This window comes from Hypanus sabinus, chromosome 4 (assembly GCF_030144855.1).
Source record: "Hypanus sabinus isolate sHypSab1 chromosome 4, sHypSab1.hap1, whole genome shotgun sequence".
NCBI classification, from domain to species: Eukaryota; Metazoa; Chordata; class Chondrichthyes; order Myliobatiformes; family Dasyatidae; genus Hypanus; species Hypanus sabinus.
Window position 1 is genome coordinate 174,074,941 of NC_082709.1, and position 243,793 is coordinate 174,318,733.

Sequence of the window (243,793 nt, forward strand, 5' to 3'; positions counted from 1 at the left end):
ATCTCACTCCTGTACACCCTCACGTCACCACCTGAAATTCTACCAACAATGATTGTACCATCAGCAAATTTATAGATGGTATTTGAGCTATGCCGAGCCACACAGTCATGGGTGTATAAAGGGTAGAGCAGTGGACTAAGCACACATCCCTGAGGTGCACCAGTGTTGATCGTCGGTGAGAAGGATAAGTTATCACCAATCTGCACAGACTGTGGTCTTCCAGTTAGGAAGTTGAGGATCTAATTGCAGAGGGAGGTATAGAGGCCCAGGTTCTGCAACTTCTCAATCAGGATTGTGGGAATGATGGTATTAAATGCTGAGCTATAGTCGAAGAACAGCATCTTGACATAGGTGCTTGTGTTGGTCCAAGTGATCTAAAGCCGTGTGGAGAGCCATTGAGATTGTGGCTGCTGTTGACCTATTGTGGCAATAGGCAAATTGCAATGGGTCCAGGTCCTTGTTGGAGCAGGAGATCAGTCTAGACATGACCAGCCTCTCAAATCATTTCATCACTGTCGATGTGAGTGCTACCGGGCAATATTCATTAAGGCAGCTCACATTATTCTTCTTAGGTACTGGTATAATTGTTGCCTTTTTGAAGCAAGTGAGAACTTCTGCCTGTAGCAGTGAGAGGTTGAAAATGTCCTTGAATACTCCCGCTAGTTGTTTGGCACAGGTTTTCAGAGCCTTACCAGGTACTCCGTCGGGACCTTCCGCCTATAAGGATAGCTGCTAATTTGTTTCTTTCCTGCCCAAGATATCGCAAGCATTCTGGAAGACAGTCATTCCTCAATCATCTCCACAAAAACTAACTGCTTTCATGATACTGCTCGTGGATGCTTGCTGAGCGCAAATTGTCTCTTATGCATCCTACATTATAGCAGTGGTTTCTTTTTCAAACCACTATATAAGCAGTTAAATTCCTAAAGTCACAAGTGGCACTTGAAAGGAAATCTTTATGTCCTGATGAAGGGTCTCAGCCCAAATTGTTGGCTCTTTATTACTCTTCATAAACACATTCTGAACAGCTGAGTTCCTCCAGCATTTTGTGTGTGTTGCTCTGGATTTCCAGCATCTGCAGAATTTCTAGTGTCTATTCCCTCTCATGCTGGGTCACTGGAAGTAAGTAACCATCCTTACTTTTTGTCTAGTTGGGATCAGCTCACTCAATGCCAACTGGAATTTACATCTCAAACCTTTACAGGATTAGAACCATAGAACATTACAGCATAGAAACAGGCTTTTTGGCCCTTCTTGGCTGTGCCGAACCGTTTTTCTGCCTAGTCCCACTGCCCTACACCTAGTCCATATTCCTCCAGACCCCTTTCATCCATGTACCTGTCCAAGTTTTTCTGAAATGTTAGAAGTGAGCCCGCATTTACCACTTCATCTGGCAGCTCATTCCACACTCCCACCACTCTCTGTGTGAAGAAGCTTCCCCCACCCCCATGTTCCCTTTAAACATTTCCCTTTTCACCCATGTCCTCTGGTTTTTTTCTCCCCTAGCCTCAGTGGAAAAAGCCTGCTTGCATTCACTCTATCTATACTCATCACTACTTAGTGCATTTCACTCAGAAACACAAGAAAGAGGAGCTTTGAGAAGGACACTTCCCTTCAGGCATGCCCCACAATTCAAAATGATCATGGCTAATCTGTACTGGATTCAACATCCCTCAACGTTCAAATTTCAAATTAAACTTATTATCAATGTATGTATATGACACCATGCACAACTTTGAGATGCATTTTCTTGCAGGTATTCACAGCAGGACAAAAAAAAGTACAATCTGAAATACTACACAAAAAATGAAAACCAACGTGCAAAAAAGACCAAGTATGTAAATAATAAAATTAATAAGTAAATAAAGAATACTGAGAAGATGAGTTGTAGAATCTTTGAAGTTGAGTCCATAGGTTGTGGAATCACTCAGTGGTGAGGTAAGTAAAGGTACTCATACTGGTCAGGAACCTGATGGTTGAAGTGTTCTGATCTACTTAATGCCAGTGCTCCATAATCCCAAAATCCGTATCTTTCAAATCCTTTTCCATCTGCACCTAGGTCCAGTCTCCATACGCTTGGGTGCAGAGAATCCCAGAGGTTCTCCACCTCAGTGTTTCTATGGCACCTCCGTTTAAAGGACTGGCCTCTGCTTTGCAGCTTTATCCCCTTCTTGATGACATACATGCAGTGGCCACTTTATTAAGTACAGGTGTGGAACCTGGTGTGGTTTTCTGTTGCTGTAGCCCGTCCACTTCAAGGTTTGACGTGCTGTGCCTTCAGAGATGCCATTTGCACACCACTGTTGTAATGAGTGGTTATTTGAGTTACTGTCGCCTTCCTGTCAGATTGAACCAGTCTGGCCGTTCTCCTCTGACCTCTCTCATTGACAAGGCATTTTCACCCACAGAACTGTCACTCACTGGATTTTTTTTTTTTTTGTTTTTCCACAAAAAAAACAAAGGTGTGGTCTTTGTAAACTCTACAGACCGTTGACGGTGAAAATCCCAGGAGATGAGCAGTTTCTGAGATACTCAAACCACCCCGTCTGGCACCAACATCATTCCATGGTCAAAGTCACTCAGCTCACGTTTGTTCACCATTCAGATGTTTGAAATGAAGCTCTTGGCCATGTCTGCAAGCTTTTATGCATTGAGTTGCTGCCGCCTGATTGGCTGATCAGATATTTGGAGTAACGTGCAGGTGTACCTAATAAAGTGGCCACTGAGTGTGTTTCAGGGGGGGTGGCTGTGGTGTAATGTCTGATAGAGCAGCCACATCTAATTCCCCAGAATCAGCAGGAGATCCAGGCAGATTTTTATCCTTACAAAGCCTCAGATGTGTGTCTTTCACATCAGCTTTGGCACATTCCAAAACACTTCACAATCAATGAATATTTACATGGAACTAACAAACAGGAGTGAGCCACCTCTTTCCAAAGATAATTTTGTTATTTTTATATCTGACAATGACATTTAATGATTTAAATAGTCTTTATTATGTTCATATACTGCAGGTATGTTCTTATGTCTTTGTGTTCTAATTCCTTTCTCTCCCCAAATGTATTGTTGAAGTGAACATAGCAGATAACAACAGACATTACCCCATAGTTCATTTTCAAGCCTATTCCCTCAATTGTTGAATAAACTCTTCTCAGGGTTCCAGCCAAGTACAGGTATCCATTATAGCCAATGTTTCGATGACAAACTCTGCCAGCTACTTCAGAGATGGTGCCTGGGCATGTCTAGTCTGGTGGATTCCCTGTGAATGCTGAGCAGCGTACATCAGCCAGATGGGACACACGGTGAAAACCCACGTCAAGGAGCACAGGAGGTGTCTCTGTTTGGGTTACCGGAGAAATCGGTGGTAGCAGGACACTGCATTCGCAATGGCCATCGGATTGGCTTGAATGGCACAAAACTTCTGTACCGTGCCAATGGCTTTTGGGACTGTCTGGCAAAGGAAGACGTCGAAATAAAACTAGAGGAAAAGAATTTTAACAAATATGAAGTTCTCATTCTAAGTAAAAACTGGATTTCAATTGTAACCAAGGTGAGAGAACAGAAATCTAATTGGATGAGGACTAACCAATCAGGAGGGACAGACTATGGAGGTATAAACACCACCAGACTAGATATACCCCGGCAACGTCCCTGAAGAGGGTGGCAGAGTTTGTCATTGAAACGTTGGTTATAATCAATATCTGTACCCACTGGAAACCCGAGAAGAGTTTTAAACAAGATATACTTTATTCAAAAATAAAATTATATACAATAAACCATTCAATGACTCTCAATCCTTTACAAATGCTTCCATCACGGTTTTTACATTTCCACAGTTTGCCACCCACGTGGCATTCTGTTATTCCATATTTACATTTCCTTGTTGAGAGGTATACACCCCACCCCCCTACCCCTCAACTCCCGCGGGGGAAGAACCCTAAACTGTGGTCCCTCCCCACCGGGCCCTTGCAGCGGCTGCACCGAGTTTGAGTGCGTCCCTCAGCACGTACTCCTGCAGCCGAGAATGTGCCAGTCGGCAGCATTCCCCCACGGACATCTCCGTGTGCTGGTAGACCATCAAGTTTCAGGCCGACCAAACAGCGTCTTTCACTGAGTTGATGATCTGCCAGCAGCACTGGATGTTGGTCTCCGTGTGCGTCCCCGGGAACAGCCCATAGATCCAAGAGTCCTCTGTTACGCAGCTGCTGGGGATGAGCCTCGACACTGCCCCTTCCATCCTCCTGCACACCTTCTCCGCGAAACCCGAGAAGAGTTGCCACTAAATCCCTTTTCCCCTCTACTGTTGCTTCTGTCAACCATGGCTCAGAGGCTAACACATTAGAGATAGGTCAGCTCTTTTCAGAATTGAATTAACTTTATTACTTACATCTTTCATATACATGAGGAGTACAAATCTTTATATTACGTCTCCATCTAAATGTGATCGTGCAATTTATAGTAATTTAGAGTAGATATTATGTACAACAGGACAGTCAATATAACATAGAAATACAGTTGAGTCAGCATGCACTAAGCAGCCTGATGGCCTAAATAGCAGATAAATACCATTGTGTGACAGGGCAAGAACGAGCTCCAACCACGGTCACAAAGGGGGAAGTGAAAACTGAAACAAGTGAACCGAAGGGATTACAGAGATAAGATCAAATGCAAATATAAAAGGAATCCTGCGCTGTTCTGATAACTTGTCAGAGCGTAATACACGAAGGATGACGTCAGCAAGACCAAAAGGAACTGATTGTAGACTTCAGGAAGGGGAAGTTAGGTGAACATCCACCGATCCTCACTGAAAATCTGCTGTGTAAAGAGTGGAGATGTCACTATCTTGAAAGATCCAGCACATAGATGCAACCACAAAGAAAACAAGCCAACATCTCTACTTTTTTTTTGATGTTTAAGGAGATTTGGCATGTCAAAGTCTCTTACTGATTTTTACAGATGTATAGTGGAGATCATTCTGACTGGTTCCATCAGCCTAGTGTTGCTGCTCAGCCCACAGTCAGTGGTGAACTCAGCAGACCCATGGAGAAAGCAGTTCCATGGGTACAGCTCAGAATCACAATCAGTTTTAACATCACCAGCATATGTCATGAAGTTTGCTGTCTTTGCAGCAGCAGTACAATGTAATAATTAATAATAGGGAAAACATGAATTAAATATATATATATAAACAGTTAAACAGATAGGGAAAAATCGAAATAAAAATGTAGTGAGATAGTATTCATGGGTTCAATGTCCATTCAGAAATCAGCTGGCAGAGGGGAGAAGCATTCCTGAATCGCTGAACTCTCCTAACTATCAGGAACATCTATAAGAGACGATGTCTCAGGGAGGCAGCTTCTATCATCAGGGAACCCCCCACTCCTGGCTATGCCTTCTTGTTGTCATTGGTAAGGAGATACAGGAGCCTGAAGACCCACACCTCAAGGTTCAACGACAGCGGAGATACTTAAGGAGATTTGCACTTAGGGGTACAAGACGACAAGAAGCATAGCCAGAGCGGGACAGTCAAGAATATTTTCCCAGGGCAGAAGGGGCCAATGTGAGAGGGCAAAAGTTTGAGGTGCTGGGAGGTAGGGGGGATATCAGAAGTAGTGTTTTTTTTAACATATATAGTGGTGAGAGCATGGAACACACAGCCAAGGATACACTAGGGACATAGGAACATTTAAAAGACTTAGATAGGCACATGGATGAAAAACGTTATGTGTGAGGGAAGGTTTCAATTGATCTTAGAGTATGGTAAATGGTCGGAAAGGCATCATGGACCGAAGGGCCTGTAATGTACTGTAGTGTTCTATGAGAATGGTTTCTAGAAAACGGGTAGAATGGAGATTCTAGGACTATTTTCTCTGGAAAAGAAAAGGATTGAGTGATGGCTGACAACAGTACATAAACTGATAAAGGCCTGGACAGAGTGGTGAATTGGAGACTGTTCCCACCAGCAGAAGTTACAGTGCCAACCGACAGGAGAGAGAATTCACAGCAACTTGAGAGAAAGCTTCATGCTTACTGTGTGTCTGGAGTCTGGAATGTAATGTATGCAAATGTGATGGGGCAAGTTCTATTGTGGCCTTCAAAAGGGAATTGGATAAATGTCTGATAAAGAGAAATTTGCATGGCTACGAAGAAGGGACTGAGCACAGAGCTAGTGAGCTGTGCTAGAAGAGATCAGGTCCAGGCTAATGGACCAAAAAGGCCTCTTGTAACCATTCTCAGAATCGATTGAATGCCAAGCTACCCAGTTATGGCATGCTCCTGAGGTTAACTCTGTCAAAGATGAAGATAAAGATTAGCTTTATTTGTCGATATACACAAAAACATTTTTTAAAATCTAACAAAATGTGTCATTTGCATAAATTCAAATCAGTGAGGATTGTGCTGGGGGAAGTCAGCAAGTGTCACCACGTTCCCAGTGTCCACAACTCACTAACCTTGACCTGTACACCGCTGAAATGTGGGAGGAAACCAGAGCAGCTAAAGGAAACCCACACAGTCATGGGAAGAAAAGGCAAATTCCTTACAGACGGTGGTGGGAATCGAACCCCATTCAGTGATCGCTAACACCATGAAACGATTGTGCTAACCACTGCGGTACAGTGCCACCCCTCAAACGTGGTCAAAGCTGTCAAGCCATTCATTCTCTGTGAGCAGCCTTGCCTTTCCCTAACATTCAAAAGCTAATTAAAAATTAATTAGAGTTTCAGCCCAAAACGTCGACTGGACTATTTTCCATAGATGCTGCCTGGCCTGCTGAGTTCCTCCAGCATTTTGTGTGTGTTGCTCGGATTTCCAGCACCTGCAGATTTTCTCTTGTTAAAAATTTATTTCATAGTTTTAAAAGATTAAAAGTAATTTTTATTAGATAAAAGTGAAAAGCCTAGAACATCACAGGAAAAGCCCTCCCCACCAAAGTTCAAAGTTCTAAGTATAATTTGTTATCAGAGTGCATACGTGTCACCACATACAACCCTGAGATTCTTTTTCTGTGGAAATACTTAGCAAATCTATAGGACAGTAAATGTAAACATCAGGAACTGTAAACTGTAAATAAACTGTGAAAATGCAGAAAGTAATAAATAGCAATAAATAAAGAGCATGAAACAACAAGCTAAAAGAGTCCTCAATTGAGTGTAATCTGCTTTTGTTCAAGAGCCCGATGTTGGAGGGGTAGTAACTGTTCTTGAACCTGGTGGTGCAGGTCCTGAGGCTCCTGAGGCACCTGTACCTTCTACTTGATAGCGGTAGTGAGAAAAGAGCATGGTGTGGGTGGTGAGGATCTCCGATGATGGGTGCTACTTTTCTACAGCGACGTGTCATCTAGATCAACATTTCACCATTGAGCACCATCTACAAGGAGAGCTACCACAAGAAAGGAGTATCCATCATCACGGACCCCCATCATCCAGGCCATGCCCCCTTCTCACTGCTGCCATCAGGAAGGAAGCAAAGGAGCCTGATGTCCCACAATGCCAGGTTCAGGAACAGTTATTACCCTTCGCCATCAGGTTCCCAAACACCCCAACACTGAACTGATTCCACAAACTATCCATTCACTTTCCAGGAATCTACAACTCATGTCTCGGTTTTATTTATTTACATGCTTACTTATTTATTATTAGTTTTCCCTGTTTTTGCACAATTTGTCGTCATTTGTACAGTTTGTCAATCTTGTTTGTGTGGAATTTTTCCAGATTCTAATGTATTTCTTTGTTCTACTCTGAATGCCCGCAAGAAAATGAATCTGGGGATTGTATTTGGTGGGATATACATACTTTAATAACAAAGTTACTTTTACTTGGATCTTAGTTACTTTTTTAAAAAAAAACTTAAAATCAGGAAATTTATAAAACAATTAAAAATAACTAAATTAATGAACTCAAAAAATATAAGCCCAGACTTCTGAATGATACCTTAATACACTTGCTTAACGCAGTTCCTCCTCTCTAGTGTGATCACCCTTTCTCACCCCAGCACCACTGTGGGTGTGTGAGTCAGCTCCACCTACCAGTGGCATTGTTTGGTCACTTGGTGACTGTGTAACTACATCATTTGGAAAGCCAGGTGGATTTCGGAGCACCGCTGTCTTCAGTCAAATGGTGGTTTAGCCACCTGGGTAAACAAAAGAGTCACAACACTAACGCATTTCTGTCCTGGCTGATGACTTCAGAGGAAACTACGTCAGCAGGAACCAGTCTGACTGCCAAAGCTTGAAGAATGCATATCCTGCAAGGACTAAAGCAAACGTTATTGTTTCCTACCCAGCAGCAGTTATAAGGAAATACTCTTTCATTTGCATTTTGTTACTCTTTTACATCCCACACACCTCCGTCTTTGCGCCCCCCCCCCCCCGCATTCTCCCCATTGTTCCGTTCTAATGAAAGTGTTCCCGAGGTACTGTTGGGGACAGGCCTCCAGGATGCTGACCCAGCAATGACAGAGGAACAGCGATGTAATTCTGAGTTGAAGTAGTGAATGAAGGAGGGAGAACCTGCAATGGTGCTGCCTGCATGTACTTTCTGTGTTTGCCCTTCTTGCTGGTATCAGAATCAGACTTATTATCACTGGAATTTGCTGTCTTGCAGTAGCAGTACGCAGTGCAAAGACATACAAATGCCAGAGTAAAAATGAATATTGATGTCGTGTTCAAGGGCAGTTCAGAAATCTGATGGCAGAGAAGAAGATGTTTCTGAATCATTGAGTGTGGGTGCTCAGGCCCCTGCATCTTCTCCCTGATGGTAATAATGAGAAGAGGCCATGTCCTGGATCGTGAGGGCCCGTACTGATCGTTGCCACCTTTTTGGGGCACTGCCTTATGAAGATGGCCTGGATGGTGGAGGTGGTTGTGTCAGTGATGGAGATGGCTGAGCCTACTGTGGTGAACTACATATACCTGTCTGGACACCCCCCCCCCCCCCCGCTGTCTGCTCCTGTGGCTCCTCCCACTGACCCCTGTATAAAGGCGATTGGAGGCACTGCTCCTCCCTCAGTCTCCAGGATGTTTTGTGGTGGGCTCTTGCTGCTGACGGTGCTTTCTTCCAGCCAATAGAAGCCTACCTTGACTCACGTCTCTGAGAGTTATTGATGGTGCATCACCTACAGTCCTGTGCAGCTCGTGGCAGTCCAGTGCACCGGAGCCTCTGTACCAGGCTGTGATGCAACCAGTCAAAATGCCCTCCACCACAGAGATCACCAGTTTTAGGTGATGCTCTCTCATTAGCTGATTTCTGAGGTTTTTCCCTTTATGTCACATATTCTGTTTGAATAAAATTTTATTTTTATTTGCTTATTGAGAAACAGCACGGAATAGGCCTTCCGGCCCTTTGTGCTGTACCGCCAGCAATCCCTGATTTAACCCTAGCCTAATCATGGGGAAATTTACAACAACCAAGTAACCTAATAACCGATATGTCTTTGAACTGTGAGAGGAAACTGGAGCACCTGGGGGAAACCCAAGCGGAGGATGCACAATCTCCTACAGAGGACACCACAACTGAACACTGAACTCTGACCCCTCGAGCTGTTATAAAATCCTAAAATACTGTTAAGACAGAAAATGCTAGGACACTATAATCCATGCAACCAGTGTAAACCAAGATTATTATTAATTTATACAAAATCTGTGTTGAGTACTCATCATGGCATTAATGGCTTTATATTAATGCAAAGATGTCCTCAAGGTGGCTGAATTATTGACTTGTATCAAGTCATAAGATCACCTTACTCTTGTTTTCAAAATTACCATTTCAAGATTCAAAATTAGATTTATTAGTCACATATATTGTACTTCAAAACATACTGTGAAATGTGTTATATTTCAAAATGTATGGGAACCTTTTCTTGAATACTTTCATAATTCCTCTTTAGATTAAGTTTATTCTTTTTAATCCCTTACTTTCAGCTTTTTTACTCTCTGTAAGTTTTATGGTTTCTTTTTAATGGTAACTACATTATAGTTTTGGTAGTAGGCATTATTATTCTTTATTTATATTTACGACTTTGTGGGGTCAAGTGCTCCGATGATTTTTTTTTACATATTGTAATGGTTGGCCTGGAGTTATACAGTGGGAGGGAGGGGAGGATACTAACTTTATATGATTTTATTCTGGGTGCTGTTTCCTTATTGTTATGAATTACAAAATTGATATGTTTATTTTGCTCTGTATTCATCTTCATTTTGTTGTTCGGTTTTTTGTTTGTAGTTGGTTTGTAGAAATGCATAAAAAATTAATTTTTAAAAAATATGTTATTTACATTAACAACAACCTTCACAGTGTGAGAAGGTGCTGCGGGCAGCCCACAAGCATTGCCAAGCTTTGGCATCAACATTACATGCCCACCGTGCTCAACAGAACATGCAGCTAACATACAACAAGACAAACCCCTTCCTGACCACCACCCACACCAGGTTTGGACACCTCAACATCCTGATCTGTCAAACTCAAGCCTCCAAATATTATTACATTTATTTCGAGCGCACCCACACCATCCGCCACAAGTGGAAATTCACGATGGCCAAACATTTTAATTCCCCTTCCCTTTCCCAGTCTGACATGTCAGTCCACGGACTCCTCTTGTACAATGATGAAGCTAGCCTCAGGGCTGAGGAACAACATCTAATATTCTGTCTGGGTAGCCTCCAACCTGATGGCAGAATATTGATTTCTCCTTCTGATAAAATTACTTTTTCCTGTCCCTCCCTTCTTCAATTCCCCACTCTAGCCTCTTACCTTGTGTCAGTTGACCTATCATCTCCCCATGGGTCCTGTCCTCCTTCCCTTTCTCCTATGGTCCAATCCCCTCTCCTACTAGATTCCTTGCTCGCCAGCCCTTTACCTTTCCTGCCCACCTAGCTTCACCTATCAACCTCCCACCTTCTTATTCTGGCGTCTTCCCCCTTCCATTCCAGTCCTGATGAACGGTCGTGGCCTGAAACGTCCACAGTTTATTCCTTTCCGTAGATTATACCTGACCCGCTGAGTTCCTCCAGCATTTTGTGTGTGTTGCTTTGGATTTCCAGCATCCGGCAGAATTTATTTGTCTGCGATCCACTTTCCAGGAATGAACCATTCTATTTCTCTTTTATCTTACTTTAGATTTCCAGTGCACACTTTTCATTTTCTTCAGGTATATCCCCATATAGAAAACATCTATCTTCCTTGTCTGCTGTCCATTTCTTCCTTAAATATTTTGTCTTGTGTACTGTAAGAAAAAGAAAACACATTATTCTCAGACCATTTCATACATACACTCAGTGGCCATCTTAGTAGAACATAGAACAGAAAAGCCCAGGAAAGGGCCCTTCAGCCCACAATATTGTGCTAAACCAATTAAAGTAGTATTCAAATGGCCAGCTAAACTAATCTCTTCTGTCTACGCAATGCCTTTCTCCTTTCATTTTCCTCACGTTCACGTGCCTGTCTAAATGTCTCTTAAAAGTCTCTAACGTATCTGCCTCTGCAGCCACCCACGTCTCTGTGTAAAGAACTTGCCCTTCACATCTCCTTTGAAATTACCCCTTCTCATCTCAAATGCAAGCCTTTTGGGATTAGCCATTTCAACACTTGGAAGAAAATGTTGCCTGTCCTCTCCATCAATGCCCCTCATATTCCTATAAACCTCTATCAGATCTCCCCTCAGCTTCCCCTGCTCCAGAGAAAACACACCAAGTTTGTCCAACCTGCCGTAATAACGTATGCCCTCTAATCCAGGTAACATCCTTGTAAACATCTCTTCAAAGCTTCGACATCCTTCCTATAATGGACGACCAGACTATATGCAATATTCCACATGAGGCCTAACTCAAGTTTTATAATGCAGCAACATAACTCCCTGACATTCGAACTCAGTGCCTTGACTAATAATGACAAACATGCCATGTGCCTTCATAACCACCCTATCAACCTGTGTAGTCACTTTCAGGGAACTATGAACTTGGACCCCAAGATCCCTCTGCTCATCTTGCCCTTAACCGTCTGCTGTCTATTTACATTTGACCTACCAATATGTAACAGTTCGCATTTAGCTGGGTTAAACTTAATCTGACATTTCTCCACCAATATCTACAACTGATCTAAATTGCGTTGTACTCTCTGCCGGTCTTCTACACTGTCCACAACACCACCAATCTTTGTATCATCTGCAAGCTTGCTAACCCACCCATCTGAATTTTCATCCAGATCATTTATATACATCACAAACAGCAAAGGTCTCTGTACAGATCGCTGTGGAATACCACCAATTACAGACCTCCAGCTAGAATAAATCCCTTCGTACCTACCTTCCAAGAGTGGAATGTGGTTTGGCCCATTCACTTCAAAGTTCAAATGTTGTGTGTTCAAAAATGTTCTGCTCACCACTGTTGTAACATGTGGTTACTTGAGTTACTGTCACCTTCCTCTCAGTTTGAACCAGTCTGCCCATTCTCCTCTGACCTCTCTCATTAACAAGACACAGAACTGCTGCTCACTGGATGGCAGTTTTTGTCTTTTGCATCATTCTTTGTAAACTCTAGATTTTCTGTGTGAAAATCCCAGAAGATCAGCAGTTTCTGTGATAATGAAACCCCCTTGTCTAGCACCATTAATCGTTCCATGGTCAAAGTCACTTAGATCATATGTCCCCAGATCATCATGCTTGGTCTGAACAACAACTGAACTTCTTGGCCATGTCTACATGCTTTTATGCATTGAGGTGCAGTCACATGATTGGCTGGTTTGACATCTGCATTGAAGAGCAAGTGTACAGGCATTCCTAATAAAGTGGCCACTGAGTGTATTTTCAGGGTTTGCTTTCACATCTTGTTTTTTTTCCCCCATGTTTCCTCAAATAACTCTTGCCTTTTCAGGGCCTCTTTAAACAAATTCAATACCGTGCAAGTATCCAAAAATATTTTTCCTAATCAATGAGTGCACTGGGAGGAGCAGCAAAAGAAAAGGATGGAGCTTGGAAGTTAGCAAGTCTGGCAAGTGGACATTTTTTGGGGGAGAGTAGTGGAAACATGCCTGGAATAATGTGTACACCTCTTGTAGCTAAGAAAAGATATATTGTATTGAAGGAGTTCAAGAGAACGGGCTGTACTGGATCTGGTTTTGGATAAGAAGCCTGGACAAATGACTGACCTTACCGTGGGCAAGAGGTTAGGGAATAATGACTACAGCTCCATAAGTTTTAAGGTAGCTATAGATCACTACGGACCTTGTGGGAGAGCTCTAAACTGGACGCGGGGCAAATTCAAGAGCATTCAGCAGGAACTAGAGAGAGTTAGTTGGGAACAGCTGCTTTTGGGCAAGTTCGCACATAACATGAGAAGGGTGTTTAAAAGACCAGCTGCACAAGGGCAGGACTAGAAGAAAGGACAAGTATGTCAACATAGGGGAACCTTGGATGTTAAGGAAGGTGATGAACTTAGTCAAGGTGAAAAAGAAAAAGAACGTGAATCGCAGGAAGACAATCAAATAGGACCCTTGAGGATTTATAAAGAAGCCAGAAAATAACTTGTTGTAATGTGAGTATTATTAAAAGTAAGTTAATACTACCGGGGTTGGCGGGGTCTTTACTTCCGCTCTTACTACTCCCAGTATGCATTGTAGATAGTTCCTCCACCCCTGCTGCACGAGGTACCTGGAAGCCTCTGTATTGTAAATATCATTTGCCGTCCCAGATAAAGATGGTCTGTTGGCTATCAAATTGTCGAGTGGTCTTTTGGTAAAGTAGAAGTTACCACATAACTCAAAAAGGGAATTAAGAAAGCCAGGAGGAGCCATGAGAAGTCCTTGGCAAGTGGGATTAAAGAGAATCCCAAGGCATTCTATAAATACATCAGGAGCAAGAGGGAGAAGGTGAGAACGAAAAAGGAGAGAACATTTGGCTGGATGCAAAGGATGTGGGTGAGGTCCTTAATGAGTACTTTACATCAGTATTTACCAAGGATAAGGGCATGGAGGATAGGGAGATCAGTGCCAAGAGCATTAATATGCTACGGCATTTCAAAGTAAAGGAGGAGGCAGTGCTGAGTTTCTAAAGAGCTTTACAGTGGATAAATCCCCAGAGCCTATGGGAAATACCCCAGGTTATTGAGAGAGACCAGTGAAGAGATAGCTGGGGCATTCACCAATATCTTTGTGTTCTCTCTAGCCACAGGCGAGGTTCTGGAAGACTGGCGAGTAGCTAATGTTGTTCCATTATTCAAGAAGGGAACCAGGGACAATCCTGGAAACTGGGAGTCTCACATCAGTCGTAGAGGAGTAATGGGGATAATTCTAAGGGATAGGATTCAAGTCAAGACTCAAGTACATTTATTAGCAAAGAATGTGTAAATTATAAAACCTTGAGATTTGCTTGCTCACAGGTAGGCACAAAGCTAGAAACTCAAAAGAGCCCGATTAAAGAAAAAAAAACAATAAAGGACCAACAAGTGATACGCAAGAGCAAGAAAATAAATACAGGTCATGCAAGCAACTGAAGCGAACTACAGCATTCTGAACCAAAACTGAGTCCTCAGGTCTGAACCCTGGAGCAGCCCGGAGTAGGCCAGAGCATCTGGAAAACCATGGCCTAATTAGGAAGAGCCAGCACAGCGTTGTTCAGGGCAAGTCATGTCTTACTAACTCAATGTGTTTTTTGACGAGGTGACAAGGGTGATGGATAAAGCTAGAGCTGTGGATGTTGTCTACGTGGGAATTTAGTAAGGCATTTGACAAGGTCCCTCACAGAAGGCTCGTCCGGAAGATCAAAATGGACAGGATACATGGCAAATTGGACATTTGGATTCAGAACTGGATTGCCCTTTAGAAGACAGAAGGTAGTGGTCAAAGGGACTTACTCTTGCTGCAGTATTGTCATTAGTACCGTTCTGCAAGAATCTGCACTGGGATCTCTGCTGTTTACAATGTATATAGATGACCTGGATGAAAATGTAGATGGGTGGGTTAGTAAATTACAGATAATATTGGTGGTGCTGTGGATAGCATGGAAAACTGGAAAAGAATACAGTGGGATATAGATCAGTTGCAGATATGAGTGGCGAAATGGCAGATGGAGTTTAACCTGGTCAAATGTGAAGTATTGCACCTTGATAGATCAAGTGTGAAGAAGCAGTATGCTGTTAACAGGTAGACCCTTAACAGTGTTGATGAGCAGAGTGATCTTGGGGTCCAAGTTCATAGTTCCCTGAAAGTGGTTACACAGGTTGATAGGGCGTGCAGTGGTTACTTTAAAACAAACTAAAACTGCTCATAGACTAGGGACAAGGGGTTGACACTGCATGACAAAGTTCTAAGTCAAAGAAAGTACATTTGATCCTTTAGTAAGAAATCAACAACAACAAATTGTCTGTAATGATAAAAAAAATCTTATTAAGATGAAAAGTAGTGATTTAAGAAAATAAGCAGTCAAAGTGTATTCAAACATACTTAAGCATTAGCAATTTTCAATGCACTAAGCGAAGCATTCTTAAGCGTCCAACAAAAAATCTCATTCTCCCCACCTACTCCCTACTCCAACCAGACTAAAGACAAAGCATGAATATGTAACTAAACTCTTCACTTTTGCCACACCCCAACCCACATGACAAATCACCCATAGTAAACACATAACACAAAATACAATATGGACAGACAAAAAACTGATACATGGTTCCTACAGGGTGGTTAAGAAGGCACATGGCATACTTGCCTTTATTAGTCAGGGCGCTGAGTTCAAAAGTCAGGAAGTTATGTTTCAGCTTTTTGAAGCTCTGATTAGGCCACATACAGTTCTGATTGCCCTATTACAGAAAGGAAGTCAAAGCTTTGGGGAGGGTGCAGAAGAGGTTGCCGAGGTTAGAGGGCACATGCTGTAATGAGAGTTTGGACAAACTTAGGTTATTTTCTCTGTATCGACGGAGGCTGAGAGGAGATCTGATAGAGGTTTGTAAAATTATGAGAAGCATGAATTGGGTAGACAGACAATATCTTTTTCCCAGGATTAAAATGTCTGATACCAACGAGCATGCATTAAGGTAAGAGGGGATGATTTGAAATGAGGTGTGAGGGGCAAGTTTTTTTACAGAGAGAACAGTGTGTGCCCAGAATGTGTTGCCTGGGGTGATGGTACAGGCAGAAACAATAGAGACTTTTAAGAGCTATTTAGATAAGCACATGAATGTGAAGAAAATGGAAGGGTATGGACATTTTGTAGGGAGAGGAGATTGGTTTTGTTTGCCATTTGATGACTAATTGATTTGGTCTGGCATAACATTGTGGGCTGAAGGGCCTGTTCCTGTGCTGTACTGTACTGTTCTGTGTTCTATGATCTATCCCATTGATTGCTGGTATGGAGGTGAGTTGTTCTACAAGGAGAATTTAAACAGACTGGCCAATACTCTTCAGATTTCAGAAGAATGAAATGAGATCACAGGAGAATTATCCAATTCCCATGAGACTTGACAAGAAGGATGCAGGAATGATGTTTCTCCAGGCTCAGCACTAGGACCAGCTGTTCAAACTAAAGGTTCAGTCATTCACCCCTGATAGAAGAAATTTCTTCAACCAGAGGGTAAAGAATTTTTGAATGTTTCCACCCAAGACGAGGTGGATCTCAGAGGCTGGGAATATCAGCTGATTTTTGGACATTAAGTACATTAAGCTCAAAGAATCACAGACTATTACATCACAGAGATTTGTCTTTCAGCCTAACAGATCCGTGATGACCACAGCATCCTCTCCGCTAGTCCCAGTAGCCCATAACCCTCTAAGCCCTCCCCCTCCATCTGCCTATCCAATACCTCTTAAGTGTTGCAATTGTACTCACATCAACCACTTCCTCTTGCTTCTGTCCTCTTCCCTTCAATCCTGATGAAGGGTCTCGGCCTGAAACATTGACTGTTTATTCCCCTCCATAGATGCTGCCTGACCTGTTGAGTTCCTCCAGCATCTCATTTTTACTATGTACTGTACCAGCAGTAATGGTCAAAATGACAATAAAAGTGATTTGACTTGACTTGACTTTGTGTGTGCTGCATCAAAAAATTTCAAATAGCTCCTTTTCGGGTAACTCAGAAAATCCAATGAAGTAGGCCATGGAAGCCTTGAGTAACCAATCACAGATCAGTAGGCAGGCTTTTCTGTGATTGGTTGCTCAAGGTTTCCATGGCCTTCATGATTACACATACCTGTCACACAAGAACACATCTGACATCTGCATCAACTAACCAGGACGTTGGTGTACATGTCCAAGGATCCCTGAAGGCAGAAGCACAAGAAGGTCATGATTGCACTGGAGATGCTGCAAAGGAGATTTACCAGTGGGTCACCAGGGATGGAAGGTTTCAGCAAAGACTGGAGATTGGATTGTCTGTGTTTGTTTTCCTTCAAGTGGAAGATGCTGAGGGAAGCTTAAGAGGTAAATACCAAACCAAGAGTGACACAGATTGGATGGAGTGAGAAACTTTCCCTCTTAGCAGAGATGTCTTCATGTGTTTAACATAAGGCGGAGATCTCGAGGGTATTTGAGGAAGATTATTAGGTTGTGACTCGAGCCTGGAATATAATGGCTGAAGGCGTGATGGAGACAGCTACTCCCATAACATTTAAGAAATATTTTGATGAGTACTTGAAACAACAAAGCTTAAATGATTAGAAGCTGAGTGCTGCAAAATAGGATTAGTGGAATTGGTGCTTGATAGTCAACGTGGACATACAGAACCTCATAGGCTTTTTCCCTATTATATAACTCCATGATCCATAATGACATCTTCAACTAATTTCTGGTAAGTCTCCTTTGATGATAATACCCAGGCTGTGAAATTGAACTTTTGTTTGAGAAGAAAATCTCGAATGAAAGGTTTCAACAATCCATGACCAGAGATAGCAAAGTATAAATTTAGTAACAGTCTGCTGGTGAAACATTAAGCAGCCCTGATTAAGTGTTTTTGACCTGAAACATTGATAATTCTGCTCCCCCCCCCCCAAAAGATACCGCTCATTCCATTGAGTTTCTTCAGACAATCGTCTGTCGCTCCATATTCCAGACTGTAGTCTCTTATGCCTCTATAATTTTAATTCTCTATATTTTGAGTTATGGTTGTTGAAAACTTCATGGGTAACTTTATTTTACATATTAACAGAGCAAACCTAATCAGCGTTATTCAGAATTCTTGAACTGAGTACAGGATATATTTTTAGACCAGTACATTGAGCAGCAAATAGGGAACAGATTATCCTTGAGGCACAATCTGCAGATGCTGCAATCAGGAGCAACAAACAATTTGCTGGAAGTATTCAGCGGGTCGAGCAGCATTTATCAGGGAAAGGAATTGTTAATATTTTGGGTCAAGCTGCTATAGCAAAACGAGATTATCCTGGACTAGGTATCATGCAATGAGAAAAGTTAATGATCTTATTGGCCAGAGTCCATTTGGAAAAATGAAGAATACTTGATTGAATTCTTAGAGTCAAAGAATTGAACAGCACAGAAATAGGACCATGTCCATGCTGAATATCACAAAGCCTGAAGGGAGAATCATTCAGGTGAAAAGCGAGGTAGCTTAGTCTGAAGCTCTGTAGGTGGTTGTCGACTCAGCCAGCCCCGGCATAGACATAACCCTCCCCACCATCGAGTACACCTACAAAAGGCAGTGCCTCAAGAAAGTGACATCCATCAATAAGGAGGCACACCATGCAGGACATGGCCTCTTCTTATTGCTACCATCAGGGAGGGGGGTCAGGAGCCAGAAGATGCACACTCAGTGTTTTATGAATTGCTGCTTACTCCTCACCATCAGATTTCTGAATAGTTCATGAACCCAAGAACACTACCTCACTATTCCTCTTTTGCGCTATTTACTTATTTCATTTTTTATTATAAATTGATGTCATTTTTTAAGTCCTGCACTGTGCTGCTGCCACAGAACCACTTATTTCGTGATATACTGTATGTCAGTGATTAAAAAAAAACTGATTTCAATTCTGACTTAAAATCCTATATACAAACAGAGGAACAGAGGAGGAGTGGAGAGCTTCGGTAAAGGACGAGATGGTGGAGAGGCAGGGTTTGCAACAATTGTACATTTATGTCTGGTGTAAAATGTGCAAAGCAATTCACCCCCAAGATGGATAATAAAAACACAAGAGATTCTGCAGATGCTGGAATCCTAGAGCAACAAAGAAAAATGCTGGATGAAGTCAGCAGGTCAGGCGGCATCTATGGAGAGAAATAACTAGTCTACATTTTGGGCCGAGACCCTTCATCGGGCCTGGAAAAAAAGGGGAAGAACCCAGAATTAAACAAGGATAACAAAAGAAGTGTTCGATTAGACACAATGAGAAATTATATGTTAAATTGATAGCTTTGTTGCCAAGTTTGCAGATGTACAAAGATACATGGAAGGGCAGGTAGTGTTGAGGAGGCAAGGAATCTTCAGAAGGACTTGGACAGATTGGGAGAATGGTCAAAGAAGTGGCAGATGGAATATAGTTTTGGGATGTGTATGGTCATGCTCTTTGATAGAATGAATAAAGGCATGGATTATTTTCTAAATGAAGAGAAAGTACACAATTCAGAGACGCAAAGGGACTTGGGAGACCTTGTGCAAGATTCTCTAAAGGTTAACTTGCAGGGTGAGTCACTAGTAAGGAAAGCAAATGCAATGTCATTTCCAGAGGATTAGAATATAAGACCAAGGATGTAATGCTGAAATTTTATAAGGTACTTGTCAGACTGCACTTGGAGTACTGTGAGCAGTTTTGGGTCCCTTATCTAAGAAAAGATGTGCTAGTATTGGAGACATTTTAGAGGAGGTTCACAAAAATGTTTCTCAGTATGTAAGGGTCAACATATAGGAGTATTTGATAACTCTGGGTCTGTACTCACTGGAGTTTAGAAAAATAAGGGGGCACCTCGCTGAAATCTATCGAGTATTGAAAGGCCCAGACTGAGTAGATGTGGAGAGGATGCTTCCTATATTGGGGAAATCTGGGACCGAAGAGCACAGGCTCAGAACAGAGGGATGCCCATTTGGAGCAGAAATGGGAAGGCAGTTTTTTAGCCAGAGGATGGTGAATCTGTGGAATTCATTGTCAAGGACAGCTGAGGAGGCCAAGTCATTGGGTTTCTTTAAGGCAGAGGCTGATGGGTTCCTGATTAATCAGGGAGTCAAAGATTATGGAGAGAAGGCAGGAGAATGGGTCTGAGGGGAAAAATACATCAGCGATGAAAGAATGGTGGGGCACACATGTGGGCTAAGTGGCCTAAATAGGCTCCTATGTGTCATGGTCTCATAAAAGAGCAAATTAGGAGATTGGGCCCAAAGGAGAACAAAAGGATTGGTGAAGGGGGCAAGTTAAACACATCCTTTGTTCTGTTTTCACAGAAAAGGACTCAAGTAGCCTTCCAGAAATTTAAGTGAACCCGTAATCTAACACAAGTGAATAACACGATATTGTGGGAGAAATTAATGGAATTGAAATCCAATTTGTCTCTGATGCATGGTCATCAGAATATCAAAGAAAATTAGCACGGGAACATTGGATGCACTCATTACCATTCCCCAGAATTCCCCGGATTACAGAACAGTTCCTGTAAATTGCTAAGTGGCCAATGTAATCCAACTGGAAGAAGAGAGAAAGCAAGACTAAAGACCCATTGGGCTAGCATCAATAGTGAAGAAAATGCGTAAGGCTGTTATAAATGATGTGAAAACTCTACAAAAAGAAAATATCAGTTTAATTAGACAAAGTCGACACAAGTTCCTGAACAGGAAGTTGTTTGACAGGCCTGCAGGATATAATTGGTAGAATAGATAAGGGAGAATCAGTAGATGTGGTGTCTGGATTTTCAGAAAGCTCTTAAAAAAGCTCAGTGTACAACATTGAAGTGTTTGATATTGAAGTGATATATGATTGATAGACTGAAAATACTACAGGTTGACAGACAGAAAACAGAACAGGATTAAATCAACCTTTATCATGGTGACAAGCATGGCTAGTGAGGTAATCCAGGGCTCGGTGATTGGTTCTCAACTTTAGAAAATACATATCAGCAGGCTTTGGTGCAAATAGGGCCCATAGCATTCTCAAAAGAGATCATGAACAGCTGGAAGTCATGATAGATATTGGCACCTATGATATTGGTAGGAAAAGGGATGAGGTCCTGAAGAGAGAATATAGAAAGTTAGGTAGAAAGCTCAAAAGCAGGACCTCAAGGGTAGTAATCTCTGGATTGTTGCCTGTGCTGCACACCAATAAGAGTTAGAATAGAATGATTTGGCAGACAAATGTGTGGTGGAGGAATTGGTGCAGGGGGCAGGGTTTCAGGTTTCTGGATCATTGGGATCCATTCTGGGGAAGGTATGACCTGGACAAAAAGCATGGGTTACACCTGAACCTGAGGAGGACCAATATCCTTGTGGTCAGATTTATTAGAGTTGTTGAGGAGGGTTCAAACAAATTAGACAGGGGGATGGGAACCGGGGTGATAGGGCTGAGGATGGGACAGTTGGTGTACAAGTCGATACGGTGCGCAGGGAGACTGTGAGGAAGGACAAGCAGATGATAGGGCAAAATTGTTGTCAGTGGCTGAGCTGAATTATGACATTGGGGCAAATTCGAAAAGGGTGATAGGTACAGGACTGAAGGTGTTATATTTGAATGCATGCAGTATACAGAATAAGGTAGATGATCTTGAAGCATAGTTAGAGACTGGCAGCTATGACATTGTGGCCAGCACTGAGTCGTGACTGAAAGAAGATCATAGTTGTGATCTTAACATCCAAGAATACACATTGCATTGAAAGGCAGACAGGTGGGCAGAGGGTGTGGGGTGGCTCTGTTACTAAAAAACAAATCAAATCAAGTAAGGTTAAGAAATTGCAAGGACTAAAAGACCCTGATGGGAGTTATATATCGGCCTCCAAACTGTAGCCATGATATGGGATACAAATTGCAACACAAGATACAAAAGGCATGTAAAAAAGGCAATGTTATGAAAGTTATGGAAGATTTCCATTTCATGGAAGATAAAGGTTGGTTTGCTGTGTGCCCGGAGACCCAGGATCTTTGCGATCTTTGGGAACAGAGCTCAGAAAAAGCAACGTAACAGAGTTTTAAAGACATAAACCAGCAAGTTGTTTGTGGTATCTCTCTGCTTGCTGAGAAAATGGAGACACCTCCCTCTCCCTTATTAGGGAGAGACAGAACCTGTAATATGTCAAATACCGGGTGAAACGCAAAGTCCTTGGGGTAACTGCAAGTCTGTGTCTTTGCTATTGCTTTGCTCTCGCTTGTGCTCGGTGGTGGTGTCGATGTTCGCTTTTTTTTGCCAGTGGGGGAAGAGAGGATTGTTGCTCGCTGCCACTTCGGTACAGGAGGGAGGGGAGCTGGGGGCGACTTTGGGGTTCTTACGTTTATCTGCCATTCATTCTTTGGGGTACTTCTCTGTTTTCGTGGACGTTTTCAAAGAAAATTTCAGGATGTATATTGTATACATTTATCCGACATTAAATTGGATCTTTGAACCCTTGAATATGCTGGTAGATCACGAAATCAGGTTGGTGCTGTATCCTAAGGGAGGAAATTTGTAAAATGCTTATGAGGTGGATTTTTAAGCAGCTCATGGTTCAGCCTTACTTGGGAAAAGGCAATTCTGGATTGGGTAGTGAGTCATGATGTTACGTACCCGTAACGGTTTAAATGAACCAGCAGCAATAGACCATGCCTGGAGTCTGGTTTTGATGTTAAAACCACTATCTTTATTAGTATCTACTTAATATAGCAGCTTAACTGAGAATAATCTAAAGTTAACAGTGTTATGAATATACATATGTGTAAATGTAACTCCCAAACTATTGAGCCCGGGGGCAGGGGGAGGGGGACTCCAGGCTTAAAATCTTGAGATGGAAAGGTATGAAAGTTCAGTTCAGCCACAGATTAAGTGATGTGAGAGAGATACTTGTAATCCATTTATGTCGTATTCCACAGGTTCCACAGTGGTAAAACAGGATAACAATCGCCGTAGGTTTTATCCAATGTCGTTCCAAATCCACTTATGAATTATCACCAATAGTAGCTTATCACAGGGGTACCGTCTTCAAAGGGAACTACCACCAGGCAAGGGTTAACACATAGGTAGATTCCACAAGGTTGCCCCAATCACACAAACAGATAGCCACTTATCAATGTGCTGGGATGATGCTCAACCCACCCTAGTGGGAACTCGAAAGTACCAACCAGTGATCTCTTCGTCACTGGCTTCCTTCCATTGTCCGACTCCAACTGCAACTGACTGTGTGTGAGTGAGTGAGTGTCCTTGCTTAAATCAAAACAAGCTGCAGAGTTAAATAGTTCTGCCTCCTCTCTCTCTCTCTCTCTCTCTCTTTCTCTCTCTCTCTCAATCAAACAGGAGCCAAGAAAGTCAGCAGCTGACATCACTCAGGCACTCTCTCTTAAAATGACAGTCCATGGCAACATAAACCAATGAACCAGATTTGATGAGGGAGCTTAAGGTAAGGGAACCCTTAAGAGACAGTGATCATAGTATGATAGAGTTCACTCTTCAGATTGAGTGCAAGTACCTAAAATTAGATGTATCAATATTACAGTGAAGTAAAGGGAATAGCAACAGTATGAGAGAGGAGCTGGTCAAAGTTGTTTAGAAGGGAACGCTAGCAGACAGGATGACAGAACAGTAATGATTCAAGTTTCTAGGAACACTTTGGAAGGTGTAGGATAGAAATATCCCAAAGAAGAAGTATTCTAAGGTGTGGATGTAGCAATCATGTCCGACTAGGGAAATTAAAGACAACATAAAAGCAAATCAGAGGGCTATAATATAGCAAAAATTAGTGAGAAGTTAGAGAATTGGGGAGCTTTTAAAAACCAACAGAGGGCAACCAAAAAACCATAACGAGAGAAATGATGGAATAAAATGTAATCTGGCCAATAATATAAAGAGGATACAGAAGATTTTTTCTGATGTATATATTGTAAAGAGTAAAAGAGAGCTGAGAGTGGATATTGGACTGCTGGAAAATGAAGCTGGAGAGATAGTAATGGGGGAATCAAGTAATGTCAGACAAACTTAATAAATATTTTGCATCAGACTTCATTGTGGAAGGCACTAACAGTATGCCAGATATTCGAGAGTGTCAGGGGACAGAAATGAGAGTTGTTGCTGTTTCTAAGGAGAAAGTGCTTAAGAAGCTGAAAGGTCTGAAGGGTGATAAGTCACCTGGACCAGATGGACTACACCCAAGGGTTCTGAAAGAGTTAGCTGAAGAGATTGTGGAGGCACTAGTAATGATCTTGCAAGACTCACTAGATCGGGTGTGATCCTAGAGGACTGGAAAATTGCACATTTCACACCAGTCTTTTAAGAAGGGAGGGAGGCAATAAAACAAAATTACAGACCAATTAGACTGACCTCAGTGGCTGGGAAGATGTTGGAGTCTATTGTTGTTTAAGGGTACTTGGAGGAGCATGATAAAGTAGGCCGAAGTTAGCACGGTTTCCAAAAAGGGAAATCTTGTCTGACAAATCTGTTGACTTTCTTTGAGGAAATAACAGGCAGGATAGACAAAGCAGAAATGGTAGTTGTTGTTCACTTGGAAATTCAGAGGGCCTTTGACACGATGTCACAAATGAGGCTGCTTGACAAGATAAGAGACCATAGTGTTACAAGAAAGATACTCGCCTGTATAGAAGGTTGGCTAAATGGCAGGAGGCAAAGAGTGGGAATAAATGGTTGGCTGCCTGTGACTAGTGGTGTTCTTCAGGGGTCAGTGGTGAGACCACTTCATCTCACATAATATGTCAATGATTTGGACGATGGAATTGATGGCTTTGTGGCCAAGTTTGCAGACAATATCAAGATAGGTGGATGCACAGGTAGTATTGAGGAAGCAGAGATTCTACAGAAGGTCTTAGACAGATTAGGAGAATGGTCAAAGAAGTGGCAGTTGGAATACAGTATCAGGAAGTATATGGTCATGCACTTCAGTAGAAGGAATAAAGACCTAGACTGTTTTCTACATAGGACAAAAATTCAAAAAATCAGAGATGTAAAAGGATTTGGAAGTCCTTGTGCAGGATTCCCTGAAAGTTATCTTGCAGGTTGAGTTAGTGGCAAGGAAGGCAAGTATAATGTTAGCATTCATTTCCAAAGGACTAGAATATAAAAGCAATAATGTGAGGATTGGTAATGTATTGGTCAGGCCACACTTGGAATTTTGTGAGCAGTTTTGGGCCCGTTATCTAAGAAAAGATGTGCTTTCATTGGAGAGGCTCCGGAGGAGGTTCACGAGAATGATTCCAGGAGCAGTGAAAGCCTTCAACTTCCACCCTGCCCTTAAATTCACTTGGACCATTACTGGCAGCTCTCTCCCCGCTCGTGATCTTTCTGCTTCCATTGCTGGAGACAAACTGATATCTTTTATAAACCATGATTTTCTTGACTATGCCTCCTATTCATTGATTTGTCACCACCTTTGATTCAGCCAACTACAGTGGTGTTGAGTGTAAACTTAAACATGGCATTGGAGCTGTGCTTAGCTCTGCACTCATAAGTATACATTTATATAAGAATAATGTATACTTCCATGGAAGTATAACGTGAGTAGAGCAGAGGGCTAAGCACACAGCTCTGTGGTGCACCTGTGCTGATGGAGATTGTGGAGCAGATGTTAGACAATAGAAAATAGATACAGAAGTAGACCATTCGGCCCTTCGAGCCTCCACCACCATTCTGAGATCATGGCTGATCATCTACTATTAATACCTGGTTCCTGCCTTGTCCCCATATCCCTTGATTCCCCTATCCATAAGATACCTATTTAGCTTCTCCTTGAAAGCATCCAGAGACTTGGCCTCCACTGCCTTCCAAGGCTGTGCATTCCAGACCCCCACAACTCTCTGGGAGAAGAAGTTTTTCCTTAACTCTGGCCTAAATGACCTACCCCTTATTCTCAAACTATGCCCTCTGTTACTGGACTGTCCCAGCATCTGGAACATTTTTCCTGCCTCTATCTTGTCCAATCCCTTAATAACCTTATATGTTGCAATCAGATCCCCTCTCAATCTCCTTAATTCCAGCGTGTACAAACCCAGTCTCTCTAACCTCTCTGCATAAGACAGTCCAGACATCCCAGGAATTAACCTCGTGAATCTACGCTGCACTTCCTCTACAGCCAGGATGTCCTTCCTTAACCCTGGAGACCAAAACTGTACACAATACTCCAGGTGTGGTCTCACCAGGGCCCTGTACAAATGCAAAAGGACTTCCTTGCTCTTGTATTCAATTCCCTTTGTAATAAAGGCCAACATTCCATTAGCCTTCTTCACTGTCTGCTGCACTTGCTCATTCACCTTCAGTGACTGATGAACAAGGACTCCTAGATCTCTTTGTATTTCTCCCTTACCTAACTCTACACTATTCAGATAATAATCTGCCTTCCTGTTCTTACTCCCAAAGTGGATAACCTCACACTTATTCACATTAAACGTCATCTGCCAAGTATCTGCCCACTCACCCAGCCTATCCAAGTCACCCTGAATTCTCTTAACATCCTCATCACATGTCACACTGCCACCCAGCTCAGTATCATCAGCAAACTTGCTGATGTTATTCTCAATGCCTTCATCTAAATCGTTGGTGTAAATCGTAAAGAGCTGTGGTCCCAATGCCAAGCCCTGTGGCACCCCACTAGTCACCACCTGCCATTCCGAGAAACACCCATTCACCGTTATCCTTTGCTTTCTATCTGCCAGCCAATTTTCTATCCATGTCAATATCTTCCCCCCAATGCCATGAGCTCTGATTTTACCCACCAATCTCCTATGTGGGACCTTATCAAATGCCTTCTGAAAATCAAGGTACACTACATCCAATGGATCTCCCTTGTCTAACTTCCTGGTTATATCCTCGATCTGTTGTCTCCGATCTGAACTGACAGGCGTCTATAAGTGAGGAAGTCGAGGACCCAATTGCACAAGGATCTACTAAGGCCAAGGGCTTGAAGCTTATTGTTTGGTTTGGAGGGAATGATAGTATTGAATAAAGTCAATAAAGAGCATCCTGATGTATGCATCTCTGCTGTCCAGGTGATCCAGGGTTGAATAAAGAACCAATGAAATGGCATCTGTTGTGGATCTGTTGTGCCAGTACGCAAATTGGAGCAGATCCAAGTTGCCTCTCAGGCAGGATCTGGTAAGTTTCATCATCAACCTCCCGAAGTATTTCATCACTGTGGATATAAGTGCTACGGGATGATAGACTTTGAGACAGATTATCACATTCTTCTTGGGCACCAGCATAATTCCAGCCTGCTTGAATCAGGTGGGTACCTCAGACTGCTGAAGCAACAGGTTAAAATATCAGTGAACACTCCAACCAGCTGGTCAGCACAGGTCTGCAGTACTCAGCCAGGTACCCCTGAAGGGTGATGCAATTGGTGAAAATGTACATGATTGACAATCACTGACATTGATTGGGGTTTCACTTTAAGCTGGTTTGACATGATGACATAATTACATAAAGATTTTTAGGGCGCTTTTGAGTACGGGTTTTGGAGTTCAATAATGGGTGTTATGGCTTTCCTTAAACATGAATTGCCTCACTTCATTTTATTTGCAAATATTAACACTTCATCTGGGCTGGATGCTCTCCGTGTGTTCACCCTCCTGAGGCTCTTACATCAGCCTCAGAGACTGAAATCACAGGGTCATTGGGAGCTGTGGGAGTTTGTGAATGTCCCTCCATGATTTGATGATCAGAGCGATCATCGAAAACATTGAGCTCATCTGGTATCAAAGCCTCGTTGTCGCCTATGTCATTTGGTTTCATTTTGTAAGAAGTAATAGCATTCAAGCCTTGTCATAGCGGTCAAACATCCTTCTGTAATTCAAATTTAGTCCAGAATCTCCACTTCACGTGAGATGGCTTTCCAAAGGTCATTCCCGAATCCCTTGTAACTTACTTGGTCACCAGATCTGAATGCCACAAATCTGGCCTTCAGTAGATTGCAGATTTCATCGTTCTTCCAGGACTTCTGGTTGGGGAAGACACTGAATGATTTTGTAGGGATACACTCGTCTACGACAGTTCCAGTAAAGTCCGTGACAATGGTAGTATGTTCATACATATCCTCTGATGAGTTCTTGAACATGGCCCAGTCCACCTAAGGAAAGCAATCCAGACACTGCTGCTTTGCCACCCATGGATCACCTCTTTGCTTATCACTGGAGCCTTGCTCTTTAGCCTCTGCCTAAACGCAGGAAGGAGAAGGACAGCCAAGGGATCAGGTTTCCCAAAATGCGAACTGGGCATGGAAAGATAGGATTTATTTACAGTAGTATAGCAGTGGTCCAGTGCGTTGGGACCCCTGGTGCATATGATCAGCATATAGGAGGGAGTGTGGTGCCACAACAACAACCTCTTACTCAAAGTCAGCAAGAAGTATATTTTACTTCTGGAAGATGAAACCAGAGGTCCATGAGCCAGTCCTCTTTGGGGGATCAGAAGTGGAGAGGGTCAGCAACTTTAAATTCCTTGCTGATATTACTTCAGAGGATCTGTCCTGCTTCCAGCATCTAAGTGCAATTATGAAGAAAGTACAGCAACATCGCTACTTCATTAGAAGTTTTGCAAAAGTTTGGCATGACATCTAAAACCTTGACAAACTTCTGTAGATGGGGAGTATATTGATTGGCTGCATTGCAGCCTGATATGGAAACACCAATGCCTTCAAGCATAAAACCCTACAAAAAGTAGTAGCAATAGCCCAGTCCATCAGAGGTAAAGCCCTCCCCACCGTTGAGCACATCTATATGGAGTACTGTTGCAGGAAAGCAGCATCCATCATCAGGGACCCCCCACCACCCAGCTCATGCTCTCTTCTCACTGTTGCCATCAGGAAGAAGGAACAGGAGCCTCAAGACCCGCACCAACAAGTTCAGGCATAGTTATTACCACTCAACTATCAAGCGCTTGAACCAGTGGGAATAACTTCATTCTATATTAATTGCTCCATCAGTGAAATATTCCCACAACCTACAGACTCACTTTCAAGGACTCTTCATCTCATGTTCTCAATATTTATTGCTTATTTATTATTTTTGTTTTTTTCTTTCATTGATTCTATTTTGTTTCGTGGAATTACTGAAAATACCTGCAAGAGAATGATTCCCAGGGTCGTTCAATACCTATAAAAAGTACTCACCCTCCCCCCTTCAAAGCTTTCATTTTTTATTGTTTTACAACTTTGAATCACTGTGGATTTAATTTGGCTTTTTTGACACTGATCAACAGAGAAGACTTCTTTGTGACAAAGTAAAAACAAATTTCTACAAATGTGCCTAAATTTGTTACAATTACTAGACACAAAATAGCTGATAGCATTAGTACTCACTCCCCTTCAGTCAGTATTTAGTAGATGAACCTTCTGGCAGCAATCACAGCCTTGCGTCTGCGTGGATAGGTCTCAATCAGCTTTGCACATCTGGACACTTGCAACTTTTCCACATTCTTCTTTACAAAACTGCTCAAGCTCTGTCAAGCATGAGGTTAATGAATGAACAGCCCTTTTCAAGTCCAGCCAAAAATCTTCATTTGGATTGAGGTCTGGACTCTGACTTGGCCAATCCAGGGCATTAGTTTTGTTATTTTTAAGCCATTTCCGGTGTAGATTTGACTTTATACTTGGGATCATTATCTTGCTGGAAAACAATTCTTCTCCCAAGTCATAGTTCTCTTTCGGACTTCATCAGTTTTTCATCTGGAATTTCCCTGTATTTTGCTCCATTCATTATACCCTCTACCTTCACGAGCTTTCCAGGGTCTGTTGCAGTGAAGCATCCCCATAGCATGTTGCAGCCACCACCTTGCTTCACGATGGGGATGGTATGTTTTTGATGATGTGTGGTGTTTGGTTTACGCCAAACGTAGCATTCAGTCTGATGGCCAAAAAGCTCAGTCTTGATTTCATCAGACCATAGAACCTTCATCCTCAGAGTCCCCCACATGCCTTCTGGCAAATTGTAGTTGAGATTTCATGTGTGTGTTTTTCAACAGTGGCTTTCTCTTTGCCACTCTCCCACAAAGTTGCAACTGGTGAAGCACCAACATGACAGTTGTATGCACCGTCTCTGCCATCTTAGCCACTGAAGCTTGTAAATCATCCAGAGTTACCTTAGGTCTCTTAGTGCTCTCTTCCACTCATCCTCTTCTTGCACTATCACTCAGTTTTTGAGGATTGCCTGTTCTAGGCAAATTTACAGCTGTGCCATATTCTTTCCATTTCTGGATGATTGACTTAACTGTACTCCAAGGGATATTCAGTGACTTGGAAATTTTCTTGTATCCATCTTCTGGAATTGTGCCTTTCAATAACCTTTTTGTGGAGTTGCTTGGAGTGGTGTTTTTTTTGGCTTCATTGTGTAGTCTCTGACTCACCAGCAGTTGGACCTTTCAGATTCAGTTGTATTTTTGCGACAATCAATTGAAATACCTGGCTCCACACAGGTTTATAAATAGCTGGAACACCTTAACTAATTATATGGCTACTAAAACCTGTTGGCTGCACCCCTGGTGATTTGTTGTGTCATATTAAAGGGGGTGAATACTTATGCAATCAATTATTTTGTGTTTTATATTCGTAATTAATTTAGATCATTTTGTAGAGATCTGTTTTCACTTTGACACGAAAGAGTTTTTTCTGTTGATCAGTGTCAAAAAAAAGCCAAATTAAATCCACTGTAATTCAATGTTGTAAAACAATAAAACATGAAAATTTCCATTGGGTGGTGAATATTTTTATAGGCACTGAATATGGTGATATATATGAACTTTGATAATAAATTTACTTTGAACTTTGAACTTGATACATCTTTGCACCTTGTCTGCCATAAAAATGCCATTCCCTTTTCTCAGCTCCTCTGTCTTTTCTGCATCTATTCCCAGGATGAGACTTTCCTTTCCAGGACATCAGAAATGTCCTACTTCTTCAAAGATCTACCACCTTATGAGCATCAAGCACATCATTTTCCGCAACCTCCACCATCTTTAATGGGACCCTACCACAAAACACTTCTATACCCTCCCCCCACCTCACTCTCTAGCTTCTATAGGGATACTTCCCTTGTCCATTTGTCCTTCCCCACTAATTCCCTTCCTGGCACTTATCCCTGCTACACCTGCCCATTCCCTTCCTCCCTGACCCAAACAGTCCTTCCAGGTGAGGCAAGAACTCAAATGTGAATCTGGCAATGTTGTCTACTGTTTCCGGAGGCCCCGACACGGCATCTTCTGCATTGATGAGACCCAACCTAGATTGGGGGACTCCTTTGACGAGCACCTCAGCTCCATCCAGTATCTGTAGCATCTCTGGTGTAAGTAGAAGCTTTTGTCTAGTTCATGTTTTATCCCACAGGCCAACTCCTTCAAGACACTGCTGAAAACCTCAGCCTGATCTTCTGAAAGTGACGTCGTCCTCCTCTTCTGGTCCTGATCAAACTTCTTCCCCTCTCTTTATCCTCTTTGTCTGGAGGCTTTTTGTTAACAACGTCTTGCGACATGACTACACAATAAGTACATCTGTGCACAGCTGTTGTTTACCATTCCACTGTATTTGAGCATGCACATCAAAAGCTAAGTGTGGCTTTATGTTCAAAAGAGCACAATGCTTAATTGACTAGGAAAACAGATCCCCGCAGCTGTACTACTCCAAAGGCCAAGCATACAAATTCATAACTGGTATAGAAGTATCATATTCATGAGTATATATTACAGATGCAACGGGATAATTTAAATATAAATGGATTTCAGCTTGTTGTGGTAACCTGACATCTGGCTTAGCCATTTCAATTGTTTTTTTTCTCTTTCGTATTTGCAGTTTGTTGTCCTTTGCACGTTGATTGTATACGGTGACACACATAAACTAGGATAATAAATTTATTTCAAACTTGGAACTTTTTATATCTGAAAAATATATGATCTGAATGGTATAACTGCCACTTCTTATGTCTCGTCATCTCATGTTCTCAATATATATTGCTTATTTTTCTTCTGTCAGCTCAAGCGGGTAAAACCTGAAGTGTGGGAAAAGCCAAGCACACTCATTTCTCAATTGCCAGGAGCTTTCGGACTATTCTAGTAGTGTTTAGTATTGTGGCTTTCTGGAGATTTACATAAATATTGCTCTGTAGGCCTAGTTGATTAATGCTATTGTGAAGTGACTTTGGGATGATACTAATTCTGGATATTATTATTGGGACAACGTATACACCATTCATGTTCCATTGCCTTCCAATTTCCTCTTTTAATTCGGCAGAGTTCTGATTTTTTCATATTGATTTCAATATGTCATATGTGTTTGGAATGGCTATATCTATTAAGTAAGTTGTTCTTGCTTGTCCGTACTGTAATATTATATCTGGACAGTTATTATAGATTGCCATATCTGTAATAATAGATCGATCGAAATATAATTTGTGGGACTCAGACTCTAAAGCTAGATTATGCTTGTATTTATAGTAAAATATGGAGTCTTTTATGAGTTTGTATTGGATTGTTTCTGGTTTCTTTTGGCATTTTCTGCATTTATTGTCTTGAATTTGTTGGTCTTTTATTATGTATTGTTGACAATTTTTTGTTAGTTTGTTAATTCTTGATAAATTTATTAGAAGGTTGGAGGATAGCCAATGTTGTTCTGCTGTTTAAGAGTCTAAATATAAACCAGGAAATTATAGGCCGGTGAGTTTGACACTAGATGTGAGAAAGTTATTGGAAGAGATTCTAAGGGACCATATATATATAAGCACTTTGGATAGACATAGACTGATTAAAGATATGGCTTACCAATCTTATAGAACTTTTTGAGAAAGTTATCTGGAAAGTGGATGAAGGCAAAGCAGTGGATGTTGTCTACATGGACTTTAGCAAGGCATTTGACAAGGTCCGGCAAGGGATGTTGGTCAAAAGGGTTCAGTTGCTTGGCATTCAAGATGAAGTAGTAAATTGGACTAGGCATTGGCTTTGTGGAAGAAATCAGAGAGTGGTAGTAGATCCTCTCTGACTGGGAGCCTGTGACTAGAGGATTGCCACAGGCGTCGGTGCTGGATCCACTGTTGTTTGTCATTTATATCAATAATCTGAATGATAATGTGGTTTACTGGATCAGCAAATTTGTGGCTAGCACCAAGATTGGGGGTCCAGTGGACAGCAAAGAAGGCTATCATGGCCTGCAGAGGGATCTGAATCAGCTGGAAAACTGGGCTGAAGAAATGGCAGATGGAATTTAATGCAGACAAGTGCAAGGTTTTGAACTTTGGTAGGACCAACCAGGGTAGGTCTTACACAGTGAGAGGTAGAGTCCTGAGGAGTGTGTTCGAACAAAGGGTTCTGGGAATATAGGTCCATAGTTCATTAAAAGTGGCATCACAGGTCAATAGGGTCGTAAAGAAAGTTTTTGACACATTGGCCTTCATAAATCAATGTATTGAGTGCAGGAGATGAGATGTTATGTTGAAGTTGTATAAGACATCGGTGAGGCCTAATTTGGAGTATTGTGTGCAGTTTTGGTCACTTACCTACAGGAAAGATGTAAACAAGGTTTAAAGAGTACAGAGAAAATTTACAAGGATGTTGTCAGTTCTGGAGGAACTAAGTTATAACGAAAGATTGAGTCGGTTAGGACTTTATTCCTTAGAAGATTGAGAGGAGATTTGATAGAGGTATATAAAATTGAGAGGTATAAATGGGGTAAATGAAATCAAGCTTTTTCCTCTGAGGTTGGGTGCAACTACAACTAGAGGTCATGGTTAAGGTGAAAGGTAAAAAGTTTAAGGGGAACATGAGGGGTAACTTCTTCACTCAGAGGGTTGTGAGACTGTGGAATGAACTGCCAGCACAGGTGGTGCATGAGAGCTTGATTTCAACATTTAAGCAAAGTTTGGATAGGTACGTGGATGGCAGGGGTATTAAGGGCTATGGTCCCGGTGCCGGCTGACAGGACGATAGTTCTCTGTTTTCTCCCTCCCTCCTTTCTTAAAAAGTGGGATAACATTAGCCATTCTCCAATCCTCAGGAACTGATCCTGAATCTAAGGAACATTGGAAAATGATTACCAATGCATCCACACATGAGGCTGTTTAGCAAGATAAGAGCCCGTGAAATTACAGGGGAGTTACTAACATGCGTGGAGCTTTGGCTGGTCAGCAGAAAACAGAGAGTGAAAATAAAGGGTCCTATTCAGACTGTCTGCCAGTTATGATTGGAGTTCCACACGATTGGAGTCAGTGTTGGAAACACTGCTTTTTATGATGTATGTCAATGATGTGGACTATGGAATTAATGGATTTGTTGCTAAATTTGCCTATGATACAAAGATAGTTGGAGGAGTAGGTAGTTTTGAGGAAACAGAGAGCCTGCAGATAGACTTTGATAGTTTAGGGGAATGGGCAAAGAAGTGGCAAATGAAATACAATATTAGAAAGTGTATGGTCATGCACTTTGGTGGAAGAAATAAACAAGCAGACTATTATTTAGATGGGGAGAGAAATCAAAATGCAGAGATGCAAAGGGCCTTGGGAGTCCTTGTGAAGGATACCCTAAAGGTTAACCTCCAGGTTGAGTCAGTAGTGAAGAAGGTGAATGCAATGTTGACATTCATTTCTAGAGGTATAGAATATAAGAACAGGGATGTGATGCTGAGGCTCTATAAGGCACTCATGAGACGTCACTTAGAGTATTGTGTGCAATTTTGAGCTCCTTATTTTAGAAAGGGTATACTGACATGGGAGAGGATTCAGAGAAGATTCACGAGAATGATTCCAGGAATGAAAGAGTTACTGTATGAGGAACATTTGGCAGCTCTTGGGTTGTATTCCCTGGAGTTTAGGGGAATGAGGGGGGATCTCATACAAACATTCTGAATGTTAAAATGCCTGAACAGATTAGATATACCAAAGTTGTTTTGCATGGTAGGGGAGTCCAGGACAAGAGGGCATGACTTCAGGATTGAAGGATGTCCATTTAGAACAGAGATGTAAAGAAATTACTTTAGTCAGAGGGTGGTAAATCTGTAGAATTTGTTGCTACAAGTGGCTGTGGAGGCCGTCATTGGGTGTATTTAAGGCAGAGATAGATAAGTTCTTGATTAGCCAGGACATCAAAGGGTAGGGGGAGAAGGCAGGGGAGTGGGGATGACTGGAAGAATTAGATTAGCCATGATTGAATAGTGGACCAGTCTCAAAGGGCTGAATGGCCTACTTCTATATCTTCTGGTCTTATACTATTACCTGGGTGCTGAAGTCATGGACACCAAAGTACCAGTTCAAACAGCCATGAATTATTCACACACCCCGAGCCCGGCACTGTTTAGCAGTTCATTCAAGTATTTACTCCAAGAGTGTTTCATGAATTGTACTCCCCCAAGCTCAACCCCACTTAACAAATAACAAACACTAAAGACCACTAATTCACTTAATGAGTGAATTGACATTGTTTCTTACATCCTTCATATACATGAGGAGTAAAAATCTTCACATCTCTGTCTAAATGTGCAATGTGTAATCATAATAATTTATGATAAATAGAACAGTCAATGTAATATAGAGTACACTCAAAACAGCGTGAGTTCTTCAGGCTGATGGCCTGGTGGAAGAAGCTGTCCCGGAGCCTGTTGGTCCTGGCTTTTATGCGGCAGTACAGTTTCCAGGATGGCAGCAACTGAAATAGATTATGGTTGGGATGACTTGGGTCCCCAGTGATCCTTCAAGCCCTTTTCTCACAGCTGTCTTTGTAAATGTCCTGAATCATGGGAAGTTCACAACTACAGATGCACTGGGCTAACCGACCACGCTCTGCAGAATCCTGCGATTCAGGGAGGTACAGTTCCCATATCAGTCAGTGATGCAGCCAGTCAGGATGTTCTCAATTGTGCCCCTGTAGAAATTTCTTAGGATTTGGGGGCCCATACCAAACTTCCTCAAATGTCTGAGGTGAAAGAGGCTCTGTTGTGCCTTTTTCACCACACAGCTGGTGTGTACAGACCATGTGAGGTCCTCAGTGATGTGGATGCTGAGGAACTTGAAGCTGTTCACCCTCTCAACTCCAGATCCATTGATGTCAACAGGGGTTAGCCTGTCTCCATTCCTCCTGTAATCCACAACCAGCTCCTTTGTTTTTGCAACATTGAGGGAGAGGTCGTTTTCTTGACACCACTATGTCAGAGGGATGACTTCTTCCCTGTAGGCCACCTCGTTATTGTTTACGATTAGGCCATCAATGTAGTGTTGGCAAACTTAATTGGCAGATTAGAGCTGTGGGTGCTGACACAGTCATGGTTATACAGAGAGTAAAGGAGGGGACTTAGTACACAGCCCTGAGGGGCTCCTGTGTTGAGAGTCAGAGGGGTGGAGATGAGGGAGCCCACTTTAACAGCCTGCTGGTGGTCTGACAGAAAGTCCAAGATCCCGTTGCGCAAGGCAGGATGAAGACCAAGGTCTCTGAGCTTCTTGTTGAGCCTAGAGTGAATTATGGTGTTGAATGCTGAACTGTAGTCCAAGAACAGCATTCTCACATAAGCATCTTTATTCTCCAGATGTGTAAGCAAGGTATGTAGAGCTGTGACTATTCTGTCGATCGATTGTGTCGGATGGCAGTAGTATGAAAAATCTTATCCTCCCCCTCCCCCCAGCTCACACCACACGTTTTCAGATCCAGATTCAGATTTGCTAATCACGTACATTAAGGCATACAATATGACACAACATTAAATTGAACTGAACTAAACTGAACTGTCTAGGCTGTTTCAAGGACCCTGTGGTTTAATATTTAATATTCTGTGTGTTATTCACTCATTTTTTCCCATTGTGCAACTTGTTCCTTTTTTTTGCACGTTGGGTGTTTGATGTTTTCTTTGAACGAATTTAACTGTTTTCCTTTGTTTCATGGCTGTCTGTGGGAAAACAAGCCTCAGGATTGTACGCTGCATACATACTTTGATAATAAATATACTTTGAATCTCCAAAATTAACAACCAAAGATGCAATGTGTGTGGATTAACAACCAAAGATGCAATGGGGGCAGAGCATAACCATCAATCCAGCATCAGAAGAGCATGCGCACCGTTCTCGGAAGAACAACACAGAACACAAGATAGAACATACCAAGGAACAAAGCAAAAGCAGCAAGACATTCACTGTTCCTCCCTCCCAAGCACCCACCCACCCACGCATATACACAGTCCTTTAACCCTAGGACAGGCTGCCTTCAGCTTCCAGCCACCAGTGGATAAGGACTCGCAGACGTTGGGTTTTTCAGTTACCCTATAGATTCCAGACTCAGATCTCCAGCCATTGACCTTGAACTTCTGCCCAACATTCAGGCTTTGACCTTCAGTGTCATGCCAGGACTTGCCAATAATAACGAATAAAGAGCCTGGATGAAGTCCAGAACTCCAGGCATCGATCTCTGGTCTTGCCGATTCACATACCTAGGGGTCCACCGCCACTCGTGCCCCCTGCCCGCGCAGAGCTCTGATCCCTTCCGGTCTGCTGGCCCGACATCTGACCACATGAACGTTGCTGATCATCAAACGCAGAGCACAGGCTTGATCTCGAAACCTAACTCCCCTCTCTGTCCCCAAAACCATCCTATGAACTTAAAAGAAAATCAACCCATCCTCCGTGAATTTCCACCTGCATGCTTCAAAATAGTGCCGAGAAAACAAACAAACCGTTAGAGGTACAGTGGATTCAGCAGCATCTCTGGAGGCAAAGGGATAGCTGATGTATTGCGTCAAAACCACTCATGGGGATTCATTTGTCTAGTCTGTGAAATTTTTTGTGCCTCCACTTTGGTTTAATATACTGACTGAAGCTAGCTCTCTACTTTAACAGAAGACTGTGTGACCTGTGGTCAGTCATTGTCAGTTTTGGGAGGGTGCTGGGAAAGCTACAGATGGTAATAAAAAGCTGTTATTATCATCAAGCGCTAAGAAGTGCAGCCTCTGAATCAAAGAAGGATTAAGCACATAAGTGAACTATCGGCTATGAGAAAACCTTGTGGGTAGATTTGCCAGAGCTGCTGGAGAGGGTTTAAATTAAGCTGACAGGGGAATGATAGGATAAAGCCCTTCACACCACAGAGCGTACCTGCACAAAACATTGTCACAGGAAAGCAGCATCCATCATCGGGGACTCCCACCAACCACAACATGCTCTCTCCTCACTGCTGACATCAGGAGGAAGGTACAGGAGCCTCAGAACTCACACTACCAGGTTCAGGAACAGTTACTACCCCTCAACCGCCAGGCTCTTGAACCTAAGAGGAAAACTTCACTCAATTTCACTTGCCCCATCACTGAAATGTTCCCACAACCTATGGACTGTTTTCAAAGACTCTTCAATCTCATGATATCAGTATTTATTGCTTACTTATTTGTTGTTATTATGGTATTTATTTCTTTTTGTATTTGCACAGTTTGTTGTCTTTTGCACACTGGATGTCTGCCCAGCTGCTGTGGTCTTTCATTAATTTTGTTATGGTTACTATTCTGTTAAGGATTTACTGAATATACCCACATGAAATGAATCTCAGGCTTGTATATGGTGATATAGATGTACTTTGATAATAAATTTACATTGAACTTTGAATGGAAACTGGAATGATGGGGCTGAGGATGGGGTAGCTGGTGCACAAGTTGATGCAGTGGGCAGTAAGACTATGAGAATGCACAGGCAGAAGATAGGGCAAAATTGCAGTCAGTGCAACGAGTCAAAGCAAAGCACGGAGTATCGAAAAGGGTGACAACTATAGGACAGAAGGCGTTATATTCAAATGCACGTACTATACAGAATAAGGTAGATAATCTTGTGGCACAGTTAGAGATTGACAAGTATGACATTGTGGGCGTCACTGAGATGTGGCTAAAAGAAGATCATAGTTGGGAGCTGATGCACCATCAATAACTCTCGGAGACGGGAGGCGAACGATAAGCTTTTATTAGCTGCAAGAGATCACGATTAGCAGCAAGAGACCATCACACAACATCCTGGAGACTCAGGGAGGAGCAGTGCCTCCAATTGCCTTTATACCAGGGTCTGTGGGAGGGGCCACAGGAGCAGTCCGCAGAGGGGCGTGTCCAGACAGGTATACATGGTTTACCACAGTCACCCATGCCAAACAGGTCAAGGGCTAGAGGTCAGACTAGGAGTGATCCACTGGTCCTCCAGGTTGGGGGTTTGGCTCAAGGTAATCAACACTGACAGGTAAAACAAAACAGTTACAGAAACAGTAATGAAGGATCCCTCTACATCTGAGTGTGACGGTATTCCTGAGTCTCCACCCGGGGTTTGTGAGACTGACAGTAGTGAAAACCGAGAGGAAGCTACTGACATGATGAAGGAATCCCTGAACACCGCCAGAGATGGAAGACCTTCATTGCTGCCCAAAACACCAGCAGTGTAACGGGCAGTAGGTAGGTAGAATAACAACCACAATAAAATCAACATAAGGCCGCACCAACTTGGGTGATAAAAGTCTGCGAGGTGGATGATACTTGATTCAGAACCCATTCATGTTGCAGGCATGAAGATACACAAGGAAAAATTGTCTTCTGGATAATGATATCTGCATCTATCATATTTCTAAAGTCTGCGCTCCCCAGCCAGTACCAGGTTGAACAGGTAAAAAAATGTAGAATTGTAAGGTGTTGCTTGCCAAGGAGCCAATGGCTTAGTCAGATGTCTCATAAGATACAACTGGGAGAGTGGGAGGAGTGAGGCTGCAGATTAAAGTACAGGATACATTAAACACTTCCAACCTTGCTCCAGTTCAAACTGTGTACCATTGTGTACAATTCACTTGCCACACCCCACACAACAGCACCTTTCAAATTTGGACACGTTTATAGATTTCAACTCGCCTGTGAAATCAATCTGTGACTCATTAAAAGGCGATTGCACTTGAGCCCACTGCACCTGAAATACACGTAATTCCAACAGAAAGCAAACAAGAACAAGAGAAAGAGAGGAATAGATTGAAAATGATGGACATCCCCAAAATGCTGCAGATGTTGAAAATGCACTATTAAAACATTTAGCACCTCAGAGACACAGATAACACCTTAACAGATATCTAGCTGCAATCTGAATAAAGGTCATCAAACCAGAAGCTGAAGTGGCTTTGAAACAGGAAAATGGCTCCACCACGGTCATGGTTATCTGGAACAATTGTAACATTATCAACACTGTGATACACTCTGCCATGGACTGTCCCAAAAAGGAGGGATGGGCATGGGACTTGCAACCCGATCCTGTAAAAACTCAGAGCTAGAAGAACCACCAACAGTAGCTTCACAACCCTCATCCATGGGAGAGGAATGATCTTCACCTAGAAGACACGTGAAATTGTGTGGTGAAAATGGAAGCCATCGGGCAATTATCCTTCTAATACCCCAGGTCAGAGGACTCTGGTGAGCTGCTGTTGAAGGCCTATACCCTAGTAAGAGTGATGGTCGTACGAAGAAGAACGCTGTGAGAGTTGAGTGGCCAAAACCACTGCGGCCGAGGGTGTGATAGCATGGAGTCTAGTGCAATTGCTTTACAGTGCCGGTTCAATTCCTGCTGCTGCCAGTAAGGAATTTGTGCACACTCTCCTCTGGTTTCCTACCACATTATGAAGATGCGTAGGTGGAGCTAGTAAGCTGTGGGCGTGCTATGTTGGCGCTGGGAGCACACGACACATACCGGCCACCCCAGCACGATCCTCATTGATTTGAGGCAAACAACAAATTTCACTACATTTTTCGGTTAAAGAGGCCTCGTGAAGGTGATAGTTATTTGAGGAAGCAGACAAAAAAAGCAAAAGCATGTGAAAGCAAGCGCAAAATCGACACTCAATGGCCACTTCATCAGGTACACCTGCTCGTTAATGCAAATATCTAATCAGCTAATAATGTGACAGCAACTCAGTGCATAAAAGCATGCAGGTGTGATCAAGAGTTCAGTTGTTGTTCAGACCAAAGAACAGAAAGGGGAAGAAATATGATCTAAGTGAATTTGACCATGGAATAATTGTTGGTGCCAGTCAGGGTGATTTGAGTATCTCAAAAACTGCTGATCTCCTGTGATTTTCACCATAACATTCTCAAGGGTTTACAGAGAATGGTATGAAAAATTTAAGAAAAACATCCGGTAAGTGGTAATTCTGTGGGTGAAAATGTTTTGTTAATGAGAGAGGTTGAAGTTGAATGGCCAGAGTGTTTCAAGCTGACAGAAGGATGACTGTAACTCAAATAACCACACGTTACAATAGTTGTGTGCAGAAGAATATCTCTGAATGCACGGCACATCGGACTTTGAAGTGGATGGGCTACAGTAGCAGAAGACCATGAACATACATTCAGTGGCTACTTTATTAGGTAAAGGAAGTATTTATCAGAGTGACCTCTGGGTGTAAATGCTTCATTTTCAACAAATAACCCTGGAAATTCTTTCTTATAGTTCCATCAAAACTAAAGGATAGGCTATGATATTGATCCAGTTTCAGTAACATAAGAAAAGTGTCCAGATAATTCAAAAAAGAAAACTGGAAAATACTGTGAAGCATTTGGATTGGAAATGGATTGGTCTCCCGGGAGAAGCAAAGGTGATTCATCTTTGCTAGAATTCCTGAGATCAAAACTACAGTAAGCAAAATAGCTAATAACAGCACCAGGGAGGATCTTTGTGTATCTCACACCTTCATTCTGTCCCCGACCTTCTGCTCTCCCACTTGTTGTGTATTATTATTTTCAGTAATATTTGAGTGATCTTTGTATATGTATAGTGTTTAACTAAGCATTCTTGTTAGTATAAGTAATTCATTGCGGGTTATATGTATAAATATGTGAATTACATATGTCATCACGTTACTTCATGATACATGTGTGCCTCACTTAAAGTAAACTCAAAGTTAGACCTGCATTCCTGGACTCCCAAGTCTTCTCTGGTGCCTGTGACCCCAAAATATGGTACGGTATTTAGGCGGCATGTTCAATCATGGTAACCGGGTGTCATGGTAGCTTTGTGGTTAGCGTAACACATTACAGCACCAGTGATTGCCGATCGGGGTTCGATTGCACTGTTTGTAAGGAGTTTGTACATCCCCCCATGTGGGTTTCCTCCACGTGCTCCGGTTTCCTCCCACATTCTAAGGACGTACAGGTTAGGGTTAGTAAGTTCTGAGCATGCTGTGCTGGTGCCAGAAGCATAGCGACCCTTGTGGGCTGCTCACAACACAATGCTCAGATTGTATTGGTCATTGGCACGTGGCACATGTCTTCACTTCTTGTTTCGATGTACATGTAACAAATAAAGCTAATCTTTCTCATTTTAAGAGCCCATGAACCTCCATTTTAAATATTACCGATGACTCGGCTGTCAAGTACTTGAAAGAAAACACAGTTTGAATGTGAGATGTTTCCTTTCAAATATTAATATCACCAAACAGAATCTGGAAAATGTGAAGTTCCTCTGGACTCAGCTTGTGCCTGAGCAGACACAAGATGTGCTTTTGATAAGCCTTCTCTAGCTTGGTTCTGATCTTGCTGTGGTATTTGTATTGAAGAAACCAAACCCGGTAAAGTCATGCTTGTGTTGACCTCGGCCAGTGCAATCAGATGTTAACAGAATCACCTGAAACTCACCTGAGCTGGCAAGAATGGGGAGAGTATATTGTAAACTCTGATGATGTGGTGCCCATCAAATCAGCAAGGATCATGCTGAGCAGCCCACAAGCATTGTCACGCTTCCAGCACCAACGCAGCATGCTCACACCTCACTAAACCAAACCGCACATCTTTCAAATGTGCAGTAAACTGGAAAATCCTACAAAAAATAGTGGATACGGCCCAGCCAGTCACCATTAAAGCCCTCCCAACCATTGATTACATCTACACAGAGAGTTATCGCAGGAAAGTATTGGAGAATAAAGTTGCATTGTTTGCTGTGTAACCAAACTATGTAACCAGCCTTGTGTTTGCTATTTACTATGTATCCAACTTATTAGCCAGAACATAATCTCTGCATTGTCTCGGTATTACTGAATGCATCAGTGCCTTAAGAATGTAGCTAACAGTGAAAGTAAGTATGTAGAGATAACGGCGATAGACGGGATCGGGAAGTGGTGTGGTGGTATGGGGACCAGTCAAGGCCGGGAAGGGGGACACGTGTTCCAGGGAGTAGACTAGAGCAAGTATGGGCTACTGAGCAGAAATACTGGTGGCGAATCGAGAAGCTAATGTGCTGGTGATAAGCATTGCAAGCGGATAGGGTATGCTAACGTAACTGAGATAGGAGATAAGGGTATGCTAATGTAACTAAGATAAGAAATTACGATAAAGAATACTGTGTATTAGGCTTGGCGGGCAATTAGTGACATGTTCATTAATTGTCTCAGCTTTTGTTTGCAAATAAAGGCTTAGACTTCTCAAATAATCTTCTGCGTCTCCTGGGTATTTCAAGAAACCATGACAAAAGCTGCATCCATCATCAGGGATCTCCACCACCCAGGTCACACTCTCTTCTTGCTGCTGCAGGAAGAAAATACTGGGGCTTCAGTTCTCACACCACCAGGTTGAGGAACAGGTATTACCCTCAACCATCATGCTCTTGAACTAAAGGGGTTAACTTCACTCACCTTCACTTGCCCCATCTCTGAAATGTACCCATAACCAATGGACTCAGTTTTCAAGGACTTTTCAGTCTCACAATATCGATATTTATTGCTTATTTATTTGTTGTTATTATTTCTTTTTTTTATTTTTACACTGTTTGTTGTCTTCTGGTGTCTTCTGCACCATCTGGTGCAGTCTTTCATTGATTCTGTTATGGTCATTGGATTTTTGAGTATACTTGCAAGAAAATGAATCTCAGGGTTGTATATGGTAACATAATGTACTTTTGATAATAAATTTACTTTGAACTTTAAAGTGAAGAAATAGCAGCTTCATTATTGTCTCACCCTAAATACTTTATCCTTAGAATGATCTTAAAAGGGGAATAAAATGGAATCATGATATAATTCAATTCTGCCAAGCTCATCGCCCAGACCTCCAAGTCCTGTGTTCTTTCCAGTGACAAAAGCAGTAATAAGGGAGTTGGTGCAGATTAGAAGTGAAAACTGAAAGAGTTAAAATGTGTGGAGTGATCAGATTAAGGAAACAGAGTTCAACATTTAACATCGATAACCCAACCTTAGATGTAAATTTTCACAGATGTGTTGTCACATAAAGGAGATCAAACGGAGGTGAAGAATGAACACATGGAGAAATGACCTGAGAATTGGTGTGAAACTGCACTGTAGTCTGTGTCACTAAGACAAAATGGGAAATATAAAAGAACATAATGCTCGTGGACCTTTGGAATCCAGCAGGATATGGACATGGGAATTAGACAGCAAAATGCAGTCAAGAGCATAGATAAGATCATAATTATAAAGGGTGCTGACAAAATCTAATCTAAGAAAAAATCCTATTGTTTATTTAGATATTTGAAACATTACTAATTAATTCTAATTAACTATTACAGCCATCAGCTCATTCATTCTCTTTGCACCATTAGCACAGTCCCTTACAGCACCAGCATTCACCAATACGGTTTGATTCCCATCAATGTCTGTAAGCAATTTATATGTTCCACCACACCCCTCGCTCCGACCACGTGGGTTTCCTCCAGGTGCTCTGGTTTCCACCCACATTCCAAAGACATACGAGTTAGGTTGAGTGATTTGTGGGCATGGTATATTGATGCTGGAAGTGTGGTGACTCTTGCGGGCTGTATACAATGCAATTCTCAGATCATGTTGGTCATTTGCACAAACAAAGTTTTGATGTACATGTAACAAATAAAGCTAATATTTATCTTTTCAAGAACCTGTGAACCTCCAGTTTAAATAGTCCCAATGATTCAGCTATCATTTTCTTACAAATACTTGCAAGAAAACAATGTTTGAATGTGCGATGTTGCCTTTCAAATATTAATATCACCAAACAGAATCTGGAAAATTTAAAGTTCCTCTGGTTTCAGCTTGTGCCTGAGCAGACACAAGTTGTGCTTTCGATAAGCTTTGTCATGACCGGTTCTGATGTTGCTGTGGTACTTGTGTTACGCCTGTGCCCCAACTCGGAGGGGCCGAAGGGTACAAAGTAGCCCCCTCCTTTTTGAGAATCGCCAGATCGCTATTAATTCAGGTCAGGAGACCCAGGAAATGAGAGAAAGACACGCAGAATCCACAAGGGGTTTGGAATGTCCTGGCCCCTCAGCGATACAAAGCCTCGGGAAATGGCCATTGTCTCTTGGAGACGGAATTGTGTATTGAGTACTGTACTATTTATTTGAAGCCCTCAGGGAATGACCAGAGTGGGCTGGTTGAGGGATTGCATCATCCCAACCTGATTTTGACATCTGAGACCCCGTGAGTAAGGATAAAAGAAGGTCTGGGGAACAACCCATTTAGACGCACCAGGAGAAACGCTAGAAATCCCGTGAGAGCGTTTAATAGCGACAGCCGGTGGGGCTCACGTGCATCCTTTCCCGTTGCCCGGGATTGGCGGGACTGACCATGGAAGAACAGCTTAGCTAAAAGGAAAAGGACACCAATGACATTTCGAAGGATCGACATCATAAAAAAAGGAAACTCTGGCAAGTTCTAAAAATCTGTCTTTCTCCAACCAAAGGCTGCAGCCTGAATGAACTAAAGTGACTTTTATATTTCCATCGGACAATACATTAAGCCCTAGACAACGATAGAGCTATTTCTTATTGATTATTATTATACCCACGCTTTTAGATTTAGTATTGTCGACGTACATTATCTGTATGTTTACATTGACATTATTTTTGTGTATTTTTATCAATAAATACTGTTAAAAATAGTACCATCAGACTTCAAGGGACCTCTCTATCTTTGCTGGTAAGTGACCCAGTTTCGCGGTACGTAACAGCTTGGGGTTCTTGTTTCGGGATTTGATACCAAATTGGGAGGCCAGTGAATCGGGCCTGTAAGTCCAAACTTGGATCTGGTTACGTGGGTAGCCAGACAGGAAACCAGCAAAGATGGACGTGGATGAATTTATAGAAAACCCAACTCTGCGCTAGAGGCAGCCACCAAATCAGACTTGATAAATATGGCGAAGGGACTTAACCTCGCAGAGGTGAGGTTGTCAATGAAAAAGCGGGAGGTGCGAAGGGCCAGCTAAAGGAGTTAGAGGGGAAACGGGAGCAGGAAAGAGCTGAGAAACAAAGAGAGCATGAAATTCAGTTAAAACAGCTGGAAGCAGCTGAAAAAGAAAAGGAAAGAGCCGAGAAGGAGAGGGAGGCAGAGAAACAGAGGCAACATGACTTGGAGATGGAGAAGTTAAGGCAAGAGCAAAGAGCTCAAGGGTCAGACCGAGAGGAGTGGTTTAATGTTAGTCGGGAGTTGAGGTTAGTACCTCCGTTTGAGGAGACGGATGTTGATAGTTATTTCTTGCTTCTTGAAAAGGTGGCAGTGAATCAGAAGTGGCCCAAAGATCAGTGGGTGGTGTTGTTACAAAGTACGTTAAAAGAGAAGGCACAACGGGCATATGCGGCGTTGTCCATGGAGGAGGAAGAGGTGGAGAGTTATGACGAAGTAAAAGCGGCCATTCTTCAGACTTACGAATTGGTACCTGAAGCGTATAGACAAAAGTTCAGAAATTTAAAGAAAGGGTTGAATCAGATGTATACCGAGTTTGCCTATGAGAAGGGTGTGCTCTTGGATCGTTGGTGTACAGCAGAGATAGTGGAAGAGGATTTTTGGCGTCTCAGGGAGTTAATTCTGATTGAGGAATTTAAAGGTTGTGTTTCGGATGATATCCAGATGTATTTGAATGAGAAGCCGAATAAGTCCATCTCCGAATTTGCTAGGTTCACAGATGAATATGCCCTAACCCACAAGACAAAGTTTTCCTCGAATAAAAGTTCCCAGAGAGACCGTGGGAATGATAGAGAAAGCCCGCCAGCTGAGGCAGAGGTCCCGTCGGGAGCTAGTGGTAAGATTGAGGGGGAGGGGCAAGATGGCCAGAGATTTCCAGGCTTGACCTGTTTTAATTGTGGAAAGGGGGGACATATTGCATCTCGGTGCTTTGCTCCGAGGAAGGAGACAGGAAAAGGGAAAACAGCAGTCCCCATAGGATGTGCCGTGGTAATCAGTAAATCGACAAGAGAGCCCCGGGTAGACAGAGTATGAGAAGGGTCTGAGACTTGTATGTCAAACGGAACCGTGTCTGTGAGAGAGGGAGACACACCAGTTCCAGTGCGGATCTGGAGAGACACGGGAGCTGAGCTGTCATTGATTAGCAGTAAGGTACTGGATTTTGCTCGCAAGTCAGGAATGGTAGCTGTGAAAGGAATAGGAAAAGGGACCGAAGTGGTGCCCTTGCATAGGATCATTATAAATTGTGAGCTGGTATCTGGACCAGTTGAAATGGAGGTGCGATCAGAATTCCCGAGAGCTGACGCAGACATCCTTCTTGGTAACGATTTAGCCGGTGGTAAGGTTTGGTCAGCAATGATGCTGACAAGCCAGCCGGTGAGTGTTGAGGTCCCGCCCCTAGATTCCCAGATCTATCCCGCATGCGCCGTCACTCGCAACATGTCGAGAAAGGCAGCTGAGAACGAGAGCAGTTTAAATCCGGCCAGTGTCGATTTGGCTGAGACGTTTTTACCGACCCTGTACCACGAGGGTTTAGAGGGTGGTAAAACGAAGAGTAGTAAAGTGAAAGAGAGTAAGGGAAAGGAGGTAGACCTGCCCTTAGCGAGGAGAAAAGTTATAGAGGCACGAAATAAAGATGAGAAACAGATAGAGCTGTTAAAAGGTCCAGAGTTGGACATGGATGATCTGTCTGGTTTGGCAGAACTGTTTGAAGAAGTTGAAAATTCTAAAGGTGTTCCCAATAATGAAATGAGGGCAGTCCTAGATGAAAAGGATGCCATTACCTTGAAGAAGTCTGCTGGGTTGGCAGATGAGGTTGTTTCAGCCCGCAGGGTTGAGTTTACTCCGGAAGGGAGTTGCCCAGAGAGTAGCTGGGAGAATCAGGGGAATTTAGAATTTGGACCGGGTATGGGTATTGAAAGCCTGGAAGAGGCAAATGTCCCCTTTGAGTGTGTCCAAGATGTGGATGCACGTGGTACTGAACCTAGTAATGGAGCTCAGAAAAAGTCTGAGGTATTTGATTCAGTTGAAAAGGAATGCAGTCCTTGTGGGTCAAATGGACTTGGTTCAGTGAAGAAAGGGTTATCCTTGGTAATAGTGGGAAGTGAGAGTTCCCAGTTGTTTGTGCTCAAAGGTGTGTTAAAAGTTAGTGAGGAGATCAAAGGTGGTGAGGTGAATATTATTATTGAAGGAAAATGGAAAAGTGTAGTTCCCAAATTGAATGAAGAAAATTTAAAGTCTGGACTGATGTCAGAAGCAGCAACCAGACTACAGAGACAATGGCTTGGTAACAGGGTGCCAGGAAATCAATTACAGGTTGAGTAGGAAGGTAAAGGGACCCCACAAGCTTTTGTTATTCCAGAGTGTGGTGTGAAACCGCAGAATTCGAAATGCTGTTTGAACAAAGAGGGATCGCTGGCATTGAGAACTAATAGCCTGAAGGGTCCTGAAGAGAAAACTAGCAACTTGTGTAAAATTAAAGAATTGTGTGGAAATTCGGAAAATGGTCTAAGTTTGGAACACATTGTTGATAAAATAACTCCTATGAAAGGAGCGGGCGAAAGCCTATTTCACCAGGGTGCACAAGCTCACCACGTGAGAATTAACTGGAAAAGAGGTGAGGGTTAATGGGACGCCACTTTTAAATAGCAGAAGCCGGTCTTAAGGAATTTAGACAAAGCATGTGAATAATAAAGACAACCCCCCATGGAAGCTTGACTGTTAAGTTTGAAAGTAACATAAAGATTAGTATTTTGCATGAACTTTTGTAGTATACACGTAAGCTAAGGTCACAACTCTTTAGTTTTTGTTTGCTGAAGGAAAGAAATTTTAAAAAAAGGTGGTTATTAAATTGGAGTCTGATGCTACAAGACTTTAGTAAGGTACAAGATGTTAAGATATTAAAGGAAGTGACAATGTAATCGTTAACTGTTTAGATGCTGAATTGAATGTATCACTGTATTACTCTGTAGTGAAAAAAAACACTTTTGTATTGTGTTAGATTCTAAAATCCTGTAAGATTCTGTATTACTTCATTTTTACCAATGGTAAAAACACATGGAAGAAAGGGGGTGTTACACCTGTGCCCCAACTTGGAGAGGCCGAAGGGTACAAAGTAGCCCTCTCCTTTTTGAGAATCGCAAGATCGCTATTAATTCAAGTCAGGAGACCCAGGAAATGAGAGAAAGACACGCAGAATCCACAAGGGGTTTGGAATGTCCTGGCCCCTGAGTGATAAAAAGCCACGGGAAATGACCATTGTCTCTTGGAGACGGAATTGTGTATTGAGCACTGTACTTCATGGAAGCCCTCAGGGAATGATCAGAGGGGGGTTGGTTGAGGGATTGCATCATCTGAGACCCCGTGAGTAAGGATAAAAGAGGGTCTGGGGAACAGCCCCTTTAGACGCACCAGGAGAAATGCTAGAAATCCCGTGAGAGCGTTTAATAGCGACAGCCGGTGGGGCTCGCGTGAGTCCTTTCCTGTTGCCCGGGATTGGCGGGACTGACCATGGAAGAACAGCTTAGCTAAAAGGAAAAGGACACCAACGACATTTCGAAGGATCGACATCATAAAAAAAGGAAACTCTGGCAAGTTCTAAAAATCTGTCTTTCTCCAACCAAAGGCTGCAGCCTAAATGAACTAAAGTGACTTTTATATTTCCATCGGACAATACATTAAGCCCTAGACAACGATAGAGCTATTTCTTATTGATTATTATTATACCCACGCTTTTAGATTTAGTATTGACGACGTATATTATCTGTATGTTTGCATTGATATTATTTTTGTGTATTTTTATCAATAAATACTGTTAAAAATAGTACCATCAGACTTCAACGGATACTCCTGTCTTTGCTGGTAAGTGACCCAGTTACGGGGTTCGTAATACTTGTATTGATGTTAGCTCCCTCATTCCAAAGATTTACGGTTAGAGTTAATGAGCTGTGGGCATGCGATGTTGGAGGCGGAAGTGCGGCGACATTAGTGGGCTGCCCCAGCACAATTCTCGGTGATTTGATACAAATGAGTCATTTCACTGTATGCGTCAATGTACACGTGACAAATTAAGCCATTGAAGCTAACAAAGCAAGCTTTCCTTAGTTTTAGCTTTGATTCAGTGTCAAATATATATTAGTGAATTTAAAGTGAAAACAGAAAGCATGGTCATAAAGTTCAGTTTTAATCAGATAAAAATTATGGGAAGAGCAAATATGATATTTTAAACAAATAGGAGTAAATTATGGGGATTGATAAACTTCTCAGTCATAAAAACATAGAAAATTGGTGCAGGAGTAGGCCATTTGGCCCTTCGAGCCTGCACCGCCATTCAGTATGATCATGGCTGATCATCCAACTCAGAACCCTGTACCTGCTTTCTCTCCATACCCCCTGATCCCTTTAGCCACAAGGGCCATATCTAACTTCCTCTTAAATATAGCCAATGAACTGGCCTCAACTGTTTCCTGTGACAGAGAATTCCACAGATTCACCACTCTCTGTGTGAAGAAGTTTTTCCTCATCTCAGTCCTAAAAGGCTTCCCCTTTATCCTTAAACTATGACCCCTCGTTCTGGACTTCCCCAACATCGGAAACAATCTTCCTGCATCTAGCCTGTCCAACCTCTTTAGAATTTTATATGTTTCAATAAGATCCCCCCTCAATCTTCTAAATTCCAGAGAGTATAAGCCTAGTCGATCCAGTCTTTCTTCATATGAAAGTCCTGTATCCCAGGAATCAATCTGGTGAACCTTCTTTGTACTCCCTCTGGCAAGAGTCCTCTCAGGACTTCATTCCATTGCCTGTAGTTTGGTTTTAAACTCTCACCAATGCTGTTATGTTGTGGTATTTCAATCACCAGCTCATTACGTTACCTACTGACCGCACTACTGGCAGTTTACATTTAAACAGCAAGTATGCATGGCCTTGGGATTTCCTAAACATAGTACACACATAAACACAAGAAATTCTGCAACTGCTGGAAATCCAGAGCAGCACACACAAAATGCTAGAGGAACTCAGCAGTTCAGGCAGCATCTATGGAGATGAATAAACAGTCAATGTTCCAGGCCAAGATCCTTCTTCAGGATTGCATTCAGCAGCTTCATATTTCACACAGTCGCTGTTGGAAACTTGGCAGCCAAACTGCACACTCATACACATGGCACACTCGCACGAAGACGCACACGTTGACACATAGATACATTTCCACATTCACACACGGACAGATTCTCTCGCACGCTTGCACACATATGTAAACACTCATCAAACACACACACACAAAGACCAAAGACTTTTTCTCAGAGCAAAAATGTTTAATAATAGAGGGAAATTTTAAGGTAATTGGATGAAGGGAAAGTGGGCGGGGGGAGCAGACAGAAGCTCTTTATACAGAGAGTGGTGGGTGCATTGAACGCATAGCTAGATAGAGACAGATACATTAGAGGCATTTAAGAAAACGGAGGGCTATGTAGGAGAGAAGAGCTAGATTGATCTTAGAGTAGGTTAAAAGGTTGGCACAACGTTATGGCCCAAAGGGCCTGTTCTGTGCTGTGTTGTTTAATGTTCTGAGATGTAGAAATAGTAGTAAGGTAATCACTTGAGCCGAATATGATGTTGTCCTATGGCATTGTCTATTGATGGGTCCTCAGGTGAATGTAGAGACTGATCTGGGATCCACATATTCTCATGTCGGGTGAGTTCACTTAATTGAGAACGCCTGTGCTTGACCTTGTTTAACAGGGGGAAACTGATGCATGGGCAGACACCACACGGTCATTGGCAGATCCGAGTCTTGATCCACTTGTTTAATTATTATTATGTTTTATTTTATTTATTATTATTTCTCTCTCTCGCTCTGCTAGATTATGTGTTGCATTGAACTGCTGCTGCTAAGTTAACAAATTTCACATCACATGCCGGTGATAATAAACCTGAAACTAATTCTGATTCCTCTGCTGAGGTCTTGGTTGGATCAGGGCCGGATTAACCTAGTAGCAAAAGTAGCACATGCCACGGGCCCCGCATTTTCAAGGGCCCTGCGCTAAATGCTTGCAAGCTGCAGTCTGGTGAAATCGGCAACTCTCACCGTATTCTCACGACAATCTGGCAACGCTGTTGTTTTCATGTTGGGGTAGCTGCATGCTGCATGGTATGTGTGTACAGGTGTGTGTTGGCTCCCTGCTGTGTCGTGGTGATCTTTGTGCTATCTCCCACTCTCCCAAGCCGCGGGACGATGTGCCGCCGTGGTGAGCCTGCGGCAATGTGCGACTCAACAGTTTTATGTGACCCAGTTCACGATTCCTCAGTTTTTTCCTGATTTTAGGTAGTCCGAACCAGCTCAGGAACATACAAGATCGGATTAGACTGTGAGCTTCGCGTCACTAAACGTGTCGGTTCCCACCTTGTGAAAGAAATGGAGACTGAACAAAAGTATTGGGGCATTTCTAGAGCAAATAATTGAAGTTGTCAAGTTTTTAGCAGAACGAGGCCTTTCATTTCATGGTAGTGTTGGCTCTCCTCGTAATGGAAATTACTTGGTTGTTAGAATTACCAGCCAAGTTTGACTCTTTTTTGGCAGAGCATATAAATGTTCGTACAAACAAAGGAAGGGGACATAAATCATACCTATCTAAAACAACATGTGAGGAACTCATCAGTCTGATTGGATCCAGCGTTCTGGATCACATTATCGGTGAAGTGAAGAAATACAAATATTATTCTGTTTCATTGGATTCTACTCCAGATATATCTAATGTGGACCAGCTGACTTTGACTGTGCGCTATGTTTTGTCGTCTGGACCAGTTGAAAGATTTGTGAAGTTTTTGGATATGGAAGGTCATAGTGCTGAACAGCTCGCTCAAAGTTTACTTGACCTTTTAAAGGAAAGTGACATTGATATAAAAGACTGCCGTGCTCAAAGTTATGACAATGCCAGCAACATGAGTGGCAAGTATAGTGGCTTACAGGCAAAGAGCGGATTACATTCCATGTGCTGCACATTCACTAAATTTGGTTGGAAAATGTGCTGCTGAATGTTGTCAAGAAGCATTAACTTTCTTTCAGTTTGTAGAAAGCTTGTCCACATTTTTTCCTGCTTCTACTTATCGGTGGGATCTCCTTTCTGCTGCTTTATCTGATGGGGGTGCTCATTTGCCCATTGTGAAAAGAATGTCAGATACCAGGTGGTCAGCTCGTGCAGATGCAACAAAAACACTATTACACAGCTTTCCTGCAATAAAACATGCCTTGGATGACATTTCAAATAACAATGATCAGAAGGCAGAGTGTCGACAACAGGCTCGTGGACTACTTTCGACCATGATGAAGTTGGAAACAGGAATAATGGTCATATTGTGGGATCAAGCATTACAGCGTTTTCAAATGACCAGTGCTTCTTTGCAATCTTCAGGCCAAGACTTGAACACAGCTTGTGCACTCTATGAATCCTTGCATGGATATATTCAAGCTATGCAGTCTACTTTTTCAGACATCGAGCAAAAAGCCAACAATCCAACTAAGTGTGAAGATTATCAACAACAAACTCGAAGAAGACACAAGCAAAATTGCGTGTATGACGATTTTGGTGGTTCCAGCACTCTTGATCCACTTGTTGAATCTCAAACTCCTTCTCAGAAGTTTAAAAGCCGAACATTTCTTGCCATTATTGACAGCTTGCTTTCTGCCCTCCCTGCCAAAAAGGCAGAAAGCTTATCTAAAGGCAAATAGTGTTTTTGAATTCCTTTATCAGTTATAGTTGTTTACACCTGAAGATATCGTAAAGAGATCATCAAATCTTATTAAATCATATCCGGAAGATCTGGAAGAAAGTCTTAACGAAGAATTTGTGCATTTTACTGAACTGTTGAAAACTGATCTTGCTTCTCATATTGGCACCAAACAAGACCTTGTAGAGTGTCAGTTGTACCATTTGATAACTGACAATTCTTTGGAGTCATGTTTTCCAAATGTAGAAAATGCCTTGCACATCTATTTGTCACTCATGGTTACCAGCTGCAGTGGAGAGCGCTCAATCTCAAACCTGAAAAGCACCATGAACTGAGGAGCACCATGGGTCAAAACAGATTGAAAAATCTCACTCTAATGAGCATTGAACATGAACTTCGGCATGAAATAGACATTTCCAGTATCATCAACAAATTTGCTCATGCTGAATCTAGAAAATCTAACTTTTAAATTGTAGTTTTGTTACTTTTGACATTTGAAATTGATACCTATGTGTAAATAATACTAAAGTATCAGACATTTGTCGTATTATCTCGCTGTATAGCAAATGAACAAAATTGAATTACTTTACTATACAAGTAAATAATTTATGTTTTAATACTTATGTGCATTTTTAAAATTTAGGGCCCCTTTATAACATATGCTACAGGACCCGCACTAGCTTGATCCGGCCTTGGGTTGGATCACTCTTTATCTGGAACCTCCCCCATCACTTTATCGGCACGAGTGACCCTACCAGGGGCTGCACTCCAGAAAGCTTCACTTTCGGGATGTCGGGAGCTCACAAGCCTCTGCACCAGGACAAGGTGACAAACCTTGGGAAGTCTAAGATGTCCACACAGACATACACATGCACACGCTGCAATGTGATAATGACAAAATAGTCTTTTAGTGATGTGGGTTAAGGGATAACATTGTCTGGAATGTAAGAGACCTTGCTTTTCAGTACAACCACCTTCCGAGAGGACCACAACCTTGTCGTGGTTTGGAGGCCTGCGTGCCTCAGTGACCTGGAGAGCTATGCTGGCTGGTGTCAGGGCTGTATGATTTGGCTCTTGATAGGGTCGCCCATGCCAAGCAGGTCAAAGGGTAGAGGCCAGACTAAGAGTCGTCCAATGATCCTCCAGGTTTGGAGGTTCAGCTCAGAGTTAAAAACCCTGACCAGTCAAACAAATTTTTTACAGAAACAGCAATGAAGAAGCAGCTGTGTGGGACAGAGGTGGAGGACTTTCATTGCTGCCCTAAACACCAGCAGATCAACAGGCAATTATTATTATTATTGTTACTGTACCACCATAATATTAAAGGATGACTCCAGTCACCAAAACAATATGATAAAATTCTCCCCAAAGATGAAGTTCTCACATAGGAACTGAGGTAAATATTATAAAAAGTTTAAACAGCTTTAATCTGAAAACTATTAGCCTTAATTAGATGTAGCCTTTTAATCAGAATCAGAATAACTAATAAAATGGCCACTGAGTATATGTTCATGGTCTTCTGCTGCTGTAAACCTTCCACCCCAGGATCAAAGTGTTGTGCATTCACAGTTGCACTTCTGCACATCACTGTTGAGGTGTGTGATTACCATATTTGAGTTGCAGTCACCTTCCTGTCAGCTTGAACAAGTCTGGCCGTTCTCCTCTGACCTCTCTCATTATCGAAGTGTTTTCGCCTACAGAACTTGCACTCATTGGATGGGTTTTTTTTGGCGTCATTCTCTAAACACTAGAGACTGTGTCGTGCATGAAAATCCCAGAAGGTCAGCAGTTTCTGAGATACTTGCACCACCTCGTCTAGCATCAACAATCGTTCCACGATCAAAGTCACTTAGATGGTATTTTTTTTCCCCATTCTGACATTTGGTCTGAATAACAACTGAATGGCTGCATTGTTCTATGCATTGAGATGTGGCCACATGACTGGCTAATTAGATATTTGCATTAACGAGCAGGCTGTGTCTAATAAAGTGGCCACTGAGTGTATAAATCCCACTTCTAGCTTTCAGTAACACAAAGTACACAGCAGCAATGGGCGGGTTTTGTTATTCATTAACAACAGCATAAGCTGCTGGTGGCTGTTATGTACCGTAACTCCAAATCATAAAACTAATCGAAAGAAAAACACGGAGCCGGTGATAACTCCTGTTCATTAGCTCATTTTACTTTAGCGAGGCGCTCACACATGACACGGTGGTGTAATGACGTATTCCATTTACATGCTCTTTGTATATAACCCGTAATGAATTATGTAAACAAATACTTAATCAAACAATATCTTTACAATATTACTCAAATATTACTGAAATGTTAAATACACTACCCACCTCCCTGCTTAGCTATAAACTCTAATTCAATATAGAATGCATCACAAGTTGAATATGTAACGCATTGCTCTCAAGTCATCTATATATACAATACTATATATATATATATATATATATAAAATACAACACCTATATAGACATCAATTATTCTTACAGAAACATCTGCATAAATGTTAAATTGCCCCTTTTAGACCTAAAGATTTAATCACTGTGGAAGATTTCTTACTCTCGTGGGATAAGTCTTTCCTGACAACAAGGGGAACTCTGCTTGGCAGGTGAGACTTGTGGCTGTGAACCTACCTCGGCATCTGTGGCCTTCTCTGTAGTGGTTTTAAGAGTTGACGCTGAGACTGCAGGAAGTGCTTCTGACAGCTCTGGTCACCTTTCTTCTCTAAAATGTTGTCTCTGCTCTCCTCAACTAACCGAAGTGTCGTCACCTGATGACATCAGACGCAATCTCCACTGTGTAGAACAGTGGTCCAGTTCTGCCTTTAATCTTTCCAAGTACTCAGTTTTGATCTTCTCTGTAGTCTCTCGCCAGGACTGCCTATCCAGGAATAAAATATCGAGCCTTCTTGTTTGCAGAGACTTCACTTTGTCTCAGTTGTTTATCCTGCGTATTCCCGAGACTGGGTTTGAAGAAGTCAAAGTGTGAGTGTGAGGGACGGCCCAGGATAGACATAGCTGGTGAGTTGTTGGTTGTGGAGTGTGTTGCATTGCAATATGCAAGGAGAAAATTAGTGAGCTTCTGATTCAGTGTCAGTGTAGTGTGTTCTGATTGCTTGCAGTGCATTCTTTAGAATCTAGACAAACCTTTCTACCAAGCCATTTGTAGCTGGGTGATATGGTGCAGATGTAGTATGTCTTATTCCATTCATTTTCAGGAAGACTGAAACTGTTCTGCAACAATCTGTGGTCCATCATCACTGACTAAGTGTCCTGGAACAGCAGGCCTTGTGGAGAGGCTTTTCAAAGTGTGAAGCTGTGGTGGAGACTATTGGGAACACTTCTGGCCAATTTGTAGCTGCATCCACTTTAACCAAGAAATTTGTGCCCATGACTGGTCCAGCAAAATCCACCAGAATCCTCAGCTGATATAGGCCATTCCCAGGGATGGAGAAGTGTTGCTTTTGGCATCTTCTAGACGCGTTGGCATCCCAAACAGTGCATGGCAAGCTGTTCAATCTGCTGATCTATACCAGGCCGCCAGACGAAGTTCCAAGCCAACGCCTTATTTTGACAGCGTTTCAATGACCAGCACACTGCTCCTCCAGAACCTTAGCTCTCAGCTTGGATGGTACAACAACTCCCAATCCCCACATAAGGCAAACTCCATCAAAGGCAAGTTCATCCCAGCACTGGTAAAAATAGGGGAACTGGAATTTCTGCTGAACATTCCAGCCATTTTGGGTTGCCATGTAGACCTGAGACCGTGTGGGGTCTTTCCTGGTTTCCCTTTGGATCATCTCTGCTGTAATCATGAGATTTTCAATTTGCATTCAGGAGAACATGACAAGCGGAGGATCCTCCCTTGTAAGTTCTTCTGGTATTACTTTTTCCAAGGGTAAATGGGACAATCCATCCACATTTCTATGATTAATCGTGCTCTTGCGTTTGATCTTATACTTGTGCCCTCCAAGAAACAGAGCCCATTTCTGCACTTGTGTTGTTGCTGTTAGTGCAACACCATTCTGTGGACTGAAAATGGACACTGATGATTGATGATCAGTAATGAGGGTAAACTCTCTTCCATACAAGTACTGGTTGAAACGTTTTACAGCACAAACCAGACTCAACGCTTCTCTGTCAATCTGTACATAATTTTTCTCTGCAGCAGTAAGGGACTGTGATGCAAAGGCTATGGGGTGTTCACTTCTATCACTCATTACATGTGACATAATTGCACCTATACCATAAGGCGAGAGGTCACTGGCAAGCTTCACTGGATGATCTGCATCATAATGTGTCATTATTGTGTCTGACGTCACGATTTCCTTTACCTTTTGGAAAGCCATTTCACACTGCTTTGTCCATTGCCATTTCTTCCAGGTCCGTAATAAAGAGTTCATGAGGTGGAGCACAGTAGCCAAGTTGGGTAGGAACATGTGATAGTAATTGACAAATCCTAAAAAGGACTGTAAGTGAGACACATCTTTTGGCCTTGAGGCATCCACCACTGCTTGAATTTTCTCAGCAAGCTGTGTAATCCATAAGGCCTCAATAACATGACCACAGTAAATGAAGCTCGGTTTAAAGAATTCACACGTGTTGCATCGTGTTCTGAGCCCATAATCTTCTAATCTTCTTAACATTGTCTTAAGATGTAACACTGAGTAACAGGTAACACTGAGTGTTGGGACAGCCTTACAGCACCTGGTCCATAGCTTTCTGCCAGATTGCAGGTGCAGATGCTACTCCAAAAAATAAGCCTAGTATAGTGATAAAATCTTTGGGTGTTTATGGTGAGGAACACTTTGGACTCTTCTTCCATCTCCATCTGTAGGTAGGAATCAGCTAAGTCCACTTTGCTGATGCGTTTCCCTCCAATAAAGGTTTGCAAAGATATCCTCCAACCTGGGCAGAGAGTATTTATTTACACTCAGTACTGGGCTGATGGTGACCTTAAAATCACCACAGATCCAGACAAACCACTTCTTGGCTACTGGGACCACTGGTGTTGCCCATGGGCTCCACTCAACCTTGGGAAGAAATCCTTCAGCCTCCATGTGATCTACCTCATTGGCTACTTTATCATGGATAGTATAGAAACCGGACAGACTTTGGATGTGGTATTCTCACTTAACATTATTTTATCTTTGATATGTTTGAGTTTTCCAGTGCCATCCTTGAGCACTGTTGTGGCATCATCCAGTACCTTTAGCTTACTTTCAGTTGACTCTATTGCAGGGGATTTGACATGCAAATGGTGGACGGGATCTCCAATCAAGTTGTAGTTGTCTCAGACCACAATGTTGGCCCTCCTGTTTTCACAATATACTAAGATGAGAAAATCTGCAGATACTGAAAAACATAGAAAATAGAAACATAGAAATCCTACAGCACAATACAGAACCTGCGACCCGCAAAGATGTGTTGAACATGTCCTTACCTTAGAAATTACCTCGAGTTACCCATAGGCCTCTATTTTTCTAAGCTTCATGCACCTATCCAGGAGTCTCTTAAAAGACTCTATCGTATTCGCCTCCACCACTGTCGCCGACAGCCGATTCCACACACCAACCACTCTCTGCATAAAAATACTTATCCCTGACATCTCCTCTGTACCTGCTTCCAAGCACCTTAAAACTGTGCCCTCTCATGCTAGCCATCTCAGCCCTGGGAAAAAGCCTCTGACTATCCACATGATCAATGCTTCTCATCATCTTGTACACCTTTATCAGGTAACCTCTCATTCTCCATCGCTCCAAGGTTAAAAGTCTGAGCTCACTCAACCTGTTCTCATAAGGCATACTCCCCAATACAGGCAACATTCTTTCAAATATCCTCTGCACCTTTTCTATGGTTTCCACATCCTTCCTCTAGTGAGGCGACCAGAACTGAGCACAGTACTCCAAGTGGGGTCTAACCAGGATCCTATATAGCTGCAACATTACCTCTCAGCTCTTAAACTCAAAAACACGATTGATGAAGGCCAAAGTACCATATGCCTTCTCAACTACAGAGTTAACCTGCGCAGCAGCTTTGAGTGCCCTATGGACTCAGTCCCCAAGATCCCTCTGATCCTTCACACTGCCAAGAGTCTTACCATTAATATAATATTCTGCCATCATAGTTGACCTACCAAAATAAACTACCTCACACTTATTTGGGTTGAACTCAATCTGCCACTTCTCAGCCCAGTTTTGCATCCTATCAATGTCCTGCTGTAACCTCTGACAGCCCTCCACACTATCCACAACACTCCCAACCTTTGTGTCATCAGCAAATTTACTAACCCATCCTTCCACTTCCTCATCCAGGTCATTTATAAAACTCATGAAGAGTAGGGGTCCCAAAACAGATCCCTGAGACACACCACTGGTCACTGACCTCCATGCAGAATATGACCTGTCTACAATCACTCTTTGCCTTCTGTGGGCAAGCCAGTTCTGGATCCACAAAGCAAAGTCCCCTTGGATCCCATGCCTCCTTACTTTCTCAATAAGCCTTGCATGGGGTACCTTATCAAGTGCCTTGCTGAAGTCCACATACACTACATCTACTGCTCTACCTTCATCAATGTGTTTAATCACATCCTCAAAAAATCCAATCAGGCTCGTAAGGTACGACCTGCCTTTGACAAAGCCGTGCTGACTATACCTAATCATATTATTCCTCTCCAAATGGTCATGAATCCTGCCTCTCAGGATCTTCTTCATCAACTTACCACCCACTGAAGTAAGACTCACTGGTCTATAATTTCCTGGGCTATCCAACTTGATGCTTTCCAAAAGCTCCAGCACATCCTCTTCCTTAATATCTACATTCTCAAGCTTTTCAGTCCGCTGTAAATCATCCCTACAACTGCCAAAGTCCTTTGCTGTAGTGAATATTGAAGCAAAGTATTCATTAAGTATCTCTGCTATCTCCTCCGATTCCATACACACTTTTCCACTGTCACACTTGATTGGTTCTATTCTCTCATGTCTTATCCTCTTACCATAGAACCATAGAATATTACAGCACAGAAATAGGCCTTTTGGCCCTTCTTGGCTGTGCCGAACCATCTTTCTGCCTAGTCCCACTGACCTGCACCTGGTCCATATCCCTCCATACACCTCTCGTCCATGTATCTGTCCAAGTTTTTCTTAAATGTTAAAAGTGAGCCCTCATTTACCACTTCATCTGGCAGCTCATTCCACACTCCCACCACTCTCTGCGTGAAGAAGCACCCCCCCCCAATGTTCCCTTTAAATTTTTCCCCCTTCACCCTTAACCCATGTCCTCTGGTTTTTTTCTCCCCTAGCCTCAGTGGAAAAAGCCTGCTTGCATTCACCCTATCTATACCCATCATAATTTTATATGCCTCTATCAAATCTCCCCTCATTCTTCTACGCTCCAGGGAATAAAGTCCTAACCTATTCAACCTTTCTCTGTAACTCAGTTTCTCAAGTCCCAGCAACATCCTTGTAAACCTTCTCTGCACTCTACCAACCTTATTAATATCCTTCCTGTAATTTGGTGACCAAAACTGCACACAATATTCCAAATTCGGCCTCACCAATGCCTTATACAACCTCAACATAACATTCCAACTCTTATACTCCATACTTTGATTTATAAAGGCCAATGTATCAGAAGCTCTCTTTATGACCCTATCTACCTGTGACACCACTTTTATGGAATTTTGTAACTATATTCCCAGATCCCTCTGTTCTACTGCCCTCCTCAGTGTCCTATCATTTACCTTGTATGTTCTACCTTGGTTTGCCCTTCCAAAGTGCAATACCTCACACTTGACTGCATTAAACTCTATCTTCCATTTGTCAGCCCATTTTTCCAGCTGGTCCAAATCCCTCAGCAAGCTTTGAAAACCTTCCTCACCACCTCCAATCTTTGTATCATCAGCAAATTTGCTGATTCAATTTACCACATTATCATCCAGATCATTGATATAGATGGCATATAACAATGGACCCAGCACTGATCCCTGTGGTACACCACTAGTCACAGGCCTCCACTCAGAGAAGCAATTCTCCACTATCACTCTCTGTCTTCTCCCATTGAGCCAATTTCTAATCCAATCTGCTACCTCTCCATGTATACCTAGTGACTGAATCTTCCTAACTAACCCCCCATGCAGGACCTTGTCAAAGGCCTTACTGAAGTCCATGTAGACAACATCCACTGCCTTCCCTCATCCACTTTCCTGGTAACCTCCTCGAAAAACTCTAATAGATTTGTTAAATATGACCTACCATGCACAAAGCCATGTTGACTCTCCCTAATAAGTCCCTGTCTATCCAAATACCTGTAGATCCTATTTCTTAGTATTCCTTCCAATAATTTACCTACTACTGACATCAAACTTACCAGCCTATAATTTCCCGGATTACTTTTAGGGCCTTTTTTAAATAACGGAACAACATGAGCTATCTTCCAATCCTCCGGCACCTGACCTGTGGATACTGATATTTTAAATATATCTGCCTGGGCCCCTGCAATTTCAACACTAGTCTCCTTCAAGGTCTGAGGGAATACCCTGTCACGTCCTGGGAATTTATCTACTCTGATTTGCCTCAAGATAGCAAGCACCTCCTCCTCTTCAATCTGTATAGGTTCCATGACCTCACTACTTGTTTGCCTTATTTCCATTGACTCCATGCCAGTTTCCTTAGTAAATACAGATGCAAAAAACCCATTTAAGATTTCCCCCATTTCTTTTGGTTCCATACATAGCCGACCACTCTGATCTTCAAGAGGACCAATTTTATCCCTTACTATCCTTTTGCTCTTAATATACCTGTAGAAACTATTTGGATTATCCTTCACCTTGACTGCCAAACCAACCTCATGTCTTCTTTTAGCCCTCCTGATTTCTTTCTTAAGTATTTTTTGCACTTTTTATAGTCCTCAAGCACCTTATTTGCTCCCTGTTTCCTATACATGTCATGCATCTCTCTCCTCTTCTTTATCAGAGTTCTAATATCCCTAGAGAACCAAGGTTCCTTATTCTTATTCAATTTTCCTTTAATCCTGACAACAACATACAAACTCTGCACTCTCAAAATTTCTCCTTTGAAGGCCTCCCACTTACCAATCACATCCTTGCCAGAGAACATCCTGTCCCAATTCACGCTTTTTAGATCCTTTTTCATTTCTTCAAATTTGGCCTTTTTCCAGTTTAGAACCTCAACCCGAGGACCAGATCTATCTTTATCCATGATCAAGTTGAAACTATGATCACTGGAACCAAAGTGTTCCCCTACACATACTTCCGTCACCTGTCCTAACTCGTTTCCTAATAGGAGATCTAATGTTGCATCTAGTCAGTACCTCTTGCTCTTCAAGTACTTGTAGAATGCCTTGGGGTTTTCCTTAATCCTGTCCACCAAGGCCTTCTCATGGCCCCTTCTGGCTCTCCTAATTTATTTCTTAAGCTCCTTCCTGCTAGCCTTATAATCTAGATCTTTATCATTACCTAGGTTTTTGAACCTTTTGTAAGCTCTTCTTTTCTTCATGACTAGGTTTCCAACAGCCTTTGTACACCACGGTTCCTGTACCTTACCATCCTTTCCCTGTCTCATTGGAACATACCTATGCAGAACCCCACGCAAATATCCCCTGACATTTGCCACATTTCTTCCGTAAGTTTCCCTGAGAACATTTGTTCCCAATTTATGCTGCCAAATTCCTGCCTAATAGCCTCATATTTTCCCTTACTCCAATTAAACGCTTTCCTAACTTGTCTGTTCTTATCCCTCTCGAATGCTATGGTAAAGAAAATAGAATTGTAATCACTATCTCTAAAATGCCCTCCCACTGAGAGATCTTGACACCTGACCAGATTAATTTCCCAATATCAGATCAAGTACAGCCTCTTCTCATGTAGGCTTATCTACATGTTTTGTCAAGAAACCTTCCTGAACACACCTAACACTCCATCTAAACCCTAGGTAGATGCCAATCGATATTTGGGAAATTAAAATTTCCCACCACAACAACCCTGTTATTATTATTACACCTTTCCAGAATCTGTCTTCCTATCTGCTCCACAATGTCCCTGTTACTATTCGGTGGTCTATAAAAAACACCCAGTAGTGTTATTGACCCCCTTCCTGTTCCTAACTTCCACCCACAGAGACTCCGTAGACAATCCCTCCATGACTTCCTCCTTTTCTGCAGCCGTGACACTATCTCTGATCAACAGTGCCACATCCCCCACTTCTTTTGCCTCCCTCTCTGTCCTTCCTGAAATATCTAAAGTCTGGCAGTCAAAGTAACCATTCCTGACACTGAAGCATCCAAGTCTCTGTAATGGCCACAGCATCATACCTCCAAGTACTGATCCACGTTCTAAGCTCATCCGCTTTGTTCATGATGCTTCTTGCATTAAAGTAGACACATCTCAAACCAAGCAACACCCACAAAGTGCGGGAGAAACTCAGCAGGTTAGGCAGCATCTATGGAGAAGAGTAAACAGTCTACGTTTCAGGCTGAGACCCTTCATCAGGACTCATGATGAAGGGGCTCCGTCCAAAACATCAACTGTTTACTCTTTTCCATAGGTGCCTGACCAGCTGAGTTCCTCAAGCATTTTGTGTGTGCTGTTTACAATATATAATAATATACAATCAAATGTGACTTGTATTTGTTGTGTTTCACAGTTACAATGAAATTATCTTTCTCTAATACATCTTTTCTCTAGTATAAGTATAAGCTTCAGTTCAGTATCTTTGAAATGCCCTTCAAACTCATTTTGTGGAATGACTGAGACAACCTAGCCAGTGTCCAATTCCATTTTCATTAGCCATATTGCTTGTCTATTGCTAGTTTTGCACAATATAAATCTCAAGGCTACCCAGTCCTGTGTCCCTCTCATCATTATTAGATTTTTCATCAACAGTATGCAGATTAATGCTCTTCTTAAAACTGCAACTTGACTTTTTATCTTTTTCAATTCCTTGTGCAGTCTGTTTATTTTTGTCTTCCTGACATGTTCTTTGTATGTGTCCTACCATGTTGCATTTTCTGCAGGTTTCACCTTTAAGCCGACTTTGGTCTGGTAATACAATTTGTTGGGCCAGAGAGATTTCTGTTTAGACTTTGCAATTTTGTTCATGCTCACTGTTATTCCTGTCTTAAAACTCAAATCTGTCTCTGTCTGCTGTCTCCATTGACACAGCGATTACAACTGCACTTTGCAACATGAATTATGCTTCAGTCAGCAGCTGTTTCTGAATGATTTTTTTGTTGGATTCCACAAACTAAATGATCTCCCAGTGCATCACTGAACCAGCAATGTTCAGACAATCTCTTCAATTCAGCCATGTACGCTGAAATGAACTCCCCCTCCTTTTGATTCCATTTATGAAACCCAAAGTGTTCTGCGATCAACAGTGGTTTTGGTTCTAAGTGTTCCTGCATTACTTTCACAATATCAGCAAAGCTCATTTCAGCTGGTTTGGTTGGAGCAGTTAAACATCTAAACAAACTGTATTTTCTTCCACCATTTGCCCTCAGCAAAACTGACACTCATTTCCCATTGGGTATCCCATTTGTATTAAAATACTGCTCAATTCACTCTGTATACACAACCCACTTATCTGTTGTGCAATTGAATGTGTCTATCTGTCCAATGGAGCTAGTTATTGCTGTTTTTTTTTAATATATGATTACTATCACCAAATGCTCAGTCCTGAAGAAGGGTCTCAGCTCAAAACATCGACTGTTTATACATTTCCACAGATGCTGCCTGACCTGCTGAGTTCCCCCAGCATTCTGAGTGTGTAACTCTGCAAATACTTGGTCAGTTTTAAAGTTTTAACAATGTTCCAGCATGGACGAGATGGACCAAATGGTATTCTTCCTTATTTGTCCTTGTGAGACTTCATAAGCCCAGCAAATTCTAGGTCTTCCCCATCTTTGCATTATTACATTTTTCAGATGGTATCACACATTCAACATTCCATTGCCCATTATCAATGTACGCTGATTTGCATTCCATACAGAGTCTTAGTTATAGAGCAACCTGGTACAGAAATAGGCCCTTCAGCCCATCTAGTCCATGCCGAGCATTTAGTCAGCCTAGTCCCATCGATGTGCACCAGGACCATTGCCCTCCATACCATCCCATCCATGTATTTACCCAAATTGCTCTTAAATGTTGCAATCAAACCAGCATCACCATCTCTGCTGGCAGCTCATTCCACACTCTCACCACCCTCAGAGTGAAGTTCTCTCTCATGTTCCCCTTAAATATTTCATCTTTCATCATGAATACATGAAATCTAGCTCTAGCCTCACCTCTCAGTTTAAAAGAGCCTATCTGTATTTACCCTATCTGTACAACTCAAAATATTTGGCAACACACACAAAATGGTGGAGAAACTCAGCAGGCCAGGCAGCAACTATGGAAAAGAGTACAGTCCACATTTCGGGCCGGGACCCTTCGGCAGGACTGGAGAGAAAAGCTGAGGGTGGGGGGAGGGGAGAGAGAAACACAAGGTGACAGGTTTCAATAGGTACATTTAATGTCAGAGAAATATATACAATATACAACCTGAAATTCTTTTTCTTCGCAATCATCCACAAAAACAAAGGAGTGTCTCAAAGAGTGAATGTTAAATGTTAGAAAACAAAAGTCCCCCCAGCTCCCCCCCATTGCACAAGCAGCAAAAAGGCAATGACCCCCCCCCCATCCTCACTAGCAAAAAGGCATCAGCACCCTCCACCGAGCACTCAAGTGTGCAGCAAAGTATCAATAAAGACACAGACGTTGCAGTACCCCAAAGACTACTCGTTCACCCGGCAATTCGATATACCATAGGCTCTGTCTCTCCCTAATAAGGGAAAAAGAAGTGTCCCCATTTGACAGTGAGAAGGGAGACTTTACAAACAACTCACAAATTTACGTTAAAAGTCTGTTGCGTCGCTTTTTCTGGTCCCAGAAAGGCCCAGGTCTTTGGACACACAACCCCCAGCAGCTAACCTGCTGCTCCCGATGTTCTGTGTTCTCTTCTCAGTCAGAATCAGTCTGTCTCCAGAGCTATGAAAGCTGGAGAGGGAAGGATAAAGTAAAGAGCTGGGAAGTTGATTGGTGAAAGAGATAGAAGGTCATGGAAGAAAAAGGGAGGAGAAGCACCAGAGGGAGGCAATGGGCAGGCAAGAAGATAAGGTGAGAGAGGGAAAAGAGGATGGGAAATGGTGAAGGAGTGGGGGGGACGGTCAGAGCCGTTACTGGAAGTTTGAGGAATCGATGTTCATGCCATCAGGTTGGAGGCTACCCAAACAGAATATAAGGTGTTGTTCCTCCAACCTAAGTGTGGCCTCATCACGACAGTGGAAAAGGTCATGGATAGAAAAATCAGAACGGGAATGGAAAGTGGAATTAAAATGGGTGGCCACTGGGAGATCCTGCTTGTTCCGGTGGATGGGGCATAGGTGCTCAGCGAAGCAGTCTCCCAATCTATGTCAATTTTCACCGCTCTTTTAGGCGGTGTTGTTTGGAAGTATCATTCAAAGACAAAATGAAACCTGTGGATATTTGAAGGCCATACAGGGTGGCTGGTTGTGAGTGGAGGAATGCAAAAGGATGTGCTGGTCGTTTACATAAACAATGCACTTCATTGTATGTTTTGATGAGTTTTATGCTTATTTAGAGACACAGCGTAGAACAGGTCCTACTGACCCATCAAGCTGCACCACCCAGCAATCCAGCTACTCAACCCAAGCTTAATCACCAGACAATTTACAATGGCAGTACTTCAACTCCCCGAGTACAGGCAGAGACCGAAGACTGAAGCACCAGTAGCGAGGACCAAGAAAGTATGGACCAGGGTGGCACAGGAGCGCCTAAGGGAGAGCTTTGAATCGGTGGACTGGACTGTGTTCGGGGAGTCATCTTTGAGCCTGGATGAATCCGCCACACACAGCTCACCAACCTCATTAACACCCGTAGATGAGTGTGTGTCCATGAAAACAAACTGTACATTCCTAAACCTAAAGCCGTGGATGAACCAGAAGGCTCATAGCCTGCTGAGGGCTAGATCTGTGGCAGTTCAGCCTGGCGATCCAGGTCTGTATAAGAAAACCAGGCAGAGGGCTATTTCAAGAAACAATTCCCGGAGAGGTTAGAAGTGACATTGGATGCATGTCAACTCTGGCAGGGTCTGCAGACCATTACTTCCTACAAAGCAAAACCCAAAATCATGAATGGCAGTGATGCCTCACTATCAGATGGCGACACCTTTTAAGCTCATTTTGAAAGGGAGAATAAAACTACAGCTATGAGGACCCCTACAGCACTGTTGACCTGGGATCTGTCTCAAAAGCCGACATCAGCCTCTCTTTCAAAAGGGCGTACACTTGTAAGGCAGCAGGACCAGATGGAGTACCTGGTAAGGCTCAGAAAGCCTGTGCCAACCAACAGGCACCCACTGTAACAGTGAGAAGGTCCTACCTACTTCAAAAGGGTAACAATTACACTAGTGCCCAAGAAGAGCAGCAAGAGGAGCCTCAACGGCAGAAGCACTCACATTTACCATGTTGAAATGCTTTGAGAGGTTGGTCATGGCTAGCCTGTCTGTCTCAGGAAGGACTTGGACCTGCTGCAATTTGACTATTGTTGCAATACATCTACTGCTGACACGATGTCAATGGTTCTCCACACAGCCGTGGATCACCTGGACAATGCAAGTACCTATGTCAGGATGCTGTTTATTGACTCGGCATTTAACACAATTATTCCTACACTGCTGATCAAAAAACTACAGATCCTGGGCCTCTGTACCTCCCTCTGCAACTGGATCCTCAACTTCCTAACTGGAAGATCACAACCTGTGCAGATTGGAAATAACATCTCCACCTTGCTGACAATCAATGTGTGCTTAGTCCACTGCTCTACTCTCTCGACACCCATGACTATGTGACTAGGCTCAGCTCAGATGCCATCTATAAATTTGCTGATGATGCAACCATTGTTGGCAGCATTTCAGATGGTGATGGAAGGGCGTGCAGGAGTGATACAACATGTAACTGAGGGGTGCTGCAGCAACCAGGTTGCACTCGAGGTCAGCAAGACCAAAGAGCTGATTGTGGATGTCAGGAAAGGTAAGACAAGGGAATACAAACCAATTCTTATAGCAGGATCAGAAGTGGAGAGAGTAAGCAATTTCAAGTTCCTGGGTGTCGATATTTCTGAGAACCTAACCTGGACACAACATATTGATGCAGCTATAAAGGCGGCAAGACAGCTGCCACATTTTATTAGGAGTTTCAGGAGATTTAGTTTGTCAACAAAAACACTCAAAAACTTCTACAAATGTAGCATGGAGAGCATTTTGACTGGCTGCATCACCATCTGATATGGGGGGTGCAGGGGGAGCTATAGCACAAGATCGAAATAAGTTGCTGAAACTTGTAAAATTAGTCAGCTCCATCATGGGTACTATTCTCCATTGTATCCAAGACATCTTCAAGGAATGGTGCCTTGGGAAGACGGCATCCATCACTAAGGACCACCATCACCAGGACATGCCCTCTTCACACCGTCACCATTGGGAAGGAGGTACAGAAACCTAAAGGCACACACTGAATGATTCAGGAACAGCTACTTTCCATCTGATTTCTAAATGGGCATTGAACCCATGAACACTACCCTATTACTTATTGTTCTGTTTTTTGCACTACTTATTTTAACTATTTAATAGACACATGTTTAATGTACCACATTTTTTCTCTATATTTATTTGTCATGTATTTCATTGTGCTGCTGCCGTAAAGTTAACAAATTTCATGACATATACCGGTGATATTAAACCTGATTCTGACCCATTAACCTACGGCATTGGAAAGGAGTTCATCGTGCCTCTCTGTAAATGTGTTTCTTCCATTATTTAGAAACATAGACAACCTACAGCACAAATCAGGCCCTTCAGCCCACAAAGCTGTGCTGAACATGTCCTTACCTTAGAAATTACCTAGGGTTACCCATTGCCCTCTATTTTTTAACGATATACCGGTACGGTATGTAGGAAGGAACCGAATCACCCGGTCATACAATCCCCTTACAGACACAACCAGAATTGAACTCCATAGCCCCAAGCTGTAATAGCATCATGCTGACCACTATGCCACCATAGTGCCCCAGTGAATACTTGCATGATAAATAAATCAGGCCTGATCCTAATCTAATTTGTAGATGGGTGTTCAGCTGCTAAGAACCATGGACGAAGACCAGTGAGTAGCTTCAGAATGGCGGGTCCCAGGAACAGAGGTCTGTGCCTTGGTAACACCCCTTAGGTCAAAAAGTCAGCGAGTCTTGTTCAAGGTCCCATCATCAGCAAGTCCAGAACTTGAGGTCCTGTGATCAGTTTGTCTTGGCCGTGATCCTGAAGTTCGAAGTCCATTAAGTCAAAAGCCTTATGATGATGAGCCAGAGGTCAAGGCACGATGGCCAAAGCCCTTGGTCTGGGAGTCCATGATTCTGCTTGAGACCAGAGGAAGCCTGTCCCGGAGTTGGATGACTGTGTGTCTGGGTGGATGGAAGGCAGGAAAAGGCTGTTCTGGTTATCATTGTTTTGTTCAACATCATGCTATGTCAGTAATGGATTTTGTAATGACATTGCAGGTTGCCCCAGCATATCCTTAGGGTCTTAGTTTTTATTGCAAACAATGCAATTCACTGTATTGATGTTCATGAGATAAATAAATGTCTGAAATCACTGTCAATATTTACTGTTTATTATTTTTTTCTTTCTTTATATATTTGCACTTTGAATGCCCCAGATGGTGCAGTCTTTCCTTGATTGTTTTTTTTTCTCATTTATTCACTTACAGGACACGGGCATTGCCAGCTAAGCCAGCATTTATTACCCATCCCTAGTTGCCCTTGGGAAGATGGTGACGAGCTGCCTTCTTGAACCGCTGCAGTCCCTGAGGTGTAGGTACAGCCAAGGTGCTGTTAGGGAGGGAATTCCATGACTTTGATCCAGCGACAATGAAGGAACAGCTACGCTTCCAAGTCAGGATGGTGAGTGACTTGGAGTGGTGCTGTTCCCAGGTATCTGCTGTTCTCGTGCTTTAGGATTAGTGGTCACGGGTCTGGAATTTGCTGCATTAGGAACTTTGGTGTGTTGTTGCAGTGCATCTTGTAGATAGTACACATCGCTGCAACTGTTCGTCGATGGTGGAGGGGTTGGATGCTTGTGGAAGGGGTACTAATTAAGTGGGCTGCCTTGCACTGAATGGTGTCAAGCTTTGAGTGTTGATGGAGCTGCACAAATCTAGGCAAGTGGTGGGTATTGCACTACACTCCTGACCTGAGCCTGTTTTGGTTATTATTCTATTTTGAGCATGCCTGCAAGAAAACAAATCTCATTGTGGTGACATATATGTACTTTGATACTAAATTTACCTTAACAATTATAAAACTGGATCTATATTCTGCATTGTGGATGATACACTAAATCTTTGCTTTGCTTTGGACTGGGCTGTAATGCTACACGATTAGTTTATGACTTTCTCTCTCAGTTGTTGCCTGCTTCAGCAGTTTGACCCCAATTCCAACTTCCCTCATCAGTTTACACTTCAGCCTGCACCTTCCTCCATTTCACTCTGTGGCTGTATCTGATTCTCCCTCCCCATCCCACCTCCTCGGATTTCACAGCACCATAGTAATTAGAAGGTGTCACAGACACACTTTATTAGCTGCCTCCTGCACCTAATACTCACTGAGTGTATCTGATATCTTTGACCACTCATAGCTATGTCTTCATTAGCCAAGTGCCAAACAATCCAATTCCCTCTATAAATCTCTCTGGCTTTTTCCCTTAAATTATTTAAAATCTACCTCCTTGGCTAAATGTTTGGTAATTGCCTTATAAATGGCAATCTTTCTATGATGCAATTTTCTAAAGCAATTTTTTTAACTACATGAAAGACATCATGTAAATCAATATAACACACACAGTGCTGGCTGAATTCAATAAGTCAGGCAGCATCTATGGAAGGGAATAAACAAATGTTTTACACCTTCATTAGGTGGGTTTCATCCAAAAACATCGACTGTTTATTACTCTTCATGATGCTGCCTGACTTCTTTCTTCTAGCACTTTGTGTGTGTGCTCAAGATTTTCAGCACCTGCAGAATCTTCTGTGCATATAAGTTTATGTCGTTTATCTACATAATTCCAAAATGTTCCATAAGGTATTCTGCCATCTAGCCACCTGCTGTATCCTAACTCCCCTCCCAGCAACCTTTTATCTGCCTGAGTCCCCAGTAGCAGCCAGAACATGGCGAATTTATGATAAACCAACTTTGTATATAATTTCCATTCTATCATGTTGTAACCAACAAAGAACTTTCAAAGTTACTTCAAAACAGACTGCGATCTGAAGGAAGTGAAGTATCTGTCCCTTTCCTAAAGTCCTGGGATTGGCCATCAAACAGCCATAGAAGTAAAACACCACATTGTGATTTATCTCAAGAGCCTTTGGAGATATTGATGCAAGGGACAGCAGATACACGGATGCAATGCTGAGACTTTAGAAGGCTCCTGTGAGTAATTACTAGAATGATTTGTGTAGTCAGGCTTTGGGAGAAACAATTACAGCATGACATTATAGTTATAAGAATAAGGGGTTAAGTCAGGAATGCTCTCCATTTACTTCAGTTTAAAGAAGCCTGATAACACAGGTCAATCAGAAGTCGAGCCCTGAGGGTTGAAGGTGGGGTTTGCAAGTCCCCCGGGGAAGTCGAGCCCTGAGGGTTGAAGGCAGGGTATGCAAGTCCCCCGGGGAAGTCGAGCCCTGAGGGTTGAAGGTGGGGTCTGCGAGTCCCCCGGAGAAGTCAAGCCCTGAGGGTTGAAGGTGGGGTCTGCGAGTCCCCCGGGGAAGTCGAGGCCTAAGGGTTGAAGGCGGGGTCTGCGAGTCCCCCGGGGAAGTCGAGGCCTGAGGGTTGAAGGCAGGGTATGCAAGTCCCCTGGGGAAGTCGAGCCCTGAGGGTTGAAGGCGGGGTCTGCGAGTCCCCCGGGGAAGTCAAGCCCTGAGGGTTGAAGGTGGGGTCTGCGAGTCCCCCGGGGAAGTCGAGGCCTGAGGGTTGAAGGCAGGGTATGCAAGTCCCCTGGGGAAGTCGAGCCCTGAGGGTTGAAGGCGGGGTCTGCGAGTCCCCCGGGGAAGTCAAGCCCTGAGGGTTGAAGGTGGGGTCTGCGAGTCCCTCGGGGAAGTCGAGGCCTAAGGGTTGAAGGTGGGGTCTGCAAGTCCCCCGGGGAAGTCGAGGCCTGAGGGTTGAAGGCAGGGTCTGCGAGTCCCCCGGGGAAGTCGAGGCCCTGAGGGTTGAAGGCGGGGTCTGCGAGTCCCCCGGGGAAGTCGAGGCCCTGAGGGTTGAAGGTGGGGTTTGCAAGTCCCCCGGGGAAGTCGAGCCCTGAGGGTTGAAGGCAGGGTATGCAAGTCCCCCGGGGAAGTTGAGGCCCAATCCTCATGTCCACAAATCCACCAGAGGCTGGAAACCTGGAGTCATGCATGGGAGGGAGGAAAGGGGCTTGCTCTGTTGTTGTTTTGTTGCTATTGTTCTGCTGTTTTTTTGCTTGTGTTGTTCTGAAGGTTGATGAGGGCAGGACTGCAGATGTGGCCTATAAGGACTTCAGTAAGGCCTTTGATAAAGTTCCACAAGGTATGCTGCTGTGGAAAGTTAGACCTGGAGCATCTACAAGCAAGGAACAGACTCATTTCCTCCCTAGACACTGCCTGACCTGAGTTCCTCTACCATTTGTACGTTGCTTCATCACAAAGTGAAAAATTTTCATTCAATTAACAGAAATATTAAGTAAGTGTTCCTAACAGCATACAAACAGGAGACAGTTTAATTTTTTTAAGGCATCATTAATACTTTGTACAGCAAATAATAACTAAAACTTGACTATACACATTCAGACACAAATACCAGTAACACTGTAAGGATAGTATGGCAGACTTCAACCTACAACAAAGTATCCAAAAAAAAAAGTCAATGGCACTTTATATGCACTTTTCTGTACATTGAAGAATCACAGTGAAACACAGTTTTATAAAAATACATATTTTTAAAAATTTCAGAGCACTGTTCACTTGTTCTTTCCACAGTCATCGTCCATTTTCAAGCTATCCACAGTGGCGGGATTGAGCACCGGGTCGTCCTCTGTTCTGGAGCGTTTCGCGTCTGGAGACTTGCAGGAAGGGTCACTTGGCGGAGAAGGTCTCTCTGAAACATTTAAGAGCATTCCTTGGTGTTTTAGTTGCAGAATGCAAGTTTGACCAACTGGTTACAAGCTGACATCAGACTATGGTTTGGTTACAATGCCTCCACACTGGTAACCCCCAGGAGAAAATCAAATGAACCAGGTTGGGGGAACAGTGGGAGAGCACCAACCAATACTGAAGCTACAAAAAAAGGTCTCAGTGTAATGGAAAACCTCGATGGTCAAGACAATATATGTTCTTGAATAAATGCAGGAAGTTTTTATTTATGTATCTTACTGGCATTTTATTAAAACATACAGTCCTTCCAGGCAACTATAGTTCAATAGAAGGCTTGCCTGTATAAAATCATGGAGTTGTACAGCAGTAACTATGCATCTATGCCAAGCATCTTGCTTATCTAATACTAGTTTCATACAAAATGCTGGCGTATGGATGTTTCTGAGTGTCAAAAGCATGCAGAAAACATTTTTTTAACTGTTTCGACAGCCAGTTAAGCCATGTGTACAACTTAGCCAGCAGTCAAATCTTTATCTGCATTTCTGTGAAGAGGGATTGCCATGGTTTGAATTCAAGACTGGATTGTTCTGCAAGAAAAACTTTGGTCGGGGGAATCTGCATATTAAGAGCAGTCCGAATGAATAGGTGGGTGCTAGGCACCGGTTTCTGTCCACTGACAGGAAATCCTCAAGCAATCACCCCTCGCTTTATTTAGGAACACACGTTAAGATTTCTTTCCTTTTGCTTCTATAGAATCAGACTACTACAGCACAGAAACAGGCCCTTCAATCCATCTAGTCCATGCCAAACTATTATTCTGCCTATCAATCCACATCTGGCTATCGCCCTTCTGAACCCTGTGAGTAAAGAGGTTCCCCTTCATGTTCCCCTTTAAATATTTCACCTTTCACCCTTAAACTATGACCTCTTGTTCTAGTCTCACCCAATCTCAGTGGGAAAGGCCTGCATGCATTTACCCTGTGTATACCCCTCATAATTTTGTATACCTCCATCAGATCTCTTCTCATTCTCCTATGTTCCAGGGAATAAAGTCCTAAACTATTCCACCTTTCCCTAAAAGTCCAGTAACTCTATCCCTGGCCAGCTTCCCTCTAATCCTTTACCACAGATGAAGGGGCTTGACCTAAAACTACCATGCATTTCCCTCCATGCTGGAGTCTTTTAAGGCTGATTTATACTTGTGCGTACAGGCTCCGTAACCCTGATTTTCACTTCTGCGTTGCTCTACGCCACAGTCAGTATGCGTTGGTGTGCGCCAAAACGCTAGTTGGCGGTGGGGTTTCTATGCCACTGCGTTAAGTTTCTTTGTGAGAGACATGGACGAGGAAATGTATTTCAAACATTTCCGCATGTCAACAGGTAGATTTGATGATTTGGTTCATCTATTTCATATTGGTGTACGCACAGCCTACAGACACGGCGGAGAAGCAGCAACCGAAAATAGCAGCCCATCAAAGAAACTATATTGGTGTTACCTATAGCTTATATCAACGTGTGTTAATTACCAATAATGTAATCCCACTCTCTTTTTACTATTATGACTGCTATGTATACGTGTTTAAAACTTAATAAAAAGATTGAAAAAGAAATGCATAGGAGGAAATGCGATGCTACCGAGCGGACCAATCATAGTTGTTGCGGCCTGCATTGCCGCGATGCATGATTAACTTTTCTGGAGAGGTGCATGTCACCCTACGGCATAGGGTACAGTGTAGGGTACATGATACCTACAGTGGCGATGTGATGCACAAGTATAAATCAGCCTTTAGAGTTGGTCCAGCATTTGTTATTTTGCCCAAGTTAGGCTTCACTGACAAACACCATGTTTGATGTTCAATCTGATAGAAATCGAAATGCTCACCATGTTCTGCTTGGGTTACTGCTGGTGCCGCTGTCTGCTGAGACGAGCTGGGGTTCACAGGGGTGAGAGAGATTCGCCTGGAAGAACCACCACATAAGCTTTAGAATTACAAAACATCAGGGTATTATTACACAATGATTATCTTATAGAATTCAAATGCCAACCAAAATATGGGGCAAGCTGTTGATAGCCTACTGCCCACTCTGCAAGTGAATTTTCTTCCTCATAACATGTAACTGGCCAGAACAATCTATTTGTGGGCAGATAAAATCTACTTCGACCTAAATCAAAGTAATATCTTCTGGCAAGAATTCCTCTAGCCAAGAGCCACTTTGTCTGTTCAAAGGGGAAAGCACAGAAGTAATATGGGAGAAGCTTATGGACCACTTGAGCTGGGTTCAGGCAAGGAAAAAATGGTAGGAAAAGGGAACCGTGGCTGACGAAACATGTGAGGCAACTCTTCAAGAGGAAAAAGGAAGTATATGTTAGATATAAGAAGCAGGAAGTAGGAGGGGCTTATGAGAAATATAGGGTAGCCAGGAAGGAGCTAAAGGAGGGACTTAGGAGAGCTCGAAGGAGGCATGAGAAGGCCTTGGCATTTAGGATTAAGGAGAACCCCAAGGCATTCTATGCATATGTGAAGAATAGGAGGATGACGAGAACGAAGGTGGGACTGCTAAAGGATAAAGAGGGCAACATGTGCCTGGAGGCGGAGGAGGTTGGGGAGGTCCTAAATGAATACTTTGCTTCAGTATTCACAAGTGAAAAGGATCTTGATCAGGGTGAGGTCGAAATAGAGCAGGCCTGTGTGCTAGACAATGTGGAGATTATGGAAGAAGTAGTGCTGGATCTTCTTAAAAACATCAAGATTGATAAATCCCCAGGGCCAGATACGATACACTCCAGGTTGTTGTGGGAATTGAGAAAGGAGATCGCTGGAGCATTAGCTATGAGCTTTGAATCCTCTTTGGCCAGAGGACTGGAGAATGGCAAATGTAGTTCCTTGTTTAAAAAAGGTAATAGGGAGAAACCAACCTGGGAACTATAGACCGGTGAGTCTTACGTTGGTGGTCTGCAAACTACTGGAAAGGATTCTTAAGGATAGGATCTACGAGCATTTGGAGAAGTACGGTCTATTCATGGATAGTCAACATGGATTTGTGAAGGGAAGACTGTGCCTCACGAGCCTGATTGAGATTTTTGAAGAGGTAACAAAAGAAACTGATGAGGGTAGGGCAGTGGATGTAGTCTACATGGACTTTAGCAAGGCATTTGACAAGGTCCCTCACGAGAGTCTCATTCAGAAGGTCATGAGGCATGGGATAAGTGGAACCTTGGCTGTTTGGATAAAAAATTGGCTTAAAGGAAGAAAGCAGAGGGTAGTTGTGGAAGGAAAGTATTCTGCCTGGAGGTCGGTGACTAGTGGAGTGCTGCGGGTATCTGTCCTGGAACCCCTGCTATTTGTGATTTTTATAAATGACCTGGATGTAGAGGCGGAAGGATGGGTGAGTAAGTTTGCGGATGACACGAAGATTGGAGAAGTTGTGGACGGAGCTGAAGGTTGTCGAAGGTTACAAGAGGATACAGACAGGCTGCAGAGTTGGGCAGAAAAATGACAGATGGGAGTTCAATCCAGATAAGTGTGAGGTGATGCATTTTGGAAGGATAAACCAGAAGACTGAGTACAGGATGAATGGTCAGTTACTTAAGAGTCTGGATGAACAAAGGGACCTTGGGGTTCAAATCCATACATCCCTCAAGGTCGCTGCACAGGTTGATAGGGTAGTTAAGAAGGCCTATGGGATGCTAGGCTTCATTAACAGGGGGATTGAGTTCAAGAGTAGAGAGGTTATGTTGTAACTCTACAAATCTCTCATGAGACCGCACTTAGAGTATTGTGTTCAATTCTGGTCACCTCATTATAGGAAGGATGTGGAAGCTATGGAGAGGGTGCAGAGGAGATTTACCAGAATGTTGCCTGGTTTGGAGAACAAGTCATTTGAAGCAAGTTTAGCAGAGCTGGGACTTTTCTTTGGAGTGTAGAAGAATGAGAGGAGACTTGATAGAGGGCATATGTACAAAATTAAGGGAGGGAAGTTTAGGGGAGACATCAGGGGTAAGTTGTTTGTGTTTTTTTTTAAAACACAGAAGGTTGTGAGTGCCTGCAATGACTTGCCAGGGATGGTGGTGGAGGCTAAAACATTAGGGGTATTTAAGACCCTCTTGGACAGGCATATGGATGAAAGAAAATAGAGGGTTATGGGATAGTGTGGGTTTAGTACTTTAAGGATTATATGGGTCGGCACAACATGGAGAGCTGAAGGGCCTGTACTGTGCTGTAACGTTCTATGGTTCTATGGTCACCTGTCAGAGTCACCTTATGTGACTCTTGTCATCTTATGCTATACTGATTGCATAGCATTTCTTATGTACATATAATCAGGCTATGCACAAGTTAATATTACATATCTGGCTAGGCCATCTCTGGAGAATTGCGCACAGTACCGGTCACCCCACTAGAGGAAGGATGCTGAGGCTCTGCAGAGGGTGCAGAAGAGGTTTACCAGGATGCTGCCTGGTTAAGAGGACACTTGCTACCATGAGACGTTGGATAAACTTGGGTTGTTTTCTCTAGAGTGCCAAAGGCTGAAGGAAGATCTAATAAAGGTTTATAAGATTATGAGAGGGATAAAGTGCACAGAGAATATGTTTTCCAGGGTTGAAATGTCTAATACCAGAGAGCATGCATTGAAGTTGAGAGGGGTAGGTTCCGGGGGATATGAGTGGTAGATGCCTGGAGTGTGCTGCCTGGTATGGTGGTAGAGGCAAATACATTAGAGGCTTTTAAGACATGTTTGGATAGGCACATGGATGTAAGGAATATAGAGGGGTATATAGCCATGTTGCATGTAAGAAGGATTAGTGTGTGGATATTTTTGATTTGTTTTTCAGCTGGTTCAAACATATTGTGGGCCAACTGGCTAGTTCTTGTGCTGTACTCTTCTATGTATAGCCAGGCTCAAACAGCCAGACTCAAACAGCTTCTTAACATTGTGTTTTACAGGATTGCTTGTATATTTACATTTATTGTTATTTTTTATTGTGTCCTTTGTGCTTATTGTGTTTTTTTCTAGGTAAATTCATTATCAAAGTACAGAAATGTTATATCTGATCCATTCTCCTTTATATTCGTATACTAAGGAATGACAATTAACAAGTCTTGAAATCTTACCAACAAGTCAATTTTGGCACAGATCTCAATGAACTTTAAAAACAGTTAATACTGAATTATGGCAGTATCTCAATATCCTTTTTGTTTATTAATTCACAAGAGCTACTTATTCTTTGTATTATCAAGGTGCAAATATCATTGATACAATTCTAAAGTTAATAAGTAACTATATGTTCACAACGCTGCAGTATTTCTTGATAACTGGTGAAAGTTTATTCAGGACCTTGCACAAATCTAGATGGGGGAGTTGGTGGGCAGTTTGCTGGTAAAATAAAATCTTGCTTCAGTGCGGGGTAGGCACAACAGGCTAAACAGAATATGATGAAGACCTTAGTCTTTTAAACAGAAGGTAAAAAGCACGATACCCTGAAACTCATCATTAAATACACAAAAGCTTGAACGTGAAATTGTTCTTCATTGCAACTGACAGCTATTAAGTGTGAATCACACAGGGAATAAAAGCGTTAATGGGCGAGGAGTGTTTGTTGACTCTGGGCCTATACCCACTGGAGTTCAGAAGAATGAGAGGGGATCTCAATGAAACCTATTGAATATTGAAAGGCCTAGATAGAGTGGACATGGAGAGGATGTTTCCAATAGTGGGAGAGTCTAGAACCAGAGAGTGCGACTCAGAATAGAATTATGTCCCATCTGGAGAGATGAGGGGGGAATTTCTTTAGCCAGTGAGCAGTAAATCTGTGGATTTCATTGCCATGGAGAGCTACTGTGGACAAGTCATTGAATGTAGTTAAAGCAGAGGTTGATAGGCACTTGATTAGTAATGGTGCCATAGGTTACGGGGAGAAGACAGGAGAAGGAGGTTGAGGGCGAAACTCAACCAGCCACTACTGAATGGTAGAACAGACTTGATGAGCCAAACGGCCTAACTCTGCTCCTATGTCTTATGCTCCCTGCCACGTGCAGCCACCACATTTTCCTCACGCTGACTCAGAATCCAGCATTGGTATCCTACAATGCACTGCACCTTTTGCACAGGGTAGACAGGACAGAGTTGAAGAGCCAGGAAGCATCTCAAAGGTTATTGGTGGATGAAAGTGCAGTTTTAATCTGTGGAAGATAACAAAATCATTCTGCCAGACTCAAATCATGAAATGAGCAAGATATTAGATCAGGCTAAGGTTAAGTAGGTGGGTTGCTGGGCAGTGCAGCTCATGGACTGGAAGGGCCAGCTCCACGTTGTATCTCTAGATAAACAAACAAACAAACAAACAGGAAAGGAAGTATTAGTAAGCAACTCGGCCGTCTGAGCCAGCTCTTCCAATCAATACCATCGTGGCTGAATCTGTACTTCAGCTCTACTCTCCTGCATAAGCCACTGAAAAGCAATGCTCCTCATATGAAAAGCTTGTCATATGAGAAGCGTTTGATGGCTCTGGGCCTCTTCTTACTGGAATCCAGAAGAATGAGGGGAGACCTCATTAAAACCTATCAAATGCTGAAAGGCCTCCATAGAGTGGATATGGTGAGGATGTTTACTATGGTGGGAGAGTCTCAGACCAGAGGATACAGCCTCAAATTAAAGGAACATCCGGTTAGAATGAAGATGAGGAGGAATTTCTTCAGCCAGAGCGTGGTGAATCTGTGGAATTAGTTGTCATGGGTGGCTTTGGAGGCCAAATATTTATGTATATTTAAGGTAGAGGTTGACAGAGTCTTGATTAGTAAGGATGTGAAGAGATATGGGGAGATTGGAGCTGAGGGAAAATGGATCAGCCATGATGAAATGGCAGAGCAGACTCAATGGGCCAAATGGCCTAATTCTGCTCCTACATCCTACAGCCTAATCCATTAATGGGGTGAGCTCAGTTAGGAAGTTTCTGCAGCAGAGACGAATAGGGCCAAAGGGTCTGTTTCTATGCTGTGTAAACCCAAGTCTCATAGAAACATACAGCACAATACAGGCCCTTCAGCCCACAAAGCTGTGCCGAACAAGTCCCTCCCTTAGAACTACCTAGGCTTACCCATAGCCCTCTATTTTTCTAAGCTCCATGTAGCCATCCAGGAGTCTCTTAAAAAACCCTATCATTTCCGCCTCCACTACTGACAGCCCATTCCACATATTCATCACTCTCTGCGTAAAAAGCTTAACCCTGACATCTCCTCTGAGGCTACTTCCAAGCACCTTAGAACTATGCCCTCTCATGCTAGCCATTTCAGCCCTGGGGAAAAGCCTCTGACTATCCACACGATCAATGCCTCTCATCATCTTGTACACCTCTATCAGGTCACCTCTCATCCTCCGTCACTCCAAGGAGAAATGGCCGAGTTCACTCAACCTATTCTCATAAGGCATGCTCCCCAATCCAGGCAACACAGAACACAGAAAACTCATAAGCCTGAAACACTAGCTGTTTCTCGCTCCTCAGGTACAGCCTCTCCTAAACCTTCCAACATTTTCTATGTTTAGTTTGGATTTCCAGCATTGGAAATGTTGTTTTTCTTTAAACCACACATTTACATTCAACCTTCCTTTGGCAGAAATCTCCCTCACGTCTGAAGTGCAATGGGAAATTGAGGCAAAGGAACCACACAAACAATGTTACCATGAATAATAAACACGAGAGAAGCTACAGATGTTCAGAGCAATGCACACAAAATGCTGGAGGACCTGATAGAGGGTCTCTGCCTGAGAAAACTTTGACTGTTTATCCCTCTCTCCACGCATGACCTGTTGAGTTCCTCCAGTATTCTGTGTGTTAGTGAATGGCGTGTCAACGCAGGCAAGGTCGACCATTACCTGGGCACCAAGGGCTTGCTGGGCCTGCTCCAGGCCTCCAACGTATTCAGAGTGATCCTTCTGGACTGAGAGGCCTTGCTGCCCTGAGGGGCAGACTGAGGAGATTTCTTGTCCAGGGAAGTCGGGGAAGTTTTGGAGCCGAGAGAGGTCGTGGGAGAGATCTTCGCAGCCACACTGGGTGTCTTCAGCCGAGATGGGGCTCCCGAGTCATTCTGCTCCGTGACCCTGCTGGGTGTGCTGCACTCGGACTGTTTCGGGGTTGTGGGGATACTCCTGTTCGCTTGCCCCTTCTTTGCTTTCTTATCTGCTGTGCCTGGGGTCGGCACAAACAGCACCGGTTTCTCTTTCAGAGGCACGCCCAATTCGCCTTCCTCAAACGCGATGAAGGAGCAGTAGCCATCCGTGGACGATATGGTCAGGTAGGTCCCATCTCTCGACCTAGATAAAGCCATTTGAGAGGCACAGGTTAGCAAGCTGTCTGTCCTGAGTGGAAGAGAAAGCAACGCACACAAAATGCGGGAGGAACTCAGCAGGACTAGCAGCTCCTAAGGTCAATGTTTCAGGCAGAGACCCTTCACCAGGACAACAGAAGCCAGAATGAAAAGATAGGGGGAGGAACACAAGCTTGCAGGTAATAGGTGAGAGGGGGAAGGTAAGTGGCTGGGGACAAAAGAATGAAAAGGAATTATGAGAAGGGTGAGGGAGGGGAGGAGTAGGGGTCCAACAAGATAGCATCACCATTGATTTCTCTAACTTCCAGTAACTTCTCCAGTTTTTCTTCCCACCCCCCATTTGGTTTTCCCTCATTCCCTCACCCCATTTTTCTGCCCCCATGACCTCACCTCCTTTTGTTTATTCCATGGTCTACAGACCTCTTCTATCAGATTCCTTCTTCTTCAGCCCTCTGCATTTTCAACCAATCACCTCCCAGTTTCTCACATCATTTCCCCCCCCCCACAACTAGAATCACCTATCTTCAGCTTTCTTATGCCCCTTCCCCCCCCTTTTAATTTGGCTTCTTCCCCCTTCCTTTCCAATCTTCATGGAGGGTCTCAGCCTGAAACATCAACTGCTTCTTCCTCAGCCTGACCTGCTGAGTTCAAACAGTAATTTGTGTGCAGCTCTGGATCTCGACCATCTGCTGAATCTCATGTTCATGTCCGATGTATGTTAGAATGATAAAAGCTGAGGCTGATCAATAAACGCAAGTCAGTGAAGATGAATATGAGTTATCTGAGCAATATAAATTCCAAGTTATCACTGGGGATATAAAACTAGCATGAATGTTTCTCACGAATGCATAAATTTCAGATGCATTGTGGAAGTATCCTGACCAATTGTATTGTGATCTGGGACGGAAATTCAAATCTGCAGAGAAGCAAGAAAATGCAGAGAGCTGTGGTCTTACGGGCACACCTCCCCACCATCACAACCTCTGCAAGTCCACTGGGGAGGTAAAAACGGGTATCTGCAGGGCCAAGCCTCTGCTGAGGGACAGATCAGTGACATATAGGTCTAGTAACCAAGATACAAGGACCAGCTACCATCTCTGGAAAGCCAACTCATGTGCAAAGTGGCAATTACGGACCAAACTTGAATCACTGAAGGGTGCTCGACAACTATGGCAGGGTTTGAATGCCGTTACCTCTAACAAAGGGAAAGTAAGCCACATAGGTGACAACAAGGCTTCGCTTCCAGATGAGCTCAATGCCTTCCATGCTCGCTTTGACCATCAAAGCATGGAGAAACCTTTATGAACTATCACAGCCCTCTATGACCCTGTGATTTCCATTTGTGAGGCTAATGTAAGAAGCAGTTGGCCGTAAGATATAGGAGCAGAAGTAGGAGCAAGTTAACCTCCAGGGAATTCTGCACAATGACTCCCAAGTCCACTTGCACCTGTTTTTTTGTATTTTCCCTCCAGTTAGAAAATACCTAAGTGTATTATCTTACACTTCCTCACACTATATTCCATTTGCCATTTCTTTGTCCATTCTCCTAATCTGTCCAAGTCCTTCCGTAGACTCTCTACTTCCTCAAAACTACCTGCCCCTCCACCTATCTTCACATCATCTAACATACATTTCAATAAAGCCATCAGCTCCATCATCCAAGTCACTGACATATAACATTAAGGATTCGGTTCCAACACAGACCCCTGTGGAACACCACTAGTCACCGGCAGCCAGGCAGAAAAGGATCCCATTATTCCCACTCCTTTCCTCCTGCCAATCAGCCACTGCTTTATCCACAAAATGCAGGAGGAACTGAGCAGACCAGGCAGCATCTATGGAAAAGAGCACAATCGACATTCCGCGCCGAGACCCTTCAGGTTCCTCCAGCATTTTGTGTGTGGTGCCTGGATTTCCAGTATCCGCAAATTTTGTTACTGCTTCATCTATAGTAGAGTCTTGCCTGTAATACCATGGGCTTATAGCTTGTTAAGCAGATTCATGTGTGGCACCTTGCCAAAGGCCTTCTGAAAATACAAGTACACAACATCAACCGATTCTCCTTTCATCCTGCTTGTTATTTCTTCTTCAAAGAATTCCAACAGAATTTTTAGACAAGATTTTCCCTCGGGGAAACTATGCTGACTACGGCCTATTTTATCATAAGTTTCCAAGTACCCTGAGACCTCATCCTTAATAATCGACTCTAACATCTTCCCAACCACTGAGGTCAGACTAACTGACCTATAGTTTCCTTTCTTCTACCTCTCTCCCTTCTTGAAGAATGGAGTGATATTTGCAATTTTCTAGTCTTCTAGAACCATTTGAGTATCTTGTGATTAAGAACATAGAAACTTAGAACATAGAAAACCTACAGCACAATATAGGCCCTTCGGCCCTAAATGCTGTGCCGAACATGTCCTTACTTTAGAAATTTCCTAGGGTTACCCATAGCCCTCAATTTTCTAAGCTCCAGGCACCTATCCAAGAGTCTCTTAAAAGACCCTACTATATCTGCCTCCACCACCGTCGCCGACATCCCATTCCACACTCACCACTCTCTGCATAAAAAAAACTTACCCCTGGCATCCCCTCTGTACCTACTTCCAAGCACCTTAAAACTATGGCCTTTCGTGTTAACCATTTCAGCCCTGGGAAAAGGCCTCTGACTATCCGCATGATCTATGCCTCTCATCATCTTATACACATTTATCAGGTCACCTCTCATCCTCTGTAGCTCCAAAGAAAAAAAGGCTAAGTTCACTCAACATATTCTTTAAAGATCATCACAAATTCCTCCACGATCTCTTCAGCCACCTCTTTCAGAACCCTGGGATGTACACCATCTGGTCCAGATAACTTATCTACCTTCAGACCTTTCAGTTTCCCAAGAACCTTCTCTCTAGTTATCGTAATTTCAGACATTGCATGACCCCTTACAGCAGGAACTTCCACCATACTGCTACTGTCTTCCACAGTGAATACTGAAGCAAAATATTCAGTTCATCCACCATTTCTTCGTCCCCCATTACTACCTCTCCAGCATCATTTTCCAGTGGTCCGATATCCACTCTCACCTCTCTTTTATACTTCATGTATCTGAAGAAACTTCTGATATTCTCTAATATTTTTGGCTAGCTTACTTTCGTATTCTATCTTTACCTTCTTAATTAACTTTTTAGTTGCCTTCTGTTGGTTTTTAAAAGCTTCCCAATCCTCTAAATTCCCACTATTTTTTGCTCTATTACATGCTGTCTCTTTGATTTTTATGTTGGCTTTGAATCCTCTTTGTTAGCCACAGTTGTGTCATCTTTCCTTTAGAATACTTCTTCCTCTTTGGGATGTATATATTCTGTGCCTTCCCATTTGCTTCCAGAAATTCCAGCCATTGCAGCTCAGCTGTCATCCTTGCCAGTGTCCTTTTCCATTCAATTCTGGCCAACTCCTCTCTCATGCCTCTGTAATTCCCTTTACTCCACCGTAATACTGGTACATCTGACTTTAGCTTCTCCTTCTCAAATTTCAGGGTGAATTTGATCATATTATGATTTCTTCCCCCTTATGGGTTCTTTTACCTTAAGTTCTCTGATTAATTCAGGGTCACTACACAACAGCCAATCCAGAGTTGCTGATCCTCTAGTGGGCTTATACATGAGCTACTCTAAAAAGCCATCTTGTAGACACTCTAGAAATTCCCCCTCACGGAATCCAGAGCCAACCTGATTTTTCCAATCTACCTGCAGATAGAAATTTCCCATGACTATTGTAAACATTACTCTTTTGATATGCATCTTCTCTCTCCTGTTGTAATTTGTAGGCCACATCCTTACTACCGTTTGGTGGTCTGTACTTTGATCCTTAAGAGTTACTTAGCTCTATCCTCAATAATTCAACACCTTCTGACCTTATGCAACCACTTTCTAATGATTTGATTTTATATTTTACCAACAGGGCAACACTGCCCCCTCTGCTTTCCTGCCTGTCTTTTTGATACAATGTGTATCATTGGACCTAAGCTCCCAGCTATAATCTTCTTTCAGCTATGATTCCGTGATGCCTACAACATCATACCTGCCAATCTGCAACTGTGCTGCAGATGCATCTACCTTATTCCATATACTGCATGCATTCAAATAAAACAGCTTCAGTCCTGCATTCACCCTTTTGGATTTTATCCACCGTCTACAGTGATGAAGGATAAGGGACAGGTGGGGAATACACATTTCCCAAATATTAATTGTGTAAAGGAGAAAGGTGAGACAGAACCCAATGGTTGGAAAAGTTACATGTACAGAGGGTTGGTCAGAAGGAGCATGGGGTTAAATGTGTAGAAGGTTTGGGTGATCTTGAGGTCATCAAAATTCAAGGTGCAATTAGCCCGATGGAAGTTCAAGGAGCTGGGTTAGGTACAATAGACAGTGTTTTAAGCAGAGAGGAGGAATGGGCTAAGAATTCTATACTTGAATGCGCGTAGTGTCAGAAATAAGACAGATGAGCTTGAAGCTCAGATGAAAATGGGGAACTACGATATTGTTGGGATAACGGAGACATGGCTGCAAGGGGATCAGGCCTGGGAATTGAGTGTACCAGGGTATACGTGCTATCGTAGAGACAGAAATAAGGGAAGGGGGGTGGGGTGGCCCTGTTGGTGAGGAATGAGATTCAGTCCTTAGCAAGAGGTGACTTGGGAACAGGGGAAGTAGAGTCTGTGTGGATTGAGCTGAGGAACTGTAAGGGTAAAAAGACCCTAATGGGTGTTGTGTACAGGCCCCCAAACAGTAGCGTGGATATTGGGTACAAGTTGATTAGGGAGTTAACATTGGCATGTGCTAAAGGTAATGCAGTTGTTATGGGAGATTTCAACATGCAGGTGAACTGGGAGAATCAGGTAGGTGCTGGACCCCAGGATAGGGAGTTTGTGGAGTGTCTAAGGGATGTATTTTTGGAACAGCTTGTGCTTGAGCCAACCAGGAACGAACTATTTTGGACTTGGTGATGTGTAATGAACAGGAATTAATAAGTAATCTTGAAGTAAAGGAGCCATTAGGAAGTAGTGATCATAACATGATAAGTTTTTATCTACAATTTGAGAGGGATAAGGGCAGATCAGAGGTGTCAGTGTTGCAATTAAATAAAGGAGACTCGGAGCCATGTGGGAAGAGCTGGCCAAAGTTAAATGGGCGGATGCCCTGGCAGGAAAGACAGTGGATCAGCAGTGGCAGATATTCTTGGGGATAATACAAAAGATGCAAAAGCAGTTCATTCCAATGAGAAGGAAGGATTCAAAGAGGGGGAAGGGGCCACAGTGGTTGACAAAGGATGTCAGAGATTGCATAGCATTAAAGAAAAAGAAGTATGACAGAGCTAAGATGAGTGGGAATACAGATGATTGGGAAAGTTTTAAGGAACAGCAGATCTTGACTAAAAAAGCAATAAAAAAGGAGAGAAAAAATCAGGTATCTCAGTCTAGCCAGGAATATAAAAGGGGATAGGAAAAGCTTTTTTAGCTATGTGAAGAGAAAGAAGATAGTTAAGAACAATGTTGGCCCCTTGAAGAATGAATTGGGAGAAATTGTTATGGGAAACCGGGAAATGGCAACAGAATTTAATGCGTACTTTAGATCAGTCTTCACCAGGGAGGACACAAGCAATCTCCCAGATGTATGGATGGGCCAGGGTCATAAGATATCAGAGGAATTGAGACAGATTGACATTAGGAAAGAAACTGTGATGAGTAGACTGGTAGGACTGAAGGCTAATAAATCCCCGGGTCCAGATGGTCTGCATCCGAGGGTTCTAAAAGAGGTGGCTCAGGAAATTGCGGATGCATTGGTAATCATTTTCCAATGTTCCTTAGATTCAGGATCAGTTCCTGAAGATTGGAGAGTGGCTAATGTTACCCCACTTTTCAAGAAGGGAGGGAAAGAGAAAACTATCGCCCTGTTAGCCTAACATCAGTCGTGGTGGGGAAGATGCTTGAGTCCATTATTAAGGACGAAATAGTGGCACATCTTGATGGCAGTAATAGAATTAGGCCGAGCCATCATGGATTTACCAAGGGCAAATCATGCTTGACTAATCTGTTGGAGTTTTTTGAGGGTGTAACAGGGATGTTAGACGAGGGTAAGCCAGTAGATGTTGTGTATCTAGATTTTCAGAAGGCATTCGATAAGGTGCCACATAGGAGATTGGTGAGTAAAATCAGAGCTCATGGCATTGGGGGCAGGGTTTCAACATGGATAGAAAACTGGTTGGCAGATAGAAAGCAAAGGGTAGCAGTGAATGGGTGTTTCTCGGACTGGCTGGAGGTGACTAGTGGGGTACCACAGGGCTCTGTATTGGGACCACAGCTCTTTAAGATTTATGTCAACGATTTAGATGAGGGCATTGAAAACTATATCAGCAAGTTTGCTGACGATACTAAACTGGGTGGCAGTGTGACATGCGAAGAGGATGTTAGGAGAATACAGGGATACTTGGATAGGCTGGGTGAGTGGGCAGATACTTGGCAGATATCATTCAATGTGAATAAATGTGAAGTTATCCACTTTGGAAGCAGGAACAAGAGGGCAGAGTATTGTCTGAATGGTGTAGAGTTAGGTAAGGGAGAAATGCAAAGAGACCTAGGAGTCCTAGTTCATCAGTCAATGAAGGTGAATGAGCAAGTGCAACAGGCAGTGAAGAGGGCAAATGGAATGTTGGCCTTTATTACAAGGGGAATTGAGTACAAGAGCAAGGATGTCCTTTTGCATTTGTACAGGGCCCTGGTGAGACCACACCTGGAATATTGTGTACAGTTTTGGTCTCCAGGTTTGAGGAAGGACATTCTGGCAATTGAGGAAGTGCAGCGTAGATTCACTAGGTTGATTCCTGGGATGGCAGGGCTGTCTTACGCAGAGAGATTGTAGAGATTGGGCTTGTACACACTGGAATTGAGGAGATTGAGAGGGGATCTGATTGAAACGTTTAAGATAATTAAAGGATTTGATAAGATTGAGGCCGGAAATATGTTCCAGATGTTGGGAGAGTCCAGTACCAGAGGGCATGGATTGAGAATAAGAGGTCAGTTATTTAAAACAGAGTTGAGGAAGAACTTCTTCTCCCAGAGAGTTGTGGAGGTGTGGAATGCACTGCCTCAGAAGATGGTGGAGGCCAATTCTCTGGATGCTTTCAAGAAGGAGCTAGATAGATATCTGATGGATAGGGGAATCAAGGCAGGGACTGGGTATTGATAGTGAATGATCAGCCATGATCTCAGAATGGCGGTGCAGACTCGAGGGGCCGAATGGTCTACTTCTGCACCTATTGTCTATTGTCTATTACAGTACAACTCATCCTGTTGACTGCAAATCTTCCGTATTAACAGTCGCTCCTCACTACCTCATCTTCATCATATCATCCGCCTTTCCTACGATACTTCTTGCATTGAAATATAGGCAGATCAGGACACTAGTCACACCATGCTCAACCTTTTGATTCCTACCTTTGTCTGAGGTCTTACCAACATTTGCCTGCACAAACTGTTCTGGCACTGTTTCCCATCCCCCTGCAACTCTAGTTTAAAGCCCACTAGGCAGCATTAACAAACCTTCCCACTCGGATATTAGTCCCTCTCCGGTTCAGGTTCAAAGCTTCCCTTCTATACAGGTCCCCACCTTCCCTGGAAGGGAGCCCAATGTTCCCTCCCTCCTACACCAACTCCTTAGCAACACATTAAACTGTATTATATTCCTAGTTCTGGCCTCACTAGGAAGGCAACATAACATCCAAAGAGGCTTCAATTATACAAGGACGTTGTAACTTGCCTCAATGACTATCATCCAGTAGCACTCACATCCACAGAGATGAAGTATTTTGAGAGGTTGTTAATGAAACATATCAACTCCTCCCTGAACAGAAACTTTGATCCGCTCAAGTTTGCCTACCAACACAACAGGTCCACAGCAGATGCCATCTCGTTGCATTCTCACTCAACCCTGGAACACCCAGACGGCAAACATGCATACAACAGGATGCTCTTTTTCGACTGCAGCTCAGCATACAATACTATCATCCCCTCAAAACTAATCAATAAGCTTCAAGACCTTGGCCTCAATACCTCCTTGTGAATCTAGATCTTCAATTTCCTCACCTGCAGACCAAATCAGTTCAGTCTGACAACAACATCTCCTCCACAATGTCCATCAGCACAGGTGCATCACAAGGCTGTGTGCTTAGCCCCCTGCTCTCCTCACTTTATGCTTAAAACAATGAGGCTAAGCACAGCTCCAAAGCCATATTTGAGGTTGCTAACACTGTCACAGGCCGAATCAAAGGTGGTGACAAATCAGCAGATAGGAGGGAGTGATGTCACAACAAACTCCTACTCAACATCAGCTGACTTCAGGAGGAGGAAACTGGAGATCTGTGAGCCCGTCCTCAATGGGGCATCAGAGGTGGAGAGGGTCAGCAGCTTTAAATTCCTCGGTGTTTATCATTTCAGAGGATCTGTTCTGGGTCCAGCACATAATTGCAATTACAAAGAAAGCACGGCAGCGCGTCTACTTCCTTATAAATCTGCAGAGAGACAGCAAGACTTCTAAAGCTTTGACAAACCTCCTAAGATGTGTAGTGGAGAGTATATTGACTGGCTGCATCATGGCTTGGTATAGAAGCACCAATGCCCTTGAACAGGAAATCCTACAAACAGTAGTGCATATGGCCCAGCTCATCACTGGAAAGCCCTCTCTACAACTGAGCACACCTTTCTAGAGCAATGTTGCAGGAAAGCATCATCCATCATCAAGGGCCCCATTCATCCAGGTCTCTTCCCACTGCTGCCATCAGGATGAAGGTACAGGAGCCTCAAGACTCACACCACCAGGTTCAGGAACAGTTATTATCTCTCAACCAGAGGGTATAAGTTCAATCACCCCATCACTGAGCACCTTCCAGAACCTACTGACTCACTTTCAAGGACTCTTCATCCCATGTTCTCTTGAATCTACAGGATTGACTGCCTTAAGAAGGTAACATCTATCATCAAAGACACCCCCCACCGCCATCCAGGCCATGCTATGTCCTTGCACGACCATCGGGCAAGAGGTGCAGAGGCTTCCAGTTCCTCATCAACAGGTTCAAGAACATCCACTTCCTTTCAGCCATTCTACTCTTGAACTGACCAGCACAACCTCAACCACCACAGCTTAGCAACAATCACTTTGCACTAACATGGATTTTGATATTTTTCTGTTTTAACTTTGTTTCTTATAAAAGCTAGGCATAATTAATGTTTCTGCTTTGTGAATGCTGCTTGTATGATTATATGTGCCTGTGGTCTAAGTTATTTCATTGCACCTGTGCGTAACTGTACTTGTGCATATGACAATAAACTCAGCTTTGAATTTACGTGTATTCTAAATGTTGGCCGTCACTCTGCCTGAGTGACTTTCTTTCTGAGAAAATGTTAATTTTTTTTGTGTTTCACAGCATTAGGTACACGCATTTGGTAAAACAAAGAGCACAAGAATGTAGAATCCACAACAAAAGTTCGGCACCACACACATCAGGAGATACAAAAGCAGCTGTACAGTTTTCATTATCTAACCACTTCCTCTTTTCTTTTCTCACACCCAGCAGAACTAAAAGATAAATGACATTTACCAAGATCAAGCAATATTTACAGATACAACAAAGATGCAGGAGGAGGGCACAGAAGTTGAAGGTTACAAAAACAAAACCCAAGACAGGCCTCAGATATTCTTCATCATGAACTGCTCGAACACAGGAGATTCTGCAGTTGCTGGAAATCCAGAACAATGCACACAAAATGCTGGAGGAACTCAGCAGATCAGGCTAAAGCAGACAGGGTTTCAATCCAAGGCCCTTAATTGGGACTCACAAAGGGACTTGGCCCACAATGCTGACTGTTTATTCACCTCAATAGATGCTGCATGAAATACGTAATAGGGCTTTACTACCAAATACAACAACTTGTCTTCAGGTTTCCTCGAGATGCGCGATGGACTTCTATAAGGCTTAAATAGAACAAGATAAATACCTAATAATTACATGGGGAAGATGCCCAGAGTTTCCCCTCACTAATCAAAAACCTAGCAACCTCTGCTTTAATGATGTAGCCTTACGTGGCAATGAATACCACAGACTCACCACTCTCTGGCTAAAGGAAGTCCTCCTCACCTCTGTTCTAAAGGGACGTCTGTATTCTGAGTCTGTGGTTTTGTTCCTAGACTCCCCCACTATAGGAATCATCTTCTCTACATCCACTCTGTCTATGCCTTTCAATATTTGATATGTTTTATTGAACCCCTGCCTCATTCTTCTACAAAATGCTGAAGGAACTCAGCAAGTCAGGCAGCATCCATGGAGGGAAACAAACAGCTGACATTTCAGGCCAAGACTCAACATTAGGATTCACTGAGGTTAACCTGCTGTCAAAGGATTCAAATAATTCAAATTGCATTTATTAACAAAGCGTGTATAAATTATACAACCTTGTCTTGTCCGCTTACAGGGTGCCACAAAGCAAGAAACCCAAAAGAAGCCAATTAAAAAAAGACCGACACAGAGAAAGAGAGAAAACCCAAATCGCATACACAATAAAAGCAAGCAGCAGCATTCCAAACCAAATTGAGTCCGTGGATCCGGATCCCCAGAGCAGTCAGAGTAGGCCTGAAAGCCTCGATCTCAGTTAATCAAATAGCAGGGCAAATCACCATGAAGCTTGCAGACATGAATCGCGTGGCAGCAGGAACAGATTCACAACTTCAACTGGTATTTGTTAAAAGTTAAAGTCTGTCCCGAGCCTTATGGGCTCATCAGGCCGGTGCTTATGCTGGTTTCCGTAGCGTGAAGTGACTGAGAGTACGAGACTAGCCCCCCCCCCTCCCCCCCACCGGATAGGACACCAGTCTATCGCGAGGTTAACCCCCAGCATTTTGCCGATACCCATTTTCAGCTGGGTTGTCTGGAGCAATGTGTGGTTAAATGCCTTGTTCAAGGACACAACACGCTGCCTCGGCTAGGGCTCGAACTCACAACCTTCAGATCGCTAGTCCAACGCCTTAACCACTTGGCCACACGCCTGGTATTTGCCACTACCTAAGAATATTGCGATTACAGGATGGAAAGTTTGTTTTCACAGAGGAATTAAATAGTCTAATAATCCCTACTAAAGATTATTGTGATCTTATGGTGTGCGTCAGGTCAAGACAGAAAAGCCATATGAAAGACTGAATACACAAGTGTGGTAATCCTGTAGTAAGGGTTTCCTTACCATGCTATATCGCTCAGGGTGTGATAATGGATGTTTGATATATAGCCAAACGGTACTGACTGCTGTGTGTCATATAACAGTACAGAATCCTCAGAAACAACAGCAAACACCAGTCGATACGGCAGGTTAAACATGTTCATTTTCTTGGTCGACTCATCTGAACAGGAAAAAGTATTTAGATTGTCATTTTGTTGAGGAAACAGAACACGAATTATTCCAGTGAATAAACAGAAAGGAAAAAAAAACTTATTTGCATAAACAAAAATACATTGGCCATCTCGGAGAATACTAACAATACACCAAAACAAAAATAAGCAAATCCTGATAGAAACTCCAAACAGATTAGGCATGAAAAATCTAGCTAACTTTTCACATCAAAGACCCAGCTCTGATGAAAGGCATAAGAAATGTTAGTTCTCGACTTCATTGCTTGACTGCTTGCAAGGGTGGGCAGCATTGGTCTCTATAAAAGATGTGGCTGGTTTGGAGGAGTCCTGACATTTACCCGTCTAATATCTGGAATGGCCAGATTGGTGTAAGAAAATATTGTGCAGGCCATGGAGTTTTGTGAGCAGTTTTGTTCACCTACTTACAGGAAGGATATAAATAAGACTGAAAGAATACAGAGAAAATTTACAAGGATGTTGCCAGGTCTGGAAGACCTGAGTTATATGGAAACATTGAATAGGTTAGAACTTTATTCCTTGGAACATAGAAGACTGGGAGGAATTTTGACAGAGGTATAAAAAAAAATTATGAGTACAGATAGAGTAACTAGTTCAATAGTTCCATTTAATGTCAGAGAAATGCCTACAATATACATCCTGAAATGCTTTTTCCTCACAGACATCCACAAAACTGAAGGATGCCCCAAAGAACGACAGTTAAAATGTTAAAGCCCTCCCCCCGATGCAGTAGCAGCAGCAAGCAGGCTTTTTCCGCTGAAGTGGGTGGGTCATGGGTCAACTGGAGGTCATGGGTTAAGGGTGAAAGGTAAAATGTTTAAGGGGAACATGAGGGGAAAATTCTTCACTCAAAGTGTTGTGAGAGCATGGAATGAGCTGCCATCGCAAGTGGAGCATGCAAGCTCGATTTTAATGTCTAAAGGAAGCTTCGATCGGTATGTGCATGGTAGGGATATGGAGGGTAATGGTCCTGGTGAAGGTCAATGGAAGTAGGCAGTTTAAATGGCTCAGCATGGACTAGATGGGCCGAAGAACCTGTTTCTCTGCTGTCCTTTTCTATGACTATTATTAGTACAGTAATGAGACTTGATTTAAATGTAGATCTAGTTTTAGAAATGGAGGAGATGGTTCCTCTTGTATTCTTTTCATGCTGTATATTAATGATTTAGATGCTGAAATAGATGGCTTTGTTGCCAAGTTTGGAGATGATATGAAGATTGGTGGAGGGGCAGTTAGTGTTGAGAAAACAGGTAGGATGCAGAAGGACTTAAGGCAGATTAGGAAATGGGAAATAAAGTGGCAAATGAAATACAATGTTGAAAAATGCAGGGTAGTAGAAATAAATGTGTGAACTATTTTCTAAATGGGGAGAAAATCCAAAAATCTGAAATGCAAAGGGACTTGGGAGTCCCTGTGCAGAACACCCTAAAGATTAACTTGCAGGTTGAGTCAGTGTTGAGGAAAGCAAATGCAATGTTAGCATTCACTGTAAGAGGTGTAGAACACAAGAGCAGGGATGTGATGCTGAGGCTTTATAAGGCACTGGTGAGGCCTCACGGTGAGTGTTGTGAACAGTTTTGGACTCCTCACCTTAGAAGAGATGTGCTGGCATTGGAGAGGGTCCAGAGGAGGTTCACAAGGATGATTCCGGGAATGAAAGGGCTATCATAAGAGGAACGTTTGATGCCTTCGAGTCTGTGCTCACTGGAACTTAGAAGAATGAGGGGGAATCTCATCAAAACCTTTCAAATGTTGAAAGGCCTAGACAGAGTAGATGTGGAAAGGATGTTTCCCACAGTGGGAGAGTCTAGTACACGAGGGCATAGCCTCAGGATAGAGGGGTGTCCATTCAAAACAGAGATGCAAAAATTTCTTTAGCCAGAAGGTGGTGCATTTGTGGAGTTTGTTGCCACTTGCAGCTGTGGAGGGCAGATCATTGGGTGTATTTAAGGCTGAGATTGATAGGCTCTTGATTGGACATGGCATAAATGGTTATGGGGAGAAGGCCAGCAAATGGGGTCCAGGAGAAATAAAAGAATCAGCCATGATTGAATGGTGAAACAGACTTGATAGGCCAAATGGCCTAATTCTGCTCCTATGTCTTATAGGACAATCCAAGACAAGGGTATCAGTGTCTGAATTAAGTAGTCAGCCTCTTAATACACAGATGGGATAAAAATTCCTTTCTCAGAAGCCAATGAGATTTTGGAAATCTTCCTCACAGGGTGTTGAAAGTTGAGCCTTCTAACATTTAAAGGCAGAGGCAAAAATATTCTTGATAAGCAAAATTATTGTGGCTGCAGATGAATGAATGAAATAGAAATGCATTGCAGTTATAATCGTTATTGTATAAATACAATTACATTCGTACCACATTACCCACCTTGTCTGTTAAAACTCAGTGCTTGAGCAAACTCACCTCCAGTTTTAGCCTGCTTTAGCTCAAAGAATATCGGGCAACATCGAACAGCTAGAGTAGCCTTAGCTGGGCAAGGCAGGTGAGCAATGGGCCTTCAAAGAAGACAGAAACAGTTACAAAATGGTCTGGCAAAATTTCAGGCCAAGGTTCAACACTGTAAGAATTGAAAAAGCTCCTACCGTTTCAAATTTTTCCTGGAAAAGACATAAGTTGTGTTGGTAACGTTTTCTCCAGCTTCAACGCAGCCAGCTGAAAGAGAAAGTGCAAAACTGTTGAGCAAGATCTTACAAAGGAAAGCAAAACAAAATGCAAACTCAGAACAGAAAACGCTGGAAAATTCTGGAAGAGAGATCACCTTTTCATACACATTTATTCATTTGAATCATGGGCATTATCCCTTCTTTTCTGTGTATTTTTATAGATAAAGATGAGCTTGATTTGTCATATCTACACCAAAACATACAGCAAGAAGCACCTTTTGCGTCAAATCAAATCAGTGGAGATTGTGCCGGGGGGCAGTCTGCAAGCGCTGTCATGCTTCTGACACCAACACAGTGTATCCACAAGCCTCCAACTCTAACCTGTACAACTTTGGAACGTGTAAGGAAACTGCAGCACCCAGAGGAGACCGACACGGTTAGGGGAGAACATACAAACTCCGCACAGAACCAAACCCCTGATCTTACAGTTGCTGTGCTAATAGAGTTATGCTAACTGCTATGTCCCATCTGGTACTTATCACAGTCTCATTTTGCAGTTAGCTGAATTCTAAGTGTGAATAAAAGGGTAAAATCGTGCCCCAATTTGATCTGCTCCAAAGCCATTTGATCGAATGGAAAAATTATTTGAAATAACCAAGTGGATTAGAGATAAAGCCTGAAACAAGCGGTAACACCCAGCAACCCTAGCCTGATTATAGGACAATTTACAATGACTAATTAACATACTAAATGGTACATCTTTGGACTGTGGGAGGAAACCCACTCGCTCACTGGAAGGACATACAAAATTCTTAGATAAACTCCAAAGCCCTGAACTCTAATAGTGTTGTACTAACTGCTACACCACCATGACGTCGCATTTCCTAAACCTCCTCTTAACTTTCACCTACTCCATTTTACCCAATTGTATCTTTTTTAATTTCTCGGCTGATTCATCTTTAAACTACATCTTATCTTCTGTGAATTTGACCAGAGTACGTCCTTAATCCTCCTGTGAACTAGGAGCTGTGGAAAATACAAGAGACCATAAGACATAGGAGCAGAATTAGGACCTCTGACCCTTCGAGTCTGCCCCACCATTCCATCAATGGTTGATTTATTAGCCCTCTCAAACCCATTCTCCTGCTTTCTCCCCATAACTTTTGACACTCTTATTAAGGACAACAGCACAAATCCTCGAGCAGTCCAATTAGTGGCTTTGCATGACCCTCTTTGGGGGTCTAAGCAGGTACTACATCTTGCCCAAGGACAGAAGGAGTGCCATACACCTCCTTTGGGAGAGACGTATCTCCACCCTGCCACTCAAATTAAACTAAGCCCTTCTGCCTGCACCGTCACATAGTGAAAAGCTTCTGTTTGCAGGCCATCCAGACAGATCATATCATACTTAATTAATTACATCAAAGCAGTAAAAAAATAAACAGAATATAGTGCAGAAGACAGAGAAAGAGAAATGCAGGTAAACAGCAAAGGGCAAGGGAAATGAATTAGATTCAGAGATTGACAGTTCATCACTAGCAGGTGAAAGGCCCGTTCAAGGGTCTGATAACAAAAGCTGTCCTCAAGTCTGGTGGAATGTGCTTTCATGGTTTTACCTGACAGGGGATGGAGAACAAAGAGTGACAGGGGTCTCTGGGAGAATGGGGGCTCAGTGACATTCAGGTGACAGAACTGCTTCCTGTGGGTGGGGGGGGGGGGGGGCAGCAGATGACAAGCAGACCACCTGGAAGGTCCAAAAAGCACCTCCCTGCCCAAGCTGGACTGTCTGGAACGGACAAGGCAAAAATTGGGTCCTGCTACAGCACTTGAGATCTGCCACTGCAACAAGAGGGAGATGACACAACTTCTTTTATCTGCTCAGCGCCTGAGGGCAGCCTGTACATAGATCTAGATTTAGAACACTAGAACACAGAAACAGGCCCTTTGGCCCATCTAGTCTGCTCCAAAGTATCATTCTGCCTACTTGCATCGAGCCACACCTGGACCATAGCCCTCCACACCTCTCCCATCCATGTACCTATCCAACCTTCTCTTAGATGTTGAAATCCACCACTTCCTCTGACAGCTCAATCCACACTCTCCCCGCCCTCTGAGTGAACAAGTTCCCCCTCACGTTCCCCTTTCACCCTTAACCCATGACTTCTATTTGGCTGGTGCAGCCTCTCAGCACACTGTGTTAGTGAACAAAATGGTCTATACTTCAGTGGATGTACACAAAATCATGAACAACTCTCTCTAAATCTTCAACCACTATTTATTTCAAATCTAGTATCACGATTCCAACAGTTCACAATATGATTTTGGAGTAGATTGAAAGGTCAGCACAATATCATGGGCCAAAGGGCCTAAAACTGTGCTGTGCTGTTCTATATTCGATGCAAAGCTTTGCTGGTACCTTTTGAACCCATGCCCATTATATACCATGCACATTTATAAAGATATATTTAAAGAACGGTTTCAAATTACAAGGCTTACTTTGTTGCATGTGACGTTTTCGTCTGTCCTTAGGGGGAAGTGCTGCCACCTGCTGACGGCTCAGGGCGCTGGAAGCTGCGCAGCTGGTCACGTGGCAGCTGTGATGCAAGGAGCCTGTCACGTGACCAACAGCAGCGTGGAGCAGAGTCTGGGCAGGGAAGGCAGGCCAAGAGCTTCCGGGAAGCCCGGATCAGGCTTCTCCCTTCCCAAAGCCTGCACCTACGCCTCAAGCGACGCCCAGTTATGTGTGTGTACGCTTTGCAGGCACCGGCCAAAGCGACTACTTAAAGAATAAAGATGAATTTTATTTGCCACGTGCATATCAAAACATACGGTGAAATGCATCATTTCTGACAAAGACCAACACAGTTCAAGGTTGTGCTGGGGGCAGCCCGCAAGTGTCACCATGCTTCTGGCACCAGTGTGGCACCCCAGAACTTACCTCTTTTTGGTACTTTCCTTAGAGATACAGCACAGCACCAGGTCGTTCAGGCCCAAGGCCCTGTGCCGCCCAATTACACCCATGTGACCAATTAACCACTAACTCAGCGTCTTTGGAAAATGGGAGGAAACCAGAGCACCCAGAGGAAACCCATACGGCCACACAAACTCCTTAGACAGCAGTAGGAATCAAACCTGCTTCACTAGCACTGTCAGAGCATTATGCCGATCGGTATACTGCCGTGCTATCCCAGACTTGGTCTTGACCCGCAGAGGTCTTTGGGACTTTAGAGACATTTGGACAGGTATGCGATTGTGAGAAAAATTAAAGGATGTGTGCATTATTGTGCCACAGGGAACTAGTTTAGATGGCCACTTGATTATTAATTGGCTTGGCACAATTTTGTGGGCTGAAGGGCCTGTTCCTGTGCTGTACTGTTCTATGCTCCAGTCCCACCACCGCCCGTAAGGAGCATGTACGTCCTCGCTGCGGCCGCGTGGGTTTCCTCTGGGTGCTCTGGCTTCCTCCCACAATCCAAAGATGCATGGTTACGGGTAGTAGGCTGCGGGTATGCTATGTTGGGAGGTGGAAGCATGACGACACTTGTGGGCTGCCCCCAGCTCAACCTCGGTCTGTGTTGGACACTGACGCAAACGAAGCAATCGGTGTCCAAGATGCGAGGATACGCGGCCCCGCAATAACTGAAATGCTCCGGTGCGCACAGCCTTTGTTGCTGCGCAGCTGGGATTTTCTGTTATATAATGTTTTATTAAAGTGCTGCAGCTTTCAGGCCGTGTCAGAATTTCCTGTTCAGAGCCGATGGTTGGTCTGTGCAGCTGAGGGTACATTGAACATATTTTCAATGTATGTTTCAATGTACGTGTGACAAATAAAGCTGGTTCCTCTGCAATGCCACACCAAAGGCCACTATGCTGTGTGATCTTACACACATCTCTCAGCAGTGAAAGCCCTCAAGCCTACAAAGCAAGGCAGAGAAAGAACACCTTCATTTACCGAAGACTGTCAGATATGCAGTCCACTACACAGCAGGAACAGAAGCCTGACCTGACCTAATTCTCACATCTTATCGATGCAAAATACCTAGACTACTGAGATCAGCAGCTTCAGCAGTGAGCAGGGAGGGATTAACAGCAGGTCTTTCCCAGCCTGTATTGCTCAATACCACGTCAACTGCTGCCATTGTAGAAACTTCTGCAAGACTAGGAGCAGAATTAGGCCTTTTGGCCCATCGAGTCTTCATGGTTGCTCCAAATCTCCATCTCAGCCCCAATCACTTACCTTCTCACCATATCCTTTCATATCCTGACCAATCAAGAACCTCTGCCTTAAATATACATAAAGACTTGGCACCACAGCAGCTTGTGGGAACAAATTCCACAAATTCACCACACTCTGGCTAAAGAAATTCCTCCTCATCTCCGTTCTAAAAGGACACCCCCCTGTTCCAAGTCTGTGTCCTCTGGTCTTAGACTCCCCCACTATAGGAAACATCTTCCCCACATCCACTCTATTGAGGCCTTTCACCATTTGATAGGTTTCAATGAGGTCACCCCTCATTCTTCTGAATTCCAGTGAATACAGGTATAGAACTATCATATGCTCTTCATTTGACAAGCCATTCAACCCTAGAATCATTCACATGAACCTCCTCTGAACCCTCACCAGTTTCAAGCTCATCTTTCTAAGATAAAAGATGACGAATCCGAGGTGGTTGTCGCAGTAGACAGTAAAGCCATATCAACTATTGTTAGTTTTACATCCCTGCATGGTTACTCCTAACAGGTCCATGCCAACCATGGTGTCCACCAAGCTAGTCTCATTTGGCCCCTATTCCACTAAATCCCCCCCTATCCATTGCACATATCCAAATGTCTTTCAACTATTGTTCCTCTGGCAACTTGTTCCTTCTGCATCTAACAAGTACTCCTTGGGTCCCTTGTGGATCATTCCTCTCTTACCCTAAACTATAAACCCTAGTGCTTGCTTTCTATTCACTTGGGGAATAAAACAAAACTGTACATTCACCTTATCTATGCCCCTCCTGATTTTATACACAACTGAGAGCTTGCACTCTCTGTCCCAGACATTTCAAGGAATAAAGTGCTAACCTGCTCAATCTGTCCCTACAACTCAGTCTCTTGCATCCTGGCAGTACCCTCATAAATCTTATCTATTACTTGTAGCTTATAGAAGGAGCTTGCTGCTACAGTATAAACATGTAATCATAAGACATAGGAGCAGAATTAAGCCATTCAGTCCATCGAGTCTGATCTGCTGTTCCATCATGGCTGATTTATTTTCCCTTTCAACATTGTTCTCCTAACCTCTTCCCGTAACCTTTGACACCTTTACAAATCAAGAACCTATCAACCCCCATTTTAAATATTCCCAATGACTTGGCCGCCACAGCCGGCTGTGGCCATGAATTCCACAGATCACCCCCATCTGCTGCAGAAATCCCTCTTCATCTCTGTTCTAAGGGAAAGTTCTTCGATTCTAAGGCTAGGACCCCTGGTCCTAGCCTTCTCCACTTAAGGAAACATCTGCGCCACATCCATTCTATCTAGGCCTTTCAATATTCTATAGGTTTCCATGAGATACCCCCAGCCTCCATCATTCTTCTAAACTTCAGCACACCTAGGCCTAGAGCCTCCTAACACTCCTCATGTTAACCCTTTCATTTCCAGAATAATTCTCATGAATCTCCTTTGGATCCTCTCCAATGTCAGCACAATTTCTCTTAAATCTGGGGCCCAAAACTGCCCACAGTAATCCAAAGTAAAGTCAACACTTACCTGGAGTGAGAAGCAGGGAGCCATCTGGTGTGAAGGTGAGTCGGCGGAAGAATGACTTCATACCGTCATCGTGGAATATTCGATAGCTCTTGGTCTGATATTAGTTCAAAACAAAACAGGAAATATACCTCAATTCTCAGAATGACCAACCCTGAAGTAATTTTCCTTAAAAAGAAAGGCAATCTCTTACACTAAATTGTTAGGTTTCACAGAAAATATTATACATAAAACAAGCAGGTCAATGAGAAGACAGATAAGATATCTAGAGATGGCAGATGCTGGAAATCTGCAAAAGAAAATAGAAAATGTCTCCTGCAAGGGACATTCTGCAGCTCAGGCAGCATCTGCAGGAAGAGAACCTGTTAATGTTTTAACATCTGAGACCCTGTGCTCAGTTCTAGTTGCCTCATTATAGTAAGGGTGTGGAAGCTTTAGACGGTGCAGAGGAAATTTGCCAGGCTGCTGCCTGGATTACAAAGCATGTTTTATGAGGAACAATTGAGCTCTTAAGATTGAAGGAGAATGAGAGGTGACTTGATATGAGCGTATATGATAAAAGGGATACACAGAGTAGACAGCCAATGTGGAAATGCTAATACGAGAGAGCACACACTACCAGAGACAAGGTAAAGGAGCCTGAAGGTACAAACTCAACATCTTAGTAACAGCTTCTTCCCCTCTACCGTCAGATTTCAGAAAGAACAATGAACCCATGAACACTACCTCATATATGTTTGCTTTTGTAATTTACAGTGTATATTTTACGTATTATACTGTACTGCTGCCACAAAACAACAAATTGCATGGCATATGTCAGTGATAATAAATCCGACTCTCGGCCTTCAATATCTCCATTGTCTGTATTGGGTATGAACTAGGGATCAGAAATTTTTAATTCAGAATTTTATTTTATATACTTTTATTTTTAAATTTAGAGATGGAGTTCTTCCAGCCCTTCAGGCCATACCACTCATCGACAACCCTGATTTAGTGCGAACCCAATCACGGGGCAATTTACAATGCCTAATTAACCTGCCCGGAATGTCTTTAGACCGTGGAAGGAAGCTGGAGTACACAGGGAAAACCCACACATTCCTTGGGGAGGACGTACAACTCCTTACAGAGAGCACCAGAATTGAACTCCAAATGCCCCGAGCTGTAATAGCCTTGCACTAACTGCTACGTAACAGGACTTAAGCTACGTGTAAACCTAGTTTTTGCCATTTCTTGTCAGTGAGTTCAAGATGTAGTCAAGGCTCTGCAGGGTGGATCATTAGAATCATTTGCTCAATCTGTCTGTTTAAATAAAATTGTAATTGTTTTATTACTACCACATAATGATAATTATAAACTTGATTCTGATTCTTTCAGGTGGTCCTACTGAGTGCAGTTAGCAGTCTAATTATGTGGTTCCATCTGTATTGGGATAAACAGTAGACAGTGTGTTGTCTCCAAACACTTCTAGATCATTAAATGGAAATAAAGGTCTTGGTCTTCGGTTCTATTTTTAAAGAAATTTTATTGTATTCTGAGTTTGAGCCCCTTAATCCTTGCCTACTGGGTAGCATGTGTGCTTAGCCCACTATTCTACTTTCTCTGTACACGCTCATGACTGGGCTATGAGCCTCCTGGAGGATACCCCTCTCAGTACTTTTTCAGCAACTCCTGTAAAGTTCCCTTTGTACGTACTGGGCAACACCATGAGGTCCACCCTCTAGAAGGCCGGGTTTACGGGTGACACAACAGCATCACGGTTCATGCATTGCGTCACAGAGCCAGCTTTCACAAATTGGGGTTCAATTACGCAGCCCTGTCCGTAAAGAATTTGTACGTTCACCTTGTGATCGTGTGGGTTTCCTCTGGGTGCTCCGGTTTCCTCCCACATTTCAGAGACGTACAGATTAAGGTTCGTGAGTTATGTGCTTATCATATTGGCACCGGAAGTGTGGCATTTGACGGATTAACTATGTTTCAGCGTCCATGTGACAAATAAAGCTAATCTTTCCCTATCCACCGAGACTGTCACTCTTTGCAGGAAGACAATGCACTCCATAGATCCACCTGGAGGAAATCTGTTCAAAAGGGAGCTGTGCTACATGAGAACACCCTCTGCTGTGCCACACAGAATAAGCGACAGCTATGAAAGGAGAGACTGAAAAACCAAAAGACCCAACCACCACTCCGCACCAGAATATGAGGATCCCTGAAGACCTACCAATAGACAACCTCTGAAGAGAACTTCATACTCAACTCGAGAGATCGCACCACTATTTGCAATGCAGGAAACACCATCAATTTGCAGTTCATACATGAAGGTCACACACAACAACGGAGCAACATTTTAGTAGTCTAAATGCCTTTGTTCTGAGAGTTAAACATTCGTCAGGAAATCAGGGATAACTCAGCCACTCGTCACAAAGTATTGCACAGATCATCAAGGGCCAAATCAGAAGGCCAAAACAACAGGTATAAAATGCTGATAGAGCTCAACAGGTCAGGCAGCATCTACGGAAAGGAATAAACAGTCACCCCTTCAATGGGACTGGAAAGGAAGGGGGCTGAAGCTTTGATTGGATGTCTTAACCATGAACACACCTTTAAACAACTATTGGAGTTCCATGACCATTTTATTTAAAGTCATAGTCATCCTATGTCATAGTCAGCACAGCACAGATCCTTCGGCCCATCTAGCCCATACCACACCATCATTCTGCCTAGTCCCATTGACCTGCATCCAGACCACTACCCTCCGTGCCCCTCCCATCTAAATTTCTCTTAAATATTGAAATCAAACCCCGCATTCACCACCAGCTCGTTCCACACTCTCACCACCCTCCATATGAAGCTCCCCCGCCATGTTCCCGTTAAACATTCCAACTTTCATCCTTAACCCAGGACCTCTTGCTCTAGTCTCATCTAATCTCAGTGGAAAAAGCCTGCTTGCATTTACCTTATCTATACCCCTCAATAATTCTGTATACCTCTATCAAACCTCCTCATTTATAGCAATTAGTGTGTCCATTAAATCAAAATGTTTATTAAAGACTAATTTTCTGCCACAAGGGGTCTCCACAGACATGACTTGAGAGCCGAGACTACTGGTAAAAAGTAGCCTGTGAAAGACTTAAACCTCCCCAGGTCTGCATTATATGTTGTTCATAATCACTAATGGTGAATCTGCGGAACACATTGAGTATATTTAAAGTGGAGCATGATAAATTCTTGATCAGTTGGTGTCAAATGTTATTGGGAGAAAGCAGGAGAATGAGGTTAAGAGGGATAATAAATCAGCCATGATGGAATGGTGGAGCAGATTGATGGGCTGAATGGCCTAATTCTGCTTCTATGTTTCATGGTCTAAAATGCTGGCGTTACTCAGCAAGTCTGGTAACATCTATGGAAAAGAATAAACAGTTAAGACCTGAGGAATGTTGGCTCAAAACGCAACTGTTTCTTCCGTTCCATAGATGCTGCCAGACTTGCCGAATTCCTCCAGCAGTTGTGTTGTTTTGGCCCTCTGATCTGGCTGTTGGTGATCTGTGTGGTTCTTTGTGAAGAGTGGCAGAATTATCCCCTATTTCTTGGCCAATATTTAACCCTCAGAACATTTAGGCTACTGAATCATTTGCTCCATGGTTGTTTATATGACTTGCAAATTGATGCATTTCCAAGTGCGATCTCTCGAGCCTTAAGAAGGACTTCACAGAATGCATCCGTGATGGCTTTCTTGAACAGCATGTTACTGAGCTTACAAGGGAATCTTAGATCTTGTCCTGTGCAATGAGACAGGTAAAAATAGTGATCTTGTAGTTAACAGTACGACTGAATTTCTCATTCAAATGGAGGGTGCAATAGTTCAATTTAAAATCAGTGTATTATGCCTAAACAATGGAGACTACAATGGGATGAGGGAGGATTTGGCTAGTGTAAACTGGGAACACAGGCTATATGGTGGGACAGTTAAGGAACAGTGGAAGACTTTCAAGGAGATTTTGCATGGTGCTCAACAAAAGTATACGTATTCCAGTTAAAAGCAAGGGGAGCAAGGTTGGGAGAGCCAGACTTGGATAACTAAGGAAATAAAAGAAGGCATCAAACTAAAGCTCATGCATACAAAGTTGCCAAGAATAGCGGGAAACTGGAAGATTGGGAAAACCTTAAAAAGCAACAAAGAACCACTAAGCGAGCAATAAAGAAAGGGAAGTGGATTATGAAAATAAACTGGCACAAAATACAAAAATGGATAGTAAAAGCTTTTATAATTATATAAAGCAAAAAAAAAAGGGATATACTGGCTATGAAGGCAGCGCAGAGGAGATTCACCAGGTTGATTCCAGAGATGAGGGGGTTAGACCGTGAGGGGAGATTGAGTCACTAAGGACTGTACTCACTAGAATTCAGAAGAATGAGAGATCTTATAGAAACATATTAAAGTATGAAAGGGATAGATAAGATAGAGGCAGGGAAGTTGTTTCCACTGGTAGGTGAGACTAGAACTAGGGGACAGAGCCTCAAGATTTGTGCGAGTAGGTTTAGGACGGAGATGGAGAGGAACTCCTTTTCCCACAGGGTGGTGAATCTGCAGAATTCTCTGCCCAATGAAGCAATGGAGGTTACCTCAGTAAATATATTTAAGGCAAGTTTGGATAGATTTTTGCATAGTAGGGGAATTAAGGATTATAGATAAAAGGCAGGTAGGTGAAGAGTCCATGGCCAGATCAGCCATGATTTTATTGAATGGCAGAGCAGGCTTGACGGGCCAATTGGCCTACTCTTGCTATCTCTTATGAGCTGAGTATAATGTTCTCCAAAAGGATTGTCTAACTGGTGGGTCCTCATGTGGAGGCAGACACCAATTCCGGGATCCTCACAGTCTGATACAATGTGGGCAGCTCCTTTCAAAACTACTGCTTGTTCTCTGCACCATAGTGGAGTATTCTGTATGCCTCTTTTCTTCCCCCTGTTAGGACTTACCTCTCCATCACAACCAGCTGACATCTTGCTTACGTTAAAGGCTACTTTTTTGGTCTGTGTGCTGTATACACGCATTACCCTGCAAAAACAAAGCCACAGGTCTTTAAATAACTGAGCACTGATTCCTTCAACTTAATCTAACATAAAAAAACAGAAACCATGAAAATTTTTAAAAATATACTGACAAATAAAAATAGAATATTGATTTTAAAATGAACACAGTTAATGGAAAGGTCAGAACATCAGCCAACGTCGAGAAGCCTTTTAATTTGACCTTGCACCAAGTATCAGTGTTCATTATGGAAAACTGATGGCCATCGTAGCGGCCATCGTCAGAGTGGACTGAGTCACCGAGTGGGACGGGTTTGACTCAACAGGCTTTAGCGTGAACAGGCAGAGGCGAGGGTAGGTTCCGGTAAGTTGTTGTTTTTGTTCCTCATTCGATTTCTTTTTTAACTAGCAAGTTTACAGAGAATGCCAGGCAGGATGTCAGAAGTCAGGGAGACCTCCGGTATCCCTGACAACGACACCTGCAAGAAGTGCATCCAGCTGCAGATCCTAACAAACCGTATTAGGGAACTGCAGCAGGAGCTGGATGACCTCCAGATCATTCAGGAGAATGAGGAGTTTATAGATAGTAGTTTCAGAGAGGTAGCTACACCAAAGGAGCAGGGCACAGGTAATTGGGTTATCGTCAGGCAAGGAAAGGGCAAAGGACAAGCAGAGCAGGGTTCCTCTGTGGCCATTCAAATCGGTATAACAAGTATACCGATTTGGATACAGTTTGGGGGGTGGGGGGGGGGGAATGACTTACTTGGGACAAGCTGTAGCAGCCGGATCTCTGGCACTGAGTCTGGTTCTGCTGTGCAGAAGGGAGGGAGGAAGAAGAGCAGAGCAGTAGTGATAGGGGACTCGATAGAGGTACAGACAGGAGGCTCTGTGGTCGTGACAGAGACTCCCGGATGGTTTGTTGCCTCCTGGGTGCCAGGGTCAGGGATGTCTCTGATCGCGTGCACAGCATTCTGAAGTGGGAGGGTGAGCAGCCAGATGTCATGGTACACATCGATATCAATGATGCAGGAAGAAAGAGTGAGGAGGTCCTGAAGAATGAGTATAGAGAGTTTGGTAGGAAGTTAAAAAGCAGGACCTCGAGGGCAGTGATCTCAGGATTGCTACCTGGTCCACGCGCCAGTGAGGGTAAGTGTAGGATGCTCTCGAGGATGAACATGTGGCTGAGGAACTGGTGTGGGGGGCAGGGTTTCAGACTTTTGGATCATTGGCACCTCTTCTGGAGCAGGTGGGACCTGTACAAGAGAGACGGGTTACACCTGAACTACAGGGGGACCAATATCCTTGCAGGGAGTTTTGCTAGTGCTATTGGTATTGGGGAGGGTTCAAAACTAGATTTGCAAGGGGATGGGAACCAGAGTGCCAGAGCAGATAGTGGAGCAGGAGTGAAAATAAATGTTAAAAGTTCATGCAAAGTCAGAAACAGAAGAGTTGTGTGTGGTGGTAATAATCTTCTGAGGTGTGTTTATTTCAATGTGAGGAGTATTGTGGGGAAGGCTGACGAGCTGAGGGCATGGATTGACAAGTGGAATTATGACATTATAGCCATTAGTGAAACTTAGCTACAGGAGGGGCAGGACTGGCAGCTCGATGTTCCAGGGTTCCGATGTTTCAGACGTGATAGAGGCAGAGGGGTGAAGGGTGGGGGTGGGGTGGCTTTGCTAGTCAGGGAAAATGTTACAGCAGTGCTCAGGCAGGACAGATTAGAGGGCTTGTCTACTGAGGCCATATGTGTGGAGCTGAGAAACAGGAAAGGTATGACCACATTAATGGTCATATTATAGACCACCCAATAGTCAGCAAGAATTGGAGGAGCAAATCTGCAGAGAGATAGCAGACAACAACTGGAGGAAACATAAAGTTGTGATTGTAGGGGATTTTAATTTTCCACATATTGATCGGGACTCCCATACTGTTAAAGGTCTAGACAGGTTAGAGTTTGTAAAATGTGTTCAGCAAAGTTTTCTAAATCAATATATAGAGGTACCAGCTAGAGAGAATGCGATATTAAATCTCCTATTAGGAAATGAGCTAGGACAAGTGACGATAGTGTGTGTAGGGGAACACTTTGGGTCTAGTGATCAAAACGCCATTAGTTTCAACATGGTCATGGATAAAGATAAATCTGGTCCTCGGGTTGAGGTACTAAACTGGAAAAAGGCCAAATTTGAAGAGATGAGAAAGGATCTAAAAAGCATAGATTGGGACAGGTTGTTCTCTGGCAAGGATGTGACTGGTAAATGGGAGGCCTTCAAAGGAGAAATTCTGAGAGTGCAGAGTTTGTATGTTCCTGTCAGGATTAAAGGCAAAGTGAGTAAGAATAAGGAACCTTGGTTTTCGAGGCATATTGCAAATCTGATAAAGAAGAAGAGAGAGATGTATGACTTGTATAGGCAACAAGGAGCAAATAAGGTGTTTGAGGAGTATAAAAAGTGCAAAAAAATACAAGAAATCAAAAGGGCTAAAAGGCATGAGATTGCTTTGGCAGTCAAGGTGAAGGATAATCCCAAGAGCTTCTACAGGTATATTAAGAGCAAAAGGATAGTAAAGGATAAGATTGGTCCTCTTGAAGATCAGAGTGGTCCGCTATGTATGGAACCAAAAGAAATGGGGGAGATCTTAAATGGGTTTTTTGCATCTGTATTTACTAAGGAAACTGGCATGGAGTCTATGGAAATAAGGCAAACAAGTAGTGAGGTCATGGACACTATACAGATTAAAGAGGAGGAGGTGCTTGCTATCTTGAGGCAAATCAATCCCCAGGACCTGACAGAGTATTCCCTCGGGCCTTGAAGGAGACTAGTGTTGAAATTGCAGGGGCCTTGGCAGATATATTTAAAATGCCGGTATCCACAGGTCAGGTGCCGGAGGATTGGAGGATAGCTCATGTTTTTCCGTTGTTTAAAAAGGCTCAAAAACTAATCCGGGAAATTATAGGCCAGTAAGTTTGACGTCAGTAGTGGGTAAATTATTGGAAGGAGTACTAAGAGATAGGATCTACAAGTATTTGGATAGACAGGGACTTATTAGAAACAGTCAGCATGGTTTTGTGCGTGATAGGTCATATTTAACCAATCTATTGAGAGTTTTTTGAGGAGGTTACCAGGAAATGGATGAAGGGAAGGCAGTGAATGTTGTCTACATGGACTTCAGTAAAGCCTTTTACAAGTCCCACATGGGAGGTTAGTTAGGAAGATTCAGTCGCTTAGTATACATGGTGAGGTCGTAAATTGGATTAAACATTGGCTCAATGGGAGAAGCCAGAGAGTGGTAGTGGAGGATTGCTTCTCTGAGTGGAGGCCTGTGACTAGTGGTGTACCACAGGGATCAGTGCTGGGCCCATTGTTATTTGTCTTCTATATAAATGATCTGGATGATAATGTGGTAAATTGGATCAGCAAATTTACTGATGATACAAAGATTGGAGGTGCAGTGGACAGTGAGGAAGGTTTTCAAGGCTTGCTGAGGGAATTGGACCAGCTGGAAAAATGGGCTGACAAATGGCAGATAGAGTTTAATGCAGTCAAGTGTGAGGTTTTGCACTTTGGAAGGACAAACCAAGATAGAACATACAAGGTAAATGGTAGGACACTGAGGAGTGCAGTAGAACAGAGGGATCTGGGAATACAGATACAAAATGTCCTAAAGTGACATCACAGGTAGGTAGGGTCATAAAGAGAGCTTTTGGAACATTGGCCTTTAGAAATCAAAGTACTGAGCATAAGAGTTGGAATGTTTTGGTGATATTGTATAAGACATTGGTGAGGCCGAATTTGGAGTATTGTGTGCAGTTCTGGTCACCTAATTACAGGAAGGATATTAATAAGGTTGAAAGAGTGCAGAGAAGGTTTACAAGGATGTGGCCGGGACTTGAGAAACTGAGTTACAGAGAAAGGTTGAATCAGTTAGGACTGTATTCCCTGGAGCGTAGAAGAATGAGGGGAGACTTGATAGAGGTGTATAAAATTAAAATGGGTATAGAGTGAATGCAAGCAGGCTTTTTCCACTGAGGCTAGGGGAGAAAAAAACTAGAGGACATGGGTTAAGGGTGAAGGGGAAAAGTTTAAGGGAACATTAGGGGGAGCGTCTTCACACAGACAGTGGTGGGAGTGTGGAATGAGCTGCCAGTTGAAGTGGTGAATGCAGACTCACTTTTAACATTTAAGAAAAACTTGGACAGGTGCATGGATGAGAGGGGTATTGAGGGATCAGTGGGACTAGGCAGAAAAATGGTTTGGCACAGCCAAGGGCCAAAAGGCCTGTTTCTTTGCTGTAATGTTCTATGGTTCTAAATACCTGGGAAATGAAATCTACTTTACAGAATAAACCAATCTGATCAATTTGTGGAACTGATAAATTATAAGCATTGCTGAAGGAACAGAGATAATTCATCCACGCTAACATAAAACCTGGAACACTACAGCACAGTACAGGTCATTCAGCCCACAATGTTGTGCCGACCCATTAATCTGCTCTAGATCAATTTCACCCTTCCCTCCCACGAAGACCTCCATTTTGCTTTCATCTAAGTCTCTTAAATATTTCCGATGTACCTTCCTCTACCAACATCCTGGGGGTGCATTCCATGCACTTACCACTCTCTGTAAACAAAAACAGTCCCTTGACATTCCCCTTACACTTTTTCCCCCAACACCTTAAAGTTATACCTAGACATTTTAGCCCAGGGAAAAAGTATCTGGCTATCCACTTGATCTATGCCTCTTACCATCACTGGGGTGGCACGGTAGTGTAGTGGTTAGCACAGTACCAGTGAGCCAGGTTCAATTTGTACCGCTGCCTGTAAGGAGTTTGTACGTTCTCCCCGTGGCCGTGTGGGTTTCCTCCGGGTGCTCCGGTTTCCCCCCACAGTCTTGGTGGTAGGTTCATTGCTCATTGTAAATTGTCCCACGATTCAACCAAGGTTAAATTGGAGGATTACTAGGCAGACTGGCTCAAAGGGCCAATTCCGTACTGTATCTCAATAAATAAATAAATCCCACGCATCTCTATCAAGGTAACTCTCATCTTTCTTTGCTTCAGAGAGAAAAGCTCAGGCTACCCTTATAAGACAAGTTCTCAAGTCTAGGCAAAGCCTCCTCTGCACTCTTAAGGTTGACAATATTAATCCTTTCAAACACAGTCGAAGTCCTTTCGAGGTGTCCAAGATACTTTCCAATCCTTCTCTTCTATAGCACTGAAAAACGAGGATTGCAAACCTCGCCACTTTGGCAAAATGGGATAGAAACCGAGGAAAGGGAACTCTAACACTGTGGAGCACTAGCAGCTGAAGACATCAGCCTCTTTGGCAAGTCTGTGACTAGATTCAATTATTATTTATTATTGTTCATAGAGACAGAGCACAGTAACAGGCTCTTCTGGCTCCGCAGGCCCTTGCCACACTATTACAGGCATGAGTGATTAACCCACTAACGCATACAACTTTGTAACGTGGGAGGAAACCAGAGCCCGGGAGCAAACCCACGCAGTCACAGGGAGAATGTACAAACTCCTTACAGACAGTGTCAGAACTGAGCCGGGCTTCCTGGTGCCGTAACAGCATTACATTATCCGCTATGCTACCTTGCACAACGTAAATTTTAAAAGTGACCCAGGCTGGGAAGGGAATGTTCTGCAAAACCGAAAGGAGATAAGTAACTCCATTAATAAAGGATAAGATCAATGTAGTGGTGGGAAGTGTGATTAGCGTCACTTGTCAGGTGTACATCAAGACATACAGGGAAATGCATCGATTACCAGCACATTCCGAGGATATGCCAGGGGCAGCCTGAAAGTGTTGCCATGTTTCTGGCACCAAATAGCATGCCCACAACTTACTAACCCTAACTGGTATATCTCCGGAACATGGGAAGAAACTGGAGCACCTGGAGGAAATCCAGAGTCATGGGGAGAACGTATAGTCCTTACATAGTGGCGGGAAGTCAGGAGGACAAATATCACCACCTACACTCAGTGGCCGCTCAACTGTGCACCTGCTCGTGGATGCAAATATCTCATCAAACAATCAGAAAATAGTGCAAAAAGCCAAATAAACATCCACGGAGCAGCAGTTCAATGGGCAAAACCACCTTGTTAATGAGAGAAGTCAGAGAAGGTGACAGTGACTCAAATAATCATGCATTACAGCAGCGGTGTGCAGAAGAGCACCTCTGTAACACATCGAACCTTGAAGAGGATGGGCCACAGCAGCGGAAAACCACTCTTGTACCGGATAAGGTTGCCGCTGAGGGTATATATGCAAAATAAAAGATTAGTGAAGACAAATGAAGAAAGCAGTCAGAAACAGAGGAACAAAGAAAAGGAAACCAATTAAATTCATATTTTGTTTCTGTCTTCACAGGATACTAATAACCTCCTGGAACTGTATTAGTAGATAAATAATGAGGGAAACTGAAGGAATTCAAAAATCCCCAGGGCTCAATACCCTTCATGGTAGAATACTGGTCGGCACAGTCGCTTTATTGGGTCAGCTGTAAGATTGAGATTCAAATTCCCACTGCTGTCCGCAAGGGGCATGTACATTCTCCCTGCGAATTTCCTCCAGGCGCTCCCGTTTCCTCCCATCTCCCAAAGTTTAATCTTTTATCCCAAGGAATTTGGAGAAGTTGTCCTGGGGAATAGTACATACATTGGTGGTCATTTTCCAACTTTTTTTAGATTCTGGAAGAGTTCCTAAGGTAACTAATTTAACCCAATACTTTTGAAAAAAAGGGAGTTCGAGAAAAAACTGGGATATTTACACCAATCAGTTTGACATCAGCGACAGGGAAAATTTTAGAGTCCATTATGAAAGGAGGAGGAAAAATTAAATTGTCCTTACCGGTCACAGCTAAGCGTAGCAATGTACTGCCCCAAAGGATCCCATGTAACACCTTGCACGTAGCTCTTGTGTTCATTAAAGATTGACAGTTTTATCCCTGGAATGATTAATGGGCACAGTTAATAATTCAGGGAAACTGCAGTATAATCAAGTTTGCTAGTCATAAGCAATAAGTGCTTTAAATCACTTTTCAGTTGTAATAAAACAGCAGTCACATTATGCTCTCCAATGCATTTCCAAACCAGAAACACAAGAAATTCGGCAGATGCTGGAAATCCAAACAACACACTCAAAATACTGGAGGACCTCAGCAGATCAGGCAGCATCTGTGGAAGTGAATAAACAGTCAACATTTCCCACCTCCTCTCCTATCAGCTTTGTGAAGAAAGGTCTGGGCCTGAAAAGGTGACTATTTATTCATTTCTAAATAGAGACATTTTAGTGCATACATTAGAGAAATGGAGAGTTTAGTCCAGGAGAAATTCAACACAGTATATCTGACACACCATCCATAATTCTTCACATTGCCAGATTGTCAAGTCCTTCACAATTGACATAGGCAGGAAGAAGACACTGTTTGGTGGATGCATTTTTAAGCCATTGCCTTGTCAGCCTGAATTAAGCAAAACAAACTCTCTGCTTTAAATGGCGATAAAAGTGCCTGTACCAAATAAGGTGGCTTAGACTGTGGACAGTAACATCAGAGATGAAAATTAAAAATGCACAAGTTGGATTAGATTGGACTTTTACAATCAGTGCACCATTAGGAGCACATCAAAACTCTGTTAATTGCATGAGATGAATAGGCTAAAACAAGGTCCGCCAACAAAGGCGACCAGACAGAAGGAGCATCCTACAGGTGTATCTGTGCTGGTTTCAGGGACACTACAACCTGACTCAGATGCAACATGAAGCGCCCTCCTGAAAAATGCTACCTGAAAATTTTAAAGAAATGTCAGGACTCGAGGACCTTGGTGCCGCCCTCCAGTGTTTGCTCCGTGGAAGACTAGCTGGAGCAGGACAATCTAGTCATGTCATCCAGGGGCTGGGGCTGCATTTTTTTGTGACTGTATGTTTTTCTGAAATCATAATCTTAAGTGCTATTTGTACTGATAATGTGTTTTGAACACTGGCTCCAGAAGAAGGATGTTTTGTTTGCCTATATTCATGTATGGTTGAATGATAATTAAACTTGAACTTGAACCATTTACAGCAGAGCAGTGGTGACTCAATGCTTGCCAGCATATTATAGATTCCAATTGAGAACACTTCACATTATAAGAACAAGAATGGAATGGCAACATCTCAAGTACTTTGTACTAAAGTAAAGCATACAGATGTGATATAATCTAAGATATTTTTACTCAATTTTTAGTTCTTATTAAAAGAGGAATCAAGGATGCAAGTCTTCTCTTTGACTTAGTAATCACCATTGGCTTTCCAGTGACCAAGGAAAAGATACTAAGGTAGGAACAACAAGCAGGACAAGATTAAATAATCAGTTTTATTGTTTCCTTTAAGAAAGGCAACTTCTGATCATTTTATTCCTACCTTTAATAATGTCCCACATAATGGCTGTGTTGTCAACAGATCCAGACACCATGTGATTTCCATCAGTTGTCCAGCAGATATCGTACACGTCTTCTATGTGCCCTCTGCAAGAAACACACAAAATATATATTATCAATAAAAACAAATTCCAAAAATTCACCTCTAAGGGACAAAGGCAATTTCCAGAATTACATTTATTCTGTCAGTTTTTCACAAGACCAGAAGATTCTGGAGCAGAATTAGGCCATGTGACCCATTGAATCTGCTCCACCATTTCATCATGGCTGATCCATTTCCCTCTCCTCTCCCCATAACCTATCACGCCCTGATGTATCAAGAAGCTAGCAAAATCCACCTCAAGTACAATGATCTGGCCTCCACACCTGCCCGTCACAACAAATACCACAGATTCTGGGTAAAAAAATGCCTCCTCATCTGTTCTAAATGGGCATGCCTCTATTCTGAGGTTGTGCCATCTGGATCTAGACTCCCCTACTATGGGAAACATCCTCTCCATATCTTCTAGGGCTTGCAACATTCAATAGATTTCAATGAGATCCCCTCTAAATCCCAGTGAGTACAGCCCAGAGCCATCAAATGCTCCTCATTCAATAAGCCCTTCAATCCTGGAATCATTTTTGTGTACCAACTTTGAACCCTCTCCAATGTCAGCACACCCTTCTTGAATAAATGGACCCAAAATTGCTCATAATATCACAAACGATTGCCTCATAAAGCCTCAGCATTACATCCTTGCTTTTATATTCTAGTACTTTTGAAATGAATGCTGACATTGCATTTGGCTTCACCACCAACTCAACCTGCAAGTCAACCTTTAGTGAATCCTACATGAGGACTCCCAGTTCCCTTTGCACCTCAGAATTTTGAACTTTCTCTCAGTTTAGGAAATAGTCTACTCTCTTATTTATTCTACACTTGCCAAAGCTGTATTCCTTCTGCCATTTTTTTGCCCATTCTCCTAAACTGCCTCAAGTCCTTCTGTAGCCTCCCCACTTCCTCAACACCCTCTACCTATATTTGTATCATCTGTAAACTTGGCCACAAAGCCAGCAATTTCCCCATCCAAATAATTGACATAAAATATAAAATGCAGTCCCAATACCAATCCCTGCAGAACACCACTAGTCACTGGCACCCAATCAGAAAAGGTCTCCTTTATTCCTTGCCTCTTGCCAATCAGCTAATGCTCTCTCCATGCTAGTATCTTTCCTGTAATATCACGGGCTTTTATCTTGCTAAGCAGCCTCATGTGTAGCTCCTTGTCAAAGGCCTTCTGAAAATCCAAGTACACAACATCCACTGATTCTCCTTTGTCTATACTCCTTGTTATTTCCTCAAAAGAATTCTAACAGATTTGTCAGGCAAGATTTTCCCTTTAGGAAACTATGCTGACTTAGGCCTATTTTATCATATGCTTCTAAATACCCCGAAACCTCATCCTTAACAATTGCTCTAACATCTTTCCCACCACTGAGGTAAGGCTAAATGGCCTATAGTTTCCTTTCTTCTGTCTCTCTCCCTTCTTGAAGAGTGGAGCGACGTTTGCTATTTCCCAGTCCTCCAGAATAATACCAGAATCTAGTGATTCTTGAAAAGTCATTACTAATGCCTCCACAATCTCATCGAGAACCTCTAGGCTGTAGTCCATCTGGTTCAGGTGACTTATCTACCTTCAGATCTTTCAGTTTCCTAAGCACCACCTCCCAAGTAATAGCAACTGCAATCACTTCTGCCTCTGACACTCTCCAACATCTGGCATACTGCTAGTGTCTTCCACAGTGAAGAATGGTGTAAAATAATTATTCAGTTCACTCACCATTTCCTTGTCCTCATTACTACCTCTCCAGCATGATTTTCCAGTGGTTCAATATCTACTTTCACCTCTCTTTTACTCTTTAAATATTTGAAAATACTTTTGGTATACTCTTTGATATTATTCGCTAGCTTAACTTCATATTTCATCTTTTCACTCTTATGGCTTTTTAATTACCTTCTGTTGATTTTTAAAAGCTTCCCGATCCTCTAATTTCCCACTAATTTTTGCTCTCTTTGGCTTTTCCGTTGGCTTTAACTTTTGGAGACAGCCACGGTTATGTCATCCTTGCTTTAGAACACTGCTTCTTTTTTGGGATGTATCTCTCCTGCACCTTCCAAATTGCTGCCAGAAGCTCCAGCCATTGCTGCTCTGCCATCATCCCTGCTAGTGTCCCCTTCCAATCAACACTGGCCAGGTCCCCTCTCACACCTCTGTAATCCCTCTAATACTGATACATCAGACTTAAGCTTCCCCCTCTCAAATTGCAGGGTGAATTATATCATATTACTAGACAACGGGGTGACCCGCTGGGGCACCCTTTGAGAGAATTGAAATAGAGCTGCCCTGCCCTGCCCTTTTGCTCCGCTTGGTGTCGCTGCTGAGGTTGGCCGTGCGCATGCACAGTGGTGTCGCGTCCCGATTTCCATGATGGTGGATCGGCTCTCGGGTGAAAGTGGGGCTGTTGATTTTGGCGAATGAGCAATTTTATACCCTGAAGTTTGCCTGCATTCTGTAAGTTAGCGCATTTTAAGTCGATTTGGCCAAAAAAAAGTGCCGCTGTACTGCACTGTTTGCGCTAATTGAAGGTCACAGACAAAGCATGAGACTTTTAGTAGTATATAGATGATCAATGCCTCCTACAGCTCCTTTAACTTAAGCTCCCTAATCAAGTCTAGGTCATTACATGACACCCAATCCAGAGCAGCTGATCCCCTAGTGGGCTCAACCACAAGCAGTTTTCCAAAGCCATCACGTAGGCATTCTACAAATTTTCTCTCTTGGGATACAAACCCAGAACCAATCTGATTTTCCCAATCTACCTACACATTGAAATTCCCCATGAATAACACATCATTTTCCTTCCCCCTTTGTAATTTGTAGCCCACATCCTGGCTACTGTTCAGAGGCCTGTATAGAACTCCCATTAGGGTCTTTTTACCCTTGTAGTTCCTTACCCACAATGATTCTACTCCTTAGGATCCTATGTCACCTCCTTCTAAGGATCTGATATAATTTTTACTGAAAGGGCCACGTCACCCCCTCTGCCTACCAGCCTGCCCTTTCCATACAATATACATCTTCGGATGTTAAGCTCCCAACTGTAATGTTCTTTCGACCATGACTCAGTAAGGGCCACAACGTTGTAACCGCCAATCTCTTAACAAGATCATCTAATTTATTTTGCATTCTCTGTGCATTCCATTATGACACCTGTATTTGTCACCCTTTTCGATTTTGCATTACAACTCATCCCACTAACTAATTTTTCCCTATCATCTGCCAGTCCTTCCTGACAGTCTCACTGCCCCAGCGTGTATACCGACGGCCCCACTCTCAGTTTCCCATCCCACTGCCAAATCAGTTTAAGCCCTCTTCAACAGTTCTAGCAAACCTGGCCACAACGATACATACAAGAAGGATGTCTAATTAAAACACAGCAACCCACAATAAAACAATTTCAAATACAAAACTTCACTTTCAAAGAATGGGAAAGATCTGGGCAATCTCGCAGTAAACTATTAGATTTCTCTCAGTGACACTTTCAATTGGATGTGTTGGCATTGGAGAGGGTCCTGAGGTGGCTCACAGAGAATGATCCGGGGAATGAAAGGGTTAACATATGAAGGGCACTTGATGGCACTGGCCCTGTATTCGCTGCAGTTTAGAAGAACGGAGGGGGAAGATTGCTCTCGAATATTGAATGCACTAGGTAGAGTGGATATGGAGAGAACATCTCCTATAGTGGGAGAGTCTACGACCAGAGAGCAGAGATGAGAGGAACTTCCTCAGCCAGAGGATAGTAATTGTGTGGAATTCACTGCACAGATAGCTGTGGAGGCCAAAGTATTGGATACATTTGAAGCGGAGGTTGATAAGTTCTTAATTAGTAAGAGCGCCAAAGGTTACAGGGAGAAGGCAGGAGAATGGAGATGAGAGGGATAATAAATCAGCCATGATGGAACAGTGGAGCAGACCGGAAGAGCTGAGTGACCTACTTTGTCATCTATGTCCTACAGTCCAATTCAATGTGGCACCTCAGCTTGGAGAATAAGAAGCTTTCCTTTAAAATGGTTTCATGTTTTTCTTTACCCGTTTGTAGATTTATTTTTTATTGCAAAAGTCTGCATCACTTTCAAGTTTTTCAATGTCTCTAAATAAGAGAGATATTTAAAAACTACCTCCCTGTTTTGACAAAGGGCTTTTGCTGCAGCCTCAGTGTCTGTCAAACAACACATTTCAGACAACACATTGAGATCACATCATCCATGGCTTCCTCCCGCCTCACTCCCGGTGGTGGAAGGTCAGTGAACCAATCAGAATTAAAATCCTTCATATCGATGAGAGCTGACATAGACTGGGAGCCCGCTTCGCTGAGCACCTACAGTCCATCCGTCAGAAAAAAACCTGGATCTCCTGGTGGCCTCCCATTTTAAATCCACTTTCCATTCAGAGCTGTCAGTCCATGGCTACCTCTACTGCCGTGATGAGGCCAAACTCAGGTTGGAGGAGGAAAGTGTTATACTCCGTATGGGTAGCCTCCAACCTGATGGCATAGACATTGATTTTTCAAACTGATTGCCACCCCCTCCCACCATTCCTCATTCCTGTTTCACTCTCACATCTCCTTTCCCTTACATACATGATCTTCTACCCTCTCCTATCAGATTCCCCCTTCTCCAGCCATGTATCTTTCACTGATCAACCTCTTATCTCTTCACTTCAACCCCCCCTCCCAGTTTCACCTGTCACCTACCACCTTCTACTTGTTCCTCCCCCCACATCTTTTTGCTGTAACTTCTTTATCTTTTTTTCCAGTCCTGATAGAAAATAGAACAGTACAGGCCCTTCAGTCCACAATGTTGTGCCGACCCTTAAGCCCTGCCTCCCATATAACTCCCCACCTTAAATTCCTCCATATACCTGTCTAGCAGTCTCTTAAATTTCTCTAGTGTATCTGCCTCCACCACTGACTCAGGCAGTGCATTCCACGCACCAACCACTCTCTGAGTGGAAAACCTTTCTCTAATATCCCCCTTGAACTTCCCTCCCCTTAACTTAAAGCCATGTCCTCTTGTACTGAGCAGTGGTGCCCTGGGGAAGAGGTGCTGGCTGTCCACTCTGTCTATTCCTCTTAATATCTTGTATATCTCTAGCATGTCTCCTCTCATCCTCCTCCTCTCCAAAGAGTAAAGCCTTAGGTCCCTTAATCTCTGATCATAATGCATATTCTCTAAACCAGGCAGCATACTGGTAAATCTCCTCTGTACTCTTTCCAATGCTTCCACATCCTTCCTATAATGAGGTGACCAGAACTGGACAAAGTACTCCAAGTGTGGCCTAACCAGAGTTTTATAGAGCTGCATCATTACCTTGCGACTCTTAAACTCTATCCCTCGACTTACTGAAAGCTAACACCCCATAAGCTTTCTTAACTACCCTATCTACCTGTGAGGCAACTTTCAGGGATCTGTGGACATGTACCCCCTGATCCCTCTGCTACTCCACACTACCAAGTATCCTGCCATTTACTTTGTACTCTACCTTGGAGTTTGTCCTTCTAAAGTGTACCACCTCACACTTCTCTGGGTTGAACTCCATCTGCCACTTTTCAGCCCACTTCTGCATCCTATCAATGTCTCTCTGCAATCTTTGACAATCCTCTACACTATCCACAACACCACCAACCTTTGCGTCATCTGCAAACTTGCCAACCCACCCTTCTACCCCCACATCCAGGTCGTTAATAAAAATCACAAAAAGTAGAGGTCCCAGAACAGATCCTTGTGGGACACCACTAGTCACAACCCTCCAATATGAATGTACTCCCTCCACCACGACCCTCTGCTTTCTGCAGGCAAGCCAATGCTGAATCCACCTGGCCAAACTTCCCTGGATCCCATGCCTTCAGACTTTCTGAATAAGCCTACCATGTGGTACCTTGTCAAATGCCTTACTAAAATCCATGTAGATCACATCCAGTGCACTACCCTCATCTGTATGCCTGGTCATATCCTCAAAGCACTCTATCAGGCTTGTTAGACACGATCTGCCCTTCACAAAGCCATGCTGACTGTCTCTGATCAGACCATGATTCTCTAAATGCCCATAGATCCTATCTCTAGTAATCTTTTCCAACAGCTTTCCCACCACAGAGATAAGGCTCACTGGTCTATAATTACCCGGACTATCCCTACTACCTTTTTTGAACAAGGGGACAACATTCGTCTCCCTCCAATCCTCCGGTACCATTCCCGTGGACAACGAGGACATAAAGATCCTAGCGAAAGGCTCAGCAATCTCTTCCCTCGCCTCGTGGAGCAGCCTGGGGAATATTCTGTCAGGCCCCGGGGTCTTATCCATCCTGATGTATTTTAACAACTCCAACACCTCCTCTCCCTTAACATCAACATGCTCCAGAAGTTGAAGTCACCCATGATTACTACACTTATGTTTGCACCTTTCCAAAATCTGCCTCCCAATCTGCTCCTCGGTATCTCTACTGCTAACAGGGGACCTAGAGAATACTCCCGATAGAGTAACTGCTCCCTTCCTGTTCCTGACTTCCACCCATACTGACTCAAAAGAGGATACTGCTACATTACCGACTCTTTCTGTAGCTGTAATAGCATCCCTGACCAGTAATGCCACCCCTCCTAGCCTTCCCCCCCCCCCATCCATTTTAAAGCACTGAAATCCAGGAATATTGAGAATCCATTCCTGCCCTGGTGCCAGCCAAGTCTCTGTAATGGCCACTACATCATAATTCCATGTATGTATCCAAGCTCTCAGTTCATCACCTTTGTTCCTGATGCTTCTTGAAGTAAACACATTCAGCCCTTCTACCTTACTACCTTTACAGCCTTTATTCTGCTTTTCTTTCCTCAAAGTCTCTCTATATGTTAGATCTGGCTTTACTCCACGCTGCTCTATCGCTCCAGGTCCCATCCCCCTTGCAAATTAGTTTTAACCCTCCCGAATCATGCTAACAAACCTACCCTCAAGAATATTGCTCCCTCTCGAGTTCAGGTGGAACCCATCCAATCTGTACAGGTCCCACCTTCCCCAGAAGAGATCCCAATGATACAAAAATCCAAAACCCTGCCCCCTGCACCAACTCCTCAGCCACGCATTCACCTGCCATCTCCTCCAATTCTTACTATCACTATCACGCAGCACTGGCAGCAATCGTGAGAATGCCACCCTTGAGGTCCTGTTCTTCAGCCTTCTGCCTAGGTCCCGAAACTCACACTTCAGGACCTCATCCCTCTTCCTGCCTGTGTCATTGGTCCCAACATGTATCATGACTTCTGGTTGCTTTCCGTCTCGTACCAGGATGTCATGCACCCGGTCAGAGACATCCCAGATCCTGGCACCCAGGAGGCAACAAACCATGCAGGTGTCCTTCTCACGTCCACAAAATCTCCTGTCTGCTCCCCTGACCATAGAGTCTCCAATGACAACAGCTCTCCTCTTCTCCATCCCACCCTTCTGCACCACAGGGTCAGACTCAGTGCCAGAGGTCCTGCCACTGTGGTTCACCCCTGGTCGGTCGTCCCCACAACAGTATCCAGGATGGTATACTTATTATTCAGGGGAATGGCAACAGGAGTGCTCTGCACTACCTGTCTACTCACCTTCACTTTCCCCCCTTTGACTGTCACCCAACGACCTGTTCCGGTGGCCTAGGTGTGACTAACTCTCTGTAGCTCTCATCTATGATTGCCTCATTCTCCCTTATGAGTTGAAGGTCATCCAGCTGCTGCTCCAGATTCCTTACACAGTCTTCCATATTGCCTAGCTGCAGGCACTTCTGGCAGATGTGATTCTGGAGAGGGGAGTTCACCCAAGACTGCCATGTCTCACATGAGAGGCACATCACCGTCTCAGCAGGCATTGCAAAGCCTAACTGGGAGCAAGCTCGGCCTCCGCCTCTTCTCGTCAAAGCCTCAAAGCTCCACTCCTTCACTGGCCCACTCACTCACAGATGAAGGGTCTCGGCACAAAACATCGACTGTTTACTCTTTTCCATAATGTTGCCTGACCTACTGAGTTCCTCCAGCACTTTGTGTATGTTACTACCAATTAATTCACTTTGAACTCAAGTGGGATAATTTCTTAAACTCGGCAATATTTTAAAGCAACTTGATTCACATTTGGAACAGCCACATATATTTGACGTGCTATTGTCCCTCTAAAGTATAAGCACCTTATAAACTGACAGTGCCACTCCTTGTAACACATCCAGCATTATCACCACTTACTTTAAACCAAGTGAACGGAGAAGGCCCAGCATGCAGAACAACAATACAAACACAATCCTTACCTTAATGTTTTATGCACTGTCCAGTTCTCTTTATTTAACTGAATGTCCTCTTCAAATAGGTTTTGTTCTGGTTCTTTGATGTCTTTGTTATTGTTCAGTTTCCACAGGAGGATTAGTGCATCTGCCATGAGAATGGAAATTTAAATGCATAGAAACCAATACCATTTTTTTTATCATCTCAAAGAAAATATCAGGTACAAAAACAAAGTACACAGTGATGGGAGACTCTGTGGGTAAATTCATCATGAGGCACTATTTTCATTAAAGTTTTAAATACCACAAGCAGAGCGATAGTGGGTTCATTTAATTTTGGATTCTCAAAACCCTGAGGGTAATAGTGGCCACAATTGCTTCCCAGAATACCCTGACTGGGACCTGACACTATACAAGATTGAGTAATTGTAATTAAAGCAAAGCAGGAACTACCAATCCTGTAAGTCTGAAACAATAGCACAAAACGTTAGAACCTGCAGATCTGGCAAGACACGTGGCAGGAATCCAAATCATGGCTCTGACCTGAAACACTGATTGATTCTCTCTCCGTGAGGCCGCTCATGCGATACATACAAAAATTACTTTCAGTTATAATGAGAAATATATAATTACAGCAAAGAGACCAAAATAGTGATGTCACGTTCATGAACTGTTCGGAAGTCTGATGGTGAAGGGAAGAAGCTATCATTAAAACAACAAATATCTCTTCTCAGGCTCCTGCTCTTTTCTGTCACGGTAGTAATGAGTAGAGAGCATGAACAGGGTGGTAAGGGTCCTTAATTATGGATGCCAATGTTGATATAAAACTCTTTCAGTTCATCAGTATTTCTGGGATTCCTTTGCATGATCAGCCCTCTTCGGATCATGCCACAGCTTCTCAATTGGGTTAAGGTCTGGACTCTGACTTGGCCACTCCAAAACATGAAATTTCTTCTTTTTAACCCATTCTGTTGTTGACTTACTCGTGTTTTGGGTCTTTGCCTTGTTGCATCATCCATCTTCTATTAAGCTTCAGGTGATGGACCACTACCCTGACATTCTCCTGTAAAATGTCGATACAATTTTGAATTCATTGTTCCCTCAATGATTGCAAGCTTGTCCAGGGCCTGAGGCAGCAAAGCAGCCCCAAAGCATGATGCTCCTTCCACCATGCTTCACAGTTGGGGTGAGGTTTTGGTGCTTTCCTCCAAACATGGCAGTGTGCATTTCTGCCAAAACGTTTAACTTTTGTCTCACTAGTCCACTGAACATGTTCCAAAATATCCAGCTGGTCTTTCGCAAACTTGAGATAGGCAGCAATGTTTTTTTTTGGAGGGCAGTGATTTCCTCTGTGGTGTCCTTCCATAAACACCATTCTTGTTCAGTGCTTTTCTTATAGTGGACAAAAGTTCTAGAGATTTCTGCAGGTTTTTTGCTATTATCCTTGGGATCTTGTTCACCTCCTTCAACATTGCACGTTGTGCTCCTGGTGTGATTTTGCAGGATGCCCACTCCTAGGGAGAGTAGCAACACTGAATTTCCTCCATTTGTAGACAATTTCTCTTACTGAAGAGTGTGAACACTCAGGACTTTAGAAATGCTTTTGTAGCCTTTTCCAGCTTCATATGTCTCTACAATTTGTCTAAGGTCCTCTGAAATTTGTTTTGATCGAGGCATGGTGCACATAAACAGATCTCTCTTGAGAAGAGCAGGCTCTGTCAGTAACCTGACTTTGTGTGTGTTTTTTTATAGAGCAGAACACCTCTACAACCCACACCTCCAATCTCATTTCATTGATTGGAACACCTGACTCCAAATAGCTTTTGTAAAAGGCACTACCCCAGATGTTCTCAATCTTTTTTGAAGTAGTTGCTTAAATGGTGTACTCAGTATTGATGAGTATTGTGTTTTATTAGCTTGGGCAGAATGAGTTTGATGCGATGATTGACGCCAAATATGGTGTTGTATAAGTAAGAGGGGTAGGCGTAATAAGCTGTAGCTTCAGCCTACACCTTTTCGGTCTGTTTTAAAGAATATCTATGTTTTTGTTGTAAGTTTGTCCTATGACATCATCATGGAAAATGATGCATTTTGTTATGTTTGGACTGACCGAAATAAACTAATTTCATTCATTCATATTATTATGACTTAGGTGAAGACTGAACCACTTTTTATGAGTAATGCAGAAAACCAGGAATTGCAAAGGGTTCACAATTTTTCTTGCAGAGGCTGATAGGTTCTTGATTAGTAAGGACAAAGTTTATGGGGGAAAGAGAATGGGGTTGAGGGATAATAAATCAGCCATGATCAAATGGCAGAAATAATGGGTTGAATGGCTTAACCTGCTCCTTTGTCTTACAGTAGGCATATTAAGGCAAGTCTTATTTTATTAAACTTTACATACAAATCATACTTTCCTTTTTCCTACTTTTATAGAAATAATCATTATGGTTTTTAGGATTCATAGCCATTCATGGAACAGCACCCACACCCCCCCCCCACCAAAAATGCAAGCTTTTACTACACATTATCCCAGGGCAGGTCAATGGGAGTAGGCAGATGGAATGGTTCAGCATGGATGTGATGGCCCAAAGGACCTGTTTCTGTGCTGTGCTTTTCTGTGACTCCATTCTATCTCCTATTACCTTTAATAAACACAGCAACAGTAAGTACATTGCCTCGGAACTACTGCCTTGGTGAGGCAGTTAAATTTGATCAGCGGCTCTACTCTATTAGGAGTTTGAGGCGAATTGGGTATGTCACCAGCAAATGTTTATGGAGAGCATTCTGAATGGTTGCAAAACCATCTGGTATGGAGATTGCGACGTGCAGGATCACTAGAGACCACAGAGTGTTGTGGACACAGCCAACTCCATCACAAGCACCAACCTCCACGCCATCGAGGACATCACTTCTTTATAAGGTGGTGACGCAAGACGACAGCGTCCATTAACAAGTACCCTCAGCACCTTGGAACATGCCCTCTTCTCTTCTCATTACTACCATGGAGTCTGAAGACCCACACTCAACATTTTCAGGAACAGCTTCTCCTCCACCATCAGAACAGCATGAGAGCGAACTTGTGATTCCTCTTTTGCACTATTCATTGATTTTTGTACCTCTTCATCATTTTTATGCCTAGCAATGTTCGCTGCCACAAAGCAACAAATTTCAAAACATATGTCAGTGATAAGAAACCTGACATTGACCAATCGAAAGAGCCGTAAAAAAATCTGTAAGCTAAGCTTACCGTCACCTCCCGATGCAAGAATTTCACCGTTAGGGGAGAAGCGCACAACGTTCACTGCCTTTGTGTGACGTATTAGATTGGATAAAAAATCTATGACTGCTTTCCCATCTCCGTCTTTCTCAACCTTCCATATCTGCAAGAAGATGGCACTGTTAAAAAAACAAGTCAATGCCAACAACCTTTCCCTTTAAAGGTCTTTACTTTGAATAACAAATAAGGGTGGGTTGCGGAAAGCCAGAGTGAGAAGCTCGGGTATGTTGCAGCGATGAGGGAAATTGATGGAAGAAAATGTCACAGTCAACAGCTCGTGACATTCAGGAGTTACATCGAGGGGTGGACAGGCAAAGGTTTTGAAGAGCTTGTTAGAACTTCTCAGATTAAAGACAGATGAAAAACCGTGATCACCCACATCATACGACATGACACATAATGATGATGATGACCTTGACCTTAAGGGAGGTACGAGGTGAAGGGAGGTTGATTAGCAAAGGTTATGAGAAGGCAGGAGAATTGAGCTTACTTCCCCCCCCACCCCCATACCTTCCTTCAAATATCTTGAAGTTATACCCTCACGTTTTCTTTTAATTTTTATTGCAGAGATACAGCACACTAAAAGGCCCTTCTGGCCCAAAGAGCCCACTCTGCCCAATTACACCCACGTAATCAATTAACCTCCCAACCCACTTGTCTTTGAACGGATTGGCCATTCCCTCCCCCGAGGAAAAAAATCTCTGGCTCTCTACTCAATCTATGCCTCTTATCGTCTTGTACATGTCTATCAAATCACCTTTCATCCTTCTAGTCCAGACAAATGCAATAAAGAGAAGGGTAGGGTGGATCACACTAATGAAAAAAAGGTAGTTGGAATGGATGGTATGAGCCGAATGGTTGATTTTCGTTCTCTAAGTTTTCCATAACGGGACACCATGGTAGCCCGGGAGTTCAGAGTTCAATTCTGCCGCTGTCTGTAACGAGTCTCTGTACGTCCACCCCCCCCCCCCCATGGAATGCATGGGCTTTCTCCAGGTACTCGCGTGTCCTCCTATAGTCCAGAGATGTACCGGATAGTTTAATTGGTCATTGCAAATTTCCCGGTGAGTAGGGTAGGTTTAATCGGGGTTGCTGAGGCAGCATGGCTCGAAGGGGTGGTGGGGGCCTACTCCACACTGTGTCGCTAAATCAAATAATTGCACACACGAGTTAAAGAAGGCTGCCAGTAGCCGTGTCGGTACTTACCCGGACAGCAGTGTCAACTCCTGCAGAGGCCAGTCGATCGACTCTGCCGTGCAGTCCGTGCTGGAAGTCAACGCTGTATACGGGTTCTTTGTTATGCCACGCAATTTCACAGGTGACAAACTTCATGGCGCTCGGGCTGAGAAAGACACAGAAGAGGGAGAAATATTAAAACTGCAAGATCTCATCAAACTTCTTTTGGACTGGGTGAGCGTTCAGATTCCTGTGAAGTGATTTCAGAAGTCTGAGAGGAGATGGCCAGGACACCCTCTCAGTAGCCCACACTCACAGTTTCAAGAAAGATTCAGATTTCTGACAATGAAAAGAGTTTGGATCTTTAAACTGTGTGGAAAGTGGAATATTTTGGAAAGGCATAAATATCGGAAACATTTCTCGCTGTGGAATTGGAAAGCAAAGATCAAAGCAAATTTATTATCGAAGTACATATAGAGGTGGCCCGTTTTTCGACAGCTCACTTTATGACAGCTTGCTGTTACTAAAGACCTACATTAGTACCTGCTTTTGCTATCTAAAGAGGATACAGGGGAAACCTGTATCACCATATACAACCCTAGCAGACATTCACAGTAAATACAATGGAATCAATGAAAAGCTACACAGAAAGGCAAACAGTTATAACCATATAACAATTACAGCACGGAAACAGGCCATCTCAGCCCTTCTAGTCCGTGCCGAACGCTTACTCTCACCTAGTCCCAATGACCCGCACGCAGACCCTAACCCTCCATTCCTTTCATGTCCATATAGCTAACCAATTTTACTATAAGTGACAATACCAAACATGCCTCTACCACTTCTACTGGAAGCTCGTTCCACACAGCTACCACTCTGAGTAAAGAAATTCCCCCTCATGTTACCCTTAAACTTTTGCCCCCAAACTCTCAACTCATGTCCTCTTGTTTGAATCTCCCCTACTGTCAATGGAAAAAGCCTATCCACGTCAACTCTATCTATCCCCTCATAATTTTAAATACCTCTATCAAGTCCCCCCTCAACCTTCTACGTTCCAAAGAATAAAGACCTAACATGTTCAATTTTTCCCTGTAACTTAAGTGCTGAAACCCAAGTAACATTCTAATAAATCTTCTCTGTACTCTCTCTATTTTGTTGACATCTTTCCTATAATTCAGTGACCAGAACTATACACAATACTCCAAATTCGGCCTTATCAATGCCTTGTACAATTTTAACATTACATCCCAACTACTATACTCAATGCTCTGATTTATAAAGGCCAACATACCAAAAACTTTCTTCACCGCCCTATCTACATGAGATTCCACCTTCAGGGAACTATGCACCATTATTCCTAGATCACTCTGTTCTACTGCATTCTTCAATGCCCTACCATTTACCATGTATTTCCTATTTGGATTATTCCTACCAAAATGTAACACCTCACACTTATCAGCATTAAACTCCATCAGCCATCGTTCAGCCCACTCTTCTAACTCGCCTAAATCTCTCTGCAAGCTTTGAAAACCTACTTCATTATCCACAAGCCCACCTACCTTAGTATCATCTGCATACTTACTAATCCAATTTACCACCCCATCATCCAGATCATTAATGTATATGACAAACAACATTGGACCCAGTACACCCTGAGGCACACCACTAGTCACCGGCCTCCAACCTGACAAACAGTTATCCACCACTACTCTCTGGCATCTCCCATCCAACCACTGTTGAATCCATTTTACTACTTCAATATTAATACCTAACGATTGAACCTTCCTAACTAACCTTCCGTGTGGAACCTTGTCAAAGGCTTTATTGAAGCCCATATAGACATCCATTGCTTTACCCTCGTCAACTTTCCTCGTAACCTCTTCAAAAAATTTCAATATTTGTCAAAAAGGACCTTCCACGCACAAATCCATGTTGACTGATCCTAAACAGGTCCCATCTATCCAGATAATTATATATACCATCTCTAAGAGTACTTTCCATTAATTTACCCACCACGGATGTCAAACTTACAGGCCTATAATTGCTAGGTTTACTCTTAGAACCCTTTTTAAACAATGGAACTACATGAGCAATACGCTAATCCTCCAGCACCATCCCCGTTTCTAATGACATTTGAAACATTTCTGTCAGAGCCGCTGCTATTTCTACACTAACCTCCCTCAAGGTCCTAGGGAATATCCTGTCAGGACCTGAAGATTTATCCACTTTTATATTCCTTAACAGCGCCAGTACTTCCTCCGCTTTAATCATCATAATTTCCATAACTTCCCTACTCATTTCCCTTACCTTACACAACTTAATAACTTTCTCCTTAGTGAATACCAAAGAAATTGTTCAAAATCTCCCCCATCTCTTTTGGCTCCACACATAGCTGTCCACTCTGATTCTCAAAGGGACCAATTTTATCCCTCACTATCCTTTTGCTATTAATATAACTGTAGAAACCCTTCGGATTTGTTTTCACCTTACTTGCCAAAGCAACCTCGTATCCTCTTTACGCCTTCTGTTAATGCGACAAAGACAACAAAAATGTGCACCATGCAATAATAAGCATGGTGTTGAGATTGGTAATTGGTATTGAGAATGAACTGGTAAAGCCCTTGAAAGTAGGTCAGAGTTGAGGTGAGTGAAGTTAACCACTCTGATTCAGAAGCCTGATAGTTGAGGGGTAGTAACTGTTCCTGAACCTGGAGGTGTGGGACCCAAGGCTCTTGTACCCCTCTGCTGATGGCAGGAGCAAGAACAGAGCATGGCCGGGTTGATAGGGGTCCTTGATGATGGACACTGTTTTCTAGTGGCAGTGCTCAATGGTGGAGAGGGCTTTAACACTACTCCACCAGTTTTTTTGCAGGTTCTTCCATTTATGAGCATTGGTGTTTCCATACCAGGTCATCATGCAACCACAGATATGCTCCACTGGGCATCTGTAGAAGCCTGTCAAAACTTTAGCTGACATATCCAATCTGCACAAACTTCTTTCAGGCCTTCTTTGTGATGGCACTTACGTGCTGGTCACAGGACAGACTCTGTGGAATGATAACGTCAAAGAATTTAGTTCCTGACTCTCTCCAGCTCTGATCCTCAAGGACTGGCTCACGGTCTCCTCCTAGTCATTGATCAGATGTTCTCCTTCTTCAAAGGAAGGGGCTTTCCGTCCTCCACCATCAGCGCTGCCCTCACTCACATCTCTTCCATTTCGCGCATGTCAGCTCTCACCCCTTCCTCCTGCCACCCCACCAAGAACAGGGTTCCTCTTGTCCTCACCTACCACCCTACCAGCCTCCACATCCAGCACACGATCCCACCACCAAGCACATTTCCCTCGTCCCCACTTACCACAGGGATAGCTCCCTATGCGACTCCCCTGTCCGTTCTTCCCACCCGGCTCATCTCCCTCCTGGTACTTATCCTTGCAAGCGAAACAAGTGCCACACCTCCTCATTCAAGGCCCCAAGCAGTCCTGCTATTAAATCCAGTGCTCCCGTTGTGGCCTTCTGTTCAGCGGTGAGACCCAACATAGACTGGCAGCCCATTTCACTGAGCAACTACACTCCGTCCGCCAGAAAGAGCGGGATCTCCCAGCAGCCACCCATTTCACTTCCACTTCCCATCGCGATGAGGCCACACTCAGGTTGGAGGAACAACACCTTATATTCCGCCTGGGTAGCCTCCAACCTGATGTCATGTACATCGATTTCTTGAACATCGGGTAAACCCCCCCCCCCCACCCCCACAACATGCCTCAGACCCTTTTCCCTCTCTCACCTCATCTCCTTACCTGCCCATCACCTCTCTCTGGTGCACCTCCCCTCTTCCATGTCCTTCTGCCCTCTCCCCTTCTCCAGCCCTCTCTCCCACTTTCACCCATCACCCTCCCAGCTCTTTACTTCAACCCCTCCCTCTCTCCCACTTTCACCCATCACCTGCCACCTTGTACTTCTTCCTCCCCTCCCCCCACTTTCCTGCTCTAACTTCTCATCTTTTCTTCCAGTCCTGAGGAAGGGTCACAGCCCGCAAAGTCGACGGTTCACTCTTTTCCACAGAAGCTGCCTGGCCTTGCTGAGTTCCTCCAGCATTTTGTACGAGTTGCTTTGGATTGCGTTGGCTGTTCGCGCAAATGACGCTTTTCCCTGAATCTTGCAATGTACATGTGATCAATAAATTAATCTAATTAGACATGAAGGCAAAAACACTACAGGTCTATATAGTGAATGCACTGTATAATGATCGGATTTGTATGGACATCTTCAAGGAGCAATGCCTAAAGAAAGAAGACATCCATCATTAAGGAACCCTGTCACCCAGGACATGCCCTCTTTTCATTGCTACCACCTAGAAGGAGGTACGGGAGCCTGAAGGCACACACTCAGTGATTCAGGAACAGCTTCTTCCCCTCTGCCTTACGATTCCTAAATGTGGACACTGATCCCTTGAATTAGAATCGGGTTTACTGCATCACCTGCACTTGTGAAATTTGTCTTTGCAGTACAATGTAATATATAATAAAAACTGAATTACAGTAATATAGAATATATACTAAATAATAATATATATAGTTAAATTAAATAAGTAGTGCAAAGATGGAAATTTAAAAAGTAGTCAGGTAGTATTCGTGGGTTCAATATCATTCAAAAATCTGATGGCAGAGGTGAATAAAGTTGTTCCTGAATTGCTGAGTTTGTGTCTTCAGTATTCTGTACCTGCTCCCTGATGGTAGCAAAGAGAAGAGGGCATGAACACTATCTCACTATTTTTTCCCTCTGTTTGTATTGTTTTATATATATAAATATATATTGAGCACATAGACTGGCACATGTTCAGGGAGGCTGCAACCGACAGTGACTCTACCAATTTAGAGGAGTGCACAGCATCAGTGACCAGCTACATCAGCAAGTGCATTGATGATGTTACTCTGTCCAAGACCATCACGATACGTGCCAACCAGAAGCCATGGATGACTGCGGAGGTGCTTTTGCTGCTGAGGATCTGTGACTCTGCCTTCAGAGCAGGTGACAAGGCAGCCCTAACAACAGCAAGGGCCAAACTGTACTGAGCCATCAGAGGGGCAAAGGGTGCACAAACCCAGCGAATCTACAGTAACTTCCAGGACAGCGGCGACACGTGGCACATGTGGAAGGGCATCCAGGACATCACCTGACTGTGTGGGTGATGCAACCCTCCCAGATGCACTGAATAACTTCTACGCCCGGTTTGAGATGGAAAGTGACATGGCAGGGAGGAAGACCACCCCTCCTACAAATGACCAGATGCTGTGTCTCACCGTGGCCGATGTGAGAAGAACTCTGTGCAGGGTCAACCCACAGAAGGCTGCTGAACCAGACAACATTCCTGGTAGAGTGCTCAGAGGATGTGCAGACCAGCTAGCAGATGTTCTCACTGACATCTTCAACATCTCCCTGAGAAGCCCCACCGTTCCAACGTGCTTCAAGGCCGCCACCATCGTCCTCGTGCCAAAGAAGTCTTCAGTGTCCTGCCTATATGACTACCGTCTCGTTGCACTCACATCCATCATCATGAAGTGTTTTGAGAGGCTCGTCATGAGGCACATCAAGACCCTGCTGCCCCCCTCACTGGACCCTCTGCAGTTTGCGTACCATCCCAACCGCTCCACAGACAACACCATTGTCATCACCTTCCAACTGGCCATAACCCACCCGGACAAAAAAGACATATGTTCGAAGCATTCAACACAATCATCCATCAGAAACTAATTGGAAAGCTGAGCCTATAGGGTCTGAACACCTCCCTCTGCAACTGGATCCTAGATTTCCTGACTGGGAGACCTCAGTCAGTCCAGATTGGGAGCAGCATCTCCAACACCATCACATTGAGCAAGGGGGCCCCCCAGTGCTGAGTGCTCAGTCCACTGCTGTTCACTCTGCTGACCCACGACTGTGCTGCAACACACAGCTCGAACCACACCATCAAGTTCGCCGATGACATGACCATGGTGGGTCTCATCAGAAAGAACGACAAGTCAGCTTACAGAGAGGAGGTGCAGCGGCTAACACACTGGTACAGAGCCAACAACCTGTCTCTGAATGTGAACAAAACAAAAGAGATGGATGTTGACTTCAGGAGGGCACGGAGCGACCACTCCCCACTGAACATCAACGGCTCCTCAGTAGAGATCGTTAAGAGCACCAAATTTCTTGGTGTTCACCTGACGGAGAATCTCACCTGGTCCCTCAACGCCAGCTCCATAGCAAAAAAAGCCCAGCAGCGTCTCTACTTTCTGCAAAGGCTGAGGAAAGTCCATCTCCCACCCCCATCCTCATCACATTCTACAGGGGTTGTATTGAGAGCATCCTGAGCAGCTGCATCACTGCCTGGTTCGGAAATTGCACCATCTCGGATCGCAAGACCCTGCAGCAGCTAGTGAGGTCAGCTGAGAAGATCATCGGGGTCTCTCTTCCCGCCATCACGGACATTTACACTACACGCTGCATCTGCAAAGGAAACAGCATTATGAAGGACCCCATGCACCCCTCATACAAACTCTTCTCCCTCCTGCCGTCTGGGAAAAGGCACCAAAGCATTCGGGCTCTCACGACCAGACTATGTAACAGTTTCTTCCCCCAAGCTATCAGATTCCTCAATACCCGGAGCCTGGACTGACACCTTACTGCCCTATTGTCCTGTTTATTATTTATTGTAATGCCTGCACTGTTTTGTGCACTTTATGCAAGACAGGGTAGGTCTGTAGTCTAGTGTAGTTGTGTTTTTTTTTCCTCTCTGCTTTGTTTTTGTACTATGTAATGTAACACCATGGTCCTGAAAAAAAGTCTCATTTTTACTATGCACTGTACATAGCAGTTATGGTCGAAATGACAATAAAAGTGACGATATATACTTCTTACAGTAACTTGACAGTTTTTTTTTATTACTCATTGTAATGTACTACTGCTGCTTAACAACTAATTTCATGACATATGCCGGTGATATTAAACCTGATTCTAAACCTGATTCTAAACGAGCTTGGCGACAATAACAAACAATTCCAGTATCAAGCATCACTATCTGGACAAGTGAGAAGGGCTGAGAACGTGCAGGACGGGAGACAGAAGGCGGAGCAGCACAGAAAGGATTCCGAGAAGTAGTTTTCAGTGTTCTTCCCCCCACCGGTATGCACAGCCGGCATTTAGAAATTCTTCCACTGCAAGCTGTAGAGTTGTTTAATTCCACCACAGCACAACACAGTTCGTGAGTACTTCAGCTTCTAATACCTTATTTCCGGATGCCACCTCCGGTGATAACTCAATCTGTTCAAAGGCACTTTGTGAGGTCTCCAAACGTGACCATTATCTCAAAAGGTATAATAAAGGGTGGTATTGCCAAAACAATAACCTGCATTGTACCTTTGCGGGTAACTATTGGTCGGCTGTATGTTTTCAATAAGTTTTCAGTTATATTTTGTTCGATCAATAAAAAATAACTGAACAAATATAGCTGTCAACAATCTTAATCCCAATTGATGTTAATCTTGAAACAACTTTTGAATAATATTGGATATTTTTCAATAATCATGGATTTTTAAATAAATCTACAAACATTACGGCCACCTCATACCAGCTGAGCTTTATCAACTCAACTTTGCAGGACTCAAAAAGGAGAAAAAGAAAACGTTAACGAAAGTCAAATCCTCCCCCTCCCCCAAGATCTTCAACAAAGTAAAAGAGAAATTAAGTTTTTCCAGCACAAAGTTACACAGAGGAGACTCCAGAATGAAGAAAACAAACCGATAGAGGGTTGGGCAGCATCTATGGGGTCTGAAGGATGCATCAGGACTCAGGTCTCGACCTGAAACGTCGACCATCCCTCTGCCTCTACAGATGCTGCCCGACCCATTGGATTCCTTCGCCATTTCTTTCGTGCTCCAGACCTCTGCATCCCCAGTCTCCCGTGCCGGGATAAGCTGGCAAAGCAGCTAATATTTAAAAAGTCAGCGATCTCAAACCTCGAGCAAAGTTGCATCACGAGCCCGGCTGAGCTGCAGCGCCAGTTCGACGCAATGAATGACAGGAGGTCCAGACATTATCTTTAAAAAAAAGTTCTGCAGGTTGCTCGGAGTTGCGTGCGGGCGGGTGAAGTTGCAGGAGCTTACCGTGGGGGGGTTGCGGACGCCGCTTGGCCGGGTCCCCGGGACGGAGTGGATCGCCGCTCGGCGAACAATGAATGACTCGCCGGGGCCAACCTTCCGAACCGCCCGCCCGCCAGCCACCGGACACTTTCCCGCGCGCGCTCCGCGCCAGGCCCCGCCCCTCACTCCCGCCCGCCCTCCCGACAACGAGCAGCTCCGCCGGCAAGCTGGGCCTCCTCCCGCTCCTCCCACAGCGCCACCCGCAGGGAGTCGCCGGCCTGCTGCGGCCTACGCAAAGAGCCGCCTTTGCAACTTGTATTAGGTAACGAAAAAAAAACACAATTTGATAGGGCGGCGTATACATGATCAAGCACGGGGATTTTATTTGCAATTTATTATTGGGTGTATGAAAAGATCCGGTTTAAATCAAGCGCTGCCCACATAACTTGGCCAGCCAGGTGTTTGCTCTAAAACAAGAGGGTTGACCTGTCGAGGGGAGGTTTACGCTCTGCGTTAACCCGAAATAAATGTGGCGAATTCACGGTTTTAAGACAGGGCGAGGGAATCCAAGGCCCCTCCTTGGTTCAGGAAAGGTGCCACCTGGCGGCTAGAGGCCGGGGCTCGGGTTCTGCATGTTAACTCATTGGAATTGGTTTACTCACAAACAAGAGAAAATCTGCAGCTGATTGAAATCCAAAGAACACACACAAAACGCTGGAGGAACTCAGCAGGCCTGGCAACATCTGTGGAAAAGAGTACAGTCGACGTATCGGGCCGAGACCCTTCATCAGGATTTTTTTCCCAGTCTCGATGAAGGGTTTCAGTGGGAAACGTTGACTGTTTACTCTTTTCCACAGATGCTGCCAGGTCTGTTGAGTTCCTCCAGTATTTTGTGGGAATTGGTTTATTATTGTCACATCAAGATACAGTAAAAAGCTTGCTTTGCATACTGTTAATACAGATCAATTCATTGAACAGTGCATTGAGGTAGTGTAAAGTAAACAATAACAATGCAGAACAAAATGTATCAACTGCAGAGAAAGTGCAGCAGATTCAGTAATAGGTGCCAGACCTTCAAAATCTTCAAAGTAAGTTTATTATCATCTCTCAAACTTTCACCCTGCCCTCAAATTTACCTGGTCCATTTCCGACACCTCCCTCCCCTTTCTTGATCTTTCTGTCTCCATCTCTGGAGATAGCTTATCTACTGATATCTACTATAAGCCTACAGACTCTCACAGCTACCTGGACTATTCCTCTTCCCACCCTGTCTCTTGCAAAAATGCTATCCCCTTCTCACAATTCCTCCATCTCTGCTGCATCTGCTCTCAGGATGAGGCTTTTCATTCCAGGACAAAGGAGATGTCTTCCTTTTTTAAATAAAGGGGCTTCCCTTCTTCCACCATCAACTCTGCTCTCAAACGCATCTCTCCCATTTCCCGTACATCTGTCCTCACCCCATCCACCCGCCACCCCACTCGGGATAGGGTTCCCCTTGTCCTCACCTACCGCCCCACCAACCTCCGGGTCCAACATATAATTCTCTGTAACTTACGCCACCTCCAACAGGATCCCATTACCAAGCACATCTTTCCCTCCCTCCCTCCCCCACCTTTCCACAGGGATCACTCCCTACGCGACTCCCTTGTCCACTCGTTTCCCCCCCCCCCCATCCCTTCCCACCGATCTCCCTCCTGGCACTTATCCTTCTAAGTGGAACAAGTGCTACACCTGCCCTTACACTTCCTCCCTCACCACCTTTCAGGGCCCCAGACAGTCCTTCCAGGTGAGGCGACACTTCACCTGTGAGTCGGCTGGTGTGGTATACTGTGTCCGGTGCTCCTAGTGTGGCCTTTTATATATTGGTGAGACCCGACGTAGACTGGGAGACTGTTTCGCTGAACACCTACGCTCTGTCCGCCAGAGAAAGCAGGATTTTCCAATGGCTACACATTTTAATTCCACGTCCCATTCCCATTCTGATATGTCTATCCATAGCCTCCTCTACTGTCAAGATGAAGCCACATTCAGGTTAGAGGAACAACACCTTATATTCCATCTGGGTAGCCTCCAACCTGATGGCATGAACATTGATTTCTCTAACCTCCTCCCCTTCTTACCCCATCACTTATTTATTTATTTTCCCCCCTCCCTCTTTTTTCTCTCTCTACCCCTCTCACAATGACTCCTTGCCTGCTCTCCATCTCCCTCTGGTGCTCCCCTCCCCCTTTCTTTCTCCCTAGGCCTCTCGTCCCATGATCCTTTCCCTTCTCCAGCTCTGTATCCCTTTTGCCAGTCAACTTTCCAGCTCTTAGCTTCACCCCTCCCCCTCCTGTCTTCTCCTATCATCTCGGATCTCCCACTCCCCCTCCTACTTTCAAATCTCTTACTATCTTTTCTTTCAGTCAGTCCTGACGAAGGGTCTCGGCCTGAAATATCGACTGTACTTCTTCCTACAGATGCTGCCTGGACTGCTGCGTTCCACCAGCATTTTGTGTGTGTTGCTTATTGTCAGAGTACCTAACGAGGTAGACTGTGAGGTCTTTGGTTTTGGTTTATTATCGTCACGTGTACCGAGGTGCAGTAAAAATATCTTGCATACAATCTTTGAGCTAGAATAAGGTAAAACAATAGCAATTCAGAATAAAGTGTAAAGTGAAAAAGTGCACTGTAGGTAAGTGACAGAGTAAACGATCACAAGGTAGACTGTGAGGCCAAGAGTTTACTATTGTACCAGAAGCTCATCAAGAGACTGATAACAGTGGGATAGAAGTTGCCCTTAAATCTGGTGATAGGTGTTCTCAGGCTTTTGCGTCTTCTGCCCGATGGGAGGGGGAGAAGAGACAATGTTCGGGGTGGGGGGAGGGGGTTTGATTATGCTGGCTGCTTTACTGAGACAGCAAGAAGTATAGACAGAGTCCATGGAGGGGAAGCTGGTTTCTGTGATGTGCTGAGCTGTGTCCAGAAATTTCTGCAGCTTCTTGTGGTCTCAGAGAGAGCAGTTGCCAGAGCAAGCTGTGATACATCCGGACAAATGGACATCAATAAAAATGTAAAAGCCACTGGGGACAAGCCGAATTTCTCTAAGCTCCAGAAGAAGGAGAAGCATTGGCAAATTTTCTTGGCTGTGTGACATCAATATGATTGGACAACGGCAGGCTAGATGCTCACAACCTCAACACTGTTGACGTAGACAGCCACATGTGTACCCCTTTCCTGGTCAGTGACCAGCTCTTTTGTTTTGCAGATGTTGATGATGTTGTCATGACACTGTGTTGCTAGGTTCTCTCTCCTTGCAGTACTAATCGTTATTTGAGATACGGTGATATCATCTGAAAACTTGTCGGAGTCATGGCTCTGGAGTATCATACTGCAGTGTAGGAGCTCTCGGAGGCACAAGCAAAGAGGCTCAGCTGCAATGGCAGTACAGACAGGGCCTATCAACATAAAAACATAGAGACAAGAGACTGTTGGTTTTTCCAGATCCCAGCATCTGCAGTCTGTTGAAGAAACTCTGTAGGTTGAGCAGCATCTGTTGAAGGAAAGAAATTGTTCACTCAGACTCAAAGGGAAAGGTTTTCGACCCTAAACATTGATAATTTCTTTCCTCACACATGCTACTCAAAGTGTTGAATTCCTCCAGCTGAGGAATTTATATCCTGGAGAGTAGGAGATTTGTGGTGGGGAGGGTTGGTGACCTGACAGGTAGTTTTCTAAAAGAAAAATATTACCAATGCAAGATTAAAGGTTAGCTTTATTTGTCACATGTACATCGAAAAATACATCTATGTGCATCAACGACCAATACCATCTGAGGATGTGCTAGAGGCAGCCCACAAGTAGCACCATGTTTCCAGCACCTCTAACCCTAACCCATACAGTACAGTGCAAACAATTTAGACACAATCTAGGGTGCCGAAGACTTTTGCGCAGTACTGTATATTGGTTAAATTAGGAATATAGGTGGTAAACAGAAATAAGAGTACTTGGCTTTGTATTAGATCAGTGTTATTTAGTGTTCTTTGGTAACTGGAAAGGCAATATATACAGTACTGGGCAAAAGTCTTAGGCACGTACATATAGCTAGGGTGTCTAAGACTTTTGCACAGTACTGAATTTGTCAATGTAGAGCGGAGAGTGAGTTTCGGAGAATCCGGTGGGGGCAAAGGATGTTGGGAATGGCGAGGGTGGAACACTGTAGGAGGGGTTTGAGACTGGGAGCAGAGAAAGAATGCTGGGGCGCGGTTTCTGTTACTGTACCATCAAAATTGGCCTTTCTCCAATTCAGAATCTCAACCTGCAGACCACACCTAACTTTTTCCATATACTTTGAAACTAATAGCATTATGATCACCAGGTGCAAAGTGTTCCCTTGCACAAACTTCAGTCACCTTCCCTGTCTCATCTCCTAATAGGACATCAAGTAATGAACTGTCTCTTGTTGGGACTTCTACGTACTGATTAAGGAAACTTTCCTGAACACATTTGACAAAATCTATCCCACTTAGTCCTTTTATAGTATGCGAGTCCCAGTCAAGATCACCTACTATAACAACCTAATGTTTTTTGCAACAGTCTGCCATCTCTCTACAGATTTTTCCCTGTAAAGCACGTGTACTGTAGGGTGGTCTATATTATAGCCCCATTAATGTGGTCATATCTTTCTTATTCCTCATTTCCCACCATAACCCTTACTGGACAAGTTCTCCTGTCTGCCCTGACGGAGCACTGCTGTGATATTTTCCCTGACTAGTAACGCCAGCCCTCTCCCTTTAATCCCTCCCGCTCTGTACGTGTATAACAATGAAACCCTGGAATACTGAGCTGCCAGTCCTGCCCCTCCTGCAACCAAGTAACACTAATGGCTACAATATCATAATTCCAGGTGTTGATCCATGCCCTGAGCTCTTCTGCCTTTCCTACTGTGGTGAACTATGTGCCTGTCGGGACACGCCCCTGCTGACTGCTCCTGTGGCTCCTCCCACAGGCCCCTGTATAAAGGAGACCTGCGGCCTGACGCTCGGCCTCAGTCTCCAAGACCTTGTATGATAGACACTCACTCCTGGTTCCTTCTTCCAGTCAATAAAAGCCGATATCTCGCCTACGTCTCAGTGTGAGTTATTGATGGTGCATCACCTACAATACCACAACACTTCTTTCATTGAAAGAACAAAACGTTAGTCCCACTATGCTCGACTTTTTGACTCCTGACTTTGTCTGAGGTCTTAACAACATCAGTCTCCACAACTCTCCATCATCCTACCCATCTGTTCTGACACTCTGGTTCCAATCTCCCTGCAACTCAAGCTTAAAACCCCTCATGCAACACTAGCAAACCTCGCTGCTAGGATATTAGTCCTCCTCCAGTGCAGGTGCAAGCCATCTTCTGTACAGGTCCCGCCTTCGCTCGAAGAGAGCTCGGTCATCCAAGCACCTGACACTCTGCCTCATGTCGAACTGCATGATCTTCCTATTTCTGGCCTCACTAGCACGTGGCGTGGGTAGCAACCCTGGAGGTCCTGTCTCTTAACTTAGCACCTAACACCCTATGCAGAATCTCATCACTCATCCTACCCATCCCAATGGGCCATGACCTCTGGCTACTCACCCTCTTATTTAAGAATGCTGAGGACTCGATCCAAGATATCCTGAACCCTGTCACCTGGGAGGCAATATACCATCTGGGAATTTGTTCTTGTCCACAGAACCTCCTCTCTGTTCCCTTAACTCATGAATCCCCTATCACCACAGCTCGCCTCTCCTCCTCCCTTCCGTTCTGAGTCAGAGAGCCAGACTCTGTGCCAGAGACCAGACTTCTGTGTCTTCTCTCGGCTAGGTCACCTCCGCCACCCACACCCAACAGTATCCAAAGTGATATACCTGTTTTGAGGGCCACCAGGGTACTCAGCACTGGACTTTTAACCCCTTTTCTCTTCCTGATTATCACACAGTCTCCTGTATCTTGCACCTTATTGATTTATTTATTGAGATACAGTGCGGAACAGGCCCTTCTGGCCGTTTGAGCCATGCAGACCAGCAACCCCCTGATTTAATCCTAGCCTAATCATAGGGCAACTTACAATGACCTATTAACCTAGCAACCAGTATGTCTTTGGACTCTGGGAGGAAACCGAAGCATGGAAGAAACCCATGAGTTCATGGGGAAGAACATACAAAGTCCTTCCAGGCAGTGGCAGGAACTGAACCTGGGTCAGTGGTACCGCAAAGCATTGTGCTAACCACTATACTACCTCTCCATATGTCTATTTATCACACCCTCAGCCAAATGATTCAGAGTTCATCCAATTCCATTTCCAATTTCTTAACGCTGAGTGTTAGAAACTGTAGCTGGATGCAATTATTGCAGATGAAGTTGACAGGGACACTGGAGATCTCCCTGCCTTCCCACATCTTGCAAGAGAAGCATTCTACTATCCTGCCTGGCATCCCTACTGTTATAACTGTATAAAAGCAAAGAAGGAAACAATAAATAAACTGAAAAAATATCTACCTGCACCTTTTACCCCTTCTCTCACACAAGCCTCTCCACGCAGAAGCCTCAAATAACCAGTCTAACACTATCCCCTCCGACAATGGCCGCTCTGCTTGACTCTACCTTTTTTAATTTCTTCTTGCCCATCAATCCAGATCGTTGATTGGCTGTCATTCAAAAACCAAACAGCTGCTAATCGATGCCTTCTTCACTCAATCGGCGGATCTGAGCAAGATATGTTTCTTCACGCTTCCAATTGCCTCTGGTTCAAACTTTTTTTAAGATGTTTGCTGTTTTGAGGCAAAATTCTCAGGGCCTGACAAGGTGTTCCTTTCAGACCTCACGGGAGACTAGTGCAGAAATTGCAGGGACAGAAGTAAACAAAACATCCTTAGCCACAGGTGAGGTGCTGGAGGATCAGAGGATAACTAATGTTGTTCTGTAGTTTAAGAGAGGCTCTTAGAACAAGCCAGGAAATTATAAGCCGATGAGCCTGTCATCAGTAGGTGGAAAGTTATTGTAAGGTATTTTAAGTGACCAGATACACAAGTGTTTGGATAGACAGACTGATTAGGGTTAGTTAACATGGCTTGATGAAGACAAGGCAGTGGATCTGGTCTACATGAACTTTAGCAAGGCCTCTGACACGGTCCTGCATGGAAAGTTGGTTAAGAATATTCAGTCGCTTGGCATTCAAGATTAAATAGTAAATCAGATTAAACATTGGCTTTGAGGGAGAAACCGGAGAGTGGTACTGGATCATTGCCTCTCTGACTGGAGGCCTGTGACTAGTGGAATGCCGCAGGGATCAGTGCTGGGTCCTTGTTGTTTGGCTTCTATATGAATGATAGGGACAATAATGTGGTTAATGGGAAGAGCAAGTTTGCAAATGATACTAAGACTGGGATTGTAGTGGACGGCCAAAATGACGATCAAAGCTTGCAGTGGTGGGATCTGGATCAGCTGGAAAAATTAGCTGAAAATTGGCAGATGGAATTTAACGCAGACTAGTGAGTTTTGCAATTTGTGAGGATAAACCAAGGTAGGACTTGCACGGTGAGCAGTACAGTACTGAGTGTGGTAAAACAGAGAGATCTGGGAATATAGATCTATAGTTCCTTTTGAAGTGCTGTCACAGGTAGATAGGATTGTAAAGAAAGTTTTTGACACACTGGCCTTCTTAAACCAAAGTACTGAGTACAGGAGTTACAATATTTAAGTTGTTTAAGATATTGGTGAGGTCAAATTTGGAGTATTGATCCAGTTTTAGACCATAAGATAAAGAAGCAGAATTAAGCCACTTGGCCCATCGAGTTTACTCCACCATTTCATCATGGCTGATCCAATTTTCCTCTCAACCTCAATCCGCTGCCTTCTCCCCGTATCCCTTCATGCCCTGACCAATCAAAAATCTATCAACCTCTGCCTTAAATATACATAAAGACTTGGCCTCCATAGCTGCTTGTGGCAACAAATTCCACAGATTCACCACTCTCCTGCTAAAGAAATTCTTCCTTATCTCTGTTCTAAAAGGGTGCTCCTCTATTCTGAGACTGTCTGCTCTGGTCTTAAGTCTTTCCCATATGAGCAGATGTAAAGAAGGGAAGGGAAAAAGAACAACCTAGAGCTTTTTTTTTTGCTTTCCCTGACTGAAGCCTGAAGATGACCACTCTGACTCTGTCCACTCAGACGATGGCTGCCGTGCGTGCTCTGCTCTGCTCCTGCCCTCCCTTAATTTGCTGTTGCTGATGTGCTGATGTTGGAGAGAGTTCAGAGAAGGTTCATTAGAATGAATTTGGGAATGAGAAGGTTAACATATGAGGAATGTTTGACCGCCTTTGGACTGTACTCCTTGGAGTTTAGAAGAATGGGGGGGGGGACCTCACAGAAACATTTCAAATGTTGAAAGACATGGCAGAGTGGATGTGGCAAAGTTGTTTCCCATGGTGGGGGAATCTGGTAAGAAAGGGCATGACTTAAGGATTGAAGGGCACCCGTTCAGAACAGAGATGTGAAGAATTTTTTTTAGCCGGAGGGTGGTGAATCTGTGGAATTTGTTGCCACGGGCAGCAGTGGAGGTCAAGTCATTGGGTGTATTTAAGGCCGAGATTGATAGGTATCTGAATAGCCAGGGCATCAAAGGTTATGGTGAGAAGGTGGGGGAGTGGGACTAAATGGGAAAATGGATCAGCTCATGATAAAATGGCGGAGCAGACTCGATGGGCTGAATTTGTCCTTTGTCTTATGGTCTAATCAATCCCAAACGCCATTTGGTCGCTGTTCAAAGTTCTTTCTTGTAATTGCCACAGAACTCTGCTTGATCACTGTCCCGATTAAAAGATAGCTCTTTTAATGCACTCCCTGCCCATGGATTGTCCAATTTCTGTCACCTACCTACAGGACAGATGTCAATAAGATTGAAGGAGTGCAAAGAAAATTTGTAAGGATATTGCCAGGACTTGAGGACCTGTGTTTGTAGGGAAAGGTTGAATTGGTTAGGACTTTATTCTCCAGAATATTGAAGATTGAGAGATTTTATTGAAGATTGAGAGGTATACAAAATTATGACGGGGTACAGATAAGGTAAATCCAAATAGGCTTTTCCACTAAAGTTAGGTGAGACTACAACAAAAGGTGTTGGGTTAAGGTGAAAGGTGAAATGTTTCACCTAGGGGGAATTTCTTCAATCAGTGGACAGTGGAATGAGCAAGTGGTAGATGCAGGGTTGTTTTCAACATTAAGAGAAATTTGGATAATTACATGGATAAGAAGGGAATGGATGGCTATGGTCTGGGTGCAGGTGGATAAAACCAAGTGATTAATGGTTTGGCATGACTAGATTGGCCAAGGGGCCTGCTACTGTACTGTAGTGTTCCTGACTCGAAGTGTCACTGGCACCAACATAGCATGCCCAGAACTTAGGTTTGGGCCTTTGGAATATAGGAAGAAACTGGAGCACCCAGAGAAAACCCTCACGGTCACAGGGAGAATGTACAAACACTATAATTACAGATAGTGGTGAGAATTGAACATCGATCCTACAGCTGCCACTGTAATAGTGTTACACTAACTGCTACACTACTGTGCCACCACATCGACAGCTTGATGTGAGGAGGCCACATACAAAGGCAAATGAGATATGCTCAGGAATCACCATTTGACTCTGACTGCAGCCATTACAGTGGAATGGCAGAATTTGCCCCCATGGGCAATTAAATCACCCTGATCCCAAACAATGCACAGAAAATTCTGGAGGCTCTCAGCAGGTCAGGCAGCATCTATGGAGAGGAATAAACAGACTAAGACCCTTCCTATTGGATGTAATGCTAGCTGCTGTCTCTCCAGATCTTTGGTTGCATAAGGACAATGAACAAAGACTACTGATGCAGTCAAAATCCAAGAGAGATCTCTTGCCTTGAGCAAGCTGTACAATCACAGGGATAAGGCAGCAGCTTGCACTGGCAGATGATGAGAAGAAAATAAGAGGCTGGAAGAATTCCACAGGTCAGCAATCTCCAGAGGTATCAATACAGAGTGGCCTTTCCAATTCATTGACTCATTAAAACTGGAAATGTGAGAATCTTTCAAATTGCAGAGATGAAGGGTCCGAGTATTGCAGCACAGAAACTGGGCTTTTGGTCCATCTAGTCCATGCCAAACTATTCTGCTTAGTCCCTTCGACCGTACGTGGACCATGGCCTTCCACAGCTCTCGTATCCATATACCATACCTATTCAAATTTTTCTTAAATGTTGCAATCTAACTTGCATCCACCACTTCCACTGGCAGCTCACCACCCTCTGAGTGAGGAAATTTCCCCTTAGGTTCCCTTTAATGTTTCACCTTTCACCCTTAATCTATGACCTCTAGTTTTAGTGTCACCCAACTTCAATGGAAAAAGCTTGCTTGCATTTTCCCTACCTCTACCCCTAAATTTGTACAACTCTATCAAATCTCCCCTCATTCTCCTATGCTCCAGAGAAAATAAATCCTCATCTATTCAGCCATTCGCTTTTAGGTCCTCAAATCCTGGCAGCATCCTTGTAAATTTGCTCTGTACTCTTTCAGTCTTAGTGGTATCTTTCCTGTAGATGGGAGATCAGAACTGCACACAAAACTCCAAATTTGGAGGGTGGCAAGAACAAAGGGAATGTCTGTTATGAGGGCAGACCAAATTAATGTTGAATTTATCATATGCGGAAATACAATGATTTGAATTACCCCAAAATAATAAATACTGGCAGGTTGAGATAAAAAAAAAACAAATTGAACGTCAAATATCCAGCAATGGGAGGCACTGAAGGCTAACCCAAACTCCATGGCTAATCAAAATATGGTCCCAATTAAGCAAGCTGTGAAACAGTTTTTCAATCAATTTGGGCCCAAACATGAGATATGATTGAATAATTAGACTACCACCAATGTCAAAGTGGAAATTTATTCAGCAATACAAAGTATAAAATGTTTATATCATTTCCAATTTAATTTCATTTACAAAATGGTATACCAATACATTCATACAGAGTGTAATGTTCTCAAAATTGTCTGAAATTGAAAACATTTTCCATAAATGTAACTAATTGCATCTTTGCATAATGAACAAAATATTAACTAATGATTCAGGTGTTAACATTTATATTGATAGTACAGTTCATGCCCGTCTGCTGTATTTTTATCAAGGGTTTCTACTGATTTTTTTTCCTCAAGAATTAGAGAAATCACTTTAGACAGATAAAATAACACAGACCATGATGGGTAAAAATACATTCAGTTGCCTCATGAAAGGCCATTTCAAATTTCCAACCTAAAATGCAATAAAATTAGATTTTGAAAAATGGCGCGTTTAATTACAGTGACTGCCATCAATTTGTCAAAATACCTGAGAACCTCTGAAATACCACTTAATATTCTTCACCCACAATTTTCAAAGCATGAAACAAAGCTGCTGTGTTTGCTACCAACGTTATAAATACAACACTTCACTTTCAGGTTAGGGAAGGAAGGCAGAACTAGTCTTCAATATAAGACTTTTAAAAACATTTACTTAATTAAATAATATTCATTTTTGGAAGACTCTAAAGCTGTTCACCTGGAATTACAACAATGTACATTCAACAAATGCAGCTTTTTTTTTGGTTAAACAGTTCTTGAGTTTTGTACAAAATCCCACCTGGAAAATGAACTCTAAAAACTAATTTGGATCAGATTCATGAAAAATAAACTAGGTCACTGTATCTAATTCAATTCATTGCATTGATTTGATATAAAGTAGGGTCAACTTTTCAACAGCCAACTTGCATATATTTATTCACTAACAGATTACAAAAATTGAAGCAATTTAGCTATTAGATAATCAAAGGGAACTAATACTAATTTCAAAATATACAAAAAAAATAGCCATTTTGTTTTGGACTTGGGTATCGAACTTGGAGAAAGTGCCAAGTGGAAGCTTGCAGGGATACAACACAGAGTTCTGTAGATTCCATTACGTTAAAAATTGATCAATACCAAAATCATAATTGGATTAAACATTTAAAAACTACAAATGCTGGAAATCAAAATAACAAGATTGTGACAACATTGAGCAGTGGATATCCATATAAATGTGGAAGTGATCTAGCATTTCAGATTGAAGCATTGGCTTTAGCTATAAAATTGAAAGAAAAAAGTGTGCAGTCTTAAAAAGTCTGATTATTACTCCTGCTTTCTTAATGTTTGTATATTAATTCACAGAGCTTGAAATTGAAAAACATTCTCCGATTGCTCTTATGATTCATTTTTACTTTAAATGTTGACATTTTATTTTCCTCTCAGAAGGTTCAGCACCTTTGGAACTCTTCATCAAATGGTGGTTGGAGAAGGGTCTTTGAATACTTTTAAAGCAGAATTAACTAAATAGTTGATTACTACTAATAGATAGCTAACAAGGGAGTAAGTGTTTCTACATTAATTATTTGGAGAAAACAGGTTGATATACGCCACAAACTGAGAAACAGGAAAAACTGCACTGAGGTTGGGATGTGCATATGTACAACATTATCAATTTAGGAAACATACCTTCGCAATGCCAAATGCACTGTAGATTTGTGCTGATGCTCTGTCATTCCCACAACACTCACTTTTAGACCACTCTCATTTTGTTAAAAACACCTCTTTCCTTTCCGAGTTCGCGCATTAAACTCCAGTCCGTTATTGTTCCAAACAAAAACCTAATAAACTCCTCTTGGGCTTCCAGCCGGGTACAGCTATTGATTTTTTTAAAAACCGATATTTTGATGATAAACTCCGCCATCTTCATCAGGTATCCCTGATAAAGATGGCAGAGTTTGTCATTGAAACATTGTTTAGATTCCTGTACTAGGCTGGAAGCCTGAGAAGAGTTAATTTGCCATACACACTGGGAAAGCATTAGATCCTTTTGTTAAGCAAAAGACTATTTTCAATCTGAGCTAAGCAAACTCCATTACAACCTGTGGCTCTTGCAAATTCTTAGATGGTAACCTAAGCTTAGAAATTGGAATTAAAATCTTTAGCTACTCTCCATAGATCTAACTGGGGGAAGGAATGGGCAGTTTCTGCTTCTTTAAAGTTCACAATAAGTTTAATATCAAAATATATACATGTCACCTTCCTGGGGAGATGCTAATTCTGATTGGCTAAATGTGAACTATCAATGTTTCCAAGTGACAGCAAATTATTTTGTAATAATCAAAAGGGCATAAGTAAACCAAACTGAATTTTATCTTTGTAGGTGAGAGGGAGGCTGAAGTAGTCCACAAAGCTTTCTGTTTACACGTGATAGATAGTAACAATAAAAGGACAAAAAATGAATATCTATGCTATCTTGAATCCAATACAAAACATGGGAATCATTTGGGAATATTGTCAAAGTCAACAGTAAGCTGCCTGGTTATCATATAAATAGCTGGAATCATAGAAGCATGAGAAAGTGAAGAGCTGTAGTTTATTCAGTAAAAAGCATCATTAAGCTTAACAATACAAGGGATCATTTGGCAGTATAACTGGATGGTGTCAGACAGGTCAACATAAATAAAGCCAAGACCAGCACAGTTAACTGCATATAATTATGTATCACTTTCTCAGTGATAATAGGAAGACAGATTTTGGGATTGGTAAGAAAATTTGTAAAAGTTAATCCCATTATGTCTGTTGGCATAAATTTGGTAATCTAGAACAAGTTCAAGTTCAGATAGACAGCCTGATTTGACAAAGTAACCAATGGTAGAGGACTGCCCAGAGTTGAAAAAACAAAGCATTTCAAGTAGTGTACAAATGTATATGCACTATATGGTTCTACATACTCCTATATTCCCAAATCTGTACTGAGACTTCCATTTCAGTTAGAAAGGAGTATATTTGCACTTTCAAAGTACAAAACTAAATTATAGATCTGAATCAGAGTATTGTTCAGCTCTCAAATTGAAGAGGAATAAAATAATGTCACATTCTAGTTTCAAAATATGACTACATGGCTCACATTCCACTTTACAGCTCTTTTCCCAAGACACAAGCTTTTGTGTAGAAGGTATTCCTTAACTGTGTGTGATATAATAACAAAATCAAAAATTTTAAAGGCAGAGGCTGAAATGCAGAAAAGTGGTACAGTTGCACAAGTCAGGAAGGCGGACATACTCAACTGAAATCAGTCTGGATTCAATCTTGTTGCTCTAATCTATTAGCAACAATGTAGATCAGTGTCTGTGAGCAATACTTGAATCAGTAGATAATAAGGATATAGGCTAATGGATTTCACTAATTCTTGAAACAATACATTTATAATATCTGTGTAAAATTGCTTAATAAAACAATGCAGCTAAAGTAGGCATGATTGGTAATGATCATCATCATATGTATTTTCTTGGGGAAAAAAAACAACAGATATTTCTTCAAAGCAAAAGATGTGTTTTATCATATTTTCTCTGTTCATTATTGTGTGTAGAAATATATTAAATACATCTTGTCATTAAAACAAAGAAGATACCACCATCAAATTCTTTCAATACATTCACACAAATAGGATTAGTTGATTACTCCTGCAGAAATGAATGGCTTTACAGATACCTCCATAATACCTCAAAAGTACCATATTACTCCCCAGAGCTAGGGTACCTTAAAACTTCATCCCATGTAATTTTGTCTGATTCACTTTCCTTTATATAATCAATTCACTCTCACCACCATTTGTCATTCTATATCCACATGTGCCATACATAACTTGTGAAGGTTATTTTGGCTACACTAATTCAGGACCTCCAAATAGGAGGATGATGGTGGCAGATACAGGAGACAAACATCATCTCTAAGTTTCTCTCTAAAATGTACATACCATTCTATCTCAGAAATGGATAGTCATTCCTTCATTGTTGCAGGAGCAAAATCCTAAAGATCCCTCTCAACGGTGATGTTGTCTACCACTTGGATTACAGTCAATCAGTGTGGTATTTTCTAAGGGCAACAAGGGATGAGCAATAAAAGCAGCAGTCCTGGCAACACTCCAATCTCTAAAAAAAATACGATGACCGCTCTGAGTAAATTGTAAAAAGTACCTAAGGTTGGAATTCAAAACCTGGTCCTTTAGAGAAAATCTAGTCTAGTACAAATGGAACAATCATTCTAATATATTGAAAAGGTGTACATGCTTGGTGTATAATAAGGGTATGTCAGAGGTTGAATAAAGACTCCAAACAAGCAATTAGTGTGAAGACACGATACTCCACAGGGAACTCATTTCCAGGATGAATCACTCATTACAGTTGCTTCAAATCTCTTGCTGGGCGGTTCAGAAGCAGCACAAGTTAATAGTCTGAGATCAATTTGCCTGGAGAGCAGACTTGCTGAAATAAGGCTTAGAGTTATATAATGCTCACTTGAGAGAAAAAGTTACAACACAGAAGTCTATCTCTGCCAAAGGAGAGCACATTAATGTCAAAATGTCAGGCAATACACTCCTCGAAAGTTAAATAACATAATGGATATTTTCAAATGGAGATCCTCACTGTGTAACTTTATGACAAATAGATTGTGTATTCAAAGAAATGGTAAACTTGAAGTTCCCTTTTCCATTAGACACTGGCTGAAAATCAAACTGCTATGAATTAGTTTGAAATCCATTGTGTAATAACATACTGAAAAGAAAGAAGAGTTTTATTTGTCACAGGTACTTCAAAACATTCAGTGTTATGTGAACAACAAGCACAATCCAAGTGTTGCCACTCACCAACAAAGTGTGCCCACAGCTTACTAACCATAAACCTGTATGTGTTTGGAATGTGGGAGGAAACCCGTGGGGAATACGTAAAGATCTCCTTATAGACAGCAGTGGAAACTGAATCTAGATTGCTGGCATTGTAAAGCATTACACTAACGTAGCGATGGAGGCAGCACAAAGTACTCTTTATCTGAACCTGAACCAGGAATTAAGTCAAAACATCATAATGAATTTATGCACGATGAATCCTTCACCTTTTATATGCTGGCATAGTTTATTTCTATGAAAAGTACGTGCAATATAATGCATGACACATGCAATTTCCTTCTGTCCAGCTTAAACTGAGGATGTTAAATTGTAAATTGGAGATGTGATTTCAGACAGTGATTGGCCTGCAGTACAAATCAAATAAGGAATGACCTGAATTTATGGAGGGCTATTGTCCAGGTGCAAGTTGATGGGACTATGCAGAATAACAGTTTGGCACAGACTAGATGGGCTTGTTTCGGTGTTGTACTTCTACATAACTTTATGAATTTAAAATCTCTGATACTAATGTCAACACTGAAAAAGCTAGGCTGAAGAAGTGGTACATGTGACACAGATGAGAGTGATCAGATGAAATACCATTCATAAATACACAATCTGCAATTACCACAGGCTTCACTTGTTGAAACGGCCAGATAGACAAGATATCTATGGAACTCCCAGCAAGTTTAAAGAGATTTTAAGAATAATAAAAGTCAAAAAAAAGCATGTATTTATCACCCCAATTTTATAAATAATCTCCATGTTTATCGTGTAAGATTCTTATATACTGTAAAAAAAACTTAAAAGTAAACTTTGTGTAACAACATTCATAAATGGTCAATAATGCTGCAAGTGGAATACTGCAAGTCCAATTCATTGGTTTATTAACAAATGGCGGGGCAGTGCATGACCTCGGTCAGAGCAAGAACTAGGCCTCAAGCCCCAGTGTCGCCTGTTTGCAGCCGCCCAGTGGGAGTCATCAGAGCTGGGCACTCCACCGGAGTGCCAGGGGCGGTGTGGCACAGCATCCACGCTGGAGTTAGTACTGCTCCCCAGTGTTTTCTTGGCAGTAGACAAGCTATCTTGTGCTCGACTGCAGACTGCTATAACATTCATGGACTTAGGGACTTGGACTATTTTTTTGTGTGACTCTTTTTTACTGTTATCTAATACATGCTTGTTATCCTATATGTGCCTTGTGCTAAGTATGACTGTCGGTGCTGTGTTTTGCACCTTGCCCTCAGTGTAATCCTGTTTCGTTTGGCTGTATTCATGTATGGTTGAATGCCAATTAGGCTTGAATTTGAACTAATACATCAATAAATTAAAAATGCATTATTTACAAGCTACAGAAAAATCAAAATATTGCAGGAAATGTCAAAAATATTAGGGGTTGAGGAAGAAGTTGCATTACCTCACCCAACACACCCTTTCTATCAAATAATCTAGAATATTTATTTTTAAAATCTACAATATAGGTTATATACTTTAAGTGTAATCATAGTTTTTCATGGACTCACAGATTTCAAGCCCAAAAAGGAAATTAAGTGGTGTTCTGTATGAACTGAATTTTCACTACTACAAAAATAATTTGCATTAATGAAACCTGAGGGTGATTGAGCAATGAAAATTCATTTACATTGCAAGAACCAGGCAATTAACTCCACCATGGACAGTCCCAAGTCCGGCTGAGAAAGGGTGAAGGTTGGGCACAGAGCTAGCAACCCCATCCCAAAAAAACTCAGAACTACAGAAACAGCAACAGAAGCTCCAAAGACCTCATTCCTGAGAGAAGAAGGATTTGACATCAAGAAGTTGAGCTATGTTTACGGACCATTTGAATGACTGGCCAGAACAGAGGATTCCAACAAGCTGCTTTTAGTGGCCTTTTCCTCAGAAGGGGTGATGGGCTTAACAATAAGCAGTTGGTTACAATTGTTTTTCCAATGGCTTAATGGCCTGTTTCCATACTGTAAAATCCACAAAATATTATGCAATGTTCATTTACAGCACAATTAGTTAGATACCAAGGAAAATCACTGAGGAACATCACTGTTCCCTCTAAACACTGTCCATTTACAGAAAAATTACTCTGAGAACACAAGGAAAAACGTTTAACAAAATCACTGTTCCCTGTAAGCTTGTGGCCGCACAGTAACTGAAATACTCCTGCACACATAGTCTTTGTTGCCATGCAGCTGAAATTTTCTTTTACCAAAGTTTTCAATCCGTGTAAAAATTTCCTGCTCTGAGCAATAGTTGGTATGCGCTGCTGTAAATAAAATTAGAGGGAACACTGAGCAAAATACAGCTCATCAAATTTACATTTGCAGGAATGACATGAACTGAAACTCTTAAACGGGAAAATACCTCACTCTCTCCAATTATTTGATCCAACATTGTTTTGTATTAATATCATAATTACGGTTGCAATAAAAATAGAAAATGATAAATACTCCACCAGACTGGTAGCGCAATTATTGTTTCAAGATCAAAGATCTATCATTGAAGCATTAATTCCATGTATCTGCTATTAATTCAGATTTCTGCAGTTCCCCGCTCCCTTCATGAAAGTTCTAATACTAGTTTGAACTGTTTACTCCAATTAAATCAGTTCATTTTTCAAGCATGCTTCAAACTGCTCCAATGGGCTATTCCACTGTTTACTAGGTTAGAAAATGAATAAACAAGCATCTTAGATCTAATAGAAAACAGAAGAGAAATTATATAAGTGCATTGTCCGCTTAACTGTAAACTCTGGGTTATTGTTTATTGGTTTTGTTACATATTCCACTGGATATCTTCAAAGTACATCCAAACTGTAAAGCAGGAGATGATCATCATGATGTATTGGCTGTAAGTACTTGGTCCAGAATCTCATCAACAACAGTACTTTCATAATTTATTTGCTCTAAATCCAGATCAGGTACAATATCAACCAGAAGCTGTGCAACACCAATCCGTAGAGACCTGAGTTGTATACTGCAAGAAGGATAAAAAGAAAAGATCTATATTAATTACAACATCATTCAACATGGAGCAATGACAGAAGATTGCTGCAACATGGCTTTGGAGAGGCTACTGATGAAGGAATGCTCCTATCAACAAGACGCTATCTTAAAACTTTTTAGCTTTTCCAGATTAAATATTTAATTATTCTAATGTCACAAAATAGCAAAATCTACATTAATGTTGTTGTTTAAGCTTAGTTCTAATGGTACCAAACCAACAAATTCCCTGGTGATTATGATGGTATTATATGCTAGAGATACTGAGTTCAGATATTTGGAGACCACTATCAAAAATACAAATGTACAAAAATATTCAACTGAGGAACACAATATAATGCATAATATACTGGTGCTGCAGCCCAGCAAACATTAAGCACTTCATGATATGTTACTCAGTCAATCTCAAAGCCTCTGCAAGGTGATTTTTAATTCATCAGCAATACTCAAGAGAAAACTTTTTTTTAAACTTTTGTATCTTAACCTCCAAACATAAACTATTTCTGAAAACTCCTAAAATGTATCCAATATTATTTTATTATTGAGACATCTCAAGTAGAAATCTTTCTTTAAAATAGTTAAAATGTCTTGCTGTTTGCATCTCCATTTGAACCTCAAAAAAGGTTTAGAGTGACCAGCATATAGTAAGCTACAGAGTAGGCAAACTATTTTACATTGAGATTAAGACCTTATACATAAACAACAGATAGAAAATAATAGCGCTTCAGGGCCATGCATCACAAGAACAAGCCCTTTGGCTCATCTAATATACACTATCCCGCAAGCTATACTGACACTCATTTTACTTTCCCCCACATTCCCATAATATCATTACAGGAATGTTTGCTAGTGCTACACAGGAGGGTTTACACTTGAGTTGCAGGGGGATGGGAACCAGAGTGTCAAAGCATATAATGCAGTTGTTGTGGGGGAAAGATGTTCTTCAACCTACATTCAAAGTCAAAAAATGAAAGGTCGACATGGTGGGACCAGTGTTCTAAGCTGCATATATTTCAATGCAAGGAGTTTTGTAGGAAAGGCAGTTGAGCATAGGACACAAACAGCATGTGAAATTGTAGCCAATAATAAACTCAGTTGCAGGAGGGGAAGGGCTGGCAGTTCAATATTCCAGAGTTCCACAGTTTTGGAAGCGATAAAGCAGGAGAGGTGACATTATTAGTCAGGGAAAATATCATGGTAGTGCTCAGACAGGATAGACTGGAGACTTCAACTAGAGAGGCTATACGGGTAGAACTGAGGAATAAAAAAGAAATGATCAGATTATGTGATTATATTATAGACCACCCAATTAGATTGAGAGGTGCAAATCTGCAGAGACTGCAGACTGTTGCAAGATTGTGATAGAAAGGGATTTTAGCTTTCAACATATTGACTGGGAGTCCCATACTGTAAAAGGGCTAGATGGGATAGAGTCTGTCAAATATGTTCAGGAAAGTTTCCTTAATCGGTACATATAGGTACCAAATAGAGAGTTTGATACTAGATCTCCTAGGGAATGAGATAGGGCAGGTGACAGAAGTTTGTGTACAGGAACACTTTACATCTAGTGATCATAATATCATTAGTTTAAAGCTAATTATGGAGAAGGTTAAGTTGGGTTGAGATTCTAAAATAAAGGAAAGCTGATCATGATGATATCAGAAAGGATCTGGTAAGTGTGGATTGGGACAGGTTGTTTCCTGGTAAAGGTATACTTGGTAAGTGGAAGACCTGGAAAAGTAAAATTTTGAGAGTACAGAGTTTGTATGTTCCTTTCAGAATAAAAGCCAAGGATAACAGATTTAGGGAGCCTTGGTTTTCGAGAGATATTGAGGTCCTAGTTAAGAAAGCAGAGGTGCATAGCAGGTAGAAGGAAGGAGCAAATGAGGTCCTTGAGGCATGTAAGAAATAAAAGAGAACATTTAAGGGGGAAATCAGGATTATAAAAAGACATGAGGTTGCTCCAGCAGAAAAGATGAAGGAGAGCCCCAAGGGCCTCTACAAACATATTGATATTGAGGGACAAAATTAGTCCTTTGGAAGATCAGAGTAGTAATCTATGCATGGAGCCAAAAAAGATGCGGGAAATCTTAAATTGATTTTTTGTATCTGTATTTAATCGGGAGGGGACACAGAGTCTACAGAGGTAAGGCAAAGCAGCAGCAAGGTCATGCATCGTATAGATTACAGTGGAGATGTTTGCTGTCTTGAGGAAAATTAAGTTGGAAAAATCCCCAGGGCCTGACAAGGTGTTCCCTTGGACCCTGTGGGGGCTAGTGCAGAAATAGTCCCTAGTAGAGATACTATTTATTTATTTAGTGACACATCGTGGAGTAGGCCCTTCCTGCTCTTTCATCCATGCCACTCCAGCAACCCTACAAACTCTACAAGAAAGTTGGGATTGATCCCAGCTCATTGGACGTGGCAGGCAGAAGTTTTACTTGTTGGAACCACTATGCCACTTAAACCTATGACTATTTCAGATTTTGTGCTATTACACACAATGTGTAAATATGTTCAGAATTAGTGTGCATCCATTTTGCTTGCTCTTGCTAAGCTATACTTGCTCCTCAGCAGCCCCATCTTTGAATCCCTCAGATCACACTTCCCAATTTTAATTAACTATGTCATCTATATCTCAATACTTATACCAATCACACACTACATGAACAGTGAAAGCATATTTCTAATTTCTACCTGATGCTATCTACAAACAAGATATCAAGGTCACTCTAATAAAGCATTTACCTTGATTCAGCTGAAAAGTTGCTCTGTTGTGCTTCGGTGACTTGTTGCTTTAAACTTTCCACTTCTTTAGAAAGATCTGTACAGTTGAACTTCAATGCATCATTTTGTTTTTGGAGTTGGTCAGCCTTTGTAATGAACAGAAAAGAAACTAACTTTTGTAGAGATTATTTGCAAATACCACAATATATTTTTATGGCCACAATTTACCAAACATACTTCTAAGCTTTTGCTTAATTGAGAAAAGCCCAGCATTTCTGAGACATTTTGATCAGGACAGGGTTTAGAAAATCAGAACTGATGTAACTCATTCAAATTCATCACCTCAAATTAAAGAACAACATTCTAATACAAATGTCATCTTTCTTGAGTTGTAACTGAACACTCAGTGTTAAGAGTCAATCTGTTTATCTGCTGAATTGAGCAAGGAGGGATGAGGAGTGGGAGAAGAGGCAGAAATAAACCCAGGATTAATAAAAGACAATCTGAGTTCAAGTAGCAAAGAGAAAGGTTACATGAATTGACATAACAAATTATGGCAGTGAATGACAAATCAAATATTGCAGTTAATTCTGAAGTAACTTAAGGAAGAATTTAATTTAAAAAAAACACAAAATCAACTGAAAGGTAATGGAATTTTAAAAATTAGATTGAATTTGTTTGTGATGTTAATACGGATACATGGGGAATTCAAACAGCATTACCACAATGAAACTTAAAATTTGTAAATTTAGTTAATACACTTTTAGGTTAGTACAGAAAAACTACATGTAAAATGCTTCACATCAGATCATACACATTACGAAACTATTAATGGACAAATATACCAATTTACTAAAATATTTTTTCTCTTTTGGAGTTTTGACTTGAAAAATCACTGAAGTTTTAACTTAGCACAAACAAATAAAATATGTTATTCTTTTATTTCAATTACTTACTTTATCCTTTAATTGATCTCGTTCAGATGTGCAGGCATCTAACTGTTGTAATACATTGTCCAGCAGTTGAGCTTGCTTGTCATCATCCTCTTTTATGGTTGAGGCAGTGCATTGTTGCTTGCAATCTTCCAATGCTTGGCACTGTTGTTTTAAACTCTCCACTTCCTTCAATGCCAGTTTATATACGACTGTTTTATCATCGTTGCTCAATTCGTTGAAATCTTTCACACATTCATCAGTACTGTCCCCTACATTAAATTCACACTGTGTCCATTGGTCACAGAGCTCCTTTTTGACATGACAGCCAGACACTGCGGGTAACTTTTTTGACAAACTGTCTAGTTCTTTTTCTAACAATTCATTTTTTGCCCTCAAGCTGTCCCTCTGTTCTGTCATGGATTTCAGCAAATTTTGCTCCATTTGTATTGCTTCAGTGCTTTTAACAATACTTTCATAGGTATCTGTCGAGCACTGAAGCAGTGTGTCATGGGGCTGCTGAATTTGTACTCTGCCTTGAGCAACATTATCAGACGCAGTTCCTTCTTCCTTGATGGAAATGTTTAGTTTCTCAGTTTGTGTACTTAAAGATGTCTGTTCTTTACTCCTTAGTGAAATATTATCACTGCAAGTATCCACGACAAAGCTTGTTGAATCGATACTCTCTCCTACCTCTTTCTTTATTTTAGACAAATCAAAATTTTCTTCAGGCCTTGGTGTACTTTCTTCTTCAAGAAGAATCAAGTCATCTTCAATATTTACTTCAGGAGCAGGACGCCCATTCAAAGAGATGCCAAGTGAATTTTCATCATTTAGTTTTAGGATTTTTGAAGTTGAAGTTGCAACATCATAGTTAATTTTTCGTTTAATGCTAAAAGAGAAATAAATATGACATTAGAGATTTTAAAAATTACAATTTATTGAGAATTTACCTGCTCTGGAGACTTATTTACATCAAAGACTAATTGTAATTTTTTTACACTTTGCCTTATTACCTAAGTAGCACAGCCCCGTTTTGATGGGCCGCTAGCATTGTAAGTTATTTCACAGCCCAAGTAGTTGCACACCAAAAACTAAAGCAAAAAAGTTGTTCACAAAGTATATCTCTTCCCCAACAATTTGCATCTCTTCCATGTACAAGTGACTGAACTATCTGCTTATGTCACTGTTGGCCAGGAGTTCATGAACAACCACCCCATGGGTATTGAGCAATTGGTGACTTGGTAACATAAACAAATTAAACTTTACATGTTAAAATATCAGAGCAAAACTCTAGGACATGGGAGACCAAAGAAAGGAAACAAGTGAAACCTACTGCACCTTTCCATGGATTTAGTTGGTAGACTGTTCTACACAGTGAGAGCATGGGATCCAGGGTGAGCTAGTTCGAAGGATACATATTTAGGTTGGAAGGAGTCAGAAGGTGGTAGTGTTGGTTGCTTTTCAGATTGGAGGCCTGTAGCAATGGTGTGCCACAGAGTTCAGTGCTGGATTTTTCTATTATTTGTTCTGTATATTAACAATTTGGGCAAGAACGTAGGTGGCACAGTTTGTATAACACTGAAACTTGTGACATAGTAGGCAATGAAGGTGGTTGTCTAGGGTTACAACAAGGGCCAGTCAACTGGAAGCGTAAACTAAGGAACAGCAGATGGAATTTAACTCAGACAAGTGTGAAGTGATGCATTTTGGGCAGTTAAATCAGGACAGGACTGACACATTGGGAAGCGTTGTAGACGAGGTCTAAAAGGGCATAGTTCCTTGAAAGTGGCAACAAAGGTAGACCAAGTAGTGAAGAAGGCATATAGCATGGTTGCTTCATTGAGTGGGCCACTGACAGCAAGAGTGGGATTGTCATTTTACAGCTGTCTAAGGCAATGTTAAGAGCACATCTGCAGTTCCTGTTGCTGCATTATAGAAAGGATGTGATAAAGTGAGAAAGGGTACAGAAAACATTTCTAGAAATGTTGCAGGAAATGGAGCGCTTGAGTTATGAGGATAGACTGGATATCCTGTCTTGGGACTGCTTCCACTGGAGTGAAGAAAAATCATGAGGTATATACAAGATGAGTTCTGATAGAGGTTTATAAGATTATGAAAGGCATAGATAGAGTAAGACAGACAGTGTTCCCAGGGTTTAAATATCTAATACTAGATGATATGCATTTAAGGTGAGAAGGGGTAAATTCAAAAGAGATGTGAGGGCCAAGTTTGTTTGTTCTTTTTTAACAAAGTGGTGGGTGCCTGGAATGTGCTGCCTAAGGTGGTGATAGAGGCAGATATGTTAGGGACTTTAGGAGACATTTACTGGTACATAAATAGAAAGATAGAGACATTGTGTACACATCAGGGATTAGTTTAGTTGGCCATTTTATTATGGATTTAATTGGTTCAGTACAACATTGTGGGCCGAAGGGCCTGATCTATTTTCTATACAGAGAAGGTGAATGGTTATAGTCTTTTGCCCAGAGTAGAGGAGTCCAAAGCTAGAGGTCACAGATTTAAGGCAAGAAGAATAAGTTTTAATAGGAAACAAAAGGCAAGCTTTTCCACATAAAAAGAGAGGTGGGTAAATGAAATGAGCTGTAAAAGGAAGTAGTAGAGGCTGGTACAATTGTAACATTTAAGACAGTTGGACAGGTTAATTCACAGGAAAAGTTTAGAAGGAGAGAAGGCAAACGTAGCCAAGTTCAGTTAGGTTAGGAAGACACCTTTGTTGGTATGAACAAGTTAGGCCAAAGGGGTTATTTCTGTGCTATATAAATAGTAAAGCCATTTAGTTTTTATTTTGGCCATCTTTTCTTCCTCATTCAAAACCAAAATGTGTGTCTTCTTTCTGCATCACCATTTTACTTTTTTATTTTACTTCACCATTGCTTGCATTATTTCTCTCAGGGCCGCTATATTCTGTTCGTTGAGGTAGACAAGTTCCAAGTTTATTGTCATTCAACCATACACATGTATATAGCCAAATGAAACAATGTTCCTCTGCGGCCAAGGTGCAAAACGCACTACATACTGTACAGTCACACACAGCACATATAATTACGACCCAGTACATACAGTCACAAAATAACATTAGCACAAGTTGCTGAGCGGCATGGCACAAAGTACGTGTTTATGTAAAACAGTATACAGTTACAAGCAGCATTATAATAAAAATACATTTGATCCCAGTCCTCACCAAGGTCCCAAGATGTCTAGCTGATTTAACCATATCTTTATTAATTTTCATTTCCAGCGAAAAATATAACTAAAGTTTAAGAGTGAGGGAGAAAAGAAATCCAACAATCAAGGCTTACGGGCTTACATTCTGCACCATATATTGTATGTGAATTTTTATGGAAGACTAAAAATGAAAGAACTTGATGACTAAAACAGAGGAAAGTTACTTTGCAACTACATTAGCAGTGAAGAGAACATTTTAGTGCTGCTTGACTAGATGGGTGCCATCTAAACAATTATGAAACATCTGATTGTATGAAAGTTTTCAAAACATAACTAACCTTTGACCATCACTTGCTGTTTGCGAAGGTGACAGCGATTTGACGTCTACAATTTTAAAACTACTCACAGGAGAGGTCAATATTGGAGGTGGGATACTTTGCAGACTTGAAGGCATGTTCTGTGTCTTATTTCCATCAACCATCCACTTGGTGATACCCTGAATATTTGAAGTTACTTCAATAGATTGGGGTGATCGTTTTTGCTCTGATAATTGAATCTGAAAGTTGTAGAACAGGAAGATATACATTACATTAATTAATTGTAAGACTTTGAGAATATTATGAGCCAAGCATTTAGATTCAAAACACAACTGCTGCCTTAACAACTACTATTAAAGTCAAAATAAATTTATTATCAAAGTGCATATGCTACTATATAATACCTTGAGATGCACTTTCATTTTCTTGTAAGCATTTACAGGAAACTAAAATACAATAGAATACATGAAAAATGCATATATAAAGACTGACAAACAACTTTGTGCAAATGAAGATAAAATGTACAAATATAAAAGAAATATTGAAAACACAGGTTGTAGAGTTCTTGAAAGTGCCTTTAGCTTGTGGAATCAGTTCAGAATTGTGGTGACTGAAGTTATCCATACTGGTTCACAAGCCTGATGGTGTAGGATAATAACTGTTCCTGATTGGTGATAACATATCCTCCTCGCTGACAATCAACACTGGCGCACCTCAGGGGTGTGTGCTTAGCCCACTGCTCTTCCCTCTATATCCACACGACTGTGTAGCTAGGCATAGCTCAAATACCATCTATAAATTTGCTGATGAGACAACCATTGTTAGTAGAATCTCAGGTGGTGACAAGAGGGCGTACCAAGTGAGATATGCCAACTAGTGGAGTGGTGCCGCAGCAACAACCTGGCACTCAACATCAGTAAGACGAAAGAGCTGATTGTGGACTTCAGGAAGGGCAAGATGAAGGAACACATACCAGTCATCACAGAGGGATCAGAAGTGGAGAGAGTGAGCAGCTTCAAGTTCCTGGGTGTCAAGATCTCTGAGGACCTAACCTGGTCCCAACATATCGATGTTGTTACAAAGAAGGCAAGACAGTGGCTATACTTTATTAGGAGCTTTAAGAGATTTAGCATGTCAACAAATACACTCAAAAACTTTGTACCGTGAAGAACATTCTGACAGGCTGCATCACTGTGTGATATGGAGGGGCTACTGCACAGGACCGAAAGAAGATGCAGAAGGTTGTAAATCTAGTCAGCATCTTGGGTACTAGCCTACAAGGTACCCAGGACATCTTCAGGGAGCGGTGTCTCAGAAAGACAGCATCCATTATTAAGGACCTCCAGCACCCAGGGCATGCCCTTTTCTCACTGTTACCATCAGGTAGGAGGTACAAAAGCCTGAAGGCACACTCTCAGCAATTCAGGAACAGCTTCTTTCCATCTGCCAACCAATTCCTAAATGGACATTGAATCTTTGGACACTATCTCACATTTTAAAAAAATGCAATATTTCTGTCTTTGGACATTTTTTTAAAGTCTATTGAACATACATAATTGATTTACTTGTTTATTATGGTTAATTTTTTTCTCTGCTAGATTATGTATCACATTGAACTGCTGCTGCTAAGTTAACAAATTTCATGTCACATGCTGGTGATAATAAACCTGATTCTGATTAGTGTGGGACCTAAGGCTCCTGTACCTCCTGCCCGATGATAACGGCGAGAAGAGACTATGACCAAGATGATGGGGGTCCTTGTTGATGGATGCTGCTTTCTTGTGGTACAATTCAATGGTGGGGAGAACTTTTCCTGTGATGGACAGGGCAGTATCCATCATTTACTGTAGATTTTTTCATTTCTGGTCATTGTTGTTTTCATACTAGCCATGATGCAACCAATTAGGATACTCTCCAATATACATCTATAAAAGTTTTAAGTAACATGCCAAATCTAAGCAAACTGAGAAAGTAGAAGTGCTGTTCTGCCTTCTTTTATTAAGCAGAAAATAAAGACTGGTTACTTTTATGTCAATCCAATAAAGTTTGAGGGAATTTAGTTTGTTAACGAAAACACATGAAAACTTCTACAAAAATCTAAAGTGGAGAGCACTTTGGCTACATCGCTAGCTGGTATGGGTGGGGGGGGGCTCAGTCAGAAGATCAAAGTAAGTTGCAGAAACTTGTAAAATTACGCAGCTCCATCTTGGCTGCTAGCCTCCTCAGCATCCAAGACATCTTCAAGGAGCGGTGCCTTAGGAAGGTGAAATACATCAATAAGGATTCCCACCACCCAGGATAAGCTTTCTTCTCATTGTTACAGACAGGGAAGAGGTACAAAAGCCTGAAGGAACACACTCAGTGATTCAGGAACAGCTTCTTCCCCCCATCATCCGATTTCTAAATGGACATTGAACCCATGAACATTACCTCACTACTATTTATTTCTGTTATTTTTGCACTTAACTATTTAATAGGCATATATATTTAATGTAATTCAGGTTTTCTCCCCCTACCCCCCATATTTATTTATTATTTAGAAAGAAAACAAGATTAGCTACATGTGAAATGGAAGAAATCTTGAAATTCAGCATCAGTCTGATAAGCAAGGCCAGGGAAACAGGATGCCACAATGTTAGAAACACACTATTCATTCCTTTGCACATGAAGGTTAACTGGTGAATACTGCAAGTCCATGGCATGAGTAAAGATTAGGAATGCAGTAACTTCATTGTTAATAAGGATGGAATATTACTACATAAAAATAGGCCAACAGGCCCATAAAATCTGTAAAAATGTTTTCTTCACTTGCTATCTTCCATATTTCTACTTGCTTTCTTCAACAGATTATGGGCTCAAGTACAACAGCGAAGACTTGAACACATAAGCCTGCAAAGGCTAATCAATGCTGAGTTGATAATCTATACTGTGCAAGGTCTGAGCGTCGAGCTAGCAACTCGGCCTCAAAACAGGCAAAAACGCTAAAGAAATGGCAAGGTTCTCATCAATGCGCCACAAAGTGCAGAAATGGACAACAACAACACTGTGCAAAGTAGAGTCACTCAAGTAATTTATGATCCTGATCTGCTCTCTGCGTACAAAATTAATTTTATTTAAATTTGTACCCAAATTTCATGGGACCAATATCCTGGCTGGGAGGTTTGCTAAGGGTATTGGGGAGAGTTTAAACTAGAATTGCTGGAGGGTGGGAAACAAACTATAGAGACGGAGGAAGGGGCGATTGGCTCACAAACAGAGAAAGCTTGAAGACTATGTGACAGGGAAGATGGGCAGGTGATAGAGAAGGGATGCATTCAGACCAATGGTTTGAGATGTGTCTATTTTAATGCAAAGAGTATTATGAACAAAGAGCAGATGAGCTTAAGAGCATGGATCAGTACCTGGAGCTATGATGCTGTGGCCATTACAGAGATTTGGATGACTCAGGGGCAGGAATGGTTACTTAGATGCCAGGCTTTGTATGTTTTAGAAAGGACAGGGAGGGAGGCAAAAGAGGTGGGGGCATGGCACTGCTGATCAGAGATAGTGTCACAGCTGCAGAAAAGGAGCAAGTCATGAAGGGATTGTCTACTGAGTCTCTGTGGGTGGAAGTTAGGAAACAGGAAGGGGTCAATAACTCCACTGGGTGTTTTTTTATAGACCACCCAATAGTAACAGGGACATAAAGGAGCAGATGGGGAGACAGATTCTGGAAAGGTGTAATAACAACAGGGTTGTCGTGGTGGGAGATTTTAATATCCCAAATATTGGTTGGCATCTCTCTACAGTAAGGGGTTTAAATAGGGTGGAGTTTGTTAGGTGTGTTCAGGAAGGTTTCCTGACACAATATGTAGGTAAGCCTACCAGAGGAGAGGCTGTACTTGATCTGGTATTGGGAAATGAACCTGGTCAGTTGTCAGAACTCTCAGTGGGAGAACATTTTGGAGATAGTGATCATAATTCTATCTCTTTTACCATAGCATTGGACAGGGATAGGAACAGACAAGTTAGGAAAGCATTTAATTGGAGTAAGGGGAAATATGAGGCTATCAGGCAGGAACTTGGAAGCATAAATTGGGAACAGATGTTCTCAGGGAAATGTATGGCAGAAATGTGGCAAATGTTCAGGGGATATTTGCGTGCAGTTCTGCACAGGTATGTCCAATGAAACCGGGTACAGGAACCAGGCTGTTGTAAATCCAATCAAGAAGAAAAGCTTATGAAAGGTTCAAAAAAACTAGGTAATGATAGAGATCTAGGGGATTTTAAGGCTAGCAGAAAGGAGCTTAAGAATAAAATTAGGAGAGCCAGAAGGGGCCACACCTTTGTCTGTAATCTCTGCTGTTCTCTTTGAAGGGCATTAGCTTCCCGATTGTATTTCTGTATGATTTTCTGTATGCTTGACTGCAAATTAAAAAAAAACATGTCAATTGACTACATATTTTTATTTTGATTAAACATATAGTTATTGTAGCTTCTTCTCATTCATTGTGCCCATGAAGTTTCCTTATGGGGTATCTGGTTCCACAAGGATCACTTCCCCAAAATCTCAGCAAGAATATCATCAATGATACATTAAACAAATGATCACCCCAAAATTAAAAAAAAAGAGCTTTGATCAAAACGCAGTAACTTGTGCTTTTAGGACTTCTTAGTAGCATCTAAATAACCTTTCCACCGAGCTGTCATTTTTATCAGTACACTTCATTCTAAATGGTCCAAAGTACTTGGGGGGGAAAAAAAACTAAAATTTGAACAAGAAAAAGGCACCAAAACAATAGTTTCAAGAATCATTCTGCTGGAAGCTAGCTCTATCCAGATCAAGTTACATGAAGCAAGTCTATGCAAGATTTCACAAATCAGGTCCACTTGTAATTCTTATTACCACGTAGACTCAGTTGTCACTTTATTATGCACACCAGCTTGTTAATGCAAATATCTACTGAGCCAATCAGCAATTTAATGCAGACATGGTCGAAAGGTTCAGTTGTTTTTCAGACCAAACATCAGAATGGGGAAGAAATGTGATTTTACTGACTTTGACTGTGAACGATTGTTGATACCCGACAGGGTGATTTGAGCATCCCAGAAACGGCTGATCTCCTGGGGTTTTCATGCACAACAGTCTCTGGCGTTTACAGAGAATGGTGTGAAAAACAAAAACACATACAGTGAGTGGCAAATCTGTGGGTGAAAACACCTTGTTGATGAGGAAGGTCAGAGAAGATTTGTCAGAGTGGTTCAAGCTGACAGGAAGGTACCGATAACTCAAATAACCTCACGTTACAACAGCGGTGTGCAGAAGAGCATCTTTGAATGCACAATACATCGAAGCTTGAAGTTGATGGGCTATAGCAGAGGACCATAAACATAAAGAAGTAAACTCAGTGGCCACTTTATTAGATACAGGAGGTACCTAATAAAGTAGACACTGAGTGTATAATTCTTAGGGGTAGAATACGCAAAAGCCAGGTAACATCTTCCCACCGAAGGAATAAAAGGTATAATCAATTTGCAAGACATCCAAAATAACTTTTGCCTTTATTAAATGGGTGCATTGAGTGGAGAAAATTAAAAGTAGAAAAATTCTGATACTTTGAAGAAGTTACATTAACTACTTCACATTCATCTTTAACAGCCATTTGCACAAATTTAGATTAAAAGTTGGTAAGTTTTACATACAATAAGTTATCTGACCTGGTTGTTTTGATCCTGCTGAAACTTTCTACAGTTTCTCTTTTCTCTGGAAGACACAAAAATAAGTTACAAATTTTAAAATTGCCTGCAAACCATATCTTATGTAGAATATTAGCAGAAATGTTGTTATTTCTTGTCAGCTCTCAACAAAACAGGTAGCATTATTAACTTGGAATCATATGAAATATTCTGTGTATTTTAATAGGGAAAATAATAATAGCAAGTAAAATTGGCACTTTTCTATTTCAATTTGAGACAGCATTGTAGCAAGCCCAGATTCAATTCTGTTGTAGTTTATAAGGAGTTTATACATTCTCCCCGTGACTGCATGGGTTTCCTCCTATACTCCAAACACACATAGGGCAGTAGGTTAATTGGGTGGCGCAGGCTCATTGTCCCAGAAGAGCCTATGTCTCTAAATCAAATTTAAAAATGTCTTCCCTTTCTATTTTTAAAGTGCAGTATTAACCAAATTGGTTCATGTGATATCTGTTCCTTGTTACCTTAAGTGGCCATTCTTCATGTCTCTGCCTCAATAATCAGTTTCTCAGGGTTAATCTCCGAAGCCTGTACTCTTGGAATACATGCAGGAGAGTAGCTTGCACAATTATATACTGAAAGCGAGCAACTGGGTTGAGAGGATGCTCTGGTCAACATGGACCAGTTGGGCTGAAGGGCCTGTTTCTATGCAGTACAAGGATATGAAAGCTTGAGAGGCCGGAGAATATCATGGGTGTAGTTACCTCAAATTGGAAAATTCAATGTTCATACACAAGTAGAATATGAGATGTCATTCTTCTAAATTGTGTCTGGCCTCTCTGAAGGCCAAGGACAGACAGGTCAGCAGAGTGAAAAGGTGTTAAAACAACATTGTTGGATTCTGATGGTTTTTGATCCAAGGTTCTTTTAGAAGTCACGAAAAAGGCATAAACTTGTTGCTTCACGATCATTTTATTAAGTTGATAGAACAGAGGGAAGTTGAACAGACAGTGATAAGGGTCTACTAGTGAAGAGAAAGCCATGGTTCAAGGACTAAAAATATTAAGATGGCACTGCTTTGTGTTTAGCTATTTTATATCCATACAGATATGGAAAATTCCATTCAAATTTCTAGATAAGAATTAACCACTAAAAGCTTTCACTTGAATATTGCAGTACCAAGTTAACCAACAAGAAAGCACTTGTTGAAGTAATGCCAAACAAAAAACTTACGGAGCTTTTCAGAATTATACTTTGTAGAGCCACGAAAGGCATATTAAACTTGCATATACATACAAGAACTACTTCAACTACAAGTAGCTAATCGATTGTTAAACTGCAAAGAACATAACAGTCTAATCCAAGAATCAAACATTCAGATCCAACAACATACAGCCAACAGCTTGAGATGGCTGTTGTGGACAGAGCTCCACAAAATGGTTGCCTATTCTTGTTTCTCCATTGTAGAGCATGACACATCATGAGCAGGAAATACAGTAGACCAGGTTGGAAGAGATGCAGATGATTCTTTGCTGCACTTGGAAGGACTGCTTAGGTCCCTGGATGGTGTTACGTTTCCTATGGTTCCAGAGTAAAGAACGGGGAAAGGTTCGATAGGAATGGATGAGTGGACTATGCATAACCTTTATAACCATCAAAACATCTTACTTTTTTCAACCCTTTCCATTCATAGAAAGTATTCTAGAATCTAGAGTCTACCCACATCATTATAGTTTAAGCAACTCAAAACTTTTTCTTTGCAATTCAATTCTCAAATAAATAGCTTTGGTAATTTTTCCACACTCAGTTCTTGGTGAGTTACCCAAGTACCCAGATGTTTTATCCGCCTTACTAAAGGTGCAAGTAGGAATATGAAATCCTTTGGAGAAATGGTGCAATCCACAGTGTTCAGTTACCTGGCTAAAACAACTAAATCTGCTGGAGGAACTCAGCAGGTCAAGCAGCATGTATGGGGGTGGGGGAGATAGTGGTGAAGAATAAGGGTTGGTTTCAGATTGAAACACTATGTCAGAACTTTGCTCTAGGTTCAAGAAGCTGCCATCTCTTGTATCTCTAGTTGGCTGAAGCTTATGATCAGGTACATTGGCAACATTAAAAATATTGAATTGCAACAAAGGTAGAAATATGCAAGACAACAAACATGATCATGTATAACAGGACTTAGCAAACTTACAATAACATTAACAAAAGACAACGAAAGACACTTACTTTTTCTTTTTTTTCTCATAACTGGGAGTATCCTCAATACTATCTTCAGGTTCTTCTGGGACTCTGCAACTCCTAATAATTAAAAATATAACTAAAAGTAAATTAAACCTGAATGAAGGAATAAAGAAAATTTACAGTATTACACAGAAATAGAAAGAACAGTTATTATTTTGGCACCACAGTAGTGTAGTGGTTAGCAGTACACTATTACAGCTCCGGGCATTTCCGAGTTCAGAGTTCAATTCCAGTGCCATTCTTCAAGGAGTCTCTGTAAGTCCTCCCACAGAATGTGTGGGTTTTCTCCAGGTGTCCAGCTTCCTCCCACAGTTCAAGACATACCAGGTGTTACAAATGAGGAGCAAATCTGATGGACAGAAGGGTCCAGAATCGCCAATGCCCGCCCCCCACTTTTTGAGAATCGCAAGATCGCTATTATTTCGGGTCTGAGACCCAGGAAATGAGAGAGATACACATCATGTCAGTAATGAGAGAGAGACGCAGGAATACACAAAAAGTGGAATGTCTCCTAATAAAAAGCAGAACAGAACCACTGATTACTGCTATTGTCTCTTGGAGAAGGAATTGTGTATTGAGTACTGTACTATTCATTGAAACCCCTCAGGGGACAGCCAGAGTGGTCTGGTTGAGGGATTGCATCATCCCAACCCGACTGACATCTGAGACCCTTGAGTGAGGATAAAAGTCGGGTCTGCGGAACACCCCTCAGACGCACCAGGAGAAATTCTACGAGACCGGTGGGGGGGGCTTGTGTGTGTGTCCACCCTTGCCTGGGTGACTAGTCCTCCACGGAACGGTCTAGCTAAAGGACGGATACGGATCAAGATCGTAACAAGGAAAGGCGGCAAATTTTTCTCTTTCTCTCTCTCTCTCTCCAACAATTGCAACACAGCGATCAACAACGGCTGCAGCCTGTATGAACTGAAATGAACTTTAGATTTCCATCAGACAATTCATTATCCCCTAGACAACGATAGAGCTTATTTCTTATTAATTATTATTATACCCTCACTTTTAGGTTTAGTATTGACGACGTATATTATCTGTATATTTGCATTGATATTATTTTTGTGTATTTTTACTAATAAATACTGTTAAAAATAGTATCATCAGACTTCAACGGATACTCCTGTCTTTGCTGGTAAGACACCTAGTTACTGGGTTCGTAACACAGGTAAGTGAACTGGTTATTTGAATTATCCTGTGATTAGGTCAGAGTTTATCGGAGTTGTGGGGTTACTGGGTCAGAAGGGCTTACTCTGCACTGCGTTGCTAAATAAACAAATCGATTTTGTGAGAACCTGCACAATGATAGCATTCATGCAAAGCAATGACATATCTATTGTTTGGGATGCCTGATTGCCCTGTTTTCTGCAATTTTAAATTCAGGCTTCCAAAATTTGTAGTTTTCATTTTTGTCTCCTGCACTGGAGAATGAAGATTTGAATGCAAAATTAACAGAAGATATCAACTGTTTCCCTTTCAGAAACCAAATATAATCATTTAAGACAACTTTCACCTTTTGAAATAAACCCTACAGATGAGAAAGAGAAATTATTTGCCACTCAGAACTTTAGCCACGAAAGTTGCAGTTAATTTTGACCATAATATCCTAGCAGCTAAAGTAATTATTTAAAGCAATAAACCTCAATTAATTGCACAATATTACATGGTATACAGAGCATTTCTTGGGACAGATAGGACCAATGGATACCCTCCAGTTAAGTGATCTTTAAGCTGGATAATTCTTTTTTTTACTGATTATAATTAACTATAAATACCTCTGTAAACAAAGAAAGTGAAATCCACACAACAAACTTTTACAGATAATTTAATTATTGGAAAGAAAAATGGACTTTGGAGGCAAGTGTCTGAAAAAGAACAACACTTAGAGGTTTTGTACTGTAGAATTAATGTCAAAATTATTTGTTATTCTTTCAAAATCATCTTACCTGTCATGTGTAACTCATCAAGTAGAGCAATATAAATATGCCACAATGTACCCATGGAAGGCAAAAATCTAGAAGAAAGTCATCCTACCTGTATTTTGGATCTGGATTCATGCTACAGAACCACTTGTCAGGAAGCATATCTGGATCTATCTCATCTGGGATCTTTCGCCATTTCAAACAACTATCACACTGGACCCATACTTGATCAGGAATCTCCCTTCAGAAAAAAAAACAAAAAGTAAGCATTGAGCAGTCTATAGCTTGGGGAAATATTAAAATATGAATTCAAAGTTAAGTTCAAACTTATTATATTCTCCCTTGGAAATGGCTCCTAACACGTCAGATACACCAAAAGTAATGTCAAAACAGCCCTCGTTGGCACAACTTTCCCGACATCTTTCACCTCAGTCTACCAATCACCTTGACCTTCTGTCTCACCACTCCCCTTCTCCTTATAGTGGCCATTTCCCCTCACAGTCTTGATGCGGAATTCTAACTTGAAGCATCAGCAACAATTCCGTCCTCCCCACTTGCTACAAACACCTCCCCTCACAAATGTTGTTCAACCCACTGAGTTTCTTCAGCAGATTCTTTATGCTGTAGATTCAGCACTTACAATCTCTTCTATCACAAAAATAAGTGTTTCAAAGATGCTTGAAAGCAAACTCAGAGGAAGAACATAATGGAAAATACCGAATGGCACTTCAGTCAATTAATGTATTGTTGCAGTTGTTTTAATCTTTTAAATTCAGTTTGCATCCTTATAAAATTTGGTCTGAAACCAAAATTACTGAGTTATAGAAACATAGAAAACCTACAGCACAATACAGGCCCTTCAACCCGTAAAGCTGTGCTGAACACGTCCTTACCTTAGAAATTACCTAGGGTCACCCATAAACCTCTATTTTTCTAAGCTCCATGTACCTATTCAGGAGTCCCTTAAAAGACCCTATTGTAGCTGCCTCCACCACCATTGCTGCCAGCCCATCCCACGCACTCACCACTCTGCATAAAAAAACTTACCCCTGATATCTCCTCTGTACCTAGTTCCAAGCAGCTTAAAACTATGCCCTCTCATGCTCGCCATTTCAGCCCTGGGAAAAGCCTCTGACTATCCACATGATCAATGCCTCTCATCGACTTATACACCTCTATCAAGTCACCTCTCATCCTCTGCCGCTCCAAGGAGAAAAGGCCAAATTCACTTACAATACAAATACAATACAAATACTTTATTGTCACCAAACAATTGATACTAGAGCGTACAATCATCACAGTGATACTTGTTTCTGCGCTTCGCGCTCCCTGAAGTACAAATTGAAGTAAATATAATAAAAATTTAATTTATAAATCATAATTAGAAAATAGAAAAGGGAAAGTACAGTAGTGCAAGTCAGGTCCGGTATTTGGAAGGTACGGCCCAGATCTGGGTCAGGATCTGTTCAGCAGTCTTATCACAGTTGGAAGACTGACAGGTCTATAATTTCCCAGGCTACCTCTATTCACTTTCTTGCATAAGGGAACAACATCTGCAACCCTCTAATCCTCCGGTACCTCTCCCATCCCCATTGATGATGCAAAGATCATCGCCAGAGGCTCAGCAAACTCATCCCTCACCTCTCCTAGTAGCCTGGGTTACATTTCATCCAGTCATAGAAACATAGAAAATAGGTGCAGGAATAGGTCCTTCGGCCCTTCAAGCCTGCACCGCCATTCAGTATGATCATGGCTGATCATCCAACTCAGAACCCTGTACCTGCTTTCTCTCCATACCCCCTGATACCTTTAGCCACAAGGGCCTTATCTAACTTCCTCTTAAATGTAGCCAATGAACCGGCCTCAACTGTTTCCTGTGACAGAGAATTCCACAGATTCACCACTCTCTCTCTGTGTGAAGAAGTTTTTCCTCATCTCGGTCCTAAAAGGCTTCCCCTTTATCCTTAAACTATGACCCCTCGTTCTGGACTTCCCCAACATCGGAAACAATCTTGCTGCATCTAACCTGTCCAATCCCTTTAGAATTTTATACGTTTCAATAAGATCCCTCCCCCTCAATCTTCTAAATTCCAGTGAGTATAAACCTAGTCGATCCAGTCTTTCTTCATATGAAAGTCCTGCCATCCCAGGAGTCAATCTGGTGAACCTTCTTTGTACTCCCTCTATGGAAAGAATGTCTTTCCTCAGATTAGGGGACCAAAACTGCACACAATACTCTAGGTGCGGTCTCACCAAGGCCTTGTACAACTGCAGTAGAACCTCCCAGCTCCTGTACTCAAATCCTTTTGCTATGAATGCCAACATACCATTTGCCTTTTTCACCGCCTGCTGGACCTGCACACCCACCTTCAATGACAGGTGTACAATGACACCCAGTGCACCTCCCCTTTTCCTAATCGGCCACCGTTCAAATAATAATCTGTTTTCCTGTTCTTGCAACCAAAGTGGATAACCTCACATTTATCCACTTTAAATTGCATCTGCCATGAATTTGCCCACTCACCTAACCTATCCAAGTCACCCTGCATCCTCTTAGCATCCTCCTCACAGCTAACACCGCCACCCAGCAAACTTGGAGATGCTGCATTTAATTCCCTCGTCTAATATATATCGTAAACAACTGGGGTCCCATCACTGAGCCTTGCAGTACCCCACTAGTCACTGCCTGCCATTCTGAAAAGGTCCCGTTTACTCCCACTCTTTGCTTCCTGTCTGCCAACCAATTCTCTATCCACATCAATACCATACCCCCAATACCATGTGCTTTAAGTTTGCACACTAATCTCCTGTGTGGGACCTTGTCAAAAGCCTTTTGAAAATCTAAATATACCACATCCACTGGCTCTCCCCTATCCACTCTACTAGTTACATCCTCAAAAAATTCTATAAGATTCGTCAAGACATGATTTTCCTTTCACAAATCCATGCTGACTTTGTCCGATGATTTCACCTCTTTCCAAATGTGCTGTTATCACATCTTTGATAACCAACTCTAGCATTTTCCCCACCACTGATGTCAGACTAACCGGTCTATAATTCCCCGGTTTTTCTCTCCCTCCTTTTTTAAAAAGTGGGGTTATGTTAGCCACCCTCCAATCCTCAGGAACTAATCCAGAATCTAAGGAGTTTTGAAAAATTATCACTAATGCATCCACTATTTCTTGAGCTACTTCCTTAAGCACTCTGGGATGCAGACCATCTGGCCCTGGGGATTTATCTGCCTTTAACCCCTTCAATTTACCTAACACCACTTCCCTACTAACATGCATTTCCCTCAGTTCCTCCATCTCACTAGACCCTCGATCCCATACTATTTCCGAAAGATTATTTATGTCCTCCTTAGTGAAGACAGAACCAAAGTAGTTATTCAATTGGTCTGCCATGTCTTTGTTCCCTATGATCAATTCACCTGTTTCTGACCATAAGGGACCTACATTTGTCTTGACCAATCTTTTTCTTTTCGCATATCTATAAAAGCTTTTACAGTCAGTTTTTATGTTCCTTGCCAGCTTTCTCTCATAATCTTTTTTCCATTTCCTAATTAAGCCCTTTGTCCTCCTCTGCTGGTCTCTGAATTTCTCCCAGTCCTCAAGTGTGCCACGTTTTTTTGCTAATTTATATGTTTCTTCTTTGGACTTGATACTATCCCTAATTTCCCTTGTCAGCCACGGGTGCACTACCTTCTCTGGTTTATTCTTTTGCCAAACTGGGATGAACAATTGTTGTAGTTAATCCATGCGATCTTTAAATGCTTGCCATTGCATATCCACCGTCAACCCTTTAAGTATCATTTGCCAGTCTATCTTAGCTAATTCACGTCTCATACCTTCAAAGTTACCCTTCTTTAAGTTCAGAACCTTTGTTTCTGAATTAACTATGTCACTCTCCATCTTAATGAAGAATTCCACCATATTATGGTCACTCTTACCCAAGGGGTCTCGCATGACAAGATTGCTAACTAACCCTTCCTCATTGCTCAATACCCAATCTAGAATGGCCTGCTCTCTACTTGGTTCCTCGACATGTTGGTTCAGAAAACCATCCCACATACATTCCAAGAAATCCTCTTCCTCAGCACCCTTACTGATTTGGTTCACCCAATCTATATGTAGATTGAAGTCACCTATTATAACTACTGATCCTTTATTGCACGCATTTCTAATTTCCTGTTTAATGCCATCCCCAACCTCACTACTACTGTTAGGTGGCCTGTACACAACTCCCACCAGTGTTTTCTGCCCTTTAGTGTTATGCAGCTCTACCCATATCGATTCCACATCAAGCTAATGTCCTTCCTTTCTATTGTGTTAATCTCCTCTCTAACCGGCAATGCTACCCCACCTCCTTTTCTTTCCTGTCTATCCCTCCTGAATATTGAATATCCCTGGATGTTGAACTCCCATTCTTGGTCACCGTGGAGCCATGTCTCTGTGATCCCAACTATATCATATTCATTAATAACTATCTGCACATTCAATTCATCCACCTTGTTACGAATGCTCCTCGCATTGACACACAAAGCCTTCAGGCTTGTTTTTACAACACTCTTAGCCCTTATACAATTATGTTGAAAAGTGGCCCTTTTTGCTTTTTGCCCTGGATTTGCCTGCCTGCCACTTTTACTTTTCACCTTACTACTTTTTGCTTCTACCCTCATTTTACACCCCTCTGTCTCTCTGCACTTGTTCCCATCCCCCTGCCACATTAGTTTAAATCCTCCTGAACAGCAGTAGCAAACGCTCCCCCTAGGACATTGGTTCCAGTCCAGCCCAGGTGCAGACCGTCCTGTTTATACCGGTCTCACCTCCCCCAGAACTGATTCCGATGCCCCAGAAATTTGAATCCCTCCCCCTTGCACATTGTTATTCATCTGAAATATCCTCCTATTTCTACTCTGACTACCACATGGCACTGGTAGTAATCCAGAGGTTATTATCTTTGTGGTCCTACTTTTTAGTTTATCTCCTAACTCCCTAAATTCACTTTGTAGGACCTCATCCCGTTTTTTAACTATATCGTCGGTACCTATGTGCACCATGACCACTGGCTGTTCACCCTCCCACTCCAGAATGTCCTGCAGCCGCTCAGAGACATCCTTGACCCTTGCACCAGGGAGGCAAAGTACCATCCTGGAGTCTCATTTGCGGCCGCAGAAACACCTATCTATTCCCCTATCATTATAGCTCTCCCACTCCTTTTCCTTCCCTCTTATACAATTTGATGCTTTCCAAAAAGCCCCAGCACATCCTCTTTCTTAATATCTACATTATCAAGCTTTTCAGTCCACAGGAAGTCATCCCTACAATCGCTAATATCCTTTTCTGTAGTGAATACTGAAGCAAAGTATTCATTAAGTACCTCTGCTAACTCCCCCTCTTCTACACACACTTTTCCACTATCACACTTGATTGGTCCTATTCTCAAGTCAACTCAACTCAAGTCACTTTTTATTGTCATGTCTCATGTCTTATCCTCTTGCTCTTCACATACTTATAGAATGCCTTGGAGTTTACCTTAATCCTGTCTGCCAAGGCCTTCTCATGGCTCCTTCTGGCTCTCCTAATTTCATTCTTAAGCTCACTCCTGCTAGCCTTATCAAGTCTAGATCTCTATCATTACCTAGTTTTTTGAACCTTTCGTAAGCTTTTCGTTTCTTCTTGACTAGATTTACAACAGACTTTGTACACCATAGTTCCTACCATCCTTTCCCTGTTTCATTGGAATGTACCTATGCAGAACTCCGCGCAAATACCCCCTGAACACTTGCCACATTCCTGCCGTACATTTCCCTGAGAACGTCTGTTCCCAATTTATGCTTTCAAGTTCCTGCCTGAGAACCTCATATTTCCCTTTACTCCAATTAAATGCTTTCCTAACTTGGCTGTTCCTATCTCTCTCTAATGCTATGGTAAAGGAGATAGAATTGTGATCACCATCTCCAAAATGCTCTCCCACTGAGAGACCTGACACCTGACCAGGTTCATTTCCCAATACCAGATCAAGTACAGCCTCTCCTTTTGTAGGTTTATCTACACATTGTGTCAAGAAACCTTCCTGAACACACCTAACAAACTCCACTCCAACTAAACCCCTTGCTCAAGGGAGATGCCAATCGATATTTTGGAAATTACAAATTCCCACCATGACAACCCTGTTGTTAATTACACCTTTCCAGAATCTGTCCCCCTATCTGCTCCTTGATGTCCCTGTTACTATTGGGTGGTCTATAAAAAACACCCAGTAGAGTTATTGACCCCTTCCTGTTTCTAACTTCCACCCAGAGACTCCATAGACAATCCCTCCTTTTCTTCCTTTTCTGTAGCCGTGACGCTATCTCTGATCAATAGTGCCATGCTCCCACCTCTTTTGCCTCCCTCCCTTCTTTCTGTAGCACCTAATGCCTGGCACTCGAAGTAACCATTCCTGCCCGAGCCATCCAAGTCTCTGTAATAGCCACAACATCATATAGCTCCAGGTAGTACTGATCCAGGCTCTAAGCTCATCCGCTCTGTTCATAATACTCCTTGCATAAAAACAGACACATCTCAAATCATCGGTCTAAGCGTGTCTCTTCTCTATCACCTGCCTACCCTCCCTCTTGCACTGTCTCAAAGCTTTCTCTATTTGTGAGACAACCGCCTCTTTCTCTGTCTCTTCAGTTCAGTTGCCACCCTCCAACAATTCTGGCTTAAACTCTCCCCAACAGCCTTCGGAAACCCCCCCACCAGGATATTGGTCTCCCTGGGATTCAAGTGCAACCCATCCTTTTTGTACAGGTCACACCTACCCCAAAGGAGGTCCCAATGATGAAGAAATTTGAATCCTTGCCCCCTGCTCCAATCCATCAGCTATGCATTTACCCTCCACCTCACTTTATTACTATACTCACTATCACATGGCACAGGCAGTAATCCCGAGATTACTGCCCTTGTGGTCCTGTTTCTCAATTTCCTTCCTAACTCCCTGTAGTCTGTTTTCAGGACCTCCTCCCTTTTCCTACCTAGGTCGTTGGTACCAATATGTACCACGACCTTTGGCTGTTCTCTTTCCCACTTCAGGATATCGTGGATGCGATCAGAAACATCCCGGACCCTGGCACCTGGGAGGTGCGGCTGTCCAGTAGGGTGGGAGTCTCCAGGACTCCCCACATTTGACACAGAGCACAGAACACCAGCCTCACACACATACTTCCTGTCTGTATTCTACACAGGCAACCTACCTCTCCTCGATGTGTTATCGCCGAAGCCCCATTGAACCAAAGCCCTCCTACTCTGTCTCCCTCTACTCCATCACCTACTCTATAAAGCTGTCTCCTTTTAAATTCTTCTCACTGTTCTAAATGGTTGACGTCCACGCGCTTGCGCAGTTGTGCCTCAATTAAAACCCTGAAGAAATAACCCTATTCTAATAGTTAGAATATTCTAATACTAAGTTTTTTTATTCACAAAGCTGTTGCAGGTCATCGCTCCCCACTGACCACACCAACACTCCTGAGGAATTAATGTAACACTGAATCAAAGCCTTCAGTTATAATCATACAGTCGACGATTGGTTTTAAATGTTCAGAGGAACCTAGAAAAATAAAAATCACTGAAGAAATAAAACTCAAAAAGCCTTTCTCCAAGAAAGGTTACAATTGTTAAAGGTTACATAAATATTATAAATTTATTAACTTCCTGAAATTCGAAATCAGAAACTTGGATCTGTCATTTCGGTTAATAGAATCATAATTCTTCCAGCAATGAAAGATGGGATGTTTTACTTACAGGGAGAGTTGGATTGACTGGAATTTACCCCCTATTATGGATTTATTGAATTTGCCCATAAGAAAATAAATCCAACAGTTCTATATGGATGTACTTTGATAACAAATTTACTTTGAACTTTGTTACAATAAAGGCCATGGGGGTCTCCAATAAAGACATATAAAGTTATTAAGTTCATACATAGGCTGGATAGCAGGAAACTATTCTTCAGAATGGAGACACATAAAACTAGAGGGCATTAAACATAAGGAGTATGAGATTTAAAGGGGATCGAAGTTAGTTTTATTCTCTGCAGAGGGAGGTTGCAATGTGAGATGCACTACTTGAGAAGGTAGAAGATTCTGTCATTTGTATATGTTAGAAACTTCTGGATAAACACCCGAATTGCCAAAACAAAGTCAGCTGCAGGTCTAATGCTGAAATATGGGATTAGTACAGATTGGTACCCGATGGTCAGCTTGTTTGTGCTGTATAACTCATCTAAGATATCAGTCAGCCTGCCATGAAAATTCTGGCTCTATGAAAGAGCTGACCAAAGCACTATACACCACAATATGTGTCTATACAATTATGCCTTGTCAAATACATGTTTAACTGCCTTTTGAATGCCTCTCAGTATCTTTTCACCTTAATTTTACTTAACACTTATTTTAAAGTTATGACTTCAGATTACTGTAACCATTAGAGGAAACCCCTGCTGATTTGGACCTGGATTGGCTTCAGCACTCTCGGATTATTTATATCCCAGGCAGGAGTATAAAATCTTGGCTAATACCCAGGTGTAGTATTTTGCTGAAGGAGCAAGATATTAAACTAACAACTCAACTGCCCTCAAGTGGATGTACAAAATTCCACAGCTCTATCTAAAGTTCAGCAGATTTGACCTTAGTATCTGGTCAATATTTATTTCTCAACTTACGTCATTAAAAAGAAACTCTGGTGATTATCACATGACAGTCTAAAAGAACTTGCTTTGTGAGACATTTTGCATTTAGAACCACAGAACATTACAGCACAGAAACAGGGCTTTTGGCCTTTCTTGGCTGTGCCAAACCATTTTTCTGCCTAGTCCCACTGACCTGCACCTGGACCATATCCCTCCAAACCCCTCTCATCCATGTACCTGTCCAAGTTTTTCTTAAATGTTAAAAGTGAGCCTGCATTTACCACTTCATCTGGCAGCTCATTCCACACTCACATTACTCTCTGTGTGAAGAAGCCCCCTTCATGTTCCCTTTAAACTTTTACCCCTTCACCCTTAACCCATGTCCTCTGGCTTTTTTCTCCCCGGCCTCAGTGGAAAAAGCCTGCTTGCATTCACTCTATTTATACACATAATTTTATATACCTCTATCAAATCTCCCTTCATTCTTCTACACTCCAGGGAATAAAGTCCTAACCTATTCAACCTTTCTCTGTAACTCAGTTTCTCAAGTCCTGGTAACATCCTTGTAAACCTTCTCTGCACTCTTTCAACCTTATTAATATCCTTCCTGTAATTCGGTGACCAAAACTGCACACATACCCCAAATTTGGCCTCACCATAACATTAGAACTCTTATACTCAATACTTTGATTTATAAAGACCAATGTGCTAGAAGCTCTCTTTACTACCCTATCTACCTGTGACGCCACTTTTAGGGAATTTTGTATCTGTATTCCCACATCCCTCTGTTTCAACACCTAAGGAGTCCTGTAAAAGATGAGTCCTGCTTAAAGAGATGAGTAAATACATTTTTTTCTATAGTTGCCCTTCTCCTTTTGGTCTTTGAATATTTATTTTGAGATACCCCATGGTAATAGGCCCTTCTGGCCCAAAGGGCCCACGCCACTGAATTACACACGTGACGAATTAATCAACTCAGTCGCTAACATTTTTGGGATGCGAGAGGAAACTGGAGAACCCAGAGAAAGCTCACACAGTCACTGAGAGAGTACACAAACTCCTTACAGATGGCGGCAAGAACAGAGGCTGGGTCGATGATTCTACAACTAATTTTACAATTTTCTCTGTTATAATATACAATATTTTGATTCCCTCCTCCACTACTCAACATCATTCTTGCCTTTCACGAACAGTCACAAATCCTCATTATCTTGTACCTCTACAAAACAAAATCCCAAATTCTTTTAACTATTATGACAATATAGGTGGTGGAAACAGACACTGTTGGTCATTGGGTAGAGATACAACTTGCATCTACATAAAGCTGCAACATTCACAGGATTTATAAAACATTATACGAGCATTACTATTAATGTTGATGAATATGACATTGTAAATGCACCAAACTTCAGCACTTTAAACAGTCCTTAAGATTCCTCTGTTGAACAAGAGCATCAAATATCACTGCAAATTAGGAAGAGTAGATATAATGCTTCATTTAGTTACAAGAGCAACACACACAAAATGCAGGAAGAAGTCAGCAGGTCACTCAGCATCTATCTGGCTGAGACCTTTTGCCAAAACTTGAAAGGAAGGGGGAGGAACTTTCAGTGGTAGTGCAAATACTTACTGCGAATCTTTAGCTATACCCAGGTTACACTGCTTACTGTTGTATTTCTCATCCCAGTAATCATTCAGTTTGTGCCCAACAGCTTGAAGTGTACGCCTTTAATTTGGAAATAAAGTGTTAAAAGTTCATTCTTAGAAATAAACTACATTCTTAAATTCAGTTTGAATGCAGATTTTGTAGAAATAAGACTTTACTGTACACAGCACTACATTGTGAGTTAGTCAAAGAGAGACAAGTTCAACTATGCTTAAAAGTAATTTATTTAAACACTCCAATAGGGAAAGCATTGAAGGCAAATGACATGCCAAAGGTTAACATGATTGCGATGGGCTTAAGGACCTGTTTCTGTGCTGTACAACTTTTTAAACACAGAAAAGTACAGGAATTCTTTAATGAAACATTAAGAACATTATAAAGGGAAAGCCACTGTAATTTTCATTTTTTTCTTAATACCATCCATACTCACTTTAACCTTATTTTAATCTTCCAACAGCATCTTGACAGGAAGTGAAATTTGATAGAACTGCCAGTGCTCCTATTAACACAAGGCCACTATTCTCATCTAGTGGCAGCTTAGAATGCCCAAACACTACAAAACTCAAGGCTTTCAATTAAGTTTGAGGAATTTCATTGCAAAAAAAGAAAGGCCCATTGCTAATTCATGAAGTATATAGGTAAATATTTATGATGAGATGCAACAATAAGAAGAGGGGATGTACTGGGTGGTGGGGGTCCTTACTGACGGATGCTGCCTTTTTGAGCACTAAAATCACTAGATGGCTCAGAGAAAACAGTAGCATAAATGAGCCGACTCCATTTTACAAAATGCCATAGAGATCAGTGTTTGGTCTTCAACTTGTTAGTTGATATAATTAACTTGTTGGAAGGGACCACTGAAAAACAAAGGGTGGCATGGTAGTATAGCACCAGCTTTACAGTACCAGCAACCTGGGTTCAATTCCTGCCACTATCTGTAAGGAGCTTGTTAGTTCTCTCCACAATCGCATGGGTTTCCTCCAGGTGCTCCAGTTTCCCGCCACAGTCCAAAGACATACTGGTTGGTACGTTAATTGGTCAATGTAAATTGTCTTGTAATTAGGTAGGATTAAATTGGGGATTTCTGGGCAGTGGGACTCCAAAGGGCCGGAAGGGCCTACTCCCCGCTGTGTTTCAATTGGATGGACGGACAGATGGATAGATAATAAAGGCAAATCAAACCAGTCATACATAGAAGAAAAATATTCTGGATAGTAAAAGTTGGATAAAGAAAACTAAAAAATGCTGGTTGGACTGAGCAAATTAAGCAGGATCTGTATAGAAAGTACGATTTTTTTCAGGCATTTTTTTTTTTAAAAGAATTCAATTCAATAAATATTTGTCAAACTAATATATAGCCACTATCTATCAATGTTGTTCTAGGTGTTCTTGTACATCAGTCAATGAAAGCAAGCATGCAGGTACAGCAGGCAGTGAAGAAAGCTAATAGCATGCTGGCCTTTATAACAAGAGGAATTGAGGTTCTTCTGCAGGGCCTTGGTGAGACCCCACCTGGAGTATTGTGAGCAGTTTTGGTCTCCAAATTTGAGGAAGGACATTCTTGCTATTGAGGGAGTGCAGCGTAGGCTCACAAGGTTAATTCCCGGAATGGCAGGACTGTCATATATTGAAAGATTGGAGCGACTGGGCTTGTATACACTGGAATTTAGAAGGATGAGAGGGGATCTGATTGCAACATATAAGATTATTAAGGGATTGGACACACTGGAGGCAGGAAGCATGTTCCCGCTGATGGGTGAGTCCAGAACTAGAGGCCACAGTTTAAGAATAAGGGATAGGCTATTTAGAACAGAGATGTGGAAAACAATTTTCACCCAGAGAGCGGTGGATACGTGGAATGCTCTGCCCCAGAAGGCAGTAGAGGCCAAGTCTCTGGATGCATTCAAGAGAGTTAGATAGAGCTCTTATAGATAGCGGGGTCAAGGGATATGGGGAGAGGGCAGGAACAGGGTACTGATTGTGTATGATCAGCCATGATCACAGTGAATGGCGGTGCTGGCTAGAAGGGCCAAATGGCCTATTCCTGCACCTGCTGTCTATTGTCTATTGTTGTCTAATCTGCTGAATATTTAATAAGTTTCTTCCTAATTACAACCAAATCACTGAGAAACAGTAGGATCCAGTCAGTCACGATAAGAGGCTAACGTACACTCAAATCACAGAATCGATGCCTGTAAGCTCAAAATCCACTCATGAACATATGAGGGGTGATTGGTAAGTTCATGGCCTAAGGTAGAAGGAGTCAATTTTAGAAAACCTAGCGCATTTAGTTTTCAACATAGTCTTATCCTACATTTACGCACTTAGTCCAGCGGTCTGAGAGCATATGGATCTTGGACCTCCAGAAAGTGTCCACTGTAGGAGTGATTGATAAGTTCATGGCCAAATGTAGAAGTCGATGAGGTATACAGCTCTCGTTACATGCACATGCAGGTCAACTCTTTGAGTGACTACGCAGAAAGTTTGAAGTTAATAACTCATCACGGGATATTGAAAAGTTCATGGCCTAAGTTAGAAGGAAATCAGTTATTAACTTCAAACTTTCTGCATAGTCACTCAAAGAGTTGACCTGCATGTTCATGTAAAGAGAGCTGTATAACTCCTCTCCTTCTACCTTAGGCCACGAACAAACTTATCAATCACCCATCTGTGGACGCTTTCTGGAGGTCCAAGATCCGTATGCTCCACGACTGCGGACTAAGTGTGTAAATGTAGGAGGGGACTATGTTGAAAAATAAATGTGCTAGGTTTTCCAAAATTGACTCCTTCTACCTTAGATCACAAACTTATCAATCACCCCTCTTACTTCAGGTGATCTGTTAGATTAAAGATCACTGGTAACACATTACAAAGTCTTCTTACCTGTAATCATTTGAATAATCAAAGTCTTGTTTATTGTGTGTGGGTTTGAGAAAGTCACACTCAATGACTCCTATGACACCCACTCCCATTTCGTTTGCCTGAGAGGGAAAATAACAACAGTCTTATTATTGTAGGCTTTGATGTCAAATGAAGACAATACTTTCAAGCAGTGATGGATGTTGAAAAGTTATGAATACACTTACTCGAAGTTGACAACCAACTTTCTCGTAGGATTTAATCAGACGATTTTTGTGATACATCATTATCCCATAATGTTCTTTGTTTCGACAATTGAAGCCAAAGGTTATCTTTATGTTTCTCCCCTTCAAAGAATGTTAAGGAAACTGCAGTCCAGTGATAATTATGATAGAAATTAACAATAAGCAGCCATTTGCCTTCATGCTCTTTTGCACAGTTCAGGTTAAAACAAAAGTAGTGCAAGTTTTTGGCTCAAGTTACACTAATTTTCAACACCAGTAATGAAATTTAGCACAGATTCTTCTGGAACCTGCCTCATCATCTTCCTGCATTCCCTTTCCATCAGTTTAAGTAAATTTTATGTTAACAGTCTTCAGGAAGAGTTTGAATTATACCAAAAATAAACACATAGATAGATATCGACTACAGCCACAATTTGTGGCAGATTGAAAATAAAAGAAATGGGTACGATTTAAGATGCAAAATATTTTGAATCCATTACCAGACAGTGACAATGCTTATCTGGGTACTACAGATGCCAACAAAGCAGCGGCCGCTATAACACCATCGGTCATCGGTACAGAATGAGACCATTTGGCCCCATCAAGTCTGCTCTGCTATTCTATCAATACCAAATCATCTCTCTCTCAATCCCATTCACTTGCCTTCTCCCCATAACACTTGACATCCTGACTAACCAAGAATCTTTCAACCTCCATTTTAAATACACTCAAAGACTTGGCCTCCACAGCTATCTGAGGCAACACCGTAAAAAGAATTTCAGCAATCACTTTCTGAGGAACAGAAAGATTCTATACGTGAATAAGCAAGTGGACACTCCACTCCAACACTCAAAGCATGACTGATCGACTGCAACTTTAACTCTGTATTTCCTTACCCATGTCTTAAAAATATTCTAATACTTTTCTTCCTCTTTTTTTTTTTTAGGCAAAGAGCTCGAAAGATTCTCACCTCAGGAAAAAAGGCATCTTCATTTTAGACAAGGGTACCTCATTTCTCTTTTCCCACTCACTTAGCCTATCAGTATCCCTTTACTAGATTCCTTTTCATAACCTCAATCCTATATGCCATTATGTCAGTGACAAATCCAGCAATCATACCACTGGTCCCTTCCACCAAGTTAATTATATAAACTAACAAGACTAAAGGCTGATCTTTGTGGCACTTTGTAAAATGGAGCCAACACATTTATGCTCCTCTTTTCTCTGAGCTACCTAGTGATTTTAGTGGTGCCTCAAAAAGTTGGCATCCATCATTAAGGACCCCTCCATTCAGGACATGCCCTCTTCTCATTGCCACCATCAGGAAGGAGGTACAGAAGCCTGAAGGCATACACTCAATGATTCAGGAATAGCTTCTTCCCCTCTGCCATCTGAATGGACATTGAACCCATGAACACTACCTCACTACTTTTCTATTTTTGCAGTATTATTTTAATTCAGCTATTTAATAAAAAAGTGTGTGAGTGAGTGAGTGAGTGAGTGAATGAGGAAACAGATTCAGTGGGTCTCAAAGGCAAGGACTCTGGACACACTCTTGGAAGTAAAGGATTTTATTCACAGAAGGCAAACATGGGAAAATGGCAACAGAAGCAACACGCGCACACACACAATTTACAGCAGTCGTGGGAAAAGTCAGATCGGCAATAAAACACACATGGACAATTAATAACGAACATGGGAAAATCGCGTGGGAACAAAGCACACGCGCGCACCCCCCCCCCCAAGGGAAAAGTCATTACGATACCCGCCATCCCTTGACTCTGTGCAGCCACAGCTCCATGCTATTACGGACAATAATCCAACCGTATGCAATGCACAGCTCACCAACAATTTCTCCAGCACCGTTCCACGGTTCTCAGCCTGGAGTGAAACAGAGTGGTCCCTTGGAGATGGCAAAGAGAGCAAGTCCAGCACACGTGGCACATCTTAGTGCAGTAGGACTGGAGGGTCTAGCCTAGGTAATTCACAGGAGGGCCAATGGCTCGTGCCAGCAGAATTAAGCTGATTACAAAGGCCAATTGCCTGAGGCCAAGTACAAGGCTAATTAAAGGGGCCAATGTTTAGGTGTGCATTTATGGGCAAGAAGGGGTGGCAGGTGGCGTGCCTTCCGACCAGGTAGTGGGCAGTGCTGTCACATGACAGTCACGAACCTCCAATACACACACACACACACACTGTAATTCACAGGTTTAAAAAAATGTATTATCATGTATTGCATTGTACTGCTGCTGCAAACTTAATAAACTTCACGACATTGCCGGTCATATTAAACCTGATTCTGATTATAATATACATATTCAATTAAGAGATGTTACATAAGAATCACTTAAATTAAAGATATTTGCAAAAGATACAAGAAATGAAGGTCTGTATATGTCATGTTCAATTTGTGCAAGGCTTTTGGAAACAAGTTGTGTTTTCACTTTCTTTCCCAGAAGAATTATTTGCATGCGCGGCTTCAGATACAAAATACTGCAATAAGCCTGAAAACAAATTGCAACACTGATTTAGCTTCAAATAACTTACAAAAACAAATTTCAGCGAATTTCAATTCTGAGTTTCAAATTATTACACAAAATAACAAGTGGAATAACTCAACACTAGGATAAATTATGAGGATATTTTCTCCAACAGAAGCTGATTGACTGAGACCTGTCATGGGTTTGGAGGACAGTGTGGGCATGGGTGAGTGGGAAGGTGGAACAGGGCTTGTTTCACTGTTGTTGTTGTTGTTCAGTTGGTGTGTTGTTTGTTGATCTGCTTAACTTTGTGGGCATGCTATTTTGTCACCGGAAAGAGTGGTGAAACTTGAGGGCTGCCCCCAGCACATTCTTAGGTTGTGTTGGTCATTAACACAAACAACACATTTCACTATATTTCAATAAATATACATGTGATAAATAAATGAATCTAAAACTGATTTGTTTTAAAATCAGTAACAAACAGCTATTGCGGGCACAACTGAACTTATCACTCATCATTAATTGTCCTTAACAAGGAATTGGTGTGTTGCTTTTATAAACCACTGTACCTTTAAGTAAGGAAATTGACAGAGAAATGAAGCGACGGGTGATTACTTTAAAGTCAGAATGACATCCAACTTCAACAGAAACTTTCAGATTGTGATATTCACAAGTGCCAGCTACCCTGTTCCACCTAAGCCTTTGACAGTATGTATTTAAAAACCAGATACTAGAAAATGGCAAAGCATGGAAGTTCTGCTCTGTACAATGTAATCAGAAATAAAGCAATGCTGTGTTGATAAGATTTATCTGATATGCTATAGCCAAGAACCATCCAATTTTGTAAATTTATTATTTGCAAGTATATATGCATGGAAAATTATCTTACTCGTAATGAATAATCACTTTCAGGCACAAATTGATCCATCCGATCCTGCCTTTTGTATTTTCTCTTCTCTGCATTGTCATTTAAAATATCTTCGGGGATTTTGATATCATACTTGTCAGATTCAAAGTCAAACTCTGGCTTTCCATCCTTGGTTCTAGAAATAAAATACCTCCATTAAACCTTGAATACACAATCTTCAACTTAAAATTAAGCTTTTTTTCACATTTGTTTTGAAAACAGAAAATACTAGAAATAACCAGTAGGTTAGGCAACATCTGTGGAGATGTCAGAGTTGTGGTAAGGCAAAGGTTAAAGACAACATCCAGGCAAGATTGCTGGGGCAGTTCTAGTCAACCCAAGCAAGTGAGGACTCTTAAGTGAGATGACCAGATTCATTCCTGCTTACTGCAGATGAGGTAAGTAAGGATGTCTAACATCCAGGCCTCAAAAGTGAGACCTTTTCTTTGAAGAACTTAGCCTCCATTTACACAAGAGGGTGCTGGAGACAGACGGGATAAGAACATGATGGAGGGATGTGAAGCGCACTTAACAACCAAGGACAATTGCTTTACTAACATCAAAGTATCATCAGTATTTTCAATTGACTTTTTAACACCTTTATTGTGAACGGGGATTGATCTTGGAATTCAAACATACACAAATGTTCAATGTCTGAAACTGATAAGCCACTTCTGTAGTGGCTTCAGTACAGTATGGTGACTGGCCAAGCTGTTCTCCTTGTGCACAAGTAAAATAAAGTATGATTGAGGAGTAAGTGCGCACGTGTTCTGAGTCCAAATAATCAGCATTGACGGAGCAAAACAAGAGTTAACATCAATGACCTTTCACCTCTTCTCTTTACAAAAAGATTAGTTTCATGCATGAGTTAAAACCATTCTTACTTTCTTATGTTCCAAATTATAATCCTTGTTCCTCTTCTTTCAGGAATAGTCTCTAACTCCGCTAGTAGCTCCTTTTCGGTGTTGAATAAAGAAGAGGACAAAATTGCTTCCAAGCTTAATTGCATGTCTTCAGATAAAAGCTTTTGTAAAAGTTGTGTTAAGGAATAAAATCATATTCAAATATACAGCCATATTTAATTCAAACAACCTTCATCTAATTAGGATTAGGATCAAGTCTTTGAATATCAAGAGCAAATAGAAAATAATGCATGAGCATTGAATCAAATCCCTACATGAAGCTGTCTTGCACCAAGATATTTAACAATATTATTAAAATGAAAATGCTTTAAAAGTTAATGAAAATAAACTTGCTGTGCCTTCTCTCCCATTAAGCCTGGCAGTAAATGAGGATAATCTGAGCCCCCAGAGCAACACACACAAAATGCTGGAGGAACTCAGCAGATCAGCCAGCATCGATGGAGAGAAATAAACAATTAGGGTCGAGACCCTTTATCAGAACCCAGTATGAATCTTAGCGACAAGGTAAATTGTTCTTAATGAAATATAAATATTAAGCGAAAGGTTACGATCTCTTAAGACTGTTACCATCTATGCAGCTTATAAAATTATAAATCTGAAATGTACAATTCTATTACAGTGCTACAAGTGTGTAAGACATCCATTATTCATAGAACCATAATAACAAGAATTCATTCTCTCTAGGAAGTAAAAGGTAAACTGGCAAGATAAAATAAATATACCACTGTCTGACAAATGTGAAGAAATCTTCAAACCATTTTAACAAATTACATATTGATGATACAATGAGAATTCATGTGTAACTTGCAGTACATTTTCCATAGCCATAAAATAACAGAGATACCAAGCAAATGATTTTCCTACTGGCACAACAGATCCTCAGCAGATGCCATCACATTGGCTCTTCACTCAACCCTGGAACATCTGGAGAGCATCTCAATGTTCTTTATTAGCTACAGCTCAGCAATCAATACTATTATCCCCACAAAACTAATCAATAAGCTTCAAGATCTTGTCCTCAGTGCCTCCTTGTGCAATTGGGATCCTCGATTTCTTCACCTGCAGACCCCTGCTAGTTTGGATTGGCAACATTTCTTTTACAGTCTCCATCAGTACAGGTGTACCAGAAGGTTGTGTGTTTAGCCCCCCATTCTACTCACTTTACACTTACGTGTGTGGCTAAACACAGCTCTAATGCCATAATTAAGCTTGCTATTGTGGGCCAAATCAAAGGTGGTGACAAATCAATATATAGAAGGAAGATTGAAAATCAGGCTAAGTGATGCCACAACAACAATCTCTTATTCAATGTTAGCAAGACCAAGGAGATGATTGTTGACTTCAGAAGGAGGAAACTAGAAGTCTATGAGCCAGTCCTCTAGGGGGATCAGAGGTGGAAATGATCAGCAACTTATCGGTGTTATCATTTTAAAGGACTCGTCCTGGGTACAGCACATTAAGTGCAATTATCAAGAAAGCACAGCAGTGCCTCTACTTCCTTAGGAGTTTGAGAGGACTTATCATGATATCTAAAACACTGACAAACCTCTATAGATGTGTGGTGGAGAGTATACTGACTGGCTGCATTATAGCCTGGTGGCTGCACCGCCACCCACCAACATGGAGCATTGTTGCAGGAAAGCACCACCCACCATCAAAGTCATGCCCTCTTCTCATTGCTGCTATCAGGAAGGTGGTACAGGAGCCTCAGGACTCACACCATCAGGTTTAGGAACAGTTATTACCCCTCAACCATCAGGTTCTTAAACCAAAGAAAATAACTTCACTCTAGTTCACTTGCCCCATTACTGAACTGTTCCCACAACTATGGACTCACTTTCAAGGACTCTTCATCTCATGTTCTCAATATCTATTGTTCATTTATTTATTATTTTTGCTTTTATTTATTTCTTTTTGTATTTGCAGAGTTTGTCATCTTTTGCACACACACTGGCTGTCTGTCCTGTTGGTACAGTCCTTCATTGATTCAATTATGGTTACTGGACTTGCTAATTATGCCCACAAAAAAAAATCTCAGGTTTCTATATGGTGATATGTATGTACTTCAATATAAATTTACTCTGAACTTTGTACATTTTCCAACAATTGTTGCATACATTCTAGTAACCAATTCAACAGACACAACGCAACTCTCTCACTCTGTAGAAAGTAGGTATTAAGACTAATAGAAAAATAATGCTTGAAGTGCTTAATTGTGAATTGTGAATTCTTTCAAATAAAGAATAAATTTTAAGAAAAGGATATTATTCAAGCTATATGAAATAATCGGTACTAAAACATTTTCTGCTTTCACTTTGTTAAGGTAAGTCTGAGATAAGAAGCCTATGCTGCAGGCTTCTCCGTTTTTTGTGAAAACTATTGCATCTTTTCCCAGACGCATTGACCCAGACTTGAAGCCATTGCCATAAAGTCCCACTGGGGAATGCCCATTTACTGTAACTTTCTCACTGAATCCAAAGCTGGAAAGAGAAAAAGATTTATCAAATTCAAACCAGTAGAAGAATTCATGTTAAAATTAAACTATAAACTCACATGGTCTCAAATACAATACAATGTGAAAACAAAATTGTGATGAATTGCAACATTAAAATTCTTAATGATATAAAAATGAGTGTTGTTGATGGGGAGGAAGATATTGCTTAGTTGTTAAGTCAAATAGAGCAGTGGAAATAGACGCATGATACACGTGAAATAATTTATGTTGGGGCATCAATGATAAGACAAATAACATAAATGCTATGTTTGATTATTGAAGAACAAAGGAAATTTGTGTACAAATCCAAAGAATCCTGAAGATAGCAGCACAGATTAAATTAGTCAATTAGTTTATTATTGTTACATGCACCTTCTTATTGACATTTTGACCCAATTAAGCAACTGAACCAATTAGCCGAATTTTCATGGAAATAGTTAAAAAGGTATAACAAACACAAAGTACCATTTAACAGAGCAATAAATCATGTATTTAAATAGAATACAGAACAAATTAGAACACTATCATTACTACTACAGAATTATAAAACCTTATATTGACGGAGGAATTCATCCAGTGTAGGCTGTCATGTCCTTTTGATTAACTACAATGAACAAAATCAGTGCTGGCACCCAGTGCAAATACTGGATAGCCTTCATACAGTGCTACAGACAATTGCATCCTCCAAATCTTCATTTTCGTTGTAATATTCAAGATAATTGTCAATACCTTCAAATTCTTCACAGTTGCTAAAGTAGTGGAATTGTTTCACTTTCACTCCTTGCCATTCTTGGCATCTCCAAGCCTGAAATCCTGCAACCTCAATGAGCAAAACAGTCCTGAATCTTCTTACTGCTTATTTCTCACCAACGATCAGTGACAAAAGTCACTGCTTTTTGAACATCCAACTGATGTTATTTAAATACTGTTTGCTGTAAGCACGATGTAGGGTCTAAATGGCCACACAGGGCCCATGGCTGACACTAGTTAGAAACTGCTTAGCTATAAAATCTCCTACCCCAATTAAGCTGCATTGTGTTCCAAATAAACAAAAGGAACTCCCACTATTTCTTTAAGAGTTGGCCTAAATAATCTGCTGCCCCGATTAACCAATGGCCAATTAATTGTAATCCATGATAAGGTGCTGATCTTTGGAGAGGTGGCATATTACAATTGAGCTATTCATTAATTCAAAACATCTGCAGTATTTTGCATTTGATCTGGTGAAAACAGGAACCACAAATGCATACTATTATATGATGCAGAGTTCTACTGCTCATAATTTAAAGCCATTCTGTTCAAATGTTCATGTATTTCTAATTGACAACTTACCTCAACATTTTGTGTAACTTCTCTTGATTCATCCCCTGGCCATTGTCAGTGAAAATCAAGCAAATATGTCCTTTTATAACAGTCTTATCAATCCACAACTGCTTTGCATTTGCATCAGGATCATATGCGTTATCTAAAAAAGCAAAACAAGAAACAAATTCATATAAATTCTCTTCAGATGTTTCTTGTGTACAAGTTATAATTATACTAAGAAACCAAAATTTAGAACAATTTTGTTCAAAACCTCTCACTTGAAGTGAAGAAAGGAGTAAGATTCATTGGTGAGAACTGGAAATAGCTAAATAATTTCAACAAGGGAATCTAAGGATATTATAAAGAGCATCCAGGATAACTGATTGTCACTATTATATGCTTTGAGGTTCCCGATTACGTGGATTTTCTTCCTAGGCTTATTAAAAAGGAAATTACTCAACAATCCATACTCAGTTCAAAGGAAGAAGTACTTATTTACTCTGTGGCAAGAGAGAGGACACCTATTTACCTCAAAATTGTGGCCTATACACTCTGATTCTACAAAGCATGACCATAAGACAAAGGAGCAGAATCAGGCCAGTTGTTCCACTATTCAATCATAGCTGATTTACAGCACATTCCTTTCAACCTCATTCTCCCAACTTCTCGCTGTAACCATTGGACCATAAGATACACCAACAGAATTGGCCATTTGGCCCATCAGGTCTGCTCCACCATTTCATCATGGCTGATCCATTTCCCCCTCAGCCTAAATGTTCTGCCTTCTCCTCATATCCCTCCATGCCCTGAATAATGTCACAAATCCCGTGACAAGTTGAAAAGGACCAGCAGAAATGGAACACACCTGGAGTCTGGTTTACTATAAATAAACTATACGGTGTCAGGTTCACTTTTTGTTGCGTCGAGTTCAACTAATGGAGAGAGAGAGAGACACAGTTAATTGAGTTGATGTTTAAGTTATCAGCTTTAGTTGTTCTTACTTCTGAAGTCTTTAGAGTCACTTCGTGTGAACCCCACACGGACGGACAGAGCCCCTTCTAGGGAACGGTCTACTAACCCACGGCAGGGGTTCACCTTCAGCAGACCCCCACAGGCAAGCTCTTACCCACACTGGTAATCACGGGTCGAAATTAATCGGTCCGTGGCCTCCACCCTCGTGGTGGTCTGATACTCCACCAGTGGTTTTTCAGGTAGCTCTTCCGCGCTTCTCCCATGTCGTGTCTCCTCTGCCGTTATCAGACAAAAGCCTCAACTTTTATAATCCGTCCGAAATTCCAGCCGTCCGTTAGCTCAACCGCTCTGAGCTGTTACCATGGTGACTTCCCAGCTCGTGCCATACTCTCTCTCTCTCTCAAGGTCACAATTAAAAGTGTTATCAAAACCAAGTCAGAGTCCTCTCTCTCTTTTAATTGCCTCCTTGTTCATTAGACTGCTGAATTTTCTAGCAGTTTCTCACCTGCGTGACACTAATCAAGAATTTATCAACTTCTTGCATTAAACATACCCAATGACTTGGCCTCCACATCCACTTGGCGCAACAAACTCGGGCTGAAGAAATCCCTCCTGATCACTGTTCTAAAGGGATCTTCTTGTGTTCTGAGACTGTGCCCTCTGATCCTAGACTACCCCTCTATAGGAAACATCCACTCTATCTAGGTTTCAACGAGATCCCCCCCCTCATTCTTCTAAACTACAGCCAATTCAGGCCCAGAGCCATCAAATGCTCCTCATATGTTAACCTTTTCATTCTCAGGATCATTCTCGTAAACATCATCTGGATCCTCTCCAATGCCAGTACATCCTTTCTTAGATAAAGGGCTCAAAGGTGCTCACAAAACTTCAAGTGCAGTCTTACCAATACGTTATAAAACCTCAGCAATGTATCCTTTTTCTTATGTTTTGGAAATGAAATTAAGCAATTCTACCAACATAGAGGTATAGATATCATCTCTTCTGGAAAATATGCATATGTAGAGAAGCAAAACAAAAAATGTATTCATACAAATTCACTTCAGATGTTACTTCTGTACAAATTTCAATTTTTCCAAGAAACAAAGATTGATGATAATTTTGTTCACAACCTCCCACTTGAAGTGAAGGAAGAACCTCCCACTTGAAGTAAGAACATGTGTTGTCTTGTGGAATTTGCAGCAAGGCAAGGGTTAACAATGTCTAGGCTGGTGTTCTCCACCCCCCCCCCCCCCACCCTTTTCTTTCTTCCATGGCCTTTTTGTTCGCTTCTATCAGATTCCCCCTTCTCCAGCCCTGTATCTTGCTCACCAATCAAACTCTCAGCTCTTTATTTCAAACCCTCCCCACCCAAACCTCCTAGTTTCACCTATCATCTTGTGTTTCTCCCTCTCACCCCCTCCCACCTCCTTACTTTGACTCCTCAAGATGCAAAACACGCACACACCACCTAAAATACCAACTTCAAATTTTCATTCTTGCAAGCTTGTAGTTTCTATTGACTTTTAACACCTTAATTGTGAATAGCAATTGATCTTGCAAGTAAGGAATTTACACATAGTTACCAAATAGTCAATATCCGTAACTACACTAGTCAAAACTGCATAAACATAGTATTTTTCTGCTCTGACCCAGAATACTGTGGTAACAGAGGCTATGCTGTTCTTGCAAGTAAAATAAAGTATGTTTAAGGACTGAGTGCTTGTGTTCAGAGTCAGTTAATCTGTGAGGACAGTAACTTGGAGGTTTCAACAAGATGGCTAACCATTGACGTTGTTATTCAGGAGAAAGTAATTCAGCTCCAGTAGCTGATCAGTTCTAAATCCTAAGCAGTCAGATCCCACAGGAGGAGAAGAATAAAAAAGATTGCCCCATTCCGGATCAGATTGCATAGTAACAGAGAAATAAAGAAGGTTACCCCAGTCCAGGTTGGATCCCACAGGAGCATGATAAGTGTGTGTGCTTCTTTTTTGAATTCCGAAATGTGTGTGTGCGCATAGGCGCTTCTGTCTCCGTGTGTCTTGTCCCAGAGCTTCAAAGGTCTCTGCTATCATGCGTGTTTGTTCATTATGGACCAGAAAGCATTAAGTTATGTTGTAGTGTAAGGAATGGCATCCTACAGAAGGGTTGTTAGGGAAAGGAAAATCTGAGAAGACTGTAGGGTGGTTTGTGTTTGCTCAATGTAAATGTGAATTGCAAAAAAAGGGTTAGATGAATCCTGTAAAAAAGTAGAGAATGTGAACAAAAGTTAAGGTTGAAAAGACATCAGATGAAGGGTTTCGGCCCACAATGTCAACTGTTGACTTTTTTTTCCATAGATGCTGCCTGGCCTGCTGAGTTCCTCCAGCATTTCATGTGTGTTACCTTGATTTCCAAAGTCTGCAGATTTTCTCTTGTAAAGGATAACAGCGTCTACCTCAGCATTTAAAAAGAAACAACTGGCATAAAAATCTTGAGGATGAACTACAAAGTACATTTATTATCAAAGTATTATCCACAGGCAGCAACAAAAAAAAGAAAACCATGGAACCCGTTCAAAGAAAAATGCGCAAAAAAAGAACGGTGGTGGGGGGGGTGGGGGGAGAGAAGGTGAGAGGCATCACAAGCAGACACCATCATCTGGCAGCACTGAGCAAGAGAGAGAGAGGGACCTGTCACCTGCAGGTAGTCGGTGCTGAACACCCATTTGCATTCTGATCTTGTCCTCATCGATTTAAAATTTCCTCAATGCTTTAATCAGTGAGAAATTGAGTTAATTATGGGCTCACACCCCCTCTCCAGGCATCTGAGCCTCCAGGTCACACACTTTGCTTGGTTTCTCACCAAACTCCCTTAGAGACAGCAAAGTGCCAGATCACTCAATTGGCCCATAAACACATGACCAAAACGTAGGTCACAGGCTCCAACAGTAACAGAACCATACAGAGTCAGAGGAAAGCACGGCAGAGAAACAGGTCCTTCTGCCCACCTAGTCCAGGTTGAATCATTCAAACTGCCTATACCCATCACCCTACACCAGGACTATACCCCTACTATCCATGTACCTACCTCTCCAAACTTCCCTTAAACATTGAAATCACACTCACATGTACCACTTCTGCTAGCAGCTCATTCCACACTCTCATGACCCTTTGAGTGAAGAAATGTCCCCTCATGTTCACCTTAAACTTCTCACCTTTCACCCTTAAACCTATGACCTCCGGTCAAAGTCCCACCCAACCTTAGTGGAAAAAGCCTGTTTACAGTTACCCTATCTACACCCCTCATAATTTTGTATACCTCTATTAAGTCTCCTCTCAGTCTTCTATGTTCCAAGAAACAAAGTCCTAACCTATTCAATTTATCTTGATAACTCAGGTCCTCCAAACCTGGCAACATCTTTGTATATTTTCTCTGCACTCTTTCAACCTTATTTATATCTTTCCTGTAGGTAGGTGACCAAAACTGCACACAATACTCCAAATAAGGCCTCACCAATGTCTTATAGAAGTTCAACATAACATTTCATCTCCTGTACTCAATATTTTTGACTCATGCAAGGCCAATGTGCCAAAAGCTTTCTTTACGATGCTATCTACCAGTGACACCACGTTCAACGAATTATATAACTGCATTCCCAGATCTCCATAAAGTGATCTAAATTAATTACAAATATAAAACACAAAATACTTGACTGCGTAAGTATTCACTCCCTTTAATATAACACACCAGATCATCACTGGTGCAGCCAACTGGTTTCTGTAGTCACATAATTCATTAAATGGAGATCACTGTGTACAGTCAGTGTTTCAACTGATTGTCGGAAAAATACTCCTGTATATAGAAGGTCCAATTGCTGGTGGGATCCTGGCAAAAACTACATCATGAAGACAAGAGAACACTCCAGGCAACTCCGCGAAAAGGTTATTGAAAAGCACAAGTCAGGAGATAGATACAAGAAAATTTCCAAATCACTGAATATCCCTTGGAGTACAGTTAGGTCAATCATCATGAAATGGCACAGCTGTAAATCTGCCTCGAGTAGGCCATCCTCAAAAAGGGGACTCGTGAGGGAGAACACCAAGAGACTTAGGACAACTCTGTAGGAGTCATAAGCTTCGGTGACTGAGATGGGAGAGACTGAGCATTCATCAACTGTTGCCTGGGTGCTTCACCAGTCACAGCTTTATGGGAGAGTAACAAAACAGAAAGACATTGATGAAAAATCTCTCATGAAATCTCAGCTAGAGTTTGCCAGAAGACATGTTGGAGTTTCTTAAGTCAGCTGGAAGAATGTTCTATGGTCTGATGGAGGCAAGATTGAGCTTTTTTGGCCATCAGACGAAACGCTATGTTTGGCGTAAGGCAAACACCGCACATAATCAAAAATACACCATCCCTGCCATAAAGCATGGTGTGGGGATGCTTCAGAGCAGCAGGCCCTGAAAGGCCTGTGAAGGCAGAGGGTAAAATGAATGCAGCAAAATACAGGGAAATCCTGGAGGAAAACCTGATATATTCTGCAAGCAACTGCAACTTGGGAGAAGATTTGTTTTCCAGCAAGATGATGACCACAAGCATAAAGCCAAAGCTACACAGGAATGGCTTAAAAACAACAATATGAATGTACTGGAGTGGCCAAGTCAGAGTCCAAACCTCAATACAATTGCTAATCTGTGGGTGAACTTGAAAAGAGCTATTCACTCACAATCCACATGTAATCTGACAGAGCTTGAGCAGTTTGGTAAAGAAGAATGGGGAAAACTTGCAATGTCTGGATATGCAAAGTTGATAAAGACCTATCCACACAGACTCAAGGCTGTAATTGCTGCCAAAGGTGCATGAACTAAGCCTACAAAGGCCTCCCATCCCATGATCCTTTCCCTTCTCCAGCTCTGTATCCCTTTTGCCAATCACCTTTCCAGCTCTCAGCTTCACCCCACCCCCTCCGGTCTTCTCCTATCATTTCGCACAGATTTCCCTGCAGGACCATACACCTTGGATTTACTACTAATCAGTTTTGAATTCCTTCAGCTTTCATTACTATTCATAACTCTCTTTTCTTTCTCAATCTTTTTATTATTGTTATTAATATCAACAAAATAAAATTGATATATAGATAATGGGATTACAAACACACACATTTCGACTGAACATGAAAGAATACATAAGCAATGTTTACAGTATAAATGTATTCCCAAATCATGGACGATACAATATACAAATAAACAACGCAAACCTAGGTATATCATAGTATATATTAAAAAAAAGAAAAAGAAAAAAAAATTATGCAAAATAAAACTAATCTAATAACTAATAAAGAAAAAAACAAGAAAAAAGAGAAAAAGAAAAAATGAAAAAAGGGCTGTTTATAATATCTCACAAAAATACAAAATCATCAGTGTTGTCAACTCCGATCCTCTCAACATATGTAAAATCGAAACTGGAAAAACAAATAGGCTTGGAACAGGGTCACATTACATCATATGAAAATATTGAATAAATGGTCTCCATATCTTTTCAAATTTAATAGGTATCAAATACAACACTTCTAATTTTTTCTAAATTTAGACATAACATAGTTTGAGAAAACCAACGAAATACAGGAGGATTAATTTCTTTCCAATTCAACAAAATAGATCTTCTAGCCATTAATGTAAGAAATGCAATAATTTGACAAGCGGAAGAGGATAAATGGAGTGAGTCCATCATTGGTAAGCCAAAAAGTGCAGTAATAGGATGTGGTTGTAAATCAATGTTCAATACCGCAGAAATAATATCAAAAATATCTTTCCAATATTTTTTCAAAAGTGGACATGACCAGAACATATGAGTTAAAGACATTATCTCAGAATGACATCTGTCACAAATAGGATTTATATAGGAATAAAAATGAGCCAATTTATCCTTGGACATATGAGCCCTGTGCACAACTTTAAACTGTATTAATGAATGTTTAGCACATATAGATGATGTATTAACTAATTGAAGAATTTTATCCCAATTCTCAATAGGGATAGTAAGGTTAAGTTCTCTTTCCCAATCATTTTTAGTCTTATAAAAGGGCTCTGAACATATCTTCATAATTATATTGTAAAGTTTTGATATTAGCCCTTTAAAAGGATTTAGTTCAAATAAATTCTCCAAAATACCTGAAGACACAAAATTTGGAAAAGTAGGAAGTACAGTATTTAAGAAATTCTTAACCTGTAAATATCTAAAAAAAATGAAATCGAGGCAAATTATACTTATTAGATAATTGGTCAAAAGACATAAAACAATTATCCAAAAATAAATCGGAAAATCATAGTAATCCTTTAGTCTTCCAAGCTGAATAAGCTTGGTCTATAATAGAAGGATAAAAAAAGCAATTGGATACAATAGGAATATTTAAAACAAACTGAGTCAACCCAAAAAATTTCTGAAATTGAAACCACATACTTAAAGTATGTCTAACTATCGGGTTATCAATTCATTTCAGCAATTTAGAAAGAGCAAAGGGAAGAGAAGTCCCTAAAATAGAACCCAATACAAATCCTTGTACAGATTTAATTTCCAGGTTCACCCAATGAGGGCTAAAAGATAATCTCAATCCTTTAACCAACATATCCAATATCGGATATTAACTGCCCAATAATAAAATCTAAAATTAGGCAATGCCAATCCACCTTCCTTCCTTGCCTTCTGTAAATAAATTTTATCTAACCTAGGATTTTTATTCTGCCATATATATGAGGAAATTTTTGAATCAACATTAGCAAAAAAAGATTTCGGAATAAAAATAGGTACTGCTTGAAATGTATATAAAAACTTGGGTAAAATAACCATCTTAATAGCATTAATCTGACCTTTCAGAGATAAAGATACTGGTGACCACTTAGTAAACAAACATTTAATTAATTCGATTAAGGGTAAAAAAATTAACGTTAAATAAGTCTTTATAGTTTTTTGTGGTTTTAATCCCTAAATAAATAAAATTCATTAACTAATTTAAAAGGTAAATTTCCATAAATTGGAACCTGTCTATTTAAAGGAAACAATTCACTCTTATTAAGATTTAATTTATACCCGGAAAAATCACTAAATGGAGCCAACAATGATAAAACTGCAGGAATGGATTTCTCAGGATCAGAAATAAATAATAATAAATCATCTGCATATAATGATAACTTATGTATATCTGTCCCACGATTAATGCCAAAAATGTTCTGTGATTCACTGATAGCAATTGCCAAGGGTTCTAAAGCAATATCAAATAATAATGGACTAAGAGGACAGCCTTGTCTAGTACCCCGAAATAAACGAAAAAAGGGAGATCTTTGATTGTTAGTAAGCACCGAGGGGACTGGAGTATATCAGTTTAATCAAAGAAATGAATGTCGGGCTAAAATTAAACTTCTCAAGCACATTAAATAAGTATGGCCATTCAACTCTATCAAATGCTTTCTCCGCATCTAGTGAAATGACACATTCTGAAGTGCTAAGTGAAGGAGTATAAACAATATTCAATAATCTCCTAACATTGAAGAAAGAATAGCAATTTTTAATAAAACCGGTTTGATCTTCTGAAATAATTTGGGGTAATACCTTCTCCAACCTGGATGCCAGTGACTTGGAAAAGATCTTGGAATCTACATTCAATAAAGATATTGGTCTATAGGATACACAGTCAGTAGGGTCTTTATCTTTCTTCAATATTAAAGAAATGGAAGCTCTGTAAAAAGATTGTGGCAAATTGCCCAATCTAATTGCTTCTTCAAAAACCCTGCATAACCAAGGAGAAAGAGTAGCAGAAAAACATTTTAAAAATTCTACTGTATACCCATCTGGACCTGGTGCTTTCCCAGAATTCATAGAGGAAATAACCCCTTTAATTTCTGCATCCGTAATAGGAGTTTCTAATATTGAAAGATCATCTGATGATAATTTTGGAAAATTCAATTTCCCAAGAAAATCACGCATGGTATTATGATCATGAGGGAATTCAGAATGATATAGGGAGGTATAAAAATCTTGAAATGATTTATTTATCTCATCATGGTTAACTGTCAGATCCCCATTCTGCTGACTGATCTTCGTAATTTGACGTTTAACCAAAGCATTCTTCAATTGACTAGCTAACAGTTTACCCGATTTATCACTATGTATATAAAAATCAGATCTGGTTTTCATTAATTGATTTTCAATCGAAGATGTAAGTAATAAACTATGTTCCGTTTGAAGTTCAACCCTTTGTTTGTAAAGTTCCTTACTAGGAGTAATCGAATATTTCTTGTCAATCTCTTTAATTTTATCAACCAATAAAAGAGTTTCCTTCTTGATGCGTTTTCTCAGACCAACAGAGTAGGAGATAATCTGTCCATGTATATATGCTTTAAAAGTGTCCCAGAGTGTTCCACAAGAAATATCATCCGTGGAATTAGTTGAAAAGAAGAAATCGATTTGTTCCTTCATAAATTTAATAAAATCCGGATCTTGCAGTAAGGTAGAATCAAATCGCCATTGTCTAGCACTAGAAGCTGTATCCGTAAATTTAATAGTAAGTTTTAACGGAGCATGGTCAGAGATGGCTATAATATCATAATTACAACCATTTACCGATGGAATAAAACAAGAGTCAATAAAAAAATAATCAATTCTCGAGTAGGAATGATAAACATGTGAGAAAAATGAAAACTCTTTGTCCTTAGAATGCCGAAATCTCCAAATATCAATAATTCCATTATCAGTCATGAAAGAGTTGATACAAGTGACCGACTTATTGGGTGAAGTCTGAGTAGATATAGATTTGTCCATCAAAGGCTTTAAACAACAATTAGTCACCACTCATTATTAACTTATATTCATTTAGATTAGGTAGAGAAGTAAATAAGGACTTAAAAAAAATCAGGACAATCCACATTTGGAGCATAAACATTAACCATAGCAACCTTTTTGTTAAAAAGCCAGTAATTAACAAAAATCTACCACTCGAATCCAAAAAGATATCATGTTGGACAAACGCAATAGAGGAGTCAATAAAAATTGAAACTCCCTTTACTTTGGCATTTGAATTCGAATGATACTGCTGATCCCCTCCAAAACCTAAAAAAGCGATAATTATCCTCTTTCCTCACATGAGTTACTTGTACAAAAATAATATGAGCATTAAGTCTTTGGAATACTTTGAAAATCTTTTTCTGTTTAATCGGATGGTGTAAGCCATTAGTATTCCAAGAGACAAAATTAATGGTCTGAGCCATATTTCTGAAATCAACCCTTTGGTATATAAACTCATGAACTCATGCACCCGGAAGAGGAACAAAAATAAGGGGCAGACCCAGAAGTGACAACATCGCAGACATTTTTGTAGTTTAAAATCAGCCCAAATGAAAAAACTAAAAAAAACTTATAAAAGAAACATAAGATTTAGAAAAAGACCTCCCACCCCCCCACCCAAGAGGAAAAAAAAGACCACCTCAGCCAAGGATAGGCTGGGAAAAAGAAAAGATGAAACTAAATCTACCCCCATATCAGCAGAAGACAACTCCATATATAAAGGATAAAAAAAAATCCACCCAAACTCTAAAGAAATAATAATCACAATACTAAAACCAAACTACTTAATATAATTGGTAGTAAAAAAAACAAAAAGAGTATAATCACTAGTAATTTATAAATCGGGTTAAAACCCAAACAAACCAAAAAAAATTTAAACTGTGATAAGAAATGCATTATAGGAAGAAGACGAGAGAAAATAAAATGGCGAAATAAAAAAAAGCCAAAAATATTTTAAAGAAACCGCCAACTTAGTAAAAAAAAATTCACCTTTGAAGGATTAATAATAATGACCAAAGATAAAGTATAGTGGCTGAAGTAAGTAAAATAAAAAGATTAGCATGTCGAGAAAAAAAAACTTTAACTAGAGTATAAAATATAGAGTAAACCTACACCAATAGCCAGAAACAAAATCTGGTTTTGTAAATAATAATCTTGCATGATCAAAATCACTCATTTATTTGAAATGAGTGTCCATAGCAGTAGGGAAGTTCTCATTCAGAAAGCTTCTCGCTTCAGATGTAGAAAGGAAAAACACGCCTTGGTACATTCGGAGGCGATATCCTGAACTTCGCTGGGTATAAGAGCGCAGGTTTTAGATTTTTCTCATAACATTCAGACATCGGAGGTTTAAAAAGAAGCCTTTCCTTCATTACTTCTGGACTAAAATCTTCTACTAAACGAAAATTGTGATCTTGAAATTTGACCATCCCTACACGCCGAGCCACACCAATAAGTTGCTCTTTAACATGCACATAGTGAAATCAGACAATTACAACCGGTGGTTTAGCTGAAGCACTTGGTGATCGACGCATAATTCTGTGAGCGCGATCGAGTAACGGAGGACTGTCTGGGAATACAGAAGGGAACGCATCCTTTAAAAGTTGAGCAAAGTACTTCGAGGGGTCCCCTTGTTCAATACCTTCCGGGAGACCAAGTATGCGTAGGTTCTGTGTTCTGGACCGATTCTCAAAGTCAACACTCTTGGCTTTAAGTGTTTCCACCTGTTTAATCGTCAAAAGTAAGTTCTGCTCCAGTTTTTCAATTATCAAATCTCGCTTCCAAGCGTCTTCTTGCAGAGTTGCGATTAGAACTTGCTGCTGGTTAACTACTGAATCCGTCTTATCCATATAATCTTGAAAAGCCTTTATATCTTGTTTAAAAATTTGGCGTTGTTCTTCAAATTTTTGATTTAAAACCTCCAATAACATTTCATAAGTCAATTCAGTGCCCTTAGGATCAGTCGTCGTCTTCTTCCCGTTCCCATTAGGATCCTTCCCGCCCTTTAGATCTAAGAGCCATTTCTGTATTCCTTTCTTCAAAAATTCACAATAAACTCTTAAAGATAAGTCCAAAAAAGTAACAAGAATCTTTTGGTGTAGGTAAAAAATAAGTTAAATAAGGGTGATCATTGGCTCCATGAGCGTCTCCTGCTCTATTCATAACTCTCTAGAAGCAATTTGTACCATATGCCATCCAGGAAATACACATGGTCATGAGACCAGTCACCTCTTCCTGCATTTCTGTAAAGATTGACCATGCTGTGTTTAAGTCCATAACTCCCTTTATCCTCCTACAGGAGCCATCTATCTCAGAGAGGCTCATTTCTCTACTGAGCAGCCTAGAGGGAGCAGTGGTCAACACAGTAACATAGCAACAGCCATGCTGCCCTCTGCTCTGTCTAAGCTGTGCAGTAACTGAAATGCTCCCACGCACATAGCCTTTTTTGCCATTTAGCTAGAATTTTGCTTTACATCATTTTGAAATTATGTTAATATTATCCATAATTTTTTTAAATAAATTTATCACAACCTTTACTTTGAAACATTTTAGAGCTTCAATGTATTTACATTGTCAGTGCTCAAGTTAAAACACTTACAAATTGTACCAATAAACACAGAATGGAAGTTGGTAGCTCATTGTTAATAAACTACCGGCCCACTGGAGATCATCGCCATCTTGTCAAAATATTTTACCTTTGCCATTGTGCCTGTCAGTTTTTTTGATGCCCGACATTGTTTACTTGTGTTGTGAGTTGTGGTCTGTGTTTGTCTGATGCGAAAGATTCTATAGTCTGACTTTTCTGTATCTTTCAAAAATTCATTATGTAACAAGAATTTTAAATTTAAAAATTGTTAAAACAAAATAAGAATTTCTTTCTATAAAATTGTTTGGATGACTGTGGTTATTTATTAGATTATAAATTTTGACTTAATTTGTTAAATTTTTCAAATAATTATTTTTAATAACAATTATTATTTTTAGTATACAAAGGATGTTGAAAAGCAGAAGAGGTAAACTATTTGAAGAACATAGCTTGTACAAAATTTAAGGCAGAATAGCTTTTGCAACTCATAGACACTGAACTCTGGTTAAGATGGCACTACCAAAAGAGCAGCAGCTTTCCACTAGCCAAAAAGCAAAGAAATCCAACCAAAAAATCACTAAAAATAACTTTCTGAAGTAAATTGTGTTAAATTATTGCCACAAACAGAGATGGGGAGAGCAATGGCGAGATGAGTTTACGGAATGAGCTGAGGTGTTGTTTTGCAGAATTGTTACAGATGGAGTTCTGCTATCCATACAGCCGGCCCAGGAGCAAGGTTGGATTGTTCGGGGTGCCAAAAGGAGAAGTCAGGGCCTGGACAGAGAAGTTTTGATGCTCATTCAACTGGCTCAGCTTCGGGTTGGGTGACAAAATCTGGGCCTGGAGCAAGTTGCTGGGTGACAAAGTTTAGGGCCGGAGCCTTTTGCAGCAATGGTGCCTGAAGTCTAATGCAAAGATACACTTTTTAGACAATTTAAATGCTCAGATTGGAGGTGAGAGCCGATCTCGCTCAGGCTCTGCTATCTTCACTCCCCTCTTGAGGGCGCCAGAGCCTTTTGCTGTTCTGTTGTTCAGTCAACTTAAATGTCCAGACAGACTGAAAAGACAGCATGTCAATTGGCACGACAGCTGATTTCACTCGTTCTCGCAATGGTCATCTCCACGGGCTGAAGCTATGAAGACTGCCCCGGCTGCGGTGCTCCGTGCCCACTAATACGATGAACTGATAGGCGAGGCTTTGGGCCTGCTGCATTTATTTTTATTTCCTTTAATTGAGTTCTTTCTTGTTTCTTGCTTTGTGGCTACCTGTGAGCAAGCAAATCTCAAGGTTGTATAATTTATACATTCTTTGATATTAAATGTACTTAAATCTTGAACTGCCATCTTCATGTCAGAAACAAAAAAAAAATAAAAATTGGTGGTATTTTTACGTATCAAGATACTGGTGATGCCATATACACTATTTATGTGTAAGCAAAAGTTGGAGACAAGTTCAGTAGAGGAAAAGATGGGAAGAATGTATCTTAGTTAATGTATCTTAATTAAAATAACATCTTAACCAGAGAATTCATATAGATGCAGTTATCAAATTACACAACCAGAAGAACAGAGGAAATTGGCATATGTTTATCTGAAACTCCAAAAGAGCCTGAAACAAGATGTGCGAAAGCTTCCTATAACTGATATGATCACAGTGATAATTGATAACATTATCTTAGCAATTAAAACTAATGCTTCTATGCATTCCATTCAAGAAATTCATGCACATGGCCAAATATCCCAGAGAGTCAGTGAAGCAATAACAATGGGTTTGAATTTGTTGAGTGCATCAGCTTTGAGCTTCGGACACAGGTAATGGAAATATTGTGAAAATCTGTTTTCCATGCACTAATTACTAACAAAAGTAGAGACATTTCTCTACAGGAAATGATAAATTTACATTTCAAGTTTCAACCAGAAAATGAAACTTATTTGTGGTTATTTTGACACTATCATTCAATTCATTGAACATGCCTGTAATCATTTGGTTAACAGATTTCCTGACAATGGTCAAGAGAATGGCAAGCTTTTGACACTGATGTTTTCACAAACACAACCAATTTTGAATTTGGAAAAGAGAATGTTGTATGACTGACAATAAACCTCTCAGCTACTGGTACAAATTATAAGAAAAGCATTGTCTCAAAAAAATATCAGCAATACTGTGATTTCAAATTTGTTGTTTCTGAGAAAGTTAAGACTGATTCAATTAAGACGTACACTGATAAGTTGAACTAAGTGCTCAGAAACAAAGAATTAAGAAATGTGAATTCTTGTTGACATTGTTGGAACATTTCAAGTTTCTAGTGCTGACTGTGAACATGGATTCAATCTTATGAATTCAATCAAATGTAAATCCAGAAACAAGCTAGAAGTGGAACACCTAGATGATCTAATGAGGACCAAGATGCATCTTTTATCTGGATGCGAAATTAATCTGCACAGAGTTTGTACACAATGGATTTGTAATAAAAACAGAGGAGAAAAACATTATGAAACGTGAAAGATTTTCTTTGTTGCTCTGTACTTCATTATACTGTACCCTTCAATTAATATATAAAAGTATGTGATTTTCCAAGTTCCATTCTAAATATTCAATGTATGCATTTTACAAAGAAAAATAATTTAAAGTGCCACGCAGTTTTCAGTCCTTGGAAAACTTTCCTGCCCAGCACAATGGTTGGTCTGTGCAACTGTTAACAAAAATTCAAAGGAACGCTGATGTTGACCTAGCTATACCAAGTCCCTTAAGCTTTGAGGAAAATACCAGCATACCTGTATAACATATGCTGTAAGGTATGCTGAATAACATACCTGTATCTTCTTTGCTATGTCCTGTTGATCCAGACCTCTAAAAGCTATGGATACTGCTACATAAAATAAACTGCTGGAAGCGAATGTTGGACAGCATCAAAGCAAAATGAGGGAAGACTCAAAGCTGCAGAGATGTGGTTTTTGAGAAGAACGATGAAAATATTGTGACAAGACAAATGAGGAAGTGTTCTAAAAAGCCACACTAAGAAGAGAGCTGATATCATCAATCAGGAAATGGCAGGTTTGTATTTCTGGGACATTTAGTGAGAAAAGAGAAGCTCAGACATTTTGCAGTGATGGGAAAAAAGGATGGAAAAAAAAGTTGCAGTTGACAGCACAGAACATTAATGAGTTAAATCTAGGGATGGACAGGTAAAAGGGCTTTTTAGAATGTTATATGATACAGCACATGATGATAGTGGAAGAATTCAGTAGGTTGAACAGCATCTGTCAGGGGAAGGAATTCTTGATATTTCGAGCTGAAATCCTGCATCATATACTACATTATATCCCTTCCCACCTATGTTCATGACACTTCTCATGCTTTGAATTTTTGCAATGATTTTAAGTTCCCTGGCCCCCACCGCCTTATTTTCACCATGGACGTCCAGTCCCTATATACCTCCATCCCCCACCAGGAAGGTCTCAAAGCTCTCCGCTTCTTTTTTGATTCCAGACCTAACCAATTCCCCTCTACCACCACTCTCCTCCATCTAGCGGAATTAGTTCTTACTCTCAATAATTTCTCCTTTAGCTCCTCCCACTTCCTCCAAACCAAAGGTGTAGCCATGGGCACCCGTATGGGTCCCAGTTACGCCTGCCTTTTTCTTCGCTTTGTGGAACAGTCCATGTTCCAAGCCTATATGTGTATGTCCCCCTCTTTTCCTTCGCTACATCAACGACTGCATTGGCGCTGCCTCCTGCATGCATGTTGAGCTCGTTGATTTCATTAACTTTGCCTCCAACTTTCACCCTGCCCTCAAATTTACCTGGTCCATTTCCGACACCTCCTTCCCCTTTCTTAATCTTTCTGTCTCCATCTCTGGAGACGGCTTATGTACTGATATCTACTACAAGCCTACAGACTCTCACAGCTACCTGGACTATTCCTCTTCCCACCCTGTCTCTTGCAAAAATGCTATCCCCTTCTCACAATTCCTCCATCTCTGCTGCATCTGCTCTCAGGATGAGGCTTTTCATTCCAGGACAAAGGAGATGTCTTCCTTTTTTAAATAAAGGGGCTTCCCTTCCTCCACCATTAACTCAGCTCTCAAATGTATCTCTCCCACTTCCCGCACATCTGCCCTCACCCCATCCGCCTGCCACCCCACTCGGGATAGGGTTCCCCTTGTCTTCACCTACCACCCCACCAGCCTCCGGGTCCAACGTATAATTCTCCGTAACTTCAAGATCCAAGATGGTGGCGCAACACAGCTTGCAGCGGCCACTCTGGAGCTGATTATCTGTTATTTGTGAAGCGGGGTGCCATGCGCAATCATAATCGGTTGAAAACGGACGTGGGAGCACGGAGAAACATCTGGAAATCTCCAGGAAGACCTTCTTCGTTGCTGCTGCTGCTGTGAGATCTGGGTCTCTGCTGGGAAGAACAAGCTCCCAGTCCTCAGCGTTGCGTTGCCAATGGCTGTTGGCGGGGGCGTCTTAACACGCTCGGCAGAGGATGGTGCTCGGAGAAGCTGTGTCGGAGGGGATGGTCGGAGGCTCAGAGGTTCAACGGACTCGGGAGTCCGCTGCAGTCAGGTCGCTTTCACTGTGTGCTGCATCTGCAAGGCTGAGTTGTGCGACGCCATGGAAGTCCATAGTGGGGGTATTCCCTTCTGCCGCCTGCGTGGGATGACGAGTCTCTCGGGACCCTGAGGACTTGTGGAAACTGTGTGGTGGTTTCTTTCGAGCTTACAGTCTTTTAACATCTTTGGACTATTTTCACCGTGCCCATGGTCTGTTTTTTATCAATTATGCTATTGTTTACACTGTTGTAACTATATGTTGTAACTATGTGGTTTTGTGCAAGTCTTGTAGCTTTAGTTTTTGGTCTTGTTTTATCTGGTGGATTTGGAGATCCTTTCCGGGGAACACGCTAAGACGGTAGTGCAATATTAATACGCAGCAGCCTCTCCAGACTCTGGATTGGGGATTGCCAAACGTTACGTGGATTTTCTGGTGTAGTCCGTTTTGTCATGTGCTTTTGTGATATCATTCCAGAGGAACTTTGTCTCATTTTTTAACTGCATTGCATTTGTAGTTTCTGAATCTGAATGTCCGCCACCTGGCACTTATCCTTGTAAGCAGAACAAGTGCTACACCTGCCCTTACACTTCCTCTCTCACCACCATTCAGGGCCCCAGACAGTCCTTCCAGGTGAGGCGACACTTCACCTGTGAGTCGGCTGGTGCGGTATACTGTGTCCGGTGCTCCGGGCGTGGCCTTTTATATATTGGTGAGACCCGACGCAGACTGGGAGACCATTTCGCTGAACACCTACACTCTGTCTGCCAGAGAAAGCAGGATCTCCCAGTGGCCACACATTTTAATTCCGCGTCCCATTCCCATTCTGATATGTCTATCCATGGCCTCCTCTACTGTCAAGATGAAGCCACACTCAGGTTGGAGGAACAACACCATATATACCAGCTGGGTAGCCTCCAACCTGATGGCATGAACATTGACTTCTCTAACTTCCGTTAATATCCCTCCTCTCCTTCTTACCCCATCCCTGATTACTTAGCTTCACCCCCTCTTTTTTTTTCTCTTTCTGCCCATCACTCTGCCTGTTCTCCATCTCCCTCTGGTGCTCCCCTCCTCCTTTCTTTCTCCCTAAGCCTTCCGTCCCATGATCCTTTCCCTTCTCTAGCTCTGTATCCCTTTTGCCAATCACCTTTCCGGCTCTCAGCTTCACCACACCCCTCCGGTCTTCTCCTATCATTTCGCATTTCCCCTCCCTCTCCTACTTCCAAATCTCTTACTATCTTTCCTTTCAGTTAGTCCTGACGAAGGGTCTCAGCCCAAAACGTCAACAGCGCTTCTCCCTATAGATGCTGCCTGACCCGCTGAGTTCCACCAGCAGTTTGCTTTATGCTCCTTATTCTAGCAACTACAGCCTCTTGAATCTCAATGTTGCTGTAAAAACTGTCAGAATCTTATGATCTTAAGTTAACATATCCTTTTCACAAAGACAAATGTTATTCCTTACAGCACTGTTGAATTGACTCAGTTACGTAAACCAGATCTAACTTTGGTGAGACAGAAATTCACTCATTTTGCTTTGCTTTTACTTGTGATATGCAAATTAATCCCTCATATTTTGTCATGTCCATCCAGATGACCCATTTAAAAATTATGAACAAGTGCACTGTATTGTACAATACTGGATCAATTTGAGCACTGGCACAATCTTGCATTATCAAGCACAACAGCTGCTTATCTAGAAATACATCAAACGCACAGTCTAATCTCCATCATATGCTAGATATTTGAAAAGAAGTTTGCGATTTCTGTATACTTCAGATAGTGACCTGATTCATTTATTACTCTATTTATTACTGCTTGTAAATTAATGGTGAATGCAGGAAGTGTGCTGCCTCAGTAGTCAGTTATTTTTATTTGTTATTTAGCACCCTCTGATGGTGGTTTTTATAGCGGTTATTTAGGTCATGTGATCTGTGTCGCTAGTTGATGACATCTTCAGTAGGTAGTTAAGCAGTTCTCCATTAGAGCTGAAAGAAGGCTGGTGGCCGGAGTTGGTGCATGTGTGAATGTGGCTTGGAACTTGTTGAGGGAAAGAGAGTGGGGAAGGAGCGGGAATTGCTGGGAGGGGGTTGCCTGGGTCTGGTAATGGCAGACAAGGCGAGAGGAGGGGCTGAGGGAAAGAGAGTGGAGAAGGAGTGGGATAGGGATTTGGAATCAGAGGTAGGCAGCTGGGGAGAAATGGATTATTGTGAAGGGAGAAATAAAGGGAATAAGGAGATACTGAGGGGATGGATGAATGAAAACCGAGACAAAGGGAATAAAAGAATAAGAAATGACAATGGAGAGAGTTCTGAAAGTGAGGAAGATGAACAAGTTCAGAGAGGAGGTGTTGTGATAATTAGGTTTAATGAGAAGGCGCTAGGACACATGAAGAAAATTAACCCGTTTGTGCTAACAACTCTGGCAAATAAGATAGGGGAAATAGTATTTGCAAAAGTCCTTAACGATGGCAATCTATTGGTAAGATGTGCGAATGAGGAACAACTTGAGAAAGCACTCAAGCTACCAGAGATAGGAAAATGCAAGGTGGAATATACAGGGAGGGTGGGAGCACGAAATGGTGGTTGTAAAGGAGTGATCACGGGTGTACCAATGAGTATAAACATGGAGGAGTTGAAGAGGAATATCAAAGGGGGGAAAGTAATTAATGTTCTAAGACTGAAAACAACAAAGGAGGGAATGAAAAAGGAAAGTGAAACAGTATTGATTGAATTTGAAGAAGAAAGAGTGCCAAGGAAAGTGTTCCTGGGTTTCATGAGTTACCCAGTAAGGGTATATGTGCCAAAGCCATTGAGGTGCTGTAATTGCCAAAGGTTTGGACATAGCTAAAAACTGTAAAATGCAAAGATGTGTTAGATGTGCGGATGATCATGAATATGTAAAGTGCAGAACAGGAGTGCAACCAAAATGCTGTAATTGTGGAGGAGCTCATAATGTGGCGTATAGTGGGTGCGAGGTTCTGAGATGGGAGAATAAAATTCAAGAAATAAGAGTGAAAAGAAAGATCACTTATACAGAAGCTGTAAGAATGTCAAGAGAACAGAATAATGCTCCTAATGACCAGAGAGCAATAGGGATGCAAGAGATGCAGCGAAGAGTAAATGACAGGATTTATGTGGGGGAAAAAAGCTCTAGTAACATTCATTGCAGGAGTCATTAATAATACGGCAGAGATAAAGTCAAAAAGTGACAAAATTCAGCTGGTGCTCAAAGCAGCAGTAAACCATTTAGGGTTAGTAGGACTGACATGGGAAGAAGTGAGGGAGAACCTCACTAATCAGTCAAGCCAGGAAGTATCATAGGTTGGTTAGTACTCATTATGGTGATTCTTTTGAATGGAATGCAAGGAGTTTACTGGCCAATGGCCAGGAATTTAAGGACTTTATTAAGGAAATGGTTGTAAAACCGGATGTAGTGTGTACTCAGGAAACTTGGTTGAAACCAGCTTTAGACTTTGTGGTACATGGGTATACAATGATAAGGAAAGATAGAAATCTAGGGGGAGGAGGAGGTTGTGCTATGTTAATCAAGCAAGGTATACCGTATAGGGTACTGGAAAAAGGAGATGATCAGGAATACATAGTGGTGGAAATATGGGAGAGAGGGGAGGGAGTGGTTATAATTAACTACTACAATCCGTGTAAAAGCTTGGATTTGGACAGCCTACTAAGGATACAAGGACAAAATAGACATAAAGTAGTGTGGTGTGCAGATTTCAATGCTCACAGCAAAATATGGGGGGGATCCGATTACAAATTCAAATGGAATGATAATTGAAGATTTGATGGAAGAAAGGGATTTGGTATGTATGAATGATGGTAGAAGAACAAGGATAAACATAACAACAGGAACAGAGTCGGTATTAGATATTACGTTAGTGTCTAATGTCTTGGCTGGCATCAGTAATAGACAATAGACAATAGGTGCAGAAGTAGACCATTCGGCCCCTCGAGTCTGCACCACCATTCTGAGATCATGGCTGATCATTCACTATCAATACCCAGTCCCTGCCTTGTCCCCATATCCCTTGATTCCCCTATCCATCAGATATCTATCCAGCTCCTTCTTGAAAGCATCCAGAGAATTGGCCTCCACCGTCTTCCGAGGCAGTGCATTCCACACCTCCACAACTCTCTGGGAGAAGAAGCTCTTCCTCAACTCTGTTTTAAATAACTGACCTCTTATTCTCAATCCATGCCCTCTGGTACTGGACTCTCCCAACATCTGGAACATATTTCCTGCCTCAATCCTATCAAATCCTTTAATTATCTTAAACGTTTCAATCAGATCCCCTGTCAATCTCCTCAATTCCAGCGTGTACAAGCCCAATCTCTCCAATCTCTCTGCGTAAGGCAGCCCTGCCATCCCAGGAATCAACCTAGTGAATCTACGCTGCACTTCCTCAATTGCCAGAATGTCCTTCCTTAAACCTGGAGACCAAAACTGTACACAATATTCCAGGTGTGGTCTCACCAGGGCCCTGTACAAATGCAAAAGGACATCCTTGCTCTTGTATTCAATTCCCCTTGTAACAAAGGCCAACATTCCATTTACCCTCTTTACTGCCTGTTGCACTTGCTCATTCACCTTCATTGACTGGTGAACTAGGACTCCTAGGTCTCTTTGCATTTCTCCCTTACCTAACTCGACACCGTTCAGACAATACTCTGCCCTCTTGTTCCTGCTTCCAAAGTGGATATCTTCACATTTATTCACATTGAATGACATCTACCAAGTATCTGCCCACTCACTCAGCCTATCCAAGTCTCCCTGTATTCTCCTAACGTCCTCTTCGCATGTCACAATGCCACCCAGTTTAGTATCGTCAGCAAACTTGCTGATACAGTTTTCAATGCCCTCATCTAAATCATTGACATAAATCGTAAAGAGCTGTGGTCCCAATACAGAGCCCTGTGGTACCCCACTAGTCACCTCCAGCCAGTCCGAGAAACACCCATTCACTGCTACCCTTTGCTTTCTATCTGCCAACCAGTTTTCTATCCATGTTGAAACCCTGCCCCCAATGCCATGAGCTCTGATTTTACTCACCAATCTCCTATGTGGCACCTTATCGAATGCCTTCTGAAAATCTAGGTACACAACATCCACTGGCTTACCCTCGTCTAACATCCTTGTTACACCCTCAAAAAACTCCAACAGATTAGTCAAGCATGATTTGCCCTTGGTAAATCCATGATGGCTCGGCCTAATCCTATTTCTGCCATCTAGAAGTGCCACTATTTCGTCCTTAATAATAGACTCAAGCATCTTCCCCACGACTGACGTTAGGCTAACAGGGCGATAGTTCTCCGTTTTCTCCTTCCCTCCCTTCTTGAAAAGTGGGACAACATTAGCCACTCTCCAATCTTCAGGAACTGATCCTGAGTCTAAGGAACATTGGAAAATGATCACCAATGCATCCGCAATTTCCTGAGCCACCTCTTTTAGAACCCTCGGATGCAGACCATCTGGACCCGGGGATTTATTAGCCTTCAGTCCTACCAGTCTACTCATCACAGTTTCTTTCCTAATGTCAATCTGTCTCAATTCCTCTGATATCTTATGACCCTGGCCCATCCATACATCTGGGAGATTGCTTGTGTCCTCCCTGGTGAAGACAGATCTAAAGTATGCATTAAATTCTGTTGCCATTTCCCTTTTTCCCATAACAATTTCTCCCAATTCATTCTTCAAGGGGCCAACATTGTTCTTAACTATCTTCTTTCTCTTCACATAGCTAAAAAAGCTTTTACTATCCCCTTTTATATTCCTGGCTAGACTGAGCTCATACCTGATTTTTTCTCTCCGTATTGCTTTTTTAGTTAAGATCTGCTGTTCCTTAAAACTTTCCCAATCATCTGTATTCCCACTCATCTTAGCCCTGTCATACTTCTTTTTCTTTAATGCTATACAATCTCTGACTTCCTTTGTCAACCACTGTGGCCCCTTCCCCCTCTTTGAATCCTTCCTTCTCATTGGAATGAACTGCATTTGCATCTTTTGTATTATGCCCAAGAATATCTGCCACTGCTGATCCACTGTCTTTCCTGCCAGGGCATCCGCCCATTTAACTTTGGCCAGCTCTTCCCTCATGGCTCTGTCGTTTCCTTTATTTAATTGCAACACTGACACCTCTGATCTGCCCCTATCCCTCTCAAATTGTAGATAAAAACTTATCATGTTATGATCACTACTTCCTAATGGCTCCTTTACTTCAAGATCACTTATCAATTCCTGTTCATTACACATCACCAAGTCCAAAATAGCCTCGTTCCTGGTTGGCTCAAGCACAAGCTGTTCCAAAAATACATCCCTTAGACACTCCACAAACTCCCTATCCTGGGGTCCAGCACCCACCTGATTCTCCCAGTTCACCTGCATGTTGAAATCTCCCATAACGACTGCATTGCCTTTAGCACATGCCAATGTTAACTCCCTAATCAACTTGTACCCAATATCCACGCTACTGTTTGGGGGCCTGTACACAACACCCATTAGGGTCTTTTTACCCTTACTGTTCCTCAGCTCAATCCACACAGACTCTACTTCCCCTGTTCCCAAGTCACCTCTTGCTAAGGACTGAATCTCATTCCTCACCAACAGGGCCACCCCACCCCCTCTTCCCATATTTCTGTCTCTACGATAGCATGTATACCCTGGTACACTCAATTCCCAGGCCTGATCCCCTTGCAGCCATGTCTCCGTTATCCCAACAATATCGTAGTTCCCCATTTTCATCTGAGCTTCAAGCTCATCTGTCTTATTTCTGACACTACGCGCATTCAAGTATAGAATTCTTAGCCCATTCCTCCTCTCTTTGCTTAAAACACTGTCTACTGTACCTAACCCAGCTCCTTGAACTTCCATCGGGCAAATTGCACCCTGAATTTTGATGACCTTCTCAAGATCACCCAAACCTTGTACACATTTAACCCCATGCACCTTCTGACCAACCCTCTGGATCTGGATCCCTGCCCCCTGCACATCTAGTTTAAACCACCCGCCCCCCCCCGAGCAGCACTGGCAAATACTCCTGCAAGAATGTTAGTACCCCTCCGGTTCAGATGTAGACCATCCCTTCGAAACAGATCCCAATGTCCCTGGAACAAAGACCAATTATCCAAAAACCTGAACCCTTCCTTCCTGCACCATGCTCTTAGCCTCGTATTAATGTGCATAATCATTCTATTCTTCACCTCACTCGCACGTGGCACAGGTAGCAGTCCCGAGATTGTCACCCTGGAGGTCCTGCCTTTCAGCTTCACTCCTAACTCCTTGAACTCTCTAAGCAGGACCCCCTCACTCACCTTACCTACATCATTGGTCCCTACATGGACCACTACATCTGGGTTCATGCCCTCATTCTCAAGAATAGCCTGCACCCGATCTGAGATGTCCTGGACCCTGGCACCAGGGAGGCAACATACCATCCGAGACTCCCGATCTGCCCCACAAAATCTCCTATCTGCCCCCCTAACTATAGAGTCCCCTAAAACTATCGCTCTCTTCTCTTCCCTCCTCCCCTTTCTAGTTGAGGGTTCAACCTCTGTGCCAGAGGCAGGACCACTACAACTCATTCCTGGTAGGTCATCCCCATCAACAGTATCCAGTACGGTATACTTATTGTTAATGGGAATGGCCGCAGGGGTGCTCTGCTCTCTCTGCCTGCTCCCCCTGCCTCTCTGGACCGTCACCCATCTGCCTACTTCTTGGTTTTTTGGTGTGACTACCTCCTGATAACTCCTATCTATCTCTGCCTCTGCCTCCCGAATGATCCGTAGTTCATCCAGCTCCTGCTCCAACTCCCTAACTCGGGCTGATAGGAGTAACTGGGAAGTTTGGACAGCTTCAACAGTAGGCAGTGATCAATACCCAGTTTTATGTTCAGTGGGTGAAAGAGTTGAAATAAGACTAGGTGGGGGGAGTCCCAAAGTGGGTGCTTGGAAAAGCAGATTGGGGTAAGTTCCAGAAGTTAAGTGAAGAAGCATTGACAAAGATTGACATTTCTGGAGATATAGATGAATTAAACAGTCAGGTGACTTCAGCAATTATTATGGCAGCAGAAGGATCTATACCCAGGAGTAAAAATAGGATGAGTAGAAAAACAGTGCAATGGTGGACAGAGGAATGTTGTCAGGCTGTAAAAAAAACAGAAATAGAGCATTCAGGCTAGTTAAAAGAACCCATAATATGCAGCATTTGATTCAATATAAGAAGCCATAGGCAGTGGTGAGAAGAACTATACATCAAGCTAAAAGGGCAAGTTGGAGGAGTTTTTGCAACAAAATAGGGAGAACAATGCCGGTGGGAAAGGTATGGGGAATGATGAAGAGGATGGGGGGAGATAGAAGGGATTGGGAGTATCCACTAATGATATCTGAGGAGGAAACAGCAGTCTCCAGCAGGGATAAGGCTGAGATCATGGCCAAGTCATTTGTAAAGATACATAGTTCAGAAAATTTGTCTGAAGAAGGGAGAAGGAGAAGGGAAAGAACAATGAGTCCATACCCAGGTGTGTTAAACAGGAGGAAAGAAACACATGATATAATTGATGATCCATTTACTTTGGCAGAAATGGTGAGAGGAATAAAGAGATCGAGACCAACCTCCCCAAGGAAAGATCTCATATGCTATGTTATGCTAAAAAATCTAGGAGGACGAGCGCTCTTGAAGTTACTGCATTTTTATAACAGAGTGTGAGAGGAGGGAAGATTACCAAGTGCATGGAAAGAAGCAGTAGTAATCCCAATAAGGAAACCTGGCAAGGATCCGTCAAAACCCACTAGCTACAGGCCAATAGAACTAACATCAAATATATGTAAGGTAATGGAAAGGATGATAATTGAAAGGTTATCATATGATCTTGAGAAGAGAGGAATGCTGGCGAGTTAATAGAGTGGTTTTAGGAAGGGAAGGAATTCCATGGACTCAGTGAGAAGGTTAGAGACTGAAATAAGAAAGGCCCAGGCAAATAAAGAATCAGTAGTTGCAGTGTTTTTTGACATTGAAAAAGCCTATGATATGATGTGGAAGGAAGGATTATTAACTAAACTGCACAAGATGGGGGTTGGGGGGAGAGTTTTTAATTGGATTAAAGATTTTTTGTTTGGTAGAAAAATTCAAGTTCAGATTGGATCAGAATTATCAAAACAGTACATAGTGGGAAATGGCACAACTCAGGGTAGAGTGATTAGCCCATTACTTTTCATCATTATGATCAATGATGTCTTCACAAAGGTACCAGTGGATATAGGTAGGTCACTGTTTGCGGATGATGGGGCCCTGTGGAAAAGAGGCAGGAACATGGAGCATATAATCAGGAAACTACAAGGAGCAACTGATGAAGTGGTGAGTGGGGTTATAATTGGGGATGTAGATTTTCAGTGGAAAAAACTCAAACTGTACTTTTCACTAGGAAAAGAATTGAAGTAGGGAAGAAGTTAAGGATGTATGGGATTGAATTAGAAAGGGTTGGACCATTTAAATTTCTGGGAGTTATATTTGATTCACGATTAACATGGGCAGACCATATCAGGAAAGTTGAGGAGAAATGTAAAAAAGTAATAAATGTGATGAGATGTTTGACTGGTAGGGAATGGGGAGCAAGTTGTTCAGCATTAAAGAGAATGTATGTGGCTTTAGTAAGATCTGTGTTGGACTATGGAAGTGTAGCATATGGATCAGCAGCTGGGTCTCTTATAAGGAAACTGGATGTGATTCAGGCTCAGGTTTTGAGAGTGTGCAGTGGTGCTTTTAAAACATCACCAGTATCAGCCCTGCAGATAGAAATGGGAATTAAGAAGGATGCAATTGATGGCAAACTACTGGGTTAATTTGCAGGGACACAATGATTCTCACCCTGCTAAAGGAGTGTTGCAGGAGTCCTGGGAAAATGGGAGGTTTCAGAGGGAAAACTTTAGTCGGGTAGGGAATGATATTGCTAGATCATGTGGAGTGTTTGATCTAAGGATAAGTCCTTCAGTAGTTTATCCGGTTGTAGCTCCATGGAAGCTTGTATGGCCTGACGTAGACTGGCAATTGTTAGAGGTAAAAAGGAAAAGAAAGTATAAAACTGATTTGGTAAGTGTGTTTAACTGTCATGTGATGGAAAAGTATAGTGATTATACTCAGGTCTATACAGATGGTGCTAAGGAACCTGAGACAGGAGTGACAGGGTTTGGGGTGGCTATACCAGCAAAAGAAACTGCAATCAGCAGAAGAACATCTGATAAGTTAGCGGTGTATACAGTGGAGATGTTGGCAGTGTTGGTTGTGTTGCATTGGGTGGAGAAAACTAAACCAGTCAAAGCGTTGATATGCTCAGATTCATCTTCAGCTCTAGCAAGTTTAAGGTCTTCTCACTCAAACAGCCGGCAAGATGTACTTCATGAAGTCCTTCAGTCAGTCACAAGAGAGGTCAGGGAGGTCAGGTTAAATTTCTACGGGTTCCAGCTCATGTAGGGGTGAAGGGCAATGAAAGGGTGGATGAGTTGGCAAAGAGGGCAATAAAGAAAGAAAATATAGAAATGCACATTAGTATCAGTAAAGCAGAGGTTAAGTGTGTAATCTGGGGAAAAAATTAACCAAATGTGGCAAGAAAGATGGGACAGGGAGGGGAAAGGGAAGCATTTATATCAAATACAAAAAAGTGTTGCAGGTACTAGGGTAGGAACTAGATACAGAAGAGAGGAAATTGTGTGGACTAGGTTAAGGCTGGGGCACTGTGCACTTATCCAAACACTGAAATTGATCGGGAAACACCAGACAGGATTGTGTGAGGAAGGTCAGGAAGAGGAATCAGTAGAACATGTAGTTCTGAGTTGCAGGAAGTATGGGATACAGAGAGAGATGATGAGAATTAATCTAAGGGAATTGGGGGTGCAGGAATTCACATTAAAAGGGTTGCTGGGCATGGGTGAGAGACACAGGTCAGGGTATTTTTAGCTTTCTTAAGGGGTACAGGGTTTTTTTTAATAGGATATGATGGATAAACAGAAATAGGGTACTAGGATGGGGAGGATAAAGTGTAGGTTAGGGTATGTGTGTGTGTGCGCGATTGGATGAAGGGATTTCGAATGTGAGTCCATCGCATACTCCGGAACAGAAGGTGGCGGTAATGCACCATTAAGCTGGGTGCCAACCGCCGTAAAACAAGACAGAGAGAGAGAGAAAGAGAGAGTTAAAGGAAGGGGGTATGTCGAGGAGATTCGAAGGAGCAGGCAGTATGGAGTGAGAGATAGTGAAGACAAACCTCAAAGTAAGGTCTGAGCAGACATAGAAGATTGGAAAACAGCAGTTGGATAAACAAACAGATTGTGAATGGACGGAGGATGGCAGGAGGATGTGAGTTAGAGATGGAGGTTGGCGGGAAAGAGGAATGGAGTGGAAAGAGTAAGAAAACAGAACAGAGGTATTAGATGTCAAACTCTGAGGAGTCAGGGGATGATCAAAATAGGATAGCAAATCAATGGAAAGATGAGATTAAAGCAATTATAAAACTAGGCAAAGGCGGGGCATCTTTCGGTGATTGGAACCCGATTCATGTGACAAAGGTAATCAACAAACTTATAGGCGAGGTCAAAAGAGCAAAGGTATTAAGAAATGGATCGTTATTAGTGGTTTGTCGGGATAGTGCTCAGCAAGACAAAGTGATGAGATTAAATAAAATAGACAGCAAAAGAGTACAGTGCTCAATACCCAACAATAGAAAGTGGACTAGAGGAGTTATTCCAGGGATACCAACAAAAGTTACTATGGGTGAGATTAAACAGAACATAAAAGGAGCAAAAACTGAGGCCAAACATTTGAAAGTTACAAGAAACAGAAAAAAGTGTGATAGCTTATCGGTTATAATTGACTTTGATGAAGAGAATTTGCTGACTAAAGTTTACTTAGGGTATATGTGTTATGAGGTCAGAATATATATACCACGGCCTTTAAGATGCTTTAAAGTCAGAAATTTGGGCATATTGCGGCGGTCTGCAGAGGGAAACAAAGATGTGGGAGATGCGCTAGAGAACATGAACATGGGAAATGTGAGGTGGGTGCTAGGCTAAAATGCTGCAACTGTGGCGAGGATGCATTACCGAGGGTGCATTAATAGCAAGAAGGGTGCTGAGATACAATATTTTAAGGTAACTCACGGGATTAGCTACGCAGAGGAAATGAAGGGAATCGCTGAAAAGGAGAAGGCTATCAATCGAACAAATATAGGGAATAATAAACCAGTGTAATATGATAAGTATACACTATTAATGAGTAGAAAGGATTTTGTGCTGTTTATGGTAGATGCAATTAACTGTTCAGCACACACAAACAAAAGAACCAAAAAAATTAAAATTATAGTCAAGTCTGCAGAAGAATATCTTGATATTACAAGGCTTAGTTGGGAAGTAGTCAAAGAAATGCTGAATGGACAATCAAACAGTTCACAGGCAGGGGAGGCGGGTTCTTAATGGCAGTATATTACAATGGAATGCATGGAGTCTTATCGCAAATGGTCAAGAATTGAAGAAATATGTACCAGAACAAGAAAAATCTCAGCTTTTATGTATACAAGAAACATGGTTGAAAACACAATTAGATTTTGTTTTACAAGGATATACAACTACTAGGAAGGATAGAGGTAATGGCAATAGTGGAGTAGCAGCAATATTTATAACCAGTGGGATGAGGTATAATATAGTCAACATAGGGCTAAAATAATGAATAATAATCAATATTTGAATAGGCAGAGAAAGCTTGGTAATAATAAATTATTATAATCCATGTAAAAGATTAACCAAAGATACATTAAACACAGTGGGTGGTGGGATGAAAGGGAAAATAATATGGTGTGGGGATTTCAATGGACACAGTACACTATGGGGGTGTAAAAATACTGATGAAAACGGATTAGTGATAGAAGAATTTATAGATGACGAAAAATTGGTCTGTATAAATAATGGAGAAGGTACGAGATATAATACTTCCCAAAACACAGAAACCGCAATAGACTTAACATTTGTAAGTAGAGAATTAGCAGGGATCAGTACTTGGAATGTATTAAAACAAACTACAGTAGGAAGTGATCACTATCCCATACTCACAAGGATTCAGATTAAAATAGAACAAAATAAAGGACCTAGAGTGTCAAGGTGGAAACTAAATAAGGCAGACTGGGAGATATTTCAAAAAAGTGAAGTAAGATGCATAAAGATTTCAGATGAAAATATATTGGATATAGAAGAAATGAATGATAAATTGGTCACAACAGTTATAAATTTGCCAGAAGAAACAATTCCAAAAAGTAAAAGTAAAGTTAGAGGGAAGAGGAAAAGTGTTCCATGATGGAATTGTAGTGGAATGTAGCAAAGGTATAAAAGTAAGAAATAAAGCATTTAAAGTGTTAAAAAGACAACATTCGGTAGAAACATTAATACAATATAAAAGAGCACAAGCAGTAGTTTGGAAAATAATCAGACAAGCAAAGCAAGCATACTGGAGACAATATTGTAACAAAATTGGAAGAGAAACTCAACTGTCTGAAATATGGGGCATGATAAGGAAAATGAATGGTATAAGAAGTAGCAAAGAGATTCCTGTGCTAAAAAGCAAGGACAAAATGGCAATTAACAATGTAGAAAAAGCAGAAATATTGGCAAAAACTTTTGTTAACATACACAGCTCGGAGAATTTGACAGTTGAGACTAGACAGCAAAGGGAGGAGAGGCTTAAGCAAAATTCAGGAATTATGGACAAAAGAGCAACATCAGAAGTGCTGGATACACCTATTAGCAAAACAGAAATAGAAAGAGCCATTGTGAATGTGTGGCCAACTTCCCCTGGGAAGGCTCGAGAATGGAGTAGAATGCTGAAACACTTACCAAGAAGTTCTACAGAATATGTTTAATGATATATGGGAAATAGGTAAAATACCATCTGCATGGAAACATTAAACCTGGTAAAGATTCATCATACCCAACAAACTATACACCAATTGCATTAACTTCACAGCTAGGTAAACTTATGGAATGAATAATAACTGATAGGCTTACATACTTTCTAGAAAAAAGTCTTATTTCTCCCTACCAAAGAGGTTTTCACAAAGGAAGAACTACAGTAGATTCAATACTTAGCTTGGAATCTGAAATTAGGAGGGGTCAAAAAAATTTTTTTTTTAAAATGGTCCTCTTTGACATAGAAAAGGCATAATATGCTCTGGAAAGAGGGAGCATTAATTAAATTGAAAAAATTAGGGGTGGAAGGAAAATTATATGACTGGGTTCTGGACTTCCTTTTTGGTGGCACAATTCAAGTCAAGGTGAAAGCAGAGCACTCCAGGACATATTTGGTTGAAAACAGAACACCACAAGGTAATGTCTGCAGTCCATTACAATTTACCATAATGATAAATGACATATTTGCACAAGTTGAACATAATGTGGGGAAATCCTTATAGACAGGGCTTTGTGGGTGAGGAGAAGAAATCTAATTTATATACAAAGGAAAATGCAAGATGCAATAAAGTGGAGATGGGATTTTAATTGTCTATAAGTAAGTCGCAAGTGATATGATATCACAAACCAGTTTCCGTGAAATTATATGAAGAAAAATTAGAGCAGGTAAAGGTAATTCAGTTCCTTGGTTTGTTATTTGATGAGAAACTTGTATGGTAAAAGCAAATTGAGAAAATTACAAACAACTGTAAAAAAAAATAAACAACTTATTCAGGTGTCTTGCTGGACAGGATTGGGGTGTGAGCAGAATATCGCTATTAAATATTTATCAAGCTCTAATGAGGACTACATTGGATTATGGATGTGTAGCATACATGTCAGCTGCAAAAAGTAATTTAAAAATGCTGGATGCTGAGCAAGCTCAGGCCCTCAGGATATGTAGTGGTGCATTCAGAACATCACCTGTATCAGCTCTTCAAGTTGAAACAGGAGACATGCCATTAAGACTTAGAAGAATAAAGCTAATGCTACATCCAAGCCAACTGGCACATGCAGCGCCTCAAGGCCAGTCAAGAAAGACACAGGAAGGCGTCTGCTCCTGCCCCAACAGGCGGTGCTCCTTGCCCCATCTGAAACCATATCTACGCATCAGACTTTGGCCTCATAAGTCATATGCATGCCCACAGACGTTGACTGCACAACACATTTGTCTTCCTCGGACTTCGAAAGACTACTACTACATTACTGGGTTAACATCATGGGGCAAAACTACTCACATCCAGCTAAAGCTCTATTAAAAGACTGCTGGGAACATAATTCAAATTATTTTAGCTTTGGATGGATCGAGGATGCAACAGCACAAAAATATGGTCTACATGAAATGGAATATAGCCCTACAGTTCCATTATCTGATGCTCCTTCACGGCTCTTTCCAAGACGTGCAGTGGATATAAACCTGCGACAACTTTTAAAACATGTCTAACTGTGGAATCAAACTGACAGTGCAAGAGTATATAGACCCGCACTCTAGAAACGAACTTGTAATATTTACGGATGGATCAAAAGACCTTAGCTCTGGCCACACAGGTATTGCAGTCTACATTCCTCAGTGCAAAACTAGTATCAGGAAAAGAACATCAAACCTGTGTATACAACAGAATTAATGGCAATATTGAGTGCATTATATTGACTAGATGAAAATAATGTCAAAAAGGCTGTAATTTGTCGTGGTTTTATCCTGACATCAATCCTGTTTGTAACAAGTGTAAAGGTGGCGAGGCTTCTCTTATCCATATGTACTGGACTTGTCCTAGTCCAGAGAAATTTTGGAGAAAAGTTTTTTTTAAACTTTATCCCATATTCTTAATTGCCACTTAGAACCTAATCCTCTGATTGTCCTTTTTGGTACCTTGGGTAAGGCAGACATGCATTTAAGTCTGACTAAATGTCGAACATTATCTTTTGCCTCTCTTTTGGCCAGACGCTTAGTTCTCCTTAGGTGAAGAGATTTTGCCCCACCCTCTCATGCTCAATGGCTTAATAATATTATGTCCTGTTTAGACCTTGAAAAAATTCATTACTCACTTCTAATTCGGACAAAAAATTTCAAAAGGTGTGGGGACCTTTTGAATATTTTCATAATTCCTCTTTAGATTAAATTTATTCCTTTTAATCCCTTTCAGCTTTTTTCTAAGTTTTATGGTTTCTTTTTGATGGAAATTATATTATAGTTTTGGTAGTAGCCATTATTATTCTTTTTTTATTTATATTTACAGTTTTGGGGGTTGAATGCTCTGATTAATTTTTTTTAACATATTTTAAGGATTGGCCTGGAGTTATACAGTGGGAGGGAGGGGAGGATACTAACTTTATATGATTTTATTCTGGGTGCTGTTTCCTTACTGTTATGAATTACAGAATTGATATGTTTATTTTGCTCTGTATTAATCTTCACTTTGTTGCTGGGTTTTTTTTGTTTGTAGTCAGTTTTTAGAAATGCATACAAATTAATTTTAAAAAAGGGCCGTAATCTGTTCAGTTTGTCTGTATTAACCTCTATCAAATCAAGAAAATCAGAAAGTAGACAGGATATTTTATTGGAGATTCTATGCAAGTTATATACACTGACCAAAAATGGGACAGAAGTAAGCTTTCTTTGTGTTCCTGCTCATTGTGATGTGGAGGGTAATGAAAAAGTGGACATTATAGCTAAACAATCACTCAAATCCTCTATAATAGAGATCCAGATCTCTCTAAGCAAAGCAGAAGTCAAAAGCATTATAAAAACACGTATTGAGGAGACATGGCAGAAGCACTGGGATGAGAGTGAAACAGGGAGACAACTGTACAAAATACAAAGGCAAGTCAGATACTAAAGAATAACAGGTGGGCACAGAAAGATAGAAGGGATCATCAGTCATTTAAGAAATGGTCACACAAATCTTAATTACACATTACGTAAAATAGGGTTGTGTGAATACTGTAATCAACCACAAACAGTCGAACATGTATTGATAAAATGTAAGAAGTATCAGAGAAAGAGTGAAGATGATAGGAGTGTTTAAGATAAACCAAAAAGCAGCTGTGGGGAAAGAAGACATTTTAAGTGGGATTTCAAGGGAAATACAGACCTATATCATGAAGTATCTGAAAGACTGGTTTATTATATATTTTTAGGGAATGCAATTCTTTTCCTTCCTCCTGTTTATCAAACAATCCACACTCGTCTAGTTCGTGGCGCTAATGCACCTTAAAGCTGGTTTGCCAATTGCCATAACACAAGAAGAAGAATAGCTGAAGGAAAACTCATGCCTTTTCATCTGACATCATCCTGACATTCAGGTCTTTGAAAGCATCGTTGGTATGTAAAAGTAACCCTTTACTTTATCATTCATTGAAGTATATGCATATTTTCATAAATCAGAGATATTTGAATGGTTTGTGTGCAGATACAAGGGACGAGTGATAAGTCTGTGGCCTAAGGTAGAATTTTAGAAAACCTAGCACATTTATTTTTCAACATAGTCCCCTCCTACACTTACACACTTAGTCCAGCGATCGTGGAGCATACGGATCTTGGACCTCCAGAAAATGGCCACAGAAGGGTGATTGATAAGTTTGTGGCCTAAGGTAGAAGGAGATGAGTTGTACTGCTCGCATTACATGCACGCACAGGTCAACTGAGTGATTATGCAGAAAATTTGGTTAATAATTCATCTCCTTCTACCTTAGACCACAAACTTATCAATCACCCCTCATAAAAATACAGATGGAGTATTCATGTGGGCCACATGTTCCTATAGACAGAAAAGGGATTTAATACAACCTGCTGAGGAACCATTTAATTCTAAATAGTATTATTTTTGTAGGCCTCTTTGGTAATGGCATTATTTTCTTGGAAGCATCATTGGCATTGTTTTATATTTTATGATTTTAGGAATGCCTTTTAAAGTTATGGAATACTGGGTAAGCAAGGAGATTTAAGGTACCCATATTAGGCAATAGGCATCACTGTATTCAGCAGTTGATTTAATTATTCAAGGTTGAAAGGGATGATATCTGTAAAGATTAAATTCCCCTTTTTAAATAATAAATGTCGTAGCTGTTTTTAACATAAGTATCATAGTAAATCCTTTTTGAACACTTTTAGTAAGAGTAGGTAATTGTGTTTGCTATGAGGGTAAACTGATTGAGTCTCACTGCATCAAATTACTGTTGAAAATAGTGTTCGGCAGAATGAAAGGTACAATCAGTGATGAAATTGGAGAAACAGTTTGGTTTTTGTAAAGGCTCAGGAACAAGGGAAGGAATATCTGCATTGAGAAACATTATGGAGAGATGCACTGAGGCACAAAAGACCATCTACTTATGTTTTATTGACTATGAAAAGACTTTTGATAGAGTAAGACAAGAGAAAGTAATAGAGGTCCTGAACACGTACAATCTGGGATGGGAGAATGTGCAACTAATAAGGAACTTGTATTGGAAACAGAAAGCGGCGGTCAGGGTAGAAAATGAGCTATCACCATGGGCACGTATTAAACGAGGCGTAAGGCAAGGCTGTGTTGGCTCGCTGGATTTGTTCAACCTCTACGGAGAATGGATTTTTCGGGAATGCGACCATCAGGAGACAGGTATTCCAACTGGAGGCCGGAAGGTGGATAACATCAGGTATGTGGATGACAACATGTTGTTAGCTGACAGTGAATGCAAACTGCAAATTATGCTGAATAAAGTGAATGAGAAAAGCCATGAATACGGACTAAAAATCAACCCTAAGAAAACAAAATTGATGGTGGTAAGCAAAACAAACACTAAGGACTCATTCATCATGATATCATTACAAGTGAATGGACAAGACATTGAACAGGTGCAAAAGTTTGAATATCTTGGCAGCTGTCTGACAGATGACGGGAGATGTGAAGTTGAGATCAGAAGGAGAATAGTTATGGCTATTCATGAAGCTAAAAGATCTGCTATGCAATCAGAAGGTAGATATCGGCTTCCTTGAGTGTTACGTATGGTCAGTGCTGAGGTATGGATCAGAAACATGGACCCTGAAGGATGGCATGAAATGAATTAATGCTTTTGAAATGTGTTGCTATCGACAGATGTTGAAGATCAGCTGGGTAGAGAAAGTTTCAAATAAGAGGGTTTTGTCCAAAGTTGATAGACCATGGATACTGCTGGAGAAGATCATGAAGTTAAAAGTTGCTTACTGCAGACACATTAAGTGGAGAATTGTCGGACTTGCTATATAGAAAGGTGGAGGGAAAGAAAGGAAGAGGAAGGCAAAGTACAACGTGGCTGGATAACATCAAAGGTTGGACCAAGCTGGATAAATCTAGGGATGCTGTGGAAAGTGTCGGGACAGAGTGCAGGGAAATCGTCCACCAACTGGAAATTCCAGATGCCACCTAACAACGACTACGAATGGCACAGAATGCATTTGGTACCTTAAGAAATAAAGGTTCATGGTGGGATATTTGCACATGGACTTTGTTAATTAGAGCTCAGAGCAAATTAAATTTAATCATTCACAAAATGTAAAAATTTCCAAGAGCATTTGGCAACTAAATGTTTAAGATATAGCTACATATAAAGTTTTCCCAATATGCTGTGGGCAGCCATGGCTTACATTCTCTTGATTCCAGAATGTTATGGCAATTGTTGGTCTGTTTTGACTGGCTCAGTAACAACATGCACATGTATTGCATCTGAGATTGAAATTACTTGATAGAAAAACAAGCCATTAAGTTAAATCCTGATAATGTGTAAACCTGGCTAGCTTGTAGTGAGAAAGTGTGTGTCATGCTTACCAGTAGCCTATCTTTATGAGACAATTGGAACTTATTTGTATACAGTATCTTGTGTATTATCTTACATCATATGTGGTATAATTAATACTTAACCTTGTACTTACCATAATGGAATTTGGACGCTTTTGACTGCTTTTCTTTCTCTTAGTTTTACCCTACTGCCAGTTGCTACATTAAAGAACGTGGAACATCTTTCTCAGAGTAGTAATTGGGAATGGAGTTTATCTGCCTGTCGATTCATGCAAGGCATGTGAAGAGGACAGGAAAGGAAGCCTCTCATTTCTAAACATGCTGGAGTTACAAGCTTCTGCAAAACCTCAACTATTATTAGTTATACAGGATTTAGTAATAATCTGCAGATACTCAGATGATTAACACAGCAGGTTGAAGTGCTTTGTCATCTAATAATTTTGGTAGTCTAGTTAATGCAATCTGTCTACAGTTGTGAATTCCCAACCTTTTTTATGCCATGGACCCCTCCCAATAACTGAGAGGCCTATGGACTCCCAAGTTGAGAACCCTTGGTACAACAAGGCTTTCTGGGGAAAAAAAACCCTAACGAGCCAACCAAGGGAGACCAAACTTAATACTAAAAGAAAATCTCCAAATTGAACTATATGTCCTTGAATATGTAAAGTTAAAATCTTGGTGTATTAGAAATGTGAGACAATCACAACAGATTCAGGATTGCATTAAATTAATAAAAGTATTAGAGACCAAATGGAAATATTTTATGGAATAATAGGTGTTACGATTTGGTTCAATCCAGTTCTACAGCACACTACAACAACTACAAAAATTTAAGTTAAAACCCATATTTTTGGACTTTCTTCACCTCACCAGAGATACAGAGTTAAAATAATATTTAAAACATTTAGAAAAACAAAATGGAAGGAGGAGATAATCTTAATCATACCACTCATTTCGCATATAATACAGCAATGAACAGAAACTGAAACCCAAAGGGGGAAGTATAATGGAAAAAACAGATGCAAGAAGAACCCTGTCAAATAGAGGATCAACTCTGATCCACTGAGAGCAAATGTTTGGAAACTTTTTTGAGAAGTTATTAATCCATGATTTAAGAAGTGGAATTATTAAAATGTTGAGAAATAAAGCACATTAAGAAACAAAGTGTGAAGGTGGCTTACTGAAGGGAAAAGGGCGGTGTTGCCCTTAAGGCATTTATTTAGCTTTATTAAATTTTCATTTTAGTAATTCATTTGTAACGACTTTCTAGTTAAAGGTTGATAACTACGTTGCAATTGTTGAAGGTAAATTCATTATCTGTGATGTATTGCGGCATGTGATGACGTCACACCTGGTTTTGCCGCATCTTGTGGGTAAGTTCCAGTTTGGAGAACCGGGAAGGCGGGGGTTTGTGTGTGCAGGATCAACATGAGGAAAACTCCATTTCTACCCACTAAGAGACATCATAGAAGCAACGCCGTAAGTTCATATGACAGTCGATATATTGAAGTGAAAATGTAAACGCTGATTCTGTTAAAAGAAATGATGGTTGATGAAGTTTATTTTCTTGTGCTATTGAAAGCGTTGCTGGAAAGTTTGTGTTGAAGTGTATTTAAAGTTGTTGATGGCGTAGGCAGATTCTGACTATGTTGTACTTTAACGTAATATAGTTTGTAGTAGTTTTACTTTTACAAATTTATTATGTAAATGTGATGCCCAGAAGTAAACAGATACTGTATACATTTTGTATTGTTTTATCAACAGTTTTCACCATACATTAATGTGGAAGAGTGAACAGTAAACGGTTAATCTTACTGCGATCCTGTCCTCGTTGACTCCAGTTTAACTTGTTGTTAGTCAGAGATTCAACACACTGCACGAGAACACTACAAGGGTAATAGTCACAGCAGAGATTATTGGAAAAATGAATTAGCTATAACTGCTACCCTGTTTTTCCATAAATATGACAATGTAAGTGCCAAGAACAGGTGAATGAATACAACAGGATATGTAGAATTACAAAATTATACAGCATTATACATAAAACAAGCCAGTGAGCCAATTCACTGCACCAGCTCTTTGGTTAATTCTCTTCATGCATAAATGAATCACCCCACTAATTAAATTTCATCAACAACACATCTGCCAACTTTATCAGTCTGTACAGCTGGTGGCGCAATGGCATCAGCACCGGACTCTGGAACGAAGGTTCAGAGTTCGAATCCAAGTCCGGCTGCCCCCCGAGCACGTTTTCCTTCTGTGCTGCGTTGAACGTCGAGCTAGCCACTCGGCCTCGTAAAAAAAAAAGGATCGAGTCAGGAACGTTCATGTCGTGACCCGGATAATCCAAAAAGGAGACCAATCCTGACACCATGAGCCAGAGAAGAATGGCTGACTGTCTGGTGCGACACACTAAAACAAAATCAGTCTGTCTAAATGCTCCTGAAGTTTATTATAGTCCTCTATGTGTGCTTAACAAGTCTAGAATTACAAAATCAAGCCAGAAGACCATAGGACATAGGGCAGAAATAGGCTATGGCAGCCTATTGCATCTGCTCTGCCATTCTGTCATGGCTGATTTATTGTTCTCAATTCCATTCCCCTGCCTTCTCCCTGTAACCTTTGATGTCCTTACAAGTCAAAAACCTATTAACCTCCATTTTAAATAAATCCAATGACCAGGATTCCACAGCCATCAGTGGCAATAAATTCCACAAATTCACGACTTTCTGGCTAAACAAGTTCTTTCCTCAGCTTTGTTCTAAAATGATATCCCTCCATTCCGAGGCTGTGTCCTTTGGTCTTAGACTCCCCTAATTTAGGAACGATCAGAAGCCTACATCATGATAACATAACAAGAAGAATACCATTTCAGAATCAGGTTTATCATCACTCACCTATGTCATTAACTTTTTTTCATATTTTATTTTTTGTTGAACTTCATCATCAAACAAACATTTCCATAAGATGTATTTCAGATATTCTACATATATATCATATAGTCATAAATGCCACAAATCTCCCCATAATATTTATCAGAGGTATACACTTACAGAAGAGAGAGGAAAGAAAGAACAAGTGAAAGGAGAAAACAATATACAAATAGGGAGTGATCTTTTTTTTTAAAAACAACATATTCATTGATTTGTGAGGATAAAATCAGGCCTATGAGGTGTTATGTAGTTAAACCATTTTTCCCAGTATGAATCAAATTCAACTACAAGAAAATCTGCAGATGCTGGAAATTCAAGAAACACACACAAAGTGCTGGTGCAACACAGCAGGCCAGGCAGCAACTATAAGGAGAAGCACTGTTGATGTTTCAGGCTGAGACCCATAGTCCTGACAAAGGGTCTCAGCCCGAAACGTCGACAGTGCTTCTCCTTATAGATGCTGCTTGGCCTGCTGTGTTCCACCAGCATTTTGTGTGTGTTGCATAAATCCAATTGGTCCAACTTATGATTAACAGATGCTGTTATCTTATCCATTTTGTAAATGTCCATTGTAATTTCCATCCATGCATTTAAGGTTGGGCTCTCCTGTGATAACCATTTCCTAGAAAGAGTCTTTTACCATCAACCAGCAGTATATTCATTAAATGTTTATCTCTTTTCAACCATTCTTGAGGTATATACCCAAAATATATGGTCTTACTTTCTAAGGGTATTTCACATTTAAAGATGTCTTGTAGGACATTGTGTATCCCACTCCAATAGACTTTAGGAACAGGGCATTCCCAGAAAATATGATAGTTTTCATTTTGATTTCCACAATTTCTCCAGCAAACAGGGAGGTTACTATCATGATGGAATTTCTGAGAGGGTGTAATAAAATAATCTTATCAAGTTTTTCTAACTGAACTCCCTCCATTTCTGTGAACAGGTACACTTCCATTTGATACCTCCATATTATTGTCCATTTTTCCTCAGATATAATTATCCCTCCTTCCTTCTCCCATTTAGTTTTAACGTATGAAGTCAAATGTGTTTTAAGATTTGACAAACCCTTATACACGCTTGAAATGATTCTACTACCATTATCAGAATTATATGCTTTTCTAAATAGCTCTATCAAACATGTTCTTGCCTTGGTTACATTTTTCACTGTCCTATTAACATATTGTTGCATCTGTACGATAAAAGTCTTGCTTTCTTAATAAGTGTTTCTCTTTAAGCATTTCAAAACTGAAGTGTTCCTTCTTTCATTATATTGCAAAGAACTGTTATTCCTTTAGCTGTCCAGTCCTTAAATCTAGCATCCAGTTTATTCAGCTTAAAATCCGAGTCATATGCACACCATTTAAGAATTGCAATATCTCCCTCTAGTTTATATTCTTTTGTAATAGTTTTCCACATTTTAAAAGTCAATTTCACCCATGGGTTATCAATAGTATTTATGTACCTTTGTAGGTTGTTATCAGCCAAAATTGCTTGTATGGGGATAGCAAGTATTCCCTACTTAATGTTTTTCCATTCAGTGTCATATGATGGGTTGCACCAACATATCACAGCTCTCAATTGTGCTGCAAAATAATAATCTTTAAAGAGAAGGTAGGCCCCATCCACCCCTCCCCCCCTTTTCCTTGCCTAACTGCAAAGTTTTCAGACAAACTCTAGGCCTTTTACCTTGCCAAATATATCTTGATAACATTTTTTTCCATTCATTGAATTGATTTTAATCAGTCTCTATTGGTAGGGTCTGAAAGAGATATATTAGTCGGGGCAGTATATTCATTTTAATAGATTCAATCCTTGAACTGAGACTAAAAAAAAATTAGGCTCCATCTTGTTATATCTTCCTTAATTTTTTTTTATATATAAGCTGATAATTGCATTCTGATAATTTTGCCCAATCTTTTGGCATAATGATGCCCAAATATTTGAAAGACTCTGTTTTCCATGCCCAGGGATGTCTACTTTCAATTTCTCTTGGTGGGCTAAAGTTATCTATGTTGTTCTTGTATCCTGATAAATTGACCATATTGTTCAAAGATTGCATCAATTTAGGTAAAAAGTATGTTGGTTGCCCTAGATAGATCAAAATGTCATCCACATATCAAGCCAATTTATGATCTGTCCTTCTAATAGTAGTTGCCCTGATATCTTCATTTTGTCTGATGTATTGAGCTAATGGTTCCAGATATAATGCGAAGAGTAGCAGGGACCATGCACAACCCTGTCTCATGCCCCTTTATAGGGTTAGACTATTTGATAAATATCCATTGATTTCAATCCTAGCAGTAGGGTTGTCATATAGTGCCTGTATAGTTTTAATAATTCTGTCATGGAATCCAAATCTATATAAAACTCTGTAAAGAAAATTCAAATTAACTGAATCAAATGCTCTTTCAGCATCCACACTTATCACTATTGCTTCGATTTTATTTTTTTGTATATGATCCATAATGTGAAGTGTCCTTCATATATTGTCTTGTAGTTAGTGTTGTTGTATAAAACCTGTCTGATCATCATGTATCAGTATGGGTAGAAACTCTTCTAATCGTTTGGCCATGATGGAGGTAAATAATCTATAATCTACATTAAGAACTGATATTGGTCTAAATGACCCACATTTCATTTTATCCTTGTCTTCTTTCGGTATAGCTGAGATTATCGCTTCCTTCCAGCTTGTGCCTTTTTTTAGAGCCCGGTTCAGCGTGGGAAATAAGACAGGAATTAACTCATTTTTAAATTCTTTGCACCACTCTGCTGTATACCCATCTGATCCTGGTGACTTGCTTAATTTAAGCCTACTACTTGCAGCTTTTAGTTCGACTTTTGTTATGTCTGCAGTCATCACTCTATTTTGTTCTTCGCTTAAAGTGGCTAACTCTAGAAAATTCAGGAAAGTGTCAATTTGCGTTATGCTTCCCCCGCAACGTTGGAATATAGAGTTTTGTAAAACACTTCAAAAGCTTCTTGAATTTCACTTAGCTTATTTTTTTTAATCATTTTTGTTCTTGGATCCCTAATTCTATGAATTGTATTTCCTGCTTTTTTTTTCCAGTTTCCATGCTAGTATTTTCATAGACTTAGATCCACTTTCTGTTTCGGAAACATTAAATTTTTCCTGATTTCTTGAGTAGCTGAACTATTAATTTCATTTCTAATTTGTCATTTTATTTGCAGCAGAAGTATAGTGTAATATGTAAAATTACTACAGTACTGTGCAAAAGTCTAAGGCACCCTGCCTATATTTATGTGCCCAAAACTTCTGCAGAGTACTGTATGTGCCTAAGAGTTTCTTAAATGTCCTTAATGTATCTGCCTCTGCTACCACCTCTAGCAAGGCACTCCACACACCCACTGCTCTACCTAAGCAAAAATTAGCACTGACATCCCCCCATACCTTCCTCCAATCATCTTAAAATTATTCCCTCTTATGCAGTTAAGGTTTGTTAATTGAGCCATTTATTAAGGCACAGAAAGCAGACATTCAGCCCATGCAAGTTGTTCACAGAACAATCCCTTCAACTTCATTCCCCCTCCTCCCTGTAATCATAATAAGATTTACAGTCATATGTACAAGTATGCACAGGTACAATGAAAAACTTACAGCAGCTTCAGAGGTACTTGTAGCCTTTACTGTATTCTCTCCCTTGCCTATCAATTCCTCTGATACATTTGCCACTAACTAAGGCATAATTAGTGACTGGGATGTGACAGAACTTAAGCAGTTAAGGGGAGTGTATGCAACATAGAGAGCACCTGTGATCAGATTATAGCTCAGGTCCCTCGAGTTAAGGGGCTTTTCCTTGGAGATGCAGAGCAAGCCTGCCTATCCTGAGGAAACCAAATAGGTTACTGACTCACAGATTTTAAGTTTAGTCTATATTGATGGCTCCCTTGAAGTACAATGATCATCTTCAATTCTAATCAGATAACCTTTAATGTCTGCCATTTTATTTTAGCGATACAGCGCAGAGTAGGTCCTTCCAGCTATGCCACCCAGTTACCCCCGACAAACCCAACTAACCCTAATCTAATCATGGGACAATGTACAATGACCAAATAACCTACCCAGTATGTCTTTGGACTGCAGGAGGAAACTGGAGGACCGAGAGAAAACCCACACATTCCACAGGGAGGAGGTACAGAGACTCCTCAGAGAACAGCACCAGGATTGAATTCCAAACTCCCGAACGCCCCCAGCTGCAATAGCATCGTGCTAACCGCGATATTTTCTGCCATATGCCAACATTTTCTGGTATTTTGGTAAACAATGTTTTAAGGTCCACATAATTGCATTAACTGCACCCATCAATCCCATGGGTTACTTCAAAAGACACCAAGTAACACACACAAATGCTGGCAGAACTCAGCAGGTCAGGTAACATCAATGGAGAGTTAATGTTTCAGGCCAAAATCCTTCATTGAAACTGGAACTGAAGGGGAAGAAGTGCGAATAAGAAGGTGAAGGGAGCAAATCCATGCAGTAAAGGGAAACAACTTGGTAAAAAAAACACTTCCAAATGATGACCAGGTATAAGCAGAAGTCTACTGATCAAGCAAGGCAGCAGCATCCAATAAGGAACTTGTGATAAAAAGTTAACAGGGAAAAATAAGTACAGGAACTGTTTCTATCCATGACTTCTCAGTTCTGATGACATAATCAAATGAAAGAGAACCTAATTTAGTTGACGAATCATACCGAAAGTGAACCAAGATAATTAAAACTCTTGAGGAGTACAAATGCTGAGCAATACAACAATAGTCTGGGATTCAATATAGCATAATATTGTTTCAAAATATTAAGGACAGAGGTAATCCACACAATGCTCTAGCTAAAAAAAATTGTAATTTAAAAACTTTCTGGTCCTCAACATGGGAGACAGCAGGCCACCAGATCTCCTCTATAATGCTGACTACATTGCAAATAGCATTTTGTTTGCTACAAATGTCGGTTGACACCTTTAAGAAACTATAGTAAGACACTAGACATCTTAGTAACCACTAGGTTCACATACTGAGAGATCTTTTGCCCATACTTTTGCTCAAAAGCAGGCAAAAAAATGATTTCAGTTGTTTTCCAATTTGTGATGTTGCTGCTCAGAACATTGAATTATATAATAAATGTAGACCTAGCCTTTGAGCATTAATAGCGCACTGAAAGAGGTTATTCAGGTTAACAGAAGACATATAGTATGTCTTTTTTGCCTTTATTAGTCAAGGAAATGAGTTCAAGAGTCAGGAATTACCGAGAGTTGCAGCTTTATAAAATTCTATTTATGCTGCATGTTGGTGTGAGGGTTTTTGGAGAGGGTGCAGAAGAAGTTTTCTCAGAATGCTGACCAGATTAGAGGACATGTGCATTAAGGCTGAACAAATCAATTTTTTGGGAGCAGTGGAGGTTGAGACGAGACCAGATAGATATCTATAAGATTATGAGAGGCATAGATATCATTTTCCTTGGGTCATAATGTCTAACCCATGCACTTATGGAGGGAGGGGTAGGTGGAAGTGGAAAGTTCGAAGGAGATATGCGGGTGGTTGTCGTGTTTGTTTTTACACACTGAGAATGGTGGGTGCCTGAGCTGCTGCCTGTGGTGCTGGTTGAGGCATAAATGAAAGAGGCACAGGAAATGTGGGCATTTGATTATTTAATTGGTTCAGCACAGCACTGAGGGTCAAAAGGCTTTTTCTAGTGCTGTGTTCTTCTATGTTCTATTTAACGGTACAGATTATCAAATGCTCAATAAAATTGAACACCCTAGAGCCATTCCACTGATACTGTGAACTCTTTAGTAAGAATGAAAGATCACACAAAGACAATAGTGTTTAGATAACTGAAACAATCCATCCCAGAGAGCATCCTGGTGAATCTCCCTGCAGTTGTAATCACATTCTACCTGTCATGCATAAACGCAAGTCTACACACTACATCAGTTGCAGCCTAACCATTTTTGTCAAATAGAATAGCACCATAACCTCTCTGCATTTATGTTCTAATGAATTATCACATATGCCTTCTTCACCACCTCGTACATCCCTGCACTACCACCATCAGGGATCTGAAGCTGGTAGTGCAGCAAAATCCTATTCCTCAGTACCTTCTAGACCCGACCATTTATCGTGCAAGTTCTACCAAGTCCTCCCCAAGAGCAGAGCTCTCAAATTTAGAACAAAGAATAGTATAGGCCCTTTGGTTCACAATATTGTGCTGACCTTTTAAACTACTCCACATCTTCCCTCCCACATAACCCTCCATTTTTCTATCATCCAAAGTTCAAAGCAAATTTATCAAAATACATATATGTCACCATTTACAACCCCAAGATTCATTTTCCATGTGTCTATCTAGTTCCTTAAATGTCTCTAACGTATCTGCGCTGGCAGGGCAGTCCATGTTCATACCACTCTGTAAAAAAAAACCTAGCTCTGACATCACCCCTATACTTCTCTTCAATCACTTTAAAATTATGTCCCCTGGTATTACCCACTTCTGCCTTGGGAAGAAATACCCATTTGATCTCTGCTTCTCATCATGATCTATATCCTATCACCTAGCACTAAATTCCATGACTGGATCTTCCCATCTTAGCAACAAAATGAATAAGGATCTGTGAAAGTTAGGCCACAGGAGCTTCAGACAAACTCAGATTTGCAGAAATTCAAAGACACGGAAAAAGTTCCAACAGCAAGTGAATTAAACCAGGCAACTACAGAAAAATAAAGGTATCATAAATGTAGTTAAAAGTTCCAACTCTGGTCCAAATCAACCTCTCTTGATAGCTTTAATATCCGGAGTTGTAGCCTGCAATTCATTTTGCCTCTAGCATATAAAAGCAGACAAATGCAAGACCTACTTACTAAGTAACTAAGTCATGTAACTGAAAACGAAACTGAAAGTTCCTCAAAAACTCAACATACTATATTTATTTCAAGTCAACTCCTTAGACAAATGGAACAATCTGTTCCAACTCCTGTTGTAATTTAAAATAATTTCAAACCAAATATGCTGATGACAACCTCCAGATCTTTAGCAATCTTCTAACCCTTAGGACAATTTTTTTTGCTTTGGTGATCAATATCTGATCAGCAGTAGCTGTACTCTGACACAGCAGTGTCTGCTCCATTTACAACCAAGCAAGTCAAAAAAGCCTCTTCTCTGGCTCATTCCTCAACAGACGTCTTTATTAAAACACATTTTCCCCCCACTTTTCCTAGTTCTACTGAAACTTCAAAAATCTGAATTCTCAAGTCCATTTCTCTCTCCACAGAAATATGTATTAGATATTTTTACCCTTGCTGAACTCTCTGCTCCTCAGTTCTTCTGCCACCCACTTTGACAATCAGGCTCCAGAGGTTCTTGTTAGCTGTACTGTGCCACGATGCCCACCTGGCATCCTGTACACCGTTGTTTCCACAGTGGGACTATGGATAGCCAAGGAGTGATCATCCAAGGCAATTCACTGTACGGATACCCTTGAATATTTGCATTAAAGACACAAACTGACCCTTTTTGGTTTTGATACACTAACCACCAGGCAATATTGAAGAAACATAGACAGTTCTGGTTCAGATCCATAGTAATTAAGAAAAAGAGTTCTGAATGATCCACGAACACTACCTCATCATTCCTTTTTGGAATGCACGATTTATTTATTTATTTCATAATTTATGACAATTTTATTGCTTTGTACTGTCATTTATCTCCTTTCATTTGAGTAATAACCCTGAATTCTGAACTGAGTTCATAGAACATGACTTCAGTAACCCTGATTCTTAAAAAGACTATATAAATGCATCGAATTTTAAAAAGTAGTGTTAATTAAGAAAAACAAATTGTGATTCTCAGGGCATTAGAAGTTTGAGAGAGACACACGCAATATAGAGAGAGGGAAAGCAACAGAGAGGGAAAGATGACTCGGAGAGAAGACAGAGACAGACAGACACACTCAGAGGGAGAGAGGGGGAGAGAAAAGTAAAACATCACCCCGTTTCATTTGAAGTGCGCAGTTCAGTAAACACCCGCAGAGTAAGAAAGCGCTCTAGATTTGGCACTCACCGATCAGTTCTGCCACGGCGCTGAAAGGCCAAGTATGACTAGTGGAGTTGGAGTGGAGGAAGTTGGGGCTCAACTGCGCGAATCAAAACAAGAGAGGAGATCATTAGGAACCAGCGAAGAATAAAATCGAGACCATCAGAAATTCTCAGGGGAGGACAGCGGTGTCGCCGAGCGCCCGGAGCCGCAGCAGTTTACTCACCGCGCTCAGAGGGATGCCCTGGCCCGCCGTCCCCGTCTGCAGCAACGGCGCAGCCATCTTGTTGTCAGGCCTCCTCTGCCCGGGGAGCGAAACGGGAAGGGAGAGAGAGGGAGAGACGAGGAGAAGACTCGTTAGCACCAGCACACCGCCTCCCGACAAGCCACCTTCTACTTAGGTGCTCATTCGGCTGAACTCCGCCCTCGCCGATGTCAGCACCATCAGGGGAACCTCCCTCCGGCCCGACACGCCACTTCCACCTGGCGCCGATCCCGTGAGCGGGTCAGCGGCGCCTGGCAACTCCGCTCGCCCCGCACAAGCGATGCTGCCCGGATTAGAGATGATGAAAACTTGGATTGTTTTCTTTGGAGAGGCGTAGCCTGAGAGGACCTTACCTAAGATTTATGAGTTGATGTCCTGATGAAGGGTCTCCGCCCGAAACGTCCGTTTTTTTATTAACCTGTCCGAAGCTTGCTGATTATACCTTATACAGGGCTGGCACTATACAATGAGTATATTGACAATTCCACCAATGCCGCATTTCGAATATTTCTGTTTCTTTAAATTCTTCCATGGTCTCAGCCCTCCCCTTTCTCAATATTCTAATGCAGTCCAAAAACATTGAGCCCTGCGCGTTTCCAAATAGCAAAATGGGTGCACGACAAAGTTCAAAATAAATTTAACAGAGTACATATTTGTCATCGTGTACAACCCTAAGATTCATTTTCTTGCGGGCATATTCAATAAAGCCAATAACCATAATAGAATCAATGAAAGGCTGCACCAGCTAGGCATACAACCAGTGTGCAAAAGATTAAAAACGTGCACATAAAAAATAAAGAATTAATAACAGTGACAAATAAGCAATAAATATAGAGAACATGAGAAAAAGTCCTTCAAAGTGAGTCCCAAGGTTGTCGGAACATTTCAGTGATGCAGCCGGTGAAGTTATTCCCTTTGGTTCAAGAGTAGAGTCTGGTGGTTGAGGGGTAATAACTTCCTAGATCTGGTGGTGTGAGTCCTAAAGCTGCAATGCCTTCTTCCTGATGGCAGCAGCAAGAAGCGAGCATGACCTGGATGGTGGGGGTCCCTGTTGATGATTGCTGCTTTCCTGTGACAACGCAACTTGTACATGTGCTCAATAGCGGGGAGAGCTTAATCCTTAATTCCCCCACTATGGAATATTGTGTTCTAAATACATTCAATGAGGTGGTTTATCATTCCAATGAGGAATTTAATCATCCCATCATTAGCAGCTGGCATAAACTATGCCTTCAGCCTGGGTTCTAACCTTTGACATACCTTCACAAAGTTTCTCAACTTCTTTTTTAATTCAAACAATTAGTTGCATTCATAATTTCTCAGCCAATAAAGCAATTGTCTTTTTTAGGTTCAGCAAGTCTTTATAAGTGGAGTTTATAATTAAATTTATATTTATAATTGTGTTTATACATTGAGCGAGTCAGGGTTTTTCTCTTTGAGGTGAAGGAGGATGAGATGTGGTTTGATATAGGTGTATGAGGTGTTAAGAGGCATAGATCTAATGGATTGCAAGACACTTCTTTCCAGGGTCAAAATGGCTAATGCAAGGGGGCATAATTTGATGTGTTTGGAGGAAATTATGGGGGTGGAGGATGTCAAAGGTAAATTCTTTACACAGAGAGTGGTGGATGCATGATAGAGGCCGATACATTAGGACCATTTAAGATAGGCATATGGATGATAAAATAATAGAGGGCTCCAGAGGAATCAGAATCAGGTTTATTATCACCGATATGTGACATGAAATTTGTTAACTTACTACTGACATGAAGGCCAGAGGCTTGCCTGTCAGCGCGATCAAACTGAGGGAAAGCTCGGCTGAGCAGTTATCCCGCTCTGCTTGGGAAATAGTGAGAGAATCGAGAAAGC

General features: G+C 41.7%; 2 protein-coding genes and 1 long non-coding RNA gene across 8 annotated transcripts; all 3 read right to left on the reverse strand.

The window, feature by feature from the left end:
- Positions 1 to 4,420: 4,420 nt before the first annotated feature.
- LOC132393509 (uncharacterized) lies at positions 4,421 to 29,508 on the reverse strand. 6 transcript variants are annotated; one of them, XR_009511896.1, is made up of 4 exons: positions 29,396 to 29,508; positions 10,987 to 11,220; positions 8,027 to 8,253; positions 4,421 to 4,815 (listed from the first exon to the last, which is right to left on the reverse strand). It is a non-coding gene; the product is annotated as an uncharacterized LOC132393509 (long non-coding RNA). The 6 variants fall into 6 exon arrangements; XR_009511898.1 differs by lacking the exon at positions 29,396 to 29,508 and adding an exon at positions 17,977 to 18,058; XR_009511895.1 differs by lacking the exon at positions 29,396 to 29,508 and adding an exon at positions 17,171 to 17,954.
- Positions 29,509 to 73,793: 44,285 nt separating this feature from the next.
- Positions 73,794 to 136,864, reverse strand: chaf1b (chromatin assembly factor 1, subunit B). The gene is made up of 14 exons (XM_059966227.1): positions 136,717 to 136,864; positions 128,601 to 128,736; positions 127,365 to 127,497; positions 124,142 to 124,262; positions 115,761 to 115,864; positions 114,210 to 114,306; positions 107,303 to 107,381; positions 102,329 to 102,422; positions 96,554 to 96,623; positions 96,375 to 96,466; positions 93,771 to 93,927; positions 82,044 to 82,481; positions 76,054 to 76,130; positions 73,794 to 74,175 (listed from the first exon to the last, which is right to left on the reverse strand). Exons 2-14 carry the CDS (start codon positions 128,724 to 128,726, stop codon positions 74,039 to 74,041), a joined length of 1,725 nt encoding a protein of 574 aa, XP_059822210.1. The 5' UTR covers positions 128,727 to 128,736; positions 136,717 to 136,864; the 3' UTR covers positions 73,794 to 74,038.
- Positions 136,865 to 147,620: 10,756 nt separating this feature from the next.
- Positions 147,621 to 242,623, reverse strand: morc3a (MORC family CW-type zinc finger 3a). Its single transcript, XM_059968853.1, has 18 exons — positions 241,886 to 242,623; positions 241,687 to 241,759; positions 194,030 to 194,162; positions 192,468 to 192,683; positions 190,165 to 190,308; positions 189,263 to 189,416; positions 188,266 to 188,394; positions 185,894 to 186,013; positions 185,691 to 185,788; positions 182,772 to 182,867; positions 172,581 to 172,709; positions 170,523 to 170,594; positions 168,315 to 168,360; positions 166,941 to 167,021; positions 162,639 to 162,856; positions 159,136 to 160,003; positions 158,201 to 158,325; positions 147,621 to 155,426 (listed from the first exon to the last, which is right to left on the reverse strand). Exons 1-18 carry the CDS (start codon positions 241,940 to 241,942, stop codon positions 155,285 to 155,287), a joined length of 2,901 nt encoding a protein of 966 aa, XP_059824836.1. The 5' UTR covers positions 241,943 to 242,623; the 3' UTR covers positions 147,621 to 155,284.
- Between the last annotated feature and the right edge of the window lie 1,170 nt (positions 242,624 to 243,793).

What these genes read in the sequence shown, in the direction of transcription:
- morc3a (XM_059968853.1), bottom strand. Translation starts at nt 241,942, where the DNA reads ATGGCTGCGCCGTTGCTGCAGACGGGGACGGCGGGCCAGGGCATCCCT. An exon ending in AGGGCATCCCTCTGAGCGCG is followed by an intron (nt 241,760 to 241,885) that starts GTGAGTAAACTG and finishes TGATTCGCGCAG; the next exon opens with TTGAGCCCCAACTTCCTCCA. An exon ending in ATTTCATATAGCTTGAATAA is followed by an intron (nt 190,309 to 192,467) that starts TATCCTTTTCTT and finishes ACAACTTTTACA; the next exon opens with AAAGCTTTTATCTGAAGACA.
- chaf1b (XM_059966227.1), bottom strand. Translation starts at nt 128,726, where the DNA reads ATGAAGTTTGTCACCTGTGAAATTGCGTGGCATAACAAAGAACCCGTA. An exon ending in CAGCTGGTTGTGATGGAGAG is followed by an intron (nt 102,423 to 107,302) that starts GTAAGTCCTAAC and finishes AACTAATATCAG; the next exon opens with ACCAAGAGCTATCGAATATT. An exon ending in TCCAGGAAAAATTTGAAACG is followed by an intron (nt 96,467 to 96,553) that starts GTAGGAGCTTTT and finishes TCTTCTTTGAAG; the next exon opens with GCCCATTGCTCACCTGCCTT.